Below are 288,358 nucleotides of genomic sequence, written 5' to 3'. Positions count from 1 at the left end.
CTTCTCCCGTCCATCCACTATCGAATCCAGTTCACTACTTCACCATGAAAGCCTTCCTTTTTTGGAAAATTTTATTTAATTTTTTTTAAAAGCCATAATACATTCAATTAATAAAGGATTATACATATAAAGGAATATATGTGGTGTATCCATCCCTTCCTCCCCATCACCCCCTCCCTTACCCCCCCCCCAACACCCCAAAGAAAGATAAAAAGAGATTATCAATGAATATATAAATTCTAATGAGTCACATGGAGACACGTACCACTCAGGGCGAGTCATTGAGAATTTAAATTTTCAAACCTACTTGTTGTAAATATGGGCTCCATATTTAAAAATAAAATTATATTTACCACGAAAATTATGTTACTTTCTCAAGAGGAATACGACCTAATTTCAGACAAACTGGGAGATGACCCGACACCAGGAGCCTGCGGCATACACAGCCGGCCAAGACAGGCTACGCGCTTCAAAGTCAGCTCCCGACTCAGCAGCACGCGGCTACAGTGCCCCACTCTGATGGGCTGGCCAGCGGTAGCCTATCGGGTGGAGCGAGGGAAACAGCCACACCAGGGATGAGAGGGGCTCACGGATTGGCTGCTCCCTGGGTAGCACTAAATGACCAATCCCAGGAAGCATATTGTAATGCCACCAGTCGGGGGTCAGGTTGACGTTAGAGATGGGCTTCTTTTATTTTATTTTTTGTTTCTTTTTTTTAGCTGAATACCGGTTTCTATAAAAACCAGCTTGATCGACATGGATCAAATCTAGTAAATACTTAGCTAATCTATTAGCCAGAACCTTAGCAACAATCTTATAATCTGCATTCAATAAAGAGATGGGTCTATAAGATCCTACTTTTAACGGGTCCCTATCTTTCTTAGGAATAATCGTAATCAATGCTTTAGAAAAAGAGTCTGGAAAAGAACCACTCTCGATAGCCTGTTTCAAAATCTCCATCAACAAAGGAAATAACAAGTCCTGAAATTCTTTATAAAATTCCAAAATAAAATCATCCTCGTCTTGGGATTTCCCATCAGGCATTGTCGATAGTGCCTCTTTAACCTCCATAACTGTTAAAAAAAAGCATCCAAATATTTAACCTCTGCATCCTTTAAAGATGGTAAAATTAAATCAGACAAATATGTGTCAATTTTAACATTATCTTCCAATACGTCAGAAGTATATAAGTTCTCATAAAATAAACAAATTTCATCATTAATCTCCTGAGGCTTTTTAAGTAATCAACATATCCTGTCTGATAGCATTTATTGTTCTGGAAGTCTGTTAAGTCTTCAATTGCCACACCAGCACTTTATGGGCACGTTCACCAGAGATGGGCTTCTGAGCCCTTTACAAGCAGAGCTGCCAGCACAATAGACCAGTGTTGAATTCACTGCCATAGTGTGTGCCTCTTCTGTGAGCGTAACCTCTTCGGCAGCAGCAGCCACTACAGTGGTGACCCCAGACCGGTACAACCGGCATCATAGACCTGAAGAATGAATGACCAGCTTGTGATCAATGTGGCCTCATTGAAGCTGCCCAGCTTCTGGACATCACAGCCATGGGTGTGATTCCAGCAAGCCGAGGCGCAGTTCACCATACGGAAGATGACACCCGCTTATACTATGTAGGCGCCGCCCTCGAGCAGGACACGGCATCTCACATTACAGACTTGCTCCAGAAACCTCCAGAACAAGGGAAGTATCAGGCCATCAAAGAGCTACTGACCCAAGCTTCCGAGCTTTCATGGTGTGAGTGAACTGCCCGTCTGCTACACATGGACGATTTGGGGGATAGGGTCCCACCTGCCCTCATGAGTGACATGCTGACCTTGAATGATGGCCATACCCCTTGTACTCTATTCAAAAAATTTTCCTGGAGAAGTTACCCGAGGACATCAGGCTACTCATAGCCGAAGAGGACTTCACAGACCCCAGAAAGATAGTCGTCAGAGCCGACCTGCTCTGGGCAGCAAAAAGTGACGCCTGCGTTTTGTTAGACCATGTGGCCTCTTCTTGTCAACATTGGCCTACCAGGAGGCTGCTCAACAGACCGCCCAGCGAATCTTCCTCCAAGCCTACAACAGTAAGGGGACAACAAGAGTTTGCTGGCGTAGTGAATTTTTACTGCAGAATCCTGCCAGGGGTAGTTCACACCATGAAACCTTATGAATGAAGAAGATGATTTCATGGAACCAAAAGGATTCCAATGTGTTCCAGTCAGTAAAATATGCTCTGGCTAACGCTGCCCTCCTGATACACCCTAAAGCTGATGCCCCCATCGCTCTCACAGGGGACACTTCTGACACAGCAGAAGGGGGAGTCTTGGAACAGAGGGTGAGTGGAAACTGGCAACCCCTTGCATTTTTCAGTAGATATTTGTGGGCGCCTGAACTGAAATATAGAGAACTCCTGGCATTGTACCTGGCAATCAGACATTTTAGATATTTCCTTGAGGGCAGGAAGTTCCAAATTTTTTACAGAACACAGCCCCTCACCTTCACCTTCACTAAGGTTTCTGACCCGTGGTCAGCCAGGCAGCAGTGGCACATTTCATATATTTATGAATTTTCTACTGGCATTCAGCATATTGTGGGAAAATCCAACATGGTGGTCGATGCCCTGTCACGTCCCACTTACAGGAGGTTCGCACCTCAAAGTCTCGCATTGAAAATAAAGCTCTGGCTCAAGCATAGACAGTGGACAAGGACATTGACGGATATTGCACTGCGATTACTGCCTTCCAGTTGGAGGACGTACAGCTTGGCCCTGGGGGGCAGACCATCCTGTGCGAAATGCCTACGGGTAAGCCTCATCTCATCATTCCCACTACCTAGTGGAGGGGCATTTTCAAGGCCATATAGAACCTGGCACACCCCGCCATCAAAATGACCGTCAAAATGGTTGTTAGTCGATTCGTCTGGCACTGTCTCCACAAATAGGTCAGCCAGTGGACCAGGAATTGTATACAGTGCCAGACCTCAAAAATCCATACCCATATTAAACCCACCAGCCCCCCCCCCCCCCCACCACAGTCATTTCAACTGCCAAGATGCTATTTCAGCCATGTCCTCGTAGATCTGGTGGGTCCCCCACCAATATCTAGAAGTGCATGCTACTTACTGACTATAGAAGACAAGTCGACCAGATGGCTGGAAGCCAACCCTTTGCCAGAGTACTCTACAAAAATGTGTGCCAGGGCCCTCCTGCACAACTGGATGGCTAGGTTTGGGGGTTCCAGAGCATAAAACGTCAGACAGGGCTCCAAATTTACCTCCAGCCTCTGGTCTAATCTCGCTAATGCTCTGGATACTCAGCTCCACCATACCACAGCTTACCACCTTCAGGTCAATGGTTTGGTGGAGTGTTCTGGTAAACTTGTACCTCTCACTTTGTTCATTTTAGATTGATCACAGTGTTTGAGTTACCAAAAGAAAACAGAGACACACGCCGAGAGCACTTCAGTTTAGACAAATCTTTATTACAAAATCTTCTTTCTTTCTTTGGCTTGGCTTCGCGGACGAAGATTTATGGAGGGGGTAAAAGTCCACGTCAGCTGCAGGCTCGTTTGTGGCTGACAAGTCCGATGCGGGACAGGCAGACACGGTTGCAGCGGCTGCAGGGGAAAATTGGTTGGTTGGGGTTGGGTGTTGGGTTTTTCCTCCTTTGCCTTTTGTCAGTGAGGTGGGCTCTGCAGTCTTCTTCAAAGGAGGTTGCTGCCCGCCAAACTGTGAGGCGCCAAGATGCACGGTTTGAGGCGATATCAGCCCACTGGCGGTGGTCAATGTGGCAGGCACCAAGAGATTTCTTTAGGCAGTCCTTGTACCTTTTCTTTGGTGCACCTCTGTCACGGTGGCCAGTGGAGAGCTCGCCACATAACACGATCTTGGGAAGGCGATGGTCCTCCATTCTGGAGACGTGACCCATCCAGTGCAGCTGGATCTTCAGCAGCGTGGACTCGATGCTGTCGACTTCTGCCATCTCGAGTACTTCGACGTTAGGGATGAAAGCGCTCCAATGGATGTTGGGGATGGAGCGGAGACAATGCTGGTGGAAGCGTTCTAGGAGCCGTAGGTGATGCCGATAGAGGACCCATGATTCGGAGCCGAACAGGAGTGTGGGTATGACAACGGCTCTGTATACGCTTATCTTTGTGAGGTTTTTCAGTTGGTTGTTTTTCCAGACTCTTTTGTGTAGTCTTCCAAAGGCGCTATTTGCCTTGGCGAGTCTGTTGTCTATCTCATTGTCGATCCTTGCATCTGATGAAATGGTGCAGCCGAGATAGGTAAACTGATTGACCGTTTTGAGTTTTGTGTGCCCGATGGAGATGTGGGGGGCCAACAATGAAGACGCTGTTTACATCCGGTACCGCACGGATGGCAGTCTCTTCAATCTGAGACGCCTGCAAGCTCACACCAAGACACAAGAGAAACTTGTCCGTGAACTACTCTTTGCAGACGATGCCGCTTTAGTTGCCCATTCAGAGCCAGCTCTTCAGCGCTTGACGTCCTGCTTTGCGGAAACTGCCAAAATGTTTGGCCTGGAAGTCAGCCTGAAGAAAACTGATTACAAAATCTTAAGCTGATTTCAAACTACAATATGCAAGCCCATCCCAATTATACTTATCAATGCCTGGACTGGTCCCAACTGCCGAGCGAGGCAACGACTACACACTTGTAGCTTGCTGGGGTGCCAGTAGCAGCTTCTCCACCTTCCCTGACCGGGACGATGGTTGGACTCTAGAAGTTCTTCTTCCTGCCGAGAGACATTTCCACCCCTCGGAGAGTCTGAAACTTCAGCAGCGGGACCACGGCTTATATTACTCAAAAATTACTTACTCATAGCTTATCACTTTGAATAAATTTAGCTTCAAGACAACTTTCTAGCTTATCACTTTGAATACAATGGTTTACTTAGCTTCAAGGTCTCGCCTGACAGTGTGTGATCAACAATCCCATCAATTTCAAAGATAACTGCATCTCTGGGCCCCATGGTGGAAATTAGATTATGTCTGCTGATTCATATATTATTCTCAAAGTAGGTTACTGATACTCAGCCTTGCATAAGCAAAAGCATGGTCTAAATCCTCCATTACATGGAGTGATTCAATAGACACCTTAAAGCAGCTCTCATGGCCAGACTCAATGGCCCTAACTGGGTGCATGAGCTCCCGTGGTTACTCCTGGAGATCTGGGCTGCTCCTAAAGAGGACCTAGAGGTTTCTGCAGCCAAAATGGTGTATGTCGCACCATTAGTGATTCTGGGGGAATTCCTGGCCGCCAAAGACACTGGGTAAGATTTCCCTGCGACTGCCATGTCCCACCCTTGGGACTGCCTGGGCACACTTGCCCTGACACAACCAAAGTAGCAAGGCTCATGGACGACATTTGTACCTAAAGAACTTGAGACTTGTAAATATGTATTTGTCATACATGGGTCACACAGACCCCCACTACAGAGACCTTATGAAGGCCCATACAAAGTTATATGACACAACGGGTCAACATGTCTTTTGGATGTTTGAGGGGAAAAATTAGACTTTCACCCTGGACCAGCTCAAGGTAGTATTCCTCAACTCTGACACACCCCCACACCATAGGGGCAGGCCTCTCAAGCACAAGGCCTTGCCGAGTGCTGATTCTGGGGGAGGGGTTCGTGTAACGAGCCACCGAACTAACCACGTTCAAAGCAGCAACCCAATAACAGGGGCTGGCAGACTACACAGCCTACTAAAAGTAACATTGGATCTAATGGAAGTTTAACCTTTAACACTTAATCTAAAAATAATCTAATTTGTATCCAAAAAGACTTAACCTTAATACACTGCATCGAATGAAAAAGACCCTATCTCTTTATCACATCTAAAACATAATTCTGAAGATATTAAATTAAATCTTTTTTAATTTTTGAAGTGCTTAATATAGTTGATGCAAAAAATTATATTCTACTAATCTATATCTTACATTAATAATTTTAGTTGTATTATCTTTATGTGAGAAACAGAAGTACCTTCACAGAATTTGCTCGAGACAAAAATTGAGAACAAAGAACATTTATTATACAACAATGCAAAGTTGGGTGCTTTCCCGTTACCCTGGGAATACACGCACACACTGGGGCTCACCCAACTTTTATACAGTTTATTTCATATAGAAGTACCCTCCCCCTTACATTCTTCTGCCTCCTGGATGAGTTTGGCATTAGGCAATCCTGTCTGCCTACGTGCTGTTTCTGTGAACTTGGAGGACCAGGGGGTATCCTGTCGGTGTCTCATCATGTCATTGTCCTTATTCACACCTTCCCGACTCTCAGGGCTTACTAACTTCTTATATGCTGAACTTGCTAATTCTGTCTAAGGTTAGAAGACCCTTATCTTATTCAGACTAACTTTACTTCTTACATTCTATTATCTATCCTTATCCTTATCTATCCTTTACTAGTTTCGTCATCTTTCATATTTTCATATTAGCTTTACTCATCTCTCACAATCCTCACTTCTTTTAGCTACGCTTCGTGAATTCTCAACTGGAATGTATTACTTGTAAACTTGGTCTTTTTCCCAGTGAGTCAGTAACCGAACTGCAGTCTCAGCATCATCAGACAGAATTTGGGAAACATACATCCTTTGGGTTATAGTGATCTGATGAGGGGTCTGTTGAATTAAATACTGCACACAAGTCTTTAGGCAGGGGAGCACCATAATGGCCAGAATAGCGAGTCCAGCTGCTATAAGAGCTGTGGGTATCAGACTCCAGTTACCAATAAAAAGTCTAGTCCATCCCACACTGGACCGAGGTTGCCAAGTCTGAACCTGGGCATGGGAAGATTTTCGAACTCCTGAAGAAGTGTCTTTAACCTGTTGTGAGCATTGTCATTAACCAGTCGTTCACAAACGCTGCCTTCAGCAGCCAATGAGTAATCGAGAGCCAGGCGGTTTTCTTGAACTGTGGCTCGTATCTGTCGTCTTTCTTCAGCCCATAAATTCAGGGCCATTGCTGTCTGTTCGGTGATGATCTCCAAGGCTGCCTGGAGTCTGATTAAACGATTTAAATGCCAAGCAGCTGTGGTGTTCTGGAGCACCTTATGTCGTTTACAACTGGAACTCCCCTTACAGTGGTGGTTCTTAACATTCCGAATGTCTGTGTGATCCAAAGGATGATTTACAGGAAACCAAGTTGGGGAGGGGTGTTTCTTGTCACTTAACCTGTGAGTTGCAGCCTGTCTGTGAACATTAGCATATGTATTCACTCCATCTCTGCCACATGTACAATCCTGACTAACATTCTGTCTATCATTGTCCCACCATCTTCTTTGTGCTATCTCTTTAAAACTCCTCTTTTTTAATACCTGTAGAGGCCAAAATACAAATCAAATCTACTCCCCTAGGGCCGTTTTGTTCCTCTGGTCCATGTTGGGATCCTATATTAACCCATACTAAATAAGGTACCCCACTATGACTATACTCTAGACCTGCGCCCTGTCTGCATTCTAAAGGTAAATAATTGTCACCTCTGCTGCCCCTATTCCAGGAGGACTTAATACATTGTGAGCAATTTGGTGATTTCCCAAAAACTGGGAACCAACAAGTAAACAAAACAGCAAATGGTAAAAACAACATTACAGCACTTTTTCCCAGTGTAGTGTAACTTTCAGATCAGAAGGATGAAGGACTGCACGCCAGGTGGAGGGTAGATTATCGATGTCTTTAGTCCGTGGATCACAGCTTGTTTAATTCGTTCTATGTGAGTCCACCCCTTTTCTTTCGTTCGCACTGCAGTGTCTGTAATCAAAAGTACACAACAGGGGCCGTCCCAAACAGGTTTTAGTTGGTGATCTTGCCATGCTTTTACATATACCCAATCACCAGATTTAATAAAATGAAGAGGATGCTCCAGAGGTGGGTTTTGAGCTAATAAACCCTTCCGTTTTAATTCGTATAGAGAGGCAGAAAGTCCCTTTAAATATTTGGATATGTACTGGTCGTTCACCTCAGGGGTAGGGGTATTAAAAGGTTCGAGTATACCTTCTTTTACCAACTGGTCAATTACTGGCTGCAGCCCCTTTCGGCCAGCCATCGGAATTGGATACTGCTTTTGTCTAATTACTTGCTCAGGATCTTTTAAAGTAACTTGCAAGGGAGGAATATCTAACACTCCTCTACTGCTTCTTTTTGCCCATACTCCAGGATTTATTAGTTCCCGATCCTCCTCGGTTAATACATACAATTGAACCCCGATACCTGATTCCTGTGGTCTGGTGCCGATAGCCAATTGGTCCTATAAATCTCATCCTAACAAACAAACTCCAGCTTGGGGAACAAGTAGAATGTCCTCCATTACTATCTTCTCTCCCATTTGTATTCTTACATCCCTTAATACAGGGACCGTAAAATCTCTTCCTCCTACTCCCGAAATCATCACTGTCCCCTCTATCTTAACACCCTCAGGTGGTTGTAAAATACTAGACCGGGTACCCCAGAATCTACTAAAAAGGTCATCATGTCACTGTGGGGTTCTATGCTTAAATTTACCAGTGGTTCTCTGTGCAGCCCCACGGTGTGTATTGACTGAGAATCGTGACTCCCCCTATTCATAATCTGCTTCATCTGTCGGACTCTGGCTTTACCCTACCCTTAATTTAGTCTGTGTGTCGTCTGAGTCCAGCGTGTTCGTTAAATGAAGTGATAGGAGAAGGTACTCGGTTCAACAATCAGTTTATTACACAGCACAAGAATAAAGCTTAACAGAGCTCTGGTTCAGTCGTTAGTTCATAGGTCACCTGCACAGTGAGCTATTCCCCAAGACTGACCTCTACTGTCCAGTCTCTACAGTTTATATAGCTCAGCCTTATCATACAGAACAAAAGTTGGCTTCCTTTGCTAGATTTCATTATCATACAAAACAAAAGTTGGCTTTCTTTGCTAGATTTCTTGCATAAGATTTATCACAAGTAATTTCCTGCTCTGCAGTTATCTGGGGTGTAGAGCTCCCATCTTAATCCTCAAGGTCAGAATATCCTGTTGTTTTGATCAGAAATCAATTCATACCCCAGATATTTCTAATTATTTCTTTGTTCTCATCTGGCTCTGTCAGGATTCTTTTTGTTTGTGCTAATCAACACCTCCTTTTGCCTTAACATTCCTACTAAATTGTTTCATATATATCCTCTCTTTTGTATTTTGGGAGCAGGCAATTCTAAACCTACTGTAATCAGCCAACTTTGCTACAAACTGTGGCTGCCCCTTACTTACATTACTCTTTCCCTTCACCATGAGGTAAATATTAAATTGTTACATAGTACTGGATTCATGTATACAAACTGAATAGTACATAAGCATATATTCTACATATTTTCTGTGATTAATTAACCCCTATATTCCAACACATCATTGCGTAAGATCGCGTCTCCCTGGCTCGCATTGGGCATTCTCTCTTAAAATGTCCCTCCTTTTTACAATGGTAGCAAACTAATGCTCCTGTTTCCCAATTCCTACCGGGATTACCACGAGGTCCCGGGAATGGTCGTCGTCCCCGAAATTCCCCTCTACCCTTGCCCCTGCTCTGGTCTCTACTCTCCCACTCCCGGAGCTCCTCCCAATGTCCAGGAGCTGGCACACAGCCCCTACCCTTTCCTTGCTGTCCCTCCACGACTTCCTTGACTGCCTGCATCAAAATCTTAGCCTTTCTTTTCTGTTTATTGGGCATTCTCTCTTAAAATTACGCACCTCCGTACTAGTCAGGGGCACATTTACGAAACCGAGACCCCCTCCCATGGGAACTTCCCATAAAGGTCTCATCCAGTTAATTTCTGGCTTATCCTCTCCTTTATAATGTCTAGATTCCTGCTCTCCGGGAAATGAATCAAAGGGTTCTGCCCTTCCTTCCCGAAGGGTCTCACACTGTTTTGAATCAAAGTCTCCTCCCTTTCTTGTCAATTGAGGTGGTAATCTAGTACTTTGTGAACAGGTCATCATACCACCCCTACTTTCTTCTTCTTTCTTTAGCTGTGGGGGAGGAGGCGGAGGAGGGGAAGGTGAAGAAGGGTAGCATAGGAGAGAGGGGAAAGATAGGAGCTGGCATAGGAGGAGCATAAGGTGGAGGAAGGGAATGTAACACATCCCATCCTTGTGTTTCAGGGACAAAAGATTCCTCATCCTTCTTGTCCTTACATTCCTTTTCATTCAAAACCAGTTGATCAACCGATCCACTGAGCCAGCAGGCTAGGCTGCATATTCTCTGCTCTCAATATTATCTCTTTGATTTTGATAGAGCCAGATGTTCAATGCCTGACACATCCAGTCCTCATCGGATCCGAACTTTGGCCAATATACCGAATTCCCTTTTATCGGGTTTTTAACCCATTCCAGACAGCAATACCTGACCAATGTCTGTTTGTCTTTCCCACGGGTTCTCCCCGCACCCCAATCAGATAGCATTAATCCTAACAGACTTTGCTTAGTTATCAGATTGTCCCGTCCTTCCTTAGGACTATTTCCCTTGCTACTCACACCTCCCATACTAACAGGTAAGTAAAATTCCTCTTACCGGGATCCAGTAGCTATTCCTAGCGTGCTTCCTTAACGTCCTCCCGTCGTTTGTTCTCAATGCCTCTTCTCAGATATCACTCGCTTCATCCACTGACCAGTCACCCGCCGTCCGTGAGTCTAGCTGAATCAGCCGGGGTGCACCTACCCTCTTCATCGGGCATTCTGTCAGTGGAGGGAGTGGGATCCCGGACGAGTCCCCATTTGTGAGAAACAGAAGTACCTTCACAGAATTTGCTCGAGACAAAAATTGAGAACAAAGAACATTTATTATACAACAATGCAAAGTTGAGTGCTTCCCCTTACCCTAGGAATACATACGCACACTGGGGCTCACCCAACTTTTATACAGTTTATTTCAGTATAGAAGTACCCTCCCCCTTACATTCTTCTGCCTCCTGAATGAGTTTGGCATTAGGCAATCCTGTCTGCCTACGTGCTATTTCTGTGAACTTGGAGGACCAGGGGGTATCCTGCCGGTGTCCCATCATGTCATTGTCCTTATTCACACCTTCCCGACTCTCAGGGCTTACTACTTCTTAAATGCTGAACTTGCTAATTCTGTCTAAGGCTTACTAATTACATATGCAGAACTTGCTGATTCTGGTCTAAAAGGCTAGAAGACCCTGATCTTATTCAGACTAACTTTACTTCCTACATTCTATTATCTATCCTTATCCTATTCATACTGGCTTTATTCAGTACACATATATCCATACTAGTTTCCTCATCTTTCATATTTTCATATTAATTTTACTCATCTCTCACATTTACATAACATTCTCCAATCATTTTGATCTATTGTTCTACCTAAATCAGTTTCCCACTTTAATCTTTAATTATGAATATCTGATTTGGACATGTTCATTTGAAGTAATTTATACATTTCTGAAATAAATTTATTAATACCCCCTTTAGTAAGTAAAATTTCTACTTCAAACTGTCGAGGTAATCTTTGACTTTGACCTAATTTATCAATTAAAAAGGCTTTAACTTGATAATAACAAAATGGTATTATTTGAACATTGTATTTTTCTTTCACTCGTTAAAAAGAAATAAAATAACCAGCTTCAAAACAATCTTCTATCATTCTGATCCCCATTTGACTCCATATCTTTAAAAAAATTGATTATTAATGGTAAAAGGAAAAAGTTTATTTTGATATAAAGAAATCTAACCTTTCCCACCTATCTCATAATCTATTTTATTCCATAATTCAATTAAATATTTCAATATGGCTGGATCATTGTCTGGCCCAGAGGCCCTGATCAATTGTTATAGGAACATAGGAACTAGGAACAGGAGTAGGCCAAAAATGGCCCATCGAGCCTGCTCTGCCATTCAATAAGATCATGGCTGATCTAATTTATGACCTAACTCCACCTACCTGCCTTCTCCCCATATCCCCTAATTCCTCTATCATGTAAAAATTTATCTAACCAAATTTTAAATATGTTTAATGAAGCATCCTCAACCACCTCCCTGGTTAGAGAATTCCAAACATTCACCACTCTCTGGGAAAATAGGCCCAGAGGACCCAAAAACCCAGCAGCAATAGAAATTCACTGAGACAACTTACTTAAACAAAAGTTGCTTTTAATTGTCTTTAAACATGCAAAAAAAATCAAACTTTAACTTATTACTATTAACTCAACCCCTTCTAATTCTAAGTGCACATGTATCTAATGTGTATATGTTCAGGAAGGTTCTTTGTTTCACATTCCAATCATTCACTTCTCACTTTTCCAAGTTCACTGGTATCAAGCAATTCTCATACTGTGCACAGAATTTAACATTTATAAATTTTCACCAGGCTCTGGTGCTTAAATTTAAATGGTTACCACTCAGGAAGGTTCTTGTTGGTTTTAGAAATATTTATTGCTCATTGGACACACACAAACTCATTTCTTCCAATCAGTCACTTCAGTGTTTTGCCAAAGAAACTTGCCCCATCATGGGTTTTCCAAGTGATAACTTATTTTTCCAGGTCACCACAGATTTCCTCTTGTTTCCCTTATTTCAGGAAAAATGCTCTAGCCAGCCATTTCCTTTTGTAAGGACTGCATGGCTTTTGAACAGGCTGAACTGAGAACTCACAATCCATCCTCAAAATGGGGTCTTTCAACAAGCCTGTCAGCTCACTATTTTGCAGTCTCAACTGCTGCTGTAGAGCTCACTTCTCTCTCTCTCTCTCTCTCTCTCTCTCTCTCTCTCTCCCTCTGAGAAGAATCCTGTTTATTTTTCCTCTGTTTTAAAAACCAAATGACCTCTCCCAAGGTTCCAAACCCATTCTTTGAAAGATCTTATCAGTACTTGATCCTGGACTCTGGTCCAATTTGCATCTTCTTTTGAAGTTCTTTCAAAGCAGTTCTATTGTCTCTGCAAAATCAAGCGGTGCCTCTATATCCAGTTTCAGCAAAGCTCTTGCATTTTAAATGACCATATAACCGTATAACAATTACAGTATGGAAGCAGGCCACCTTGTGAAGCGTTACTCTATTTGTAAAGTGACCTACACTAAATCCCCACCATCTCTTTTAAAGACATATTTATCCATAACCATACTAATATAACCTGTAACACAATCATTAATTTAGTATTTCAATTTTAAATAAATTCTAATGTAGATTTTTCACCTATTTTTAGTTAATTCAAAATGAGTCAATGTTAAAGATTTATCTGTCAAATATTCAATTAATGAATTTCAATTGAGCAGCTTTATAATAATTTTGAAAATTAAGAAGTTGTAAAGTTCTAATTCAAATTTCCAAATTAATTTCTCTAAAGATACCCTTAGCCTTTTACCTTTCCACAAAATTTTCCTAATTATTTTTAAATCCTTTAAAAAAAATTGAGGTTTAATACAAGGAATAGATTGAAAAATATAATGAATCCTTGGGAAAATATTCATCTTAATACAATTCAATCTGCTACCTATTAAAGTTAAAGGTAAAACATTCCATCTATTCAAATCCTCTTTAATTTTATTAAATAATGATAAATAATTCAACGTATAAATTTTAATACCCAAGTATTTAATTCCATTTTCTGGAAAAGAATAGAGGTGGATCAAAGGTTGAGATTCTTGATTGGAAAAAGCAAATTTTGAGGGGATGAGAAAAGAACAAAATCTTAAGAAGAAAATTAGAAAGGCTTAAAGGAGATATTAAGCTGCTTTGACAGGAAAAGTAAAAATAAGTCCAAAAGATTTCTATAGGTACATTAAATGTAAAAGAACAGTGAGAGATAAAATTAGAGTCCTTGAAGATGAGGCGGGTCGGCTCTGTCAGAAGCCAGAGGAGATGGGAAAATCTTTAAACTATTTTTTTTTTCATATTCCTAAGGAGAAGAATCTTGAGCTAGATGAGGTGAAGAAATATGGCCGGGAGCTCATGGATAATATAAGGATTAATAAGGAGGTAGTGTTGGCTATATTAAAAAAGATCAAGGTGGATAAATCTCCAACTCCTGATAAAATATTCCCTGGGACCCTGAGGGAGGTTAGTGAACAAATAGTGGGGGCTTTGACAGAAATATTTAAAATGTCACTGGCCATGGGTGAAGTGCCGGAGGACTGGAGGGTGGCTCCTGTTGTTCCGCTGTTCAAAAAAAGATCCAAAAGTAAACCTGGTAATTCTAGGTCTGCAAGTCTGACGTCAGTGGTGGGTAAATTAATGGAAAATATTCTTAGAGATGGTATACACAACTATTTGGAAAGACAGGGATTAATTCGGAGTAGTCAGCTGGTTTTGTATGGGGTAGATCATATCTAACAAATCTTGTAGAGTTTTTTGAAGAGGTTACTAAAAAGGTTGATGAAGGGAAGGTGGTGGATGTTGTCTATTTGAACTTTAGTAGGGTTTTGACAAGGTTCCCCATAAGAGCTTAGTAAGGGAGGTGGAAGCATTGGGTATTGATGATGAAGTCGTGAAATGGATTCAGCAATGGTTGGATGGGAGATGCCAGAGACTAGTGATGGAAAATTGTTTGTTGAATTGGAGGCCGGTGACAAGTGGAGTACCTCAGGGATCGATATTGAGCCCACTGCTGTTTGTCATATATATTAATGATCTAGATGTTAGGGTGGCAAATTGGATTAGTAAATTTGCAGATGATACAAAGATTGGCGGTGTTGTCTTCAAATCTATTGAAGATTATCAAAGCTTTCAGGGTAATATAGGACAGTTAGAAGACTGGGTTGAAAGATGGCAGATGGAGTGTAATACTGATAAATGTAAAGTGCTACATTTTGGTAGGACAAATCGACAATTGAGGAGTGCAGTAGAACAAAGGGATTTAGGAGTCATGGTATATAATTCGCTGAAAGTTGAATCACATGTGGATAGGGTGGTGAAGAAGGCATTTAGTATATTGGCCTTCATAAATCAGAGTATAGAACACAGGAGTTGGGATGTTACATTGAAATTGTATAAGGCATTGGTGAGGCCAAATATAGAATATTGTGTGCAGTTTTGGTTGCCAAATTACAGGAAGGATAATAAACAGTATAGAGAGAGTGCAGAGGAGGTTTACTAGAATGTTGCTGGTGTTTCAGGGCTTGAGTTACAGGGAAAGCTTGAGCAGGCTTGAACTTTATTCCACAGATCATAGAAGATTGAGGGGTGATTTGATAGAAGCTATTCAAAATAATGAGGGGGAAAGATAGAGTCAATCTGGATAGGTTTTTTCCATTGAGAGTGGGGGAGATTCAAACAAGAGGGCATGGATTGAGAGTCAAAGGGAAAAAGTTTAGGGGAAACGTGAGGGGGGATTTGTTCATGCAGAGGGTGGTGGAGGTATGGAATGAACTTCCGGCAGAGGTGGTAGAAACGAGATTGATGTTCATATTCAAGGAAAAGTTGAATAGATATATGGACAGGAGGGGTGTGGAGGATTATGGGCCAAATGTGGGTCAGAGGGACTAGGTGGGAGAAGATGTTCAGCATAGACTAGTAGGCCTGTTTCTGTGCTGTATATGGTTCTATGGACCATTTAAATTGAGTATAATCTCCCTCAACCAAAGGCATAATTTCATTTTTATCGCAATTAATTTTATAACCTGATATTTCACCATATTCCTTTAATCTCATACACAACAAACACAAAGAATTTTCAGGATCTGTTATATAAATCAAAACATCATCAACAAATAAATTTATCTTAAATTCATCTTTATTATCTTTAATTCGGTTGATATCTTGTCTTATTAATTGTGCTAAAGGTTCAATAGCTAAAACAAATAAAGCTGGAGACAAAGGACATCCTTGTCCAGTTGATCTAGTTAATGAAAAGACCATTTGTCCATTTGTCACCACTTGAGCGGAAGGGCTTACACGCCTAACGTCGAAGTACTCGAGATGGCAGAGGTCGACAGCATCGAGTCCACGCTGCTGAAGACCCAGCTGCACTGGATGGGTCACGTCTCCAGAATGGAGGACCATCGCCTTCCCAAGATCGTGTTATATGGCGAGCTCTCCACTGGCCACCGTGACAGAGGTGCACCAAAGAAAAGGTACAAGGACTGCCTAAAGAAATCTCTTGGTGCCTGCCACATTGACCACCGCCAGTGGGCTGATAACGCCTCAAACCGTGCATCTTGGCGCCTCACAGTTTGGCGGGCAGCAACCTCCTTTGAAGAAGACCGCAGAGCCCACCTCACTGACAAAAGGCAAAGGAGGAAAAACCCAACACCCAACCCCAACCAACAAATTTTCCCTTGCAACCGCTGCAATCGTGTCTGCCTGTCCCGCATCGGACTTGTCAGCCACAAACGAGCCTGCAGCTGACGTGGACTTTTTACCCCCTCCATAAATCTTCGTCCGCGAAGCCAAGCCAAGGAAAGAAGAATCCAATTAATAAATACTGATCCAAATCTACATTTTTCTAACACCTAAAATAAAAAATTCCACTCTAATCTATCAAACTCCTTTTTAGCATCTAAGGATAAAACCATCACTTCTCATATTTCATCTGAGAAGCATGAATTAAACTAATCAATTTAGCAATATTATCTGCCGAATGTAGATTTTTTTAACAAATTCAGATTGATCTAGATGAATCAAATTTGGTAAATATTTAGCCAATCTATTTTCTAAAATTTTACTACAATTTTATATCATTTAATAATTAAATTGGTCTATAGGATTCAATCTTTAACAAATCTGTATCTTTCTTAGGTATTACTGTTATAATTGCATTGGAAAAAGACTCTGATAAAGAATGGACTTCCTTTACCTGTCTCAATGGCTCCATTAATGGAAGCCTGAATAAATCTTTATATTTCTTATAGAATTCAGATGGAAAACCATCTTCACCTGGAGACTTACCTTTCTGCATAGAATTATGTGCATCAATAGCCTCTCTAACTGTAAATGGGGAATCCAATTCTTCACAATCTTGGCAATTTAAAGAAGGAAGATAAACTTGAGATTTAAAAAACTTAATCTTTATTTCATCCTTATTAAATTGAGATGGTTTCATCATTATTAAATTAAATTAAATTAGCATAAAAATCTCTTTTAAAAATCATTTATATCTTGAGGTTTATAAGTAATTTTTGAATTTCTTTTAATAGCATTAATAGTTCTAGAAGCCTGTTCCATTTTTAATTGCCAAGCCAACACCTTATGAGCTCTCTCCCCCAAATTCATAATATTTCTGTCTAGTTCTCTGAATTAACTTCTTTGTTCTATAAGTTTGTATCGGATTATAATACAATTTTTATTTATTAAATCTATCTTTTCAGATGAATCTTTCTGTAGCTCTTTCTCTAAATCCTCTATTTCTTTTTCAAATTTATCTACTTCCTTAAGATAATCTTTCTTAATTTTACTATAAAAACATTATTTCACATCTCAAATAAGCTTTTAAAGCATCCCATAAAATAAATTTATTATCAACAATCAGTATTAATATCTAAATATTCCTGAATGCGATTTCTCAAATAATTACAAAAATCAACATTCCTTAACAATGAAGAATTAAATCTCCATCTATAAACTGGAATACTCTCTTCAGATCCTAAATATCAAATCAATAAAGGTGAATGGTCTGATAAAATCCGAGCCTTAAAATCTGCATGAATAACTCATCCTTATAATTGAAAAGAAACTAAAAAGAAATCTATCCTAGAATAAGAATCAAACCTGAAAGAATAAAACAGAAGATTGTTAAACTGGAGTTTAATGTTACAACAATATAATTTGCAAATTAATCATATCAGTGGTACAAATAATGTGATAGCAGATTGTTTGTCAAGATGTTAAAATTGATCATGTATAGAAATATTTACTCTTAACATTGGTTACTTTATTATAGCATGTTATATATTGTGTATTGTTATCTCTTTAATGATTTTAAAAATAGTTTAGTTATAACTGAATTTTAATTCAAGAGTTAAAATTCCTTTGAAGGGGCTCACAGCCTTTGCAAGTGCTTTGGAGAGTGCCCAAGAGACTTTACTAATGTATTGTTGTTGACAAAAAGGCAACAGATGAAAGAGCTTGTCCGAGTGGAGCTTGCTGTTCTAAGAGGATCATGTGGTTTTGCAAGCAGAAAGAGTGAAACAGACTTTTCTCTCAGAGAGACAGACAGACAGAGATCAGTTCTACAGTGTTACAGCCAGCAACAGCAGCTGGGACTGGAACAGGACAAGCTGGCAAGCTTGTGGAAAGCCCCATTTGTGAGTTGTGAGTTCTTAGTTCAGCCTGGTCAAAGCCCTTGTGGTTCATGCAAGAGGAGAGGATTGGCTGCCTAATGTTTCACTTGGAATAAGAGAAACAGGAAGGAACTCTGTGGTGACCTGAAAGAAAGAGGTTATCATCTGAAGAACCCTGAGGGGGCAGGTTTCTTCGGCAAGACATTGAAGTGGCTGAATTCAAAGGCATCAGTTGTGGTGTCCATCATACCACAAATCTCTCTCTGAAAACTGACAAGAATCTTCCTGAGTAGTAACAATTTACCTTTCAAGCACCAAAGCCTGGTGAAATTCATAAATGTAAAATTCTGTACACAGTATAAGAATTGCCTGCAACCAGTGAATTTGAAGTGAGATTGGACTGGGAACCAAAGAACTTTTCTGAACTTACACACACATTAAATTGCACTTAGATTTAGAAGGGGGTTAAGTCAATAGTGTGTGGTGGCCTGCAATTGCGGTGATCAGGCCGGCACATCGCGTGGCAGTAGACGCAGACAGAGATCGCTAAAGCGACTCCCAGGACAACAAAACAAAGTGGATAAAAGCTGGAGCAGTACAAGACCAGCATCCCTCCTGGGAGATGAGCAGCCCGGCATCATGTTCGAGCAGGTGTTCCTGGAACAGATGTCTGAAAACATCCAACTGCTCCTGGCAGATGCAGATTTCACTGACCCCCAGAAAGTCGCAGCACGGGCAGACATTCTGTGGAAACAGAAACAGAAGTGCTCGGATACCATGGGGCTCGTAAAGAAGTCCCGCAATCAGATCAGAGCAGTCCCAAGCAAGGAACACCAAACGAGAGGCAGGAGTGAGTCCAGCAAACAAATCAATAACAGGCTGGGGAAGGATGGTATTCACATACAAGAATGTTCCCGCCCACTATTGATATTCATGTGGCTGATGTCAGCCAATCAAACAAACAGCAGGAATTCCAACTCTATAAAAGGAGTCTTTCCAGTCTCAATAAATCTAAAAACTTAACCTCCCACACTGCGAGTGGGTTGTGTCTCTTTGTAGCAGTCGGCTACAATTGGTGACCCCGACAGTTTAGAAGGAATCTAAACCTAGCGATGGAGAATGAAGCAAAAGGCAGCGCAGTCGGCCTGAAGCTCCCGACCCTCTGGACAGTTTGACCCAGCGTGTGGTTTGACCAGGCAAAGGCTCAGTTCTAGATCTGGGGCATCAGAGCAGAGACCACCTGGTACTACCATGTGGTCAGCTCCCTGGATCCACAGACTTCAGAGAGAGTGGTCAACTTTATCCACAGGACACCATCGGAAGGCACTTACACTGCCTTCAAAGAGCTATTAACCGAGACGTTTGGACTCTCGCGGTGAGAGCAAGGAGCATGTTTGCTCCACCTGGATGGGCTTGGAGACAGATCCCCGTCGGCACTCATCAATGAGATGCTGGCCCTCCTGGGAGATGAGCAGCCCGGCATCATGTTCAAGCAGGTGTTCCTGGAACAGATGCCTGAAGACATCCAACTGCTCCTGGTGGATGCAGATTTCACCGACCCCCAGAAAGTCGCAGCACGGGCAGACATTCTGTGGAAACAGAAATAGAAGTGTTCGGATACCATGGGGCTCGTAAAGAAGTCCCGCAATCAGATCAGAGCAGTCCCAAGCAAGGAACACCAGACGAGAGGCAGGAGCGTGTCCAACGACAGATGGTGCTTCTACCACCAGAGATGGGGACTGAGGCCCGCCGATGCCAGTCCCCCTGCAAGTTCCAGGGAAACAACAAAGCCCAGCTGCGCTGATGGCCATGATGGCTGGCCACAAAGAGAGCCTACTATATGTCTTGGGCTGCCTGTCCGGCAGATGCTTCCTGGTGGATACAGGAGCAGAGGTCAGCGTGATACCCCCGACACAGTTGGACACCAGGTGCAGACTAGCAGGACCCACGTTGAGGGCTGCCAACAATAGCAGTATATGGATCTATGGCATTTGGAGGGGTGAGCTGCAGTTCGGGGGCAGTCATTTCTCGTAGGTGTTCATGCTGGTCACAATAGAACAACCACTCCTCGGAGCGGAATTCCTGCGAGCTCACAGCCTCCTAGTGGACCTTAAGAGTAAGCAACTCATCAACACCGAGATCTACGAGACCATCTCACTGAGGGGCGCTAGGTTTCTGGCAATGCTCCTGGACTCTGCCACAGCTCAGAGGATGAGCTCTCCAAGGTGCCAGCTGGATTCCCGGGAATCCTTTCCCCTCAGTTCACAGCGGAGATGCCTTGACACGGTGTCAGACATCACATCCTGACCAGGGCCCACCTCTCCATGCAAGGGCAAAACGATATCCCCCGGAGAAGCTCCAACTGGCCAAGGAGGAGTTCTGCAAGCTTGAGGAGTTGGGTGTTGTTCGACGATCAGACAAGGCATGGGCCTCACCCCTGAACATAGCGCCTAAAGCAACTCAGGGCTGGAGACCATGTGGCACCTATCGCCGGTTCAATGAAGCCACCACCCTGGACCGTTAACCTATGCCACACATCCAAGATTTTGATAATACAATATTATCAAAAGTGGACCTCGTGCGAGGTTATCACCAGATTGTGGTGCATCCTGATGACATCCCTCAGAGGCCATCATCACTCCATTTGGGCTGTTCAAATCCCTGAGGATACCATTTGGACTCAAAAATGCGGCACAGACATTCCAGCGACTGACGGATGCAGTGGGCCGAGACCTGGACGGCACTTTGACGATATCCTCAAGCAGAACCCAACAGGAACACCTTCAGCACCTCCAAAATCTCTGTAGTCATCTGTAGGAGTTCGGCCTCACCATCAACCTGGCCAAATGCCAGTTTGGCCTAAACACCATCGACTTCCTGAGCCACAGGATTACAGGGCCACACCATTACCCAACAAGGTAGAGGCCATCTGCAGCTTCCCGAAGCCCAGTACAACCAAAGGTCTGCAGTTGTTCGTGAGGATGATAAATATTTATCACAGGGTTATCCCAGCAGCTGCCCGAGTGATGCGCCCTCTGTTCATCCTGATGTTCGGCAAGGAGAAGGACCTAACCTGGGACGACGAATCCGCACGTGTGTTTGTGGAAACCTACGAAGCCTTGGCCAAAGATGCACTCCTGACCTACCCCAGACCAGATGCACCCACAGCCCTCACAGTTGATATCTCAGGAACAGCGATTGGTGGAGATAGAAGAAAGTTGGTACCCACTAGTTTTCTTCAGCAAACATCTGCGGCCCCCTGAATAAAGTACAGTGCTTTCGATAGTGGTGCTGTACTTTGCCATCCGCCATTTCCAGCATTTTCTTGAAGGAAGGGCTTTCACGCACCACAAACCATTGACTTTTGGCCTGACTAAAATCTCTAATCCCTGGTCAGCCTGCCAACAGAGACACTTGTCTTACATCTCGGAGTACATCTCGGGCACATCTCGGGCAAAGACAACGTGGTCGCTGACGCCTTGTCAAGACACAGCATCCACTCCCTGGTCAACAGCCTGGACTTCGCAGCACTGGCAGAGGCACAGCAGCTGGATGACAAGATCCCGCAGTACAGGACCACTGTCACAGGCCTTCAGCTTCAGGACGTTCCAGTCGGCACAGGTACTATCACCCTCCTGTGTGACATGGCCACCAGGCAGGTTCACAGGCTGGCACACCCGTCCATCAGGACTACGGTCCGGCTGGTGGCCATCAAGTACGTGTGGTATGGATTGCAGAAACAAGTCCAGGGATGGGCCAATGCATGTACGGTCAAACGGTCAAAGTGCAGCAACACACCAAGGTCCCCCCACAGCCTTTCGACCCATCAGAATGCAAGTTTGGCCACATTTATGTGGACATAGTGGGACCCTTGCCAGTCTCTCAGGGTTTCCACTACCTGTTCACAATGGTCGACTGCTTCACCTGGGTGGCCAGAAGCAATCCCCCTGGCTGACACATCCACCAGGTCCTGTGCCAAAGCACTCCTCTCGTCCTGGATTGCAAGATTCAGACTGCCACAGCACATCACATCTGACTGAGGCTCATAGTTCACCTCCAGTTTGTGGACCGATATTGCCAACCAGTGGGGTGCTCAGCTACAACATACGACAGCATACCACCTGCAAGCCAAAGGCATGGTGAAGCGTTTCCGCAGGCACCTCAAGACCCCCCCTCATGACCAGACTCAAGGGCCCCAACTGGGTGGACGAGCTACTATGGGGACTACTGGACATCCAAACAGCGCCAAAAGAAGACCTACATGCATCCTCCACTAAACTCAACTATGGAGCCCCACTCATGGTTCCCGGGGATTTCATTCCACAGGCCAGAGGTCAGCAGGAGGAGACAACCACCTTCCTGGACAGGTTGTGAGTAAAGGTCAGTAACCTGGCTCCGATCCCACTCTCCAGACATGGACAAGCCAAGTCCAACATCCCAAAGAACTCAAGGACTGTGAGTAAGTGTTTGAGAGCAGAGGACCCCACCATTCACCACTACAGAAGCCACACGAAGCTCCCTTTCAAGTCACCCGGAACAACGGAGCCACCGTCAAGCTGGACATCGGTGGTAAACCAAAGGTGTTCACTACAGATAGACTCAAGCCTGTCCACACAGACCCAGCAGAACCCATGGACACACCAACACCTCGACACAGAGGCAGACCACAAAAGACTTTGGGGACTATACCTATGGACACTATAGACTGTAACACCAGTTCTGGGGTGGGGTGGGGTGGGAGTCATGTGGTGGCCTGCAATTGCAGTGATCAGGCCGGCACATCACGCGGCAGTAGACGCAGACAGAGATCGCTAAAACAACTCTCAGGACAACAAATCGACGGGGATAAAAACTGGAGCAGTACAAAACTAGCAGCCCTAAAATGGTGCTGGTCAAGCTGCCCAGCTAACAGATCAATAACAGGCTGGGGAAGAAGAGTATTCACATGCAAGAATGTTCCCGCCCGCTATTGTTATTCATGCAGCTGATGTCAGCCAATCAAACAAATGGCAGGAACTCCAACTCTATAAAAGGAGACTTTTCAGCCTCAATAAATCTGAGAACTTAACCTCCCACTCTGCAAGTGTGTGTGTTTCTTTGTAGCAAGTGATAAATTAAAGTGTGATTCTGTTTTCATGTTTTAAAGATAATTAAAAGCAACTTTTGTTTAAGTAACCATTTGTCTTGGTGAATATCTATTGCCGCTTGGTTTCGGGGTCCTCTAGGCTCATAGCATATCCAGCATCTATCAGGAAAGCACAATGTGGTCGCAGATGCTCTTTCCAGGCCGGCACTCAACACAATGATCTGGTTCAGGCACAGCAGGATGACCCCGAGACATTCAGCTTCAGAACTGCAATCATGGGGTTGCAGCTCTAAGACCTCCCACTTGATGCCGATGGAACTATGCTCCTCTGTGATGGGCCAGCCCCAATCTCTCACCCCCGCCCAATGGAGAACAGTCTTCGACATGATCCATGGTTTGTCGCACCCCTCAATCCACACAACTGGGGACCGCAAAATTTGTTCTCCGCAGCCTGCGTAAACAAAACCTGTGGACAAAAACCTTAACGGATGGCCAGACAGCCAAGGTCCAGTAGCACACCAAGCACCAACACCAGTTTGACCACCCGACCCGCAGCTTCCAACACGTCCAGACCCCTGCCAATCTCCCGGGGTCATGGTACCTACTCACGGTGGTGGACAGGTTTACTCGCTGGCCAGAGGCCATACCCATTCCAGAGAGACATGCACCATAGCACCACCTGGGTCTCCCGCTTTGGTGTCCTGGTGGATGTAACAACCGACTGGGGAGTGCAATTTACCTCCGCCCTGTGGACAGAACTCTCCCGACTCCTGGGCACCCAGTTGCATCACACCACAGCTTACCACCCTGAAGCTAATGGGCTAGTCGAGTGTTTCCACCGCCATCTCAAATCGGCATGCCTCGAGAAACCCAACTGGGTGGACGAGCTTCCCTGGGTTCTCCTGGGGATTTGCACAGTGCCCAAGGATGACCTTAGGGCCTCCTCTGTTGAAATAGTCTACGGAGAGACCATCACAGTGCTGGGCCAGTTCCTCCTCCCAGCAATCATGCAAGACGCTGACACCGCCGTCATCCTCGAAAGGCTGCATGACAAACTGGGCTCCATCGCACCATCCCCACCATCGCAGCATAGTCAACCGCCCTGTGGCTACCCCCCAGACATCCTCCTATGAGTATATGTTCATGCAAAGGGATGCACACAGGGCTCCCCTTCAGTGTCCCTATGATGTCCATACAGGGTGCCACAGAGGGACACTTCAACGTTCACCCTTGATTTTGGGGGCAAGGAAGAGTTATTCACACTGGGCCAGTTAAAACTAGCCCATCTGGACATCCCAGCCAGTACAGGTTCCCCCACCAGTGCGTAGGGGTCAGCCGCCAAATCAGCACACCTTACCCTTGATGTATCCCACCATTGGTGCCAGTTTGGTGGGGGGTGGGGGCAGGGGCAGGGTTGTGTGGCGACGCACATGTTTGCAATGTCGAACTAGCCCGGCTTGTCATGTGCGGTCGGCGAGGTAGCTGCAGCAAGGATGGCCACGTGGACCGTCTCTTCTGGTCCAGGTTGGAAGATCATGTACGTACTTGCGTCATCGGGGACGCAAGGGCCAGGATGTTAGGGTGGGACCGAGGAAGGGCTTAAATGCTGCAGCGCAGAATTCTATGTAAAGCAGTTGTGATACCGGAACTCACAGCCTGTTGTCTCAGTCTCTTAGCTGCGCTCACTCACAACCCACTACACCACCCCCTTATTATATACATCACCCTCGACACCTGTCCTGGTAGGGCCCAGCTCCACAACAGACTCCAAAATAACATCTCTTAATAGAAAAAGAAAAATAAGAAACCCCTAAAAAAGAAACAAAAACACCTCCCTCCACTAAACGGGGTGGCCTCCACCACTAAGTGGCATTCGACTTCGGAAGGAGAAGATAAAAATCTGCCCCCCCCCCCCCCAAGACCCAGACAGAATACTGAAATAACTTTATTTATTGGTCCATCAAGAAGCTCCTTCAAGATTTTTATTCTCTTGGATCATCATCAATCTCAATCTCAATTGATTCTTGACGTTCCATCATTTGAAGGTCATCTTGTGATTTATCTTGACTCGTTTTAGGTTGCTGTGAAGAATAAATTTGGCTGCCGTTTTGTTTATTATTAGGCAACAAATTAGCAAACATCAAAGCGTCATCGTCATCAGTAAAGAACTGTGACTGAAACTCTCCAGAAAAAACCAAATACAGCTGGATACTGAAAAGCAAACTTATATCCTTTCTTCTGCAAAACTGATTTTGCCAAATTAAATTCTTTCTTTCTCTTAAAAATAGTTTGACTCAAGTCTGCATAGAAAAATATTACATTGTTTCCAATCATTAGGCAGAGTTTGTTGCTTTCTAGCATTTTGGATGCCAGTCTTAATATCATTTCTTTATCTTGATAACATAAGCATCTGACTGAAATAGAGAGTGGCATCCGCCCTGGAAATGGTTACTTTCTGATCGCTCAATGAGCTTGATCCAATTCCAAACCGTCTGGAAAATTTTTCAGAACCTAAAATTTCAGGACTTCATTTTTGAAAAAAACTGTGCTGGATTAGAACCTTCAAACTCTTCAGGCAGTCCCACGATTTTAACATCAATCCTGTGACTTTGATTCTCCGACACATCAATTTTCTGCAAAAGATCTTTCCTTTGAACTTCCCCAAGTTGTAAAGGAATCTTCCATTTCATTAACTGTATCTTTACATTGTTCTACATCAAGATGACGGTCTTGAAAGTCTTCTTCAATTTTTTGAACTTTAACTTTATCCACATATCAGTTTTAATAGTAGTCATTTCATCTTTAATACATTCAAATTGTGAATTGAACTGAGTTTTAACAGATGTAAACTGTTTAATTTGATTAGTCATTGATTGAATTTGTTGAAATATCAAGATTACGGAACAATTCGAGGGATTTCAATTTTACTTTGAATAGTCTGTTGAGGTTGGGGCCTGTATCCATATTGAATCAAATCCTTTCCCTTTAATTCTTGCAAAGGCTTTTCTTCTGTTCTTATTTCTTCCTCTTCTTCCTCTGTAGATGTAGTAACTGGCTTAACTTGCCTACAGGCCTTTTGTTTTGCCTTTGCCTGACCAGCCACGCTAGTCAACAAGGGCTCTACAGGCTCTATAGTTTGATATACCACAGTCGTTTCAGTGGTAGCGCACGGAACCCAGCTCATGCACAGTTGTTCTTGCGTCGACACTTCGGGACTCTCTTCCTCACTCCAGCACCATCTTCGTCAGCTCCCCAGAGAAACAGCGCTGGAGTAACATGAACTTTAACCAACGTCTGATGAGTTGTCTGCTGCGGGACAGGAATCAAGTCAGCAGGCTCAGTCACGAAGGTAGGCCCCGTTTCTTCAGTCATACCAACCTCTTTAGTAGTCATTTTTTTCACAACTTTTCTTCATAGCCATTGTTAGTAAGGTTTAAGAGAAATTTTAATCACAGAAAATTTTTTAAATTTTTCTTTTCGGGTTTTAATTAATTCTGCCAGGAGAGGCATTTTTCCACGTATCCAATCTACCCCATCATGTCACACCCCTCGCGTCTGAACCTTCCTGACTAACCTCCCACATGGGACCTTGTCAAAGGCCTTACTAAAGTCCATGTAGACAGCATCCATATTTCCTTCATCATCTTCCTGGTAACCTCCTCGAAAAACAGTACAAGTTTGATTAAACACGACCTACTATGCACAAAACCATGTTGACCATCCCTAATCAGTTTCTGGCCATCCAAATACTTGTATATCCAATCTCTTAGAACACCTTCCAATAATTCACCTACTACTGACATCAGGCTCACCCAGCCCATAATTTCCAGGGTTAGTTTTGGAGCCTTTTTTTAACAACGGAACAACATGAGCTACCCTCCAGTCTTCTGACACCTCACCTGTGGCTTAGGACATTTTAAATATTTCTACCAGAACCCTTGCAATTTCTACACTTGTCTTCTTCAAGGTCTGAGGGAATCTCTTGTCAGGCCATTATTTATCCTCCCTTATTGTATTGTGCTCAGTTCTGGTCTCCAAATTATAGAAAGGATATAGATAAGGTGGAGAGGGTGCAGAGAAGGTTTACAAGGATGTTGCCTGGCTTATAGCATCTGGATTACAGGGAGAGGTTAAGGAGACTGGGACTTTATTCCTTGGAATGTAGATGACTGAGAGGGGACTTAATAGAGGTATTTAAAATTATGAAAGGAATAGATAGACTAGACATCAACAGACTCTTTCCCCTGAGGGCATGAGTTAAGGGTAAGGGGGAACACTTTAGGAGTAATATTAGAGGTGGCTTTTTCACTCAGTGAGTGGTGGCAGAATGGAATGAACTTCCGAATGAGATAGTTGCGTCAGGGTCCCTTCTGTCATTTAAGAGAAGGTTGGATGTGTACATGGAGGTGGGGGGGTTGAAGGGTTATTGGTGGAGAGCAGGAGGTTTGAGCTAGTGGAGTTGTTCTAGTGAACCGGTGCGGACTCAAAAGGCCGACATGGCCTGCTTCCGCTCCATAAATGGTTATATGGTTATTTGCTTTAAGGCAGCAAGCACTTCCTCCTCTCTAATTGGTACAGGTTCCATGACCTCACTGCTTGTTTTCCTTACTTCCCACAACTCTGTGTCTGTTTCCTGAGTGAATACTGATGAAAAAAATATTTAAGATCCCCCATCTCTTTTGACTCCATACAAAGCTGACCACTCTGATCTTCAAAGGGACCAATTTTGTCCTTTACTATCATTTTGCTCAATATACCTGTAGAAACTCTTAGGATTTTCCTTCACATTTTCTGCCAAAGCCACCTCGTGCCTTCTTTTTGCTTCCTGATGTATTTCTTGAGGTTTTTCTTGAAATTTTTTTATACCCCTCAAGTACCTCATTTGCCCTATGTTGTCTACACATGTTTACACCTCTCTCTTCTTCCAAACCAGATCCCCAATATCCCTTCATATCTAAGGTTCCCTGTGCCTGCAAATCAAACTCTGTCCTCTCAAAATTTCACCTTTGAAGCTTCTCCACTTACCTTGCACGTCCTTGCCAGAAGACAACTTATCCCAATCCACACATTCTAGATTGTTTCTCATTTCCTCAGAATTGGCCTTTCTCCAATTTGGAATCTCAACCCGAGGCCCAGACCTTTCCTTCTCTATCATTAACTTGAAACTAACGGCATTATGATCACTGCACCCAAAATGCTCTCCTGCACATACTTCTGTCACCCGTCCAATCTCATTCCCTAATCAGAGATCCAGTATTGCGTTCTTTCTCATGGGTACCTCTATACATTGATTTAGAAAACTTTCCTGAACACATCTGCCAAACTCCAAGCCATCCAATCCTTTTACAGTATGGGTGTCCCAGTCAATATGTGGAAAGTTAAAATCTCCAACTATCACAATTTTATGTTTCCTGCAGCTGTTAGCTGTTAGACCTACCCTCATGTAAACAAGTTTCACGAATGGCCACAATGTCATAATTCCACGTGCCAATCCATTATCTCAGTTTGTCTGCCTTTCCTACAATACTCCTTGCATTAAAATAGATGCACTTTAGACCATTTCCACCACGTGCAACCCGTTGACATGTAACGGTGCATGTAATTTTCACATCATCTATTCCCTCCTCCGCTCCCCTATCTACTCTGCCCCTCAGGTTCCCCTCCCCCTGCAAATCTAGTTTAAACCCTCTGGAGCAGCACTAGCAATCCTTCCCACAAGGATATTAGCCCCCCTCCAGTTCAGATACACACCATCCTATAGGAACAGGTCCCACCTTCCCTGGGAAAGCCCAATGACCCAGAACCCTGAAGCCCTCCCTCCTGCACCTTCTCTCCAGCCACGTTAAGCTGCATTATCCTCCTATTTCTAACCTCACTAGCATGTGGCGCGGGCAACAATCCTGAGATCACAGCCCTGGAGGTCCTGTCCTTCAACCCAGCATTCACTCCCTGAACTCTCCTTGCAGGACCTCCTCACCCTTCCTACCCACATCATTCATCCCTATATACTAATCCCTATCTGGCTGCTCACCCTCCCTCCTGAAAATACCGTGCACTCAATCATAGATGCTGACGCCAGGGAGGCAACATACCATCTGGGATCATTGATCTCCTACCTACTCTCCTCCTGCCTTCTAGGTGTGATCATGCCCCGTATTCCTGACTATCTCCCCCTCTGCCTCCCGAATGATCAGGCTCCAATTCCTTAACTTGGTTTGTCAGGGGCTGCAGCTGGATGCACTTCTCCCAGAGGAAGTTGTCAGGGATACTACTGGCTTCCCTGACGACCCACATTCTGCAAGAGGAGCATATCCCTGCCCTGGCTGCCATTCCACTGTTTATGATTAATTGAACAAAACACATATCTAAAACTTGCTCTTTCCTCAAATACTTTAGCTCTATGAGATTCCCTCTCCTACTATCCCTCACCTCTTGCCTGTTCTCACCGAAGCCTGTTGAGCCAAAGCTGTACCACTCAGACTCCGTCCACTCCTCGGTGACCACTCCCTCGATGACCTTCCACTATGCTAGACTTACTATACTCAGCTTCTTCCTCCAATCAGCTTCGAGCTGCTGCCTCATTCCTTTTTAAATTCTAACTGCTGTCACTCCTTAGGTCACCTGACCTCTCCTGTTCCAAGTAAAAACACCAAATGCTGGAGAAACTCAGCTGGTCAAACAATGTCCTTTAAGTAGCAAAGGTAAAGGTACATAAGCGACAATTCGGGCTTGAGCCCTTCATTGAAGTATGAGGCAATGCTGGCAGGCATCCGAACAAAAGAGTAAGGGGGAAGGGGGGTGGCAAAGACACTCCATATTGGCCTTCATAAATCAAAGTACTGAGTACAGGAGTTGGGATGTTGTGGTAAAGTTGTACAAGACATTTGTGAGGCCAAATTTGGAGAGTTGTGTGCAGTTTTAGTCACCGAACTACAGGAAAGATATCAATAAGATTGAAAGAGTATAGAGAAGATTTATTAGGATGTTGTCTGGTCTTCAGGAACTGAGTTACAGGGAAAGACTAAACAGGTTAGGACTTTATTCCCTGGAACGTAGAAGAATGAGGGGAGATTTGATAGAGGTATTTAAAATAATGAGGAGGACAGGCAGACTAAAGGTGGGCAGGTTTTTTCCACTGAGGGCAGGTGAGAAAACAAACCAGAGGTCAAGGAAGAAGGCAAAATGTTTTGGGAGAACTTCTTCACACAGAGAGTGGTGGGAGTGAATGTGGGCTAAATTTTTACATTTAAGAAGAATTTGGACAGGTACCTGGAGGAGAGGGGTATGGAGGGCTATGGACTGGGTACAGGTCAGTGGGACCAGGCAGAATAATGGTTCAACTCAGACTAGAAGTGTTTAAGGCCCTGTTTTCTGGGCTTTAATGTTCTATCGTTTCCTGGTTCTGAGAAAGATGAGGTGTGTTTTGCAAGATTTCTCATAATATTTTAAGAGTTGTATTATTTCCAAAGGCATGCAGCCCATTGTTTCATCGCTGAAGCTCAAAGCAGTCCTGTCAGTCGTGGTGCCTGTCACATACATGTTCAACAACTCCGCCTGATTCTCCTGTCAGTCACCTACACAGAAGGTTGTTTACTGTAACCAAGAACCCCACCAACTCACAGCTCCTTGGCATATTGAGCCAAACTGGCGTGACCAGGTAAAGCCCATGAGTTGGTGCAAAGGGTGTGTAGTTAGAATGAGTCTGGCCCCAGGTTATCGCTTTTCACTCCTATCCTTTGTCTGCAGGAGAGCCCCCTACCCCCTCCCCAAACCTCAAGTTAGAACCAGCCCACCCACCTGTTGAATCCCCCCAAATGTCCTCGGAGGCATTGGACCTCTCACTGGCATGGTGAGGTGACAGGTCCTCGGGCAGCTCTCTGCATCAATATAAACATAAAAGATAGGAGCAGGAGTAGGTCATTCGGCCCTTCGTGCCTGCTCCGCCATTCAATGAGATCATGGTTGATCTTAAAGTTCAGTACCCCATCCCCGCCTTCTCTCTGTAACCCCTAATTCCCTTATACTGAAGAAATATATCTAATTCCCTCTTCAATATATTCAATAAACCTGCCTCTACTGCCCTCTGTGGCAATGAATTCCACAGATTCACCACTTTCTGGGTAAAGAAATTCCTCCTCATCTCGATCCTAAATGGTTTGCCTATTATCCTCGAACCATGGCCCCGGGTTCTGGACTCCCCCACCATTGGAAACATCCCTTCCACATCCATTCTGTCCAGTCCTGCCAGAATTTTATATGTCTCTATGAGATTCCCTCTCAATCTTCTAAACTCCTGTGAGTACAATCCCAAATTACGCAATCTTTCCTCATAAGTTATTCCTGCCATTCCAGGTATCAGCCTAGTGAATCGCCTTTGCACTCCCTCGATTGCAAGAACATCCTTCCTCAGATAAGGCGACCAAAACTGGACACAATACTCCAGGTATGGTCTCACCAAGGCTCTGTACAGCTGCAGTAAGGAATCCTTATTCCTATACTCAAACCCTCTTGATATGAAGGCCAACATACCATTTCTCTTTTTAACCACCTGAAGTGCTCACCTTCAGTGACTGGTGCACAAGAACTCCTAGGTCTCTCTGCACTTCCCCATCTCCCAATCTATTGCCATTCAAATAGTAATCTGCCCTCCGGTTTGTATTACCAAAGTGGATAACCTCTACCATGGGAAACATCTTGCCACATTTACTCTGACCAGGTCTTTCAGCTTTCGAAATGTCTTTCTGATGTTCCCCCTCATCCTTCTGTATTTCAACGAGTGCAGTCCAAGAGCCAATAAACCTTCCTCATATACTAACCCTTTCATTTCTGGTATCATTCTAATAAATCTTTTCTGAATCCTCTCCAACACCAACACAATATTTTCTCAAATGCGGTGCCCAAAACTGTACACAGTTCTCCGAGTGAGGTCCCACCAGTGCTCTATAGAATCTCAACATCGTGTACCTGTTCTTGTACGGTATTCCTCTAGAAATGAATGCAAACATTGCATTTGCCTTCTTCACCACCGATTCAACCTTTAGGGTATCCTGCATGAGGACTCCCAAGTCCTTTTGAACCTCAGAATTTTACATTTTCTCCCCAACTAAATATTTCTTCTCCAAAAGTTCATGGCCGTACATTTTCCCACATTGTATTTCATCTGCCTCCTCTCTGCCCACTCTTCTAATCTATCCAAGTGTCTCTGCAGCCTCTCCAGATCCACAACACCATCTGCCTTCTCATCTATTTTGGTGTCATCTGCAAATTTAACCACAGGCCATTTATTCTATAATCCATATAATTTATGTACAGCATAAAAAGAAGCAGCCCCAACCCCAACCCCTGCGGAATACCACTGGTAACCAGAATGGGATCCCTTTATTCCAACACTCTATTTCCTGCCGACCAGCCAATTCTCTACCGATGCTCGTATCCTTCCTGTAATTCCATGAGGTCTTAGCTTGTTTAGCAGCCTCATGTCTGGCACCTTGTCAACAGCCTTTTAAAAGTTCAAATACACAACATCTTGACTATCCAACTTGGGATCTCCTCAAAAAAATCCAATAGGTTTGTTAGGCATGATTTTCTTTAAGAAAAACCATGCTGATTTGAGCCTATCTATTCATGCACCTCCAGGTACTCAGTAACCTCACCCTTGACAATCAACCTGTGCTGGAAAACTCCATGATTTCAATTGAACAAGTCTGGTCTTCTAGTCTCTGTCAGGAGGATTCTGCTGCCTGATCTTGCTCTGTTGTAGGCCAACGGTTAAAATTGGTTCTGCAACATGTGCCCCTCAAAGTATCCTCTTGAGATTTAGTCTTACTCTGCCAGTGTAAAGGTCAGAGGTCCCAGCCAGCATTTCCCCTTGCAATGTCGAGCTGGTGTTATTCGGGAATTCACTGTAAGCAGACCCATGTGGGAACAAGACCCCTTCTTTGACAGCTTGTTCACCTCCCTGAAGCTGGGCTGGTGTTTTGGGGCAGCCAGTTTGTAAGTATTCCAGCAAGTTTCACATTTTACAGAACTCGATAGACTCAGGATCAGTACCCATGGATTGGAGGGTAGCTAATGTTACCCCACTATTTAAAAAGGGGGGTAGAGAAAAAGCGGGGAATTATCGGTCTGTGAGCCTTACATCAGTAGTGGGCAAAATGATGGAATCCATTATTAAGGATGTAATAGCAGAGCATATGACTAGCAGAGAAGGGGTCGGACAGAGTCAACATGGATTTACGAAAGGTAAATCGTGCTTGACAAATCTATTGGAATTCTTTGAGATGGTGACAGGTAAAATAGATGGGGGAGAGCCAGTGGATGTGGTGTACCTGGACTTCCAAAAGGCCTTCGATAAGGTCCCGCATAAACGACTGGCTTCCAAAATCAAGGCTCATGGGATTGGGGGCAAAGTATTGATGTGGATTGAGAACTGGCTGGCAGGTAGAAGACAGAGAGTTGGGATAAATGGCTCATTTTCTGAGTGGCAGGCGGTAACCAGTGGGGTACCATAGGGATCTGTACTGGGACCCAAGCTGTTCACAATTTACATTAATGATCTGGATGAGGGGATTGGATGTAATATCTCCAAATTTGCAGATGACACTAAGCTAGGAGGGGTTGTGTGCACGCAAGAGGGGGTCAGGAAGCTCCAGTGTGATTTGGATAAATTGAGGGACTGGGCAGATACATGGCAAATGCATTCTTTTTTTCTTCTTTGGCTTGGCTTCGCGGACGAAGATTTATGGAGAGGGTAAAAGTCCACGTCAGCTGCAGGCTCGATTGTACCGGAGGGCAGATTACTATTTGAATGGCAATAGATTAAAAGATGGGGAAGTGCAGAGAGACCTAGGGGTACTTGTACATCAGTCTCTGAAGGCGAGCATGCAGGTACAGCAGGTGGTTAAAAAGGCAAATGGTATGTTGGCCTTCATATCAAGAGGGTTTGAGTATAGGAACAAGGATACCTTACTGCAGCTGTACAGGGTCTTTGTGAGACCACACCTGGAGTATTGTGTGCAGTTTTGGTCACCTTATCTAAGGAAGGATGTTCTTGCAATGGAGGGAGTGCAGAGGCGATTCACCAGGCTGATACCTGGAATGGCAGGAATGACTTATGAGGAAAGATTGTGCAAATTGGGATTGTACTCCCTGGAGTTTAGAAGATTGAGAGGGGATCTCATAGAGACATAAAATTCTGGCAGGACTGGACAGAATGGATGCAGATGGGATGTTTCAAATGATGGGAAAATCCAGAACCCGGGGCCATGGTTTGAGGATAATAGGCAAACCATTTAGGACTGAGATGAGGAGGAATTTCTATACCCAGAGGGTGGTGAATCTGTGGAATTCATTGCCACAAAGGGCAGTAGAGGCAGGTTCATTAAATATATTTAAGAGGGAATTAGATATATTTCTTCAGTATAAGGGTATTAAAGGTTACGGAGAGAAGGCAGGGACGGGGTACTGAACTTTAAGATTAGCCATGATCTCGTTGAATGGCGGAGCAGGCTCGAAGGGTCGAAAGATAGGGTCCTATCTTCTATATTTCTATGTTTCTATGACATCTCCCCTAAACTTCCCTCCCTTCACTTTGTACAGATGCCCTCTGGTGTTAGCTTCTCCCACAGAACCATAGAACCAAAGAACACTGCAGCACAGAAACAGGCCCTTCAGCCCTTCTAGTCTGTTCCAAATTATTTATCTACCTAATCCCACTGACCTGTACCCAGTCATTATCCTCCATACCCCTCCCATTCATGAACCTATTCAAATATTTTTAAAATGTTAAAATTGAGCTCGCATTCACCACTTCAGCTGGCAGCTCATTCCACACTCCCACCACTCTCTGAGTGAAGAGGTTGCATCTCACGTTCCCCCTAAATTTTTCCCCTTTCACTCTTAACCCATGTTCTCTGGTTTGTTTCTCACCTACCTTTGGTGGAAAAAGCTGACCTACATTTACTCTGTCTTTCCCCTTATAATTTTAAATACCTCAATCAAATCTCCTCTCACTATTCAATGCTCCAGGGAATAAAGTCCTAACCTGTTTAACATTTCCCTGTAACTCAGTTCCTGAAGTCCAGCCAACATCCTAGTAAATCTTCTCTGAACTCTTTCTATCTTAATGATATCTTTCCTGTAGTTAGGTCACCAAAACTGCACACAATACTCCAAATTTGGCCTCACCAATTTTTTATACAACCTTAACATAACATCCCAACTCCTGAACTCAAATCTTTGATTTATGAAGGCCAATATCCCAAAACCTCTCTTTGCAACCCTGTCCACCTGTTACGCCATATTCAGGGAATTATGTATCTGTGTTCCCAGATCCCTCTGATCTACCACACTGCTCAGTGTCCTACCATTTACTGTGTATGTCCTTTTTTGGTTTGTCCTTCCAAAATGCAACCCCTCCCACTTGTCTGCATTAGATTCCATCTGCCATTTTCATCCAATTTTTCTAGGTGGTCCAGATCCCTCTGCAAGCTTTTGTAAACTTTTCTTGCTGTAAACAATGCCTCCAATCTTTGTTTCACCCAACTTTCACAATGAATGCCAAGATTCTGAACCTTCCAGATTAACTTCCAATGAGGGACCTTGTCAAAGCCTTGTAGGCAACATCCACTGTGTTTTCTTCAACAGCATTTCTGGTAACCTCCTCGAAAAACTCTGCATCAGTTCCATGACCTCACTGCTTGTTTTCCTTACTTCCCGTGACTCTCTACCAGTTTCCTGAGTGAATACTGATGCAAAGAAACTCTACCATTTCTTTTGGTTCCATACAAAGCCGACCACTCTGATTTTCAAGGGGACCAATTTTGTCCCATATTATCAATTTGTTCTTAATTTATCAGTGTGGTTGTACACCACCGGCCTACTGTAGGGGGCAACCTCTGTACCTGTAGGAGTGTAAGGGGACAGGACGACACCTGCTCAGCTGTCAATCAGTCGGCCTGAATGGATCAAGCCCCACCCGGTCGTCAATCACCCTCCAGGATATAAGCCTGTGCCAGCCTCCCGAGGCCTGCTGCAGCCACAGCCAGCCTGGCTCTGTGGAAGTCTTTGTGGATTAAAGCCAATGGGGTGAAGCAAGGCTGCGTTCTCGCACCAACCCTCTTTTCAATCTTCTTCAGCATGATGCTGAACCAAGCCATGAAAGACCTCAACAATGAAGACGCTGTTTACATCCGGTACCGCACGGATGGCAGTCTCTTCAATCTGAGGCGCCTGCAAGCTCACACCAAGACACAAGAGCAACTTGTCCGTGAACTACTCTTTTCAGATGATACCACTTTAGTTGCCCATTCAGAGCCAGCTCTTCAGCGCTTCACGTCCTGTTTTGCGGAAACTGCCAAAATGTTTGGCCTGGAAGTCAGCCTGAAGAAAATTGAGGTCCTCCATTAGCCAGCTCCACACCATGACTACCAGCCCCCCAACATCTCCATTGGGCACACAAAACTCAAAACGGTCAACCAGTTTACCTATATCGGCTGCACCATTTCATCAGATGCAAGGATCGACAACGAGATAGACAACAGACTCGCCAAGGCAAATAGCGCCTTTGGAAGACTACACAAAAGAGTCTGGAAAAACAACCAACTGAAAAACCTCACAAAGATAAGTGTATACAGAGCCATTGTCATACCCACACTCCTGTTCGGCTCCGAATCATGGGACCTCTACCGGCATCACCTACGGCTCCTAGAACGCTTCCACCAGCATTGTCTCCCCTCCATCCTCAACATTCATTGGAGCGACTTCATCCCTAACATCGAAGTACTCGAGATGGCAGAGGCCGACAGCATCGAATCCACGCTGTTGAAGATCCAACTGCGCTGGGTAGGTCACGTCTCCAGAATGGAGGACCATCGCCTCCCCAAGAGGCGAGCTCTCCACTGACCATCGTGTCAGAGGTGCACCAAAGAAGAGGTACAAGGACTGCCTAAAGAAATCTCTTGGTGCCTTCCACATTGACCACCGCCAGTGGGATGATATCGCCTCAAACCGTGCATCTTGGCGCCTCACAGTTCGGCGGGCAGCAACCTCCTTTGAAGAAGACTGCAGAGCCCACCTCACTGACAAAAGGCAAAGGAGGAAAAACCCAACACCCAACCCCAACCAACCAATTTTCCCTTGCAACCGCTGCAAATGTGTCTGCCAGTCCCGCATCAGACTTGTCGGCCACAAATGAGCCTGCAGCTGACGTGGACATTTACCCCTCCATAAATCTTCATCCGCGAAGCCAAGCCAAAGAACAGTCTTTATCTTTGTGTGTGTCTGATTCTGGCTAACAGTACACCACAATCAGTAAAAAGAATGAGGGGAGATTTGATTGAGGTTTACAAGATTATGTGAGGTACAGAGAGAGTGGATGGGAATAGGCTGTTTTCACTTAGATTGGGGAAATAAGTACAAGGGGTCATAGTTTTAAGCAAAAGGGGAAAGGTTTAGGGGAACATTAGGGGGTGTTCTTCACTCAGAGAGTGGTGGGAGTGTGGATTCGATCATGTGTTTTAAGAATAAATTGGATAGGTACAATAATGGGAGAGGCCTGGAGGGTTATGGAATGGAAGCAGGTCTTGAGAGATGATGGTTGGCACAGGCTAGAAGGGCCAAATGGCCTGTTTTCTGTGATGTAGCATTCTATTGTCAGCCAAAACAGCCTCTTGTCTTCTCTTAGCCTTTCTGATTTCTTTCTTGCATTTTTTTATACACCTCAAGTAACTCATTTGCTCCATGTTGGCTATACATATTTACACCTCTCTGTTCTTCTGAACCAGATCCCCAATATACCTCAAAAACCAGGGTTCCCTATGCCTTTAATCCTCTTAAAATTTCACCTTTCAAGGTTCTCCACTTACTTCGCACATCCTTTGCCTGAAAACATCTTATCCCAATCCATGCATTCTAGATCCTCTCTCATTTCCTCAAAATTAGCCTTTCTCCAATTTAGAATCTCAACCCGAGGACCAGACCCATCCTTCTCCATAATTAACTTGAAACTAATGGTATTATGATCACTGAACCCAAAATATCCCTCTACACATACTTCTGTCACCTGTCCTGTCTCGTTCCCTAATCAGAGATCCAGTGTTGCACTCTCTCTAGTTGGTACCTCTACATATTGATTTGGAAAACTTTCCTGAACACATTTGACAAACTGCAAGCCATCCAGTTTGAGAGTCCCAGTCAATATGTGGAAAGTTAAAATCTCGTACCATCACAACCTTATGTTTCCTGCAGCTGTCTGCTCCCTCTCTACAGATTTGCTCCTCCAATTCTTGTTGACGATTGGACAGAGTGTGGTCATGCTTTTCCCATTCCTCAGTTCCACCCATATAGAAGTAGATGAGCCCTCTGGTCTGTTCTGCCTGAGCACACCTATGATACTTTCCCCGACAAACAATGCCACTCCTCCCCCTTTCATGCCCCCTCCCACCCCTGATCTAACATGTCAAAAGCAATGGAAGCCCAGAACACTGAGCTGCCAGTCCTGCCCCTCATGCAATCAAGTTTCACTAATGGCCACTGTTACAAGCAGCGCGTAACAAGTAGCAATAGACAATGAACCAGACAGTGTTTAATTTTAAAAGACTAATTTTATTTCCAACTCTTAAACTATAGTCTTAACTTTTAAACTTTGCTTACACTAAATCTATCCCCAACTATATGCAGGTGCCGTGTGTGTGTGTGTGTGTGTGTGTGTGTGTGTGTGTGTGTGTGTGTGTGTGTGTGTGTGTGTGTGTGTGTGTGTGTGTGTGTGTGTGTGTGTGTGTGTGTGTGTGTGTGTGTGTGTGTGCGTTTTGTGTGAGTGTGTGTGGTGCGCTGTCAGTCAGAAGCAAACACACAAAACCAAAAGACTGTACAAACAGGCTTTATTCAACATAAAACTCCAGCTGGGAGATTGTGCTGCTGTGAGCTCTGAGAGTGACTTCGAAGGGCCGGCTCAGGCTTATATCCCGGAGGGTGATTGACACCTGACCGGGTGGGCCTTGGTCCATTCAGGTCGGCTGATTGACGGCCGGCCAGGTGTTGTCTTGTCCTCATGCTCTTCTGCAGGTACAGAAGTTTCCCCCTGCAGTAGGCCAGTGATGTATCACCACATTCACCCCCTTCTTTAAAATTGACCAGGTGGGGGGGGAGGGGGGGTGCTAGTTGCAGTAAAGCCCCAAAACATATACAGTATTTACAGATTAAGAGAGTCGGGTGGCCGTTGGAGTCTCTGCGACTGTCGCAAGACTGGCTCCTGGTCACTGGTTGGTGAGGGTGTGGGGGGGCTGAGAGCAGGGGGTGGAGCAACTGCCATGATACAGCACAGAGGAGTGGCTGGGGGTCCGAGGTCAAGTCGTGTGTATCACATCAGATGGGCAGGGGAGCAGGTTCGTCCCCCACGATTGTAGCAAGTCCTTGGTGCCCAAGGAGGTCCTGAATGCTCCATAGCTGTTCAGGGTCAGGGGCGAGTGTGTCATGCTGGCGTGGTCCTGGGCTAGAGGATGCTGTGCTATGGTGAGTGCTCCTGCCGATGCTCGGTCGCTGGTTGAGAAGGTGTCCTCCCTGCCGCTGCCAAACCTAACTTAGGCATAATTGTGGTTCGCATGTAGGAGGAACACCTGCTTGACCAGGGGTTCAGCCTTGTGCACCCGCACGTGTTTATACAGGAGCACCGGTCCCAGGGACATGAGCCATGCCGGGAGTGACATTCCCATCGCTGATCTCCTTTGGAGATGCCCCTTGTTGTCATGTACTGGCGCAGTTCCTCACTCATGAAGCTAGACCCCCTGTCGCTGTGGATAAATGCGGGGTAGCCAAACATGGTGAAGATCTGTGTCAGTGCCCTGATGACGGTGGCCTTGGAGGTGTCTGGGCAAAGGATAGCAAAAGGGAAGCGGGAGTACTCGTCTAAGACCGTGAGGAAATAGATGTGGTGATTTGTGGAAGGCAGGGGGTCCTTTGAAGTCCATGCCAAGGCACTCGAAGGGCAGAGTGGTTTTCACGACATGAGCCTGGGGTGGGCAGAAAAAGCGAGGTTTGCATTTGCACTGATCTGGCTTGCCTCGGCCATGGTCTTGACATCCCTGACAGTGTACAGGAGGTACACAGGAAGGGGGTGTCCTCTTTCACGGCATGCATCATGGTGTCTGTGATGTCTGCCTGATGCTTATGAATGCCACCTGCGCCTTGGGTGGGAGAGGAAATGTTGTGGCCTGGGCCAATGGGCGGACCTTGTCCGAGAAGCGGGGAACCCACTGTGAGTAATAAGCCAAGGCATCTGCAGAGGGCTTTGAGTGTGGGGGGAGGGGCAGCTCCATTAATGGGCGCATCCATTCTGGATCTGGGCCGATGACACCATGTGCAGTGATGTACCCCAGGATGATGAGGCGGATGTTCTGAACAAGCACTTCTCTTTGTTGTAAAGTGAGGTTCAGCTCCTCGGCTGTCCAGAGAAATTTCTCCGGGTTGGCATCATGGTCCTGCTGGTCGTGGCCGCAGATGGTAACATTATCCAGGTACGGGAAAGTCACCTTTAGCTTGTGCCGGTCTACCATTCGATCCATCTCCTGCTGGAAGACGGAGACCCCATTCATGACCCCAAATGGAACGGAGGAACTGGTACAGGTGCCCGTCCACCTCGAAGGTGGTATAGGGCTTGTCCCGCAGTTGGATAGGGAGTTGGTGATAGGCCGACTTCAGGTTAATCATGGAGAAGACACAGTAGTGGGCTATCTCGTTAACCATGTCGGCTATCCTCGGTAAGGGGTAGGTGTCTAGCTGGGTGTTACCGGTTGATGGTCTGGCTGTAGTCCATGACCATCCTTGGCTTGCTTCCCCCTTTGACCACTAGGACTTGGGCTCCCCAAGGGCTGTTGCTGGGCTCTATGACACCTTCCGCCTGAAGCCACCACACTTCCACCCTGATGAAGTCTTTATTCACGGCACAATAGCACCTACTACTGGTGGTTATCAGCTTGCAGTCCGGCGTGAGCACAGGAGGGGTGATGCGCACTGTGGAGAGGTTGCAGGTTGGCCGGGGCTAGTTGGACGGTGTGCTGTGGAGCGTGAGTGAGGTAGTGACCCCCCCCCAAAGGCAAGGGTGATACTCTGCAGGTGGCATTGGAAGTCTAAGCCCAGGAGGATTGAAGAGCAGAGTTTGGGCATGACCAGGAGCCTGAACCCCGTGTATGTCTCTCCCCCCACAGTCAAATCAGCCAAGCAGTGCCCAAGGGTATTGAGAGTCCGGTCTTTGGTGGCCAAGGCGATAGAGAAGGTGCTGGGGTGGATTTTTAGCTTCAGTGAGTGGGCCATGCTCAGGTGAATGAAACTCTTGGTGCTGCCACTGTCGATTAGGCACTTTGTTACCAGTCCACTGATTTTTACATCCATCATGGCTGTGGGGGATGTCCCTGGTCAGTATGGTGGCTGCTAGGACCATCTCGGGGTCTGAGTCTTCGTTCCCTGATGGTGGAGGCAAGTTGTGGTCATCAGTGTCCTCTGCAGACATTGTGAGAGGTGGGTGCTCTCCGTAGTCGTGGGGTTCAGTGCGCGGCGGTTAGCGGTGTCCAGAGGCATGGGGTGCATCGGTAGGGTGGTCTGGTCATCACCCATGTTGACCACATCATCATCGCTGGAGGTCTGGGGAGACCTTGGTGTCGGCAGCATCCGCGCCTGACCGGGCCAAGATGGCGGCGCCATGTGGGAGGGTGAGGCATGGCTGGCCTTCTTCCTCAGCTGTGCTTGGTGCATCGGGGGAAGTGACGTCACACCGCTGGCTGTCGGGGAGGGCGATGTCATCACAGTCATGACATCATTCCGAAGACTGGAAGTTACATCGTTGTAGTCTTCAGCGGGAGGCGCTGGCGAAAGTGAGGGTTGGTCCGGGCGCATGGCGCTCACACGGTGATTGTTGCCGGAAAGGCCAGAACTTGGTTCGCCAGGTCTGGGGAGGCCGGAAGTGGCTGCATGTGGAGGGGGCTGTGAAGAAGGGGGGGGGATTGTAGAGGGCCACTGAGCTGTCGGCTGGCTTTGAGAAGCATACCTTGGTGACGTGGCCTTCCTTGCCGCATCTCGAGCAATACTGATTTTTGGCCGGGCAGTTTTGGCACGATTGATGATCAGACCCACACTGGGACCCACAGTACGCCGCAGCAGCAACGTTTTCTTCCCCAGCTTGATCCAGGCCCACAGCAGCTGACTGTGCTGACCATGCGGAGGCCTGAGGAAGCCTGGAGTTGAAGGCTTCAGTGTGGAGGGTGGGTGTCTCCAGGGTTTGGACTACCTCCACTGTTTTGGCCAGGGAGTAGATATTTTCTTCCACCAGCTTCTGCCTGACGATCCTCGTGCATAGCCCTCAGACGTAGGCATCCCTGATCAGCCTCTTGACCTCCCTTTCATTTATCCCGGGTTCAGCCAGACAAGGTCGGGCCAACTCACGCAGGGCTCCCAGGTAAGACTCGGTTGCCTCCCCAGGTAGTTGGGCTCGGATAATCAGGAGGTACCTTGCAAAGACCACATTCGTGAAAGGTTTATACGTGGTCTCGAGGGTGTTCATTGCTTCCAAGTACCCAGTGCAGTCTTTTAGTGCCGGAATGCTTAGGGACCCAGCTTTAATCAGAGTAGTAAGACAAGCCTCTTTCGATCGGAGTCCAGGATGTCGTCGGCGTGAGCCTCGATGATCGCTTCAACCGTGTGCTTCCAGATCTTGAACCATGTATGTGCTTCTGGGTGGTGTGGGTCAATTTCGAGGCTCCCGGCGCTCAGGAGCTTTTCCATAACAGCTTTTAAAAATTTACATTGAATAAATTGTGGTGCACTGTCGGTCAGAAGCAAACACACAAAACCAAAAGAATGTACAACAGGCTTTATTTGACATAAACTTCCACAGAGCCAGCTGTGAGTAGTACTGATGTAAACTCTGAGAGTGACTTCAAAGGGCTGACTCAAGCTTATATCCCGGAGGGTGATTGACACCCGACCGGGTGGGGCTTGGTCCATTCAGGTCGGCTGATTGGCTGCTGGTCAGGTGTTGTCTTGTCCCCATGCTCTTCTGCAGGTATAGAGGTTGCCCCATTACAGTCCTGGCCAAAATCTAGAAAGTTACTTCAAAGTTCAGTCTTTTAAATTCAGTGTTGAACTGTAGGCCTTTGAAATTTGATGCCCAGGATTAATGATGGGGAGACTGGAGTTGTTGCTGATACAGACTCACAAATTCTTCTTGCATTGTCTTTGAAAAAATGTCCATCTACACGAGCCATGGTCATAACATTCCTGGTCCTTTTGTAGGCAAGACTTGAATTGAGTGGCCTCCACAAAGCTTCTAAGACCCTGGCACCAGTCTCTCCAAGTAACTTCACTGTTAGTCACTCTTAAAATTCCTGGCACAGATCAATCCACCAAAAAGGTCCAGGCTTTGCTCTGAATTCCACAAAATGGCTGGCCACAAGAGTTGTTTCAAACAGCTGTTTCCTCTCCAGCCGTCAGCATGGTTCTTGTTAGAAATAGATGTACCTTAACAGAAATTGCTCGAGACAAAAATTGAGAACAAAGAACATTTATTACAACAACAATGCAAAGTTGGGTGCTTCCCCTTACCCTGGGAATACACACATACACTGGGGCTCACCCAACTTTTATATAGTTTATTTCAGTATCAGAATACCCTCCCCCTTACATTCTTCTGCCCCCTGGATGGGTTTGGCATAGGCAATCCTTCCTGCCTACGTGCAGTTTCAGTGGACTTGGAGGACCAGGGGTATCCTGTCGGTGTCTTTTCATGTCATTATCCCCATTGTCCTTATTCACAACCTTGCCCTTGTCCCCATTCACACCTTCCCGACTCTCAGAGCTACAGTCCCTTCATATGCAAAGTTCGCTAATCCTGAGGGTTTACTAATTAAATATGCATAACTTGAATAAATCTGTGTATGGCTTACTAATTATATATGTAGAACTTGGTACTTCTGTCTAGGGCTAGGAGACCCTTATCTCATCCAGACTATCTCAACTTCCTACATTCTATTATTCCTTACCTCTCCTTATCTTATTCATATGGTGGGCTCACTGATCCTGTCGAAAAGACTAGAAGTTTCTTATCTTACAGAGGCTGACTGCTTCCTGCATTCTAATTTCCATGCTTAGCCTGTCCATACTGGTTTAATCCATCACTCCACATGTCTGCACTAGTTTCCCCATCTTTCATATTTTTATGTCAAGTTTCCTCATCTCTCACAGTTCTCCCCCACAAAATCACAATGTCTTTGCAAATATATTAAATTCACTCAGTTCTTCCAATGTATCCAGTTATTGCTGGGCAGTGACTCATGCTGTGATGGTACTTGTGTGAAAGGTTAAATGGTAACTGTGACCATTCAGTCCCTCCTGTCTATACTATCCCTTACAGAGATACAGTGATTTACTAAAATTGATGTTTGTAATACCACAATGTCATAATTCCACATGCCAATCTATGCTTTAAGCTCATCTGTATTTCCTACAATGCTCCTCGCATTGAAATAGATGCACTTGAGAACATTTCCACCACATTCAACCCATTGACATCTAACGGTGCATGTAATTTTCACATCATCTTTTCCCTCCTCCACTCCTCTTTCTGCTCTGGCTCTCTGTTAAACCCACCAGAGCAGTACTAGCAAACCTTCCCACAAGGATATTAGTCCCCCTCCAATTCAGATTCAAACAGGAACAGGACTCACCTTCCCTGGGAGAGAGCTCAATGATCCAGAAACCTGAAGCCCTCCCTCCTGCACCATGACTTTAGCCACGTGTTAAGCTGCATTCTCCTCCTATTTCTAACCTCACCAACACATAGCACAGGTAGCAATCCTGAGATCACAGCCTTGGAGGTCCTGTCCTTCACCTTTGTGCTTAACCCCCTGAACCCTCTTTGCAGGACCTCCTCAACTTTTCTACCCACGTCATTACATGGACTCCAACATCTTGCTGCTCACCCTCCCTCCTGAGAATGCTGTGAACTAGATCAGAGATATCTCGGACCCTGGCACCAGGGATGGTAGATACTCGATCTCTTCCACAGAACCTCTTATCCGTCCCCCCTATGAAATCCCCTATCAAAACAGCTCACCGCTTCTCCTCCCTTTCCTTCTTAGTCAGAGGACCAGACTCTGTTCCTGAGACCTGGCTGCCGTGGCTTGTCCCTGGTAGGTCAAGCAGTGCAGTGTTAATCTTTTAGGTGGGCTCCAAAAACGGTGACAAGGTGGTGCCAGAGTCATCCTATGAGGTGCCTAGAGTGGCCCATGAGGTGCTGAAGCTGCTCCCTAAGGTGCAAGAGTGGCGGTCCAGTGAGATCAAACATCACTGCACCCCTGTCCCACCAGTATCCAACATGGTGTCCTTGTTATTGAGGGGGACAGCCACAGGGGTTCCCTGCACTACCTGCTGTTCCCTCTCCCTCTCTTGACTGCCTCCTGGGTGTGATAGTGTCCCTGTAATTCCTGTCCATCACCCCCTCTGCCTCCAAAATGATCCAGAGTCCATCCAACTCCAGCTCCAATTCCCTAACTCATTTTGGATGGAGCTGTAGCTGGATGGGGTGGTCCATACTTACTTCAACTCCTGCATCACCACCTCAGCTCCTATTTGTCGAATTCCCCTTACCACTGACTCAGACCACTCTGATGATGACCATTCCCTTTGTCCTGCCCTGGGAAAAAGGAGCTGGCTATCTACATCATCCATACCTCTCAGAATCTTGTAGTCTCCTCTCATCCATCTTCGCTCCAGAGAGAAAAGTCACGGCTCTGTTAACCTTGCCTCATAAGACGTGTTTCCCAATCCAGGCCTCCGCCCACCTCATGGAGTGGTGAAGAGATATCTTGCTCCATGGGAGACCAGAAGTGGCCCTACAATGTCAATATGGACATGGCTGAACCGACGTCATGCTGGCTCGAAAGTCTGGGGCAGGGGGGTGCCTTGACATGCGTCTGCACTTTGGACATCTGGCAGAGCGGGCAGGTCTTGGCCCACTGACTGTTCCAGGGGCCGTGCCAGATGAACCTACTGGCCACCATTTTGACAGAAATCCTGATGACTGGGTGCACCAGGTTGAACTCTGTGTCGAAGACCTGCTGCCCTCCATGCTGCCGGCATGTTGGAGATGTCCATAATGAACTCAAACACAAATGAGAGGGGTTGCTGCTGCCTGTCCAACCATGGGTCTGACACTCTGTGGAAAGCAAATGTCACGGTTTATGGGCCATGAAGACCCTGAATTGTCTACCTTCCAGAAAATACCAGAAGTGCTGACTGCCAGGTACAGAGCCAATAGCTGCCAGTCAAAGGCACTGTATTCAAGTTCAAGTGGCTGGAGGTTCCTGCTAAAGAAAGCCATAAACCATTGACCTTTGCCTTCTGTAAAGTCTCAGACCTGTGGTCGGCCAGACAGCAGCGACACCTCTCATACGTGTCCCAGTTCACCACGGGCATCCAACACATTGCAGGGAAAATCATTGAAGTGGACCGATGCACTGCCCCGCCCCGTGATCGAGTTGTCCAGGCCCTGTCCCGGGGAATAGACTATTCTGCCCTAGCCAGGGCACAGCAGGAGGACTCTGAGATCCCGGCATACAGAACAGCAGTGTCTGGGCTCAGGCTGGAGGATGTCACCATCGGCCCTGGTAACAAGATTCTCCTCTGTGACGTCTCCACTGCCAAACCTCACCCCATCGTGCCAGCAGCGTGGAGACAGCAGGTCTTCAGCACAGTGCACAACCTGGCACACCCAGCCATCAGGACTTCTGTTAAGGTTCATCTGGCACGATGCCTGAAAACAGATCAGTCAGTGGGCCAAGACCTGCACACTCTGCCAGAAGTCTAAAGTGCAGTTGCATGTCAAGGCACCACCCCAAACTTTCAAGCCAATGCGACGCCAGTTCAGCCATGTCCATATTGACATTGTAGGGCCGCTGCCGGCATCCCGTAGCTTGCGATATTTCTTCACCATGTTTGACCACTACATGAAGTGGCTGGAAGCAGTCCTGCTGGCCGATACAACCACCGAGAACTGTGCCAGGGCGCTGATTAACACCTGGATGTTGAGGTTCAGAGTCCCGAAACATATGACTCTAATAGAGGTCAAAGTTCACTTCGGGGCTCTGGCTGGCACTGGCCAACCTGCTCGGAAGCAGCTCCACCACACCACAACGTACCACCCTCAGTCCAACGGGTGGTGGCGCAGTTCCAAAGGCACCTAAAGGTGGCCTTGATAGCTCAGCTCAAGAGGCTGAACTGGGCAGATGAGCTACCCTGGGTCCTCCTGGGGTTCCTCACCATGCCGAAAGAGGACTTCAATGCCTCAGCAGCCGAGATAGTGTATGGGCCACCGATGGTAATACCAGGGGAGTTCTTGGCTGCCACCAAGAATGCAGAGAACCCCATGGGCTCATTGACGAAGCTGAGGGAACAATTGGGCACCCTAGCACTTCCACAGCCTCTGCCGCATGGCCAGGCCAAAACCTATGTCCCAAAAGACCGAGAGACCTGTGAGTAAATTTCCGTGTGGAGGGAGCCACATCAAACACCTCCAATGGCCATATGAGGGCCCATGTAAAGTAATTAGGCACAACAGGTTGACGTGTGTTGGATATTGGCAGTAAGGAAGGGACTTTCATGATTAACCGCCTCAAACTAGCATACCTGGGCATTTTCCAACCAATCTCCCCTCAGCCCCCACGTTACAGAGGTAGGTCACCGAAAGTGGAAAACAGCACTCTGATCACTGGTTCCGGGGAGGGACGTGGTCATGAAATGGCCCGTTAACCATGATGTAACCCAGTGTAAAAAATTGCGAATGAAGGTGGCGACCACACAAACCTGCAGAGGCCAACAACCTTCATCCCAAGTAACCACCCGCATGGCGGGAAACAGTGAGCAATGGCAGGAACGCCACCCAGTCAGAGATTGGCACTGCCATGACTTCACTCCCAACATCAGCAGCAGGGAGAGAATATAAGCAGAGCTGCCAGTGCAATTAATCGGTCCTCGACTTCGACTCCTTGTGCATGTATCTTCCTTCCACACTTCGCGGTAGTGCATACACTACAACACTCTCAGAGAGCAAAAGCTAATAGTTCCAGTCCTATATCAAAAAGCAAAGGACTTAATGGGTAACCCTACCATGTTCCTCTATTAAGACTAAGCATTTTTGATTGGTGTATGTTGGAGTGAATCAACTCCACAGGGAATGAATACAATAATTTAAACCATTTAGTAAAAATTAGACCAAAATTAAATTTTCCTAATATAGCAAATAAATATTCCCATTCCATCTGATCAAATGCTTTTTCAGCATCTATTGGGTGCGGTTAACGTAGAGATTGATAGGTTCTTGATTAGCCTGGGGATCAAAGCTTATGAAGAGAAGGTGGGGCAGTGGAGCTGAGTGGGAAAATGGATCAGCTCATTATCAAATAGTGGGACACACTCTTATTTATGCTCAGCATATTTATGCTCTTATGTTTCATGGTCTTTCTCAAAGGAAGCTACGTCCCTGTCTACATCACTTTGGCAGCTCATTTCATGTACCCATCACCGTCCTCGGAGTGAAGAACTGTCCCCTCACCTCCCTTCTAAATCCCGCCCCCTCGCCTTATAGTTCTGACCTCTCATCTTAGATACTTCAACAAACTGTCACTATGTACCCTCATGATTTTATGGATCTCAGTCAGATCCCATCTCAACTTCCAACACTCAGAGGAAAACAGGCTGAGTTTTCTAGTCTCCACAGTAACTCAACTTCCCTAATCCTGGCAGCAACTTTGTAAACCTCTTCTGTACTCTTTCCAAAGTTGTAATATATTTCTTATAATTTGGTAACCAAAACTGTACATAATATTCCAGTGTGTTCTTGCCAATGTCTTGCTTACCAGCAACACTGAAATTCATTGACCCGACATTGAAGAAACATTTGGATGGGTGCATGGATGAGAGGGCAGGTCAGTGAAATGAAGACAAATGATAGTTTAGCACAGATGGTTTGAAGGGCTGTAGTGTTCTGTGGTTCCATCTGGCCAGTGGAGCCTGCTTTGCCATTAAATAAGCTGATCTGGTCATGCACTCAGCTCCACCTTGTTCCCCACAACTATTCATTCAAGAGACAGGATTCCTTCATTGTTATATATATAATACACAAAATTATTCAGTTTTTGTTTGCCAGTAAAAGAACACAATGAGGGGCCACTGGCCTGCACCCACATCAATGAGAGAAAGAGCGAACCCTCTGTGGATTCACCTCCTGCGCTCCCACAGCCTCTAATTGACTCCACCCCATTCCAGCGGTGACCCGAGGTTCCTGGTTCCAAAGCCCTAATACGATCGGGAAGCTGCCAGTGGCCGAGGTCCTTCAGGAGCCCTGTTCACCATCGGCACCTTCACAGATAATGGTCCTGAAAGCTTCTTCCCATGAACCGGCCTCTTGCTTGCTGTGAATCCTTCTGTCCCCGAGCCCCTTGCTGGTCGTCTGCTGAGCTTTCCTTCCCTGTGGGCTCCTCTCCCACTTTCTCCTTCTCGGTAGAACGTAGTGTCCTCCCTCTCTGGTCCCCTGCCCCAGACTGCTGCTCCCCCAGAGACTGGACCCTTCACGGACTGGGCTGCCAGGCATGGGCATCTTGGGGGCTGGTCACTATGGTTTCACCAATGTTATTAAAACAACTGGCCCTGTTCTACAGGGCCATCGATATAACAACTGGGCAGCTCCGCTGTATCTCTCTCTCCTCTCCTCTCTCCTCGGACACCATCCCCCCCACTCCCCCCAATCATTCTTCCAAATGCTCTCTTTGTGTGTCTTGAACATCTTTAGAGAGGCAGTGAAACTGCTTCCTCGGGCAGACAATCCCTCTGTTGTCTGGTTCCTCTTCGCTCCAGACTCCAGCCTTTGCCTTTCTTGTGTCCACGATTGTATGAATGGGTGGGTGAAGAATTGCATGGGTGATGGGCTTAATGGTCCATCTCAACACTGAATGAGCAGGTGGCGGTGGGTCTGCGTGGGTTCCCCCCGGGGGTTCCAGTTTCCTCCCACCGTTCCAAAAGTATGTCGACATTTAAAATTCTTTGTTCAACCTGGGCAGCAGTGTTAGCCCAACACGATCCCCACGCCAGCGACCAGAGTTCGAATCCCACGCTGTCTGTAAGGAGTTTGTACGTTCTCCCCATGTCTGCGTGGCTTTTCCCCAGGGAGCCTCCAGGTTCCTCCCACCTTTCGAAACGTATCGGAGTCGTCGGTAAATTGGGCTCTTTTGACAGCACGGGTTCGTGCGCTGGAAGAGTCGGTTACTATGCTGTACGTTTCAATTTTAAAAATATTTAAAGAAAACAAATTCCCCATTCACGGATGCTTTGTTTGAAATCTGTGACATTCAGTTGGAATATTTAATATTGGATTCAGACATTGTAGACGTAAAACCTGATGATGCTCCTTGTGAACTATGACCAAATCTCTCACAGCCAAGTGCTCCGCACTGATTTATTAACCAAAAACATTCAGACTTCAAACAAAGGTGACCTGTAAAATATTTGGATGTAACATTTTTTTGCTAATTGATCTTGATTTGTGAGTGTATCCGGAGCTGTCTCCTTGCCTGAGGCAGTGAAGGCTAAATGTGAGGTCTGGAATCGCTCATCCCCTTTCAAAGGAGCAGTCCGCGTATGCTCCGCACCACAATGTCAAAAACGAGTTGGGGAGGCTGGGCTTGTGATTTCAATGACCACCATTTGTTTCTATTTAATGTAAGGAAGAGATAGTCAGGAGGATAAAAAGTACATCTCACTTTCAAGTTCGTTCGTTTATTATCAGCAGACTGTGAAGAAACTGCCTTTCTTCACACCACAGTTCACCCTCGTATGCAGGCAATAATAATCAAATCCATACATAAAAGTATAATATAAAACAAATATTTTGGAATAATCTACTCATTTCCTTTGTAAGAAACCCAGGTGGACAGGATCAATCTCACAGCCTGCAGAACGAAGTTATTTCCTAGCCTGATTGAGATGTTCCTGAACCTCCTCTTGACAGTCGGACGTCATGGATGGGCTGAATGGAAAGGGTCCTCCGTGGCCGCGCGCTTCTCGAAAGAAGGCTCACACACGGAGTGTAGTCTGAGTTTTCTTAGGGCTCAGGCCCAACTTGTATACTTGCACTGTTCCCACCGTGGCCCCCCTTTGGCTGACATCTCAAAATGCAGAACAAAAGCGGATTTCCTGGGCGCGGGTATTTCCTGCATGACATGCCCTTCTTCCCCGTGCACTGTCCCTGACTATTGGCTGAGCAGCAAGGTCAGCACCATTTTGGGGTCGCTGGCCTTTAAACTGCCCTTGCCATTCACCCGCCGGTTCGGTGTTGGGGCCAGTGCCGCTGCGCGGGCTGCTGGCCTTTGGTTGCGCTCCCCACCCCGAACGCAGCTCGATCGCCGCCACTCCTCGATAATTGTTTGAGCTCTTTAAAACATCGCTCCCAGAAAATGTCATTAGTAGAGGAAAGGGAGACCCCAGTGATCGTCTCAGCTTGTTTTGACTTTGGGTTCGACCCTTTGCAGCGACTATCGCACACAATGATGCACCCAGGCAGGACTCTCCCTATGGTGCTCCTGAGGGGCTTTGAGAGAGAGAAATCATCCTGCAGGACTGAGGGAAATCCTATGTAGGGTACCTCAGGGTCAGAGTTTACCCGCAGTCACATCTGGCTGAAGTCATTTTGGATTGAGGTCTGGGATGCTGCTGGGGTACATCCAGTGCCTCACAGTTCCAGAGACCTGGGCAACAGTTTGGATCTCCCTGGGTGCTCTGGTTTCCTCCTGCAGATTGATAGGTTAATTGCCCCAGTGTATGGTTGAGTGGAGGAATATGGTGGGGGGGGGGGGCAGAGGAGTTGATAGGATGGTTAGCAGAATAGATAATGGAGGTCAGCACGGAATTGGTGGGACGAATAGCCTGTTTCCATAATGTTGGGACAATTAGCAGTCAGTCAGGAGCCTGAATGCTCAGGACATGGGCAGCCCTGCTCCTGTCCATCCACTGCACTGTGAGGGAAGACGTGACTGAGAGCACAGAGCCACAGAGCACCAGGCAAGGCTGCAGAGAGGCTGCATGTGTGGCGCTGCGGAGCTGAGGCCAGTGAGTGCCCCTGAGAAAACAGTTCCTGGTGACCAGAGTCAACTTAAAAGAAGGATAAGGAGTTTATGGAGCGGCCAGCAGCACTCTGTCAAAAACAGGCAAAATTCACTCTGCTTCTGTAACTTACCATCCTTAAATAGTGATGGTCCCTACAGCTTTTACCTTGGTCTCTGCCATGTTCCCTGCAGAGAAGGCGATTGTTCCTGTGTTAACTGTACTGGTTCCTGTAATGACTGCAGTGGTTACCGTAGTGACTTTGTGGGTTTCTGCAGTGACTACAATATTTCCTTTAATAGGCCCTTCGACAGGTCTCACAATCAGGAAGGTCAGACACTCGGTATTCATGGTGAGGTAGTAAACTGGATTTGATAATGGCTGGACGGGAGAAGCCAGAGAGTGGTGGTGGATGATGCTTCTCAGACTGGAGGCCTGTGACTGGTGCTGGGCCTCAGGGATCGGTGCTGGGACCGTTGTTGCTTGTTGCCTCTGTCAATGATCTGGATGATAATGTGGTAAATTGGATCAGCAAGTTTGTCAATGACAGTAAGATTGGAGGCGTTGTCGACAGCGAGGAAGGGTTTCAAAGCTTGCAGAGGGATCTGAACCATCTGGGCCAAAAAATAGCAGATGGAGTTTAATTCAGACAAGTGTGAGGTGATGCATTTTGGAAGGGCAAACCAAGGTAGGACACACTCAGTAAATGGTTGGGCACTGAGGAGTGGGGTAGAACAGAGGGATTTGGAAAACAGATACATAATTCCCTGTCAGTTGGCGTCACTTAACTACAGGAAAGTTATCAATAAAATTGAAAAGATTTACAGGGATGTTGCCAGGATGAGGAACTGAGTTACAGGGGAAAGTTAAACAGGTTAGGACTGTGAGAGATGAGAAAAACTGACATTGCAATATGAACATGAAGAAATGAAGAAAATAAAATTGATACATAAGTAAATGAATGAAGCCAGTGCAAACAACATGAGACATGGATATTGGAAGGCAGGAAGCTGACACTGTCTGAGTAAGATAAGAATCTCCTACAGCAGTAAGTTCACTGAATGAAGGGGAGAAGGACAGACAATTGAGAATAGAAGTAGAGTTAGTCTGAACGAGATAAGGGTCGCCAAGCCCCAGATAGAATTAGCAAGGCTTGCATAAATAATTAGAAGACCTTAGACAGTATTAGCAAGTTATACATATATAATTAGTAAGCCATACACAGATTTTTCAAGTATGCATATTTAACTAGTAAACCCTAGACAAGATTAACGAACCCTGCAGATGAAGGGACTGTAGCCCTGAGAGTCGGGAAGGTGTGAATGGGGACAAGGGCTAGGACGTGAATAAGGACAATGGGAATAATGGCATAAGAAGACACCGACAGGATACCCCCTGGTCCTCCAAGTATACTGAAACTGCACGTAGGCAGACAGGATTGCCTAATGCCAAACTCATCCAGGAGGCAGAGAATGTAAGGGGGAGGGTATTCCTATACTGAAATCAACTGTATAAGAGTTGGGTGAGCCCCAGTGTATGTGTGTATTCCCAGGGTAAGGGGAAGCACCCAACTTTGCATTGTTGTTGTAATAAATGTTCTTTGTTCTCAATTTTTGTCTCGAGCAATTTCTTTAAAGGTAATTCTGTTTCTAACAGGACTCTAGTCCCTGGAATGTAGAAGGATGAGGGGAGATTTGATAGAGGTGTTTAAAATTATGAGAGGGATACACGAGTAAATGTCGGTCGGCTTTTTCCACTGAGGGTGGTTGAGATACAAACCAGGCCGTGGACATGGGTTAAGAGTGAAAGGGGAAAAGTTTAGGTGGAACATGAGGGGGAACTTCTTCACACAGAGAGTGGTGGGAGAGTGAAACAAGCTGCCAGCTGTGTAATGCGTGTCGAAAGAACCAAAGTCCTGTTGATCCAAACCAAGGCTTTTATTAATTAAAAAACTGGAGCATATCACAAGTAGATCGACCAGTCCAGAATGACCTGGTCTGACTAGGAGCAATTCTTTAAGACCTGCCAGTAGGTGTGGCTACAGTCTCAGCCAATCACAGTCATCCTACACTACCATCTGTACATATGTACATATACACATTGGTGATAGAATCTGTACTATCACAATCTGAATGTGGGCTCAATTTTAACTTTTAAGAAACACCTGGATGGGTACATGGTTGGGAGGGGTGTGTATGGATATGGAATGGGTACGTCAGTGGGACTAGGCAGAACAAGAGTTCAGCACAGACAAGAAGGGCTGAAGGGCCTGCGTTCTGTGCTGTAATGTTCTCTGCTTCTAGGTGGACAAGAGCAACACTGGCATTGTTTGATATTATAATTAGAGAACCTCCAACACAGACACACTGCTATCAGAGACAAGAGGACTGCACTAGTAAAGATTTGCTGTGAGATTACAGGCAGACAGGCTCACCACAGTCTGATTGTGCCATCACAGGCAGACCGGCTGACTGTGGCCTGACTGACATCCAGATCAGTACAGGTTGACTGTCCCATCCTAGTGGTAACATGAAGGACAGGCTCAACAACACCAGATGATATAACAACAAGGCTGACATCCTTCACTCAGTCCAACCACACCGTCACAGGGAAACAGACTCAGTGTTATCTGGCTGTCCCATCTCAGGCAGCGAGCCTCAGCCCAGGACCACAGTGTCATTAGAGGAGGGCAATATGAGCACAGGCGGTGCCATCACAGACCAGCAGTCTACCCAAACTGTGTCACCAGAGGCAGAATGCACCCTTAAAGGCACATCCAGGTATGTCATCACAGTCAGGCAGACTCTACTATTACAGGCTGCACCAATGAAAGTGGACAAATCGCGGGGGCTCAGGCAGACACACTTCCACAGGGTAGAAACCAGTGAGAGAGGGCTCTGGTCGGTGTTGTGGTTGGTATGCTGTCCAGCAAACCATAGAGAAACCACACGGAAGCTGTGAGCTGAACCAACCAACTGACTTTACTGGAACTCTGAGACCTGATCAGCATGACCCCCATGATCCTTTGTGCCCCACCCCACCACGGGGATCATTGTAACATCAGTCCAGTGCAAGCCTGCATCTCTGTGACCCGGTTTTCTTGAGGATCAGTGCAGCCCACTACGTGACACCCCCAACCTCCCCAGAACTGGAGTTCGGAGGTGCCAAGTCCACAGTTTGTACGTTTTGGAGGCCAACCTCTCCGTTGCGGGGCTGGAACCGATACTGGTTGATCAAGGTCAAGTAGTGCCGCTTTGAGGCAGTTGACCATGACCAGTGCCCAATGTCCAAACGTAACATCTTGTATGGGTGCTGAAAGGATGCCTCTCCTGATGAAGACATTCACAGTCTTCAAGATCCTTCAGGGCTGTAAAATGGAGCTGGACTGTGGTGTGAGGTTAGGATGGCGGCCAGAGTGCCCACCTTCTCATGATGTCGCTTTAGCAGCACTGTAGGTGTCTCAAAACGATCAACCAGTTTACCTATCTCGGCTGCACCATTTCATCTGATGCAAGGGTCGACAAAGAGATAGACAACAGACTCGCCAAGGCAAATAGCGCCTTTGGAAGACTACACAAAAGAGTCTGGCAAAACAACCACCTGAAGAAACACACAAAGATCAGCGTGTACAGAGCCATTGTCATACCCACGCTCCTGTTCAGTTCCGAATCATGGGTCCTCTACTGGCATCACCTACGGCTCCTAGAACGCTTCCACCAGCGTTGTCTCCGCTCCATCCTCAACATTCATTGGAGCGACTTCATCTCCAACATCGAAGTACTCGAGATGGCAGAGGCCGACAGCATCGAATCCATGCTGCTGAAGACCCAACTGCGCTGGGTAGGTCACATCTCCAGAATGGAGGACCACCGCCTTCCCAAGATTGTGTTCTATGGCGAGTTCTCCACTGGCCACTGAGACAGAGGTGCACCAAAGAAGAGGTACAAGGACTGCCTAAAGAAATCTCTTGGTGCCTGCCACATTGACCACCGCCAGTGGGCTGATATCGCCTCCAACCGTGCATCTTGGCACCTCACAGTTTGGTGGGCAGCAACCTCCTTTGAAGAAGACCGCAGAGCCCACCTCACTGACAAAAGACAAAGGAGGAAAAACCCAACACCCAACCCCAACCAACCAATTTTCCCTTGCAACCGCTGCAACCGTGCCTGCCTGTCCCGCATCGGACTTGTCAGTCACCAATGAGCCTGCAGCAGAAGTGGACATACCCCCTCCATAAATCTTCGTCCATGAAGCCAAGCCAAAGAAGAAAAAAAAGAAAGAAAGGAGTCTCCTGGCCACTGGCACTAACTCTCCCGGAACTGTCAGCAGAGCCTATAAACGAGCTCAGTTGAGGACGTGGCCAAATCCAACTTCAGCGCTGTTCAATGCCAAGGAGCACCCAAGGCAGGTCATCCACCCAATCTGGGCCTCGGAACCACACCATGAGGACTATCTTCAAATGCCGATGGAACCTTTCCACCAGGCCGTTAGACTGTGGGTGGTAGGTTGTGGTGTGACATAAGTGGGTCCCTAGGAGCTGTGCCAGCGCTGCCCATAGGCCAGACATGAACTGTGTCCCCCGTCCGACGTGATATTGGAAGGAAGGTCGAAACGGTCTATCCAGTTGGCTCAGGATGTCGAGAAGGTGTCCACAATCGTGAACAGGTACATGGTGCCTCTGGAAATCAGAAGTGGCCCAACGATGTCCACGTGGACATGGTCAAATCGTCTGTGTGTTGGTGGGAAGGACTGAAGATGGGCTTTCACGTGCCTCGGCACCTTGGATGTCTGACAGTCCAGTTAAGTTCTGGCCCAGTGGCCTAGCCTGCGTAAACAGGTCAGCCACATGTATCTGTCTGTGACCAGTTGAGTTGTCATCCCAATGATTGGGTAGTCAACTCATGTATTGTGTCGAAGACGCAATGCCTTCACGTGGCCTTATTCACGTGGCTGATGGTCCTTATTCAGCTGGTGAATACGTCACAGAGAAGTGTGGCTCCGGATAGCCTTAAACGCACATCTTCCAGCTGTAGCCCTAAGACTGCAGTGCAATAGACTGGTATCTTGCCATTCTGCCACAGGGTCGCTGTGAGCGCTGTGTAGTTGATTATTCCAGTGTCAGGGAGTTTCACCAACAGGACGGTAGAAACACCTCTGCTCAGAGTTTGTGTTTCCACCTGCTGTGGCTCTCACCAGCCTCCTTGGTGGAGTGGGAGAGAAATGAGTTGCTGAGCGTGACATAGCAACCAGGTCAACGGACCCCCCCCACCCCCCATATTGCTTGGCGTGCCAAAGGACAACTGCATGGGCTGCTAGCTTGTGTGGATCACTGAAGTCGTCGTCCGCAAGGAGTAGGTGGATGTCTTCCAGCATCTGCTTGAACAGTCAGCAGGGCCTATGGCCGTCCATTAACACCAGCATATTATTCATAAGGGCAGATGGCATGTGGTCGCCCAGGTCATCCATGTGGAGCATTCATGCAGCTCATTTACGGTGGGAAAGGCCGAAGGTATGGATAGGGAGCGCCTCAATTGCCTCATACCTGTTGGCAGCTGGTGGCTGATGTAAGAAGTCAATGATTCGCTCGGCAGTCACCTGGTCAAGTGAACTGACTATGTAGTAATATCTTGTGGAGTCTGTGGTGATCTGCCTGGCCTGAAACTGGGCCTCAGCCTGTTCAAACCAACGGCTGTGAGGTCCAAAAGGTCAGCAGTTTCAGCGAGACTACAATCTGTGTGCTCGTGTCGTTCATCATGTGAGAGATGGGAAAATTGATCTAAAATTATGAACATGGAAGAAACTAAAATTCATCAGTTAATGGCTGTAACCAGTACAAACAGGATAAGCTTGGGGATTAGGATGCAGGAAAGCAGAGTCAGCACGATTAACATAAGAATCTTCTGTGTGACAAGAGCCACCATAAGACTAAGAAAAGGAATGGTAAGGTACAATAGAATGTAGGAAGTTGAGGTAGTCTGGATCAGATAAAGGTCTCCTAGCCCTGGATAGAAGTACCAAGTCTTACATATCTAATTAGCTAACCATACTCAGATTTATACATATGAAATTAGCCAACCCTAGATAGAATGAGTCAACTCCGCATACCAAGAGATTGTAGCCCTGAGAATCAGGAAGGTGTGAATAAGGACAATGACATGATGGGACACCCACAGGATACCCCCTGGTCCTCCAAGTGTACTGAAACTGCACGTAGGCAGGAAGGATTACCTATGCCAAACCCATCCAGGGGGCAGAAGAATGTAAGGGGGAGGGCACTCTGATACTGAAATTGACTGTATAAAAGTTGGGTGAGCCCCAGTATGTGTGTGTATTCCCAGGGTAAGGGGAAGCACCCAACTTTGCATTGTTGTTGTAATAAATGTTCTTTGTTCTCAATTTTTGTCTCGAGCAATTTCTTTAAAGGTACATTAATTTCTAACAATCATGGGGTCCAAAATTCTGTTTTGGGCCATCGGGGGTCACTCTGCTGACCCTTGACTGTGCAGCAAACAAAAGAAAAACCACACAGAAGCTGTGAGTAAAGCTGAACTAACCATCTGACTTTACCAGAACTTTCCAAAAGCTTATCAGCACAACCCCCATGATCCTTTGCAGCCCCCCTCCCCCACCGGGACCATTGTGACATCAGGCCAGTACAAGCCTGCATCTCAATGACTTGTGGATCAGTGCGGCTCGTTACTGTACCAGTGGGACAGGGTGTGTGGACTGAGAACCCTTGGCTCCCATTGCAAGTACCTCCAAGAAGGAGAAGGCTGGGTGAAGCGGAGCCCAGCAGCGGATCAAAAAGGATTTCTGAGGCTGAAGAGCTCTCACCAGGCCATGGGCTGCTGTAAACCAGCTTCTCGGAACATGGTGTCGGGACTGGGCTCCGTGAGGGGTCCGATGGTGAGCAGGGTTCCCAAAGGGCCTCTGCAGGGCCCTGACAGCTTCCTAATTGCATCGGGGTGAGGGTGTTTGAGAACCAGAGGCCAAGTAGGGAGACTCAGACGCCTGGAGTTCGGGTTCACCACTGGACCAGACAGGCAGCCGTGTGGCTGCAGGGTTCAGCAGGCAGTGGCATCGAAAGGGGTGATGGGATCCACGGACACATGATGTTTCTGAGGAGATGCTGGACTAATGGTTCCTCTCTATTTGTTTCCCTAAGGCAGAGAGAGGGAAACACATTTTGCATGGTGTGCGATCACGGCCAAAAGGAACCATGATTTTCTTGAACATTCCTCATTCTGGAGGAAGCTCTAGGTTGGTGTGACTTTCCCTCCCTCCCTTCCACAGCTGCACATCGTCCGTCCAGTAGAACATCACAGTGATGGCAGTTGATTTAACCCACTGATGGCCGATATGGTTAGAAGTGGCTGTCACAGAGCTGGATGCAGGGAAGAGCTATCCCCTGCCAGTAAACTGCCCAGAAGCAAAGTTCATGAGAAGCTTTACCCAGAGCTGCTGATAGCTTAAATGACACAGTTATTAACCTTGCATCTCTGCTTTATGTCTGCAAAAGAGCTGGGTTAATGTTATTTTCAAACATTGGATTAATTTTGGCCCATTTATCTCTATTTATTGTCATTTACCTTTGTTTCTCTCAGTGGTAGAACTTCAGTTTCTAAACTGGGAGGAAATACTGGACTGGATAACATTCCCAGCACAGTGCACAGGGGATGTGTGGCTCAGCTAGTGGATGTTCTCACCAACATCTTTAACATCTCCCTGAGAAGCGACGTGGTCCCGACGTGCTTCAAAGCTGCCATCTTTGTCCCCATGCCGAAGAAGTAATCTGTGTCCTGCCTCAATGACTACCACCCTGTCCACCATCATGAAGAGCTTTGAGAGCCTCGTCATGGGGCACATCAAGCTCTCGTTACCCCCATCACTAGACTCCCCTGCAGTTCACCTATAAACCCAACCACTCCAGAGACGCAGCCATCGCCACTGCCCTCCATCTAGCCCTCACCCACCTGGAAAACAATGACTCATATGTTCAAATGCTGTTTATTGACTTCAGCTCAACATTCAACATAATCAGACATCAGTACCCGATGAGGAGGTTGAGCTGCTGGAACTGAACACCTCCCTCAGCAATTGGATTCTTGACTTCCAATCGGGGAGACCTCAGGCAGTCTGGATCGGTAACAGCATCTCCAAGACCATTGCACTGAACATGGGGGGCTTTGAGGCTATGTGCTGAGTCCATTGCTGTTCATTCTGCTGATCCACGACTGTACAGCTAAACACAGCTCAAACCAGGTCATCAAGTTCACTGATGACACGACCGTGGTGGGCCTGATCAGTAAGAATGAGGAGACAGCATACAGAAACACCACTTCAAGCCACTGGGATGTCCCCGCTATTGCAGTGGACAGAGTGCTAAAGGACTGGTGCAGAACCAACAACCTGTATCTGAATGTTAATAAAACAAAAGAGATGGTTGTCAACTTCAAGGACCCCAGGGGGGACCACACTCTTCTGACCACTGACAGCTCCAACTGTTGAGGTCGTCAAGAGTATCAAGTTCCTTGGAGTTCACTTGGTGGAAAATCTCACCTGGTCCCTTAACACCTCTACTTCCTGTGAAGGCTGAGGAAAGTCCATCTCCCACCCTCCATCCTTAGTACATTCTACAGAGGATGTATCGAGAGCATCTTGTGCAACTATATCACCATCTGGTTTGGAAGCTGTACCTCCTCGGACTGCAAAACCCCACAGAGGATTGTGAACTCAGCAGAAAAGATCATTGGGGGCTCTCTTCCCACCAAGAAGGACATTTACAACACTTGATGCAGGCAAAAAGCAATAAACATTGTGAAGGTCTCCACACACTCCTCACATAAACTGTTCTCCCTTCTGAAATGTGGTAGGAGGTACTGCAGCACTCGGGCCCTAAACGTCCAGAGTGGGAAATAGTTTTATGCACCAAGCCATCAGGCTCCTGAACTCCCAGAACATTTGGGGATTGGGCACCTGGTAAACATAGAAACATAGAAGATAGGAGCAGGAGTAGGTCATTCGGCCCTTCGAGCCTGCTCCGCTATTCAATGAGATCATGGCTGATCTTAAACTTCAGTACCCCATCCAGTGTACGTCTTAATAGTTGATAGATCTATTCTAATATGCTTATGTGAATGTGCTCCGTGGTCCTGGAGAAACGCTAGCTCATCTTTACCATGTGAGCATGGTATGAAGGACAAATAAAGGGGGCTTGACTTGGTCAGCTTCAAGCTGAGCCCACACCTGAGAGGCGCAGTACCGTAGATGACCGCTGGATGGCGGGCGAGGGCCTTTTCACCAAGCCAGGCTGCGGGGGAAATCCCGTAGTGATGTCACATCGAGGGCGGCTCCACTTACAGCTCATTGGATGCGAAGGCTGAAGTATGGAGAACGTGAGGTGAAATCGAGCAAGGGTCAACTGACCAGAGGAAATTCATGCCGTCAGATGACCGGGGGAAAAATCCCTGGGGTCAGCTGTTCAAAGGGAATCCCTGGGGTCAGCTGATCAAGGGGAATTCCTTGGGGTCAGTTGATCAAGGGGAATCCATTGGGGTCAGATAATAAAGGGGAATCCCTGGCATCAGGTGATCAAGGGGGTATCTCGGGTCATCTGATCAGGGGAAATCCATGAGATCAGGTAATCAAGGGGTATCTGGGGTCAGCTTATCAGGGGAATCCCTGGGCTCAGCTGATCAGGGGAATCTCTGGGGTCAGCTGATTAGGGGGAATCCCTGGGGTCACCTAATCAAGGGGAATTTGTGGGGTCAGTTGATCGGGGAATCCCTGGGGTCAGCTGATCAAGGAGATTCCCTGGGGTCACCTGATGAAGGGGAATCTCTGGGCTCAGCTGATCAGGGGAATCTCTGGGGTCAGCTGATCAGGGGAATTTGTGGGGTCAGCTGATCAGGGGAATCCCTGGGGTCATCTGATCAAGGGAAAATTGTGGGGTCAGCTAATCAGGGGGAAATCCCTGGGGTCACCTGACCAAGGGGAAATTGTGGGGTCAGTTGATCAGGGAATCTCTGGGGTCAGCTAATCAGGGGAAACCCTGGGGTCAGCTGATCAGGGGGAATCCTTGGGGTCAGCTGCTCAAGGGGAATTTATTAGGTCAGTTGATCAGGGGTCATTTGAGGGGTCAACTGATCAAGGGGAAATCCCTGGGGTCAGCTGTTCAAGGGGAATCCCTGGGGTCGGCTGATCAAGGGGTATTCCTTGGGGTCAGTTGATCAAGGGGAATCCCTAGGGTCAGATAATAAAGGGGTATTCCTGGGATCAGCTGATCAAGGAGATTCCCTAGGGTCATCTGATCAAGGGGAAATTCCTAGGGTCCCCTGATCAAGGGGAATCCTGGGATCAGGTGATCAAGGGGGATCTCTGGGGTCAGCTGATCAGGGGAATCCCTGGGGTCAGCTGATCAAGGGGAATCCTAGGCTCAGCTGATCAGGAGGATCTCTGGGATCAGCTGATTAAGGGGAATCCCTGGGGTCACCTAATCAAGGGGAATTTGTGGGGTCAGCTGATCAAGGGGAATTCCTGGGCTCAGCTGATCAGGGGAATCTCTGGGGTCAGCTGATCAGGGGGAATTTGTGGGGTCAGCTGATCAGGGGAAATCCTTGGGGTCAGCTGCTCAAGGGGAATTTATTAGGTCAGCTGATTAGGTGGCATTTGAGGGGTCAACTGATCAAGGGGAAATCCCTGGGGGTCAGTTGATTAAGAGGAATTTGTGCAGTCAGCTGATCAAGGGGAGTCCCCTATGTGAGCTGATCAAAGGGAATTTGTGAGGTCAGCTGATAAGGGGGAATTTATGGGGTCAACTGATCAAGGGGAATCTCCTGGGTCATCTAATCAGGGGGAAATTTGTGGGGTCAGCTGATCAGGGATTACTAAGATCTGAGAGGGTGAAGCATCAGGGTAGACACTGAGGGAGGTGGTCTAGATCAAAGCATGCCAATATGGTGGAGACCCTGTGTGAGTCGGGGACAATCTGAATAAGTTGGGCATCGGGGGAGACTCTGGGGTCTAGATCAGTGGTGGTGGGGGATGGGGTCAATATCAGAGAGGATAGGGGCATGAGGGGATAGTGTGTGGGGTACAGGTCTAGAGCAGAGGGTGGAATATCCAGGGAGACTGTGAGCGACGGAACTAGATCAGACTGGGTAGGATAGAGAGGAGATGTTGTTAGATTAGAGTAGATTAGATGGGTCTAGATTAGAGGGTTGCGGACATTAGGGGGAAACTGGAATGCTGTTAGATTAGAGTAGATTAGATGGATCTAGATTAGAGGGTTGCGGACATTAGGGGGAAACTGGAATGGGGTCAGAGGGTGGGGTCTTCAGAAGTGACACTGTGTGGGACTGGTTCTGGATCAGAGGCGGTGGGACATCGGGGAGACGTTCTGAAGGATAAGAGGGGAGGGGCATCAGGGGACAGACTGGGACGGGGTCTAGATCTGGGGGGTGGGGATTGGGGAGACACTGGGGGTACAGGGTCTAGTTCTGGGGGGTGGAGATTTGGGGAAAACACTGGGGGGGATAAGATCTAGATCTGAGGGGGCTGAGGGCATCGGGGAAGACACTGGGGGATAAGGTCTGGATCGGAGAGGGTAGGACATCGGCTGAGGAAATTATTCAGAATCAGAATTTGTTATCATGAACAAGTCATGAAATTCGATGTTTGTGGCAGCGTGATAGAGCAAACGTTCAGATTATAGCCATTTTACAATAAATATATAAAAATAATAGTACACAAAAAGTTCATTGATTATCCAGGAATCTGATGGGAGCAGGGAAGAAGCTGTCCTTGTGCTGCTGAGGACTCGTCTTCAGGCTCCTGTACCTTTTCCCCGATGGTAGCAGAGTGAAGAGGGCAGGGCCTGGGTGGTGGGGTCTTTGAGGATAGAGGCTGCTTTTTTAAGACACTGCCTCATGTAGATATCCTCGATGGAGTGGAATCTGGTGCCTGTAATGTTGCAGGCCGAGTTAACAACCCTCTGGAGTTTATTCTGTCCTGAGATTTAGCGCCTCCAGACCAGGCAGTGATGTAACCAGCCAGAATACTCCCTACTGTACACCTATAGAAGTTTACGATAGTCTTTGGTGACATACTGAATCTCCTCAGACACCTCAGAAAGTATAGTCACTGGCAAGCCTTCTTTGTGATAGCATCAACATGGAGACTCCAGGACAAATCCTCAGAGATATTGACACATAGGAATTTAAAATTCTCGATGAGGGCTAGATTGTATTCCCATGACTTCCTCCTGAAGTCCACAATTATCTTCTTGGTTTTGCTGATGTTGAGCGCAAGGTTGTTGTCCTTCCACCATTCAATGAGCTGATCTATCTCCTTCCTGTACCCTTCGTCATTGCCATTTGTGATTCTGCCAACAACTGTGGTGTCATCAGCAAACTTGTAGATAGCATTGGAATTGTGCCTGGCCACATAGACGTGGGTGGGACAGGGTCCAGATTGGAGGGGGTGGGTCATTGGGGGAGTGTGTGTCAGGTCTAGATCAGGTGGGTGACATCCTTGAAATCACTGTGTGGGCCATGCGGAGAAGTGGGATAGGGCACATGGAGATATTGTGAGGGACGGGATCAGGATCAGAGTGGCAGGGCATTAAGGATGACACTGTGAGCGACAAGATCAGAGAAGTGTGGGGACATCAGGGGAGACACTGTGTGGGATGGGGTCCAGATCTGTGTTGATTGGGTCTCAATCACGGGGTGGGGGCTTCAGGGGGGATAGTTAAGGATGGGGTGAAGATCAGAGAGTGTGGGGTCATCGGGGGGATACTATGGGGTATCCTGAGTCAAGATCAGCTGGAGTGAAGCATGGTGGGAGACAGCATGGGTCTGGGTCTCTACCAGAATGGGTGGGGTCATTGGTGCAGTCATTGCGAGGGACAGGGTGTGGAACAAAGGGTGGGACATCACGGGAGACACTATGAGTTGGGGTCTTGTTCAGAAGGGGTAGGGCAGACTGTTAGGAACAGGGTCTAAATTAGGGGGAGTGGGGCATCGGGGAGATGGTGAAAGGTGGGGTTTAGATCAGAGTGCAGGATATCGGGGGATCACCGAGGGGAAGGTTCAAGATCAGAGGGCGTGAACGTCGAGCATGTGTGATGGATGGGGTCTATATCACAGGGTATGGAGATCAGGGGTACACTGGCTATGTGCCTGGGGCAGCAAAATGCAGAAGGGTGAGGTAGCTCCCAGGCAGAGTGCCCAGGATGAGTGGCACCACCTACCTCATAAAGGGTTGTGCCAGGCTGAGTTGGACAGGGTGTGTTGGCAGGACCTGGCACCTCTTGGACAAATCTCCTCGAGCTTAGACTGACAACCCAGCCACTTCCAATGGAGGGGCGTAAAGAGCTGGGGGTCAGGGTGTGCCTCTCTGCCCTCTCGTGGTGCTGGATAAGGAAGCCATCGTGAAAGGTGGGTGACCACTGGGAGGTCCCCGCTATTGCAGTGGACAGAGTGGTAGTGCTCAACAAAACGATCGGCGTCCAGTCTCCCCGATGTAGAGAAGACCACAGGAGCACCAGAGGAGGAGACAGTGGGGAGGGTTCGTCTAGGCTTCTGAGTTAAGTTCTTCCCCCTCTGATCCCCCCCTCACATGAAAAGCGCCCCTCAGCTTGCCTCCAGTCACCTTCTCAGGAATCCTCAAAGCAGCCCACCTCGGAAAAACAGCACAATCCGTCACTGCCAGAAACTCCCAGGATCAAGAGTGAGGCCTAGGATCAGAGAGGGATTGTGTCCAGGTGACGAGGTCCCAATGAGGAGAACTTTGAAAGAAGCCAGAGCCCAGCATTGTCACTTTATTACGTGTTGAACTTCTCACTTCAAAATCCAGCTAGCAAAGTGGAACAGTACAATAAATATAACAAATTCTCATTGTCCTTACAGTCCTGAAGCTATTTACAGTAGGATCAGTACAGAATACCCTGTAGCATAAATGATCGAAGTTGGACCATACCCTTGATTAATGTGCAAGCTCTCACATCACCCCAAATCATCCTTCCTCACTTCTACTCAAAGACCATACTCAAACCCCTTTGGATTTTCCTCAAAGAGACCCCCGCCCACCCCCCCCTCCCCCAATTCCGTAGCACAGTGTAGCAGACAAATATCGTTTGAGCCTGGCCCAAGATTATTAGACCTTACGACATCGGAGTAGAATCAGGCCGCTCAGTTTATTGAGTTCACCCCGTCGTTCCATCATGGCTTATTGACTATCCTTTTCAACCCCATTCTTCCCATAATCATTGTTTTCTTTCCTGATCAAGAACATATCTATCTCTGACTTAAATATACCCAATCCCCTAGCCTCTGCAGCCACTCAGGAAAGAAAATCTCCCAATCTCTGATCTAAAGGGATGTTTTTGGAGTCTATGTTGTCCCCTCTGGCCCGTTTCCTCCCACCACAGAAATCATCCTCCTCATGTCCAGTATTCGAGAAGTTTCAATGCGATCCCCCTCATCCTTCTAAACTCCAGCAAGTACGGTCCCTGAGCCATCACATGCTCCTCATTCCAGGGTTCATGGTCATGATCCTCCTCTGGGCCCTCTTCAATGCCTTAGATAAGGCATTGATAAGGAGCCCAAAACTCCTCGCAATAGTCCGTGCGGTCTGACCAATGCCTTTTAAAGCCTCTTTTGATGGTGCCCATTTCAAATTGCAAACACAATTATGCTCTTGTTCCTGGGATCCTGGAAGAACCACATGATATGGAAGTTTTCCATTCAAACCAATTGCTCAGTATGCCTCGAGACTGGACATGGCCAAGACAGGAACACCATTCAAGCTAAGGAAATTAACTTTGGGACGAACAGCATTGTCAAAATTTAGCATCAGTTGTTCTCATGTTAGTAGTCCATTTCTGTCGTGGTCATTATTAACACACACAGGCCATGCCTGCAGCCTGGGACTATGGGAAAACATTGATTAGATCAGCGCTGGTTGGGAGGCAAAGGATTGCTGTTTTCTAGGCATTATGATGCATGAAAGTGGCTTCACAGGTAGTTAGGGTTGTAAAGAGATCTTTGGCCATAGTGGTCTTCATAAATCAAAGTATTGAGTATAGGAGTTGGGATAAAGTTGTACAAGACATTGGTGAGGCTGAATTTGGAGAATTGTGTGCAGTTTTGATCACGTAACTACAGGAAAGATATCAATAAGATAGAAAGAGTACAGAGAAGATTTACTAGGATGTTTCCTGGACTTCAGGAACTGAGTTACAGGGAAAGATTAAACACGTTAGGACTTCATTACTTGGCGCATAGAAGAATGAGGGGAGATTTGATAGAGGTATTTAAAATTGAGGGGGATAGACAGAGTAAATGTAGATAGGCTTTTTCCAGGAAGGGTTAGAGTTAGGAAGGGCTATGGTCTGGGTGCAGGTCAGTGTGATCAGGCAGAATAATGGACCAGATGGGCCAAATGACTTGTTTCTATGGTGCAATATATCGGGGCTGTATTTTTAATGAAAGCAGTGAAAGAGTGAACAAAATTAGAGGAGCTTTGATTGCCTATGGAGTTCAGGTGTGGCCAGGACTCGGACCCTATTGCACATGAACTGATGCTGTTGAGGATGAACCTCTCACTGGCCTGCTACAGGGGTGAATACACGCCTTCATTCTCTAACCTCAGGACACGACACTGGACTCCTGCATCAATCCGCCACTCAAGGCGGAATGCTGAAACTAGCGCTTCAAAATAAGATGCACAAAGATTGGTCAAGAATGTCATTAGAGTGCCTTGAAAGGATTGAAGGAGCATCAACATTTACGCTGTGCCTCCAGCATAAGTATACTGTATACTGTAAGTATATGGCAGACAGATCATTTTACAAATTCATCACCATCTGAAATCCGTTCACCAAAACTGTGGCTCTTCTGCACCGAATTAAACCTGGTTAAGTGGGGGAGAGGTCGGGCAAACCTGTGTGGTTTTCCCTGGAACATCAGAGGCTGAGGAGAGACCTGATGGAAGATGACAAAATGCTGGGAGGCAGGATCCTGGGTAGACAGTCAGAATGATTTCCCCAGAGTAAAAGCATCGCACAAGAGGGGATGCGTGTTTCAGGTGGGTATGGGGGAGGAAATTTAAGGGAGATATGCGGGGCAAGTATTTTACACAGAGTGGTGGGAGCTTGAACTGGGCTGCAAGGAGTAGTGGTGGAAGCAGATACAATAGTTGTATTTAAGGGGCTTCCAGACAGACCTATGAATGAGGGATATCTATCAGGTGCAAGCAGTTTGATTTGGACACCATGATTGGCACAGACACATGGGCCAAAGGGCCTTTTCCCGAGCTGCACTGTTTGATGCTGTATGTTCTATGTCTGTGTTCTAAGCTTTACATTCTAGGTTCTATGGTCAATGTTCTATACTCTTATGTCAGGCCAGAGGCAGGGAGAATCCTTCTACCTTCTCTTTAGACAGTGAAGCATTCATTCTCAGGGAGGAGAGGAAGAGCGGAGGGAAATGTTTGGTGAGATGGAAAATGAGCGCAGATCTTCCTCATGTTGCTGTTCCTTGGCCTTGATCAAAGTGGCACACGCAAACGGAGATCACTGGAAAAACTTGACAGGTTCGATGCTAGAGTATTGAAGTGAGGCATGAAATCTGTTTCCCTTCCACGGAGCTCAGTCAGTGAAGGAAGGAAACACTTTCCTCAGAAGCAGGCTTCAGGAAAATGGCTCCCGGGATGAAGAGGATTCCGTAGGTTGGGTCTGTGCCCATTGGAATGTAAAGGAATGAGTAGTGATAGCATTGAAAATTATTCTGAAGGGGTCTGGTGAGGTGGGCACTGAGCTCGTGTTTCCCCCAGAGAGGGGTTCTGGAACTTGGAGCCGCAGGCTCAGAACAGGGGCAGAGAGTTGTCAATATTTGGGATTAGTTACCCGTGAGAGCTATGGGGGCAGGACTTTAAACATGTTTGCAGTCTCTGGTCAGTTAGAGAAGCAGGGATCTGGGTCCCAGCTCCTTGCACCTTGGTGAATTGTGGAGCAGCTCTTGCTTCTGGCCCCAGGATTGAGTGCATTTCTCCCTCCTGACACTTCTATGAAATGGACAGTTGGGAACTAGTAATGCAGGACAAAGAAGCTATTGCCAGTCTGTCGGCGCTGTCTGGGATATGGTCCCTTTCTGCGGGCGACCCAGTGCTAACGACGTTAGAGGGCTGGCTCCCATCCCACACTACACTAAGACCTTCCCATTCTCTGAATCGCTCAGTTTAAAACAACCACTTCTAATTGTTTGGTTTATAAAGAACATGGATTGAATCATGTACCAATGTCAAGGACACTCCAAGAAACAAAATGGAAATTGAAATGGTGCCCGGTCCTTATGACATGTCTCGATGTTTTAGGAATACAGAGTGAAAAATCTTATCATTGTTCCTGTCCCCATGCAAAGCAAACCCTAGCCTCCCACAGTCACCAAATGCGGTACTATAATCAAATAGCTATAGATGAAAAAGAATCAGCAGGCTCTAAGGACAATATCTGGTCAACGCATCATCATTTCTAAAATTTCAAAGAACATTTTTAAACAACCCCTTTAAATGCAGATTGTTTTCATGCCTGCAACAACCACCCAGGCATGACGGTATTACACTTTAAGTCGTGGGGCAGCAACTTCTCTAGTCTGGACACATGCCCAGTTTCCTGGGCAACCTTAGGCAAGGAGCTGCCTCTCAGACCCAAGACTCAGTGGTAAACAGACCAATGGACCTTTTCACATTGGTGAGTGTGTGCACCAGAAATGAGGAAGGAGCATTCAGCAAACGGTGCTTGGCTGGTTTAGGACACGCGAGCTGTGATTTAACACCGGACACCAAAATCAGTGTCTTGTGCCCACTTGTGAATTGCCAAAACCTGTGTCGTTTGTCTATGAGGTGTGCATATTGAGTGGTGGAAACTGTCCTGAAACATTGTGTGGAAATATTGGTGAGAGGGACCACTAAATATACATCCAACCACTCATATCTCCTGATCTCTCGTGATTAGTTTTTCCAAGCTCTTCCTAGCATTGGAGCTCAACCAATACGTAGCAATGAAAGGGCGTGCATCTTAGAGGGAGATGTGTCCTGTCCCATGTAGATGCAAACAGGTAATGAGCAAGCACAGTCTCAGGCCTCTTTGGAAAATGAGAAGGTTTCCCATTGTTTCTGAGCTTGGTTGCTACCATGGGGCAGACAGCAAATGACATGAGTGTATGGACTTACTAGGACTCACAGGGACGTGACATTGACTGCTTCCTACCCCAGTCTGCGGGATCTGAGCACATCCTCATTCTGCCTGATGTGATCTTTCTGACCTCCCAGCATTCTACATATGGTCAGTTTCTCTCTCCACAGAAAATGCTTTAATTCAGATTTCTAGCATCTGCAGTGCGTACTTCTTTTGTGGGATTTTTAACTCTTAGTAGGACTGTCTTACTTGTCAAGAGACGGAGCACAATGTTTTGAATTTTCTGTGGCTGGGATCCAACTAGAGGTGATGCAAAGCCAATTCCAGGTCATTACAGAGAAGATAACGAGTTAACTTCAAAAGACAACAAGCCCAAACTAATGCTGAGTGGCCTTTTGTATTTTAGCTACAAAGTGCAGCATGTGTTCTTTGCAGAAGTAAAAGGGGAGACTCGGAAGTTATGTTAGCAATTACAGTGAGGAAAGAAGCAGGAGCTTATTAAACAAATCATCACAGCATTCTCCAAATGCTAAAGATCCATTATCAAATTCATTCCCATTGACAATTTACTGTCACACACACTCACATTACAGACGTAAACCAGGGGTCCAGTTATTGCACACTTGAATGGGGGAAATTGGACAACTGTTACACAACTGGAAAAGGCAAGAAGTCTCGCCACACACTCCTAACAGAGAACAGACATGCATGGGAGCATGTGAACGTCATACATGTGACTCTGCTCGAGCGGGATTCCTGGCCAGCTCCTAGAACTTTAGATGCCTTTTCTTTCGGTATTTCATCTCGTCTTCGTCTGAGGAAGCAAAGAGAAATTGGAGCATGAGAAAAATCTCACTGTAATCTCATTCAAGACCCTTGTGTTGTCCTGAAACCACACCGGAAGGCTTTTGTTTGCAAAATATACATGATAGTGACCTGATATGACCCGTAATAATCCCTATATCCTGTCACCCAAGGAATTCAACCAGGATCTTCCCAGAGTGACTCCATCCTGCGCATCTGAAGTAATTTCCAATCTCATCCAAACATGGCAGAGGGAGTGTCCCCATCTCATGTAAATGCACATCCTCTTTTGTGACACCTGATGAAGGGCCCAGGCCCAAAACATTGAATACCCTTTCATTCCTACAGATGTTGCCTGTTCTGCTGAAATTCTTCAGCACGTTTGTGTGTATTGTCCTGTCCACCATGAAAATGCCTCCTATAAACTTCTATCAGGTCTCCTCTCAGCTTCTGAGGCTCCAGAGAATACAACCCACGTTTGACCAACCTCTCCCCATAACTCAAGCCCTCTAAAGCAGGCAACATCTGCTATACCTCTTCTGTCTTCTTGTAAAGGTTAAAACTTTGTGTTTTTGATTCTTACTTAATTTTGTGCCTGTCTCTTTAAGAGAACTATTATGTGTAGTATTACCATAGTGACTATTGTGACAGAGTATATAGAGGTGTTTTGGAGATAAATTGGGAAAGGTTTGTTAGAGCAGGTCACACAGAAACACTTTAAAACACAGAATTTTTGCATGAATGCTCAAAGACTTATGATGGACTATTATTTGAAAAAGGCAACAAATGTAACAACAGGCAGCAGCAGCTTTGTCTGGAAAAGAGCATTTACTGTCTGGAAGCTCATGTGATCTTTGCAGGGAGAGAGCAGAAAAAGAGAGGCTTTGCTCTGAGACTTGGAGAGAGAGAGGGAGAGGGAGAGAGAGGGAGAGAGGGAGAGGGAGAGAGAGGGAGAGAGAGAGAGAGAGAGAGAGAGAGAGAGAGAGAGAGAGAGAGAGCGAGAGACAGGAGGGACACAGACATTGGTTCCAGAGGGACAAGCTGGCAAGCTTTGGAAGACGGCCTGGTCAAAGGAGAGGACTGGCTGTCCGTCCGGTATTTCCTTTGGAATAGATGAAACCGAAAGGAACTCTGTGGTGACCTGAAAGAAAGAGGTTATCTGGGGAACGCTGAAGGGGGCAAGTTTAGTCAGTGGCTGATTAAAAAGGAATCAGTTGTGGATGGCCTGGAACAAGAAAAACTCTCTCTCTGGAAAAACCAACAAGAACCCTTCTGAGTAGTAACCATTTACCTGTTAAGTACCAAAGCCTGGTGAACTTTATTAATGTTAACTTCTGTGCACAGTATAAGCATCGTCTGCAACCAGTGAGATTGGACTGTGAACCAAAGAACTTTGCTGAACTTACACACACATTACATACACGTGCGCTTAGAATTAGAAGGTTAAGTGGGTCAATAGAAATAAGTTAAAGTTTGATTCTATTTTCATGTTCAAAGATAATTAAAAGCAACTTTTGTTTAAGTGACCCTTTGCTGTTGGGTTTTGGGGTCCTCTGGACTCGTAACACTATGATGTAATATGTCATAATATCCACCCAGGCTAATGACTTGCTCTCATTCTACATGATGTGAAGGAATTGTCAGCACAAGAATTTTTTCTTTAAATATTTTGTATCTCTCTATATACTTTTGTATCTCTATATATATTTGTACCTTTTTACGGTAAATGCTTTGTTATTCATCGTCTTGTGGTGAAGTGATGCAAAATGTTTATCTGTTCCATCAATTAATAAGTCACAGAGTTTGATTTGTTGGATTAAAGTGATCTAAATTTGGGATATCGCAGCTCACGATTTGGAATATGATTCTTTGAAATTAGGCTTTATTGGAATAAGGAAAGTGTCGTCTATATTTCTTTCCCAAGCTTCCAAAGAGGGAGATTTGCAAGTTCTGCTCCGGGGGAGGGGGATTTAAACTAGATTTGCAGGGGGATGGGAACAAGAGTGTCAGAGCAGATAGATACAGGAGAGGAGGAGGAAAAAGATTACATTAACACTGCAGAGAGATACAGAAATGTTCCAGGGTTCTGTTGTTTCGGACGTGATGGGGCTGGGGAATGAAAGGGGGAAAAGTGGAAAATATCACAAGGTGCTCAGGCAGGATGGACCTTGGAGCTTCTGGCTTCATTGTTCATTGTGAGGAGGGTGTTAACAGGACTTGGAGGGCTTGAGTTCAAAGAGGGAACAGGATAAACAGGGACTGCCCTTGGTTCCATGTGGGTTGAAGGGCCTGTTTCCATGCTGCCCTAACACTGATCATTCACCACCTTTGTAACTTTCTATCTCAGTGTAGTGTTAGTCCAAAAATTTCTTCACAGAAGACGGAGTTAAAGACAAGCTGGGAAAGTGCAAAGGAGCTGGGAAATTGGACTGGAGTGGGATATTTCTTTGGAGATATTACCAAGAAGATAAGGATGTTCATGATTATTTCTCCTATGTTTGGGTGAAGCAAGCTCCACACTGCTATTTGTTGCCGTTTGCCATAGTGCAGATACAAGTGATGAGGCTCACAATTCATGCACAGTAACCAATGGCAACTTCACCTATTGCTGGACAATCTAGAAAGTTCTGTTTGCCGCCCACAGAGAGTAGAATGAGTGACTGGGTTTGGTCAATTCCTGGGCAAAATGTTGGTGAGCAGGAGGGAGGTGAGGTTAAGGCATGGGTCCAAGTGATCACAAGGCTTGGGCTGGTGCCCAGCAGTATGAACTGACAGGGAGGTGGGGGGGGGGAGGGGTGGAGTCCAGCTGAACATCCAAAGGACAGCTGGGTGTCCATCTAAGGGTCCAGATGGGCACCCATCTGAGGGTCCAGATGGGCATCTGTCCAAGGGTCTGGCTGGCTGTTTATCCGAGGGTTTGGCTGGGCCTCCATCTGAAGGGTTGGCTGGGTGTTCGTCCGAGGGTCTGGCTGTGTGTCAGTCCGAGGGTCACCCTGGGCATCCATCTGAGGGTTGGGGGGGACATTCACCTGAAGGGTCTGGGTGGGCGTTCATCCGAAGGTCTGACAGGGCGTCCATCTGAGGGGCAAGGTGGGTGTCTGAGGGTCAGGCAGGGCGTCCATCCAAGGGTCAGATGCATCTCCTACTCTCAGCCGCACAGCTCTCAAATGGACCTGGATCCCAGTCAATGTTCCCACTCCCACCCCTCCAAGATCAGTGGCACCAGAAACCCTCCCACGACCTCTCTCCTTGGGATATAGCCCACATGGGGGTCACACCATAATTCCTTTCAGAGACGGGGGAATGGCAAGGAGTGAGTGGAAGCTCAAATGGCGTCCTCTACTGCATCCATGGCAACAAACACCACAGATTCCAAACCATCTCTGTTCTAAAGGGATATATTTGTATTCCGATGTTGCGCCCTCTGGTCACAGATTCTCCCACCATAATGAAACAATTACTCCACGTCCACTTTATTCAGTCCTTTCAGCAATTGATAGGTTTCAATGAACTTCCCCCATTATCCTTCTAAACTCCACTGAGTGCAGGCCCAGAGTCATCAAACACTCCTCTTATGACAACCTTCTCATGCCAGGGATCATTCTTATCAATCTCCTGTGGGACCTCCCTGATGCTCACAATGCTCAGTGTGTGGTCTGTCTGACCCATCCCTTTCAAGTGTTCAAATTGCATCCCTACTTCTATATTCCATGCCTCTCAGAATGAATGCCAACATTGCATCTGTGTTCCCTACCACTGACTCTACATGCAAGTTAACCTTCAGGGAATCTTACAATCATGGAATGCTGCAGCACAGAAAACAGGCTATTCGTCCCATCTAGTCTGTGCCCACCATCATCTCCATAATTCCACTGACCTGCTCCCATTCCATAACCCTCCAAACCTCTCCCATCCATGTATCTATCCAATTTATTCTTAAACCACACAATCGAGCCTGTATTCACCGCAGCAGATTGCAGCTTATTCCACTATCTGAGTGAAGGACTTTCCTCTAATGCTCCCCCTGTACCTTTCCCCCTTCACCTTAAAACTATGACCCCTCATATTTATCAAAGGAAAAAGCCTATTCACATCCACTGTCTATACCTCTCATCATTTTGTAAACCTTGATCAAATCTCCCCTCTTTCTTCTTCGCTCCAAGGAATAAAATCCTAACCTGTTTAATCTTTCCCTGTAACTCAACTCCTGAAAACCCAGCAATGTCCTAGTAAATCTTCTCTACACTCTTTCAAACTTATTGATACCCTTCCTGAAGTTGGGTGCCCAGAACAGCACACAATACTCCAAATTTGGCCTCACCAATGTCTTAAATAACTTCCCCATAACATCCCAATTCCTGTACTCAATACTTTGATTTATAAAGGCTAAGATTCCAAAAGCTTTCTTTACAACCCTGTCCACATGTGACACCACCTTCAGCGAATAATATATTTGTATTCCCAGATCTCTCTGCTCCTCCACACTCCTCAGTGCCCTACCATTTACTGTATCTGCCCTACCTTGGTTTGCCTTTCCAAAATGCATCACCTCACATTTGTCTGCATTAAACACCATCTACCATTTTTTGGCCCATTCTCCCAGTTGGTGCAGATCCCTCTGCAAGCTTTGAAAATCTTCCTCACTGTCCACAACGCCTCCTATCTTTGTGTCATCAGCAAACTTGCTGATCCAATTTACTACATTATCATCCAGATTATTGATATAGACAAAAAACAACAATGATCTCAACACAGATCCGTGAGGCACACCATTAGATAAAGGCCTCCAAGGCTCTGATAGCTCAGTGGTTAGAGCACTGGTCTTGTAAACCAGGGGTCACAAGTTCTTTCCTTGCTGTATCCTTATATCTGTGAGGGGCTCTGGACAAAGTGGTAACTCTATCTTCCTTACAGCAGACAGAGATAAAGAATTTCCTGTATGTTACATTTTAAATGTAGTATTACATGACAATACCTTTTTACCGGTCTGAGGAGCAACCATCCACCACCACTCTCTGTCTTCTCCCACACAAACAATTACAAATCCAGTTTACAAGCTCTCCATGGATACCTTGTGTCTGAACTTTCTGAACTAACCTCCCATGTGGGACCTTGTCAAAGGCTTTACTAAAGTCCATGTAGACAACATCCACAGCCTTTCCTTCATCTACTTTCCTAGTAACCTCCTTGAAAAACTCTACAAGATTTGTTAAACATGACCTACCACACACAAAACCATACTGACTGTCCTTAATCAGCCCATGACTGTCCAAATGCCTATATATCCTCTCTCAGAATTCCTTCCAATAATTTACCTGCTACTGACGTCAGGGTCACTGGCCTTTAATTACCTGGTTTACTTTTGGAGCCTTTTTTAAACAACAGGACAACATGAGCTACTTTCCAATCCTCCAGCACCTCACCTGTGGCTAAGGACATTTTGAAGTTTATCAGCCAGGGCCCCTGCAATTTATACACTCATCTTCCTCAAGGTCAGAGGGAATATCATATCTGACCCGGGTGATTTATCTACCTTTATACATTGTAAGGTAGCAAGCACCTCTTCTTCCTTAATCTCCATATGTTCCATGATCCTTCAGTTTGTTTCCCTTCCTTCCTTATAAACGATGCCAGTTTCCTGAGTAAATGCTGATATAACGATATAACAATTACAGCATAGAAGCAGGCCATCTCGGCCCCTCTAGTCCATACTGAACCAAGTACTCTCCTCTAGTCCCACCTTCCTACACCTTGCTCATTCCCCTCCATTCCATATACCTATCCAATTTTTCGTTAAATGACAAAATGGACCCTGCCGCCACTACTTCCCCCAGAAGCTAATTCCACACAGCAACCACTCCCTGAGTGAAGAAGTTCCCCCTCATGTTACTTCTAAACTTTTGCCTCTTAACTCTTAACACATGACCTCTTGTTTCAATCTCTCCTACCCTCAAGGGAAAAAGTCTATCCACATCAACTCTATCTATTCCCCTCATAATCTTAAATACCTCTATCAAATCCCCCTCAACCTTTTAGCTCCAAGGAATAAATCTGCCTAATCTTTCTTTGTAATCTAGGTTCTGAAACCCAGGTAGATTTTGGTAAATCTTCTCTGCACTCTCTCTCTCCCTTGTTGATATCCTTCCTTCAGTGACCAGAACTGCACACAGATTTCTAAATTTGGTCTCACCGATGCCTTGAACAGTCTCAACATCACTTCCCAACTCCTGTATTCTATCCTTTGATTTATAAAGGCCAGCTAATTTACTAAAAGCCTTCTTCACCACCTGAGATTCTACCTTCAGGGAACGATGCACCATTATTCCTAGATCTTTCTGCTCCACTGTATTCCTCAATCCCCTCCCATTTACTACATATGTCCTGTTCTGATTATTCCTTCCAAAATGAAGCACTTTACACATCAATATTAAACTCCAGCTCCCACCTTTCAGCCCACTCTTCCAAGCCGTCCAAATCCTTGAAAACCTTCTCCATTATCCACAACTCCACCTATTTTAATATCCTCCACATATTTACTAATCCAATTTACCATCCCATCATCCAGATCATTAATGTAAAAAAAACTGTTTAAGATCTCCCCCATCTCATGAGGCTCCACGCATACTCTGATCCTCTCAGGGACCAATTGTGTCCATTACTATCCTTTTACTCTTAATATACATATAGAAACCCTTCGGGTTTACCTTCACATTATCTGCCTGAGACACCTCATATCTTCTTTTTGCCTTCCTGATTTCCTTCTTGAGTATTTTCTTGCATTTTATGTACCATTCTTGTACCTCATTAGCTCCTTGTTGCCTGTACCTGCTAATACACCTCCCTCTTCTTCTTATCCAGATCACCAATATCCCTTGATCACCAATATCCACGGTTCCCTATGCCTGGTAACTTTGCCATTAATCCTGACAGGAACATGGAGACTCTGCACTCTCAACATTTCACCTTTGAAGGCAAAGCTGAAAACACCTTTGCCAGAAAACAACTTATCCCAATCCACTCTTCCTAGATCCTTTCTCATTTCCACAAAATTTGCCTTCCTGCAATTTAGAAACCCAACTCAAGGACCAGACTTGAAGCTAATGACATTATGGTCACTGGACCCAAAATGTTCACCTACCCGTCTGACCTGTTTGGTTCCCTAGTAGATCAAGTATTGCATCCTCTCTTGTTCGTACCTCGATATTGATTTACAAAACTTTCCTGAACACATTTGACGAACTCCAAGCCATCCAGCCCTTTTACAGTATGGGAGTCTCAGTCAATATGCGGAAAGTTAAAATCTCCTACTATCACAACGTTCTGCTTACATCGGTCTGCTATCTCTCTCTCTACAGATTTGCTCCTCCAGTTCTCTCTGACTATTGGGGTGTCTTTAATACAACCCTATCAGTTCCTCAACTCCACCCATTATGGCCTCTGTAAACAAACCTTCCTGGGCTGTCCTGACTTCACACAGCTGAGATATTTTCCCTGACTAGCAATGTTACTCCTCCCCCTTTATCTCATCTGAAGCAAGAGAGCCCCAGAACATTAAGCTGCCAGTCCTGCCCCTCCTGCAACCGTCTCACTAATAGCAACAAAATATCATGTGTGTATCCATGCCCTAAGCTTGTCAGCCTTTCTAACAATACTCCTTGCATTAAAATAAATGCACCTGAGAGCATTTCTACCATGTCTGTCTAATCATACAGTCCTCACATGACCTTTATCCTCCTCCTTCTCACTATCTACTCTAACATTCTGGTTCCTCTCCCCTTGAAAATCTAGTTTAAACTCATCAGGGCAAGACTAATGAACCTACCCTCAAGGATATTAATCCCCTTCCAGTTCAGATGCCATCCATCCCATCAGTACAGGTCCCATCTTCCCTGGAACAGAGCCCAGTGATCTAGAAACCTGAAGCCCTCCCTCCTACACCATTGTCCCCAGCCACATGTTCAGCTGCCTTATCTTCCTATTTCAAACCTCTCCAGCACGTGGCATGGGAAGCAATCCTGAGATCACTAGCCTGGGGATCCTCTTCTTCAACCTAGCGCCTAACTCCCTGAACTCTCCTTGCAGGATCTCCTCACCCTTCCTACCCACATCATTGGTCCCTACATGGACCACAACATCTGGCTGATTACCCACCCACCTAAGAATGTTGTGAACTCAATCTGAGATATCCCAGACCCAGGCACCAGGGGGGGCAACACACTATCTGGGATTCTCAATCTCCACAGAACCTCTCATCTGTCTTCCTAACTATGGAATCCATTATCATGACAGATCATCTCATTTACTCCCTTCCCTTCCTAACCATAGAACCAGACTCTGTGCCAGAGACCTGATTGCCATGGCTTGTGTCTGGTAGGACATCCCCCTCAACAGTATCCAAAATGGTACACTTGTTTTTCAGGGGGATGTCCACTCGTTCTCCCTTTCCTAACTGCAACCCATCTTCCTGCCCTCTGTAACTCCTAGCCACACACCCTCTGCCTCCTGAATGCTCTGGAGTTTTTCCACACCAGTTTCAAAGCCTTAACACATCTTGTCAGGAGCATCAGCTGGACACACTCCTCACATTTGTAGTAATCAGGGAAACTACTGACTTCCCTAACAATCTACATCCTACAAGAGGAGCATTACACTGCCCTGGGCTCTATACCCACATTCTCTCACTCTAACCCACTCTCTCTACCCCATCTCTCTCCATCCACTCTCACTCTCTCTGTCCCACTCTCTCTATCCACTCTCACTTTCTCTATCCCACTCTCTCCATCCACTCTCTCTCTCCATCCACTCTCACTCTCTATCCCACTCTCTCCATCCACTCTCTCTCTATCCCACTCTCACTCTCTCCATCCACTCTCACTCACTCTATCACCACTATACCACCACTTTCTGCCTATTTATGCTGGTCGTGTGTGTGGTGGTACACCTCTGGCCTTGCAGGGGGCAACCTCTGTACCTGCAGGAGTGTAAGGGGATAGGACAACACTTGGCTGGCTGCCTATCAGTCAGCCTGAATGGATCAACCCCCACCCGGTCGGGTGTCAACCACCCTCCGGGATATAAGCCTACACCGGCCTCCCGAGGCCTCACTCAGAGTCGCTGCAGCCATGGCCTGCCTGGCTCTGAGGAAGTCTTTGTGGATTAAAGCCTGTTGTACAGTCTTTATCTTTGTGTGTGTCTGATTCTGGCTAACAGTGCACCACAATTTAATCCACAAAATTTTCCCACGGCTACCAACGAGACCCCTCACGAACGCCTGTTCTTATTCCCCAGGAAGTTGGTGACTGGAATGTCACTCCCAGCATGGCTCACGTCCCCGGGACTGGTGCTTCTGTGTAAGCAGAAGGCCAAAGCCCTGGTAGAGCAGGTTTTCCTCCTTCATGCAAACCATAACTACACTTACATTAGGTTCAGCAGTGGCAGGGAGGACACCATCTCAACCAGGGACTTGGCACCAGCAGGAGCACCCAGCAGACCACGCCATCCTCCAACCCAGGTCGACGCTTTAGCCTTAGGAGACGAACCCTCCCCCCCACCCATCCAATACGACCTGCATACATCGACCCCAGCACCCCTGGCCACCCCTCTGCGCGGCACCACACCAGCCACACACACCCCTGCCGCCAGCCCCCCCCACTTCCCCTCTGACCAATGACCAGGAGCCAGTCCTACGACGGACACAGAGAACCCGGCAGCCGCCGAGTCGTCTCAACCTGTAAATATTGTATGTACATAATGGGTGCGATTCCTTGTTACTGTCCCCCACACCCCCCCCGCCCCGGGACAATTTTAAAGAAGGGGGTGAATGTGGTGGTACATCACCGGCCTACTGCAGGGCCACCTCTGTACCTGCAGGAGTGTAAGGGGTCAGGACAACACCTGGCCGGCTGCCAATCAGTCAGCCTGAATGGATCAAGCCCCACCCAGTCGGGGTCAAATAACCCTCCGGGATATAAGCCTGCGCTGGCCTCCCGAGGCCTCACTCAGTGTTGCTGCAGCCACAGCCAGCCTGGCTCTGTGGAAGTCTTTGTGGATTAAAGCCTGTTGTACAGTCTTTATCTTTGTGTGTGTCTGATTCTGGCTAACAGTGTGGCTCCTGGGGGAGGCGAAAAAACAAACAGAAAAAAACTGGGGCCAATTTCAGGAAAAGTCTCTTGAATCTTGCTTGAGGACTCCACACCTTTGATTTCTGAGAATGTCCATTTAGAAAGTAGTCTACACCTTTATTCTTTCCACCAAAGTGCCTAATCAGACCCTTCTCCTCACTGCCATTCCCTCACCCACTCTTACCCAACCCGTCTCAGGGCTTCGCCAACATTACCTGCCTCTCTTCCTACCTTTGAATCATCTGAAAACCTGCCATAAACCATTTCCTTCATCCAAATCAATAACAAATCCAAAACAATATTCATCAACATCAATATTGACCTGCAATTTCCTTTCACCCCCTTCCCCAGTCTCTCTCTTTCTCTGTTCCCTGTTTCCTTTTCACCAACTTTCAAATCCTTTTCTTCTCTATCAGAGTGGCCCCCTCCCTCTCTCACTTCTCAGCTTTCTTTCATTCTCCCCTCCCACTCCTATGACTTCTGACCTGTAATCCTGTGCTAAGATCATGGCCCTGGTGTTAGACACAGCAGCCTGGAGAAACCTGATCCCTGCAACAACCCTTCCAAGAGTTTTGTTGGATTCAGAGACATGGCCCCTTTTTCTAAGCTCCAAAGACCATAGATCCAGTGTCTCTCCATGCACAATAAGCCTGGAATCTAAAGAATCAACGATTGACTTCCTTTGCACCCTCTCCCTTGACAGGGTGCCCAGACCTGTACCACCATGAGACCAGGAGCAGAATTAGGTCATTTGGCCCATGCAAAACATTCTAGATGGCTTCTCACCAAGGCCCTGGGAGCAAAGCCATCGCTAAGCTTTGAATCATACTTTTTTAAACTGCAAACTTTTAAAATCTTCACCACAGTCGCTCTTAAAGACTTACTGAAAACTCACTTTTAACACCAAGTCCCTGAAATGGATAGGATGGCAGAGAAAGTAGAATATTACAGCATAGTAAAGACCCTTCTGCCCACAATGCTCTGCTGACCTATGTAAATCTACTCTTCAACCATCTTCCCTTTCCTGACCTCACACTCATGACCCTCTATTTTTCTTGCATCCATGTGCCAAGAGTCTTTTAAGTGTCCCTCCACCACCACCACACCCAGCCAATGTCTGTGTATGAAAATGTTCCTCCATCATCTCCCCTAACTCCACTCATCTCATATTTCCTCAGGTATTTGCTACTGCCAAACTGGGAAAAGGGTGTTGGCTGTCCATCTTATCTATCTGCGTCTCTCATAACCTCGCATACCTCTTCTCATCACTTCACAGAGAAAACCCCCAGCTTGGTCAGTTGCTTCAGAAGGTGGACGATGCCTCATCAAGGCTCTGAGATTAGAGAAAGCAAATCTGATTGCAGCTCTATAAAACCTACTTCAGGCTGAACAAGGTCTTGCCTGGCTTACAGAGGATGAGTTATGGGGAGAGGTTGGGAAATCTTGGGTTGTTTTTATCTGGAGTGTTGGGGGAGTCCTCATCGAGGCGAGGAACATTGTTAGAATCTTTTTACCTGTCAGATCCTAAAGGTCATGCATTTATAGTGGTGGGAGGGCGGAGGGGGTTAGGGCAAGTTTTTCCACACTGACAGTGGTGGGTGTCAGGAACTGGCTGCCAGGAATAGCAGTGCAAGAAACTTCTAGACAGCCACGTGAATGTGCAGGGAAAAGAGGGGTGGGGATCGTGACAGAAAAGATATGCAGTCGTTTAATTTGGCATCGTGTGGGTGAGTGGTCTGTTCTGCTTCCATGTTCCAAAATTTCCCCCCTCTGGTCCCCGTCACTCCCTCAGGTATTATTGAGGGGAACATTCCCTTCTCAAGTTCACCTTGCAATTTGCCCTTAGCTCTTCACCTCAACATTGGGTCAGTTAGTGTCTTAAATAACCAACATCAACCCACTGTGAAGTAGGCAGCATATCTGTCGGAGTTGAGTCAAAATGTACCACACAACAGCTCCTCCCGCACACTCACTCTGTCAATCACTCTCATCATGGGATGCAAATGGATCTGATGGGCACATGGAGAAGGTAACAGGTCTTTCACCCACCATGCCCGCTCCCAACATGTGCCCAAATTAAACTAAAACTCTGCTGTTTTCACCCCTTTTAAACACCACTTTTGTATTTGCTTCCACCTGTACAAAGTGAAGGGAGGGAAGTTTAGGGGAGACATCAGGGGTAAGTTGCGGGTGAGTTGGAATGCCTTGTCAGCAATGGTGATGAGGCTAGAACATTAGGGACATTTAAGAGACTCTCAGACAGGCACATAAAAGAAAAAAATAGGATTTTTTTGGTTATACAGAATATAGGTCAGCACAACATCGTGAGCCAAAGGGCCTGTACTGTGCTGTAATGTTCTATATTAGTCTTAACCGAAAGCCAATCTTGTGGACTAGCTTAACCACATCAAAAATTAGGCAGAGGTGATTTTGATGCACTCTTCCCTCAACACTTGGATCAGGCGAGGCAGAGGCTCTGCCCACAATCTGCTGTGGCCAACATGGACATGGACGTTAGGATGGCAGTGGCCCTTGTCAGCTTTCTTCAGAGAGCTTCCTGTGTCTAGCTTATATGCCCTTTGCTCTGTGTTGCACATAATGACTTGTTCATGGTGGGTAACATATGACCCAGGATAGGGAGAACTAGATCTGCAATCAAAAAGCTCAATGCAAATCTTTCAGCGTTGTGTCCTCCTAGACCTGTAGCTCTGAGCTAGTGGAGGACCTGCAGACAGAATGATTAATGAAAGCACATTCCACACTATTCAATGGCAAGCAGTGCCACTGTTTCCCGGGTCCAGTGGCCCCAGCTCAACCCCAACCTCATAACTGTCTGCATGCAGTGTCAACTTTTACAGCACAACTATTTGCTGCCCAAATACGCCCACATGATGTTCTATCCTTCTAACCCCACATATGGTGGAGGGTGGGATGAAACTGTGCATTATTCCTCCCACCCCAAACGAGTGTACTAGCCAGTAAGACCTGCCCCAGCACGAAAGTGAGTGGGAGGGGAATAGGGAGGCATTGAGGGGCATGTGAGATAAATAAAGGGGGAATAGGTGAGGGAATGAGATAGATTTGATTGCCATGAGAGCCAGCATAGTCTCAATGGACTGATCAATCTCCTACATTGTATAAAAAATTAGAAAAATTCAAAGGGTTCCTCAGCTACGATCAACCAATTTAAAGCATACAGCATGACAAGAGGCCCTTTTAGCCCAAGAGCCCACGCTGCCCAAATCCACCCATGTGTCTGATGAACCTTCTAACCCCGCACACCTCTGGGACATGGGAGGAAACCCACAAACTGCCAAATTTGAACTCAGTATCTGGTGCTGCGGTAGCATTGAGTTAACCGTGACCATTTGTCCATTGAGTGGCTGTGGATGAACTGCAGGCTGTGGCTACAGGAAGGATGCCTGAGGCATGCCAGAGGGACTCAAAGCTGAGCAGAATGGTGTTGGGGGAGACACTCACAAAGATATGAACATCTGATTTTTTTTCATCAAACCCCAAGTCACAAGGTCCGCAAACTGTGAAAGAGTAGGACAACGGGAATAAGGGCAGGAAGTAAAACACAAATGTCTGCATTTGTCCGTGATTGAAGTAAAAGCACGATGCTGGAGAAGTTCAGCTGGTCAATAGAGCAGCTACATAATCAAAGTTTCGGGCTTGAGCCTTTCATCAAGGTATGAGCAAAATGTAGCAGGAGAGGGGCAGGAGGAGGAGCACGGTCCCACGGGAAGGAGGTATCAGTTGGAGAAGAGAGAGAGGGTACAGCAGCAAACAGGGGCAGGGGAGAACAGAGAAGGAAGGGGTGGAGAGCTGGGGGAAAAAAGCAGAGGGAAAGGGAGGGTGAGTGAAGAGCAGGTTAGCAGAAACAGAAGTCACTGTTAATGCCGTCTAGATGGAGAGCGTCCAGAGAGAAAATCAAGTGTTGTTCCTCCAATTTATGGCCTTGGTTTGGCCATGCACAAGGTCATGGACAGACAAGTCAGTGTGGCAGGGGTGGGGGGGGGGAATGCAGAATTTAAGGTGTTGGCCACTGGGAGATCCCCATCATTGATCCAGACAAAATGAAGGTGATCTCCCAGTCTTCGTCCATTGTAGAGGAGGCCATAACAGTAGCATGACTCCTGCAGGTTCACAAGTGGAGTGTTGCTTCACTTAGAGGGACTGTTTGTGGCCCCAAATGGAGGTGAGGGAAGAGGGAATGGCGGTGCGGTCACAGGGGAAGGTGCCAAGAGGCCGATTAGTGAGAAAGGATGAGTGGATGAGGGAGTCACGGAGGGAGCGGTCTCTATGGAAGACGGAGAGAAGAGGAGAGGGGAAGATCTGTCTGGTGGGGGGATTGTGTTGTAGGTGACAGAAATTACAGAGGCTAATGTGTTGGATGTGGAATTTGGTGGGGTTGTAGGAGAGCATTGTGTCTAGGGGCAGAGGGGGCCGGGGCAGATGTATGGGAAATGGAGAAGATCTGGATAAGGGCTGAGTTGATGGTAGTAGAAGGAAAACCAGGCTTATGGAAGAAAGCAAACATATCGGATGAGCGTGACTTGAAGATTTCTTTGGAACAGATGCGATGGAGATAGAGTAATTGAGAGAAAGGAAGAGAATCCTTGAAGGGGACTGGGCATGAAGAAGCATACCCAAAGTAGTCATGGGAGTTGGTAGGTTCGTAAAAAATATCTGTAGAAAATTTGTCTCACAAGGTGGAGACAGAGAGATCAAGAAAAGAGATGGACCAAGTGAATTTGAGATCAGGGTGAAACTTAGCAGCAAAGTAAAGTTGACGAGTTCATTGCGGGTGCATGAGGCAGCCCCAATATAGTCATCGATATACCGGAGGAAGAGTTGGGGGTGGGTGGGGGGGTTGCCTGTGTAGGCTTGTAGCAAAGATTGCTACACATAACCAACAAAAAGGCAGACACAGCTGGGACCCATGCGGGTATCCATGGATACTCCTCTGACTTGGAAAAAGTGGGATGAGCCCAGTTGGGAGGCCACAGCAAGGGACATGTGGTGGGTGATGTGGAACTATCTCCCTCAGACTGTGAGTGAAGCTCTGAATTAATTTCTAATGTCGGTTGAGTCCAGAACAAGGGGTCACAGTTTAATCAGAAGGGGGAAGCCAAGCAGGATGCAGATGAGGAGAAACCTCTTCACTCAGGGAGCTGTGAACCTGTGGCATTACCGGCCACAGAAAATTGTTGGGACCAGTTCGTTAGATAGTTGGCTGTAGTCCTAGAGGGATCAAAGGGGATGGAGAGAATGCAGGGAATTGAGTCACATGATCAGCCATAATAGTATAGAATGGTGGAGTAGGCAAGAAGGGCTGAATGGCCTTCACTTGCTGTCACTGTGCTTCTAAAGGTGTTGCAACAGGCAGAGTGGTTTCAAAAGGACTGGCTGAACATTTCCAGCTTCATCCCAATGTCCAAGGCTTTAATAATGCTGCCTTTTTTTTGCCTAATCCCACTGACCTGCTCCAGTCCATAGCCCTCGATACCTCTCCCATCAATGTACCTGTCCAAATTTTTCTTAATATTAAAATTAAGCCGGGCGGGCATGGCTCGGATAGCGGTTAACTCAACATCATTACTGCGCCAGCAATTGGGACTGGGGTTCGAATCTCAAATGTCAGGAGTTTGTACGTTCTCATGTCTCTGTGCATTTTCCTCGGGGGCTCCTGTTTCCTCCCATCATTCAAAACGTGATGGGGTTGTAGGTTAAATGGGTGTAAATTGGCTGGCACAGGCTCATGGGCTGAAATGGCCAGTTTCTGTGCTATATATCTAAATTTAAAAAGTGATAAAATTTAATTAACCACTTTAGCTGGCAGCTCGTTCCACACTCCCTCCACACTCTCTCTCTGTGCAGAAGTTTCCCCTCATGTTCCACTGAACTTTTCCCCTTTCACTCTTAACCCATGTCCTCTGGTTTGTATTTCACCTACCCTCAGTGGAAAAAGCCTATCTAAATTTACTCAGTCTAACCCCCTCATAAATTTAAATACCTCTCTGGCTTCACCTGTCCAGCCATTGTTGAATCCAGTTCACTACTTCACCATGAATACCTAATGTCTGAACCTTCCGAATTAACACCCAACATGGGGCCTTGTCAAAGGTCTTACTAAAGTCCATATAAACAATATCCACACCCTTTCCTGGTAAATTTCTCTAAAAACTCTATAAGATTTGTTAAACATGACCTCCCACGCACAAAATCATGCTGACTGTCTTTAATCAGCCCATGACTGTCCAAATGCCTATATATTCTATCTCTCAGAACACATTCCAATAATTTACTGATGTCAGATCATCAGCCTATAATTACCTGGTTTATTTTTGAAGCCTTTTTTAAACAACAGAACAGCGTGAACTACCCTCCAATCCTTAGGCACCTCACCCGTGGTTAAGGACATTTTAAATATTTCTGCCAGAGCCCTGCAATTTCTATACTAGCCTCCCTCAAGGCCCAAGGGAATATCTTGTCAGACCCTGGGATTTATCCACCCTTATTTGCTTCAAGACAGCAAGCACTTCCTCCTCTTTAATCTGTACAGGTTCCATGACCTCACTGCTTGTTTTCCTTACTTCCCATGACTCTGTGCCCATTTCCTGAGTGAATACTGATGAAAAAAAAAATTATTTTGGCTCCACACAAAGCCGACCATTCTGATTTTCAATGGGACCAACTTTGTCCTTTATCCTTTTGCTCAATATACCTGTAGAAACCCTTAGGATTTTCCTTCACATTTTCTGCCAAAGCCACCTCGTGTCTTCTTTTTACCTCCAGATTTATTTCTTGAGGTTTTTCTTTCATTTTTTATACTTCTCAGGTACCTCATTTTCCCCATGTTGCCTATACCTGTCATACACCTCTCTCTTCTTCTGAACCAGATCCCCAATATCTCTTAAAACCAAATTTTGCTCTGCCTGCTAATTTTGCCTTTAATCCTGACAGGAACATACAACTCTGTACTTCTAAAATTTCACCTTTGAAGGTTCTCTACTTAACTCGCATGTCGTTGTCTGAAAACAGCTTATCCCAATCCATGCATCTAGATCCTTTCTCACCTCCTCAAAATTAGCCTTTCTCCAATCTCAACCTGAGGCCCAGACCCATCCTTCTCCATACTTAACTTGAAACTGATGGCATCATGATCACTGGACCAAAAATGTCCCTCTACAAATACTTCTGTCACTTGTCCTGTCTCATTCCCTAATAGGAGATCCAGTATTGCATTCTCTCTAGTTGGTACCTCTACATATTGAATTAGAAAACTTTCCTGAACACATTTGACAAACTCCAAGCCATCCAATCTCTTTACAGTATGGGAGTCCCAGTCAATATGTGGAAAGTTAAAATCTCCTACTATCACAACCTGTTTCCTGTAGCTGTCTGCTATCTCTCTACAGATTTGCTCCTCCAATTATTTTTGTCTATAATACAACCCCATGCGTGTGGTCATACCTTTCCCATTCCTCAGCTCCATCAATATGGAAGTAGATGGTTTGTTCTGCCTGAGCACAGCTGTGATATTTTCCCTGACAAGCAATGCCACTCTTCCCCCTTTCATCCATCACCCACCCCCCCAATCCCATTGTATCATGTCTAAAGCAACAGAACCCTGGAATATTGAGCTGCCAGTCCTGCAACTGTTTCACTAATGGCCAGTTTCATTATTCCACGTGCCAATCCACGCTCTCAGCTTGTCTGCCTCTCCTCCAATACTCCTTGCTTTGAAATTGATGCACCTAAGAACATTCCCACCACATACAATCCGTTGACTTCTAACGGTGCATGTAATTTCACATAATCTTTTCCCTCCTCCACTTCTCTATCTACTCTAGCACTCTGGATCCCAAACCCCTGCAAATCTAGTTTAAACCCACTGGAGCAGCACTTACAAGCCTTTCCGCAAGGATATTAGTCCCACCACCCCATCAGAGCAGGTCCCACCTTCCCTGGGAGAGAGTCCAATGATCCATAAACTTCGTGTTAAGCTGGATAATCCCCCTATTTCTAAACTCACAAGCACATGACATGGGTAGTAATCCTGAGATCACTGCCCTGGAGGTCCTGTCCTTCAACCTAGTGCCTAACTCCCTGAACTCTCCTTGCAGGATCTCCTCACCCTTCCTACCCATGTCATTGGTCCCAACATGGACCATGACATCTAGCTGCTCACCCTCCCTCCTGAGAATGTTGTAAACTCGATCTGAAATATCTTGGACTCTGGCACCAGGGAGTCAACATACCATCCGGGATATTCATCTCCACAGAACCTCTTATCTGTCTGCTGACTATGGAATCCCCCATCACTACAGCTTGCCTCTTCTCCTCCCTTCCCTTCTTACTCACAGGACCAGACTCTATGCCAGAGACCTGGTCGCCATGGCTTGTCTTCATTAAGTCACCACCCCCCCCAAACAGTATCCAAAATTATATACTTGTTATTGAGGGGAAGGGCCACAGGGGTTCCCTGCTCTGCCTGCGTGTTCCCTTTCCCTCTCCTGTCATCCATTTACCCTCCTCCTGCCTTCAAGGTGTGATCATGTCCCCGTACTCCTGTCCATCACCCCCTCTGCCTCCTGAATGATCCAGAGTCCATCCAACTCCAGCTCCAATTCCTTAACTTGGTCTGTCAGGAGTTGCATCTGGATGCACTTCTCCCAGATGAAGTTGTCAGGGATACTATTGGCTTCCCTGATGACCCACATTCTGCAAGAGGAGCATATCCCTGCCCTGGCTGCCATTCCCACTGTTTATGACAAGAGGAAAAAAATATATGGCATCTAAAACCTGCCCTTACCTGTGCCTACCTGCTGAATCCTTTCTGTTCCTCGAATAGGGAGGACCTTTCTTACTTCAACTCCTACTATCCCTCACCTCTTAAATGTTCTCACCAAAGCCTGTTGAGCCAAAGCCTTTCCACTCTGACTCAGCCCACTGTCTATGATTTCCCCCTCAATACTCAATTTCTTCCTCTCCCGTTCTTTTTCCTTTCCATACCACTCCAGACCCCACCCCCCCCCAACCCCTTCCCTTCCTTCTTACAGAGAGATACCCTCTGGCCTCCCCATCACTTTTCAGCTTCTTTCTTTTCTACCCTCCCACCCTTGCCCACCTACAATTTTAGACAAACAGCACAGTAACAGATGATCTCGGCCCATGAGTCCGCGCCGACCAATTGTCCTACAACTTCCACTACGTTTTTGAATGGTGGGAGGGAACCTGAGCCCCTGGGGGAAAACCCACACAGGCACAGGGAGAACCTACAAACTCCTTACAGACAAAGCGGGATTCAAACCCCAGTCCCGATTGCTGGCACTATAAAGGCATTGTGCTAACTGCTAGGCCAACTGGCCTATGACCTCTTACCTTCTAGCCTGAGCTCCTCCCCCACCCATCACCTTAATATTCAGGCATCTGCCTGTTTTTGCTTATAGCTTGATGTAGTTCCAGATCCAAATCATTGGTTACTTTTCCCCCCATGGATGCTGCGTGACCTAAGTTTCTCCAGCACATCTGTGTACTGCACTTAACCCCAGTGAATGGAAACACTCTTGTTAACTGGGTATGTGAGAGGCCCTTCCTATGCCTCCAAGCCTTTCACGATGCTACCCAGTTCAATTCAGTTGCCACTCCCCTCCAAAGAAATATTGCTCATATTTCCCAACATCCATGTGAATCTTTGTGGGTTATCTGATGTGACCACCAAGTGGGCACCAGCCCTGAGCTGGTAAATGCCTTGTGTGGATTCACCGTCACCTGTCACGCTGATGTTTTATGGTACAACTTAGATAGGAAACCCTCCCAAATGCCTTCTGATGTATCATGTGGTCTTGGAGGATTGGGGACATAAATTCCATTCTCCCTCCACCTCCTATAATGATTCACTCAACATTTCTTCGATGTGTCACTTCCCTGCTCACTGAAATCTCCCCACCATCGACAGTCTTGTCTGACTGACCACTACGTACGGCTCTGGTCACTGAACCCCCAGAAGGCCGCGAAGCTTAACAGAAGGTTGGAGAGTTTTAATTATGAGGAGCGACTGACAAGAATGTTGGAATGAAGGAGACTGAAGTGAGTGTTAATTGAGGTGTAAAGGATCCTGAAAGGTTTGGGCAGGATGTGAGAATCCTTCAGCTCTTTGAAGACACCAGCAGAACCACTTGAGGGTGCAACAGAGTGATGCAGAGAGTAGAACCACAGGCATCGCAGGCTGAGGTTCGCTCGATTCCGGGTGCTTGTCTGTGGGATGCTTGCAGGCACTCACAAAATGGAGACATGGGTAGAGGAAGAGACTTCTAAGGGAGTTGAGGGGGGTGGGGGAAGAAAAGTTTGAGAGAGGAAGGAAAGTACAGAAGAGATAGAAACAGGCAAATTGGATGGGAGTGCGTTGCCTTCAGTTCCATTTCCTGGACGGCAGTTAGTATAGCAGTTAGTGCAACACTTTCACAGCAGGTTTCCACCTGCCTGTAAGGTCATAGGTGGATACAGGTGGGTGGGAGGGTTCACCCATGTCTGTGTGGGTTTTTTTCTGGGCACTCCAGTTTTCCAACTCTCCAAATACGTATGAGGTCAGTAGTTTAATTGGGTATAATTCTGCAGCATAGGCTTCATGTGGTGGAAGGTCTGCAGATGTTGGGGTCGAATGCAGTGCAGACATGCTGGTGAAACTCAGCAGGTCACACAGCATCCACATCAAGCTGTAAGAAAAAACAGGTAGATGCCTGAATAATGAGGGTGGGGTGGGGGGGGGGGGGTAAGTGGGGGATGAGCACAGGCTAGAAGGTAAGAGGTCATAGGTGGACACAGGTGTGATGGTGGGTTCTCCCGTGTCTACGAGGGGTTTCTCCCACCCTCCAAAATAAACAGGGCCAATAGGGTAATTGGGTGTAATTCAGAAGCATGGGTTTCTTGGTCCAGAAGGGCCTTCTACTGCATTGTAAATATATCTTTAAATGTATTGATCTACTTCTGTAGTTTTCTTCCCCCATTGTAAATATATTTTTAAATGTATTGATCTACTTCTGTAGTTTTCTTCCCCCATCTCTCTAAAGCAGGAGAATAGGGTTGCAGAGTTATTCATGAATGCAGAATCAGCCGTGATGGAATGGTGGGACGGACTCGATGGGTTGAATATCTTGTGGTCTTTTTTTTTGCTGTTCCCATCTGTGTGTCCACCTTCTGCCCCATACTCTATCACCTTCCCAGTTTTTTCTCCCTCTTGACCTTACACGCTGAAAAGTCCCAATTGATACTTCGACAGCCCCTTTCTACCCACCAGTTTCTCCAGCAAATCTGTTAACCATTTCCACCGTTTGTGTTTATATCTTGAAACCTAACTGCTCTCCAAACCTCAACTGACTGAGATCAACAATTTCAGGATTGCATCCTCAAGGTAGGCTTAGTAAACAACGCTGTTCAGATACCATATATACTCCTGTCATCGTCAAATATTTTGGATACTTTTACATGGGTCATACTTTTGACCGCAGTAAGTACCTGCATCATTCAAGGTGGTCAGGATGCCAGAGCTCAGATAAGCTGGCAGGCAGGATGTCAGAATTTCAGATGGGTGGGTGTCAGGAGTTTGGATCCATGGTCAGGAGCTGGGATATGCAGGTGGCCGTCAGGAGCTGGGATGGCATGTCGGGAGCTGGGATGGGTGGGCTCCAGGGAATCGGGAGCTGGGATGGGTGGGCGGCCAAGGTGTTGGGAGCTGGGATGGGCGGGCAGCCGGGGTGTCAGGAGCTGGGGTGGGCAGGCAGCCGATGCATCAGGAGCTCCAGTGAGGGGCCGGCAAGGGCAAAGGTCCACTATTGGGGCATAGGGAGCTCGGATGGGCGGGCAATCATGGCCAAAAATGGGGGGTGGGGGGAGTCCAACTTTTTCATGGGTCATACAAAAATACCCAATTCCTGGGCCAAAAAAAGCAGGGATTACACAGGTATATATGGTAATTATTTGTATCAGATCAAGTTTAAAACCATCCATGATCAGAAAAGAGCTGAGAAGAAAACACAAAGACCACGGATGCTGGAATCTCAAGCAAGCTATGAGGAGCGGGAGGGACTCAGTGGGCTGGGGTGGAAACTGTCAGTCCGCATTTCATGTCGGGACCTTTTATCGAGACTCAATAAAGTCTTGCTGAGTTCCTCCAGTAGATCATTGCTTGAGAACTGAGAGGAGCCATGTCATAGTGATCTCTGTACTTTGCAATACTCAAACCTGCTGGAGAAACTCATCAGTTCACATAGCATCCACAGGAAAATAAAGGACAACCAATGTTTCGGGCTTGAGCCCTTTGTTAGGTATGACCAGCATCTGCAGATTTTCTTGTTTAATCTCAGCACTTTTCCTGAGTAGAGTGACATGTTGAAATGGGAACTTTCAAGAGGGATTTGAATAAACATTTTGTAAAGAGCAGGGAGTGAAACTGACTGGATGACTCTTGGAAGGGAGAGTCTGTGGAAATATGAGAGGAATCCAACAATTAGCTTCAGCAAGTGGAAAATTAAAGAAGATGTGAAGTAGTGACAGTGGAGTATTTAGGAACCACATGAAGTTAGGTGTCATGACATCATTCATCAGTGGGAAGATGGTAAATGATACAACAAATGCAGCAAATCCCAAGTGCCACCAGTGAAAGAAAATGCACAGAATTAGGCAGATTTACAATGATCAAAGTATCTCTCTTCATTATTTCCTTGTGGAAAATAATGGCTGAATCTGCTCCTGGAGATAGTCAATTTTATTCAAAAATGGAATCTGCATTTCCTATGACCCCACAATTGTAAGAAATTTGGACTTTTCAAAATTAATAGTTGGAAACAAAGCTCTTGGATCACGCATATTCAAGAGACCGATCCCACAAGCGTTGAAATGTTCCAAGTTAGATATCAGTATTTTCAACTGCTGGTGGGCAGGTTTAATCCTGTTTTAGTGTAAATGGGTGATTGATGGCCACATAAATCCAGACCATGATGTCTGACTCGACTAAATGGGCCACTGCATTGGCCAAGTTCCAATTTTTGATCAGATATAATTTCAAACCTTGAGAGAACATTTATTGAAAGGAGCTGAGATTTCTGCATTCAATTTTTTTTAAAATTTCCCAGGGAATGTTTAGAACGTGTGTTTGGAAATGGGACAGTTCTTTGATCTAACAATAATCTGCAACTCAGAGGTAAGATCTGGAGGGCCAGATCTCAGGAGGGTAAGGAGTAAAGAATCAACTGGATTCTAATTTTGAAGATGAGGAGAGTCATCTGTGATCTTGTTGGAGATCGACAGGTAACTCTCTCCCAACCTCTGTGACCAACAGTGGGGAACCGAAGTTTTATTGCACCCAGTAATATGGTGCCTGCATTTTGGCCCAGAGTCCAAATGAGAACTGCCTTTGATAAAAGAGATACAGTGACCTTGTATCAGAAGAACTTGTAGAATCCACTTTAAACAGTATCAGAAACAAGCTTTAAGTAAATACAGATGGGGAAAAAAAATCTTTTTATTTTTGATAAGCAATGCATGCAAAGTGATTACAAAGGTTACAGCATTGAGGCTTCAATAAATATCTTTCTTATTTAAAAAAAAACTTTTTTGTTTAGTTTAATTTTTGTTAGAAAAATAGCACTGTTATGAGAAGACATTGTTGGCAACTATTTGTAAAGTTCACATGCAAGTTAGCAGCACAGTCCAAAAACACAGGCACGGGCTGGGGGGTCAGAGGGGGAGAGGGGTGGAGAAAGGGGGGGGGGGGGGGTGGGAAGAGAGAGAGAACAAAAAGGAGTGGAATGGTGGAGAGAAAAGGAAATGACAAGGAAAGACAACTTCAGATTTCCACGGAAGCCGAATTAAATCGAAATTTGCAACCATTATCAGAAACCAGTGCTGGGCTTCTTGGCTCAGCTTAGGGTAAACTGTGTTAGACATTCACAGGGAAGAAGATGAACACCCTCACTGTACTAAAACCATGGCATATCTTACATGCTCCAAAAATAACACACACTTCTCTGAATTAAGTAAGAGAGGGTCTTGCCTTTAGGTGGTCCCAAGAATCTAAGACAAGCTGACTTGTCGACCAATGCAGCAATACGTTACAGATCCTCTCACCTGGGGCATCTGTCCCCTTCTCCCACAGGACTATATAATCCCTCGGATCTCCGGGCCCTGAGAAGGATGCTCGCTTCCCACTCCCGGGATGGTGGGGGAGGGGTTTGTTTCTGCCATGAATGGGATTGGGAATATTGGAATACCCTCGGGCTTTCCCGCTCTCTTCCATGCTTTTGGCAGAAGGTGGAGGGAACCTGTTTGGAGTCTGTCCATGGTGCCCAGGATGGAGTAACACTGATGCAGGAGATTTCAAAAAACAATTGCCACAACACTGTTCAGCAGCACAGGGTGGGGACCAACAACCATGCTGGGAATTGCCAGGACATCACAGCACCTTTCCTAATGGTGGTTAAGTGAGCTGTCTGCCCTCATGCCATGGCTCAGAGTGGATGGGTCTGTTGGGTTCCTCTTTCCCTGGTAGATGTTGGTCGGATAAGTGGAAATGTCAGAATACAGGATGGAGATGGAGAACCTGGTTGGGTGGTGCCAGAACAACAGGCTTGCTCTCAACGTCACCAAGACCAAGGAAGTGATTGTTGAATTTAGAAAGGGTAGACCAAGGGTCCACCCACCTGTCTGCATTGATGTAACAGAGGTGGCGAGTTCCTGGGAGCACATATTTCAGAGGCCCTCTTCTGGAGCCAGCAAATCAAAGGAACTGTGAAGGCACACCTTTCTACTTTCTAAGGAATCTGAGGAGATTTAGCATATCATAGGATACTCTATCAAACTTGTAGAAGTGCTCTGTGGAAATTACACTGACAGGTTGCATCACCATCTGGTTGGGGAATTCGACTGCCCATGAGCACAGAAGGCTCCAGAAGATAACAAACACAGCCAAGGCTATCACAGGTCCCACCCCCCATCCAGTGCAGACGTTGATGCAAGGCGCTGCCTCAAGAAGGCAACCAACATCATAAAGGACCCTATCACCTTGGTCACAACCTCTGCTCACTGCTCCCTTTAGACACTAGGTACGGAGAAGCCCGAAGACCAGTACCTTGAGTTCAAGAACAGTTTCTTTCCAACAGCTATCAGACTCTTAAAACTCTTTGGCATACTAATTAGTATAACAATTAGTTTACTATTGCAAATTATCTTCATAAGTACCTGTTTGGCTGCATCAAGAATCTTGGCATCTATTTGTATGACAATAAACTCATATCAGGTGTCCCAGTTGCTGTAGTAATAACCTAGTCCATGCCTCTGCGATGATCTGCAGGGGGACAGTTTGGACCTCATGTAGCATGGCCCTTGGGTGGTAGGGTCATGGGGAAGAGCAAGGGGCAAGGGGCAAGGAGTCCAGTTCTCCATCATTGCAAAAGGCCCGAAAATGACTGCTGTAGGAATCTCGACTGCACTGCACAGAGGAAGAGGAAAAGGAAATGTCCACAAAATGCCAGATGCACATTAGCCCTGGCCACAGCCACCCTCCACGTCCCTGCTGGGCTTCTGCGGGTTGACCTGTGCCGCATTCACCTTGCTGATATTTCTGAAGCACCTTCTTGCAGACTGCGGCTTCCTCTATCCCTGAAACATTGGTTATCCTTTTCTTCCTGTGACCTGCTGGGTTTCTCCACCTCTATCCCTCCTCACTACAAGGCTCACCACCCCCAATCTCCCCTGATTCTATGCTACAACCAACCAACAAAACTCTTTCCATCTCTCCTTGCTCCAACACCCTGTGGCAAGCGCAGAAACAGGCTGCTGTTTAGCTCCATATCCTTCTGAATTTTCCTATCCACCTTCCTGCCTTTTAAATATGACAAATGTCCCCGCCTCTGCAACTTCCCCCGGCAGCTCATTCCACACATCCACCACCCTCTGTGTCAAGGTGCCCCTCAGGTCCCTTTCAATCTTTCCCCACTCACTGTAAATCTATGCCCTCTTGTTTTAGATTCCCCATGTCTCGGGAAAGACTGTGACTCTTTACCCTTCATGTCGTGCTTCAGGGAGAAAATGGAGAACAGAGATCAGTAAGTACAGGAACATCCCCTTTGGCCCATGTGTCTGTGTCGAACATGATGCTCAATTTAAACTAAAACTCTGCTGTCTATATGTGATCCCTATCCCTGCATATTATATGTCTATCTAGACACCCCTTAAAGACTGTCACTGTATCTGCTTCCACCACTACTCCGAGCAGCCCAGTCAAGGCACTCTCCACTCTCTGTGTAAAAAACCTTGCCTGCATCTCTCCTTTAAACTCCCCATTACATCTCCCCCCCCCCCCCCCTTTAAATGTACATCCTCTGGTATATAATAGTTCCAGCCTATCCAGCCTCCCTTAATAAATCAAGCCAAACAACCCCCCCCCCTAAATGCATGTCCTCTGGTATGTAATAGTCCCAGCCTGTCTTTATAAGTCAAGCCAGGCAACATTCTTTTAAAATTTAAATAAACTTTTCATTTTAAATTAATTTTAAAATAACAGGCCCTTCCAGCCCAAGAGCCCCTAATTAACCTTCTAACCCCATGCACCCAGGAAAACGTACAAATCAGATGGCGTCAGATTTGAACCAAGGACCTGGCGTCATCCTAATGCCCCGAGGTGAAGCCCTTCATGCAGAAGAATTGGCCAGAGGCCCTATACTCGTAAGAGAGAGATACTCTGCCCTGTTACAACCAGCAGTAACTGCCCAGTGAAACATGAAGTGGAAGGAGGGAGGGAGGGAACTGATAGTCTTCTACCCTCCCACCTGCACCTACTTTATCTCTTACCTCTTGGCCTGTGCTCTTCTCCCTCTCCCTTCCTCACCTTTCCTCTCCCTTGCCCTACCTTGTTAACTCAGGTGTGTGCCTGTTTTTCCACATTCCAGATGAAGGGTTCAGGCCCGAAAGATCGACTGCCTTTTACACCCAATGGATGATGCATAACATGCGGAGTTTCTCCAGTACTCTTGTGTGCTGCAGTCTGCTGCTGAACTTGCCTATTCTCCAGTCAACATAAACTAGCAAGGAGAGTTGGTATACCCTTCACACTCCCCCTCCTTAGAGGGGCTGCTCATTTTCACTGGGCAACCCAGGTGATCTCGGACCCTGGCACTGGCCTTGGGCCAACAACTCTGCCATCTCCAGTGATGAGCGCACAAGCCAATTCAGGGGGGCAGGCTACTCACCACCTCAGCCAGAGCATCAAGTGAACAGTGACCCCACAGCTTCCCAGGAGCTCCAGAAGGTGTGACCTGTAGGCTCTCCAATGCCTGACATGGATCCAGTGAGCTCAGTGGCACAGGGGTGGTGCGGAGGGTCTGGAGTTTCTTCAGAGAGCAACACGTCTGGTCACTCCTTCCCTGGGACTTTGTCCTCCTCCACGGTACTCTGCAGTGCCTGGCCCTGAACAATCAGGGCACCAGTGAATCTTTCACCAGAAGCACGCCACCATTCTCAGAGGGTGTGCTGACCCGGGACAGAGAGATGAGTGTGAGGTTTATTGCTGGTGTCAATTCAGAATGAGTTTTCAGAGCTGAGAAAGGAGTTTCTGTTGTCATCCAAAACAAAGTCCTTTGGAGGCCAGCTAACTTTGCCATGGTCACATTGAAGAGTTGTATTGACACCTCCCTGTCCCTTGGAACCCATTCTGGGCATTTTGGGCTGTTGGGCTGAATCTTAAAACACCAGTATGTACAGTGTTCAATTGTACGGTCCAGCATCTTAATCCAAGCTTCTTGGAGCTTCAGGTCTTCTGCTTTAGACACTGACAGAATTAATCCTTCCATTCAGCTAGTTACTGGATGCCTTGTGTATGATGGAAGAAAGGGGAGGAATTGCACTGACCAATTGCAATGAGCTATTGTGTAACTCTGGGTAAATGAACGCACTCAACACACCAGCAATAAACACAACTGTGGAATAGCGTTAGACTAAGCCCCACAGCTAAATCCTGGGCCTGAAACTCACCACGAATGTCCTGCCCTCCACACAAGCAGAAACACCAAGGCATTCCCTCAGGACAGACACGGAGTGTAACCAAGTCCCACGAGAAATAAAAGCAAGCTGGTATCGAGAAAGCAGTTCCTTCTGTCAGCGTTGCAGCAGTCCCTGGTTAAAGCACACAGTAAAGCCAGCAGAGGAGAGGAGCCGAGAGCAAGACGAAGAGCCAGGAAATGTCCCCAAAGTACGCTGGAAGCCCACTATTGCTTGGACACACCGCGGCGGGCTCTTTACCCTCTATGTAGTTGCGGGACACGAATTTGAGTGATTCGTCCAGCAGGATGACAGGCAGAGAGATCTTCAGGACCACCACCCACTGGGGCCAGCTCAGAGCTGTCACTTGGAAGATCAGCTGCAGAGAAAGAAAGAGGTAGACATGATTTCACTTCACATGATGTCACTAAGTCACATCACAGAGTCACTAAGGGTGTTTAAAGAGTGGGCAGGCCAGTGATCCATTACACCTCCTCATTGGTCAGGAAGGCACAACAGTGCCTAAGGAGTTGTGGGGGGCAAGGCTTCCAGCTCCCATCACAACAATTTTTTTCTGGAGCACATTCGAGACTGATCTGCCTTGCTGCGCTATTGTGTGGTATGGTCGCATATATTAGTGGCAGGGACAACAAGCAAGAAACATTAACAATCACAGGGAGAACTAAACTCTAGATAAGATCTCATTTCTAGGTCTTTCATGTACAGGAGGGAAACAGACCAGTGCCCTTGCACCATTGTGAGGCGATCATGGCTTCTGTTCTGCAGTCCATACAGTCCAACAGCAGAGAAGATCACTGGGGGCTCACTTTTCTCCATGGACAATATTTACTGGGATCTTTGCTTAAATAGGGCTCATGGAATTATTGAAGATCCTTTTCACCCAGCGTACAGTACATTTGACCACTACCATCAGGAAGGAAGCACAGGAGCATCAATTTTAGGGCTGGGAAGTAGTTTCTTTGAGCAGTTTCTGAGATTGATGAATGATATGCTGTAACTAAGACAGGGTGAGGGCAGAAGTAGAGAAATGCAGGGGTTAATCCATGACTGTGAGGGGGATCCATGTTTATTAAAGATAGGGCATTTTGGATATCTTGGAGTGAAAGGCCTCATCCTGGGAACAGATTGGGCAGAAGAAGGGGATGGTGTTCTTAAGAGACAGGGTGGGAAGGGGTGTAATCCACACAGATGGGAGAGCCAGTTGTAATAGAAGCCTGTAGATAGCTTGTCTCCTGAGAGGCAGCAGAGAGGTGGAGAAGGGAGAGAGGGTTGTTACCAGGTAAATTTGGAGACTGGGTGGATGTTGGAAGTGAAAATAACAAGATGGTAGCATATTGTACAGCTACAGGAGGGAGCACCAATGATGTAGTGGAGGAAGAGTTAGGAGGCTATATTGGGGTCTATTTGGGACAGGGACCGATCCACAACCTGACCCACTGATATTTATGGCTTTGACACAGGACTGAATTATGGAGGTAGACTTGGAACATTAATTCCAACCATACACGGGAGCCTTGCTTTACAAGAGTAAAGTGATTTAAGGATCACTGTTAGTGGATGTCTGCTGTGGACTGGGAACAATGTAGACTTGGATTTTGAGCAGAGTGTTGACAAAGACTTTGGGGACAGTTTTACAGAGGCCCTGGAAACAGCATTAATGGGGACGTTGGGATTGGGGACGTTGGGGTTAGTGTTGACGAGGTCGTTGAGGACGGTGTTGTCGGGGGCATTGGGGTCAGTGTTGATGGGGATGTTGGGGACATGGATGGTGCTGATGGCGACGTTGGGAATAATGTTGACGTGAACGTTGGGGTCAGTGTTAATGGGGAAGTTCTGGACAGGGTTGACGGGGACATTTGGGTCAGAAATGATGGAGACTTTGGGGTGGGTCTTGACGGGAACATTGGGCTCAGTGTTGACGGGGACGTTAGGGTCAGTGTGGACGGGGACGTTGGGGACTGAGTTGGCGGGGATGTTGGGATCGGTATTGATGGCGACGTTGGGGATGGTGTTGATGGAACATTGAGCTCAGTGTTGGCAGGGATGTTGGAGTCAGTTCCTAAATAGTGTGACTGCTTGTCCATTCTTCTTTTAGCCACGTGTCCTTCCTTGTCTACATGAATACTCACAGGCAATGGTTCCACATAGAGGATCAGGAAGTGCAGGGACATGGAGATGCAGATCGTCCCGATCAGCCAGATGTTGACCCATGGGGGCATCCTCAACAGGGACTGGTTCTCAGACAGGCTGAATAGACAGAAGAGCTAATGAGATAAAAGGGCCAAAGGCAACACCACAAAGTTTCACAAGTTTTGTAATTCCACTCTGTGGTCACAGTGGAAGTAGAGGCACTGTCTCCCCATGGGTAGGAGTATCGGCCTCTCCTGGTGGAACACAGGCAGTAGTAATTTAACCCTGGGCCACACGGTCTCGGTTTGAGTAAAGGTTTCAGTGGCGAGGAGAGGGTGAGCAATGGCCTCTCCTGGTGGAACACAGGCAGTGGTAAATGGCCCCTCACCTTGGGCTCCACAACCCTGGGGCACTCCCTGACCATGCTGCAGCACCATTTCAGAACGGGCAGGCATCCTTCACGGATTTGCCCTGATCGCACAAAACACTGTAAGGAGTCAAAATAAATATTTAAGAAAAATGACCATGTATAATTATGTTGTTTTAAAAAGATTCTGGACAAACTGTCTACTTGGTGAGTAAATCAGAGCTTCGGTCTCTACAGAGTCCCTTGGGTCATGTGTTCTGGTATAAAGGGGTGAGCAGTGAAAGAGATGCCCCAGACCGGGTGTGGCTTCTATTAACATTTCACTTCTCTCCTGCAAACTGAGCAAATGGGAAGTGATGTGTCAGTGGGATAAGGCCATTTTGCTCATCGAGCCTCCTTTGCCATTCAAATCATGGCTGACGCATTTTTCCTCTCAACCCCATCCTCTTGCCCTCTCCCCATAGCCTTTGCACCCGTACTCATCAAGAACCCACAAAACTCTGCTTGTAATCTACCCAATGACCTGGCCTCCATAGGCTAAGAATTCCAGATTAAACACATCTCTGTTCTAAAGGGATATCCTTTTATTTTGAGGCTGTGGCCTCTGGTCCGAGACACTTCCACCTCTGTAAAATGTCCTCTACACCCGTCCTGTCTGTGCATCTTTTTTCTTAAAACATTGCAATGGTAGCTGCCCCAACCACCACCTCCAGCAGCCCATTCCATACACCCACCACCCTCTGTTTAAAAATAGTTACCCCTCAGGTTCCTGTTCTCCAGCCTCACTTGAAGATACTATGACTTCTAGTTACCAGTTCTCTACTCTGGGAGAAACTCTGTTTTCACCTGATCTAGTCCTCTCATGATTTATTCACCTTAATTAGATCATCCCTCCTCCTCCCACATTCTCCCTGTAGGTCAGGCCCTCTAGACCTGGTCACATCCTCATCAATCCCTTTTGCACCCTCTCCAGGCTGGACAAACCTGTTCTGTGACCCAGGACCTCCCAGTCTCCAGGCTGGACTCACCTGTTCAAGGCATTGCACATCTCGATGGTCACAAGGACAGACAGGGCCATGGTGGTTGGGAAGCGAGACTCAAAAATGTGGCACTCCAAGTCCTGGTAGAGTGGGTGGTCAGGTGTGCATTGCATGAAGTGTCTCTGGGGAGGGAGAGCCAGGCATGAGACACAGGGTGAATTGCTTCACACATCACTCCGTTCCTAAATAGTGTGACTGCCTGTCCATTCCTGCTGCACAGGCCTCCTCGACCACAGGATGGTGTCTGTCCACATCCACAGCGCGGTTTCTGACTGTGTCTACAGTGTGGTCTCTGCCCGTCTCTACAGCACGGTCCCTGTCTGTCTACATACAGCACGGTGCCTGTCCATGTCTACAGTATGGTGCCTGTCTGTCTACAGCACGGTCCCGGTCCACATCTTCAGCACAGTCAGGCTCCAAAGGTTGTGGCTCTTGCACCAGTACTGTCTCTCAGAGTCACGCTGCAGGGTTACAGGCCCTTCAACCTATCGATTCCATGCTGATGATCAATGCCATATTGCACCAATCCCATTTTATTTATCTCACATTCCCATCACCTCTCGCCTCTTCGCTTCCCTTTGAGATTCTGTCTCTCCTCTGCACCCTCAGGACAATTCACCTGCTTGGCTGCATATCATTGGATGCCTGCGAGCACGGGGAGGATGTGCCCACTCCACACTGACAGCACCTGTGGTCTGAGATGAATCCGGACTGTGAGACAGTGGCTGCTCTCGCTGCATCATCGTGCTGCTCCTTAACTTCAGACAACACTGCAGCCCCACAGGGACAGTCGGAAGGGTTAGCGTTCCATCAGGAGTTGAACCAAGGGTTCCATGGATCACAGGGCATGTCAAAGTGAGAAAGCTCCAAGTGAGGCTCAATGGACACTTGGAACAGCCCTCATATTGAGCCTCTTCCAGGGTAACAATGGCCAAACTATGCACAGCAAGCTTCCACCAACCCTTGCTGTGGGATCTTCTCCTCGAGTGGAGAAGCCAGTGAGTGTTTGATACACCGTCAGCTTTCCCACTCTCACAGGCTCCTCCCCAAAGTGAGCACCAGGATCCAGTGGGAGTGGTTCCCCCTCCCCTTCCTTCCCCTCACTGCACTTCACAAAGTCCTGTCGTCCCTCCTCAACCCCTCATCCCCAAAGCTGAGGTCTACCTCACCCGTGCTTCCAGTGTTGTGCTGGAGCCATGTGGGGTGATGGCCCTGGGGCTGCAGACTGGACAGCAGTCAACAGATAGCTCAGAGGTGTCTGTGGAGAGCTCGCTCTGAAGAGCGATGGCAGAGGGAGCTCCAGGAACCTACTACCTCACAGAAATCAAACATAGTGGGTGATGCTGCTGCTCCAGCGGTCAGGGTTCAGTACTCGGCTGCTATCTGTGTGGAGTTTGCATGCTCTTCTCATAATCCATGGGTGCTTCTGTTTCCTCCAACATTTCAAAGGGGAGGGATTGAAAAGGTACCGGGGAGTGGGGGGGGGGGGGGGGGAACCTTCTTCACACCAAGGGAACAAGCTGCCAGAAGAAGTGGTTGAGGGAGGAAAGTGAATGTAATGTTTAAACCACATTTAGTACATTTGATAGGAAAGGTTTGGAGGGATACAGGCCGAATGGAGGCCAATGGGACTAGCTTGGTCAATATGGATAAGTTTGGCCAAAGTGTCTGTTTCCGTGCTGTAGAACAACAACTCTTCTTGACCTCTTGGTGAATGATATTTTCTTTAACTTTTCTCCACCCACATACAACTTTCTGGTGGTCTCTTTCTCCACCCCTCACACCTTCTGTCCCTTCATCTCTGGGCCTCTTCCCCAGCCCATTTCCCCCAGTATGTATGTATGTTTTCCTCAGTAAAGGGACCACTTCCAGCTCCAGAAACTGTGCGACTGGCTGAGTTCCTCCAGCATCATTAATTTGATGATACAACATGGTAGAAAGCCGTGTGAGGCCCAAATAACAGCCGATTAACCTCCCGACCTGTACGTTCTGGAGGGAAGGAGGAAATGCGAGCATCCAGAGGAAACCCACGTGGTCATGTGGAGAATTGACAAAATCCTGACAGATAGCAGATTCAACCCCAGGTCACTGGCGTTGCAATAGAGTTGGGCGAACTGCTATACTAATCACCGTCCACCGCAGCTTCTGCCTTTCGCTGGTTGGGTTGATGAGCTGTCCAGATGGGAGGCTGGAAGGGGAAGTTGGAGATGGCAGGCACATGGGGGAGAATGGACAATCAACAACTGCAAATACACAGAGTAGGTGTGAAGGATGCCTCTCTGACCTCCGGCAGGTCTTCAGCTTATCTAATGGACAGGTGTGGTGTGATAGCATGAGGTCACACATGGTGCAGGTGGTATGGGTCTATGCAGGAGGGGTATGTGTGTGTGCTTCACCCATATGACAGAACTCAGTAAGATCATGGCCATGAGCTTGTTTGTCTGGTGAATAGTGGGGTCAGGTTGGTGTGCACTGAGGGCCTGAGTTTGGGCAAAATTGATGCATGGAGGAGCCTGTGATTAGGTGAGGTTGGTTCAAGGAGAGGCCTGTGATTGGGTGAGATTAGTGCGTTGTGGGGCCTGTAATTTGATAGGGTTGGTGTGCGAAATGACCTGTGATTGGTTGAGGTTGGTGCATGGACTGGCCTGTGATTGGGTGAGGTTGGTCCATGGAGAAACCTGTGGTGCATGGAGAGGCTTGTGATTGGTTGAGGTTTGTGCATGGACTGGCCTGTGATTGGGAGAGGTTTCTTGCACAGAAGAACCTGTGATTGAGTGGAAATGGTCCACATAGGGGCCTGCGATTGGGTGAGGTTGGTGCACGTAGAAGCCTGTGATTGGGTGGAGCTGGTCCACATAGGGGTCCAGTGATTGGGTAAGGTTGGTCCACATAAACGCCTGTGATTGGGTGAGCTTGGTGCACAGGGGAGCCTGTGATTGGGAGAGGTCGGTGCACGGAGGGGTCCGTGATTTGTTGAGGCTTATATGCAGAGTGCCTGGAGATTAGAGAGCTGTCTGCACTTGCCCTCTGATTGAACTGCTCTCTTGTCGATGCCTGGTTGGGTTTCTCTGCCACATTCAGGAAATGTGGCTGAATGAAAACTACGGTAATTCTCTAAGCCTCCCATCACTAAGAGAAACACTAAACCCAGGCAGTCAGAAACTTCCTTAATACAGCACCCATTATTGACAACAATTAGGCTGAGAGCTGGATTACCCATGAGAGAGAACCTTTAACAATCTGTCTGGTTTGGAGTCAATTAGGCCGAGATGATGGAGCAAAGCAGTGAGCCATCAATGCTTTGGACCCCTGAACAGATTGCCAATGGGAAGAAATGACTGGGATGTCAACGTGGATGTCAACAGTCTTGACAGGTTTGCTGTACATGGGCTGTCACTGGTAGGACATCTCAGGTCCAAATCGTTGGTTATGCTTTATGCATGGATGCTGCGTGACCTGCTGAGTTTCTGCAGCATTGTTGACCCCTCCCCCTCCCCAGATAGAAGGTTGAGGCTCCATTACCAGCTGGTTGAAGGTGACCTGCGGACCACTTTCATCGTACATGAACCACCAGGTGGCTGCTCCCACCGTCGCCAGGCCGACGTAAACTGAAAGAGACCAACAGGCAGGGTAAGGTCCACAGTGTTACCTCTGGTCGGACAAGAGGATTGTGGCACTCCTAATCCCTGCCACCCACGAATGGACCAGTCCAGAAACATGGGAGCAGAGTGTGGTCATTCAGTCATTCCAAGGTAGTGTACCTCCCCCTCTGGAAGGTTTCCAGAACCCACTCTCCTCAAATCATTCTGATGGATCAGATTCAGTTTGTAACTGCATGATGTGCAAAAAAAAAAAATAATTTCTCCTCTGGTTCTTTTGGTAGTTTAAATCTATCCAAATCTTATTCATATTTAATTTAATTTATACGGAACAGTAAATCCCATTCTGGCACCAATTTACATCCAATTAACATACAAACCCTGTACGTTTATCAAATTAAAAATTCTCCTGAACTGCTTTTAACAGAGAATAACCCCAGGTTCGCTGGATTTCCTGCAAACAAGTCCTGCATAGCAGTTTCTACATGCCCTCTGTTCCCTCTCCCAGACCCCAGAGACGAACTGAGAGATTTCTGTGTCCACACTGACACTAGGTTCCCACCAGTCCTTCAGGAGATGTGAAGCCTGATTGGGAGATTATTTTCCTTCCAAGTCGTAAACAACTTCAGTTTGAGACTGAATCATTGAAAGAGGTTATAATACAAGCTAGAAAGTCCACATGAGGTACTGCCTCAAGAAAGCAGCCAATATCATTAAGGACCCCATCACCCTGGTCACACCACTCTTTGCTGCTACCTTTGGGCGGAAGGTACTGAAGACCAGCAATTGCAGGTTTAAGAAGGGTATTTTTTTCAGTTATCAGGCTCTTGACCTTAACCCTCCACCATGCATTACTCCGGGATCACCAAAAAAATCTGTCTGCACTCTTGAAAAGAAGCTTCCCTTTCCTTGTACTAACTGTAACAGAATATTTTATCTCCCAAGCCTTTTATATTTATGATCTATTTTTCTGCATATTGTAGTCATTTAACCTATGATATTGCAGTGGGTGTACCTGAGGGTGGCTGCAGTGAGGAAGAATTTTGGTGCATGTGCACATAGTAAACATAGACAGTAAACTCCTGTCTCATCCCAAATGACCTAGGTTCCCTCATTCCTTTGGCCTCCAATTCAGTAATTCGGTAAATTTCAGAACGCGTGTCTGTTCCCTCCCACCCCTACATCAATATCGTTGCTGTGATCAGTGAGAAGGTCAAATGCAAACAGTATGCTCCACCTGCATTTACCCTTCCAAATCCTGACTGGGAAATAGCATCGCTGGACCTTTGTCATCGCTGGGTCTAAATCCTGGAGTTCTCTCCCCAGCTGCACCAGAAGTTGGTTAAAGGGCAGTTGGGGACGCAACAAATGGTGCCCTTGGTGGCAGTTCAGGAACTGAATAGGTAACATCAGGAGTCCCCAGTTAGATGTCAGGGAGGGAACGCTGCCACATGGCACATTCCAGGCTGCAGGAACACATGCTGAGGGGTGCACCAAGGCTGGGTGCAGCCAAAGTGAGGGCAGTGTGGGGAAGGGTCATGGAACATTACAGCAAAGCACTGGTCCTTTGGCCCATGACGGTGTGATGACCTATGTAAACTCCCTTCACAACAACCTAACCCTTCCCCACCTCACATCCATAACCCTAAGGTTTGGTTGGCACATTAGTGGAATAGGGGCTCAAAATGGGTGATGCTACAGGATACAATGGAATGTAGAAATGAGCATGACACAATGACTTTGCGCCGTTTTCCTCTGTGAATATACAGGTATACCCCACTTTACGGAACTAGAGCGTTCCTATGGAACCTTTCGTAAGCCCAAATGGCATAAAGCAAAGAAGCAATTACCATTCCTTCCTGTGCGAAATTTTTTTTTAGCGTTCCCAGTCCCAATAAAATAACAGGATGATATGATAAATGCACAGCCAACAAAGTAGAAATGTACTTTGTGAACCTCCAATCAGAGACCCCCCCCCCCCCACTCAGCTCCCAAACATGCAAGGAACACACACCACAATGAAATGCTGGAGGAACTCAGCCAGTCTATTCAGCATCTGTAGGACACAAAAATATATCGCCAACGTTTCAGGCCTGACCCCTTCTTAAAAAAAAATCAGAAAAGGCAGGACCGGGATGTATCAGAAAGTCTCAGAATTCAAAGGGAGAGGAATCCAGACCAACAAAAGGTGCTAATTGGATGTGATAAGGGACTAGGTGGAATTAATCATATTCTGGGCGAAAGGAGACAGGGAATGGAGAGACGACAGTGGAGGGTGGGGGGGAGAGAATTTTTAACAAAAGCCAGAGATGTCAATTTTAATGCCATCTGGTTGGAGGGTGCCCATGGACAGATATGTCAGCAAGGGAGTGGGTTGGAGAATTGGAATGGATGGCCACTGGGAGATCCACGCTATTACAGCGGACAGTCCTTCCAAGTGAAACAAAATTTCACGTGAATCTGCAGGGTCGTCTACTGCATCCAGTGCTCCCTCTACATTGGAGAGACTGGACACAGACAGGGAGATCGCTTAGGGTGAATCTCCCAGTGGCCACTCATTTCAATTCCCCATCCCATTCCCTCGATAACATGTCTGTCCATGGTCTCATGCACTGCCAGACTGAGACCACCCGTAAATTGGAGGAACAACAGCTCATCTTCCAACTGGGCTCCCTCCAACCAGATGGCATTAATATAGACTTCTCTGACTTTTGTTAACACACCCCCCCACCCCACCCCCTTCTTCCCTCTTCGTCTCTCCATTCCCTGTCTCCTTTTGGCCAGAACGTGATAAATTCTCACCTAGTCCCTTATCACATCCAATGAACACCTTTTGTTGGAATGGATTCCTCCCCCATTGTTTGAATACTGAGACTTTCTGATACATCCCATTTCTGCCTTTTCTGATTTTTCCTTGAAGGAGGGCCCAGGCCCAAAACGTCGGGAATATATCTTTGTCACAAAGATCCCAGGTTCTGAATAGACCAGCTGAGATCCTCCAGCATTTCAGTGCTTTTACTACAATCACACAGTCTGCAGCTGATTGTGTTTCTCTCTGTTTATTCTATGTATGGTACACTCGTAAACTTGGGGGGGCAGGGGGTTATATCATGAGTTACCACAATGGGTGGCACCAACCCTAGTGACATCACAGGGTGGGAGGTGCAGGGGATCGGGATGTAGGAGAAAATGGAAGAGAGTCATCTATGCATTGACATTGTTGGAATCGAGGGGTTAAAACATTATGAAATAAATGATTAATTAATAAGTGTATATTTACTGCATGGTTCAGGGGAAAAGAGGAATGTGATTAAGTGGCAATCACAGCATGGAGCAAAGTTGGCTGAGCAAAATTGTCTGCTCCCAAATACAGGGAGAGGAAATGCATAAAACGATTTAGGAATGCTCAAACTGAAGGAGGTGGTGAGTAGCACAGGAGACACAGGCCAGACCAGAACAAAGAATGGCCTGCAAGAAACAAAGGGAATGGAAAACCAGTCTAGGAGGAAGATTAAGGCAGGAGGAGGTGTTAAAGAGAACAGCAGAAATTGGCCAGACAGGAACAGAATGGTGATTAGAAATATCTGGGGATGAATTAATTTCTGATCAACACAACAGGATAGTCTGGCCTGGAGGATTAAGATGGGAGTGCTACACCCCAGATATCTGCAAAACAGGAGATGACTTGTGATAACCCTTATGCAAAAAGATCTAGCAAAGGAAGCCAACTTTTGTTCTGTATGATAAGGTTGATCTATATAAACTGAGCCAACTGGACAATAGGGGTCAGTCTTGGGGAGTAGCTCACTGTGCAGGTGACCTATGAACTAATGAGTGACCCAGAGCTCTGTTAAGTTTTATTCTTGTGCTGTGTAATAAATTGACTGTTGAACCGAATACCTTCTCCTATCACTTCATTCAAAGAACACGCTGGACTCAGACTACACATAGACTAATTTAAGAGTAAGGTAAAGCCAGAGTCCGACAACATCTCATAGTAGTTCCTGGGGAAGGAGCTGCGCGGGCTGCACACTCAGCTCGCTGCTTTCGTAAAAGCAAAATTCCTTCTGGAAAAGCAAACACTGGTTTCTTCATAAAAGCAAATTTGCGTAAAGCAAATATTTGTAAAGCAGGGTGTACTTGTGTAACGCGGCTCTACAAATGGGAAAAGATGCATGTTTTAATTCTAAAGAAAAGTGCATCTTGAATTCCAGATAAGAATACTACAACAGGGTGCGCCCAGCTCGCTTACCTCCAATGGCAATATATCGAAAGAAGAGCCAGCCACTAATGAGCGACTCCTTGTGATTTCGAGGAGGCTTGCTCATGATGTCGAGGTCGGGAGGATTGAAGCCCAGAGCTGTGGCAGGAAGACCATCCGTCACCAAGTTGACCCAGAGCAGCTGCACAGGGATCAGGGCCTCTGGCAAGCCCAGAATGGCAGTGAGGAAAATGCTGATGGAAGACAAGGAAGAGTCATGAGAAAGTGTATTACGGCAAAGTGGGGGGGGGGGAAAGAGTGTGCATGTTTACATGAGTAAGATCGAGCCAGAGTGTGCATGTGTGCGTATGCAGAACCCTAGTCTACACACAGCGCTGTGCGTATGTGTAGGCACAGTGCTGTTTGTGTGTGTGTGTGTGTGTGTGTGTGTGTGTTGGCCCACTGCTATGTGTATGCAGCAAGAACCCTGCCCACAAATAACTAACTAGAGAGTAAAGGCCAGTGGAGAGAGGTAGGTCCTAGCTAACATGTTCAAGGCAGAGATGCCAAACCGACACATACAGCAGGTCAGCTGGAAAATGGGTCTCACAAAGCATGCCATGGAATTGATCTATGGGCTGGTCTGAGATTGATGGGGACAGATTGGGTAAACTGAGATAGAGGTGGATGGACCGGGACAGGGTGGGCCACATGGGACAGATGAGGAGGGACAGGGATAGACTGGGATACAGGGCCTGCACTAGAACAGACTGGACTGAGACAGAGTGGATTGGATTGGGACAGACTGAACTGGGATTGACGGGGCTGGATTGGGATGGACCAGATGGGATGGACAGAGAAACACAGAACACTATAGCACAGTACAGGCCCTTCGGTCCACTATGTTGTGCTGACCTCTATATTAAAAAAAACCTAAACCCTCCCTATCCCTTAACCCCCTATTTTTCTTCCATCCATGTGCCTGTCTAAGAGTCTCTTAAATGCCCTCAATGTTCTAGCCTCCACCACCACCCCTGGCAATGCACTCTAGGCACCCACAACTCTGTGTAAAAAAAAACCCACCCCAATGTCTTTCCTAAACTTTCCTTCCTTCACTTTGTACAGACATCCTCTAGTGTTTGCTGATCCTGTCCTGTGAAACAGGTGCTGGCTGTCCACCCTATCTATGCCTCTCAGAATCTCGTAGAGCTCTATCAAGTCTCCTCTCATCCTTCTATGCTCCAAAGAGAAATGTCCCAACTCTTCCAACCTTGCCTAAGAAGATGTATTTTCCAATCCAGGTAACATCCTGGGAAATCTCCTCTTCACCCTCTCCATAGCTTCCACATCCTTCCAATAATGAGGTGACCAGAAGTGAATACATTACCAGAGATTTGTAGAGATGCAGAATGACCTGACTCAATCCCCCTATTAATGAATCCCAGCTTCCCACAGGCCTTCTTAACTATCCTATCAAACTGTGCAGCGACCTTGATGGATGTATGGATTTGAACCCCCCAAGGTCCATCTGTTCATCCACACTCTTAAGTAACTAACCATTAACCCTGTACTTAACCTTCTAGTTTGACCTTGCAAAATGCATCACCTCACACTTATCTGAACTGAACTCCATCTGCCACTTTTTTGCCCAATACATCCTGTCTATATCCTGTTGTATCCTATGGCAACCTTCAACATTATTCACAACACCTCTAACCTTCATATCATCTGCAAACTTACTGACCATCCCTTTATTTCTTCATCCAGGTCATTTATAAAATTCACAAAGAGCAGGGGTCCCAGAACAGATCCCTGTAGAACTGCACTAGTCACCAGGCAGAATACTTTCCTTCCACGACTACTCTCTGCTTTCTACAGGCAAATGAATTCAGTTTGCACACAGTTAGGTTTCAGGATGAGTCCCTCATAGAGGAGTCTGTATGTTCTCCCCTTGTCTGTGTGGGTTTTCTCTGGGAGCTCTGATTTCCTCCCACCCTTCGAAACGTACCACAGGTTGTAGGTTAATGGGGTGTAATTGGGTGGCACGGGCTCATGGGCCGGAAGGGCCTGTTACCATGCTGTATGTCTACATTTAAAAATAAAAAATATCTACTCCATTACTTTCATCGATTTCTTTTGTTACTTCCTCAATAAACTCAATTAGGCTTGTGAGGCATGACGTTCCCTTCACAAAGCCACGTTGACCATCCGTGAGAAGACTGTACTTCTCCAAATGCTCGTGAATCCTGAAAAGACCTGGCAACCACAGTGGGGCCCAAATATACTAATAAAAAAGAAAAAGGATTATAAATGCAATTGTTATATATATTTAAACATGGTTTCCCCAGTTGTATTCTATACATTTGAAAGATACGTAAGCTCTGACTGTGCGTGGATCCATGTGTATAGAAGTGGGGAGGGGAAGGAGGGACTGTTTTGTTTTTGTTTGTTGTTGTTTGTAAGAAAAAGTTTAATATACTGTGATATTGAAAATTTTATTACGTATAGTTTTGAAAAAAATAGAATACAAAATATATTTTTTTAAATCCTCTCCATAAGTTTTTCCACCAACAATTCCCAGGATTCTCCCTATTACCTTTTTTAAACAAGGGGACCACATTTGCCATTCTCCAATTCTCCGGCACCTCCCCTGTGGCCAAGGATGATGCAAAGGCCATTGTCAATGCCTCAGGTATCTCTTCCCTCTCTTCCGACAACAACCTATGGTATATCCCATTTGGCCCCAGGAACAGCAACCTTGATGGTTTTAAGAAGATCCAGCACTTCCTCTTCCTTAATCTCCACATTGTCCAGCATCCAGGCCTGTTCTACTCCAACCTCACCCTGATCAAAGTCCCTTTCTCTTGTGAATACTAAAGCAAAGTACTCATTTAGGATCTCCCTAACCTCCTCCGCCTCCAGGCACATGCTGCCTCCTTTATCCTTTAACGGCCCCACCTTCATTCTCATCATCCTTCTGTTCTTCACATATGCATTGATCACCTTGGTGTTTTCATTAATCTTACATGCCAAGGCCTTCTCATGCTCCCTTCCCTAAGTCCTTTCTTAAGCTCCTTCCTGGCTACCATATGAGCCCTTCCTGCCCTAATGTATGTTTCCTTCTTCCTCTTGACTTGTTGCCTCACCTGTTTCATCAGCCACGGTACCCTTTTCCTACCATATTTTCCTTCCTGAACCCTGCACACATGGTCCCTAAACTTCCTCCACATCTGTGCTTTCTCCTGTGAACATCTGTTCCCAATTTACTCTCCCTAGTTCCTCCCTCATCCCATCATAATTAGCTTTTCCCCAGTTAAACACTTCCCCATTTTATCTGCTATATCAAAGTTCAGGAGCTGTGGTCACTATCACTGAAGTGCTCCCCCATGGATCTCTGGGACATAGTGGAATGGACTGGGACAGAGTAGGCTAGACTGGGATGAAGTGGGCCAGACTGGATGGCATAGGCAGAATTGATTTGAGCGGGCTGGACTAGACTGAGATGGACTGGGTTGAACTGGAATGGACTGGATCAGACTGGGATGGACTAGGTTGGAATGGGAGGAACTGGGTTGGACTGGGACAGACAAAGTTGGACTAGGACAGGTTGCGTGGGTCTGCAACAGTCTGGGGTGGACTGAGATAGATGGGATGGACTGGACTGGACTGCGACAGTGCAGTTGCTGAGGTTCACTCTGCTGCATCAGATAGACGATGGGTTTGACCTGGAGCTGTTCCCTCAGCCCCTGTAGTGGTGAATTCCCAGGCAGGAAAGTCTATAACACAACGGTGGGAGCAAGCAGCCAAGCACTGGTTCTGCTCACGTCTCAGACAGGAGATCACTGATCTTGTTAGAAACAAGGCTCACCAGACCACCTCACCCACGTTGGAAGAGATGAGGTAGCGGATAAACTGCTTCATGTTGTTGTAGATGGCCCGTCCCTCCTCGACTGCCGACACAATGGTGGAGAAGTTGTCATCCGACAGAACCATCTCCGATGCAGTCTTCGCCACAGCGGTCCCCGAACCCATAGCGATCCCAATCTCAGCCTTCTTCAGGGCTGGCGCATCGTTAACGCCATCTCCAGTCTGCAGAGAAGAAAGGTGTCAGTGCTCTCTCCTGGGCTGGTTCTCCCAGACGTCACACAATCCCTTCCAAGTCAGAGGTGCGAGAGCATTGAAACCCCAACATAGCCTGATTGAATATTTCCCCAAATTAAATTCTTTCTGTGTCTCTGCATCCGTAGGTTTGTGAAGATAGCACTCAGGGTCCTGAACGTATAATCCTGGCTGACCAAGAGGCAGTCAGATGCAACGTCTCTCAAACAGATTTCCATATTTACTTAATCAAAGGAGGAGGCCACACTTTGTTCACGTTCTCAGTGCTATAAGTTGTAGAACACCTCCAAAGACCCAGTTCAATCCCAACCTCGGGCACTGTCTGTGGGGAGTTCTTCAGGTGCTCCAGTTTCCTCTCGCGTCCTAAAGGGGTTAATTGGTGTTGTAATTTGCCTGTAGTGTGTGTGTGTGTGAGAGGGTGTAGAATGGAGGGGGAAATTGATGGGGGAATAAAGTGGAACGATAGTCTCCCCTTTTTAGTGCTGAGGCAATCTTTTAATTTAATTTATTGTTATTTTACATAGCTGTGTGCAGCATTTGAACAATTTACTAATGCGTATGAAAATAAACTCTCATCATTAGAGTGGGCAGGTTGATATCCAGTGTGGACTGGAACAGAGCCAGCAGGTAGGCCTCTGTCCAGTGCGACTCAAGGACGTGTGAGGAAATATGAGGTCCGAATTTCCTGCCAGCAATAATGTCCTGAGGTCCAGTGTGACTCACGTGGACCAGAGCAACCTCCTCATTATGAGGGCACAGAAAACCCCACCCACAGAAATGCTCTGATTAAGTTGCACGCTAAGGCAGGAGGAACTCTCCAGTGGCGTAAATGTTTCAAGAAGAACTGTGCCAAAACTGTTGAGAATCAGTTGCTTCATGGATTAAGAGCTGGGTGTGTGGAGGGTGTGTCCAGGAATATCCCAGCCTGACAGCCTCACTGCAATCTGCAGTGCACAAATGTGCTGGAGAAACTCAGGTCACACAACGTCCAGAGGAAGTAAGGACTAACCTACATCTCAGGTTTGAGCCCTTGGCCAGGTATAAGCAAAAATATGCATGTGCCTGAATAAAAAGGTGGGGAGAAGCGGGAGGGTGCAGGCTAACAGGTGAGAGATGGGGGAGAGCGCAGGCTAATAGGTGAGGAGAGGGGGGAGGGCGCAGGCTAACAGGTGAGGGGAAGGGTGCAGGCTAACAGGTGAGGAGAGGAGGGAGGAAGCAGGTTAAAGGGTGAGGAGAGGGGGAGGAAGCAGGCTAACAGATGAGGAGAGGGCGCAAGCTAACAGGTGAGGAGAGGGGGGAGGGCGCAGGCTAACAGGTGAGGAGCGGGGGGGGAGGAAGCAGGCTAAAAGGTGAGGTGCTTTCACACTGCTTTTTACCGGTTCACCTGCCTGTATAAACAGGACCAACACGGTATTTGTGAAGGGGAGGGTGGTCATTTTCATCCCGGTACTTACCCGGCAGGGTAGGCAGTATCAGAGCTGATGCGCTTCAGTGTCCCACCTTCCCGGGATGCCAATGCTGTAACGCCGCGGATCCCAACTCCTTTTGCACACTGGGATGCCGGGTCCCTATGTAAAAAGTCGCACTTTTCTCGATTCAGTGTGAATGCTCCGATCCGACTTTAAACACGGGTTGTTGACATGCTAATTTACTGAGATCTCAGTGTGAAAGCACCGATGAGAGGGTAAAAGAGAAAGAAGATGAAAAGTGATGGAGGAGCGGGCTGAAAGAAATGTCGACTGCCATGTGACCTTCTGTGTACTGCACCAGACTCTAGCATGTGCAGACTTGTTTATCTCGACCTTCAGCTGAGAAGCCAGGTTTGGCCCAAGTAGACAGGTTGAAAAAGAGGTAGAGACATGGAGCTCCCTTAACTCACCATGGCCGTGATCTCATCGAATGACTGCAGGTACTCAATGATCTTGGACTTGTGTGAGGGTTCGACTCGGGCAAAGCACCGTGTGGAGCGACAAGCCTCCCGCTGCTGCTCCAGAGAGAGGTCATCAAACTCACGGCCTGTGTACGCCTTCTCCGACACGTCCTCGTTCTCACTGAAGATTCCAATTCGCCGGCAGATGGCGATGGCAGTGCCTTTGTTGTCACCAGTGATCATGATCACCCGGATACCGGCCTTCTCGCACATCTGGATGGAATGGACAACCTCCTTCCTCGGTGGGTCCAACATGCCCACGCAGCCCACAAATGTCAGGTCAGTCTATGGAGAAGAAGGACACTGCTTCAGCGTCATCCACGTTCAATGTGGTTACATCCTCTTCTCACCGCTCCCTTCAGGTAGGGGACAGACTATTCCATGAAGGACCCCATCACCACTGCCCCATCTCACCGCTCCCTTCAGATAAGAGGTTTCCAACCTCACAACAGACCCCACCAAACTGGTCACAACCTCTGCTCTCCGCTTCCGTCAGGCAGGAGGTAGCCTGTGAACCAGACCCAATCTCATCTGATCCCTGTCGACAGGTTCCTGTGAACCAGATCCAATCTGATCTGATCCCCGTTGACAGGTCCCTGTGAACCAGACACAGTCTGACCCGATCCCTGTTGACAGGTTCCTGTGAACCAGACCAAATCCGATCAGATCTCTGACAACACGTCCCTGTGAACCAGACACAGTCTGACCCGATCCCTGTTGACAGGTTCCTGTGAACCAGACCAAATCCGATCAGATCTCTGACAACACGTCCCTGTGAACCAGACCCTGTCTGATCCCTGACGACAGCTCCCTGTGAACCCGACCCAGTCTGATCTGATCCCTGTCGACAGGTCCCTGTGAACCAGACCCTGTCTGATCCCTGACGACAGCTCCCTGTGAAACAGACCCAGTCTGATCTGATCCCTGTCGACAGGTTCCTGTGAACCAGACCCAATCTGATCAGATCCCTGACAACAGGTCCCTGTGAACCAGACCCTGTCTGATCCCTGATGATAGCTCTCTGTGAACCAGACCCTGCCTGATCTGATCTCTGTCGACAGGTCCCTGGGAACCAGACCCAGTCTGATCTCCTGATCTTTAATTGTAGATTTCTCTTTGAAACAGACAAAATGACTTCCAATTCCTAGCTCTTGTCAGGTCAAATGGTTGATCCAAAACACAGCAGGTCCAAAATAGATCCAAAGTCCTCATGAAACTAATACCACACAGACAGATATTGCTGGTGCCCTGAATAGGAACACCCTCAAAAGCATGGAAGGTGCTGTTGTTTTCGTAATTAGCAAAGAACAGAATAGAGAACATTCCTCCAACGGTCTCTTCCCCTCTTATACAAAGACAACACCACACACACACACACACACAAACATACACACCACACACACATACACACAAACATAGACACACACAAAACCACACAGACACACTCAACCAGACACATACAACCACACACAAACCACATGCACACCCACACACACAAAACCACACACACTCATACAAACATACACACTCTCAAAAACACACACACAAACATACACACACTCAACCACACAGACACACACATATACTCATACAAACATCTTCTTCTTTGGCTTGGCTTCGCGGACGAAGATTTATGGAGGGGGTAAAAAGTCCACGTCAGCTGCAGGCTCGTTTGTGGCTGACAAGTCCGATGCGGGACAGGCAGACACGATTGCAGCGGTTGCAGGGGAAAATTGGTTGGTTGGGGTTGGGTGTTGGGTTTTTCCTCCTTTGCCTTTTGTCAGTGAGGTAGGCTCTGCGGTACCACACAGACACACTCAACCACACACACAAAACCAGATACACCACACACCCACACAAGCACACACTCATACAAACATAGACACACTCAAAACCACACACCACACAAACATACAAATACACACAAAACCACCCACACTCAACCACACAGACACACATACACAACCACACACCCATACTCACCCACCCACACAACCACACAAGCACACACCCACACAAGCACACACTCATACAAACATAGACACACTCAAAACCACACAAACATACAGATACACACAAAACCACCCACACTCAACCACACAGACACACATACACAACCACACACCCACACTCACCCACTCACACAAGCACACAGGCACACACCCATTCACCCACACAAAACCACACACCACACACCCACACGAAACCACACACCCATATACACATACAAAGCCACACACACAACCAAACAAGCACACACCCACACACACAAAAAAACACACATAGCCACACACACCCACACAAGCACACATCCACACTCACCAAATCACATACCCACACACACAACCACACAAGCACACACCCACACACACAAAAAAACATAGCCACACACACCCACACAAGCACACATCCACACTCACCAAACCACATTCCAACACACAAAACCACACACCCACACAAGCACACACCCACAAGCACACACCCACACTCACCCACAAAACCATACACACCCACACAAAACCACACACCCACACATCCACCCACTCAACCACCCACACACAAAACCCCACACCCACAGAAGCACACACCCACTCACACACAAACCCACACAAGCACACCCACACACCCTCACAAAACCACACAAGCACACACCCACCCACTCAACTACCCACACACAAAACCACACCCACACAAGCACTCACCCACACACACACCCACCCACACAAAACCACACACACAACCACATAAGCATACACCTACAAAACCATACACACCCACACACATAAAACACTCACCCACCCACACACACAAGCACACATCCATTCACCCATACACACCCACACACAAAACCACACACCCACACAAGCACATACCCACCCACATACCCACACAAGCACACACTCACCCACTCAACCCCCCACACACAAAACCACACACAACCACACACCCCCACAAGCACTCACCCACACACACCCACACAAAACCAAACAAGCACACAACCACACTCACCCCCCACACACAAAACCACACACACCCACTCACCCACCCACACAAGCACACACACAAAACCAAACACACACTCACCCACCCACACACACAAAACCACACACTCAAAACCACACCCACACACAAGCTCACACCCACACACTCACACTCACCCACCCACCCACACAAGCACACACCCACTCACCCACCCTCACACAAAACCACACACACAGCCACACAAGCACAAAACCACACACACAACCACACCTACACAAGCACAAACCCATTCACCCACAAAACCACACATACCCACACACACTACAGAAGCAAGATAACTCACCTCATACTTGACAAAGTTTGTGGCATCCTCCAGGTCCATGTCCTCCATCCTGGGTGGGTCATCTCGTGTTGCCAGTGCCAGACAGCGTAGGGTGTCCCGTCCCGTTCCCCATTCCTTGATCACACTCAGGATCTTCTCCTTCAATTGAGGTGTCAGCGACACCCTGGAAGTGCCGAAGCGGACATAATTGCAACGTTCAATGACTCCTTCAGGGGCCCCCTAAAGAAATAACGTTCTCATCAGACAGTTCTGAAGTCACTGGTGCCGAACTACTTCTCCACAATGCTGCACTGTGTGGTAACTATGAGGCATCAACCTAAAGAGACCAACTCCTCTCCTGCCCACTTTCCAATTCTCCACCCCAAGTGCTGCGCTTCAGTTGTTGAGTGTAACACCGGAGACAAGTTGTTCCACACTCCACAGGCATTTCCTGACCCACCGCGCATCTCAAGCAAGTTAGATCTGAGGCATTTGCCTTTGCTCTGATGCTACCAGAACTGCTGGGAGCTGCCTTTATTTCAGATTAACTCTACACTGATCACCTGCTGTCTGAGGGAACTCTACACTGATCACCTGGTGTCTGAGGAGACTCTACTCTGATCACCTGCTGTCTGAGGGAACTCCACTGATCACCTGCTGTCTGAGGGGACTCTACTCTGATCACCTGGTGTCTGAGGGAACTCTACACTGATCACCTGGTGTCTGAGGAGACTCTACTCTGATCACCTGGTGTCTGAGGGAACTCTACACTGATCACCTGCTGTCTGATGGAACTCCACTGATCACCTAGTGTCTGAGGAGACTCTACACTGATCACCTGCTGTCTGAGGGAACTCTACACTGATCACCTGGTGTCTGAGGAGACACTACACTGATCACCTGCTGTCTGAGGGGACTCTACACTGATCACCTGGTGTCTGAGGAGACTCTACTCTGATCACCTGGTGTCTGAGGAGACTCTACTCTGATCACCTGCTGTCTGAGGGAACTCCACTGATCACCAAGTGTCTGAGGAGACTCTACACTGATCACCTGCTGTCTGAGGGAACTCTATACTGATCACCTGGTGTCTGAGGAGACTCTACTCTGATCACCTGCTGTCTGAGGGAACTCTACACTGATCACCTGGTGTCTGAGGAGACTCTACTCTGATCACCTGGTGTCTGAGGAGACTCTACTCTGATCACCTGCTGTCTGAGGGAACTCCACTGATCACCTAGTGTCTGAGGAGACTCTACACTGATCACCTGCTGTCTGAGGGAACTCTACACTGATCACCTGGTGTCTGAGGAGACTCTACACTGATCACCTGCTGTCTGAGGGAACTCTACACTGATCACCTGGTGTCTGAGGAGACTCTACTCTGATCACCTGCTGTCTGAGGGAACTCTACACTGATCACCTGGTGTCTGAGGAGACTCTACTCTGATCACCTGGTATCTGAGGAGACTCTACTCTGATCACCTGCTGTCTGAGGGAACTCTACACTGATCACCTAGTGTCTGAGGAGACTCTACACTGATCACCTGCTGTCTGAGGGAACTCTACACTGATCACCTGGTGTCTGAGGGGACTCTACTCTGATCACCTGGTGTCTGAGGGAACTCTACACTGATCACCTGGTGTCTGAGGAGACTCTACTCTGATCACCTGGTGTCTGAGGGAACTCTACACTGATCACCTGCTGTCTGATGGAACTCCACTGATCACCTAGTGTCTGAGGAGACTCTACACTGATCACCTGCTGTCTGAGGGAACTCTACACTGATCACCTGGTGTCTGAGGAGACTCTACTCTGATCACCTGGTGTCTGAGGGAACTCTACACTGATCACCTGGTGTCTGAGGAGACTCTACTCTGATCACCTGGTGTCTGAGGGGACTCTACACTGATCACCTGCTGTCTGAGGGAACTCTACACTGATCACCTGGTGTCTGAGGAGACTCTACTCTGATCACCTGGTGTCTGAGGAGACTCTACTCTGATCACCTGCTGTCTGAGGGAACTCTACACTGATCACCTGGTGTCTGAGGGGACTCTACTCTGATCACCTGGTGTCTGAGGGACCTCTACACTGATCACCTGGTGTCTGAGGAGACTCTACTCTGATCACCTGGTGTCTGAGGGAACTCTACACTGATCACCTGCTGTCTGATGGAACTCCACTGATCACCTAGTGTCTGAGGAGACTCTACACTGATCACCTGCTGTCTGAGGGAACTCTACACCGATCACCTGGTGTCTGAGGAGACTCTACTCTGATCACCTGGTGTCTGAGGGAACTCTACACTGATCACCTGGTGTCTGAGGAGACTCTACTCTGATCACCTGGTGTCTGAGGGAACTCTACACTGATCACCTGCTGTCTGATGGAACTCCACTGATCACCTAGTGTCTGAGGAGACTCTACACTGATCACCTGCTGTCTGAGGGAACTCTACACTGATCACCTGGTGTCTGAGGAGACTCTACTCTGATCACCTGGTGTCTGAGGGAACTCTACACTGATCACCTGGTGTCTGAGGAGACTCTACTCTGATCACCTGGTGTCTGAGGGGACTCTACACTGATCACCTGCTAAAGTCTTACAATCCTGGGTTACAGAGGTTGACATTTGCTCACCTTCACAAACATCTTGCTCCCTAATTTGCTGGACTGTTTGTCCGTGGAACAGTAGACGGACATGGACTTGCGATCACGGGAGAATTCGAGTGTCACTTCCTTCCTCATTAGCTGCTTGATGGTCTGTAAGAGAAGGGCCACAGAGTGTAAGCCACAGGAACCTTTAAGGCTTGCTGTAGCAAGTAGATGATGATTTTTAAAAAAAACCTTTGGTTAAATCAAGTTAACATCAGAATTTGGGAAACCACAACCGAATACTCACATTGTTGCAGTAGGTAGCTTTTTCGACTTTAGTGATGTGATTGACATCAGTGTTGAAAACGTTCATCTTTTCCACAAGGCACACGAGAGCCGTTTCTGTGGCTTCTCCAACCTTCTCATAAACTCCCTTTGTCTGGACGAAGATGGAATTAGGAAAGAATGTTTAAAAATAGTAGATTTCAAACAGGTTATTAGTTAAATGAACAAACACTACAGCATGCTATTGGGCAGAGAGACTTGGGAGTGCTTGTGGGTGTATCGCAAAAGGTTGGTTTGCAGGTACAACAGACCATCAGAATGTTACTTAGAAGATCTCCAGATTTTTTGGTTTGTTGCTTTTTGTGATTTTATTTAATACCTGTTTTAGATCTTCCCAAAACTTTTCCACTTTCTCACATGCCCAAATTGCATGTACTGTTGTTCCCGTTTCCTTCTTACAGCGAAAACATCTATCTGATACTGATGGGTCCCATTTATTTAACTTTTGGGGCCTGTGTAACCAATTATATTGTATCATGCGTAATCTTGTGTTTATTGTATTTCTCATAGTTCCGGAGCATAGCTTTTTCCATATTTCAATTTTATCTTTATGTTTAGATCTTGTTCCCACTTTTGTTTGGGTTTATAACTTATTTCATCATTCTCTTTCTCTTGCAGTTTGATGTACATGTTTGTTATAAATCTTTTAATTATCATTGTGTCTGTAATCACATATTCAAAATTGCTTCCTTCTGGTAACCTTAGTCTGCTTCCCAATTTGTCCTTCAAGTAGGTTTTCAGTTGGTGACATGCAAACATCGTACCGTGAGTTATTCCATATTTGTACTTCATTTGTTCAAAAGATAATAAATTATTTCCCAATAAACAATTTTCTATTCTTTTGATCCCTTTTCTTTCCCATTCTCTAAAGGAAAGGTTATCTGTTGTGAAAGGGATTAGTTGATTTTGCATCAATAATAATTTTGGTAGTTGGTCATTTGTTTTTTTCCTTTCTACATGAATCTTCCAAATGTTGAGCAGATGGTGCACTACTGGTGAACTTCTATGTTGCACTAGCTTTTCATCCACTTATAAAGTATATGTTCTGGTACCTTGTCCCCTATTTTATCTAGCTCTATCCTGGTCCAATCTGGTTTTTCCCTTGTTTGATAAAAATCTGATAGATATCTTAGTTGTGATGCTCTATAATAATTCTTAAAAGTTTGGTAGCTGTAAGCCCCCTTGTTTGTACCATTCTGTTAATTTATCTAGCACTATCCTCGGTTTCTCCCCTTTCCATAAGAACTTCCTTATTATTTTCTTTAGCTCATTGAAGAATTTCTCTGTTAAGGAAATTGGTAAGGATTGAAATAGGTATTGTATCCTTGGGAAGATATTCATCTTAATGCATCTTTCTTCTAAGTAATATAAGAAGTAAAGAACTAAAAGAACTAGGCCTCAATTTGGATGAAGCACAAAAAAGATTTATTATGATACCCTTAGCTGTAGCAAAAAAATGTATAATGTTAACCTGGAAATCAGAAGAGAGCCTGAGAGTACAGCAATGGTACATAGAAATGAATAAATGTATTCCATTGGAAAAAATAACATATAATTTAAAAAATAACGTCACAGTATTCGAACAAATTTGGGAACCATACATGGAACATAACAGAGAGGCCCTACCGCAAACCTCCACCCCTAAAATGATAGAATGAGAAGGCGAAATGAACTGACCCAGTGTGTAAAAGTAGATGACACAATTTTCTTGTTTATTTTCATTGTGTGATGACATTGTTTAATGGGTTTATTGTATTGTATATGTTAAACGTTTAGTGGGTAGGGAAGGAGGGAGGGAAGAGAGGGGGAAAAGGGGAGAAAATGACACTGTGTATATTCAAGAGGGAAATGTTTGTGTGTATTTTGGTTAACATGGTTCATAGTGTGAAATTTTTTTTTTAAATTAAAAAAAGAAGACAAATGTAATGTTGGCTTTCATTGCTAGAGCAATTGAATATAAGAGCTGGGAGGTTCTGCCGCATCTGGAGAAATGTGTGCAGCTCTGGTCTCCTTACTTGAGGAGGGATGTACTGGCTTTAGAGGGGGTGCAGAGGAGGTTCACCAGGTTGATTCCAGAGATGGGGGGTGGGAGGGGGCGGGCAGTTGGCCTATGAGGAGAGATTGAGTTGTCTGGAATTTCGAAGAATGACAAGGGATCTGATAGAAACATAAAATTATGAGAGAAATCGGTAAGATAGAAGCAGGAAGGTTACTTCCACTGGTCAGGGAGAACTAGGGAACACACCCTCAAGATTCAGAGGAATAAATTTAGGATGGAGATGAGGAGGAACTGGTTCTCCCAGAGAGCAGTGAATCTAAGGAATTCTCCACCTAAGGAAACAGTGGAGGCTTCCTCACTGAATGTAAAGTGAAACCCCTGGTATCCAAAATTCTAGCAACCAGCAACCTCGAGCAACCAGCAAAAAAAATCAAGGAAAACAAATAAAAAGATAACATAAATAAGAATAAAATAATAGGTAAAAAATGCATAAGTTTAAAATTCTAAAAGTAAACGTTCTTTGAAGTAATATATAAAACTTTGGTGAAGATGGGAGCAAACATTCAGCCAGTGGAGAGCCTTGGTCGGGCTTTGCTCGTAGCAGCTGTTTGAATAAAGTTGCGTGGAACAGCAATGGCATCGCCCAGGATCAAGAGCCGTTCACTGTTGGGGTGACTCTCTTAAAGTGTCTTCTTATCGTTGCTTAGAAAGAATCACCCTGGTCAGAGGCCTTAACCATAAACTTGGGGAGGAGGGGTGGTTAATTATCTATAATGTTATTGTTCATCTTTCTGGCGGATCCGTGGAAGGGGAGGAATCTACAAGTGCAGCGACGGTTAAATGTCTTCAAAGAATGTGACTGAAAATAAAATAAAATGCTTTATATCCTCATGCAAGTTTGTCCAGGGTAAGGATAGTGTAGTATTTTTGGTTTTAGTCTTTTAAATACAATGCCGGTGTTTTCGTTAGGCACTGTTAAGAGTAAGTCTCAAACAACCCGAAAACACTTATCTGGCGTCTTCTAATCCTTGTAGGTGTCAGATACCAGGGGTTTTACTGCATTTAAATTACAGACAGTTTTTTTGCATATTAGGGAATTAAGAGTTACGGGGAACGGGTGGTAAGTTGAGCTGAGTCCACGGCCAGATCAGCCATTATGAAACAGATGAAGCGGGCTCAATGGGCCAATTGGTCAACTCCTGCTCATTTTTTATGTTTTTGTGTTCCTATGAGTAGCATCTACCAGTAGGCCAGGAAATCTCTTTTAGATTACACTGCAATGACAGATTCAAGCTTTTTAGACACACAAGTCCTGAAAGTCGATCAAAACTTGTCTAGTGCATTTAAAAGGAAATGACACAAGGTGATATCCCATACGAGAAAAAATCCTGTGCAGTTCCCAGATGTGTCCACATTAGCGGGATGGAGGTAGGTGTAAATGTTTGAATGAGTCACTGGAGGGTCACAGGAGAGAGGATGACTAGTTTTCATGGAAAGCCGTTGGAATCATCACAGGGGTTAATAGGATAGAGATCCAAATTTTCACGGCAGTATATGATGGCAGGAAGCAATTTGTCCATTTACTCCTAGCACATTTTCAGCAAAATAAAGTTTGCCATTTAAAATTGCATTGAAACAATATTGAGTTAATACTGAAATCAGGATACTGCAGATACTGGAATCTGGATCAACAAAACAGTGGTGACCTTGCAGCAGACTTCATCTCCAGACACTCCACGAGCTGCTGGGACCCTCCAGCAGATGATTTGTTGCTGGAGTAAATACTGGCACGTTCTGAGATGGAGGACTGCGGACATCAGTCAGGCATGAGAAATATGAAAAGCTGCCTTTATGGGCATAAGCCTTCTACAGGTACACAATCCTTTTATCCAGACATCTAAAATCCGGCATTTTTTTCCTGGTGCTGGTACAGCGGAGGGAGAGAGGGAGAGAGAGAGAGAGAGAGAGAGAGAGAGAAACGCATACATTGGGCGGGGGGGGGGAGAGGCAGCAGCACGACTCAGGTGGGCGAACGGGGAGAGAGATGGCAGCATGATTCGAGCGTGCGGTGGGGGAGGGGGAGACGGCAGTGCGACTTGGGTGGGCGAGGGGGGAGAGAGATGACAATGTGACTCGGGCAGGTGCGGGGGGAGAGAGACGGCAGCACATCCCGGGTGGACGGGGGAAGAGAGACAGCAGCGCGACTCAGGTGGGCGGTGGGGAGATGGCAGCGTGACTCGGATAGGCGGGGGGGGGGGGGGAGGAGAGAGACAGCAGCACGACTCGGATGGGCAGGGGAGAGACGGCTGCACAACTCGGGTGGGCGAGGGGGAGAGAGACGCCAGTGCGACTGGAAGGGGGTGGATACGGCAGCACAATTCAGGTGGGCTTAAATCTGGGGCCGTTGGCTTTTGTTCTGAAATCTGGAAAAATGCAAAATTCGGAACACACCGTCCCCTAAGGGTTCTGGATGAAGGATTGTGTACCTGTACTAAACATGGTGCCCTTCTTGAATAGGATCCACACAATCAGCGAGGAGCTTGGCAGGCAACAGCAGGCAAAAGTCATAGTGCCGAGAAGGTTGACTACATTCACAAGGGTTAATTGCCTGAAAATTCAGATCAGAGATCCTCATTAGGACTTCATCTTCTTCTCCCCCCCCCCCCCACCCCACCCTCCACCGATGCTGTTCGACCCACTGAAGTTGTCCACCAGATTGTTTTCTTCATGCCCCAGATTCCAGCAGCTGCAGTCTCCCGTGTCTCGAATAAAAAAGTCATATGTTTTCCATAAGAGCGCACCAAGCCAGGATACAATGTGGAGAATCTTCAGTTGGTGCAGATTTAAGGATCAGCAATATAATCAATAAGCTTCTACTCACTTCATTGTAGTCCAGGGAGGAATCATTGCACAAGGCACAAATAGTAGCTAGCTCCACAAGACCAGCGTACTGACTCGTTTCAATGGGCTTATCGCCCATAAGTCTATCAAGAAAGAAATTAATTGAGATCAGTGGCATGGAAAGTGCTGAATGCAACACACTAATGTTCTGGAGAAATTCAGCAGGTCACACAGCGTCCATAGGAAATAAAAGGTTACAACGTTTCGGGCCTGGGCCCTTTGACAGGTGGACCATAGTGCAAGAGGTGAACTGTAGAGACAGCTTAAATGCCCAGACCTAGCCTATCTGTTGCCTCCCAGCAGTGAAGGAGAAAGCCTATCCCACACATTTAGTACAGGGTCAGAGTGAGTGCTCGTCAGGCTATGATAGAGTTTTCTCTTATTACAATAACTGGGCCACTGGGATGAGACAAAAACGAGACAGGTAGCACTCAGATGATAGGGACCGAAGGGGTCATCCCATGGCTGGATTCTGTGTTCAGGTGCTCTCGAAGTTGCTCTGATGCTTACATTGTTCTGGCACATGGGATGTCCATGGAGGAAGGTGAGAGGGTCATCTGAAACAGCACCGTGATTAAGGGATCTGCAGTGAATCAGGATCTGAACCACAAACACTTCTGCTATAGGGTTATGGTGTCATGCAGAGGAGGAGGCAGGAACCAGAACATGGAGGGGAAGAAAGGCAGGCAGGTACATGGGGCTGGAGACAAAGGGAAATGAGGGTTGAGTAGAGGGGAGCAGAAAAAGGGTGGCAGGGGAGTAAGGGGCATGGGGGTGGGATTAGAGAGTGATAGGGGAGAGGTTGAGTTGAGAAAGTGGTGAAGGGGAGAGAGAGAGGAAAGAGGAGGAGAAAGTGGTGCAGGGGAGAGTGGAATTGGATGAGGGTCTAGAGAGTGGAGAAAGTGGTGACAGGGGAGTGGGGATAGGATTGAAATGGGGAGGGGATAGAAAGAGGTGACAGGAACGGGGAAAGGAGATGGGAGTGACAGGGATGTTAAGGGGAATGGGGGTGAGGCTAGAGAGTGGAGGGGAGAGAGGAAAGAGGAGGAAAAAGTGGTGCAGGGGAGAGTGGAATTGGATGGGTGTCTAGAGAGTGGAGAGGGATAGGGGAGAAGGAACAGGACTGGGGAGAAGGAGAAGGGAGAGGAGAAAGGGGTGACAAGATGAAGAGAATGGGAGAGGTTTAGAGCGCAGTGGGGGAGAAGGGGAGAGCAGTGGAGGAGAAAGGGATGACAGGTGAAGGAGAAAGAGACTGAAGAGAGGAAGGGATTTGTTCACCCCCTCCACCTCATTGTCCAGCCTCCACTTCCCCATGTTCAATCCCAGCCCCATCTTTCCATAGCCTCACGGACAAACCCTTCACCCATGGCCCTTCAGCCTCAGCCATTATCCCTCCCCAATCGGCCTCAACCCTCCACACACCAATCCCTTCCCCTCGGTGGCACTGCCACCCTTCAGCAGGATGGCCAGCAAACCATGGCTTGAATGAGTCAGAGCCCAGCCATTCAGTGGGCACATGCAGATCTCCACGATTGACAAAGGCACCTATCGGTTGATGCCATGAGTGGAAGCGGTAAGGGTTTTAGTTGGTTGGGAAGGATGAGGAAGAGTTACTCACATTTCCCCCTCCGGGGCATAGGTAGATCCCGTGATGTTGAACTCGTGCAGATTACAGTTATCACCCACCACTTTGTCGACCACAAACATCTGATGCACAGGGAGATTAGACTCAGGTTAAAGTGTTCTCAGGCAAACCTTGCTCCTACCCTTCCTGATCAGCGGCTTGAAGCTCACCCTTCCTATCTTCCCTACAGCCTCATCCTGAAAACTCCCTCCGCTGTGCATAAGGCCATTTAGCCCACAGACTGCCCTTCATTCTTGACTTGATGGTGGAGCACCTTTAACTATTTCAGGGCAATTTCCTCATTTTGGTCCCCGTGAATCAGTTCTAGTTGATACATTATTTACTACATTTTCCAGATACTTCCTATTTTCCACCCCCCAGCTCACATCAGATTTGTCTTTGCATGTGACAAAGAGAAATTCACCCCATTCAATCTGTGCTAGCCCATCACATTTGATCCATTTGCCAGGGGCGAGACCAAACGTAAACCTGAGGAACAGCATATTATATCCCTCCTACCCCTGAGTGGTTGAAGCCCCTATAGCACGAGTCTTTGAGGCCCCTCCCATTCTGATCTTGGGTCGTTGTCCCCTTCTCTCCTTCACCTGCTCCTGTACTCACTTTTCTCTCCAAACCTCCCCACCTCCCCTCAGTGATATCTCCATCATCCTTTCCCATCCTTCATTTGCCCATCCCCTTGATATTCTTCTCACTTTAGACCCACCCCAAAACATTGACTGACCTTCCCACTCCATGGATGCTGCTTGACCCACTCAGCCCCTCCACCTTCCCTTTGCTCAATCCTGTCCCACAGTGCTGCCCTGTAACCTATGCTCCCCACATTCTCATCAACCCCCTCAGTTTCTTCCACTCACTCGCACACTGGGGGGGGGGGGGGAGGTGGGGGGTAATTAAACTCCAAACATGCAGCCAATCGTGTGGGAGGAAAATGGAGCTCCCAGGGTGACCCAAAAAGTGGCAGTGAGAGCATCCACACCTCACAGCCAGTGTCAGATGTCAAGACAGAACCCAGAACACGTGCGTAGTGTGAGGCAGCTACCCTATCGCAGCACCACTGTGTCCTCGTAGTGCTACAGCTGCACGTTAGAAAACAGGGGCCCTACCTTCCTCCAGATTAACAAAGCCCGTGGTGACCAGACCAGAAACACCAACTCAACACGAGGTTCCAGAGGCAACTGGAAACAGTCTGTTGATGGTGTGGATTGGGAAGTGACTGCAAGGTCTTTTAATATTTTTAAAAATTTTAAATGTAGACATCCAGCAGACCTTATCAGGCACCCTCCACTCTCTGGGTAAAGTAAAATCTTGCCTCACAAATCTTCCAACTTCCCCCTCCCACCTGCAAAAGGCCCTCAAATGATTGACATTTCAACCCTGGGAAGAAGACACTGACCATTTTCCTTATCTGTGCCCTCCTATTTTTATGGACCTATCAGGTCTTCCCTGAGCCTCTGTCACTCCAGAGAAAAGAATCAAGGTTGGGGGAAAAAAAAACATAAATTGAGCACGTTCATTGACATAATAAAATGCAGCATTGTGTCCACTTTTGGGCACCTAGTTTTAGGAAAGGTGAAACACCTCCAGAAAGGTTGGATAAGAGATTGACTGAAATAATTGCCGAGTTGAAGGGCTTGAGTTCAGGCCTCCCCTTTCTACCCTGGCCATAATAGACTCCAGTCTGCCTGTGTTATTGAAACAATGCTGTTTTCCTGCTTTAATTGGAATTGTGAATTTTAATATGTCCCTTTTACACTTTCCTTTCTTTCCAGACCAGCGTAATCTAATGAATAGTATTGTAGGTGATTTATCACAGAAGTACCTTGTCAGCTGCAGCAAGTAAGAATTTTGGTGCATCTGTACATTGCACTTATACATATCGAATCATAGAACACTACAGCGCAGAAAGCAGGCCATTCGGCCCTTCTCGTCCATGCCAAAACCTTATACTGCTAGTTCCACTGACCTCTCCCATCCATGTATCTATCCAATTCATTCTTAAAACTTAAGAGTGAGCCCACATTCACGTCAGATGGCAGCTCTTTCCACGCTCCCACCACTCTTAATGAAGAAGTTCCCCTTAATGTTCCCCCTAAACCTTTCACCTAAAACTCTGCACACTGAAAATTTCACCTTACTGAACACACACTTGCCAGAAAACAACTTATCCCCACCCACTTCTCCTAGATCCTTTCTCATTTCCACAAAATGTCAATAAAGTCATCTTTCACACCTGGTGCTATCTCAAAGCATTTACAACTAGTTCAGAAATGTGGTCAAAATGGCAATGCAGCAAACTCAGAGGCCCTTTGGCCCAACCAGTCGATGCTGACCAAGTCGGCATTTGCTCCATGTCCTTCAAAATTATTCCTATCCATATTAAGTCTGGAAAGCCATAAAGGCACCATATATTTGTACAGGGGACTGGTGAATCAGCACTGCATGTTGCAGTGAACTTACTTGAGAGAAGATGTACTAGCTTTGGAGGTGATTCAGAGGAGGTTCACCAGGTTGATTCCGGAAATGAGGGGGTTACCTGAAGGATGAAATGAATTTGAAAGGAATGGATGGACCTCAGATGTTGTGTCCACTGGTAGGTGAGACTAGACCAAAGTGACATTTTCTGTGGAATCCTCTGGCTTTCCCAAAGATCTTGGTCCCAGTGCCTCAACACTGCTATCTTCCTGGTTGCCTGTGCAGGAGAAGCCTTGGTGGACTTCACCGTGAATCAGGTGCATGCAAACAGTGTTAGAGTGGAGAGTGAAGACCCCATAAAGAGATGCTCAAACCCTTAACCCCAACGTAAGCACCAGGCGGGCATCCAGATTATGCCTGAAGAAAGGACAAACTAACCAAGGCCAACTTCAGGCTTGCTTTCTGAATCACGCCACTTCTGAATCCTTCCGCCAATCATGCATGCTGTCGGAACAATGGTTTATAGGGTACAAAGATAACTTTCTCTACACAGAACATTCCACATGAAGGGCTCATCAAAGTGCTGCAACTATTGTAAAGATGCTCATCTGTTTGCATAAATGCACAAACTGTGTTGGAGAAACTCAACAGATCAAGGAGCATCCACAGGAGGTAAAGGATAACCAAAGTTTCAGGCCTGGGACCTTCATCAGACCCAAAACATCAAATGCTGCATGGTCTGCTGAGTTTCTCCAGTATATTTGCCCATTGCACTCAAGCCCAGCATCTGCAGACTCTCTTGCCTGCAACCAGCTCCCCCCAATCAGCAGAGAAATAGAGAGCTGGATTTTAGTGACACTGGTTAAGGGAGAATCTTAGCCAGAAAGTAGCCGAGGGTGTATATGGATTTCAGTATGGCATTTGATAAGGCTCCCCATGCAAAGCTCATTCAAAAAATAAGGAGGCATGGAATCCCATGAGGCCTTGCTTTGTGGAGACCAAATTGCCTTGCCCAGAGAAGGCAGAGGATGGTTGTCGATGGTTCGTGTTCTGCATGGAGGTTAGTGACCAGTGGTATTCTGCAGGCATCTCTTCTGGGACCCCTCCTCTATGATTTTTACAAACAACCTGGACAAGGAAGTGGAAGGGTGGGTCTATAAGTTTACAGATGACACAAAAGTTGGTGGTGTTGTCAGTAGACTGGAGGATTTCCAGAGGATTCAACAGGACATTGGCAGGATTTATAGCTGGGCTGAGAAGGGGCAGATGGAGTTTAACCAAGAAAGGAAGTACAGTAAAGCCCCTATTATCCAGAATTCAAGCAACTGATAACCTCAAGCAACCAGCAAAAAAAATCATGGAAAATAACAGGCAAAATATCCGTTCATTTACATTAGTTAACCAATCACACAACAGGCAAACATAAAATTAATTTACCTGGAATTTACCAATCCCATATGTAGCATTTACGAGGAGCTTTACTGTGGTTTATTTTGGTAAGTCAAATTTGAAGGAGCATTGTGGACGAACTGAGAGAATTTGGGGTCCATGTCCATAGCTGCTGCGCATTAACCATGAGATCGAGAGTCATAATGTTGCAGCTATACAGGACTTTGGTTATACCCCACTCGGAATATTGGGTTCAGTTCTGGTCACCACACTATGGGAAGGATGTGGATTCTATCAAGAGGGTGCAGAGGAGCTTTACAAGGGTCGTGTCAAACACAAAAGTGTGCAGATACTGTGATTGTAGTAAAAACACACATAGAAATGCCGGAGGAACTCAGCCGGTCTCGCAGCATCCACAGGAGGTAAAGATGTATTACTGATGTTTCACGCCTGAAACCTTCTGACAAGGATCTTGCCTGAATTGGACAGCATGTCTTCTGAGGATAAGTTGAGTGAACTTGGTCTTGTTGTCTTGGACTGACAGAGGATGAGGGGTGATCAAAAAGAGGTGTACAAGATGATGAGAATCATTGATCATGTGGATGGCCAGGGCTGAAATGGCTAACACGTGTGGGCATAGTTTCAAGGTGCTTGGGAGTAAGTAGAGGGGGATGTAAGAGGTACATTTTTCACAGGGAGTGGTGGGTGCATGGCATGTGCTGCAGGGAATGGTGGAGGTGGCAGGGACAAGAGATAGGTACTTGGAATTCAGAAAACTGGAGGGTTATACAGTAGGGAGATTCCAGGAAGTTCATACCTTGAAGAAGGGCTTAGGCCCGAAACATCGGTTATATATCTTTACCTCCTATAGAAGCTGCGAGATCAGCTGAGTTCTTCAGGCATCTCTGTGCGTTTTTACTACCAACACAGCATCTGCAGACTTCTGTGTTTCCATTATTTGGTCAGCACAACATTGTGGGCTGAAGAGCCTGTGCTGTGCCATAGATCTCTATGAAGAATAAACACACCCACTCCAAGCAGGAAGGTTAGGCTCCAAGACAAGCCCAAAGCTCAAATGGAGAGAAGGAATGGAATTCCAACCACCCTGCTTCAAAGCAGACAGCCTAACCCTGACTGCCCGAGGGTGCGTCATAAACAGTGCACAGTGATAGTGTACAGGAGGGAGGTAGATCAGCTCATTAAATCATGTCACATCAACAACCTTGCACTTATCAGCAAAACCAAGGAAGATTGTGGAGTCAGGGGAACATGACCCAGTCTTCATCGAGGGCTCAGTAATGGACAGGGTCAAGAATTTCAAATTCCTCAGCGTCAACATCTCTGAGGATCTGTCCTGGAGCCTCCACGTTGATGAAATCACAAAGAAGGCTCGCCAGTGACTATACTTTGTGAAGTGTCTGAGGAGATTTGAGACATCACAGAAGGCTCTTGTAAACATCTACAGGTGCATCATGGGGAGTATTCTAGCTGGTTGCATCACTGCCTGGTATGGAGGTGCCAACTCTCAGGACAAGAATTAACTTGAAGCACTGGAAGCAAAAAAATTCATTTGCACCCTCCCAGCTTTAGTCAGCCGAAGAGCCCAATCATCAGGGGAGATCAGAAAGCAATAAAGGGTATTAAAGCAAAGCCCTGTACACCCTTGCATCGCAGCTAAGTCCATTCTCAATCTCGGCAGCAATCAACAGTTTCAAACCACCTCCAATATGATGTTGAAGCCACAGCTCCCTGTGTAACAAGCTCAGCAAGATTAATCCTTTTATCCACTGGCAAGATCTTTTGAGAAGCTAAACACCTTTCAGTCCAAATTAGAGCTGGTAATGAGCTAAGCAGCAACGGCAAGATCACCTGTAAGATTTCAGCAGGTCACGCTTGCTACTTAGGAGCCTGTCACGTTGGGAGAGCTCAAGACTGGAGCCACTTTGTGGACTGGGATAAAAGGCTGGCTCTCCCTTTCCGAGGTGTTATTTGAAGGATAACTGCTGGGTAGGTGTGGCAAGGGGGCTCTGCCTTCTCCAACATAGAGACGAAAATGCAGGTGGGACACAGTGAGCCTACCGACTACAGTGTAAACACACACAACCCAAACAATAGGATGGGTGGTGTGGTCGCTTTATGTCCCTTCCTGAAGTCTGAAATTAGACTAAAAATCCTGCCTTCAATACCCCTCCACACTGTTTTGTGGTTCTGTCCATCTTCTCTTTGATCAAAATGTGAGAATATGTGATTTTCAGGTTGTCCATGATTTACCAAAACAGCTGTTTGACCCGTTGAGATCCTCCAGCATTTCTTTCTTCACTAAAAATCCTGTCACTTCATCTTTCAAAACGACTCAGGCACAACCTAACACCAATCTTTGGTTGTGACACGTTTCTGTGTGTTCTCACCGTGAATAAATGTTCCCTTTGTTGGAGTTCAGCCATGTGTTAACAAACTTGGGCATTGGGGTTGGCGTAGGGTGCGGTTGGCGCAACATCGTCACAGTGGCAGTGATCGGGACCAGGGTTCAAATCCTGCGCTGTCTGTAAGGAGTTTGTACGTTCTCTCCGTGTCTATGTGGGTTTTCCCCGGGGGCTCCAGTTTTCTCCCACCATTTGAAATGTACTAGAGGTATAGGTTGATTGGGCAATACAGACTCATTGGCCAAAATGGCCTGTTACTGTGCTGTATGTCTACATTTAAAATTCTAAAGTGTAGTTAGCAAACCAGTGCCATGCATTCATTTTGCTATCTATTCAAGTGGCCACCAATGTCACCTGTTTCCTGTTCCGATAGAGTTCTACAAAGTTATGTTTACATAGCTGGGTTATGACTACATCCACAAATACACATTAAAGGAGCACACAGCATTTACAGCTGTTGACTTCAATGTCCACGCTAATTAAAGAGCTAAGCAAGCTAATCACACCATCCTGCACTGCGTCCATGCCCCAACAGACCATACCACTTCAAGATCAAGTCCAAGGACTGTTCAGATATGGGGAGGGTTTCTGCTTCTATTGCTCCATCTCAACTGCATCTGCTCCCACGATGAGGTCTTCCATTCCAAAACATCCAAGATGTCCTCCTTCTTCAAAAAATGTGGCTTCCCTTCTAATGGCGTTAACTCAGACCCTAACTGTGTCTCCTTTATTTAATAGGCATCTTCCATGGCCCCTTCCCTCCCAAGACTTCCCAGTCACTTTCCAACATCATTCCCACTCTGACATCTGTTCATGGCTTCATGAACTGCCTCACCGAGCATACCTACAAATTGAACGAACCACATTTTGTATTCCATCTGGGGTCTCTCCAACCAGATGGCATTAGGGGAGTTCAGGGGAGACATCTGGAGTAAGTTTTTTTTTTACGCAGGATGGTGGTGGAGGATGAAACATTAGGGGCATTTAAGAGATCCTTAGACACATGGATGAAAGGAAAATAAGAGTTATGGGGTAGGGATGGTTTAAAACTATTTTTTTAAGAAGGAAAATATGGGTTGGCACAACATCGAGGGTTGAGGGGCCTGTACTGTGCTGTATTGTTCCATGTTCTACATTAACATCAACATTAAAACTCCTCCCTTGAGTCTCCCTCTTTCCCTATCCTCCCTCCTCAGCCTCCTTTACTCGTGGGAAAACACATCCTGTGATATCCAGTTCCTCTACATGGTGGAAACTTATCATCCCAGGCAACATTCTGGTGAATCTCCTCCGTACCTCTGGTTATCCTCTTATTACAATGGGGTGACCAGAACTGCAGGAGGTAGTCCAGGACTGGCCAAAGAATCTTGTACCATCACCTCCACTCTCCTGTATTCCCTCCCCTGGCTGGTGAAGGTAAGTATCCCGTCACATTATCTCTGTCATTGTATTTACCTGCGTTGCCAACTTGGCCGGACTTTAAGGTCTATTTGTTCCTCAGTGCTCCCTTGGACCTTATCATTCATGTTGTGTGTCCTGCCCTTAACCAACTCCCCTCAGACCCATGAAGAGTAAATTCCATCTGTCACTTCCCAACTTACCAACCCCAATCAATGTCATTCCATAGCTGAAGAGTTTCTGATGTACCATCCCAATGTGAACTGGTGTGGCATTGGACTCCTGGTTAGGAATAAATACCTAGCACCCAGCGGTGAGATGACAACATTTGCTGGGCCTAGTGAGGCTAATCACTGACCTTGCAGACGGACATCTGATTGGTGGTGAGTGTGCCTGTCTTGTCAGAGCAGATGATTGAGGTGCAGCCCAGCGTTTCCACAGAGGGAAGGCTCCTGACAATGGCATTCTTCTTAGCCATGCGTCTGGTGCCTAGTGCCAGACAGGTGGTGATGACAGCAGGCAGCCCCTCGGGGATGGCAGCCACTGCCAATGCCACTGCAATCTTGAAGTAGTAGATGGCACCCCTGACCCAGGAGCCTCCATGGACAGGGTCGTTGAAGTGCCCTATGTTGATGACCCACACGGCCACGCAGATGAGGGATATGACCTTGGACAGCTGCTGGCCAAACTCATCGAGCTTCTGCTGGAGGGGCGTCTTCTCACAGCCTGTGGACGCCATTTGGTTGCGAATCTTTCCAATCTCTGTGCTGACAGCAGTGGCCACAACCACACCCAATGCCTTCCCAGCCGCGATATTGGTTCCCTGAGATAAACAGCAAGTACAAGGCAAGGTCAGTGTTCAGTCAAGGCAGAAATGTGGTCTGGAATCTATCACTATTTATAGAGCACAATATTTTATTTGAACTTTAGATTGTGACCCTTTGCTTTAAGCAGGGCAGATACCCCCTTTTGGAGTTAACACTGTGTCGGGGAACAACAAAAAACCTCACCAACACCTCAGTCATTTTAACAGAAAACTGCAAGAAACCAAGATGTCTGCTTCCTATCACAAGCTGATCCCTGCTACTGTTTTTACCCTTTGAATCAACCTTAATTACAAAAATCCTGAATCGATTCCGCTCAGAAAAGCAATTTCAATTTGCCCAGATAATAACTCGAGTGAAACACAGAAGTCTGCAGATGCTGTGATTGTAGTAAAAACACACAGTAAATGTGGAGGAGCTCGGCCGGTCTTGCAGTGTCCATAGGAGGTAAAGATATATTACTGGCGTTTTGGACCTGAGCCTTTGTACAAAAAAGCAGACAGGTATCTGAATAAAGACTGGGAGAGAAAGGGGGAAGACTGGGACGGGGAGAAGTCCAGACCAACAGGCAAAAGGCGTTAAATGGATATGATAAGAAGCAAGGTGAATTGATTTTGACTCTGCAAAAGGAGATGGAGGGAAAAAGGGGAAGAGCGAGAAAGAGAGAGAACAAAAACTAGAGGACAGGAGATAGTGATGAAGATTGGGGGGCAGGCTGGGGTGGGGGTGGGTTAACACAAACCGGAGAAGTTGATTTTAATGTCACCCAGTTGGAGGGATCCCAGACGGAAGATGAGGTGTTGTCACTCTAATTTGATGGAGGTCTCAGTGGGCAGGCATGTCAGCAAGGGAATGGATTGGAGAGTTGAAATAGGTGGCCCCTGGGAGATCCACGTTATTGCAGTGGACAGAGATGAGGAGCTCGATGAAGTGATCTCCCAGTTTGCGCCCTGTCTTTCGAACGTAGAGACGGCCACAACACCGAATGCAGTAGACGACCCCTGCAGATTCACAAGTGAAATGTTACTTCACTTGGAAGGACTGTTTGAGCCCCCAAATGGTGCTGAGGGAGGAGGTGTGGGCACAGGTGGAGCATCTCCTGTGTTCACAGGGATAGGTCCCAAGGCAACGATTGGTGGGGAGGAAGGAGTGGAGAAGGGAGTCATGAAGGGAGAGGTCCCTGCCAAAGGCAAAGAGGGGAGGGGAATATATGTCTGGTGATGGGATAATGTAGTAGGTGGTGGAAATGGCGGAGGAGCTTGTGTTGGATGTGGAGGCTGGTGGGGTGGTAGGTGAAGACGAGGCCAATCCTGTCCTTGTTGAATGTGGGGGGGGGTGGGGGGATAGATGTGTGGGGAATGGAGGATATGTGGGTGAGTGCCAGTTGATGGTGGTAGAGGGAAAGCCACGCTGTTTGAAGAAGGAGATGATCTCACCCTGGGAACAGATGCGACAGAGATGGAGGAATTGAGAGAAAGGAATGGAATCCTTACAGGGGACAGGGTGGGAAGGGGTTTAGTCGAGGTAGCTGTAGGAGTTGGTGGGTTTGTAGATGTCTGTCGAGAAATTGAGGAAAGGGAAAGTGTTGCTAGAGATGGACCAAGTGAATTTGAGGTTAGGGTGGAAGTTGGCAGCAAAGTGGATGAAGTCGATGAGCTCATCATAGGGACATGAGGCAGCACCAAAGGAGGCAGCGAAGTGGTAGAGGAAGAGTTGAGGGGCTTTGTCTATGTAGGTCAGTAGCATGGATTGATCTACATGGCCAACTTAAAAAAGGAAGGCAGGCAGGCCCTTGTGGATACCAGTGTTGGTATCATTGAGCGTGCATTTGTGCGGATGTGTGCGCGTACACTGTCCATTTTCTGCAAGTGTGCATGCGAACACAGATCGTTTGTACACGTGTGCGCGCACAGAGCTTATAGGGATCACTGACGCGCACCCATGGCCACCCCTTTGACTTGCAGAAAGTGGGATGAATCAAAGGAGAAATTATTGAGGGCCGAAAACAACGGGCTTTGAGCCCTTCAGTGTGGGAGATGGAGGTGCCTAACACATCCTCTTCTGGTATTTCTGCCACCTCTGACATGATCCCACCACCAGACACATCTTCTCCTCTCCTTCTCTCTCCACCTTCCACAGGGACCGCTCCCTCCGTGACTCCCCACCCTTGTACAGTCCTCCCTCCCCATGAATCTTTGGATCTACCCTTGTGACCACAGGAGATGCTCCACTTGTACCCACACCTCCTCCCTCAGCACCATTCAGGCTCCAAACAATCCTTACGTGAAGCAACATTTCAGTTGTGAATCTGCAGGGGTCGTCTACTGCACCCAGTGCTCCCGTTGTGGGAGAGACTGGTTAGTGAGATCGTTTCGTTGAGCACCTCACCTCTGTCCGCCGCAATAGCGTGAATCCCCCAGTGGCTGCCCATTTCAATTCCCCATCCCATTCACTTGCTGACTTGTCTGCCCATGGTCCCATGCATTCCCAGACTACCTGCAAATTGGAGGAACAACACCTCACCTTTCATCTGGGCTCCCTCCAACCCGATGGCATTAATATCGACCATTTTCTGTTAACATCCCCGCCCCCATATCTTCGACCCCTTATATCCATTCCTCTAGTTCTCTTTCCTTCCACAGAGCCAAAATCAATTCTCACCTTTCCTCTTACCATACCCAATTAACACTAATTGGCTGTTGGACTGGACTCCTCCCTATTTCTCTCCCAGTCTTTATTTAGATGCCTTGCTGTGATCCTTGAAACAGGGCTCAATCACTGATATCTCCTTAACTTCTATGAACGCTGCGTCTCTCCACTATTTCTGTGTTTTTACCTTTAGGTAATTTGTACATGTAGAGTGTAAGAGAACTCTCATCCTTCTGAACTGAACCTTCCATGCACATCACAATGTCTGGACTAGCTCATAATCTCACATCATCAACAGTCTACCTCAGATCATCTGTGTGTTCCTGCCATTGCAATGTGTACTTTAAACCTTCAGTGATGGATTATTCCTCTCAATTTATTGATAAAAAAGACCTATGTCTGCCAACTTTCCCATTATACATTTCCACATCTACATTTAAGATGGCAGTTACCCAAATCAAACAGATTCTGGTTACATTTATTAAACTCCTCCACATTTCAGGCGCCTGCTATTTTTGCTTATACCTTGATGAAGGGTTCAGGCCCGAAACGCTGGTGATGCTATAGGTAGGCTGCTCCTTCCATTCCTTTCATTGCCTTGCCAGCTTTGTTCTTTGTTGGCTCCCGCTCCCTACATTTGAAGCATTTCCTTTCACGTTGGCTACGTCTTCTTTAACCCTCGGGAGGTGTTTTGTTAGCATCCTTGATTTAAGGTTCTTTGTCTTTATCCTGTGGATATGTGTCATAACTTGCTGCTGGACAGGGTAATATTGTTTACAGCAGAAATATTTAAACCTTCTTTTGCTCTTCTCAACTCTGCAGCCTTCCCCTTAATCTTGCTTTACACCTTTCATGTTGCCAGGAGATCAGGCCACTTGCTCAGAATAATTAATCTCCAAGCCATTTTATATTTTCTCATTCATTTACTGAAGTCAGCAGTGGGATCACATTTTTACTCATGGATCTAACACAAACCCATTTCAATGATTTGTAGTTCAAGACCCCGTCTCTTCTGGTCCTGATGCATTTGAAATTTTCGTTGATGTTGGCTACAAAATGCTCTTGGGGACACGGCCTCAAGATTCAGGGGAGTAAGTGTGGAACAGGGTGAGGAGGAATTTCTTCTCCAAGAGAGCAGTGACCTGGGGAGTTCTCTGCCCATGGCAAACAGTAGAGGCTGCCTCATTAAATGAATTTAAAGCACAGATGAGTATATCTTTGCACAGTTGGGGAATTAATTAAGGGTTATGGGGTAAGTTGAGCAGTCTCCATGGCCAGATCAGCCGCGACCTTATTGAATGGCGGAGCAGGTTCGATGTGGCTGATGGCCAATTCTTTTCTCCCCTTTTTATTTGAGTTTATATTGGACATCCGGTGTTGCCACAGAACCCTTGAAATTTTTTGCTTCAATCTCCTCTACCTAGTTCTGTCCTTACCTATTTACAAACTTGTCTCCTTCTTTGTAATCATCTTCTGGATTTTTGCATATAGATAAAGATAACCTCATAACAAAATGAAAATATCATCCCTCACCTCTGTAACAGCACTGCTACCGTGTTATGAATTTGCTTCTGCCAAAATCTTGTCTAGTCTCTTCCAAGTGATTTGGCCTTTCTATCCATTCCACAATCTCCTGCATTATTTAGTTTTTCACCTCTGCTCACTGTCCTATCCCTTTGTTGGTCATAAAGAAGCAAAGCTCCCGCTATCGCTAGCCCTTGCAAATAATGGGACAACCTCCCCCATTGGATGATGTGATAGTCAACGAGGTAGATGGTCCAAGTTTCCTCTCATGGCAGGTTGAAAGGTTTCACTTTCTCTCAGGTGTCAATGTAGCTTGTTGGTTGGTGATGCGAGAAGGTTCAAGCTTCCCCAAGGTGTGGTCACGTCTGGTATTACCTTCTTAGTGCTCTCCGAACAACTTGTCAGGAGAAGCCTGGATGATCTCTGTGGCTTCATACACAAAGTCCATGCTTTCTGTGCCCATTGTCCTCAGTCTTGACTGCACCTTTCCAATCTCCAGAGCGCTCCTCCACATCCTTTAACCAGTCTCTCTCTCCCTCCCTACTATCCATTTTTTAGCAGGACTCCCCAGTGCTGGGAGACTGAGCCTTGTGATTTGTGTGTGTTTCTTTAAGGCAGGCTCCCGAGGAGTGATGAAGATTCCAAAAATGAGAACCCAACAGCTCTAGTCCAGGTCAAGCTCATTTTCAATTTTTATCTGTGAGAAGGAACCTTCAGAGTTTTACTTGCCAAGAATCTGGATTTTCAGTAATACAGGATTATAGCCCAACGACATTATGAAATATACAAAATTATGTTCAAAATTCACAAGTCGATTTTTGGGAAAAGATTGGTAAAGGTCCAAAAAATTGAAAATAAAGTTGTGTTCAACATGAGCCTCTCACTGGTTTGTAGCTAATCCACACATTAATAATAATTCAACATTTATCAAGCAGCAGAAAGCTACCGAAAGAAATATTGTTTGGCTTTACTCGTGAATGTATAGCCCCTATATTTGGGCATCTATACGTACCGAAAACAGCATGTTCTTCTTGTCCTGGTTTACTGCTCGTGGGTCAGGGACAGGATCATTGTGCTTGATGACAGAAACAGATTCACCTGGACATAGAGCAAAGAGTTTACAGTGAGGAAACATGAAGATGGGAAACAACAGGAATTCCCTTCGTACTGGGTGCAAGCAAACCACAGAGCAACATACTGAAATTACTAGGTTGAAGAACAGAGTCAGCTTCAGACTGACACGAGCTGGGGGCTTCTGTGGTTTGCGAAGCCAAACGCTTTAGGATATCAGAATCACTTAAGAATCTCAGGAGAAATTTCTTTGCTGAGCATTTTCCATTCTGAAACAGACACCTTTTCCCAATCAGAAATACAGCATCTGTCCCATCAACGTTCACTACCTTTGACTTGAGGCCTTGAGATCTGGAGGAAGGGATTCAAAGTTGACCAATGCTAGCTTCTCCTGAATTACCATCCAAGCTGCAGCATCACCTCTCTCACCTCCTGAAGAGAATATTACTAGGACCAGTTAGACCAACATCACTGTACCTTCTCATCTGGAGCACATCGGCCTCATAGTCGGGAACACCACAGTTTATGTTGCACCAACACAATGGCTGAACTCTTTCCTTCATTCCCTATGGTTAGTTAATTAGAACATAACAGCACAGAAATAGGTCTTTCAGCCAATCTAGACTGAACTATTTATCCCACCTTGTCTCATCAACCTGAACCCAGCCACGTACCTATCCAATCTTCTCTTAAATGTTGAAATCTAACCAGTATCCACCACTTCTGCTTGCAACTCATTCCACACTTGCAACTCATTCCTGTTTCTGTCATCCTCTGAGTTCCTCTGAAACATTTAATCCTTAACCCACAACCTTGAGGTCTTGCCTCACCCAACCGCAGTGGAAAAAAGCCTGTCTACGCCCCTCATAATTTTGTACACCTCTTTCAAATCCCCACACATTCTCTGAATGTTTATTCCAGGGAATAAAGTCCAAACTTATTCAACCTTTCCCTATAACTCAGCTCCTCAAGTCCTGACATCCTTGTAAATGATGTCCTGCACTTTCAATATGATTGATAACATTCCTAAGGTAGGTAACAAAAACTGCACACAATTGCCATCTCTTTTTTTTTTTTTTATTTTAATTTTTTAAATTTTCACACCATAAATCACAATAGCCATGATATACACTTTCTTTTTCACACATTTAGTGACTTTTTCTCCCCCCCGCCTCCCTCCTCCCAAGCCACCCCCCACCCCCCCCCTCATCCATTTTAGGTATACAATCTAGGTTGCATTAATTCAGTCAGACAATGTTGTCATTCAACAGAAATTCTACAGAGTCCATTCTTTTCTTTCCTTCTCCTTCCATCAACTTAGGTAATGTTTGTCCCCGGTAGGTTTTCGCTATTGTATTTAATGTAAGGCTCCCATACTTGTTCGAATATTTCAATATTATTTCTTAAACTATATGTTATTTTTTCTAATGGAATACATTTATTCATTTCTATACACCATTGTTGTATTTTCAAATTATCTTCCAATTTCCAGGTTGACATAATACATTTTTTTGCTACGGCTAGGGCTATCTTAACAAATCTTTTTTGTGCATCCTCCAAATCAATTCCAAATTCTTTGTTTTTTATGTTACTTAGGAGAAAGATCTCTGGATTCTTTGGTATATTGTTTTCTGTTATTTTATTTAATATCTGATTGAGATCATCCCAAAATTTTTCTACTCTCTCACATGTCCAGATTGCATGAATTGTTGTTCCCATTTCTTTTTTACATCGAAAACATCTATCAGATACTGTTGGGTCCCATTTATTTAACTTTTGCGGTGTAATGTATAGTCTGTGTAACCAATTATATTGTATCATACGTAGCCTCGTATTTATTGTATTTCTCATCGTTCCAGAACATAATTTCTCCCATGTTTCCTTTTTTATCTTTATATTTAAATCTTGTTCCCATTTTTGTTTAGTTTTACCATTTGTTTCCTCATTCTCCTTTTCTTGCAGTTTAATATACATATTTGTTATAAATCTTTTGATTAACATTGTATCTGTAATCACATATTCAAGGTTACTTCCCTCTGGTAAACTCAGATTGCTTCCTAATTTATCCTTCAAGTAGGATCTCAGTTGGTAATATGCCAGCGCTGTATCTCCAGTTATATTGTACTTATCTCTCATTTGTTCAAAGGATAAGAATCTACTTCCTGAAAAACAATTTTCTATTCTTTTAATCCCTTTTTTTCCCATTCTCTAAAGGAAAGGTTGTCTATTGTAAAAGGGAGTAGCTTATTTTGCATCAATATTAGTTTTGGTAATTGATAATTTGTTTTATTTCTTTCTACATGGATCTTCTTCCAAATATTGAGGAGATGATGTAATACTGGAGAAGTTCTATGTTGTATCAATTTTTCGTCCCATTTATATATGTGTTCAGGTATCTTTTCCCCTATTTTATCTAATTCTAATCTCGTCCAGTCTGGTTTTCCCTTGTTTGATAAAAATCTGATAGGTATCTTAATTGTGCGGCTCTATAATAATTTTTAAAGTTTGGCAATTGTAAGCCTCCTTGTTTATACCATTCTGTCAATTTATCTAGTGCTATCCTCGGTTTCCCCCCTCTCCATAAAAATTTCCTTATTATTTTCTTTAACTCTTTGAAGAATTTTTCTGTCAGTTGTATTGGCAGTGCCTGAAATAAGTATAATATCCTTGGAAAAATGTTCATTTTAATACAGTTTATCCTTCCTATCAGTGTTAGTGGTAGCTCTTTCCAATGCTCTAAATCGTCCTGTAATTTTTTCATTAGTGGATTATAATTGAGTTTATATAATTGGCCTAGATTTTTGTTTATTTGTACACCTAGGTATCTTATTGCCTGCATTTGCCATCTGAATGGAGATTCCTTCTTAAATTTTGAGAAATCTGCATTATTCATAGGCATTGCTTCACTTTTGTTTACATTTATCTTGTAACCCGACACTTCTCCATATTCCTTCAATTTCTTAAATAATTCTTTTATTGATAGAGCTGGTTCTGTTAAGTACACTATAACATCATCCGCAAATAGACTGATTTTATATTCCCTGTCTTTTATTTTTATTCCTTTTATATTATTATCTATTCTTATCAATTCTGCTAGTGGTTCTATAGCTAGCGCAAACAATAAAGGTGATAGTGGGCATCCCTGACGCGTTGACCTGCTTAAGTTAAATTGCTTTGATACATGTCCATTTACTGTCACTTTCGCTAACGGTCCCTTATATAATGCTTTAATCCAATTAATATACTTCTCCGGTAAACTGAATTTTTGCAATACTTTGAACAAATAATTCCATTCTACTCTGTCGAAGGCCTTCTCTGCGTCTAAAGCAACTGCTACTGCAGGTGCCTTATTTCCTTCTACTGCATGAATTAAGTTAATAAATTTACAAATATTGTCTGTTGTGCGTCTTTTTTTGATAAATCCAGTTTGGTCTAAATTTACCATTTTCGGTACCTGTTCTGCTAATCTGTTTGCTAATAGTTTAGCTATTATCTTATAATCTGTGTTTAGCAAAGATATTGGTCTATATGATGCTGGTAAGAGTGGATCTTTCCCTTGTTTTAGTATTACTGTAATTATTGATGTTTTACATGAATCTGGTAAGCTTTGTGTTTCATCAATCTGGTTGATTACATCCAGGAGGGGCGGTATTAATAAGTCTTTAAATGTTTTGTAGAATTCTATTGGAAATCCATCCTCTCCTGGTGTCTTATTATTTGGTAATTTTTTTATTATCTCTTGTATTTCTACTATTCCAAATGGTTCTGTTAATTTATTTTGTTGCTCTATTTGTAGTTTTGGTAGTTCAATTTTAGTCAAAAATTCCTCTATTTTCCCTTCTTTCCCTTCGTTTTCAGTTCGGTATAATTGTTCATAGAATTCTCTAAAGTTTTCCTTAATTTCTTTTGGATTATATGTAATTTGTTTGTCTTTTTTCCTTGATGCCAATACCATTTTCTTAGCTTGTTCTGTCTTAAGCTGCCATGCTAGGATTTTGTGTGTTTTTTCCCCTAGTTCATAATATTTCTGTTTTGTCTTCATTATATTCTTCTCTACCTTATATGTTTGTAATGTTTCATATTTTATTTTTTTATCCGCCAATTCTCTTCTTTTAGTTGTGTCTTCCTTCATTGCTAATTCTTTTTCTATATTTACTATTTCCCTTTCCAACTGCTCTGTTTCCTGATTGTAGTCCTTCTTCATCTTGGTTACATAGCTTATTATTTGCCCTCTAATGAATGCTTTCATTGCGTCCCATAGTATAAACTTATCTTCCACTGATTCCGTATTTACTTCAAAATACATTTTTAATTGTTTTTCAATAAATTCTCTAAAATCCTGTCTTTTAAGTAGGATGGGGTTTAATCTCCATCTATACATTCTTGGAGGGATGTCCTCTAGCTTTACTGTCAATATTAAGGGTGAATGGTCCGATAGTATTCTCGCTTTATATTCTGTTTTTCTTACTCTATCCTGCATACTAGCTGATAACAAAAATAGGTCTATTCTTGAGTATGTTTTATGTCTAGCCGAGTAGTATGAGTATTCCTTTTCTTTTGGGTTTTGTTTCCTCCATATATCCAAAAGTTTCATTTCTTGCATTGATTTAATTATAAATTTGGTTACTTTGTTCTTTCTGTTAATTTTTTTCCCCATTTTATCCATATTTGGATCCAAATTCAGGTTGAAATCCCCTCCTATTAGTATGTTCCCTTGCGTATTAGCTACCTTCAAAAAGATATCTTGCATAAACTTTTGATCTTCCTCGTTAGGTGAATATACATTAAGTAGATTCCAAAACTCCGAATATATCTTACATTTTATCATAACATATCTCCCTGCTGGATCTATTATTTCCTCTTCTATTTTAAATGGCACATTTTTACTAATTAATATAGCCACTCCTCTTGCTTTTGAATTATATGATGCTGCTGTTACATGTCCTACCCAATCTCTCTTTAATTTCTTGTGCTCCAATTCAGTTAAGTGTGTTTCTTGGACAAATGCTATATCAATTTTTTCCTTTTTCAGTAAATTTAGTAGTTTCTTCCTTTTAATTTGGTTATGTATTCCATTAATATTTATAGTCATATAGTTCAGCGTAGCCATTTTATACTTTGTTTATCTTCTCCTTCCGTTTTTCCATCATTACCTTTCCTCCTTTTCCATTTCTGTTTTCTTATTTTCAACTCTTTATAAGACAACATTCCTACAACATCCAACATTTTCCTTATTCTCCTATTTATATCTTCTTTATCCCCAATCTCCCCTTCCCCTCCTGAGTTGTCCTTTATCCCTTGTCGGACAACCACATCTCCCCTCTCCATTTGGGTTTGAGAATTCACTCGCAAGCGTCAACTGATTTTGCAGTGACCGCTATTTCTCCCCACCCAGCCCTCCCCAGAAAAGATTTCACTTTTCATATGTAACAAAGGTCACTCTTTTAATTCCCTCCTTATTCTCTCTATTCCATTACCTTCCCTTATTCATTCTTGTCTATACTATCTATATTTTCCTCTAAGTACAGATACCTTCACGTATGCACATTTTATCTATTCACTCTTTTCCCTCTTTACCCACATACATATCAATCGTGATCATTTTTACACTCATTACCCGTCTTCATCCCTCAGTCTATTTTTGTAATTGTTCTGCGAATTTTCGTGCTTCTTCTGGGTCCGAGAATAGTCTGTTTTGTTGTCCTGGAATAAATATTTTCAATACCGCTGGATGCTTTAGTATAAATTTATACCCTTTCTTCCATAAAATCGCCTTTGCTGTATTGAACTCCTTTCTCTTCTTTAGGAGTTCAAAACTTATATCTGGATAAATGAAGATTTTTTGCCCTTTCTACTCCAGTGGTTTGTTGCCCTCTCTTACTTTTTCCATTGTCTTCTCCAGTACCTTTTCTCTTGTAGTATATCTTAGGAATTTTACTACAATAGATCTTGGTTTTTGTTGTGGTTGTGGTTTAGAAGCCAATGCTCTATGTGCCCTTTCTATTTCCATTTCTTGCTGTAGTTCTGGACATCCTAGGGTCTTAGGGATCCAATCTTTTATAAACTCCCTCATATTCTTGCCTTCTTCATCTTCCTTAAGGCCCACTATCTTTATGTTATTTCTTCTGTTATAATTTTCCATTATATCTATTTTTTGAGCTAACAGTTCTTGTGTCTCTATCGCTTTTTTATTAGATTCCTCCAATTTCTTTTTTAAGTCTTCTACCTCCATTTCTGCTGCTACTGCCCGCTCTTCCATCTTGTCCATTTTCTTTCCCATTTCTGTTAAGGTCATATCTGTTTTATTCATTTTCTCTTCTGTGTTGTTTATTCTTTTTCTTAAATCATTAAATTCCTGTGTTTGCCATTCTTTAAATGACTCCATGTATCCTTTAATAAGAGAAAGTACCTCCTTTATCTTGCCTTTCTTTTCTTCTTCTATTTCACTGTACTCTCCCTCTTCCTCCTCTGGGTTGGCCATCTGTTGTTTCTTTGTTGCCCTTTTCTTCTCTTCTTTCTTGTTTCCATTGTCTTCTGTGGTCTCTTCTTGCTGCAGGTGTTCTGCAGCTGTCGTTGCCGGCTGTGGAGATCGACTCCCCAGCTGGTCCCCCCTCCCGTCGGTGTGTTTTTTTTCATGCGCATGCGCGGTTGCGCACTTTTACTCGGCTCAGCGAGCCATTTTTGTAGTCCATTATCTACCGACCTGAGGGAGCGGGTTTCTCTCTCCACAGCGGGCCTCTTCGGACAGGTAAGGCCTTCACCTTCTTCCTCCGTTGTCTTCTCTTCCTCTCTTCTTACCGTTGCTTACGATTTTTCTTTTTTTGTCGCCATTTTCTTTCCACCTTTATACTCACTTTTCTTTAACTTTTATTTCTGTGCCTTTGTGTTTTCCTTTGTTTTTCCTGACTTTTCTGGAGAGGGCTGGAGTTCACTGTCCAGCCACTACTCCATCACGTGACTCCTCCTCCACAATTGCCATCTCAAAGACAACAGCTTGCATGAGGTTTACATGATAGGTTTGTACGAGACTTCCAAGATTACCTTATGGAGGAACATTCCCGTCAGCATTCTCCTGAAAAGCATTTTAGTAGGTGTTTTCCACGTGAAGACCAAAGGTGTCTCAGTGAAACTATATAGGGTGTGGCTGATACTACGGTTAGAACATTGTGTCGAGGTCTGGTTTGCCCACATATGCAGGATTATATCCAGATTACATCCACTTCTCTGATTGCTGGCACGTGGGGCCCAGAGTAGTTGGAGGGAAGGTGGACTGGAGGTAGACTTTACCTCATCTCCCACAGTTTGACAGGGAGGTGCAGGGACAATAATTCCCCTGATTGGAATGTCCAGGACCTTGGGGTTACCGTCACAGGATAAGTGCCTGTCCATTCAGGACTAAGACCATAAGAGTGGAATTAAGCCATTCAGCCCAACAAGTCTGCCCTTCCATCATGATTGATTATTTCCAACCCAATTGCCATGCTTTCTCCCATAACCCTTGATTGCCTTCCTATCAAGAATCTCTCTACCTCTGTCTTAAACGTCCCCAATGGATGGCCTTAACAGCCATCCATGGAAAAGAATTCCAGATTCACCACCATCAGGGTAAAGAAATTCCTCCTCGTTTCTGTTCTAAAAGATTTTTGCCTTCTGAGGCTGTGCCCTCTGGACCTAGACACCCCCATCATAGGAAACATCCTCACCACATCCACTCTATCCAGGCCTTTCAGTATTTGATGTTTCAGTGAGATCCCCCTTGAAACCTCAGTGCAGTGCCGGAGCCACCAAATGTTCCTCATGATAACCCTTTCATTCTAATGAACCTCTTCTGAGACAGGGGAAATTTCTTCACCCAGAACATGCTGAGTAGCCCCTCCCTGCAGTTAGGGCTGCACTGGTTCAGTCCCTGAATACAATCAAGACAGAGAGCAATAGTTTTGTGGACATAAGCGAATTAAGGGACAGAGGTCAGTGCAGGAGAGTGGTACTAAGGTGAAAGATCAGTTGAGATCTTGTTGAAGAAGAGGACCTCTGCCCTAGATGATCTAGCAGCAGCAGCAGTTCATGAGCTCAGCACATCCTTCAATGAAATTTCAGAGAAGAGGGTTCACATTCATAATCAACACTGACTCAGCACGTTAAGAGGTAACTCCCAGGAGAAATCAGCCAAAAGGGGTTGTGGAAAAATACGGCAGCCACAAGCAGACCCAATGGGCTGACTGTTCCAATTCTACTCTCCAGTTTTGTGGTCTTATGGGAGACGGTCCAAACTCTCCAGGGTCCTGCTGTGAACCTTTGTCAGGGGGAAGCAGGGCGAACTGGGGCCATGTTGGGGGAGGACCATTGTCTTGTTTAAGCTGAGTGTCAGGTCCATCCGTCAGCAAGTTTTCCAGCTTCTGAATGTGCACTGTTACAAGTGACATCTTCTCACGACAGTTCAGTGATCAATGCATAAATGTGCTACTCACTGACGACTGCTCCCTTCGCTTATGCGGCCATTGTAAAAACTACTCAACTGCGTTCCAACCCAGGTTAAGAACAGGCTTCTGAGACATGAGTGATGTTTCCTGACTCCACACAGCACACAATTCTTCCCCATCACCTCATAACATTAAAAACTGAAGTCACGGCCTGAATCTAGCCAGCTGTAAAATCACCACCTTCCAGGGTTAGCATCTCTTTTCTTTAAATGATGTAACACATTAGGAGGCTCTTCTGGCTCATGAAACCAGTGCCAGCCAATTAATCAACCAAACCCATATGTTTTGGAACGTGCGAGGAAACCGGAGCATCCGGAGGAAATCCACACAGAGATGGGAAGAACGTACAAACTCCTTACAGAAAGCAGGGGATCCAAACTCAAGCCTCTGGCTCTGTAAAACTGAAGGTGTGAAAAGGGAATCATGTCGATGGACATGCATGGAGGTGATGGGCCGAAAGGTCTTTTTCGTTGCTGTCTGATCATGCACACAAGGTAAGGCATTCTCTACAGTCAAGGACTCTCTGGTCTTTCTGACCTTTGTCACGTGGTCTACCAATCCTGATTTGTAAACAGATTCCATCATCTTCATGGCATGCTTCCAAAACGTAAAACCAAAAGTCTGCAGTGACTTGAAGAAATTTCAGGCGATTCTGCTCTCCCAGATGCACTTGGAATCATCGGGCCTAACATCAACATTTTTTCCTGTTTACAATTAGGGAAAGACCTGTCAAGCCCAGTCCCCGTACCTGCAAACCCATGAGCTCATGCAGTAGGTGGCATGGCTTGGAAACTTTTCCCATCGGAAAAAAAAACAGTTCTGCGAGTCCTGGGGAACTTGCCATCCAAAAACCATTGAGAAAGTGGAAAGGGTGGGAGGCAAAGGGCAGGAAGAACTGCACAAGCCTTTTTAAAAAAAAATATAAGACAAAATCAACAATTTGCAGTTGTGCCTGCCGCCAGATCTTTTCTCTGCCGTTCAAAAGTTTTCCCAGTGCTTACTGGTTTCTAACTCCATTTACATGTTTCAAGTTCTCCTGAAGGAGGGAAGAGGGGAACCTGCCTACGAAACTTCGAGCAGCACAGTTAGCATTGGTGACCCAGGTTCAAATCCCCTGCTGTCTGTAAGGAGTCAGATACAGTCCCCCCGTATCTGCGTGGGTTTCCATTGGGCGCTCCGGTTTCCTCCCACCTTTTGTTAACACAGGGTCATATAATTTTGGTGTCAGTGCTGGGCAACTGGTCAGCAAGATAAGATGGAAGGCACTCCTTCCATCCAATAGCCTACAGGTCACCCTTGGGCAAGGTGTGATCCCTGTTTAGTCTCCCCATCAGGGTCATGTGAGGCCATGGATGGCAGATTCTATAAACTGGAATTTATGGTTGAAAACTCAAAAACACTGGGCAGATGAATCTGTGGATCAATGGCCAGAGTGACCTGTCCAGCACAGACACTGCAACTGAAGAAGGCAACGGGAAACCACTTCAGTATTTCCCCTTGTATTATCATGAACTTAACATCGACTACGGTCTTGGCTCAAAGACCGAAGGAGAACAGGGGAGGCAACAACTACATTTTGGAGGGTCAGAGAACATGACGGATGGAGAGACGTGATTGCCTGTGTCCAACGGCAATGCTCCTGAATGAAAGAATAGAATAAATTACTAAATGGTGCCCCACAGTAAATACATGAAAATACCTATTTTAGCTACACATTCTGGTTTTTTAATATATCTGACTCATTAACCAGCAGGATCAGTCAGCAGCACTCTCACTCATGCACAGCTGTTGGACAACATTCTCCAGATACCACTGTCAGTGTAAGCTGATAGCAGTTCATTGTTTGCCTGAAAACATTGCATTCTGTGATTGAACCCTACCTGCACTGATGTGGCATATTTCTGATTGAAAACATCTGGTTGATGTCTGGGGGAAGATAGGGTGTGGCTGGGTAAGAGAGGGAGAAGGTGAAAGGGGGAACGAGGTGGGGAAAGGGAGGGGCCTGGTATGGGGACACCAAGACCCCTGAGCATAAAGCCCTCCAAAAGGTAGTGGATACAGCCCAGGACATTGCAGGCAAAACCCTCCCCACTATTGAGAGCATCTACTAAGGAACGCTGCCGTCAGAGAGCAGCAGCGATCATCAAGGATCCACACCACCCAGCACATGCTCTGTTCTCACTGCTGCCATCAGGAAAGAGGTCTAGGTGCCACAAGTCTCACACCCCCAGGTTCAGGAACAGCTGCTACCCCCTCCACCATCAGACTCCTCAATGACAAACTCAATCAGGGACTCATTTAAGGACCCTTAGTTTTACACTTTAATGATTTTTTAAAAAATTCTCTTGGTATTGCACAATCAGTTTGTTTACATTTGTTATCGGTTTGCAGTTATTTATTTGTTTACATGTATATGTTGTGTACAGTTTTTTTGCACTACCAATAAGTGGTAATTCTGCCACTTATTATCAACGTTGTATGCGACGTCATGTATATACTCTCACTATAAATCTGAAATCTGATTCTGAGTGGTGGAATGGGGCAGGTGTAGGGGTGTGGGGACAGAGGGTGGAGAATGGTAAAGGGGTTTGAGGCCAAAAGGTGCGGAGTGTAAGACTGATAAGGCCTCCTCTGTCTCACCTGGAACTCCTGTGAAGTGGAGACCTTGCAGATGGTGCAGTGGGAAACAGATGGAATATCTACCACACTAGTGATGTGGGATCAAATTCGACCTCCAAAGGTGTGGAGTTTGCAGGGATTTTCCTCAGGTGATCCAGTTTCCTCCTACATTCCAAAGTTGGCAAGTAAACTCGCCCCTTGTGGGTAGGTGGTGGGTGGCAGGGAGGGGTAATTGATGGGTGTACGAAAAAGTCCAAGTTTATTGTCATCTGATTGTACAAGTACAACCCGATGAAACACCGTTCTCCGGTTCTCGGTGCAAAATATGCAGACACACAACCAGACATAACACACGTACAGACAAACAATACATGTACAAGATTGATAAAAACAAGTAAATAAATATTGTTTGGTACAAATCAGAGTCTCAGATGGTTAGTGCGAGCAGTTCCTTTGGTCGTTCTGCATTCTTACTGCCTGTGGGAAGAAGCTGTTCCTCAGCCTGTGCTGGCTCAGATACTTCTGTATCTCTTCCCCAACAGGAGCAGTTGAAAGAGACTGTGAGCCGGGTGGAAGGGGTCCTCAATGATTTTGCGCACCCTCTTCATTCAGCAAGCTCAGTAGATCATGCCGATGGCAGGGCGGGGGGGGGGGGGGGGGGGAGACTCCGGTGACCTTCTCTACGGATTTACAGGTGACCTATTTCTCTGCAGCAACCATACTGCATTGTTGATGCAGGCAGCCAGGATACTCTTGATAGAGCTCCTGTAGAAGGTTGACATGATGGTGGCAGTAACCTTACCCGCTTCTCAGGAAGTGCAGTCATTGTTGTGCCTTCCTGACTAGTGAGGAGACGTTGAGTGTTGAGTGTCTATGATAGATCACTAGTTAAGTGAATTCCAAGGAACTTGATGCTTGGAAAAAATATGAGACACTCAGGTGGGTAACTTGGTCAGCATGGACATGTTTGGCTGAAGGGCCTGTAGAACTGCACAAATCTAAGTGGACAGTAACTGGGTGTGGCCAACTTTTTCAAGTCTGTGAAAAGTTTGAGCAATCCCATCAGTTCCATTTCCCACCTGAGCCCGTCTCATTTGCCCATGTTCAGCCCTTGTCCTTCTAAACCTTTCCAGTCCATGGTCCTGTCCAGATGTCTTTGCACACTGCGATTTGGGAGGCAGATTTTCGCCTCGGGGAGAAGGATGAGGGTAAGCACAGGGAGAGCATCCTTGTAGCTATAACAATTGGTTGTGCCTCCTCCTGAAGGCCATCAGCACCAAGGCCAAAGGCACCTCAAAGCCAACTGTGCATTTCAGTCAGGAATAGCAGTGGTGAAGACATGATTGAAGAACCTGGTTCTATGAATGAGGTCCTGGTAAATGGCAGCCAGTATGGCCTCCAGCAGGCCCTCAGCCCAAGGTCACACAGGCCCTGGACTGGAATTCTGTGTGTTAAATTGGTCTGGTCCAGGCAGGAACTGGAGCACAATGAGAATGGTCATTGTAACCATGGGAACAGGAGACAGGTGTGAGAGGTTAATGTAACCCTGGCAACACAACCCCAGTGTGAACAGTCATTGTAACCATGGGAACAGGAGCCTGATTTGAGAGGTCCCTTTATCTGTGGGAACAGGAGACCAGTGATAAGAGATTGATTTATCCATGGGAACAAGAGCCTGATGGGCTTGGTCTGTGTAACCATGGGAATGGGAGCCCAATGGGATAGGATGGTGTAACTGTGGAAACAGGAAGCTGATTTGAGAGGTCCATGTCACCATGGGAATGAGAGCCTGATGGGAGAGGACAGTGTAACCGTGGGAATGGGAACTGATGGGAGAGGATGGTGTAACTGTGGGAACGGGAGTCTGATGGGAGAGGACGGTGTAACCGTGGAAATAGGAGCCTAATGGGAGAGAACTGTGTAACTGTGAAAATAGGAGCCTGATGGGAGAGGACGGTGTAACCTTGGGAAAGGGAGTCTGATGGGAGAGGACGGTGTAACCGTGGGAATGGGAACTGATGGGAGAAGATGGTGTAACCATGGGAACGGGAGCCTGAAGGGAGAAGACGGTGTAACCTTGGGAACAGGAGCCTGATGGGAGAGGACGGTGTAACCATGGGAATGGGAACTGATGGGAGAGGACGGTGTAATCATAGGAACGGGAACTGATGTGGGAGGTTGGTATAACAGTCCATCGCTGTAATTGCTGCTTTCTATCCCAAGTCCAGCACGGCCCCTAGTCGCCTGTGGGTCCTGAGAAAAGGTGCACACCATAGAAGCAGCATGGTTAGTGAAGCGGTTAGCGCAACGCTGTTACAGTTTCAGCGATCAGGACCATGGTTCGAATCCCATGCTGTCTCTAAGAAGTTTGTATGTTCTCCCCATGTCTGAATGGGTTTTCCTGGGGTCTCCGGTTTCCTCCCACCCTTCAAAACATATTAGGGAATGTAGGTCAATTGGATGTAATTGGGCTCATGGGCTGAAAGGGCCTGTTACCATGCTGCATGTCCAAATTAAATTTAAAAACTAAATAGCAACCGTGTGTGGAGAGATCGTCCACCCTCCTTCCTGACCTTTGACATAAAGTTCACTCAGCAACTGCTCCAACCCATTACAGAGGCAGGGAAAGCTTACATAAGGTACAACTAAAACTGTATTTAATTAATAAATAAAGCAAGGCATCAGCTGGATTGGAGTTGGCGAAGCTTGCAGCATTGATTCTGGAAGTGAGCACTGTGAAGAGAATGAACCCCACCTCTGGGAGAGTTGGAACCCTCACCTGTGAGAATGGATTGATCCACTCGCAGAGTCGTTGACTTGATGCTGATAATCCGGATGTCAGCAGGAACTTTATCACCAACTGAGGAAGAAGAACAGAAAAGCAATCAAAGCAAGCCAGCAGTAACTTTCCTGTGACTGTAGTGTGAGCTGGTCCACCCACAGGTATAGAACACTACAGCACAGTATAGGCCCTTTGGCCCTCAATGTTGTACTGACCTACGTTCCTTTAAAAATTAATAAACCCTTCCTAACCCATAAGCCATTATTTGTGTTCCATCCACATTCCTGTCTAAGAGTCTCTAAAATGCCCCTAATGTTCCAGCCCCACCACTACACCTGGCAAGGTATTCCAGGCACCCACAACACTCTGTGTAAAAAAACATCCCTGATATCTTTCCTAAACTTCACTTTATACAGACGTCCTCTGGTGTTTACGTATTCCTGCCCTAGGAAACAGGTACTGACTGTTCACTCTATCTATGCCTCTCAGAATCTTGTAGACCTCCATTAAGTCTCCTCTCATCCTTCTATGCTTCATAGAGAAAAGTCCCAGCTCTGCTAACCTTGCCTCATAAAACTTAATTCCCAATTTAGGCAACATCCTGGTAAATCTCCTCTGCACCCTCTCCATAAGCTTCCACATCCTTCCTATAATGAGGTGACCAGAACTGACCACTATACTCTGTAGTCCTACCAGAGATTTGTAGTTGTTACATGACCTCCCTACTCCTGAACTCAACCTCTCTATTAATGAAGCCCACCATTCCTTAGGTCTTCTTAACTCTCCTATCAATCTGTGCGGTGACCATGAGGGATGTATGGATTTGCACCTCAAGGACTCTTTATTCATCCACACTCTTAAGTAACCGATCTTAACTCTGGAATCAGCCTTCTGGTTTGTCCTTCCAAAATGCATCACCTCACACTTTTCCAGATTACGGATTCTGAGGAACAGCCTCATGCCCACAATAGCTGTGGGAGCGCTACAGAGGCAGGGAGGGAAGGTTCGCCACTTGCCTGCTTGGATGCAGCACCAACCATGGTGACAAAGTTAGCGGTGAGGTTAGCTATTCAAATCCGTCGCTGACTGCGAGGATTTCCTCCCACGTTCCAAAGATGTACAGGATTGGCAGGTTAATTGGGTGTAATTGAACAGTACAAGTTTCATGGGCTAGAAGAGCCTGTAACTGCTGCATGGTGAAACTTAAAATAAAAAAAAACATAGCCGAGTCATCAAGTCCCACAGCATGGAAACAGGCCCAGCCTGTCCATACGGAACAACGTGCCCTCCTGCTGTATTGCCACCTGGCTCGCCAGTCCCTCCCATTCACAGTTATTCAAGGGCTTCTTAAATGAAGCTAACATAACTGCCTCCACCACTTTGTCTGACAGCTCGTTACATGAGCTGAAGGCTGTTGGCTCTGCACTGGCATAGCGGGCTCTGAAATGACTCAGCCCCTAAACCAGCGACCTCCAGCAGCAGTTTGGACAAGGTCAGCGGGTGCAGAGGAACACCATTAGCCATAGGTTCCTCTCCGAGTCATGATGTGAACGCAGCTCATACTTTTGCACAGACACCGTCTCCTCCATTTAACCTTCCCACTGCCTTGGAACAGCATTCGGTGCACTAAAGGACACATCACACCATGGCCACACCCATTTCTCCCACTAGGAAAGTTTACAAGTGTGAGATCACGCACCTCCAGGTTCAGGGATCGTTTCTTTTCTGCTGTTATCGAACTCCTGTATGAACCTCACATCAGTATAACTACGTTTCTTTTGCTCTGTATCATCTCTGTAATTCTGCACTTCCTGACTCATTGGACTCTGCATAAGATGTCTATCAGGACTGCTCAAAACAAATCTTGGTGCATTTAACAAGAACCCTGAACTTGACGTGAACTACTCTGACTGGGAAATATACTGCCAGTCTGTCTTCATCACTGGGACCTAGATTCTGGCAACCCTTCCCCATCAGCACAGTGCAGGCACCTTCACCAGGGGTTGAAGACAGTAGCTCTTCACCATCTCCTCAAGGCCAATAAATACTGGTCTGTCAAGATCCTGAACGCACGAACACCCAGGCAGAATCTCCTTCAAGGACACCCATGTCTCTGTGGGAAGTGTAAGGTGTTTGGGGTGTAGAAAGCCCACAAGGTCATAGGGAGAATGTGCAAACTGCACACGGAGAGTGCCTGGGGTCAGGACTTGACCTGGCCTGGAATTGTGAGGTCGTTGGAGTACCTAGTGCTCCACTGTCCCCACACACACCTCCTCCCAAATCTAAACCACAATTATACAGAGAGTACAATTAGCAACTGCTCATGATCACAAGCACAACTCATGGCTCTAAGTCCCCAGCTCCTACTCTGAATGGGGTAATTCGACCTGGAAATGACATAATGGTGCACCAATTGGGAACTCAAGCATCAAGTAGAAAGTGACCACAGTTCTGCATTTCCAGATGGCTGTGCTTGTAAGGGAGGCCTTAGTACTGGTCAAGTGGAGCTGGAGCATAGATTCTCAAGGTTACACCCCATCGGGGAGGGGGGGGGGGGTTATGGGAATATTTTGGTGGGGCATGGGGCTTAAGAATATTTTAGTGGGGCATAGGAATATTTTGGGAAATAATTAAAAAGTTGGTTCGAAAAAATACACTTGTTATGTTGGTGTGAAAGATGTGACTTGGCAACACTATCAGTACAACACAACTGTGGTAACTTCCAAGTAAAATCACTTTGTTCTTTTTATTTTCTGCTCTTCCGATGTTTCTCTGTTGTTTTTTTTATTTTAACCGTAATTATCCTTCGTTAACATTATAATTATATTTTTTCTGACCAGTCTTATTATCATCGATTCCAAATTTTCTCATTGGCAATGAGGATTCCAAATTATCTCAACAATTGTGTCTCCATCCATACCCCTTTACTTTTTCAGTTCAGTAGTGAGACAGACCTGTATCTGCATGTATCTTTGTGCGCTAGGGTATCGATTGGGGATCTGCCCCAGGTGCTGGCTTGAGAGAAACAACAAAATCAGAAAAAAAATAAGGACCCCAAAAAGTAAAACTCGAGGCAAGCGCAGTTTTGATGCACTCTCTGCGAGAAAAAATGTCAGAAACCACCCTAGCTCATTTGAGGGTAAAACATCCTAACCATGTCAATTCAAAATTGGAATATTTTAAATCACTGAAAGAGAAGTTTGAAAATAGATTAAAAATCACTTCATTATTCACTGCGCAAACTACAGCCCTGAATCGTGCCCTTGAAATATGAAATTTCTCTGCTGATAGCAAAACATGGGAAGAATCATACAATTGGGGAGGAACTGATTAAACCCGTAATATCATTGTTTCTCAATACAGTTCTGCGAAGGGATGACAAAGATGTCCGACCAATGCCATTGAGTAATAGCACTGTCTGCAACAGAATAGATGACATGGGTTAAGGTGTTGAAAAACAGCTTATTGAGAAGTTGAAGTCTTGAAAGTTCTCAATACAATTGGATGGATCTACCGAACAGGACAATGATGGTCTGTTAATGGCATATGTGAGATATATTGATCAGGAAGAGTTTTAAGAAGAGATGTTCTTTTGTGAATCATTAGAAACAACCACTACTGCAGTTGACATCTACAGCAAGTTTAAAAATTATTTGGCTGAAAATGAAATACCAAAAGGAAACACTGAATCTTGTGCTGCAGATGGTTCACCTGCTATAATGGGTAAAAATCAGGATGTTTAAAATTAATGAAGGATGAAAATCCAAACCTGTTGGTTGTGCATTGGGTTGTTCATTGAGAAAACTTAGTTGCCAAGAAAGTTTCCCCTGTTCGACACGAGATACTACATTCTGTGATCACATGTATCAATACTGCCAAATGTGAACGTCTGTTTAAGCAGTTATGTGTCAATAGAAATAAAGAACATGTGGGATTATTGCTTCACGCTGAAGAAAGGTGGTTGTCAAAAGGTTTATGGAACTGTTTGATCCCCTCAGCGAGATTTGAAAGGCAAAAATAAGCTCTTGCAAAGCTTTTGTGAGTTAGTTAAGGACATTTTTGAGAAACGAAGTACATTGAGCAAGGAACTCCAAGTAGCAAATATAATAGTCGTTGATGCAAAAACAAAGATATTTGGATTCATAACACTTCAGAATTCTGCCAAAGGAATATTTCTGCAAGAAATTTCAGCCAATTCTATTGATTGAATAAGTGTAAGGTAACGAATGCTGCTACAAACATCATTGCTGAATATTTGAAAATGTTGGTTACCGACTTCAACGCTAGAGTTTGTGATTTAAAGGCAATGGATTTTCCCTCTTGGTTAACTCAGTCATTGCTGGTGGATGTATCTGAAGTCCCAGTGCAATACCAAGAGGAGTTATCTGAGTTGCAACATGATGAATCTGTGAAAACTCTGTTCAAAGTGAAAGGAACCATGATCTAACGAGATTGACAAGAGATACCCAATCTCCACTACTTTAGCAAGCGAACTATTGATACATTTTCCATCGTCTTATTTAGTAGAAGGTGATTCAGTGCTGTTAGTGATTTGCTAAAAGCTAAGGGAAATGAACTGGAAATTACAAAATGTGGAGATTAAAGAAACTAACAATTCGTCCATTGAATCAAAAAAATCTGCAGCCAGAATCAGGGGCGAGGCTCCCACTAAACTTTTCCCCCTTCAATCTCAATCCATGTCCTCTTGTTTGAATCTTCCCCAATCTCAATCTGTCCTTCCTGTAATTCGGCGACCAAAACTGCACACAATATTCCAAATGTGGCCTCACCAATGCCTTAAACAATTTCAACATAACATCCCAACTTCTGTATTCAATACTCTGAATTATGAAAGCTAAATGCCTTCTTCACCCCCCTACCCACATGTGCCTCCACTTTCAGGGAATTATGTACCAGAGAACCCCCGAGTACCAACATCACTTCAGGCAGATAACAAAACTTCCATGAGGAAACGTTGCAGTTCTATAAAACTCTGGTGAGACCAACCCTGGAGTATTGCAATTAATTCTGGTCGCCTTATTACAGGAAGGATGTGGAAGCCATGGAGAGAGAGCAGAAGAGGAGAGCATATCACATGAAGCAAGGTTGACAGAGCCAGGGCTTTTCTCTTGGGAGCGACGAAGGATGAGAGGTGACTATTTAGATGAGATTACGGGGACTTAGATAGGGTGGACAGGTAACAGTTTTGTTCTAGAGCGACTACAGCAAATTCCAGAAGACCTGTGTTTAAGGTGAGTGAAAGTTTAGGGGAGATGTCAAAGGTAAAAACTCAGAGAGTGGTGGGTGCCGGGAATGGAATGGTGGTAGAGGTTGGGACAATAGCGGCATTCAAAAGACTTTTATAGGCGTGTGGATCTCAGGAATCTCAGGGTTGCACGTGCACTCTGACAATACATCTGAAATGTGGGTGTAAGAAAAATCGAGTGTTATGGGCTGGGAGGTAAACAATGATTAGATGTTCTGGTTTACTTCAGGGGCTGAAGGACAAATACTGGGCTGTAATGTTATATGACAAAATAAAGACCACAGTTTGGAGCTGCTGGCAACTAAAAGAATTTCCATGACAATACTTCCACTAATCAGCAGCTGCTGCTCACACCTTAACAGGCTAAGCTCTCTGCTAACTCCCTCCTTACCTGGTACAGTCAGTAGGTGCTTTCAAACTGTCTTGTAAAATGGAGTAACCGCGCAATTTGCTCAGTTAGTGCCCCACTCACAAGGCAGCTTGAAAGAGTCCAAAGTCAATCGGGTCCCTACCCTGCCTCAGAGATAGTCAGCGAAACCAGTTAAACTTACCCAGCACACGTCGACCGGCAACTTGAACAGCAAAATGGCTGACCCAGTTACTCTTGTGACATCAGAGCTTACAAGCTGGTGTCACAGGGAAACCCTTGGGTAAAGTGTCTACAGTGATCGGGGGGAGAGAGGGGTCACTGCTCGGGGTGGAGGAGTGAGAGGTCATAACCATGGGGGGAAGAGGTCAACGACGTAGGGGGTGGGGGGTCCACAATTAGTAAAAGAGAGGTCATTGCCATGGGGGAGAGAGGAGAGGGGTTAGCTGTCACGGAGGAGAGAGGAGAGGGATCGCTGCCGTGGGGGGGGGCGGGGAGAGGAGAGGGGTTCGCTGCTGGGGGGGAGAGAGGAGAGGGGTCGGCTGCCGTGGGGGGGGATAGGGGAGGGGTCATTGCCACTGGGGGGCAGAGGAGAGGGGTTGGCTGCCGCAGGGGAAAGAGGAGAGGGGTCATTGATGCGGGGGAGGAGAGAAGAGGGGTCAGCTGCTGCAGGGGCAGAGGGGTCGGGGGTGGGAAGCGATTGATGGTGGGAGGGAGACTGACAGCTGATGTGGGAGTTGGGGAAACTAGTTTGTGTGGCGCATCACTTACCTCATCATCATTGAGGACAGGATCCCCATTAAATCGCTGGGTTGGCAATTTATTGGGTCGATCCCCCCTCAGCTTAAAAGGTACTGGAGGCCTCTTTGCCCCACTAATCAGATCTGGGTCCCAGGAGGACCACCTGGGTGCTGCATCTTAAAAGTGCCTAGTTACTTGAGTCACAGAGGATTCTGTGTGTCTGACAGAAATGGTGTGTGCAGATGTGAGGTGTTTTTATGTTGGTCCTCTGCCTCGAGGCTGGTTCCATCGACGGAGAAAATTTTGAATATACCTTTTTGTGGAGCTGCCCTAAAAGGCTGCTCCTGCACGACGCTTATAAAGAGAGGTGCCTTGTAGTGTCCTCCAGAGGAGGGCCGTAGCACCGCCCGCCGCCATGAGATCTAACATGCACTCCGAGCAATGGCCATCTACGTTACCCGTAATCCCCTATGCAGCTGGAACTGCTCTGGGAAACGCAGAGCTGTTCCATCTGTGTAGTGGATTATGGGTAATGAAGACAGCCATTGATCATTCTTCCAGCTCTTCTGACTGGCACTGCTCCTATGGCTCTTCGCTTCCCTCTTGTATCTGTCGGACTCCCTGGCTCTATTACTCCATTTCCACTCCTTCCTCCTGGGCCATGGAGCTCAGCACCAAGGTCGCTTCACCCTCTGGCCCCAGCGGCCCGGCAGGCTCCAACTCTCCTTGCCCCCGATGGGCCTCTGGCTCCTCACTGCCCTCCTGCTCCTTGGTCTCAATGACCTTGGTGAAGGAGCAAGGGAGTGGAGGGGGAACAAGAAGAGGACATTTCCAGCACCGATCACCATGGGAGCCCCAGTGGTGGCTTCTGGGTCGTGGGCCTAGCCAGCCGCTTGCAGCATTTATGATGCGTGGAGGAGAGCTCCGCTCCACTCTTGACACTAGATTGAAGAGGGAACTGCTCATGGAGCATTTATGATGGCAAATTCTACAACATGAAGGGTGGAAAATCTCCACCTTAAAATCTCCACCTTTTTTCATTCTATAAAAGGTCCTGCAGACACACGACTGATTTATGCAAATTACACACCATCACCATAGCAATTTTCTGTCGATGTTGGAGAATTAAATAAACACAGCTTTCTGCGCAATAGATGGGACCCAGGTTAATCAGAATGGCTGCTCCTGGGACTTTGCCAAAGGTAGTTGACACAAGAAAGGCTCTCTCGGGTGACTACAGTATAGCCCAGTCACTGGTCAGCTGTTTTACTGACCTGTCTGCTTGCTGCGACATCATCCGACGTATTAAACTGGGTGAAGGGCTCTCTGGTCGACCAGCAGTGAGATGTTGGGAGAGGGAATACTGCTGACCGGGACATCCCAAGCCGCAGGGGCACAGGCAGAAGGGAGCATAATGCCTGGTGCGATGGATCTGTGGGGAAGGACTACAGTCAAAAGTCTTTCCTGCTACCAGGGAAGCCCCTCAAACCACAGAGGTACTGCAGGAGGGCACATCAGTGGTAAAACCTCAGAAGCACTGCTGGAATGGATATACAAATATGGCACAAAGACTGTTTTTCTTTGTGCATATTTATGATTGTGAATTAAGTTACTTTTGGACAGAGAACAACTTCTCTCCTTTTCCCCTGAGGGAGATCAGTCCCTGCTGGTTAATAAACTGTGGTCCTGCCATCTCCAACGACCAATTCCACAGCATTCGGGCAAGAGAGGGAAGGTTTCCATCCCCACTGACCGCAGAGCAGCGAACGAACGAGCCTGTCAGCCTGCTCTCACAACCAGTTCACTTGCCAAATGCATGAACACACATTTTCCCTCTTTGGAAACTTGTCCTAACACAACAAGCAATGTTTATGCAGGCGAAGTTTCCTCTCGTGAGAAGATCAATGGAGGGAATTCACCCTCAACAAACTTAAATCATTCATTGTTATCCTGAAGGAGGCCAGTAAAACCCCTCATTACTCACTAACAATTGGATGGCTCTTTCATCACTTTCGATTGCTTTTCACAGACACAGTGAACATGTACTGTTTTGTGGAGCAGAGTAGACTCCAGCCCTGTCGGAGCTGATGCAAGTGGCTTTAATGGTTCAATCACCTACGAGCAAACTGGTGGAACCCCCAGGTACGACGGTCAGGAAGTAATTCATGCTGCACAGAATATACTTCAAGTTGCCTTGGCAGCAGGCAGGAAAGCCATTTGAAGTGCACGTAACCTCAGACTTATCCAAACCCAAAGGATAGTGAGCAACTTGGGAGGTCGAACTCAGCCAGGCTGTTATTCCTCCCCCCACTCCTCCCCTCCAACTCCCCACAGACAGTAGGCTGCTCAGAAGCTGTTCTGCTGGGTTGGTTGAAAATACAAAACTCTTGGCCCCACCCTCTGCATCCAAATGTTGGAACTCTGCTCATTTACATTGGGAGGAGGATCCCACCCAAACGCACAAACAATTCCCCATCTCTTGCGGTGACCAGACCACATTCCAGGCTAATTTCTGGCGATGGATGTTTTCCTGGCGATGGAAAAGGGTTGTGTCAAGCTACAAAGAGCAAACCAGATCAAAGAACAGGAGACGCTGGACCCAAGTGAGCTGGAGGGTACCATCCGCCGTGGGAGAGAAATTTCAGGGGCAAGTCAGTGGCTGTGCTACCAATAATAGGGTAGAAAAGCAACAATAATGGGAGTGGGGGGGGAGGGGGAAATAGAATTTTCATTGGTCTCAGACACCATCATTACATTAAGGGGACAGGTTGATGAGGGGAAACGGAAAAGAGAGAGGAAGAGAGAGATGGACTGGGCAGGATGTTAGTTGGACAGCGTGGGCAGCCAGGACATGAAGGGAAGACTTCAGAAGACCCTTTCTTGTCCGCCCAATGAGTCTTCAGAAATTATCCTACATTCCAAGAGCTGTCAGATGCTTCTCAGATTAGTTCACTTTCATTCCTGGGATCATCTTTGTAAACCCCCTCTGAACCCTTTCCAACGTCAGCACATCCTTTCTTAAAATATGAGCCCAAAACTGCTCTCAATACTCCAAGTGAGGCCTCACCAGTGCTTTATAAAACCTCAACAAAACATCCCTGCTCTTACATTCTAAACCAGTGCCATCATAGACCACATCAGCTAGCTCTATGAGCAACCTCTGGTGAGATCAAGGCCAGCGGAGAGGCAAGTGAATACCCTGGGACAATTATGCTATTACCATCAACGGGGGCCCGAGTCCCGTCGATGCTGCATACCCTGTGAGTTTTCAGGGAATGCCCTGGCCAATCGTTGTTGATGGCTGTGGTGGTTGGGTCACGAGATAGCCTCCTCCTCGTCTGGGACTCGCTGTCAGACAGACGTTTCCTGGTCGACACGGGCACTGATTTAAGCATCCTTGCTCTTACAGGCCTTGACACCAGCAACAGCAAGCAGGGACCAGCCCTGCCAACAGCTCCTACATTTGAACTTTGGGGACCAATACCATCCCCCTTCATTTTGGCCACAGCCGCTTTACAAGGACCTTCACCCTCGCAGCAGTGGCTCAACCGCTCCTGGGGGCCGATTTCCTTCAGGCCAACTGCTTGCTGGTTAACCTCAAGAACAACACTTGGTGCATGCCATAACCTTTCAAACTCTGCCTCTGGGGGAAAGCCATGCTACCTGCTCCCCACTTGGACTCTATAATGCTCTCAGATGATGAATTCACCCACATCCTGGCAGAGTTTCCCTCAATAGTGGCATCATAGTTCTCCGTGGCTGAGCCAAAGCACGAGGTAAGGCACCACATTCTGACCGACGGTTCCCACTCCTTGCCAGGGAATGCCGACTTCCTCCCAAAAACCTCAGCCTGGTGAAGGAGGAGTTTTTTAAAAATTGGAGGAGCCGGGGATTGTGCGGTGCTCCAACAGCCCCTGGGCCTCCCCCCTCCACATGGTGCCCAAATCAGCAAGGAGTTGGAGACCATGCGGGGACTACCACCGCCTCAATGAGGCCACCGCGCCCGACAGATATCCTGTGCCCCTCATCCAAGACTTTGCCACCAACCTGCATGGGGTACGGGTGTTTTTCAAGGTGGACCTTATTCGGGGGTACAACCAAATCCTAGTTCACCCCCCAGGTCATCCCCAAGACCCACTTTAAATCCCCCTTTGGTTTGTTTTAATTTCTCCGCATGCCCTTTGGTCTAAAGAACGTGGCACAAACTTTCCAGCAGCTGATGGACACAGTGGGCCGGGACCTCCCATTTGTGTTCATCTATTTAGACAATGTCCTCATCACCAGCCAGAAAGACCACGGCCCCCACCTGAGACAACTGTGCACCTGGCTGAGTGAATTCAGCTGACCGTCAACCCCGTTAAGTACCTGTTTGGCCTGGACACTATTGACTACCTGGGGCACAGGATTAACAGACGAAGGGCTACATCTCTCCCTGAGAAGGTCGAGGCAGTCTGGCATTTCGCTAAGCCACGCATGGTAAAAGGGCTACAGGAATTTCTCAGTATAATAAACTTTTACCACAGTATCTGTTCCCCCCCAGAACTCAAATACAGCACTTTCGACTGGGAGCTGTTAGCACTGAACATGGCGGTGAGACATTTCCGTTACTTTTTGGAAGGCCAGCAATTCAGGGTGTTCACTGACCACAAGCCACTGACTTTCACCTTCCGTAAAATATCTGATTTGTGGTCGGCCCGATCACAGAGACACTTGACCTATGTGCCCGAGTTTAGCATGGACATACAGCTCATCACGGGGAAAAGCAACACTCTGTCCTGCCCCATGATCGAGTTGATACATGCCCTGTCGCAGGAGCCAAATACGTGGCCCTCTTACTTGGGAAGCAGCTTCACCATACCCTGGCATATCATTGGCCAACAGGTTGGTGGAGTACTTCCACAGACACCTCAAAGCAGCCTTGATGGCCCGGCTCAAGGTCTATAGTGCATCTTTGATCATCCCTGGGGAGTTCCTGGCCTCCAATAAGCACCTGGAAGACTGCGGTGACCCTCAAGAATCTGCAATGAAAACTGGGGTCCTTGTTTCTATGGCAACCTCCACCGCACGGCCAGCCCAAACATAACATCCTGAAGGACCTAAGGAATTGGCAGTACATGTTCGTGAGGAGGGCTGCTCGCAGATCATCTTTACAATGACTCTACGATGGGCTCTACAAGGTCATTAGGGACAATGGTTCCACCTCCATCCTCGACATCGGCGTTAGGATGAAACCTTTACCATCGACCGCCTGAAAGCGGCATATCTCCACTCCGCCCCCGCGACACAGGGACAGGCCACCGAAGGCTACGGTCGGCGGTTCAGGATGTGGGGAGGGAGGCCGTGTAGCGGCCCTCACGCAGAATCATGCACAGGCCCGCAAAATGGCCGGTGAACGCGGCAACCGCACGGACCTGGGGATGACACTGACCATTGTCCCAGGTGATCTCCCCACGGCAGGAAATGAGGAACTGTGGCGAGAACGCTGGCCAACCTGAGGTCGGTGCTCTGATGACGCGAGGCCCTGACGTCAGCGCCAGGGGCCCATATAAGCAGAGCTGCCAGTGAAATAAATCAGTCTTGGACTTGATTCCTCGTGTGTGAATGTCTTCCTTCCACACTCGTCATAGCGCAAACACTACAAAACAATATTTATTTATTTTTATATGTGTGTGATATATATGTGTGAGATGTCTATACATGCTTGTGAATGTTTTTACACTGAGGACTGATAATGTTGTTTCATCCAGTTGTGCTTTACAATAATATGATATGAGAACTTTTAAACCATCTACTCTTCTACCTCCTCTTGTACCTCCTATGGTACCTCCACCTCCTCCTACACTCAGATTTAAGCATCACCCAATCAATGCCTGTGGTAGATCACAAGATATAGGAGCAGTAGACCCATTGGCTCATTGACAGCTCCACCATTGTAATCATGAGCTGATCCACTCAGCCCCACTCCCCAGCATTTTCCCCGTAACCCTTGATGCCCTAACTAATCAAATACCCGTCAATCTCTACCTTAAATATACCCAATTACCTCATTTCCACTGCCACCTGTGTCAACAAGTTCAATAGACTCACAATCCTCTGACTAAAGAAATTTTTCCACATCTCTGTTTTAAATTGTTGTCCTTTTATCCTGAAGTTGTGCCCTCCTGTTCTCCACCGCCTCCCCCATCCTTCTGTACTCCAACGAGTGCAGTCCAACAGCCAACAATCGTTCCTCATATACTAAACCTTTCATTCCTGGTATCATTCCAGTAAATCTTCTCTGCACCCTTTCCAACACCAGCACGTCCTTTCTCAAATGCGGTTCTCAAAACTGTGCACAGTATCCAGGTGAGTTCTCACCAGCACCCTATACATCCCTGTTCTTAAATGTATTTGCATACATTCCCAAATAACCATGCATTTGCCTTCTTCACTATCAACTCAACCTGGAGATCAACCTTTAGGGTATCCTTCACGAGGCACTTTGCACCTAGGAATTTTGAATTTTCTCCCCATCTACGTATTAGTCTGCCTGTCTATTTCTTCTAGCAAAGTGCATGACTGGGCATTTTCCAACATTGTATTTTATCTGCCCCCTCTTTGCCCATTCTCCCTCATCCACCCCACTAATACTCACCCTCCTCCCCCTTCCACCTACAAAGAAAGAAGAAAGATCATCACTTTAAAACAACAATAATCAACTTTTTAGCTGTGGAGACCGAGACACCAACCGGAGTGACTGAGAGATTAAATCTTCATACCAAGAGCTTTTAAATATGGGCTCCATACTTTTACAAAAACAATGATATTTCTCCCTCAAATTATACGTTATCTTTTCTAGAGGAATACAGGATTTCATTTCAGCATGCCATCTTTGCATTCCTAAAACTAAATCAGATTTCTATGTAATAGCCATAGTTTAAAATTACCCAGACAATCTGCTTTGGAATTATTGCTCACTAAGGAAGATGTACAAGTTATTACAAAGTAAAATGCCTAAGTTGAATGTTTATAAATCAAGAATGAAATGGGAACTTAATTTAAATAGAAAGATTGACAAAATTGTTTGGAGAAATTTATATAAGGATAATATGACTAAGGTAAGAAATGTAAGATAGAGATTAGTACAATATAATTTTTTACATCAATTGTATTCAACCCCTCAGAAATTAAAGAAATTTGATTTCTTCAGATTTGAGTTTTAGATGTGGACATGAGACAGGTACTTTTTTTCATTGGACTTGGACTTGTTCTCAGGTTAAGAAATTTTTGGATACAAATTAAATTGTTTTTGGAGCAAGTGTTAAAAGTGAGTCTACCGTTTGATCCAATGTTGCTTTTACTAGCGGACGTTAAATCAATTGTTTTAGGTCTGAGATTGACTATGTACCAAATCGAATTTTTATGTTTAGCTTTGGCCGTTTCTAAAAAGTAGTCCGGGAGACTTATCTACCCTTGGATCATTTAACGTCCCAAACACCTTCTCTCCTGAGAGAGCCACGAGAGTCCAGTCTGCTACTAATGTCGTCCAGAGTGAAGACTGATCCAAAATATTCATTTGATTCCCCTGCCATCTCCTTGAATCCAATTACAATTTCTCCAGCGTTATTTTCTATCGGCTCTGTCTACTTTGCTCTCTCTTTTACTCTCATATATTTAAAAAAGCATTTAGTATCCTCTTTGATATAACTTGCTGACCTCCTTTCATACTTCATCTTTTCCTTTTCATTCACCTTCTTAGTCCTCAGAGGCAACTGTTTCAGTGGCGGCTGCCATTTTATCCTTATCCATCAAGCCGACCACCATTCTCAGGCTCCAGGATTGCACAACAATAACTCCAAAATCAAAAACAGTCTTTTAAGGACAAGTGGCAGTAACTCCAAACTTGCAATAAAAACACAGAAGGAATCCCTCTGTAAGGTTTACTGCTTCCAATGGCCTTGATGCTGCTGTTGACAATCATATTTCCATGAGTTCCCAATCGATCCAATCCAAATTGCAAATCCAATTCCGACTTCTATTGACTTAAATGTAGCAACTACTTTCCATTACAGTCACTTGGATGATAAAAGAATCTTGTCATCTATGACTCATTTGAACAAATTTGTACTTCTACGCTTTTGTTTTAGTGAAATGAGATTATCACTGTAAGGGATAGTATAGACAGGAGGGACTGAATGGTCACAGTTCACATTTATCATTTCACCCAAACCCCATCATGACAAGAGTCACTGCCTAGCATCGATTCGATATTTTGGAAGAACTGAGGGAAGGCTTGTCACAGTCTGTTCAAGAGTTCAATACATTTGCAAAGACACTGTGATTTTGCGGGGGAGAACCATTCTGGCGGCTGGAGAGAAAACAGCTTTTTGAAGCAGCTCTTGTGGCCAGCCATTTTTGTGGAATTCAGAGCAAAGCCAGCTCTGTGAATGTCTGGGCCTTTTGACCTGTGCCAGGAGAGTCTTTTGGAAAGCAAAGTGTTTCATTTTGATTGTGACTAACAGCAAAGTTACTTGGAGGCTTCATGGAGGTCATCCAGTTTGAGTCTTGCCTACAAAAGGACCAGGAGTGTTATGACCACGGCTCGTGTGGATGGACATTTCTTCAAGAGATTTCGTGAGTTTGTAGCAGCCACAACTCCAGTCTCCCCATCAGTTCAACATTAATTCTGGCATCAAATTTCAAAGGCCTACACTTGAACACTGAATTTAAAAGACTGAACTTTGAAATAACTTTCTAGATAACACACACACACACACACAAAGACACCTGTGGATAGTTGGGGATAGATTTAGTGTTAAGGATAGTTTAAAAGTTGCGCCTATAGTTTAAAAATTGGAAATAAAATTAGTTTTTTTTAATTAAACACTGTCTGGTTCATTTTCTATTGCTGCTTGTTATTTGTTCATCACAGTATTAAAGTTGAGTTTTCCAAAGTTTATTAAATGATACTAAACATTGTTAACAATATTATAAGTTGTTAAAAGTTGCTAAAACCTTGTTAGACAGTCAGTATAAAATGTCGGAAGACTCTCTGTATCCTCCATTCTGCAGAACAAAAGAAACTAAAAATCTTCTCTCCAAAGCAAGTTATGAACCTGAAGCAAAGATGTTGCTAGGAGACAACATAAAAATATGCTAAACAAAACCACAAACAGACAAGTGGCAAGCATGAAACACGTTTTTAACCCCTACATCGGAGAATCTCTTCAGCGTACACATCCTTCAGAGACTCTGCAGTGGAGCAGCCAAACAAGACAAACAAGCACTGCCGCTGGTGTGGGCCCAGCAAAGTGGAGGGTGGAGACGGCACTGCTCTGAAGGGTTCACCCGGCCAGTCCTAACGCGGCCGGCGCTCCACAGGCATTAAACAGCCTATTACAGGAGCTGAAAATCCTGCAACCACGAGTTTGTGTCCAAGATGGTGGCGCCTGTTCTCTGTTTAATCACAATATTGAGATTACAGTGACATTGTAATAATTCTAAACCATTATCTATTATTTTATAAACGTTCAGTAAAATTTCCAATTAACTATAATACCCACTTTGTGAATCAACACTTGAGCACTTTCTGTAATTAGTGCTCTGTAGCAAAATAATTACGGGATTGATTGTATCAAATGTGCCATAATAAAGTGAGCAGTTCCCAGACATGGAGATTTGTCTTTATTGTCTTATTATCTTGATTCAGGAGCAAGACTGATTGCTCAGGAACAAAAGAAAATTCTCCTTTCAGTAGAACCCAGATGAGTGGGATGATTTACCATTTTACAAGCTCAAATGGCTCAAGCGTGAGATTTTGGGCGTGTAGAGAGAATCAAAGGAAAAATACTGCATGTGTTGGAAATCCAAACCAAAAAAAACCCAAAAAACTGGAAAAACTCAGTTCAGAACACATCTGTGAGAAGAACCACATCTGGCTTTTCAGGTCAAAGACTCTTTGGCAGAACCTTCTGAGTTCTTCCGACATTTTCTGGACATGTTGTGCTTGCATTTTTCGATGATCTTTGACCCCCATGAGATACTGGACCTGATCTCCGTTCACCTGGATGCCCATGTAATTGAGCCATGGTGTTTGACTGAAGATTGAATGAGAAGATTTAGAAGGAATGGAGGGCCTTGAGCTGGGAAAGGTGAAACAGGTTAGAGTTATATTCCCTAGGGTGTCAGAGAAGGAGGGGAAATTTGATAGAGGTATTGAGGATTATAAAGGATAAGGGTAGAGTAAATGCAGGTCACACAGCATCCATTAAAAGTAAAAAGTAATCAATGTTTTGGGCCTGAGCTCTTGGTCAGGTATAAGAAAAAATGGTAGATTCCAGAATAAAAAGGATGGGTGGAGGGGAAAGGAAGGAAGGGGGCTCACAGGAAAGAGATAATTGGGTACAGACTAACAGGTGGATACAGGTGAGAGGGTAGAAGAGGTGAGAAATGATGGGGGAGAGGGAAGAGGGCAGCTCTCTGAAGGGATGGGGAAGCATGGAAATTGGAGGTTAACATTAATGCTGTCTGGTTGGAGAGGGCTGAGTCGGGAAGCAAGGTGTTGTTCCTCCAATTTGTGGGTGGCCTTGATTTGGCAGTACATGTGGTTGTGGAAATGGTGTGTGGAATTAAAATGGTTAATTAAAAGTTAACCATTTTTAATTAAACAATTTAGTTTCACATTGAAATTAAAAACCTGTTTTACATATTCAATGATACATTGTTCCAGGACCCAGCTGAAGTTTGGCCCTGGACAATGCATGCATTTTCATACAGGCAAACCAGGTTCTCTGGTGACCATCCAATTGCTGTTTGCTCTGAGGACGGGATTTTAACTCACCAACCAACCATGCATGTTGGCAAACTGAATGGTGCCACAACAACTTTATACTCAATTTTAGCATAACCAAGGAGATGATGGTGGACTTCAGGAGGAAGAGAGGAGAACACGAACCAGCCCTCAGTAGTGGAGAGGGTCAAGAACTTCCAATTCCTGGGTGTCAACATCTCCGAGGATCTGTCCTGGAGCCTCCATGTTGATGCCATCACAAAGAAGGCTCACCAGCGGCTATACTTTGTGAGGTGTCTGAGGAGATTCAGTATGTAATGGAAGACTCACAAAGACTTCTACAGGTGCACCGTGGAGAGGATTCTAGCTGGTTGCATCACTGCCTGGTACGGAGGTGCCAACTCTCAGGATAGAATAAACTCCAGAGGGTTGTTAATGGCCTGCGACATCACAGTTACCAGACTCCACTCCATCGAGGACATCTACATGAGGCGGTGTCCTAAGAAAGCAGCCTATATCCTCAAAGATCCCACCACTCAGGCCACACCCTGCTACCATCGGGGAAAAGGTACAGGAGCCTGAAGATAAGCACTCAGCGGCACAAGGACTGCTGCCATCAGATTTCTGAATGAACAATGACTTTGGCTTGCACTTTTTAAAATGAATTTTGTAAAGTGATTTATATAAGTGTTTGCACAGCGATGCTGTCGCAAAACCACAAATTTTGTGACTTGTCCATGACAATAAATTCTGATTCTGACCATGATGGAAATAACAGGCCACCCATCCCATACACAAACCCTTATCTTCTCAGGATCCCAATAGTTCAAACCCCAACAGGCTATCCATCCCTTAGATCAACCCCCACCCCCTCAGGATCCCAGTGGTTCAACCCCAACACAGTAACCATCTATGAGAGGACAAGGCCCCCATCACAAGCTTTTATACTGGTACTCCAGCAGATCCTTCAGGTCCTCACGGTTGCCCTCCAAACATTTGTGTTGGACTGCAGCTGACTCGGGAGCACGGGATATTGGCTCGAAGAGATGGACGTGGATCACCGGCAGTAAGATGACACATTCGCACTCACCTGCGATTTCCACAATGTCTCCAGGGACAATGTCTCGAGCTTTGATTCTCTGCACTGCCTTTCTATCCATGCGATACACCTTGCCCATCTCAGGTTCATACTCCTTGAGGGCCTCGATGGCATTCTCCGCATTCCTTTCCTGCAAAAGTGGACAGCGTGGTCACTGGCTAGAGATACCAGTTTGATGAATCCTATCAGCACCACATTCGCTGTAACTTGCTGCCAAGCTGCAATCCCAGTGGCCCAATCATTAGTTAATTAACACCACACAAAAACCAGTTCCTTAACTCTTTCCCCAAGGGGTATTACAGAAGTACCAATAAGGTGAGCAAATTCCACCTGAACCTTCCCTAAACTTGACAAAGGATCAAGACCCAATATATCAGTCACCATTTACTTTCTATGTATGGTGTGTGACCTGTAACATACTTTTGCCCTGTAATTATTAGTGTTTATTAACCTCTCCATGTCCAATCTGCCCTTTCATTTCACTATTTGAAAAACAGTCTAAATGTTTCTAGAAGTGAAAGTCCCTCCAGCATCCTCGTATCCCATTCCCACACCCACATGTCTGTCCATGACCTCATGCACTGCCAAACAGAGGGCAACTGCAAATTGGAGCAACATCTTTTATTTCATCTTTGCAGTCTCCAACCAGACAGCATCGATATTGACTTCTCCAATTTCTGTTAATCCCCTCTCTTTCCCTATCCCTCCATCTCCTCTCATTTAATGAATACTCTTGGAGTAAATGTCAGATTTTTTTGTGCATTGCTCTTATGTATATGATAATAAACTCCATTACCTTACTCTTGTGTTTGCTATTTACTATTTTGCTCAAGTATACATCTGCTGTCTCTCACTCCTGTCAATGCCATCAAATTCATGGCCAATTTCTGTGTCATCTGCAAATTTCTTGATCACTCCCTACATCTCTCTAAATTATAACGGATGAATGTACTACAAGTGATTTAACACTGAGCCCAGTGGAATCCTCCTGATAACAGCTGTCTTACCACAAAAGCACTCATTAACCAGCTCCATGGGCATTCACTGGCCCAGTTTTAGATCCATTCACCCTTGGATCCATCGGTTTGTGTACGCTTGGCCAGTCCACTGCATGGGACCTTGTCAAGTTTTATGAAGACTCACAACCCTCTTCATTCCTCCTCAAAGAATTTAATCATCAGTCTGACACAGCATTCCCTGAATAATTCCAAGCTGATAGTTCAAGATTATCAATCAGCACCTTCCTAAATGAAGGGTTGGAATTGATGGAATCACTTTTCCTTCAGTGAAGTTACACCAACCACCTGTAATTACTCAGTTCTCCAAATCCTGCCTGTGATGCTCTGTGGTTTGCTTCCTTTAACTGCTTGAGCCTAGAGATTTATCTGCTAATTCCCTAACAGCGTCCCCTTTCCCTTTGTTCATTACCCTTGTAATGCACCCATCCTCCTGAGCTACAACTTTAACATTATTCCCCTCTTCTGTGTAAACAGTGCAGCGTGCATTCACAACTCTATCCTTTGCCCATACACACGTCAACTCTTCATTTTCCAATAAGCCCCCTTCGCTTGTTGACTGCCAACTCTCCTTACCCTCCAGCTGACCTATTGAGTTTGTTTTTTGCCCCACATTCCAGCACCTGAACCCTTGGATGACTCACCTGCCCCAAAACCCTCTCCCACATTAGCTTCCCGCTGATGCACTACAAGGCTTTCAGCCCAGGCAGGCCCAGAGAGAGAATGCTGTACAAACTATTAGTCTGCAGTATGCCACCCTTGGTAAACAAATGGAAAATATTCCAATCAGATAAAAGGTCTAGGAGCATCAAATTCAGAGACCATTAGGCTGAGAAATAGCTTCTTCCCGCAGGCTGTGAGATTGATTAAATGTATTCTGTAACCTTGGGACTCTTATTAATGAAATTCCAGTTTTTATAAATGCACTGTATATTTGTGCGTGTGTCTGTGTGTGATTATCATGTGCCATGTGAGAAACGTAAGTGGTCCGGAGAAATGCAGAATCGTCTGGTTGTATATATACAGTCAGATAATGATGACCTTGATCTTTATCACTTTGAAGAAATGGCCCCTTAACTGTGTGCAAGCCCATGCGACAGCTTTCTATTGAAAGGGTGGCCAATCACATTTCCCCGTTCTCAAAGCCATAGTTAGATGATGGTTGCCATAGAAACATACTATGAAGAGGGGCTCAGCAAACAGGAGTGGTGAAGGGATGTAAAGGTGTCTGGGCAAGGAGTGAGTACCCAAGATCTTCCATGGCCATTGACCTCATCAAATTAAAGGGCCAACCTGTCAAGGGCAGAGCAGAATATTTCGACATTTCAATATTCAATATTCTAACAGTTGAAGAGGACAATTGTTTTTGTCTTTGAAACATCAGCTTCTTCCAATGATTGTGCTGATGGGAGAGGGTTGATGAGGGGTGTGTTGGTTTGAGGAGTTATTTGAGGTTGCACTGCATCAGTGTGAAGGGATCTAGAGGAAGGAATGAATGGTGCAGTTTAGTGACCACTGGTGTGAGGACATTTGTTGCAAAGAGCCTTCATCCATGCTGTACCATGATATAAGATCACAACTATTGTGCTACAGTGCTTCAGGAGAGAAGGAAAATAAGATTGAAAGAGCGCAGGGAAGATTCACAAGGATGTTACTGGGACTTGAGGAACTGAGTTATACGGAAAGGTTATTAAACAGATTAGGATGTTATTCCCATTACACATACTCTGAGGATCTGGATGCAGTTTAGAAAACATTTTGGTTTATTGAGATTTTCTCTTTCTAGCTCTATGTTTTCTAATTATTTCTAACCTCCACGAATGACGTTGCTTTTAAAGAATGGTATAGATTTGGCATTAAAAGTTTTAAAGATTTATTTATTGAAGGAAGTCTTGCTTCTTTTGAACAGCTGCCAGTTTAATATGGATTACCAAATACTCATTTTTTCATTATTTACAGATTAGAGATTTTTTGCAATCTCATTCCCAATGTGCACTAATAAGAATTTAATAGATCTAATTTTTAATTTACAACCTTTTTATAATGGTTCAATATCTAACATTTATGGCATGTTGTTGGGAATTAGAAAGGCTCCTTTCGATAAAGCCTGGGAACAGGACCTTCAGCTTTTAATCTCTGAAGAAATTTAGAATGTAATTTTCAAATTGGTTAATATGTGCCCACCACTCCCTCATACAAATTAAAGTAGTCCATAGAGCTCATATGTCCAAAGTCAAATGATGTGGATGTATCTCCTTGTTGTGAGAAATGCAACAATGGAGATGCTTCATTAATTCATGTTTTGAACATGCCAGAGTCTTGAGAAATACTGGAATGAAAATTTTCAAACTTTTTCTGTACTTTTTAAAGTTAATTTTAAGCCTTGTTTCGTATTGTTGGAGAGAGTGGCGTAACTCTTTAACAGCATCTGATTTACATGCATTAGCCTTTATTTCTCCTATGCCTGAGTGGGCAGTGTGGCTCAGATGGATGGAGGGAGCATTACTCATGCTCAATGGTTACATGACGTCGTGTCATGTTTACATTTAGAGAAGATTAGATGTTCAAATTCCAATTTGAATTTAAATTTTCAAACACTGTGAAGACCCTTTTATGAATTACTTTCAGAATATCTGATTTGATTTAAATGCAGAGGAGTTGGCTAATAAGGTCATTCATCACTTTGATCAAGATTTATTTTTTCATACTCTTTGCCAAACAGATTTGTTTTTTTTCTAGTGGGTTTACATTTTCTTTTTATATTATTGTAATATAATTTGATTGAGAATGCGGGGACCTTGGATGAACCGGTATGATCTCAGTGTCATGTATATCTTTTGACTTTTAATATGTATTCTTATGTACTCTGTATTTTTTAGATGTGGAACTTTAATTTCAATAAAAATATTGAACGGATGTTATTCCCTGGATCGTTGGAGAATGATGAATACAAGTTTGATTTCTACATTTGAGAAAAATTTGGATAGGTACATAATGGGAGGGGTGTAGCAGGCGTCCAGGTGTAGGTCAAAGGGACAGACTAGATGGGCCAAAGAGCCTGTTTCTGCCCTGTAGTGTTATATGGTAGGGGATGAGTTCCCCTTTATGTTCATTGGACAGTCCACAAATGAGAGACGATACACTGAAGGCCCTAGCACTAACATTTGTACCTGGTCAAGGGCAGCACACCTGGAGCACCCCAGCCAGTCAACCACTTGGTGGGGCATGGGGCTCCAGGGCTTGGTGGGAAATTCACGTCATCACCCCGAGTTCTTACCTGCCACACGCCAACCAGAGCATTCACAATCAGGATTAGAAGGATCACAAAAGGTTCCACAAAAGCAGTGATGGTTTTCTCATCTTCGAACCAAGCCAAGACCTGGAATACAAAAGCAGCCATGAGATCTGCAGGTTTTTCCCCAAGGCATTTCTCCAACAGGATCACTGAGGGCTCAGGCCACTGTGGCAAATCTGTGCAAATGGGAAGTTATTGCCATGGCTTTAACTGACCAGGGGCCAAAGAGAATTTCTGAAAGCTGGCAGTCTACACAGTCCTGGGAACCGTGTCTCTCTTTCCTCAGACGCTGACTGTGCAACTGAGCTATTCCGTTTTCTGTTTCTATTACAGGGCACAGGGCTCCAAATTCCTGCATGCCGCTCCAATGAACAGTAAACCCTCATGTTCTGGGATCTGCACAGGAGGCATAGTGTGATACAGTACAGAACGGGCCCCACTTATCCATGCTGACGTACCAGACTCATCCCATTTGCCTACATTGGGTTCATATCCTTCGAAACCCTTCCACATACATCTGATGACAATATCACACACCTGGAGGGTCCTCAGTGTCCACCAGCCTGGGGTGATAGTCTCAAACCCAGTCCAGTAAAAACGGCCAAACGATTGTGAACAAAACAAGTTCCATGTTCCAGAGTGGATCCCAGGTGTGGAGGAATATGAAATCACTCCCTGCTCTACCACAACATCCAATCACAGAAACAAGCCATAAAACAGAGCTGGGAATTGAGCCAGCGAGAGAGAGAATTAAAGATCTCCCAGAGGTGCCCCAACATAACAGACAGTCCAAAGGAGAATCCATGCGCTACCTCATCAGACACTGCCTGATTTTGTTTGCTATTGATTCACTGTATGGGAGCATTGCTGGCAAGGCAAGCATTTATTGCACATTTCCTAATTGCTCTTGAGAAGATGGTGACAAGCCACAGCCTTAATGATTTACAGAATGACTCACTGAAAGTTAACAGCCAAAAATGTCAGGCCATTCGATCCACAGGTCTGTGTAAACTCGCTGAAGAACAATGCAGCTGCGCCCTCTGCCTTTTTCCCCATAGCCGTGCAATGTTTTCTCCTGCAACCGTTGATCCAATTCACTTCTCAAAGACACCTTGGTGTATTCCAGATGACCACTCACCCCATACACCAGCTTCTGCTTGTTCCAGTTATATTGCAAATCTGAACCCTCCGGTTCCCAACCTTTCTGCCCATGAGAACTGCCTTCCTATCTACCCTCCTGACCTCAAACACTTTGGTCATATAGTGTGGCAGCTTCCTGGTTGAAGCCCCCATTGCCCCCCCCAACCCCGCTCCAAATCTGACATCTGAACATCTGTCTCTGTCCTTGCAACTACTCAGGAATCACCTCCTTCATATTACACTGCTCCATCTCAAATTTCCCACTGTGGCGCCACAGAGTCATAGAAACAAGGCCCTCAGGGCAACTTGCCCCCCTCAAACAAAAGGTCCCATCTACACCAGTCCTACCTGCCTGTGTTCAGCCATATCCTGAAGCCCCCCCAGTACTCTGTTCTGCATCCTCTGCAGGACACCTGCACCATTCCTAATGCATAGAGACACCATCACATAGAGTTCTCCAGTTGTAACTGGTTTATAAAGCTTTGGCATCACTGCTTGTTGCAATAACTTATCCCCAGGATCTTTACTGCCATTTATAACCACTTTCTCAAATGGTCCTGCGGCATTTAATGACCTACAGTCATATCCTTTGGTGTCCTGCACCTAACACACTGATCGCATCATGAAGAAAGCCCGTCAGCGCCTCTACTTCCTCGGGAGTTTGCAGAGGTTTGGTATGACATCAGAAACACTGGCAAATTTCTACAAAGGTGTGGGGGAAAGTGTGCTGACCAGCTTCACAGCCTGGTATAGGAACACCAATAGCCCTAAGTGTAAAGCCCTCCAAAAGGTAGCAGGCACACCCCAGGTCATCACAGACAAAACCCTCCCCACTACTGAGTACATCTACAGGGAATAGTGCCATCAGAGAGCAGCAGCAATCATCAAGGACCCACACCACCCAGCACTCACTCCGTTCCCACTGCTGACATCAGGAAAGAGGCATCAGTGCCACAAGACTCGCACCCCCAGGTTCAGGAACAGCTGCTACCCCTCCACCATCACGACTCTCAATGACAAACTCAATCAGCGACTCATTTCAGGACTCTTACTTGTGCACTTTATTGATATTCTTTTTGTTCTCCCTGTATTGCACAGTTTGCAATTCATTATCTGTTTACAATTCCTTTATTTGTTTACATGTGTACATTGGGTACAGTTTATTTTTTGCACAACCGATAAGTGGTAATTCTGCCGCGCCCACAGGAAAAGGGAATCTCAAGTTTGTATGTGATGTCATGTATTGACAATAAATCTGACATCTGAATATCTGTCCCTACCTCTGTAGTTACTCAGGAATCATCTCCTTCATATTATACTGCTCCATCTCAAATTTCCCACTGTGGTACAACAGAGTCATAGATTTACATAGCATAGAAACAGGACCTTCAGCTCAACCTGCGCACATCAAACAAAAGGTCCCACCCACACCAGTCCCACCTGCCTGTGTTAAACTCATGTCCCTCTAAACCCATCCTACCATGTATCCATCCAATATTTTATTAAATATTGCAACAGCACCCGCCTCAACCACCTCCTCTGACAGCCCCTTTTGTATACGGACCGTCCCTGTAAAAAAAAATTAATCCCTCAGCTTACTGTTATATCTCTCCCCCCCCTCACCTTAAACCTAGGTCCCCTGGTTACCAATTCTCATACTCTGGGTCAAGAGTGCTCTGCTTCCTCCTGCACTCTAAGGAATAAAGCCCCAGCCTGTACCACCTCTCCCTGGATCTCAGGCCCCCAGATTCTGGCAACATCCTTGTAAATATTCTCTGCACCCTCTTTATCTTGACAACATCTTTCCTGCATCACGGTGACCGAAACAGAACACAATCTTCAAAATGAGGCCTCCCCAAAGTCTGCAACATGATCCTCCCTACTTCTGCACTCAATACTCTGACTGATGAAGGCCAATGTGCCAAAAGTCTTTTTGAGCACCCCATCTACCTGTGATGCTACTCTGAAGGTATTATGTACTGGTCCTCTCTGATCCTTCAGTTCTACCACATTCCCCAGATCCCTGCCATTCACTGTGTGCTTCCTACCCATGTTAAGACCCACACATTTCCCTGTATTAAATTCCTCCACCCACCACCCAGCCCATCAAGAACCTGCGCAATTATTGACATCTGTCTTCACTATCTACACCACCCACTTTTGTGTCATCCCCAAACTTGAACGTATGTCATGTACGTTTTCATCTAAATCATTGATATAGATGACAAACAGCAATGGGCCCAGCACCAAACCATGTGGCCCACCCCTGGTCACAGTCCTCCAGTCCAAGAAACAACCATCATTCTCTGCTTTCTTCCATGAAGACACTTCATAAATTTCTGAATTAATCTTTGCCTGACACTTCAGTCCATGTCATCAGGTTATGGTCACCAGAAAGCTTGATTTTCTCTTTCCTCATTAACTGGATTCTCAACCCTTCTGGCTGTTGATTTTGCTTCACACTCCCAAAATTTGTGTCCCCCAATGTCATTCACTCAGCCAGCACACTATAAATAAATAAAGTTTCTCTGGAGACAAGGGAACAAAGACCATCAGCAATGAGCAGACATTCTTGCTCCCTCTGTATTTCCCTCCTGTGAGCTCTGGCATGGGCCGACAGGACCCTGTGTTCTGCAGGCTGTGCCCAGGTCCAGCACAGATAGATGGACATCTCGCTGCCTTCCAGTGCACTGTGACATCCATAAGGGGTCACTGCCGACTGGCACGTTCCAGGATGCAGGAGTACATTGCTGTGGGACACACTGCAGCTCAGTGCAGCCAACACAAAGGCCGCGAGGGGAAGGGGGTATAGTCAAGGGTCCTGGCAGCACTCGACATCGAATTGCTGGCTTATATACTAACTGCTTCTTGGATACGTTATTTGATGAGGAACCATGAGTGGCAATGACAACATAATGATGCAGAAAAAGACACGTGTATACAATTGTCAGGGGAATAGGGAGAGGAAATGCAGGCAGGCTTTTCCCACTGAGCTTGAGTGAGTCAAGAACTAGAGGACGTGGGAGAAGGGTGAAAGGGGAAATATTTAGTGGGAACATTAGGGAGAACTTTTTTCACTCAGAGACTATTTTCAACTCTTTATAAGACAACATTCCTACAACATCCAACATTTTCCTTATTCTCCTATTTCTATCTTATTTATCCCCAATCTCCCCTTCCCCTCCTGAGTTGTCCTTTATCCCTTGTCGGACAACCACATCTCCCCTCTCCATTTGGATTTGCGAATCCACTCGCAAGCGTCAACTGATTTTGCAGTGACCGCTATTTCCCCCCACCCCGCCCCCCCCAGAAAAGATTTCACTTTTCATATGTCACAAAGGTCACTCTTTTAATTCCCTCCTTATTCTCTCTATTCCATTACCTTCCCTTATTAATTCTTGTCTATACTATCTATATTTTCCTCTAAGTACAGATACATTCACGTATGCACATTGTCTCTATTCACTCTTATACCTCTTTACCCGCATACATATCAATCGTGATCATTTTTACTCTCATTACCCGTCTTCATCCCTCAGTCTATTTTTGTCTTTACCCACATACATATCAATCGTGATCATTTTTACTCTCATTACCCGTCTTCCTCCCTCAATCTATTTTTGTAATTGTTCTGCAAATTTTCGTGCTTCTTCTGGATCCGAGAATAGTCTGTTTTGTTGTCCTGGAATAAATATTTTCAATACCGCTGGATGCTTTAGTATAAATTTATACCCTTTCTTCCATAAAATCGCCTTTGCTGTATTGAACTCTTTTCTCTTCTTTAGGAGTTCAAAACTTATATCTGGATAAATGAAGATTTTTTGCCCTTTATACTCCAGTGGTTTGTTGCCCTCTCTTACTTTTTCCATTGTCTTCTCCAGTACCTTTTCTCTTGTAGTATATCTTAGGAATTTTACTACAATAGATCTTGGTTTTTGTTGTGGTTGTGGTTTAGAGGCCAATACTCTATGTGCCCTTTCTATTTCCATTTCTTGCTGTAGTTCTGGACATCCTAGGGTCTTAGGGATCCAATCTTTTATAAACTCCCTCATATTCTTGCCTTCTTCATCTTCCTTAAGGCCCACTATCTTTATGTTATTTCTTCTGTTATAATTTTCCATTGTATCTATTTTTTGAGCTAGTAGTTCTTGTGTCTCTAGTTTTTTTATTAGATTCCTCCAATTTCTTTTTTAAGTCTTCTACCTCCATTTCTGCGGCTACTGCCCGCTCTTCCATCTTGTCCATTTTCTTTCCCATTTCTGTTAAGGTCATCTCTATTTTATTCATTTTCTCTTCTGTGTTGTTTATTCTTTTTCTTAAATCATTAAATTCCTGTGTTTGCCATTCTTTAAATGACTCCATGTATCCTTTAATAAGAGAAAGTACCTTCTTTATCTTGCCTTTCTTTTCTTCTTCTATTTCACTGTACTCTTCCTCTTCTTCTTCCTCTGGGTTGGCCATCTGTTGTTTCTTTGTTGCCCTTTCCTTCTCTTCTTTCTTGTTTCTATTGTCTTTTGTGGTCTCTTCTTGCTGCAGGTGTTCTGCAGCTGTCGTTGCCGGCTGTGGAGACCGACTCCCCAGCTGGTCCCCCCTCCCGTCGGTGTGTTTTTTTTCATGCGCATGCGCGGTTGCGCACTTTTACTCGGCTCAGCGAGCCATTTTTGTAGTCCATTATTTACCGACCTGAGGGAGCGGGTTTCTCTCTCCGCAGCGGGCCTCTTCGGTCAGGTAAGGCCTTCACCTTTTTCCTCCTTTGTCTTCTCTTCCTCTCTTTTTACCGTTGCTTTCGATTTTTCTTTTTTTGTCGCCATCTTCTTTCCACCTTTATACTCACTTTTCTGTAACTTTTATTTCTGTGCCTTTGTGTTTTCCTTTGTTTTTCCCGACTTTTCTGGAGAGGGCTGGAGTTCACCGTCCGGCCACTACTCCATCACGTGACTCCCTCACTGAGCACATTTTCAATGCGTTTCAATCAGCTCTTGAAAGCTGCAGGCCATGTAGGTAGGTAATCGGTTGATAGATAGAAAGAAAATGCAGGCAGGCTGAGGTTAGCCGAGACAGAAATGCTTCGGGGGAACATTAGAAAGAATTTCATGACAAGAGTATGGTACCAGCTGCCTGCTGAAGTGGTGAAGGCAGGCTCAATTTTAACATTTGAGAAACATTTGGATGGGCACCTGGATGGGAGGGGTATGGTCCAGGTGCAGGTCGATCGGACCAGGCTGAGTAACAGTTTGGCATGTTTTAGGTGGACCAAAAGGCCCTTTTCTATGCTACAGTGTTCCATGAGATCAGTGCAGATGATTTATCACTGCTCAACATGAACATGGTGGGCCAAATGGCCTCTTTCAATGCTTAATCACTGCATACTGGAGATTGAGAAAATGAGAGGCAACTCATTTGAAACTAATTGAAGGGTTTGATCAGATGGGTGCAGGAAAGGCGTTAACCCTGGTGAGGGAGTTAAGAGTCAGGGTGGCAGGCATTTAGGGCAGAGGTGAGAGGCAGCTCTTCACTCGGGGGGTTGAGGGGGTGGGGGGAGAGGAATCCTCAGAAGGCTCTACCCTGGAAGGGCTTGGAGGCTTTGACATTGTGTGTGGTGAACACCGAGCAAGCAGATTTCTGGACACTGAAGGAATGGAGGGAGAGGCGAAGGACAGAGGCAAGAAGTTAGGTGTGGGATGAATGCTCCCATTTCCTGCGGATAGAGAATTAGACACAGTGTCTAATGCATGTGTATCCACCTGTAACCTCTTGCCTATTAGCTGATGCTCCTCCCTCTGCCCCTTCCTCTCTCCTACCTTTTTATTCAGACACCTGCCTGTTTTTGCTTCCACCAGACATAGGGCCCAGGCCTGAAACGGTAGGTAGGTTTCAGGTTTATTGTCCGGGTACATACATGACATGACATACTGTGCAGTGGTTCTCAACCTTCCCTTCGCACTCACAGACCACATTAAGCAATCCCTTACTAATCACAGAGTACTGATGGCATAGGAATTACTTAAGGTGGAATGTGTGTGGAAAAAGGTTGAGAACCACTGCTGTAGATGTACTCAGTAGTGGGAAGGGTTTTGCCTGTGATGTCTTGGGCTGTGTCCACTACCTTTTGGAGGGCTTTACGTTCATATTGGTATTCCCAACCAGACCATGATGCAGCTGGTCAGCACATTTCCACCACACACCTATAGAAATTTGCCAAGGTTTCTGGTGTCATTCCAAACCTCCGCAAACTCCTGAGGAAGTAAAGGTGCTAATGTGCTTTATTCACGATGCCATTAATGTGTTCGGTCCAGGAAAGTTCCTCTGAGATAGTGATTCCCAAGAGCCTAACTTGCTCACTCACTCCACCTCTGATCCCCCAATGATCACTGGATTGTAAACCTCTGGCTTTCCTTTCCTGAAGTCAACAATCAGCTCCTTAGTTTTGGTGACACTGAATGCAAGGTTGTTGTTGTTGGTGCACCATCCCTCCTGTAGGCTGACTCATCCTTTATACAACCCACTAATGTGGTATCGTCGACAAATTTGTAGATGCTGCTGTTGTAGTTCCGAGCCACACAGTTGTAAAGTGCGTGGAGCAGGGGGCACTGTGGTGATGGCGATTGTGGAATACCCCTGGAAGCTGCGTGACCTGCTGAGTCTCTCCAACGTGTGTGTCATGAGGGAGGGGGCGTGTCTCGGTTCTGTTCTGGAGACTGCGCTGAAGGAGGAATGCTCCCAGCCCACAGCTCAGGACAAGTCAGGGACTCGGAGCATACACATGATCAGGGAAGCATTGCCACAGCTCTGGATAAGCAGGATTTCCTCAATGTGGTTCTGAATAAAGTGAACACTCAGCAGCTGCCAGTTTTGCTCCATGAAGTTCACTGCCCTGTCTCATGGCTGTGGTGATATGACCATCAGATGACTGTTGGGGGCGATATCTGTACCTGGAGGCAGACCGCCTGAGGGCTGACTCCACCTGACTTACCCGAATATAGACCTGAGCTGGCCTGTCCAGAGCCAGTCACACAGGGAGCCACTGAAGCATGAACTGGTGTTCAGACTTTTATCTGAATAAAGCCTGTTGTACAGTCTTTTAAGTTTTGTGTTTGCTCGTGTTGGAATCTAGGGGTTAAAACAGTATGAAATAAATGATTAATTAATAAGTGTATATTTACTGCATGGTTCAGGGAAAAAGGAATGCGATTAAGTGGCAATCACAGTATGGAGCAAAGTTGGCTGAGCAAAATTGTCTGCTCCAAAATACAGGGAGAGGAAATGCATAAAACGATTTAGGAGGAATGCTCAAACTGAAGGAGGTGGTGAGTAGCACAGGAGACACAGGCCAGACCAGAACAAAGAATGGCCTGCAAGAAACAAAGGGAATGGAAAACCAGTCTAGGAGGAAGATTAAGGCATGAGTAGGTGTTAAAGAGAACAGCAGAAATTGGCCAGACAAGAACAGAATGGTGATTAGAAATATCTGGGGATGAATTAATTTCTGATCAACACAACAGGATAGTCTGGCCTGGAGGATTAAGATGGGAGTGCTACACCCCAGATATCTGCAAAACAGGAGATGACTTGTGATAACCCTTATGCAAAAAGATCTAGCAAAGGAAGACAACTTTTGTTCTGTATGATAATGAAATCTAGCAAAGGAAGCCAACTTTTGTTCTGTATGATAAGGTTGACCTATATAAACTGAACCAACTGGACAATAGGGGTCAGTCTTGGGGAGTAGCTCACTGTGCAGGTGACCTATGAACTAATGAGTGACCCAGAGCTCTGTTAAGTTTTATTCTTGTGCTGTGTAATAAATTGACTGTTGAACCGAATACCTTCTCCTATCACTTCATTCAAAGAACACGCTGGACTCAGACTACACATAGACTAAATTAAGAGTAAGTTAAAGCCAGAGTCCGACAATTTGGTGACCCCGACGTGATGAAGATGGAGAAGTGACGGAAGAAAAAGATACGAAACACCGGTCGATTGTGGTGTGGTGATAACAACAAGTGACCATCCTACAAAGGGAGGTAAGCAGACGCCTGTTTTAACGAAGTTCTGCTATTGGCAAAGATAAATTGTGTGTTGTCACTACTCTGCAAAAGCCCTCATTAAAGCCAAAGAATAAAACAAAAGGGGGTTGGAGTCCCCCTAGTAGAACGGGGTTGGAGTCCCCTGTAGTAGAAGGGGGTTGGAGTCCTCCTAGTAGAACGGGGTTGGAGTCCCCTGTAGTAGAAGGGGGTTGGAGTCCTCCTAGTAGAACAGGGTTGGAGTCCCCTGTAGTAAAAGGGGGTTGGAGTCCTCCTAGCAGAACGGGGTTGGAGTCCCCTCGTAGCGATCTCGAGAGATCGCTTTAGACACTTGGCCAATTAGAATAAGGTGTATGGTGATGGTTATTTGCTTCTATAGTGTGTAATAAGTATTTGATTAAGGATCGTGTACCATAGTAGTGTATAAGTATCTGTATAAGGTGTATTGTTTTATAGTTATTTGCTTCTATAGTGGATAAGTATCTGTTTAGGAATCGTCTAGTGTATCATAATAGTTTATAATAAGTATTTGTTTAAGGATTGTGTACAGTGTGCTGCTGGTGTTTATAATAACGTGGGAAGGGACGAAGTAGATTGCAGGGTGTCAAAATCCTACCAGGGGAGAGACCCAGTGAAGTACGAAGTCTAAAGGGTTAAAGATCAGAACGGAGATGGAAGGAGTAAATAGGGATGTAGGGCAAGAGCTCGGTGGAGACAGAGGGGTTCCCCCATCTGTAAACCGACAGTGGGAGAAAACAAGGAATCAATTACTGGGAGGATTACCGAAGGGAGAGGAGGTACAGGCTATGGCACGGTACGAACAGATATGGAGAGAGCTGCAGAATCAGGGGAAGGTACCACGAGGGTTTGAAAAAATCCGGCTGGTACTGTACTTAGGAGAAGCAGAGAGGGAAGCAGCCAAGGAGGTACAGGAACATGAGGCAAAAGGACAAGGATCTATATGGAATAGAAGAAGGTTTAAACAACAGAGAGAAGTGAAGGAACAGAGAAGGGCAGATTTACACAATATGACATTGGCTTGCATGGCTGTGGAAGTGAACCTTCAACATGATATTAAAAAGGGATCCCATATCACTAAGGAGAATACGGGGGAGGTTAAGCCGTCAGCCCCGCTATCCAAAGTTACCAGAGACATTGCCACCACCTTATCCTATTCCCCAGATGTCAGTGATGCAGATAAATGAGGGAATAGTGAATGTCACTGAATTAGCAGGTCACGAACTCCAGGAGGCGAAGGAGAGACTTAAGAGAATTATGCAGGAAAGGGTGGAGGAAATGAAGGAGTTAACAAAGGAAATACAGAATGGTGTATGTAAAGTGAGGGAAACTAGTATGCGACTGGAAAAAACAAATGAGAGAGAGCAAGAACAGACACTTGAGAATGCCTTCTCGGTAGGAATGTCAGAGGATCACACCACCCCCACTCCTCACAATAGACAAAAGGAGTCAGAGGATGAGGAGATCTCGACCTTTTTGAGTCAGTGTAAGGAGAGTTGGACAGACAAAGCAGGAGTACACCCAGCCACAGATCCCTTGCAGACTACACTCTTTAGGGCTGCAGTAACGAGCGGACTGCCAGCTGTAGTTAGGGAGGCGTTAGAGAATAACCCTGATATTCCTGGCTGCTCGAGTGAGCAATGGGAAAAACATTTGACCCATCACATGAAACGTTACAGGGCTAAGCAAAAGGAGGACAAACAAATTATGGAGTCTGCACAAGTGCAACTCCTTAAGCTTCAATTGGAAGAGGCTAGGAAAAAGGCAAACGAGGCAAAAAAGATTTCCTCAAAGGGTGCGAACCAGATGATTCAGCAGCCACCGCAGCCACCACAAGGGAATAATATGAGTTGGCACCCGGCCCCAAATTGGGCACCGGGTCCCACCTATGTGGCCAGAATGGGAGGTCCAATGGGGGGATTCCGAGTAAGAGGGAGAGGTCGGGGTGCTCCACGAATGCAACCAGCCGTACGTTTTGTATGCGGTCAGCCAGGACACTGGAAGAGAGACTGCCCCCTAGCTTGGGATCCTCGGGACACTGGGGGAAGGGGATATGGACCACCACAAAATGAGCATTGGATCCAGCCCCAGAGATCGTCAGTGCCACCCCCAGTACATCAGGCACCCTATGCGGCTCTAGCTCCGAAGAGACGATTCCCTTTGCTGACAGAGGAGGAGCAATATTGCCCACAGTGACGGAGCCCGAGCACCCACGAGCAGGATAGGTTGGCAGACCCTTTCCTGCAGATTAAAGTAATGGACATGGAAGTATCCTTTTTAGTGGATACGGGAGCCAGATTTTCAAAACTCACTGGCACTGAATTTCAAGATAAAACATCATCCTCTAACGTCCAGCTGATAGGGTTCTCGGGTACACCAGAAAATCTGCCGTTTTCTACACCACTAGTCACTTCTGTGGCGGGACAGACTTTTACTCATCAATACATTTTGTCAGTCCGGTGCCCTACCAATCTCTTGGGCAGAGACCTGTTGGTCAAGTGCGGAGCATCAATCCTTTGTGGACCCAGCGGAATAGAGGTCTCCTTTCCAAATGGATATTCTATGAACTGTTCATTAACTACACTGCATTCCGGTTCTCAGATGTTGTTGGCGGCAGCTGGAGGATCCGCGTCTAAGGGACAATGGGCTGACATTTACTGGGGGCTGTTGGAACCAGAGGACCCACAGAAGGGAGGGCTGATAAAGCTTTATAATCAATGGAAGCCGTGGATCCAGACGTTACACCCGTATACCCCTCCCTCGGACCCTCCCCATATGACCCTCTTTTACGATAGGGAAGGGGATGAAATGTATCAGCATGCCTTTTATGAAGAGGTAGAGGGCATGCTATGGGAAATTAATTCGGACTACATAGTGGTAGGAAAGGAGGGAGTGGCCGCTGCGGTGGCACTGACATCTGAACAGCTGGAATGGTATGAGATGGCAGGTGAGGCCATTCCTCATGTCACCCTTGCAATTGGCACTACTCATCAGGCAAAAGATTTGGGACCGATGTGTCGGAACTTGAGGTCCCTTAGTGACTGGTCTGACACCCAAATACCGACAGTGCAGTTCTCCTCATCTGGTCAGGCATACAGAATTTTGTCTCCGACATATGATCAAGTCCTCCTTGAGCATAGACAGATTGAACGCTTTCATGGTAGAGAGAAGATGGATCACCCCGAATCGGCCCCTATGCTAGATTCTCTCCCTGGGAACCTGTGGTCAGTGGGATCAGCAGATGTGGGTTTTTGTCAGCAGGTTGATCCCATAACCTTCGAACTGTCAGATTACACCCCTATTTGGCAGATGCAGTATCCCCACAAACCTGAAGCTGAGGAAGGTTTGGCAGAGACCATTGATGGCCTTATGTATTCAGGGGTGTTGGAACATTCGCGTTCTAGTTGGAATACACCCATTTTACCTGTTCCTAAACAAGACACGGGCAAATATCGGATGGCCCATGACTTAAGGCGCATCAATGGTATTGTGAGAACACCCACAGTTCCAGTACCAAACCCATATACTGCCATGACTGCTTTAACCCCCAACCACAAGTGGTTCTCTTGCATAGATTTAGCGAATGCTTTCTTTTGCTTGCCGCTGGCAGAACCATTAAGAGATGTGTTTTCGTTCACGTATAGAGGTAGAAATTTGCGGTATACTAGGCTTCCGCAGGGCTTTATTTTATCTCCAGGGATTTTCAATCAGGTGTTGAAAGAACAGCTGGGGGGGCTAGCACTGCCAGGTGGGGTAGTTCTGATCCAGTATGTAGATGACATCCTATTAGCAGCACCTGATCATACTTCTTGTTTGGAGGCCACCTGTCTCCTGCTAGTGCAGCTGTTCAAGGCAGGCTTTAAAGTCTCTCGTTCAAAGCTGCAATGCTGCAGACAGGTGGTCACCTTTTTAGGTAGAATGGTCTCAGCGAAAGGCACAAGGATTTCTCCTGCACATCAAACAGCGATACTACATCATCCAAAACCAAAGACAGTAAAGGAGATGCTTTTGTTTTTGGGTTTGTCAGGTTATAGTAGGCAGTTTATCCCATCGTATGGTGAGTTGACACATCCACTGCGAACTTTGGTGAATGAGCAGGGGATGAGGAATCTGGGAGCTACACTTGATTGGACTGCACAGGCTGAGATGAGTTTTATTCTATTGAAGCAAGCTCTTACAACAGCTACAGATTTGGCGATTCCAAATTATAAACTGCCTTTCTTTTTGGATGTTTCTGAAAAAGCACACACAATTGATGGTGTTCTTTTTCAGAAAAAAAAGGGTGGAAGATGTGTGCTCATGTATGTGAGTATCACACTAGACCCAACGGAAGACAGACACCCACCATGTACGAGACATGCAGCGGGAGTAGCAAAGATTTTACAAAAGGTGGCACACATAGTAATGGGACATGGCCTGACGGTATTAACAACACATAGCATTGTAGCATTTGTGAGCTCGACAGCATTTACAATGACTTCACTAAGGCAGACGAGACTAGAAAAGATCCTGAATGCTCCAAATGTTACATTTACCCATGAAGGCATTAACATGGCAGACAATATGGGAGAGGGAGAACCACACTGTTGTGAGAAGAGGGTAGTGAAGGATATTAAAATAAGACCTGACTTACAGGCTACACCCTTAAGAGAACCAGATGAAACCTTGTTTACAGATGGGTGCTGTTACAGACACCCCACAGATGGATTGAAAGCTGCCTATGTGGTGGTACAAAAAAACTACAGGAGGATTTGAAGAAATCATTACAGGGACAGTGAGAGGAAAGGAGTCAGCACAACTCACAGAACTACAGGGAATGATAGCAGCATTAGAATGGGCAGAAGGGAAGGAGGTCAATATATATACAGACTCGGCATATGTGGTAGGGACAATACAGGTTGAACTTAGTCAATGGATTAGAAGTGGGTTTTTAACAGCAGCAATGACCCCAATTAAACACGAGAAGGATGTTAAGAAACTGGCTGAGGCCCTCCTGAAACCAAGGGCATTAGCAGTTCTTAAATGTAAAGGACATGATAGAACAGATACGATGGTGGCTCGGGGAAATCAGGAAGCGGACATGGCCGCTAAAAGGGCAGCAGGATACGGCCCTCAGTTTATTATGATACAGACAGACAGAACAGCACATGACTTATTACCACCGTGTAGGGTAGAAGTAATAGTACAGGAACAAGCAAAGGCATCACCTCAGGAAAGGATGGTATGGGAGGAAAGGGGGGCAACCAAGGATCAAGGACTATGGAGATCGATAGACGGGAGGCCAGTTTTACCATCTGGACTCATGAAACCCCTCCTCGAGGAGGCGCATGGGCTAACACACTATGGAAAGAAGCAGATGATAAGGTACTTGATACATTGGTGGCACCCCTTCCTGCCGGCGATGGTGGAGAACCATATTAGAGAGTGTGAGGTATGTATAGCTTTCAATGTAAAGGCGACAGTAAAGCCACATGAAGGTCAGTTCCCGCTACCTAAGTTACCAGGGCAGGAAATTGTACTTGATTATACGGACATGATTGAGAGGGTAAGTGGCTATCGATACCTCTTAGTAGCAGTAGATGTGTTCACAGGGTGGCCGGAGGCAATCCCTGCCAAAAGAGAAGATGCAAGGACGGTATGTAAATTCCTGATCAACCAGTATATTCCGAGACACGGATTTCCTAGAAAAATTAGGTCTGATAATGGAAGTCATTTTAAGAATAATGATCTACAGGAGGTAGAAGCAATATTGGGATTGAAACATGCCTTTGGAACGGTGTACCATCCGCAATCCCAAGGGAAAGTGGAGAGGATGAACCAAACAATAAAAGGTAAGATCGGGAAAGTACAGGCACGGACCAAACTAAATTGGGTGGATGCGTTGCCCCTGGCATTAATGTCAATAAGGAGTTCGGTAAGTTCTGTGACAGGATTTACTCCATATGAACTACAAACAGGACACCAGTTTCCAGGACCGGGAGCCGGAATTCAGACTACGAAGAATGAGGTAAGCTCAATGGGATGCAAGCTTTATTATGAAAAACTAACGGCTCTGGTGTCAGATTTTTCACAACAGGTCACAAGTCCCAACAGAGAAGGGGAAACACCGATACCTTCAGTCGCGGAGTGGGTTCTGCTAAAGGTCATCAAAAGAAAGTGGTCGGAGCCCAGGTGGACAGGACCCTACAGAGTGGTGGAGAGGACGTCCTACGCGGTTCGACTACAAGGAAAAGGCGAGACGTGGTATCATTGGATCAGTGTGCAGCAACGGACCCACCGACACGGACACTGGAACAGATTCGAACGGAGGTGACTGAGAACCTGTGAAGCAACCACGGACTAAGAACACTTAACGTCCCTTTTTAAAGAGACTATTGGACTACGGTGACTGTGTATCAGTGGTTGACGGCATAATCGATTTATTGGCATCAAAACAATGAAGGGAGCTGTGATGGACACTATGTGGGGACTATGGGTGATGTTGTTCTTAGCCCTTGAAGCATCTGGAGAAGGAAACAACTGTACAAAGTGTTTGTGGTCAGCCTGGGAGGCCCATAACGAACTGAAACAGTACTTTGCGGATTGGACTGACGTTCCTGAACACTGTGTTGGGGCCCCCACTGAACTGAAGTGTGTTCATAATGGCCAAGTTTGTGAGGTTAAGTTTAACAAGGGGTCGGAGATGCCGGTCCTTGCAAAAACTCCTGAGGTCTTGGTCCCATAAGTTAACTGGTGGTTGGTCTCATTTTCATGAGACCAAAAGGGGGACTGTTGGAATCTAGGGGTTAAAACAGTATGAAATAAATGATTAATTAATAAGTGTATATTTACTGCATGGTTCAGGGAAAAAGGAATGTGATTAAGTGGCAATCACAGTATGGAGCAAAGTTGGCTGAGCAAAATTGTCTGCTCCAAAATACAGGGAGAGGAAATGCATAAAACGATTTAGGAGGAATGCTCAAACTGAAGGAGGTGGTGAGTAGCACAGGAGACACAGGCCAGACCAGAACAAAGAATGGCCTGCAAGAAACAAAGGGAATGGAAAACCAGTCTAGGAGGAAGATTAAGGCATGAGTAGGTGTTAAAGAGAACAGCAGAAATTGGCCAGACAAGAACAGAATGGTGATTAGAAATATCTGGGGATGAATTAATTTCTGATCAACACAACAGGATAGTCTGGCCTGGAGGATTAAGATGGGAGTGCTACACCCCAGATATCTGCAAAACAGGAGATGACTTGTGATAACCCTTATGCAAAAAGATCTAGCAAAGGAAGACAACTTTTGTTCTGTATGATAATGAAATCTAGCAAAGGAAGCCAACTTTTGTTCTGTATGATAAGGTTGACCTATATAAACTGAACCAACTGGACAATAGGGGTCAGTCTTGGGGAGTAGCTCACTGTGCAGGTGACCTATGAACTAATGAGTGACCCAGAGCTCTGTTAAGTTTTATTCTTGTGCTGTGTAATAAATTGACTGTTGAACCGAATACCTTCTCCTATCACTTCATTCAAAGAACACGCTGGACTCAGACTACACATAGACTAAATTAAGAGTAAGTTAAAGCCAGAGTCCGACACTCGCTGCTACCTCAGTGCACCACAACAGTCAAGGATTGTTTGACTGCAGCTCAGCCCACGAGAGGTTAACTCTAGTCTGCCATCTCCGCCTGTTTCCATAGATGCCACAAATGCTGCTTGGCTCCTATTTGCATTTTGCTTCATTTCAGCCTTAATTTGCATAAAGGCAAAGTCACACAACTGAAAATCTATCCACATCGCCACAGCAACCGAGAACTGCTGCAAACTTCCTCTAGCAGAGAAGGGCTGCAGGCAACATCCCCTTTTCACTGCCCTTCACACCCACCCCACCTATCTCCTGTCAGCAAACAAATGTTGTCACTCAGAAGAAATCCAGAGGCTTCTGATCAAAGTCAAATGTCCCATCTGGCTCTTCATCAACCTGCTGGGTTTGTTTAACAAATCCTATCCTAAAATGATCCACCAGAAGATCTGCTTGTATTATTAAAACATCACTTTTTGTGCATTTCGACTGTGAACATTTATCCTATTATATTTATTATCTCTTCCTGTGTTTTGCCATGTGTTGCAATCTGACCTGCACTGCTGCAGTTGGCATTGCAATCTAAAGTAAGCCAAGTCAAGTCCCCTTTATTTATTGTTCATACCCTGCTCGTTTTTCCAGGACCACGGAGCAGGTTTACATAAATCAAAGTTAGAGTAGAAGTTAAACACATTGAAATATTAAAATATTAAGACATACAATGGAACCCGTTCTAACTCAATAGTTCGTCCAAAAAAAATCATGAAAAAAGCAGGGTCGGGCTAAATCGGGGTTTCAATAAATCGTTGTAGTTACAGTTGAAATCAAAGCACAAATTAATATTTAGTAAAACACCTGTTCCCGATCCCCAGCAGAACTCGAGGTCCCCTTTCCACAGGTAGCCCGAAGTTCCCAATTCCCCATGGTAGCCCAAGGATTCCTTTTCCTCATGGTAGTCCATGAACCCCGGTCCCCACGGGAGCCTGACACCCGAGTCCAATAACTCATCGTGTTATATCCGGAATTGTGTTAAATCGGGGTTCCACTGTATACAGTAACACTCCCTGGCACCCTATGTTCTGGGAGTTCAGGAGCCTGATGGCTTGGTGGATAAAACTGTTGCCCAACCTGTATATCAGGGCCCAAGTGCTGCAGTACCTCCTACCAGATGGCAGAAGGGAGAACAGTTTACGTGAGGGCTTTATTGCCTTTCGCCTGCATCGAGTATTGAAAACGTCCTTCATGGTAGGAAGAAAGCCCCCAATGATATTTTCCGCTGACCTCACGATTCTCTGCAGGGTCTTGCGGTCCGAAGAGATACAGCTTCCAAACCAGGCGGTGATGCAAATGCAGAGGATGCTCTCGATACATCCTCTGTAGAATGTAGTGAGGATGGAGGGTGGGAGATGGGTTTTCCTCAGCCTTCACAGGAAATAGAGGTGCTGCTGGGTTTTCTTGGCTGTGGAAATGATGTTGAGGGACCAGGTGAGATTCTCCGCCAACTGAACTCCAAGAAACTTGACGACCTCAACAGTGGAGCCGTTAGTGGTCTGTGGAGCGTGGTTCCTCCAGGCCCTCTTGAAGTCGACAACCATCAACAAAATGCAGGTTGCATTATTGTTACATAATACTACATTTAGAATGTAACGTAAGGAAGACAGAAAGTCATCACTTTGTCCAGTGCCCCTCACAGAAATGAGGCCCCAGTGAGAAACAAACTTGCGACCCCTGGTTTACAAGCCCAATGCTCTAACCACTGAGCTATTGGAGCCTCTGTACCTGTGTGGCTGCAGCGCATCTGAACGTTCTACTCACGTACATGACAATAAATTCTCGCATTACTCTTATTCCAGGTCAGCTTAATTTATTTCAACACCTTGAGTCAACCCAGTAAAGGTCTCCTCCAGCTGAAAACGTCAGCCTTTTTGCGTGAGCAGAGTTCTTCCCACAGGATCAGGCTGCAGGAGTTACCCAGCTGAACCGGCCTCAGACTCAATGGGCATTAAAGTGCACCATCCAGCTGGTGGCAGACCAAACAATGGGAGTGGGGGAGTTCCAATCCTACATGGGAGCAGGGTTACAAATCATGCCAATTGCAACAAAAATTTGCGTTTGGCCCTGATAGTTGTAAAGGTGATTTTCACAAGGATGACTGCAAATTCACACAGAAGCTACCAACTAAGCCAAAACAGCCATGCCTGCCCTCCCATTAGTAATGCAACAAGGTATCCTACACTTTTGCCTCATCTCAAACTAAACCTGCATTTTTTGTTCCTGCAATACCAGCTGGACTATGTATAAATTGACCTGCCTGGATCACACGCCAAACAAAGCTTGGCACTGCTTCCGGTACACGTGAGAACAAACAATAAACCAACAGGCTGCTTTGTGATGGGTGAAGCAGAAGAGAGTGGCAACCCCTTCCTTCCCCACCCCTCTGTTTCCCAGCCATTGCCAGGCCTGAACAATCCCAGTCCCAGCTCATCCAGTGCCATGTTTTGACTTGACCTTCCAACCAATAATTTGCAGCTTTTTTCCCCCATCGCAATGTCGGGGCAAAGCCTGCAGACCTCCTAAAGCCCCACTTACTCCCGACCCTTGCTCTAAAGAGTGGGGGAGGAGAGGGGCAAGACAGGGGGGAGGGAGGGAGGGTGTGGCAGAGAATGGGGTGGGACAGGGGTTGAGATGGTACAAATCTTGGATCAGCAACAAACAGGTCAAGTGTCAGGGGAGTCGCAAGGACTCTAAAGGCAATCAACACCATGAGATTGGAGCTGAATTAGTCCATTCAGCCCATCAAGTGATATCTACCATTCAAATCACGGCTCATTTATTTATATTTTTTTCAACCCCAATCTCCTGCCTTCTCCCCATAACCTTTGACACCCGCAACTAATCAAGGACCTACCAACCTCTGCTCTAAATATAGCAAATGACCTGGCCTCCACAGCCACCTGTGACAACAAATTCCACAGATTCACTCATTTTTGTTCTAAAGGGACATCCTTTTATTCGGAAGCTGTGCCCTCTGGTCTTAGCTCTCCTGCTGATAGAAAGATTTTTTCCATGTCTATTCTATCCCGATAGCTCAGTGGTTAGAGCACTGCTCTTGCAAACTGGGGGTCGTGAATTTGTTCCTCGTTGGGGCCTCATTTCTGTGAAGGGCGCTGGACAAAGTGGCGACTCTCTGTCTTCCTTACGGTAGACAAAGTTAAAGTATTTTATGTATGTTACATTCTAAATGTATTACGTGGCAATAATGGACCCTTTACCTCTTTCAATATTCAGTAGCTTTCAACCAGATCCCCATTCTTCTTCTAAACTCTAGTGAGTACAGGCTCAGAGCCTCAAATGCTCCTCATATAGTAACCCTCTCATTCCCAGGATCATTTTGGCCCTCTCCAGCACCAGCAGCCCCTTCCTGAGATCTGGGGCCCAAAACTGCTCAGAATTCCCCAGCTGTTGTCACCACCGGCTCACCCCTTTGCATCCAACAACCTGGCACCTGCAACGAAGTATTTGCAGTGGAGAAATGGGATTGTCACCTCAAATATAAAAACATAGAAGCCAAAACCACCTCTGCTTCACGAACACATTCCCCTCTGGTTTCACATCACTTTGACTTGGACCTGTAACTCTGGACCCTACCTGTGGAAAATCTGCAAGGCCACTCACGCCACTCAGTGTGGGGTGAAACAAATAACCAATTTTTGAAAATATTCAGAGGTACAGCGCGGTATCAATCCTTTCCAAATAATCCCATCCGACCAATCAACCTACTAACCCCATACACCTTGGGAACATGGGAAGAAATCATGAAGAACATGAAAACTCCTTACAGACAACGGTGGATTCAAAGCCAGGTTGCTGAGACTGGGATAGCCTTGTGCTGTCACAAAGGTCCACATACCCAGGGAACAACGAGGGACTTCTTCACTCAGAGAAAATAAAATAAACAGCAGCATTTACCAAGGTGGAACTGACAAGGTCGCAGTTTCCTGAGGTCAAAAATGCCTTGCAAAGCATTGTACACTGAGTGAACTCTGAGGGACTGAATTTGGGTAATGAAAACATCTACTGAACAAATGAGTGATAAACATCAGATGGAAACTGGAAGGATTAGCGAATTCCTCCTGTGACGTTCACACTGTAACAAAGACCCCCAAGTTATCTTAAACTGCAAAATCCAATCCACCTCACAGGGTTCGGTGGGGGAGTTTCTGAAGATCAGAAAGTCCAGATGCCCCATTAAGCTGTAGATGTAAAAATCATCAAAAGCATTGAGTAAACCTTAGCACCACAAGCCTCATCCATCATCTATTGACATCACAACGGATCCGACTGTTACCTCAACTCCACACACCCACCTACAGTCAGAATCTACCTCTGCTTGACCAATATTCAATAGCCTGCTTCCACAAAGGGTGGCGGCAGCAAAGACTCACTGCCACTTGAGATAAGACTTAGCTTCATTAAGTGGATGGCCCCTTAAGTCACAGATTCCCCCAAACATCCTCTTCACATCTCCACCATTCAATGCCACAATCAAGTTCCTTCTCCCTCTTCTGGTGGCACGGTTTGTGGCTAACATGACGCTCTTACAATGCCAGCAACCTGGGTTCGAATCCACCACTGACTGTAAGGAGTGTGCACATACTCCCCATGTCCTGCATGAGTTTTCTCCAAATTCCTCCCACCCTTCCAAAAAAGATTTGGGGTTGTAATTGGGAAGCATGGGTTTAAATGGCCAGAATCGGATTTTACCATGTTTAATTGGAAAAATGGAAAGCCTGGCCTATCCAACATTTCCTCATTCCAGGCTTTAGGTTCGTATCTGCTTCCTGTACACCCTTGAATGAGGAGACCAAGACTGTACCTGGTGTTCCAGATGTGGTCTCACCACTGCCCTCGCTAGTCTCAATTTCTCCAGCAATCAACAAATTCTGTTAATTTCCCAAATCCCTCGCTGTGACTGCAAATGAGATTTGTGAATCTTCCACCAGGATACCCAGATACTCTGCATCTCAAATCTCTGCAATCTTATTCAAAGATTCGGTACGTCACCAAAGACTATCGAGACTTCTCCAGGTGTGCCGTGACCATGGAGACCACTCTGACTAGTATGGAGGTGCCAACGCTTAGGACAGGATAAAATGTCCAGAGGGTTGTTAACTCAGCCTGCAACATCACAGGCACCAGACTTCACTCCATCAAGGGCATCTATATGAGGTGGTGTCTTAAGAAAGTGGCCTCTATCCTCAAGAACCCCAAGGTCAGCATCAAAACAACTCTAATCAATGGGGGGTGCTATTAAGGTAACCACAATGGGGGGGGGGGGGGGGGGAGGCACAATCTGATGTTTGAGAACTCACTCAGAGGAGGGGGTGGGGGAAGAACTGGTGATGCTAACCTGCCATGAACCTCCTCCATGTGCCACTGTCACACTTGTCCCTCCCTCCAATGTAACAGACAAACACGCTGCTTATATCGCATGGAGACGAGACACTAGCGCTGTGGTAGGGGCACAATAACTCATTTGGAGGGGGCAATGCTGTGAAGGACCCCCACCACCCTCTTAACTTGGCTACCATTAGGAAAAAGGTGCAGGAGCCTGAAGACGAGCATCCAGCGGCATAAGGACAGCTTCTTCCCCACTGCCATCAGATTCCTGGATGACCCGCAGACACAGCCTCACTTTGACTTTTTATTGCTCTATTTATTTTGGTGAGGTGGTTTATATAAATATTTGAACTGTGACACTGCCACAAAGCAACGAATTTTGTGACATGCTTATGACATTAAATTCTGGTCCTAAATCTCTCATTATTTCCAGGATGTTTTTTCCTACATTACTCTGTTAATATGGACAATTTCACACTTTCCCCACACTCTCCCTTTTACCAGATTCTTGCACTCATCCCATCTCTCCATACTCTTTAGCAAGTCCTTTTCCCTTCCCAGCAACCTTCATGTGGGTGACAGATTTAGCACCGAAACAGGGCCTTTGGCCCATCTAGTATGTGCTGAACTATTACTCTGCCTAGTCCCATCAACCTACATCTCTATCAAATCTCCCCACTCACTGATGCTCATGGCAATTAAGTCCTCAAGTCTTGGTAACATCCTTGTAATCTCCTCTGCATTCCTTAATTTTATTGACATCTTTCCTGTACTTGGGCGACCAGAAGTGCATACAATCTTCCCCTCTACTGTTTTCACATTACCGATCTTCCAAAGGTCACCTCACACATATTAAGCTTTAAACTATTTCCTGTTGGCTTCGATGCAGCAACAAACCAAATTCGTTCTGCAAATCTTAGTATATTCCAGCACATGCTCCGTTCTCGCTGCTTCCATCAGGAAAGAGGTATAGGTGCCACAAGACTTGAGGAAAGCCACAGGTTTACAATCTAGTGATAACTGGGGGATCAGAGGTGGAGAAGGTGAGGCACTATTGCACAGGATCTTTCCTGGGCCCAACACACTTATGGCATCATGAAGAAAGCCCATCAGCACCTCTATTTCCCCAGGGGCTTGTGGAGGTTTGGAACGAAACCAGAAACCCTGGCAAATTTCTACAGAGGTGTGGTGGAAAGTGTGCTGACCAGCTGCATCACGGTCTGCTATGGAGACACCAATACCCTTGTCATGCATAAAGCCCCCCAAAAGGTAGTGGACAGAGCCCAAGACATCAGGCAAAACCCTTCCCACTACTGAGAACATCTGCAGGGAATGTTGCAGTTGGAGAGCAGCAACAATCAAGGATCCTCATTGAAGGGCTCTGACTTGTGCACTTTATTTTTTTTCTTCTGTGTATTGCACAGTTGTTTGCAGTTGTTTACATGTGTACATTCTGAACAGTTTTTATTTTTGCACTACCAGTAAGTGGTAATTCTGCCTGGCCCGCAGATAAAAGGAATCTCTGAGTTGTATGTGATGTCATGTATGTACCCGGACAATTAATCTGAAATCTGAATCCCCACTTCTTCCACTGCATGTTGCTTTTTCAAAGAGCTCCAACAGGATGATCCAATAGGATTTCCCTAGCTCAAAATCAGGACTTCTATCACAGGCAGAGCTTCCCAACATTTACCTAGGACTGATATTGAGCTAACTTATGCGGGAAACACTTGTTAAAAGTTTTAAGGAAAACTAGCAGCACTGCTCAAACTGCTAGAATGGCTGGTGTGGATCTGAGGAGAGCAGAGACACAGAGCTGCTCCAAAGTATTCAACCACCCAGTCCTCAAGTGGCAGCCTGTTAACGGAGAGATGGCATTTTGTTTGAAAACCTCTACCCAAGATCTTGAATCTTAAATAAAGGCATAAAGGAACTTTAGAAAGTGTAAGTAGGCCCGATTCATTCACTATGAATGAATATGAGCATCCCAATGAAAGGGTGCAGTACACACACTTGCTGGAGAAACTCAGCAGGTCACACAGCATCCACAGTAGAGAACATTTTGGGCCTGGGCCCTTCGTCAGGTAGAAAATAAAGATGCCTGAATAAGGGGAGGGGGAAGGAGAAAGGGAGGAAGGGGCTAATAAGAGGTCATTGGTAGATGCAAGTGGAAGGGTAGAAGAAACAAAGGTGAGAAGTAATTGAGAAAGGTAGCTCTCTGATAAGAGAAGGGAAGGGGTGGGGGGGGGGGGGGGGGGAGCTGGAGGAAGGAGACCAAAGGAGAGGGAAAGAGACAATGAGGAGGTAACTAACAGAAGTTGGAGAAGTTGGTGCTAATGCCTTCTGGTTAGAGAGCATCCAGACAGAATACAAGGTGCTGTTCCTCCGAGTTGCAGGAAGCCTCAAGGTGATGCATTTTGGGAAGACAAACAGAACCCATAGAAAGTAAAAAACAGTTGGCGATTTGGGCCTGGGCCCCTCATCACGAATGTGGGAAAACAGGTAGATGCTTGAATACAAGGTTGGGGGGAGGGAAGGTGGAGGAGTAAAGGAGAGGAGGGAGGGAGGGGGAGCTCATGCTAACAGGCAAAAGGTAGAAGATGGACAGAGGTGGGAGGGTAGGAAAGAAAGAAGCTGTACACAGAGGGGGAGCGCAGCGGAGGGACAGTGGGAGAGGACTAACCAGAAACCATGGTTGGATGCAGAGGTCTGTGTACTTCTCAGTGCTTGTGATATTGCCTCAGGCAAGAGACAAGAAAACACTAATATCAGCCAGGGATGAACTCTCCTGGGCAATCTGGAAGCCAAAGCGGGGTTGCCCACAGAAGATCCAGAGACAGCTATGCGACGACAGCAACACAAGGCACATGTGGCAGGGGATCAAGACCATAAAAGATAACAAGGTAACCTTGAAAGTTAAAGACAATGGCGCCTCGCTTCTGGACAGACTGGTTCAATGAGAAGAACAGGCCGAGGCCGAAGAAAGCTCTATGTCCCCCCGATAAATGGGACCCCTGCAGAGATGCGGTCGAGGTGAGGACCACGCTATCCAAGGTAAAGCCACACAAGGCAGTGGGCACAGACAACGTATCTGGCTGGGTACTGAAGGACTGTGCAGACCAACTGACAGAGGTCCTTACAGACATCTTCAACACGTCACTGCAACAGTCCATTGTTCCAGAGGCTTTCAAGGCAACCACCAGCATCCTGGTACAGAAGAGGGAAACAGTAACAGGCCTCTATTACTGCTGCCCGAGAGCACTGACCTCCACCATTAGGAAATGCTTTGAGTGCCTGGAAATGGAATCCATTTCAATTTGCCTACAGACAAAACCGTTCCACTGATGATGCCTTTCCCCTCCACTCTGTTCTGGCCCACCTGGAGAACATACACCAGGCTGCTGTTCATCTTCAACTCGGCATTTAACAAGATGGTTCCCCAGAGGGTGGTAGAGAAGCTGTCCTTGCTAGGACTCCACACCCCTCTCTGTAACTGGATTCTGGACTTCGTATCTGAAAGACCAGTCTATCCGGGTTGATAGCAGAACCATCACTCTGAGCACTGGAGCACCACAGGGCTGTGAGCACAGCCTGCTCCTGGCCACGCTACTGACCCACGACTGCAGCGCCAGATCCAGCTCCAAAAGTGTCAAGTTTGCAGATGACAACCTCTAAATAAGGGCTTGATAAATCAAGACAAAGGAGGGAATCAGAATGGGGTACAGAAATTGATCCATTTTGCCGGTCCGACTTATGTTGGGACAGCACAATTAGCGTGATTAATGCAAGGGATTGGCTGGTACAATATAATTTCTCGCATCAACTTGACAAAAGTTACATCAATTCAAATTAGAAATATCAGACCAATGCTTAATCTGGTCATGCCCTAAAGTGAGGCATTTGGGTAATCTCCAGGAAAAAAAATTATTGGAATTAGATACCCTCAGGTACCTGAATTATTTTTATTGGGAAATTTAAGACATAAAACCTAAAATGAGGCTGTTGAATTATCAATTAAAATTCATCAAGCTCACTTTAGCAGTGGGCAGGAAAGGCATTGAGGCAGACTTGTAAATCTGATTCCCAACTAGGTTTAACCCGCTGGGAGACAGAAATACATCATAATGTTCTCCTGGAGAAGATCACCTAGTACGTCAGAAAAAAGGCATGATGTATTTTCAAGAATATGGAATTCATGCCCGGTACATCTTCAACAATTCCCTCCTCCTGTCTCTTCCCCCCGGTGCCCGCAGCGCCGAGGACCCTAGATAAGACAGGTTATTTGTCCCTCGATGGGAGTGGGGTTTATCTGAGGTGAAGCCAATCTTTTCTTCTTTCTCCTCGTTTCTTGGGAGAGGAGTGGGTTCCTCTTATTTAAGCTATTATCTTTTTCTCACTTTAGATTTTTTCAGAAATTTTTCTTTCTTTATAATAATTGAATCACATATTGACTTTCTTTTTTCTCACTTTCTTTAAAATCAACATGTGGATCGATGTTTGTATTATTTTATTAATATTGTAGCGGTTCGTGCACGGAGACGCAGGCTTGCCAACAAACACGGTGACCACATGGACCTTGGGGGAAACACTGGCCGTCGTTCTAGGTGACCTCCCGCACGGCAGGAAGATGGGGAACTATGGCAGGAATACCAGCTAATCCCAGGCCAGCGCTCCAATGATGCAGGGCCCATATAAAAGCAACGGCCAGAGTGATAAACCAGTCTTGACTTCAAGGCTTTGGTGTGCATGATCTTCTCTATGCCTGCCTAGCACATACACAACAATATTATAGATATTAATGTTTTTCTTTTTGATTATTCTTAGTTTTGGCTGCATGTTGATTGAAAATTCTCAAACTAAAATATTCAACAATGATGAGTCGCACTACAGAGGTGTAAAATCTCGTGATATAGAACGAGTAACAATGAGTCTCAACAAGGACAAGATAAAGGAAATGATTGTGGGCTTCAGGAGGACCAGGAATTATCACCCTCCACTACACATCAACAACTCTGGAGTTGTTCCTCCAGTCCACTTAACTATCGTGGACACTCAACATCTCCCAATTTGTCAGGAAGGCGCAACAGTGACTGCACATCCTGAGAAGACTGAGGCGGACAAGGCTACCGACGTCCATTCTGTCAACTTTATACAGGTGCTCATCACAGTGTAGTAGTTGACGTAGACAATTGAATTAGAGGTTAATCAACAGGACCACAGGAGTGGCAGAGAGGATCACTAGGGTCTCCATTTCCTTCCCCCACCCCATCAACATGATCTACTGGGATTGTTGTTTGAGGAGGGGATGCAAAATCATTGAGGGGCCCCTTCCACCCAGAGCACAGCCTCTTTCAGCGGTTCCCATCAAGGAAGAGATACGGGAGGATCAGAGCCAGCAATACCAGGCTGTGGAACAGGTTCTTCCCACGGGCAGTGAGAATGCTGAATGACCAAAGGAACTGCTCCCACTGACCCTCTGAGACTTTTATTTATAAATAGATCTATCTCTAGTGTGGGTAGGTGGGGGGGGTGCGTGTGTGGGGGGGTGCGTGTGCGGGGCATGTTTTGTCTGTATGCGTGCTGTCTGTACAGGGCCCTCCATGATGTTGGAATTAGATACCCTCAGGCACCTGAATTATTTTTATTGGGAAATTTAAGACATAAAACCTAAAATGAGGCTGTTGAATTATCAATTAAAATTCATCAAGCTCACTTTAGCAGTGGGCAGGAAAGGCATTGAGGCAGACTTGTAAATCTGATTCCCAACTAGGTTTAACCCGCTGGGAGACAGAAATACATCATAATGTTCTCCTGGAGAAGATCACCTAGTACGTCAGAAAAAAGGCATGATGTATTTTCAAGAATATGGAATTCATGCCCAATGAATGGGGGAACATCATGATGTTTAGGACAATCCTTTATTTACCCTCTTTGTAATCAAACAATTCACGTGTTCTTAAAGTGAACGTTCCAGATTTTATTCAAGGTCTATTTTAGTTTCACCATGTAAAAATTACAGTACATTTTATACATAGTCCCCTTAGCCACCATGGTTGGCATAGTGGTTAGCACAATGCCTTCACAGCACCAACGATCAGGACCAGGGTTCGAATCCTGCGTGTCTATAAGAAGTTTGCACATTCTCCCCGTGTGTGTGTGGGTTTTCCCGGGAGTTCAGGTTTCTCCCACCATTTGAAATGTACCATGGTGTAGGTTAATTTGGTGTAAATTGGAGGGCACAGGCACATGGGGCAAAACGGCCTGTTATTCAAATTAATTTAAAAATTTTAGGGGCCCACATTGTTTGGGATATTTGGCTTCACAGGTGTTTGTGAGGACTCAACTATGTTTAATTGCTTCATTGGAGCAAGTATAAGAGTTAAGCTTGTCTTGAAGTTTTGGATCACATTTGGAGGCTGTAGCTGCCATTTTTCAACACGAGGACCAGATTTGTGCCAATGAAAGCCAAAAAAGCCATTTTGAGGCTGAAAAACAAGAATAAACCTTAGGATTTATTATTACCAAAAGAGCATGGTAATGAGCTCAGTGATCATTAAGGGACTGGTATTCCAAAACTTCATGTACAGAAATACAGAGGCTACACTGCAAGATGCAAACTGTGGCAAAGATTGTATGCTTTCTATCTTGGGCCATTCCTTTACGCCTCCGCACTTTGCTCTTGCATCACTTCGATACAGGTTCATCTTGGTCTCATCTGGCCACATGACCTTTTTCCAAAATTCTGCAGGCTCTTGGCAAATGTAATCTGGCCATCCTGTTTCTGTGGCTAACTAGTGGTTTGCATCTTGCAGTGTAACCTCTGTATTTTTGTTCGTGAAGTCTTCTGCACACAGTAGTCATTGACACATCCACTCCTTCCTCCTGAAGAGTGTTTCTGATTTGTCGGACAGGCATTTGTGGATTTTTCTTCATTATGATGAGAATTCTTCTGTCATCAGCACAGGAGGTCTTCCTTGGCCTACCAGTCCCTTTGCGATTACTGAGCTCACTGTGATCGTACAGATTCTATCACCAATGTGTATATGTACAGATTGTAATGTAGGATGACTGTGATTGGCTAAGAGCATAGTCACGCCTACTGGCAGGTCTTAAAGGATTGCTCCTAGCCAGAACAGGTCATTCTGGACTGGTCGACCTACATATGATATGCTCCAGTCTTTTAGTTAATAAAAGCCTTTGGTTCTTTCGACGCGCTCTACACTCACAAGGACGCTCTTTCTTATTTTGATAATCTGAAGGTTTGGGCGAATTCTCTTTCTGTTTTATTCTGTTTTTCAGCCTCATAATGACTTCTTTGACTTTCATTGGCACAACCCTGGTCCTCGTGTTGAAAAATGCCAGCTACAGACTCCAAAGGTGAATAGAAGCTCTGAAGCAAGCCCAGCTCTCTTACACCTGCACCAGTGAAGCAATTAAAGATACCCGAGTCCTCACAAACACCTGTGAAGCCAAATGACCCGAACATTACGGTGCCCTTAAATGGGGGGGATTATGTATATAAAGTGCTGTAATTTCTATATGGTCAAAGCAAAATGTATACATATAACCGTGAATAAAATCTGGATTGTGCACTCTAATTACATGTGAATTGTTTAATTACAAATTTAAAACTGGAGCACAGGGGCAAATAAAGGAAAAGAGCATCTTGTCCCGAACAGTATGGAGGGCCCTGTATGCATGTGCACATTTTGCACCAAAGAACACTTTTTTGTCAGACTGATCTTGAACGCTCACAGAGCATCCATTGTAGACAGGAGGAGAGCATCGACTTAATCGGCATCCCTGGAGACGACGTTGTAGTGGAGCCGCTGCTTGCTTCACTCCATTCATGGTACTGCATGGTGCAGCCTGCAGGCAACTAGGGAACAAAACAGTAATCACGAGACACCACCACAAAATGGAGGGGAAAGTGTGAATGGGGCATGGCTGCTTGTTCACATGCAGACAATATCTGTCTTCAATCAGCAGCCAGCACTTGACTGAAGCCTTACATGCACCGAGTGCCTTGCCCAATGTTTTGCTATCACATCTCCCCATCAAGACACCACGACTGCTTCAAGTAATTCACAGAAGTGAAAGACAACAGCACTTACTGTGCTAAAAAGGACCTCCAATGTTGAATTTTACAAGGAACTAAACAAGAAAGTCTGCAGATGGTGGGGTCGAGTGCAATACACAGACATGCTGGAGAAACTCAGCAGGTCACACAGCGTCCACAGGGAGTAAAAGGTAGCCAACCTTTCGAGCCTGGGCCCTTCTTCCTGATTAAGGCAGTTATCCATTACTTCCTATGGATCCTGCATGGCCTTCTTGCATTTTATCATGCAAGATTCTTCAAACTCTCCTTTTTTGGGGGCCATGTTGAAAACGATCAGCGTCACTGCCGAGGGGAAGCCACCTTTCATCTCGCAATCTGCAGGAAACTGATGGCGTGTCATGCCATGGGAGTCACGAAGAGGCCTGCTGAATGGACGAGTGACCACATCGTTCTGCCCAGCAGTACTCCCAAGTCTCTGGTGCCACTGGAAACCAGTGTTTCCCAATGACCCCTGCCAACTTACCAATCCTGGTGGCTATTTCACATTGCACCTCACAACCTGCGGTTTCTCAGCCAATGGAGTGTCGTTGGCGCAGGTTTGGCAAGACCCCTCACACAGCAGATAATGGATGGATACCCTATTACAGCAGAAGTGGATGAGCCACAAGTGCTGGCCCCCATGTTGCAGCAGGTGGAGCCACTGCCTCACAGACCCCTAGGTCCTGGTTCAGACCAAAACCTCAGCTGCTGCTTGCTTGGAGTTTTCCCGCTCTCTGAAACCAGGTGGGGTTCTCCCCACCCCACCCGGATGCTCTGCTTTCTTCCAAAGGACGTCCAGGTCAGTGAGTTAATTGGCCACTGTGGGTTTGCCAATGAGAGGTAGAATCTGGGAGGGGTTGTTGAGGATGCATTGGATTGGAGTGAAATGGTGGTTGTTGGTGTGTGAGGATTTAATGAACTGAAGAGCACATGTTAACGTTATCCTGCTCTTTGAAACGAGTCAGTGGACAGAACACTGGACACAGCTTTCACTTGAGATCATTAAGATAATGCAGCTAACAGTGCAGCCCTGACTCTACAGCACGAGTGTTTCCTACTCTGGAAGGAAACCTGCAGCCACTCTGTCTCAGAGAGGAACAGAGCACTGAGCTGACGAAACATTCCTTCCATTCACTGCATACATCAATGTGAGATTCTGATTCAAGAAGAAAAAGGACCCCCATTACCCTGGTCACATTTCTCACGATTCCTTCAGACAAAGAGCACCACCTCCCAGTTCAGGAATGATTCCAACTGATTGAACCTCCTTGTATCAGCCTGACCCCAACTTGAACAACTCTGGCAGCAGCAAAAGATCCATCTCCGCCACTGAAATGTCACCTTATTCTTTCACTGTAAATACTTATCTAATTATACTTTTACATTTATTGTTCTTATTCTGTCTTGGCTCATTGTGGAAATTATGCAGATGACCCACAGTTGGAGGCATTATGAACAAGGAATGCTTTAAATGCTTACAGAGAGATCTGGTCAAGCTGAAACAATGGGGTGAAAAATGGCAGGTTGAAAATGCTGAAAAATTCACTTTGCATGTTGGAAGGACAAACAAGATAGGACATAGACAGTAAATGGTTGGGCACTAGGAGTGCAGTAGAACAGAGGGATCTGGGAATACAGATTCTGCCACAGGCAGACAGGGTCATAAAGAGTTTTTTGGCATATTGGCCTTCATAAATTAAAATATTGAGCACAGGAGTTGGGATGTTGTAGTGACGTTGTACAAGACTTTGATGAAGCCAAATTTGCAGTATTGTGTGCAGTTCTGGTCACCTAACTACAGAAAAGATATCAATAAGATGGAAGGAGAGCAGAGAAGATCAACTAGAAGGTTGCTGGGACATGAGGAACTGAGTTACTGGGACAGGTTAAACAGGTAAATCTCTTAGCCCCCTGCTCCACTCAATTTACACCTACGACTGTGTATCTCAGTTCAACAATAGCACCATCTACAAATTTGCCAACAATACTGCAGTAGTGGGTTGTATAAAGGAAAGGGATGAGTCAACATATAGGAGGGAGATTGAAAACTTGGCTGAATGATGCAACAACAACCTCACACTCAATGTCACCAAAAGTAAGGAGCTGATGGTTGACTTCAGAAAAAGAAAGCAGAGGTTTACAATCCAGGGATCATTTTTGGGGTGGGGGGGGGGTGGGAGGAGAAAGAATCAGAGGTGCAAGGGTGAGCACATTCAAGTTCTTAGGACTCACTCTCTCACAGAATCTTTCCTGGACCCAACACACTAAAGGCATCGTGGAGAAACCACATCAGCACCTCTACTTCCTCAGGAGTTTGTGGAGGTTTGGTACGACACCAGAAACCCCGGCAACTTTCTACTGATGCATGGTGGAAAGTGTGCTGACCGGTATGAAGGACATCAATGTCCCTGAGTGTAAAGCCCAGCAAAAGGTAGTGGACACAGCCCAGAACGTAACAGGCAAAACCCTCCCCACTATTGAGTACATCTGCAGGGAACACTGCCGTCAGAGAGAGCAGCAATCATCAAGGATCCACACCACCCAGCACATCTCGCTGCTGCCATCAGGAAAAAGGTCTAGGTGCCACAAGACTTGCCCCACCATGTTCAGGAACAGCTGCACCCCCTCCACCATCAGAGTCCACAACAACAAATACAATCAGGGACTCATTTAAGACTTGTGCATTTTATTGATTTTCTTTCAGTTCTCCCTTTATTGCACAGCTTGTTTACAATTCTTTATTTGTTTAACCCTATGTACAGTTTATTTTTTTGCACTATCAAAAAGAGATATTCTACTACGCCCACAGGAAAAAGGAATCTCAGAGGTGTATGTAATGTCATGTATGGACTCTGGCAATAAATTCCTCTTGGTCAGGAATCTGGATATGAACCTCCTCCCATACTCAATGCCTGAACAATGAAGGCAATCATACCAAATACCTACTTCACCAGCCTATCAACACTTTCGTGGGCCGAGGCACTTGTTCTGCTATTATTCACCATACAAGTTCTGCCCTGGCTTAACCAACATTAAATTCCACCTGCTATTCCCTGGTTCATTTTCCCAGTCATTGGCCTCCAAGGGGTGGGACAATTGGCATAGCAGTTAGCACAATGCTTTTATAGCGCCAGAAATAGTATCCCATGCTGTCTGTAAGGAGTTTGTGCATTCTCCCTAGGGCCTCCGGTTCCCTCCCACCATTCAAAACGTACCAGGGTTGTAGGTTAATTGGGCACCTTGGGCTTCTGGGCTGAAATGGCCTGTTACTGTGCTGTATGCCTAAACTTAAATTTCAAATTTAAATCAAACAGAGTGACAATCCCCCACTCCACCTACTCCTACCATCAAGCCCATTCTGCATTCCCCTGGCCAGCTCACGCTGGATCCCATGTGATCTAACCTTCTGGACCATGCAGGATCTTATCAAAGACAATCAATCGCCACCCTGGTACCTACGCCCGTAACCACAAGAAGTGCTGCACTTGCACCTCCTCCCTCACCACCATTTTGGGCCACAAACAGCCCCAAGTGAAGCAATGTGTCACTTGCGCATGTATCAGGGCCATTGGCAGCATCCAGTGCTCCAGATCTAGCCTCCTCTACATCAGAGAGACTGGATGCAAATAGGGCGATTATTTCAGTGAGAACCTTCATTTGGTCCACCGTAACAGCGAGGACCTCCCAGTGGCCAACCACTTCAATTCCACACCCCACTGCCAAATCAAGGTCATCTGCAAATTGCAGGAACACTTTCTATTTTGTCTTGGCAGTCTCCAACCAGGTGACATCAATATCGACCTCCACTTACCCACAACAGGCATTAAGCTAACCAACCTCTCCTCTCGCTCCCTTACTGGTCCTTGCAGCCTTTTTGTAAATTAAAGCACAACGTTCTCCACCCTTCAGTCCCCTATACAGCACCCATGCCTAATGATGATGCAAATATCTCTGAATTCTTCCATACCTTCCCCCAGTCTCCTTGCAGGCATTTTATCAGTTCCTAAGGATTTACTACCTTTATGCATTTTAAGACCACTCTATTTATATAACGGAGACATCACTACTTACTTGCCTGAGTTCCTGAGCTTCCATGGTAAATGCACAATGACTGGTTTAGGATCTCGCTCATCGCCTGCACCTCCACAAACATGGACAGCTTTGTTAATCTTTCAGCAGCTCTATTCTAACCCTGGTTACTCTTTCGCTTTTAATGCACTTGTAAAATCTCTTCAGTTTCTCCCCAAGCTCATCTGCCAGAGCTCTCTTCTAGCCCTCCATACTTCCCTCTGGAAGTATGGGGGATTCACAGTCCGGCCCACCTACGCCTGCCACATTGCCCCCTTTCTTGACTGCTTGTTTCTGGTCAACCAGGGTTCTCTCATCTTGCCAGCCACTCCCTTCACTGGCAGAAACACACTATTCCTGAACTCTCCCAGTCTCCCTTTTAAACACCCACCCCGCCCCCCCCCCCACACCGACTAGCCAGTCATCCTTTCACCTGCCAACAGCCTCTTCCAATTAACCTTGCAAGTTCCTGTCAAAGATGATTATGTAATTTTATTGTGACAAATTATTAAATTATAAAGTTCAGAATTAAAGGGCCGTGGCACTTTACCCAGAGGTTAGTGTAACGTGGAGGGCAGCAAGGTTAGCGTAGTGGTTAGTACAACACTATTACCACACCGGCAACCCGATTTCAAATTCGCTCCTCTCCGTAAGGAGTTTGCATGTTTACCCCAGATGCTCCAGTTTCTTCTCACATTCTAAAGATGTACGGGGCTAGGAGGGTGATTCCTACCATGGGTGTCATTAGGTGGCGTGGGTTGTGGACTGGAGGCGACTTAGTAGAGGTGTAAAATATGAAGGGCTTAGATAGAGTGGGCAGCCAGAACCTTTTCCCTGGGACGACAACAGCAAGTGCCTGACGACAGCTTTTTAAGGTGAGTGGGGAAAAGTTTAAAGGAGATGTCAGAGGCAAATGTTTTCTTTTTGCACAGAGAGTGGTGGATGCCTGGAATACATTGCAGGCGACATTAGAGGCTGGGTAATAGGGACATACAAAAGTCTCTTATATAGGCACACAAATTCAAAACGTAGAGGGCTATGGGTGTGAGGTCGGAAAGGATGAGAATGCTGTGGAGTAGTTTTACATCGGTCAGGTGAAGGGCCTATAACTATTTTAAAGTGACCAAGCCTGGTATTCCAGTGAAGTTGCTAGAGTTTTGTTATCCAAGGCAATCATGGGTTCCATAGCTGAGAAAAGTAAATGTAATCGAATAAGCCCCCGGAGAAGTTATCGAATGCATCTCCTTCAGGTGCACCATGGAGAGCATTTTGGCTGGTTGCATCGCTGCCTGGTCTGGAGGGGCAAACTCTCAGGACAGAATAAACTCCAGAGGGTTGTTAATGGCCTGTGACATCACAGTCACCAGACTTCATTCCACTGAGGATATCTACATGAGGCAGTGTCTTAAAAGAGCAGCCTCTTTCCTTAAAGACCCCACCACCTCTTCACTCTGCTACCATCGGGAAAAAGGCTCAGGAGTCTAAAGACAAGCTCTCAGCGGCACAAGGACAGCTTCTTCCCCCCTGTCATCAGATTCCTGAATGATCAATGAACCACAGACAGTACCTCACTTATCGGGCACTGCCATTGTTATTATTTTGATATAGTTAAGTTGTACGATGGTTCTAATCTGAATGTTTGCACTATGATGCTGCCACAAAACCCCACATTTCATGACGTGTCCATGACCACGAATTCTAATTCGGAAATATGAATCCGTGTTATTGAAGAGATCATTTTGAACAGTCTCTTAGGGTTAACGACCTTGCATACATGAACTGAACCTTGAATGGATTGGCTGAAGTGCAAGGGCTGTAGGAATGCTGAGAAGTTTCCGCTGGCTACTTGTGGGGTCCAGTTCCAACAGGCAACCTCCTCAGTCCTTCGTGAAGATGAAGTTAAGGGAATGGAGTTTTCAGGTTCAGCGCTGTGAACAGGCCACCATTTGCTGCAACTTCGGTTCCACCACCGAGGTCACTGTGCTTGGGGAGGATGTATGGACACAAGGCCAACTGACCAGGGCAAACATTCCCAAAGCTCGCTTGAGCAAGATGGAGCCATCTGTGTGGCGTGCTCAATCCCCCAATTTAACAGACCAATCCCCTCTCTTGAGGGAACAGTTCACAAACACAAGTTCCAGCTTCAACCACATCCTTTAAATAACTTGCAAGAGGATATCAGGGAAAGGAGCTCATGTCCAGCTCTGTGCGTCACACAAGGGTTTCTCCTTTCTCATGAACCACTGAAGAATTTCCCATAACCCCAGAATCCCCTCTAGGTTTATGTAATGTGTTTTTAATACTCGTTACTCAGTTAACCCTTTCACGTACAGAAGACAGCACAGTTAGCGCAGCAGTTCAGCACATTGTCAGTGACCTGGGGTGGAATCCGTGGAAGTCTGTAAGGAGTTTGTACATTCCCTTTGTGACCTGAGTGGGCTTCCTCCCATATTCCAAAATCGAACAGAGCTGGTGGTTAATTGGGTGACACAGGTTTCATGGGTTGGAAGGGCCTTCTACCGTACTGTATCATTAACATTAAAAAAAGGCCCATCACAATTTAACCATACAAGGGCGAAAATCAGCTGCCAATCAGGGTCAGAGGAGAGGGGTCCTGCAGAATCTGCTCTCTCAAGCTCACAAGTGGTGACATAACGCAGCGAAGGTCACAGTGGGGCTACATTCTGACAGTATCTCAACAGCACGGTCAGTTACGGCAAGCACTTACAAAGGAGACACAAGCAGCCAGGAGGAGGATCCGCACCAGGAGTTCTTCAAACTGCTCCAGCACCAGTTCCCAGAGCGACTTCCCTGGAAAACAGACAAGCACTGTCACTCAATCTGACACAAGCAAGGAAACTGACTCACTGCTGGAGTCTTTTCAGATCCAACTCAGAAAGGGGGCAGTGTACATCGGGTAGAAGGTCCAAGAACTTGCAGACAGAAAAGGTCAGTGGGAAAGGGGGCATATTGGTCCATGCCTTGTGTTGGAGCAACTCTGCAGGACACACAGCACTCAGAGGAAGTAAAGGGTAACCAATGTTACTGGACAGAAGACCCAGACCAAAAACAGTGGCTACCCTTTACTTCCTATTGACGCTACATGACCTTGAGTTTCTCCAGCACATTTTGGTCTCACCCTCAACCCCAGCATCTGCAGACTTTCTTGTTTCCCTCACAGCATCCCTTCACAAATACTGCAGGAACATTGCTGAAAAGAAGGGAGTGATTGGAGTCCATACCAGTTCACTGCTGGAGAGGTTTCAGCCACACTACCCTCTACCCACTCTCCTAAAGGGCTTGTCCAGCTACACTCAATGGTACAACAAAATCTCCCATCATCCCTCAGGCAGGGAGAATGCCAAAACAACTCTCCGTGACTACTATTAAGGATATTTATTTTAATATATATGTACACGCAGTGTATCCCAATAGTTGGTCTGTGCGTGGATCAGGTACTGTTCTGCACCGTGGAGTCGAGAACGCTGTTTCATCAGGTTCTATTGATACTTGAAAGGGTCAGAGGATAAATTTGAACTTGATTAACCCCTCATTGTCCTCAACCCTAATCACTCACACTTCTTTCTCTGACCCACTTCATTCTATGAGTCCTTCGTGCCATCACCAACAGAGTTATTCTCCATCAACTCTCTTTAGATCAGATCCCCCTCTATACTTTCTCAGACCCAAAAAGAACAAGCCAGCTCAGCCTGTCTGGCCACACCACTACCGACCCTCTGATCTCTTCAGGACCCCCTTCCAGAGTGAGGACACAATTGGAACATAGAATACAGGAACACAATCCTTTAACCAGAACCCTTCGGTGGAGAGTGTGTCCCAAATTTCAGATTTTTCTAGATTTCGGAAAGCCAGATTTAAACCCACCCGAATTGTACTGCCTTATACACCTCCACCCCCTCCCCCTTCCAGTCGTGCTGCCGTCCCCACCTCGCGCTGCCAGTCTCTCCCCCTCGCCCGTCCAACTCGCGCTGGCATCTCTCTCACACTTGCTGGATTTAGTGTTTTCTGGAGCTTTCTGGATTTTAGATGTCCGGATAAAGGATTGTGTACCTGTATTACAGCCCAGTACAGGCCCCAGTACAGTACAGACCTGTGTAAACCTGCTCCACAACAATCCCTCACACCCATAACCCTCCATCTTTCTTTCCCAATTCTCCACTCAATGACTGTTTATAATGCACAGAATCCTGTCTGATTTTACATCCTCCCTGCCACTGTGAATAAACATTCACATAATCCTCTCCCAATTGGAACTGTGCCTGTGTTCTCTTCTCATGTTTTCCACCATGAAAAATAACACTAAATTTCATCTGTCCGTCCCATCTTTCCCAGAACATTGCCTTGAATCTGTTACTGAGCTTCTCGCTGTTCACTTCTCCTGCAGAGGTTGGTCTTGTCTGCACATTCAGAAACTGTTCCACGCAGTCAAATCCAAACCACAAGTGCATCTTTAGAAAAGCCACAATCCACGCAGACAGGCTTGGGGGCCACTCCACACTCGAGCTCAAAGATCAACCTATGGCTCCAAGCTTGATTCCCAGTAGCAGCCATTGTAACTCCCCTCTTCACCCCCCTCCCCCCACCACCCCCACCCTCGCCATGTAGCCTCATCCATTTTCAGGGTGAGCACCAGCACAAAATGACCCTCTGTCCTCTTCCCCATCACCTCAGCTTCTTTCTCTTTTACCCTCCCACTTGCATCCCCCTGGTCTCCTACCTGTTAGCCTGTGCTCCTCACCCTTCCCCCACCTTTATGTCCAGGTGCCTGCTTGTTTTTTCTTATACAAGAAGGCCCAGGCCCGAAGCTTTGCTGACTCTCTGCACGCTGCTTGCCTTGATGCGTTTCTCCAGAACCTTTGCGTCATCCTGGTTAGTCTCCATCCCAATGTCACAAACATCGCTGTTCCCTGTTTTAGGTAACCGCCTCCTCCATCTGCTTCCACTTTTCATGCTCTTACCCTCCTCTTCAACCTCCCTCTTGATGATACCACCCCTCCCTGCCTTGGTCTCATTAAAGGGTCCCAAGCAAAAGATTGACTGACCACCTCACTCCATGGACTCTGCCTGACCCACTGGCTCCTTCCTGCTCCTCTTTCTTTGATCAAGATTCTGATGCCTACAGACCAAGTGTTTCTATCAACTCTTGCTCCGACCAGCACTGCTCTGCCTGTTCCCCAGATCACAATTCCCCATCTGTGCAAAAATCTAGCTGTGCTTTCAAGACATTTTCAGACTTTGTAGCACCTTCATAACACCACAGATCTTCCTTGTCCACCCACCCACCCATTTGAAAGGATCATGATGCAAGTTAGGCACGACTTTGCCTCTGAATCTACATCATTTCATCATCCTGCCCCGCTTCAACTGACTGTCGATTCTGTGCCTCAGTTATAGTTCTGCCATTGGAGGGTAAACGGCAAGATTGTGGGGAATGGGGTGGGGTGGATTTGCATTCCTCCACTCCCATGCTGCCAAACCCTTGGAAGGTGAAGGCCGAGGGCAGCTGCAATTTCCACCTCATCCCCTGAACAACAATCCCCATGGACCAGGGGATTCACCCACTGTCTGGCTTACAACACTCTTGAAGGGCTCAGCCCCGCCCAAAACACCAACTGCCTTTTACTTCCCCTGGATGATGAGTGACCTGCCGGGTTTCTCCTGCACTAGACCCCCAGTATCTACAGATTTTCCTGTTCAACTTCATGTTGACATCTGTACCAGACACACTTGGAAGTATTATGCACAGTTCTGGTCACCCAGTTACAGGATTGGTTCCAGAGATGGGACCTTCTATTCCTTGACCCCATCCAGGGCAGCACGGGTGGCGAAATCCCTTTACAGCGCCAGCGATCGGGACAGGGGTTCAAACACGTGCTGTCTGTAAGGAGTTTGTATGCTCTCCCCGTGGGCCACAATGGCCTATTACTGCGCTGTATGTGTAAAAAAAATCTCTCATTGAAAGGAAATAGTGAAGCTGGCAATGTCAACAATTCTTTACATCCAGAAAATAATTGCTGATTATTTAAGCAGTGACTGATGGAATCTGGAGGGGGGGGGGGGGGGCAGCGGAAGAAATACACTGGAAATCTCTCTCTCTCTGCAATGCAGTTCCATGGACAATTTTACCTCAGACAGAAGGCGAAAGAGAGACTGCCTCTTTCAAAGTTTAAGTCATTCATGCTGACACATTGAATGGAGTTCCCTTTATTCACCAAGACCACTTCAACAAGGGTTATGCCTTCTGTCCTCTGCCAAGTCTCCCATCACCATCAACAACCCCTCCCTTCTCCTCCTAGCTAATTCCAAGTACAGGGAGCATGGCAGTCAGCTAAAGTCAGGGGCCAGGAGCATCTCATTCCAACCAGCGTTGTCCTGGAAACCAGTAGCAGGGACTGAAAACACAAAATCAGCTCACAGTTGGCATCTGTCCAGAAGGCAGCCCCGATGAGGAATTCAGAGTCCAGTCACTTCTTCCTGAGTTCTTACACTTCCCTGCTGGACCGGCGCCACCACACGCACTGCAGTGGTGAGCAAGCCACCATTCAGGGCGGGCCCAGCCAGGGCAGCGCACCCAACCCCAAGCAGAATAGCGCTGCGATCAGCTCTCGTAGCTTCTGCTGGATCCCATCACACTTCTAATTGTTCACAAGGCATTTGGTTAATGTAATATCTACCACATGTGGGAAAATAAAATGAATGCAGTGGCTCCTTTCCTCGTGCTCATTGAGATTTCTGGGCTGTACATGCCTTAATGTTAGCAGGGTGCCTAACCCCACACATGCCATTAAAACTAGGGGCAGAAACAGGCCATTTGGCCCATCTAGTCCATGCTGAACCATTTACTACATGGAGTCCCATTGTCCAGCACTCAAACCATAGTCCTCCATACTCCTTCCACCCTGTCCAATCTTCTTTTAAATGTTGAAATCTAAGCCATGTCCACCACTGCCAGCTCATTCCAATCTCTCGCCATCCTCTGAGTGAAGAAGATCCCCTAATGTTCACCTTAAAACATTTCACCCATAACCCGTATCCTCTCGGCCTCAATGGAAAAATCCCAGCTGCATTTACTCTATTTATAGAATGCGAGGGTGCAGTACAGACCTTTCAGCCCTCGACGCTGTGCCAACTTTATTCACACCAGAAAAAACAAATCCCTCCCTACCCCATAACCCTCTATTTTTCTTTCTAAGAGTCTCTTAAATGCCCCTAATTTTCCAGCCTCCACCACTATCCCTGGCAATGCACTCCAGGCCCCCACAACTCTCTGTATAAAAAAAAAATTTACCCCTGATTTATTGGGTCTCCATGTAATAAATCTCCCCTAAACTTCCCTCCCTTCACTTTGTACAGGTGTCTTCTAGTGTTTGCTGATCCTGCCCTGGGAAACAGGTGCTGGCCATCCACCCGATCTATGCCTCTCAGAATCTTGTAGACCTCTATCGTCTCCTCTTATCTTCCCACACTCCAGAGAATAATGTTATATTGGTTATCTCTTATCATGAGCATCTCCAAATCGAATTAATGCCGAATGCAAATCTGCACAAAACAATTCATTGCAAGTAACTCAAAATATAAATGGAAAAGTCAATATTTACCTTCTTCCGCTGGCAGTTCTGGTTCAGGAACACCCCATGGAAAAGAAAGAAAAATATAATTATTCAATCAATCGGCAGCTGGGACTGAAGGCTTAGTAACTGTGATCTCAGCATCAGGTTCATTCAAACCAACCCTCACCCAACATGCCCTCGAGAGCCAAGTACCCTCTATCAGTAATAGGCAAGCATCTTCCATGCTGGATACGTTGAGTTTGTAAAGAGTACATACCCTCATGTCGGCCCTGCACCTCCCATTCCAACTTTGCATCAAATTACATGAGCATTTTAAACACTGGTCATTGCTCCAATACTAGGAATCTAGACCAGCACAGAGATCTCTTGGTTCTCTATGTCCATCTCGCTCCACACACAGGAGAGAGTTGAGCAAGAAGTAGGGCACAATTTTCTCTGGCCCCCCCGGCAGCCCATAACCAAGGAAGAACAGCTTGGAGCAGGGTTACAGCAGGAAGTCCATCAGATAATTTGCAGTCAGGAAGATCCCAACAGCAGCAATGTATTAACAAGCAGATGACCCACCAATCTCCCCCCCCCCCCCCCCATTCAAGCAGGCAAATAGGCTTCAGTTCGTCATCTCATTCATAGCAGAGAACTTGCAACAATAAAGCACTTAAAATAATGTTCTAGGACTGTCAAAAGATCACGCATCACCTTCTGCACGGAGACTTCAACCCACAACTCAGGACCAGAGCAGAAGTCCCTCAAACCATGTGAAAATGTACAGCAGTGGAATGCCTGTCTGACACCAAGGCTGCAAAAAGATGGTTTCATTGTGAATAAAGTTAGTCTTTCCAAAGAAACTGGATTGGTTGGTGTTTGGGAGCTCCGAGGTTTCCAATGGGATGAGTGGGAGAGGCACCTGTGTGAGGGAATTGGCCTTCGCTGGGGTCTCCAATTGCAGACTCACAGTCACTGGCTCACTGACTACATATGATTGCTCCACTGCAGCAAGCCTGCCCAGAGATGGCACAGGATTCCATCTGCCCAAGTGCTGAACGAGGAACAGGTCCAAAGTGGGGAAGAAACAGCCACCGATGATGAGAACCAGTTTCTAATATTCATTCATTAGAATGCTTCCCATTTTATTAAACATTGAAAAACCATGTAAATATGCCCAAAACTGATTGAAGTGATTGTATAAACACATGAAGGCATAGATCAAACAATAGGTGGGCCCATCTCCCAGAGTTGCTCCAGAAGACTTATAATGGAAGGCAAAGATTGTTTAATGACTGTCAAATAACTTGTGAATCACAGCACACCTAATGAACAGTTCATCTAGTGCAGACAAAATCTAAACCTTGGGAACACACACCAAGTAGACTTTGGCTTTATCACATGTCCATTTAAGTTCATGTTCACCTGTATCCTTGGTAACCCCTCTCCCGTGGACATTTTCTGTGCGCTGCCCCCCATCCCCCCCATCCCCCCTCCCCATCCCCCCCTCTCCTCTCCCCATCCCCCCTCTTCTCCTCTCCCCATCCCCCCTCTTCTCCTCTCCCCATCCCCCCTCTTCTCCTCTCCCCATCCCCCCTCTTCTCCTCTCCCCATCCCCCCTCTTCTCCTCTCCCCATCCCCCCTCTTCTCCTCTCCCCATCCCCCCTCTTCTCCTCTCCCCATCCCCCCTCTTCTCCTCTCCCCATCCCCCCTCTTCTCCTCTCCCCATCCCCCCTCTTCTCCTCTCCCCATCCCCCCTCTTCTCCTCTCCCCATCCCCCCTCTTCTCCTCTCCCCATCCCCCCTCTTCTCCTCTCCCCATCCCCCCTCTTCTCCTCTCCCCATCCCCCCTCTTCTCCTCTCCCCATCCCCCCTCTTCTCCTCTCCCCATCCCCCCTCTTCTCCTCTCCCCATCCCCCCTCTTCTCCTCTCCCCATCCCCCCTCTTCTCCTCTCCCCATCCCCCCTCTTCTCCTCTCCCCATCCCCCCTCTTCTCCTCTCCCCATCCCCCCTCTTCTCCTCTCCCCATCCCCCCTCTTCTCCTCTCCCCATCCCCCCTCTTCTCCTCTCCCCATCCCCCCTCTTCTCCTCTCCCCATCCCCCCTCTTCTCCTCTCCCCATCCCCCCTCTTCTCCTCTCCCCATCCCCCCTCTTCTCCTCTCCCCATCCCCCCTCTTCTCCTCTCCCCATCCCCCCTCTTCTCCTCTCCCCATCCCCCCTCTTCTCCTCTCCCCATCCCCCCTCTTCTCCTCTCCCCATCCCCCCTCTTCTCCTCTCCCCATCCCCCCTCTTCTCCTCTCCCCATCCCCCCTCTTCTCCTCTCCCCATCCCCCCTCTTCTCTCCCCATCCCCCCTCTTCTCTCTCCCATCCCCCCTCTTCTCCTCTCCCCATCCCCCCTCTTCTCCTCTCCCCATCCCCCCTCTTCTCCTCTCCCCATCCCCCCTCTTCTCCTCTCCCCATCCCCCCTCTTCTCCTCTCCCCATCCCCCCTCTTCTCCTCTCCCCATCCCCCCTCTTCTCCTCTCCCCATCCCCCCTCTTCTCCTCTCCCCATCCCCCCTCTTCTCCTCTCCCCATCCCCCCTCTTCTTCCCCACCCCAGAGGTGCACAATCACACTGCCAGGCTGTGAGCCTCTCCTTAGAGACCCTGACTGACCCTGCACTCCTTGCAGATATTATTGTTGCCCGCCTCACAGATGCACGTTGAAGCTATTCATCTCCCACCCCAAGATCAGCCCCACACCCTGGCGGGAGCGCTCCTGACCCGTTGGCACCTTTGCCAGAGTGGGGCCTACCAGTCAGTTGGTTGTACAACTAGGCACCCCGAGCCTGCGCTGTGGACGCAGGCAAGACGTGGATCATACGTCCTACATCTCTCCCCAGGGGAGAGAGCCTGGGCCGTGTGCACAACTAGGCACCCACCCACCCCTGTGCACACCAATATACCCCTATTTCTGCTGAGCTGGCATTTCTGAAGAACTCACATCCCAACCACTTCTCAAAACCACTGCATCATTGTGCATGGGAGCTGCAATACCCTGATTGCTGACAATATTATGCAGGTGACAGAGTCCAACACTAGTCCCACCCCCCACCACCAACCCCAGCATCAACACCACCCTCAATCTCAACCCCAACCCAGCCCTGAGCACCAGGGTGCAGGAAGCTGCTTCGCCCAGCAAGTGACAAGGTGTCAATAAACCAGCCTCTTCAAAAGGAATCGTGAACCAGGAGGAACAGAGAACAAGGGTGCAATCGTGAAAAAGGACTGAGGGAAGATCACCGAGCTCGGTGCCGTCACATCCTACAACGTGTGACGATGCAGCCTGCTATAACCTCTTAACGACAGGTATGAAACAGTGTAAGAGACAAATTTACGCTGCGTGAGGAAGCAGTGATGTGTGGACGAGCACAGGGATCCCGTTGAAGAGTTCAGCGAGGAAGATCAACCAAACCACTGTCAATGAGGAACCTGCAAATTCACAGCCAATCAGCAGCAAAGGACTGATCAACACAAAGCTTGACCCAGAGGAGCAAACACTCCACCAGTACTGCCCAGTCCTCAGGATAGAACAGAGAGAGTACAGCACAGGAACAGGCCCTTCTGTGCCCAACTCAATGTCCAAATTGTAGCCGCCTGCTGACCGGGGCGCAACCCGGTACACAAAACTACCAACACGGCGACTACGCAGACCCCATGGGGTTCAACGACCTTCGTCCCAGGTGACCACCTGCACAGTGGGAAACAGCGAGCGATGGTGGGAACGTCACTCAGTCAGAGATCAGCGGTGCCGTTGTGTCACTCCTGACGTGAGCAGTGAGGAGAGAATATAAGCAGAGCTGCCAATCTTAGACTCCTTGCGCATGTCGTTCTTTCCACACTTCACGGTAGTGCGCACGCTACATTGGTGATCTTTAGCTCCATCAACCATTTGGACCCGAAGATGATGGACTGGGAGGCTCTTCACGCAGTTTCATTGCAGCTGCCAATGTTCTGGGTGTCACAGCCACACGTGTGGTTCAAACAGGCGTGGCCCAGTTCCACCTCTGACAGATCAACACTGATGACATACATTACTACAATGTGGTGAGCTTGCTCGACCAGGAGATGGAAGTGAGGGTCATCGACTTTCTGCTGCAGCCTCTGGTGCAAGGCCAATACGATGTCCTCAAGGAGCTATTAACCCGCACCTTCGGCCTCACACAACACAAGCACACCAGCCGATTGCTGCATAAGGACGATTTGGGGAATAGGGTCCCATCCGCCCTCATGAGTGAGATGCTCACCCTTGTTGAGGGACACAGGCCTTGCCTGCTCTTCAAGCAGATTTCCTTGGAGGTGCTGCCTGAGGATATCTGACTCATGCTTGCCAACAAGGACTTCAGCGACCCCAGGAAAGTCGCAGCCCAGGCAGACGTGCTCTGGAGAGTGAAGAGAATGGCCATGCACATAGGCAGCTACAAGGCCACAACAAACAGAGAGGCAAGTTGACCCTCCACCACTGACCCAACAGTTCTGTTATTATCACCAATGATGGGGTGCGGGGGCCTGTCGATATTGCCCACCATGCTGGTTTCAGGGAAACACCATGGCCAACCATCGTTGATGGCCGCGGCAGTTGGTCAACGTGACAGCCTCCTCCACGTGTGGGACTCTCTGTCAGGAAGGTGCTTCCTCGTAGACACCAGCACTGAAATAAGTGTTCTCCTCTCTCTCCCCCCCACCCCCCCACCCCACTTCAGCCTATGATACCCTGAATGGCAAATGAGGGCAGCGAACAGCACCACCATACGAATGTTCGGCACCCGCACTGTCCCCCTCCACTTTGGCAGCAACCGGTTCACGTGGACATTCATGACTGTGGCTGTGGTGCAGCTGCTCCTGGGAGCAGACCCTGCGAGCTCACGATGCAAGCCCACTGCCTGCTGGTGGACCTTAAAGGGCAGCAATTGGTGTAGGCCAAGACTTTTCAAACCAGACCCCTGGGGGAAGCCAAGTTACTTGCCCCCCCCCCCCCCCCCATTTTGACTCCATTACTTTGTCCAACAACACATTCACATGGATCCTAGCAGAGTTCCCTTTGATCGTGGTGCCAGTTTTCCTCCACCGAGTCGAAGCACGGGGTAAGGCACCATATCCCACATCAGCAATGAGGAGTGAATATATGCAGAGCTGCCAGTGCAATAAATCAGTCTTCAACTCCTCATGCGTGCGTCTTCCTCCCATGCTTCGCGGTAGCCCATACGCCACAAAAATCAAACATGCACCCAACAGATATTCTTCTCTCCCCCTTTCATATTCACATGCATCTAGAAGCCCCTTAAACACTACTGTTGTCTCTGCATCCACCACAACTCTTGGCAGCCCGTTCCAGGCACCTACCTCTCTGTGTAAAATACTTGCCACCCCTCATCTCCCATACATGTCCTCTAGAGTGGGGCACCTTGACCCTATAGAAAAGATGCTGCCTCATTCTACGGAGTAACACAAAGCTACAGACCAGGCACCACCCTGTTGAGCCTGAGTCAACAGTGCCGAGAACACACTCCCACTTTGAGAGGTGCCACCACCAGTTTTGAAGATCAACTTAGTTTGGATTCCATGACATAGGGAGTTAGGAGCAAAGTTGAAGGAGAGGACCTCCAGGGTTGTGATCTCAGGATTGTTACAGGTGCCACGTACTAGTGAGGCAAGAAACACAAAGATAATCCATTTTAACACATGGCTAAAGCACTTCAGGTTTCTGGATTATTGGGCTCCCTTTCAAGGAAGGTGGGACCTGTTCTGGCAGGATGGTTTGCACTCAAACTGGAAGGGGACTCACATCCTTGCAGGTATTTTGCTAGTGTTGCTTTGGTGGGTGTTTAAACTAGATTTTTGGGGGAGGGGAACCAGAGTGTTAGAGCAGGTGGAGGACGATGAGTCATGTGAGGACTGCATGTAAAGACAGGGTTGTTCAGGAAAGGAATGGACTCATGAATTTACTTCACTGGGAGGAGTATTGGCAGTAAGGCGGATAAGCTTAGAGCAAGGATTGCCATGTGGGATTATCATTATTGTTATTAGTGAGACTTGGTTGCAGGAGGGGCAGCTCAATATTCCAGGGTTCCATTGTTTCATATGGGAGGAGAGGAGGAGGTGTGGCATTGCTAGTCAGGGAAAATATCACAGCTGTGCATAGACAGGACAGCCCTGAGGACCTGTCAGTTAGTAGAGCTGAGGAATGGGACGGGCATGAGCATGATAATGGGGCTGTATTACAGACCACTCAATTATCTGAGAGAATGGGAGCAGCAAATCTGTTGGAAGATAGCACACCAATGTAAGAAACAGCAAGTTGTGGTGGTAGGATATTTTAATGGTAAAATGACTGGATGGGTGGTAAATTGTCAAATGTGTACAGGAAAGTTTTCTACATCAATATGTAGAGGGATCAACAAGATGTAATACTTGGATCTTCTTTGAGGGAGCCAGGAAGGTCAGGCAGCAGAAGTCTGTGTGGGTGAGTATTTTGGGTCCAATGACCAAATCATTAGTTTCAAGTTGATATGGAGAAGGATAGGTCTGGTCCTCAAGTTGAGGTTCTAAATTGGAGAAAGGCCAATTTTGAGGAAATGAGGAAGGATCTCAAGAGTCAATTGGAATAAGCTATTTTCTGGCAAGAATGCATCCAGAAGGGGGAAGGCCTACAAGGATGAAATTCTGAGAGTGCAGAGATTGCATGTTCCTACCAGGAATAAGGGCAAAGTTAACAGACATGAGGAGCCTTGGTTTTCGAGGGATATTGGAGAGCTGGTTAAGAAAAAGAGGGGGCTATATATGCAATATAGACAACGAAGCTACTTGCAGAGTATGGAAAATGTAAGAGAATGCTTAAGGAGGATATCAGGAAGGGTAAAAGAGGTCATGAAGGTGCTTTGGCAGATAATGCGAAGGAAAATTCAAAAGGTTTCTACAAGTATATTAAGAGCAAAAGGAAAGGAAGGCACAAAATTGGACCCCTAGAAAATCAAAGTGGTCAACTATGTGTGGAGCCTTGTGAAATGGGGGAGATTTAAAACTTTTTTTTTTGCATCGTTATTTACACAGGAAACTGACATAGTGAATAAGGATGGAAGGGAAACAAATCAAAGTGTCATGGAACATACGGTTTAAGGAGAAGGAGGTGCTTGCTGCCTTGCAACAAATGAAGGTAGATAAATCCCTTGGACCAGATATGATAATCCCAGCACCTTGAGGGAGACAAGTGCTGAAACTGCAGGGCCCCTGGCGGATACATTCAAAATATCCTTAGTCACAGGGGAGTTGAAAGGCTTGGAGAGTGGCTCATGTTGGCCCACTGTTTAAGAAGGGCTCCAAGAATAAACCAAGCAATTATAGGCCAGTGAGCCTGACGCCAGTAGTATTTAAATTATTTAAAGAATTTCTGAGAGATAGTATATATAGATATTTGGACCATCATTAGCAAATTAAGGATAATCAGCTTGGTAGGTAATGTTTAACAAATCTTGTAGAGTCTTTGAGGAAATTACCAAGAAGGTTGATGAGGGAAAGGCTGTGGATGTTGTTTATATGGTCTTTAGTAAGGGCTTTGACGAGGTTCCACATGAGAGGTTGGTTCAGAAGGTTAGTACACTAGGTATACATAGAAAGGTTGCAAACTGGATTCGAAATTGGCTTGGAGAAAGAAAACAGTGGTGGTGGATAGTTGCGAGGTCTGTGTCGAGTGGTGTACCTCAGGGATCTGTGTTGGGACCATTACTGTTTGTTATCTATATAAATGACCTAGATGATAACATTGTAAATTGGATTAGCAAGTTTGCTGATGACACATAGATAGGAAGCGTCATGGACTGTGAGGAAGATTTTCAAAGCTTGCAGAAGAATCTAGGCCATCTTTAAAATTGGGCCAGTAAATGGCTGATGGAATATAATGCAGAAAAGCGTGAGGTTTTGCACTTTGGAAGAGCAAATCAGGGTAGCTCGTACACAGTAAATGGTAAGCATTGAGGAGTGCAGAAAGAGATTTGAGAATACATATACATTGTTCCCTGAAGGTGGCATTGCATGTTGACAGGGTTGTATAGAAAGCTTTTGGCATCTTAGCCTTTATAAATCAAAGTATTGAATATAGAGATTGGAATATTATATTGAAGTTATTCAAGTCATTGTTGAGGCCACACTTAGAATATTGTGTCCAGCAGAAGGAAAGATATCAATAAAACTAAAGGAATGCAAAGAAGATTTATGAAGATGTTGCTGGGTCTTCAGGAGTTGAGTTATTGGGAAAGATTAAACAGGTTAGGACTATACTCCTTGGAACAAAGAATGAGGGGAGACTTGATAGAGGTTTATAAGATTACGAGAGGTATAGACAGAGTAGATGTGAGTAGGAGTTTCCACTTAGATTGGGGGAGATAAATAAGCAAGGTCATAGCTTTAGGCTGAAAGGGGAGAGGTAGAGGGGAACATTAGAGGAAAGTTTTTCACTCAGAGAGTGGTAAGAGTGTGGAATGAGCTGCCATCTGATGTAGTAAATACAGATTCAATCTAGAATTTTAAAAATAAATTGGATAAATACATGGATAGGAGTGGTCTGGAGGGCTATGGAATGAGAGTAGTTCAATGGAACTAGCTAGTTTTATTGGTTGGCACAGACCGGAAGGATGGAATGGCCTGTATTCTGAGCTGTATCATTCTATTGTTCTATTTTATGAAATGACACCTGGAAATACTTTTATATCCCTTCAGACCAGCCCTCCCAGCTGTACCCTGTCCAGAATATCTTCACAAATTCTCCTACCTCTCCTGCTTTAAACCCCACCACCCCTTCCTACTGAATTCTTCCCCCTCCATCACCATCCTGTCTCCCATGATACCACCTGCCTCCCATGATACCACCTGCTCTTACCAGATTCTAGCACAGGCCCAACCTGTCACCCACCCCACCCTGTGCAACATCTTCCTCCCTCTCCCCCCAGCTTCTTTTGTCTCTCTCCCTCCCACCCAACCACCCTTCCTCTGCCTGGCATCTGCCAATCAACTACCTTGGTTTGCCTCCATGATCCACCAAACCTCCTTAACACCACCTCCGTCCACCACCACCCCCCCCCATTCCATCCTCCCATGCTGTCCTCATTCCACTTTTCTGTACATTTAGTATGGATGAAGAAATCCGGCCCAAAATATTGTCCACTTTCCTTCCCCCATTGATGCTGCCTGACCCACTAAGTTCCTCCAACAGACTATGTTTTGTACATGACTTATAAATGTTGCAACTGTTCCACCTCTATTATCTCCTCAGGCAATCTGTCCCATTCAGCAATTACCCTGTGAGAAAGAGGTGGAGGTGCCCCTCAGTTCCCCTTTAAATCTTTCCCTTCTTAAATCTGTGCACTGTTGTTCTATCCCTTCCTATTCTGGGGAGAAGACTTCAACTATTTAACTTCACCATGCCCCTCATGGTTTTATAAACCTCTATAAGTTCACCCCTTCAGCCTTTGATGCGCCAGGGTGACAAATCTTTGCCTATCCAGTCTCTCCTGATGAATCGATTCCTCCAGTCCCAGGAACATTCCTCATTGATCTTTCCGAAAGCTGAAGAATGAGGACCATGCACAATACTCCAAGTTCCAACCAAAGGTGGCAAGCTTGTCAAATGACTACTTCACACCCTGCCTACCTGCGTCGCCACTTTCAACACTTCAGGGAGACTGGGTGCAGATGAGAGATCATTTAGCTGAGTACCTTTGCTGCAAGAGCAAGGACCTCCAAGTGGCCAAAACATTTTCATTCCATCCACCACTCAGGCATTGACCCGTCCATCTATGGCCTCATGCCCTGCCAAACCAATACCTTACTTGTACGGTTAGCGCAGCACTGTTTCAGCACCTGCAACCCAGATTCCAATCTCGCACTGACTGTAAGGAGTTTGTACATTCTCCCACGTTCAACCCCAGGATCTGCAGACATCCTCTATAATGTGTACTGCCAGTAGGAGTGACAGATAGTTCATCAAAGAGGAGTAAAACATCAAGTGTTCTTTACTGGCCAGTAACCGGTCTGTGGAGGGTGAAGGGACGTGGCCAGCTGAGCAGATGACACCAGCTGATTGACATTCGCTCTCAGAATGGATCTGAGCAAGCCCACAGCACGGTCATTGGATAGAGCAGGGGAAGACTGCCGATAGAGACCAAGCTGAGTGTTCATCTGCCTGGGTTCTACTGAGAATGGTTGATCAATCGGGTCGTTGGCTCACATCAGGAGAGATGTCCGACAGGTCTAAAGTACCCACGACAGCCACAGCAGAGCCTTCAACAACTGACCAACACAGGCCAACAAGCAAACTGGTACGACCTAAAGCTTGAGGACATAGGCACGTCTGAGTCAACCTTCCAGGGAAGGTCTTTCCACCAATGCCCCCCACTGCAGTGTGCCAGGGAACATCATGGATTGTAGAAGGGGCATCAGGGCAGTCTGGAGTTTGGGCAGGTGATGCTGATGACGTCAAGAGAGGTTAGCTGAGGATTGATATTGGCGTGGAGTGGTTAGTTCCATCAGGTTTGAAGGAGACAAGAAAGCTCCCAATGCAGGCGGGAGTCCTTTCAGGTGCCAGAGGCACACTCTGCAGGTCCTGAGAAGGCCAAGCCTTGCAGGACGGCACTGCAAGGGGTCTGGGGATTCAAGGGGAATGACAATCCCAGGAGTGACTTCCACTGGTGTCCAGGTCTGGGAGGCAGCCTGTTGTTCCCCATGGATCCAGAAGACCTCCCGAGGAAACCACAGTGAACCTGAGACCTCACCAATCATCCCACAAGCAGTCATCTCATCTTCTTCCTCCATAAAACTGAACCCAATGACACGATCACCAGGCAACCGAACAAATATGTGGATTTCCATTCATTCACAAGGATAAATAGATGAGTCATTCAAATGTCAAAGCAAAGATCATATTACCTGACACATTTCCCATTCTTCTGCCAAAGGTTCTCCCGCACTCTCTCCCAATGGTCGACCCACCACATAATTTTGCTCTCCAGCCCTTTAGTCACATGACACAGCCACTGCATCGTGTTCACTCCGGACACATTGAATGCAGAAATCTAAACTCCACTCAGTCAAGGGCTCTCAAATAGTCTTTCATCGTATGGAAAACTGCGCAATGCCCAAGAACCAGCACTTTTGATTTTACCCAGACTTACAGAGCAGTAGGAAAGGTTTAAGTGAACTCAGTGGGTGGCATGTTCAACACGATCACAGTGTTGGTGACCTTGGTTCAAATCCACCACGGTCTATAAAGAGTTTATCCATTCCTCCAGTGACCTTGCATGGATTTCCTCCAGGTGCTCCAGTTAAGACTTACAGGGTTAGTGAGTTAAGTGGTCAGAAGGGTGTATTTGGGGAGCATGGTATCACAGGCTGGGAGGGACTATCACCATGTTGCATTTCAGAAACTCCAGTGATATGATACCCTCCTCCTCCCTCTCTAAAGGCCCAACTGACAAGTTCTGGAACAGGCACAGCATCCACGCAGACACCTTCCCCTGTGCAATTTGCAAAGTATCAGGAAGAAAAAAATGCATTCCTGCCTCCAAAGTGTACTCAGAATTTACAGCTGCTACTGATAACCTTCGAGCCAAATGGCAGCAATAGGATTCAGACTGGGGGCTAGGAAGTGGGATCTTTTGCACCTCAAAGCAATGAAGACAGCAGCAAAGCTAGCACTATTACACAACAATAATCTGTTATGACTTTCAATATAAAACACAGATGATTTGTGGCAATAATACTCACTTATCAACGTGCCCTTCTTGTTAACATTATTGCTCTGCTAATGGAGAAATCAAGGTACACTTGAAGGCTGGAAATCTGTGCTAGACAAGGAACAAATACCAATTTGGCATCTTTTTCTAAATGGACAAAGATCAATTGTAAGCAAAATGGATGGCAGTCCCAGGTGCTTCGCTGTACAAACACTGGGGGAAGAGGCTGCCCCATCTGGAGGAGCCGCTGCATTTTAAACAAGAAATTACTGGAACCAACCCAGCGCACCAGGCAGCATCAGCAGAAAAGCTGGTGGAAGGAAAGCTTCACTGCAAAGTGGTCACCAAATCAAAAATGGTCTCTCCAGTGCTCTCAAAGACCGCTGTGCACCAGACTGGGAGCTTGAATGAAACTGTGTCGACATGTGGCAGAATCGGTTCCAGGGAAAACAATTAGTGGGGGAATGGGATGGCTTTGCACATAGAGTTGATGGCTCAAACCAGCTTGCTCTGGTCGCATACAGAAATATAAAAGCTCCCCATCATTTCAAGAACTTACAAGTCAATTAATTTGGTGGAAAAAAAGTCTGCAGAAGCTGAAGTCAAGTGCAGTATGCAAACATGCTGGAGAATCACAGCAGGTCACCATCGACAGGAAGTAAAGGGTACCCAATGGCCGGTGGGGGGAGAGAAAAAGAGGGTGAGGGAAAGAAATTAAATGTTGAATGTGGAGTCACACAAGAGGCTGCAGACACTGGAATCTGGAGCAAAGAGCAACCTGTTGCAGGAATTCAGCAGGTCAAGCAAAACATTCACCGTTTTGGGTCTCAAGGAACAGTTGCAGCCTCTCATGTCAGCATTCTGATCCTCCCACTGATGCTGCTCGATCTGTTGAGATCCTCCCACATAGTGAGAGTGACTAAACGTGGAACCAGAGATAACTCCTGTTACAGGGTCTGTTGAAATGATACCAGGTCTAAATAATGATGGCTCCCAAATAGCTGGCAACACTCCCTCCTTACAAATGGGTGGAATGGTTAGCCTAACACTGTTACAGCACCAGTGACCCAGGCTCAAATCCCACACTGTCTATAAGGAGTTGATACATTCTCCCCGTATCTATGTGAGTTTTCCCCAAGTGCTCCAGTTTCCTCCCACTGTTCAAAACGTACAGGAAGGTGTCGGTTAATTGGGTTAATGTCTAAATTTAAAATTTGCCTCATGACCTCTGCTTACCAGATTTCTACAAGTAATCTGCACATCAGAAAATCCCTGGAGAATTTCCTGATGGAATCCTGATTTGAAGCGAAGGAGGATGAGAGGTGACGTTCAGTGTAGTGGACAGAGAAACATTATTACAACGCTAGCGACCTGGGTTCGTGCCTGGCTCTGCCTGTAAGGCAACTGTATGTTCCCCACATATCTGCGTGGATTTTCTCCCACCCTACAAAACGTGCAGGGTTGTAGGTTAATTGGGCGGCACGGGTTTCAACGGCCGGAATCAAAAAAGGTCTACAAAATCGAGGGACTTAGATATGGTGGACAGCCAGCACCTTTTTCCTGGGTTGACAGAGGGAAACACCAGAGGAGCGGAGGAAAGTTTAGGGGAGACGAAGAGGCCCTGGAATGCATTGGTGGTAGTGGAGGCTGGTACAATAGGGACATTTAAAAGACTCAAACAAGCACGTAGATGGAAAAAAAAGGCTATAGGTGTGAAGTATGGAAGCTACAAATTGTTGGGTTGGTTTATATAGGTCAGCACAATATTGTGGGCTGAAGGGCCTGTACTGTGCTGTAATGTTCTCTAAGGGCCCTTTCATGTCACCTCCTCTCTTGCCCAAATATTCAATCTTCAGGAAGGTCTGCTTCCAGGGAAGATGTTGCTCAGTCCACACATTAACAGGAGCCATGCAATGAGTTTGTATGTTATTGGGATAGGGCTTTTGCAAGAACCTTGCCCATCTCCTGTATCTCCAGAATTGACCGCATTGATTCTAGAGGAGTCCAATTTTTTCTATGGTTACCCTTTTCCCACCTTATAAAATCTCATGATCGATCGTCCCTAATGTTATCTGCTGGAGCCATCTTGTCCTCCTTTTTGCCCTCCTGATTTCCTCGCTCCTCAGTTCCTGAAGTTCCTCCAGGATCCCAGCTGCTTACACCTACCCCAAGCTTTGTCCTTGACCAGAGCTAGAATTCCCATGATCATCGCAGCTTCCCTCCACTTGAACGTCAGGGCATTTCACTAATGTGAATATGCACAGCCCCATCACCACATCAGTGAGCTGCAAGAAGCATGTTGCCGTTGTTACCATGTCATACGTTACAAATGTACAATTCATCCTAGTTACAGTTAGATTGTCTGCAGAGAGCCACTCATAGTGGTGGTTCAAGAATAGTATTCAACAACAGAGGGAAAACTCACTGAAAACTGTAACTTATTTCCCAAGCCAAATATGCACATTTCACATGAGATAATCTCTGGAAATGACCAAAACTGAAAGAGAAAACTAAGATGAAAGCCCTACTCTCTATTGTAATGACCCCCACCTCCTCTTCCATGCCACCAAACACAAGGGGGTGGGGGGGGGGGGGAGAAAGACCTCTAATCTGCTGCCCCAGTGCTGCAAGCCAGAGAGCAATTTTCTGAATGGGCTGGAAGATTATTGAAACGCAAGCTCTTTCTCTCTCCAAAGTTTCTGAATAAATTGAGCATCAGTTGCTTTTATGGACAAATTACTGAGCACAAGGGATAGGAAGGTGGAGACAAAAAAATCTGAATATGACCACTTCAGTGGGGACCACATTACATCCTCGTGCTGAGGTCTGGTTACCTCCACATTCCCCTCACAACTTCCCAACTCCTGTTAGAGATCGGGTCTCTCCATCCCTGCATTTCCTGCAAATCTTACCCTGGCAACACTGCTGATCAACACCCAGTTTTTGGCCAAAACGCTTTAATCTAACGTGCACATTTGTGATACAAACTGAATTAAATCAACACACTAAGAATCAAGCTTTAATCCAGAGCTGCCTTGTGCATTAATTAATAGGACACCTTTACCATAGGAAATTACACCAAGAGACAATGACAGGTGCTTGGGAGGCAGCTGGAAGTTTTGGAAGGCACAGGAAGAGTTCAGAAAGTAGACCAAACAGGGGATGACAGGGGAGCAGCACGGCTGTGGAGAAGAGCGGTGTTAAAAATTAAAGCAAAATTTGCAGGTGGTGGAAATCTGAAAGAAAAGCAAGAGTCCTGAGAATACTCAGCAGGGCAAGCAGAATCTACAGGGAAAAAGGAGAGTTCACATTAGAGGCCAATGGGCTTTTATCGCAGAGTTGACAACATTTACTCACAAGAACCCCAAAGTTTGAATGGAGGCTTCATCTAGGGGTTGAAATGCAGTTTCACATATGGCATTGGTAGGATACAAACTCCCAGTTGCCGGTTCATTATCAGAGACGCTGTACTGCCACAGCCATCAAGGTTAAGAAGAAGCAAACGACCCACTTCAGAAGCAGAGGGATCCGTGAGAGGTCAGCTTGGGAACAAAAGATTGCTGGAAGGGCAAGTACAAATCCCTCCCACCTCACCCCAAGGACTGACAGCACACGAGTCCAATACCACAGACTAGAACCTCTTACAGTCAGAGCCCACACATACGAGCAAAGCCCACATATACTCAGCTGACATCCAGGTGACAAACATTCCGAGCAAGAGCCTGCATTGAAGGATGACCACAAGTAATTACTGGTGGGTGTGCACCACCCTGATCGGCCTGCCATCCCTTCCCCAGACTCCTCCACATCTCAATGAATGGGGCCAGGTATTGATGCCACTGATAACACTAGATGCCTACAAAGAATCCCCTACAACTTACAACTAGTGGGATAAAAGCTCACACGTGATCAAGCATTGGCAAGAATAACTGAAAAATACTTCACTGAACACTGCGAGCAACATTGAAGAGTTACTTACAACCTCAATGCCTATCCAGAGCAAGAGGCAGGGTGGGAAAGTCCAGACAGTGGGAATGGTATAAATGTCATTCCAGAATCGAGGTATACTCCAGTTTCAAATAGAGCAATAGAACCACTGAACATTACAGCACAGAAACAGGCCCTTTGATCCCCTCCAGTCTGTACCAAACTACTATTCTGCCCAGTCCCACTGTCTTGCCCTCAGACCATATCCTTCCATACCCCTACATCCATGTATCAACCAAATTTCTCTTACATCAAGCTGCATTCTCCAATCCACTAGCAGCTCGCTCCATTCAAAAAAAGCTCTTCCCAATATTCCCTTTAAACATATTACCTTTCATCCTTCACCCATGTCCTCTAGTTCTTGTCTGATCGAACTTCAGTGGAAAAGGCCTGCTTACATTTACTCTGGTGGACCAAAAGCCCTTGTGTAAGGACGAAACCTATACCCCCTTGCAACTAAATATTTACCTACCTGAATGCACCGAGAGCACCTCCGGAGCGCCAATGCCAAACCCTCCTCAGGAACGGATCATCATCAGAGCGCTGGGCTCCGCCGACTTATCTGAGTGTACAACCTTGCTAAGTGGCTGTTTAGGGGCAGGCTAATGACTCCATCAGCCCACGACCCAACTCCCCACTGCCAGACAGCCCACCGCCCCATCAGGGAGGGGAGGTCTGCGGGGGACATCAAGGCAAGGGACATCGGGGGCAGCCGGTGCGGGCTGAGACAGCCCGGCTGGCCGCTCTGGCACCTCACTGGGCAAGGCACTTCTGGATACGAATGGGACACTGGAGCAGCCTTTTAGGGCTGCTGCCTGGAAGGTGAGCTCGTAGTTTTCCATCCGCTCCGGTCGTTGGCCTCAAGGCGGAGGATTCACCTGAAATGGCCTTGTATCAGGACATTTCATTATTTTGTAAATCTGTTAAATATCCCTTCATTCTTCTACGGTCCAAGGAATAATGTCCTAACCTGTTTAACCTGTCCCTGTAATTCATTTCCTCAGGTTCCAGCAACATCCTTGGGAATCTTCTTTGCTCTTTCAATTTTATTGATACCTTTCCTGTTGGTAGGAAAGGTAAAACTGCACATAATACTCCAAATTTGTCCAATACACCTTGATCATAGCATCCCAACTCCTGTACTCAACACTTTGATGAAGGCCAAGATGCAAAAACTCTCTTTGCAACCCTATACTACCTGTGATGCCACTTTCAGGGAATTATGTAGCTATATTCCCAGATCCCCCTGTTCTACCACACTCCTCCATGCCCTCCAGTTTACCGCAGTATTAGACACTAGTTCAAGCACCACTCTCTGCAAGTAACCATTCAAAACCCATATAATTTGATACAAGCAATGCCTTAGGCATTGCAATTTGGTGTCAGAAAATTCCCCATGTACAAAGAAATTAGTATGTTTGCAGCTGTGGAACATCACTTGTGTTGATATTCCAGCCAGTCAATTTGTTAATGAAGCAGGATAACATACGTCCTAAATGATTAATTGTACGACATCTACTTCCAGAGACTATTGAGAATTCACATCAAAAACATGAATGGACAGACACACCATTTTTTCAAGGACTACTTTATGTAACAAGCTTACACATCATGCTGCCAGCAATCCACTGGTTTAGAATGTGATCACATGACGTCTGGTTCCAGAATGTTCTCAAGGATTTTCCCAGACTGTCAAAGGACTAATACAACAATAGTTTCAATAATGGGGATGGCAGGCAAGGTGGGTATCCTTCAACAGAGAAGGTCAGTAAGCTGGCCTTGAGAACCAGGTTATCCTAACAGGAGGTTAAGAGGAGTTTTTGTGGCAGGAGACAGTGCGAGATGCACACGTGTGAGTGTGCAGACCAAGCAGCAGACCCCAGTATGGTAGCAGAACAGGAGTGAAAGCAAGTCATCCATGAATTCCCAATGGTCTCCCTCAAAAGCAGCACTGAGACCACTTGACCTTCCTCTGCCTGAAGAATAAGGGCCCTGATTTGAGAGCCTTCTACAACCGTATTGGAGAAATTCAGCGGGAAGTCAACATTTCAGGCCTGGGCTCTCCATCAGGTACAAACAGAAATAAGCAGGTGCCCAAATTAAAAGGTGGGGACGGGTTGAGAGGAGCACAGTCAAGAGGTCATAGGTGGATGCAGGTCAGAGAAAGAAGCTGAGGAGAGGAGGTAGCTCAGTGAATGGAGAAGGAAGGGAAGAGGTGGGAGCTGGAGGAAAGAGAGGGACTCGAGAGCAGAGTTAACACAACTTTGCAAAGTCGCTGTTAATGCCATCTGGCTGGGGAGTGTGGAGATAGATGGAGAGTGCGGCAAGGTTTTGTTCCTCCATTTTGCAGGTGAACTCTGGCAGTACAGGTGTCTGACCTTTTATCCAGGGTCGTTGGGACTGGACACCTGCCGTTGTTCGGAATCATTTTAAAATGGTGGTGCCTTTAAACAAATGCCTCACTCCTAGCCCCTGCCATCAGTTTCCCCCACCACCACCACCTACCCCCTCAAATGCCCAGCCTCGGAAATCACTGTAACTCCACTTTATTTAATGTAAATGCCTGGCCTGCGTGAGCAACCATTCCTGAGGCAAGTATGCCAACATGTTATGGGAAATTAACATTACTTGTGTGTAAAAACCATATTTGACGAGTAGATGTTATCTTCCAAAAAAGTGCTGGGTTTTGGAGGTTGCCGGTGTCTAGAATCCCATTAAAAGGTCAGGCATCTGTCCGAGGTCATGAGCAGGCGCGTCAATGAGGGAATGGGGTGCAGAATGGCCACAGGAGGGGGCAGGGTGTGGAGAAGGCACAAAGGGGGTCAGGCATCTGTCCGAGGTCATGAGCAGGCGCGTCAATGAGGGAATGGGGTGCAGAATGGCCACAGGAGGGGGCAGGGTGTGGAGAAGGCACAAAGGGGTTTGCAAACTGCAGTCACTAAATTGTGACACAGCAGGAAAGTAAAAGCGGTCGCCTGAGCGGAGGTTGCTCCAGCTGCAAGAGTGACAGGGCTGAGAGCCCAGAGTTTCACCTCTTTGTTCATGCTTGCAGTGAGGGCACAGAGTGCCCAGCACTCAGGGATGGCTAAGCAACAAGCTCAGGGCTTTCCTCTCACTGCTCAGCTGCCTTTAGTATCAGAGTTCAATCATCAGAGTGAAAATCAGCTCTAGGCCCTGCTTAGACTTGCTGCTCTCAGTAGACCGAACACCATCAGCAGAGTTTGCAAACAAGCCCAGGCCTGGGGAATCCCATTTCCTCTCCGTCACTAACTTGTTTTTTCCTGTTACAGCCCTCGAAGGCTTGACGATCAGTGCTCAGAAATTTTACCTGCAATTCTCTCCTGACTTGCTCAGGGATTTAGGTTTCTTGTGCAACGCACAGCTGCTGTTTGTTCCCCTTCTCTTCAGGGCTGGGATTCAATCCAGCCTTTTCATTTTAAACAGAGTGGAACAGTGCTGGAAAAGAGCCATCAGCCCTCATGCCTGCACCAAGCACGACGTGCCCTGCATCTAAAGGCCTATTAAATGCAACTCCTCTCCCCCTCATGCTTTCCCTGTCTTGCACCTTCCCTGCACTTTCCTTGGCCTTTGTCCTTCTAGCTTCCCCAATCCCCCACCCATCTTCTCCCTGCCACCTGCCAGCCCAAGCTCCTTCCCCTCTCCCACCCTTCCATGCTGCTCTCCGCCCTTTTTCTTCCCAGTCCCGATCAAGAGTTTCAGCCTGACACATCAGCTGTCTTTTGCCTTCCATGTATGCAGCCTGACCTACTGAGTTCCTCCAGCCTTCTTCCTGCTCTGCGCAGAATTTCTTCCTCCAGTTCACTGTATCCCCGAGACTGCACGGAAACCCCAGTTGAACAATTTATTTTTGTAAAGGCACAAACATGCTGGAGTAACTCAGGAGATCATGCAGTATCCATGGGAAGCAACCATGTATAACTTAACATTTCAGCCAAAGCCTCAACAAGGTTTTCTTTTTGTTTATGTTTGGCCAGGCCATTTTGGAATTAACTGGTGTGGTGTCACATCAAGACCAGATTGGCATCAGGAAGCTTTTCTGAAAAATAAGCTGTTTTTAATGACTTGTTAGTTTTCTCAGAATAACATGGAAGGATTCCAACTTGCATTGTTTTAATTCTGTGCCTAATCTCCTGACTTCCCAGATTTGCTGGTGAGTTAAACAAGGGGGGGGGGGGGTACGCGGGGAGGCGGCCGGGGGGGGTACGCGGGGAGGCGGCCGGGGGGGGTACGCGGGGAGGCGGCCGGGGGGGGTACGCGGGGAGGCGGCCGGGGGGGGTACGCGGGGAGGCGGCCGGGGGGGGTACGCGGGGAGGCGGCCGGGGGGGGTACGCGGGGAGGCGGCCGGGGGGGGTACGCGGGGAGGCGGCCGGGGGGGGTACGCGGGGAGGCGGCCGGGGGGGGTACGCGGGGAGGCGGCCGGGGGGGGTACGCGGGGAGGCGGCCGGGGGGGGTACGCGGGGAGGCGGCCGGGGGGGGTACGCGGGGAGGCGGCCGGGGGGGGTACGCGGGGAGGCGGCCGGGGGGGGTACGCGGGGAGGCGGCCGGGGGGGGTACGCGGGGAGGCGGCCGGGGGGGGTACGCGGGGAGGCGGCCGGGGGGGGTACGCGGGGAGGCGGCCGGGGGGGGTACGCGGGGAGGCGGCCGGGGGGGGTACGCGGGGAGGCGGCCGGGGGGGGTACGCGGGGAGGCGGCCGGGGGGGGTACGCGGGGAGGCGGCCGGGGGGGGTACGCGGGGAGGCGGCCGGGGGGGGTACGCGGGGAGGCGGCCGGGGGGGGTACGCGGGGAGGCGGCCGGGGGGGGTACGCGGGGAGGCGGCCGGGGGGGGTACGCGGGGAGGCGGCCGGGGGGGGTACGCGGGGAGGCGGCCGGGGGGGGTACGCGGGGAGGCGGCCGGGGGGGGTACGCGGGGAGGCGGCCGGGGGGGGTACGCGGGGAGGCGGCCGGGGGGGGTACGCGGGGAGGCGGCCGGGGGGGGTACGCGGGGAGGCGGCCGGGGGGGGTACGCGGGGAGGCGGCCGGGGGGGGTACGCGGGGAGGCGGCCGGGGGGGGTACGCGGGGAGGCGGCCGGGGGGGGTACGCGGGGAGGCGGCCGGGGGGGTACGCGGGGAGGCGGCGGGGGGGGTACGCGGGGAGGCGGCCGGGGGGGGTACGCGGGGAGGCGGCCGGGGGGGGTACGCGGGGAGGCGGCCGGGGGGGGTACGCGGGGAGGCGGCCGGGGGGGGTACGCGGGGAGGCGGCCGGGGGGGGAACGCGGGGAGGCGGCCGGGGGGGGTACGCGGGGAGGCGGCCGGGGGGGGTACGCGGGGAGGCGGCCGGGGGGGGTACGCGGGGAGGCGGCCGGGGGGGGTACGCGGGGAGGCGGCCGGGGGGGGTACGCGGGGAGGCGGCCGGGGGGGGTACGCGGGGAGGCGGCCGGGGGGGTACGCGGGGAGGCGGCCGGGGGGGTACGCGGGGAGGCGGCCGGGGGGGGTACGCGGGGAGGCGGCCGGGGGGGGTACGCGGGGAGGCGGCCGGGGGGGGTACGCGGGGAGGCGGCCGGGGGGGGTACGCGGGGAGGCGGCCGGGGGGGGTACGCGGGGAGGCGGCCGGGGGGGGTACGCGGGGAGGCGGCCGGGGGGGGTACGCGGGGAGGCGGCCGGGGGGGGTACGCGGGGAGGCGGCCGGGGGGGGTACGCGGGGAGGCGGCCGGGGGGGGTACGCGGGGAGGCGGCCGGGGGGGGTACGCGGGGAGGCGGCCGGGGGGGGTACGCGGGGAGGCGGCCGGGGGGGGTACGCGGGGAGGCGGCCGGGGGGGGTACGCGGGGAGGCGGCCGGGGGGGGTACGCGGGGAGGCGGCCGGGGGGGGTACGCGGGGAGGCGGCCGGGGGGGGTACGCGGGGAGGCGGCCGGGGGGGGTACGCGGGGAGGCGGCCGGGGGGGGTACGCGGGGAGGCGGCCGGGGGGGGTACGCGGGGAGGCGGCCGGGGGGGGTACGCGGGGAGGCGGCGGGGGGGGTACGCGGGGAGGCGGCCGGGGGGGGGTACGCGGGGAGGCGGCCGGGGGGGGTACGCGGGGAGGCGGCCGGGGGGGGTACGCGGGGAGGCGGCCGGGGGGGGTACGCGGGGAGGCGGCCGGGGGGGTACGCGGGGAGGCGGCCGGGGGGGGTACGCGGGGAGGCGGCCGGGGGGGGTACGCGGGGAGGCGGCCGGGGGGGGTACGCGGGGAGGCGGCCGGGGGGGGGTACGCGGGGAGGCGGCCGGGGGGGGGTACGCGGGGAGGCGGCCGGGGGGGGTACGCGGGGAGGCGGCCGGGGGGGGTACGCGGGGAGGCGGCCGGGGGGGGTACGCGGGGAGGCGGGGGGGGGGTACGCGGGGAGGCGGCCGGGGGGGTACGCGGGGAGGCGGCCGGGGGGGGTACGCGGGGAGGCGGCCGGGGGGGGTACGCGGGGAGGCGGCCGGGGGGGTACGCGGGGAGGCGGCCGGGGGGGTACGCGGGGAGGCGGCCGGGGGGGTACGCGGGGAGGCGGCCGGGGGGGTACGCGGGGAGGCGGCCGGGGGGGTACGCGGGGAGGCGGCCGGGGGGGTACGCGGGGAGGCGGCCGGGGGGGTACGCGGGGAGGCGGCCGGGGGGGTACGCGGGGAGGCGGCCGGGGGGGTACGCGGGGAGGCGGCCGGGGGGGTACGCGGGGAGGCGGCCGGGGGGGTACGCGGGGAGGCGGCCGGGGGGGTACGCGGGGAGGCGGCGGCGGCCGGGGGGGTACGCGGGGAGGCGGCCGGGGGGGTACGCGGGGAGGCGGCCGGGGGGGTACGCGGGGAGGCGGCCGGGGGGGTACGCGGGGAGGCGGCCGGGGGGGTACGCGGGGAGGCGGCCGGGGGGGTACGCGGGGAGGCGGCCGGGGGGGGTACGCGGGGAGGCGGCCGGGGGGGTACGCGGGGAGGCGGCCGGGGGGGTACGCGGGGAGGCGGCCGGGGGGGTACGCGGGGAGGCGGCCGGGGGGGTACGCGGGGAGGCGGCCGGGGGGGTACGCGGGGAGGCGGCCGGGGGGGTACGCGGGGAGGCGGCCGGGGGGGTACGCGGGGAGGCGGCCGGGGGGGTACGCGGGGAGGCGGCCGGGGGGGTACGCGGGGAGGCGGCCGGGGGGGTACGCGGGGAGGCGGCCGGGGGGGTACGCGGGGAGGCGGCCGGGGGGGTACGCGGGGAGGCGGCCGGGGTGGTACGCGGGGAGGCGGCCGGGGTGGTACGCGGGGAGGCGGTGTGGATAATGACATCAGTGCCTCCCTCACCTTGACCAGGATACACTGTCAGATGGTAGCTCCACCTCAAAAACCCACAGTATGCACCAGTGAAGTCAGCAATATTGTCAAACCCTACCACACTGTAAATCAGCTGAAAGCAAATTGCAGTGAGAGATGGGGAGAGAAATTGTCCTATTGCCATTCCCATTGATAAGATTCATTTAGCCTGTTACAAATGACAAGGAGACTGAATTTAGGACTGGTGTGTGAAAGAGACCATAAGACACGAGCAGAAATAGGCCATTCAGCTCATCGAGTCTACCCTATCATTTAATCATGAGCTGATCCATTTTCCCACCACTCACCCCCACTGCCCGGCCTTCTCCTCAACCTTGACACCCTGGCTAAATCAAGAACCTATCAATCTCTGCCTTAAATACATCCAATGACGTGGCCTCCACAGCCACTTGTAGCAACAGATTCCACAAATTTACGACCCTCTGGCTGAAGAAATTCCTCCATATTTCTGTTTTAAGCAGATGCCCTTGTCCTAGACTCTCCCACCATGGGAAACCTTTCTACATCTACTCTGTCCATGCCTTTCAACATTAGGGCAGTACAGCTCATTTACAGCACCAGCGATCGAATTCTGCACTGTCTACAAGGAGTTTGTACGTTCTCCATGTTCTACGTGGGTTTTCCCCAGCGGATCAGGTTTCGAAACGTACCGGGGGTTGTAGGTCAATTAGGTGGCACTGGACTCGTGAGCATGTCTAAACTTTAATTTAAAGGGGCTCAGAGAGTGATCTTGTTCTTCTGGCTGCAGTCACAGGGGCCCTGCTGGAGGAGCTGGAGAAGGGGCCCAGTCCAAGGAGGAGGCGGGTGGGGGGGCCTACCAGAGAGCCCAGAGGAGAGGAAGGCCCTGCTGGAAGTGGAAGTGATGAAGACACTATTTTGTACACATCCACATAACCCAGGCAAATGATGCTACACCCATTGTCACTGCTGCTGAAGTTAGGATAGCCTTCCAGCAGATGAACCCACAGTGGTGAAGGCAACAAGCCAATGCCGGGATTTGAGATGGTATTGATGAGTGATCAACTGCCTGCATGGGTTGAAGGGCCTGGGTTGGAGCTGGTGGATTTTTCACCCTCAAAGAAGCGGCTCTGATACAAACTTTTGTCCTTTCTCCCAGATTCTGTTCACATCCAGACATGGCCATGTGCAGCCACACTGGGAAGAGCTATCCTGATCCAGCACCTCTGGGCAATTACTTGCCCTTCCATTCAATGTAGGGGAAGAACTAGTCCATACTCAGTTCTGCTGCCTTCTCCCCATAATCTTTGACATCCTTACTAATCAAGAACCTATCAACCTCCACTTTAAATCTACCCAGTGACTTGGCTTCCACAGCCATTCCAAGGGCTCGCTGCCCTGCCGCCATGTGGCCACAATGTTGCTGTGGCTGGTCCAGCAGGGCTTCTGGTCAGTGACAGCCTGCCAGATGTTGAGAACCTCAGCCATTGCAATGCCACTGGACATCAAGGGTTGGTGATTGGGAATGATGCTCCATTTCCAGAGGGAACCACTGCATACCTGGACCACCCCCTGGCCTCTGTACCCTGTGGGAAAGTGAGAGCTGAGCAGGCTGGGGCGGGCAGCTTGTTAACAGGAGCCGACACCGGGGGGGGGGGGCATGGCAAGATGGCATAGAAGAAAGACGTGTATACCACCTTTCCCCAGCTGGAGCACTAAATACCCACTTTTTTTAAAAGCATAAAAGTGGTTAAAAATATTATTTACAGTTGTTTAAATAACTGTGATTTGTGATGGTGATGGCATTCCAATGTGAAAAAATTTAAACCTCAACTTCAGAAAAAATTACCGTACAAAAGTGGGGAAGAATTGAGGCCTACCTGCATAGCTAAATCCACAGAATCGTTATTGGGAGTCTCCAAGTCTCAGAGGACTCCGGCCCGTTCAAGTTTGACCATGGCGCCAATCTTGCCTCTGCACTGGGCGGCCCGGAGGCGCGCAGTGTAGCGTCGGAAGACGCTCCTGCACGTCTGGCGGCTTTGCCTGGCTTGCGTACGGAATCCCAGGTCTGAGAATTGCTGGACAAAGTATAGCCTGTGGGGGAGCCCGAACGCCGGCATCCCAAAGATGTCAGGGTACCAGCGTTGGATGTCCAGACCCGCAGCCGATCAACTAAAGGATCGACAATGACTGAGGAAGAAGAGGAATTTACCTTATTGGAATTTGTCTAAGAGGAGGAGCCTGTAGATCTCAAAAAGTGAAGGTGGAATCTGGAATGGATTTAGTGTTTACTGTTTTGGAAGGGATTGCTTGTCAAATGCACAATATGTCAAAACAAATATCAACTCAGGTGAATCAAGGATTTATGGAGATGAAAATAAAAATGAATACCCTGTGTGATGAAATGTCAACAGTGAAACAGGAAATGACAGTAGTTACGAGTGATATTAATAGATGTATAAAATCAGTTGATACTGTGCAAGATAATTTTAAGAAAATTGAAACAGCCTTTTCTGAGTGTCAAAATCAGGTGGAACGTAATAGAGAAAAAATGGAAAAAGTAGAAGGTTCTTTTGTAGATTGGGGGATTAAAAAAAGAGATTTAATGAAGATTGATTCGTTGGAAAATCAAAGCCAAAGGAATAATGTGAAAATAGTTGGTCTTCCAGAGGACGTTGAAGGTGCCGATCCTATAAAAATTTTTTAAGCATTGGATCCCAGAGGTGCTGGGTAAAGAGCTTTTTCCTGAAGGTTTGGAATTTGATCGGGCTCAGAGCTCTGAGAAGAAAATCACTTCCAGGACAAACACCGAGAGGAGTCTTGGTTCGTTGTTTAAAATACCAAGATAGAGAAATAATTCTACGTATGGTAGTACAGAAAGCACGGCAGAATCAGTCTCCATTAATGGTTCAAAATAAGTATTCTTTTATGCTGATTTGAGACAAGAGGTTATTAGAAGACAATGATAATTTAATACAGCCAAAGACGTTTTGTGACAGAAAGGCTACAAGTTTGCTTTTCATTAACCTGCAATTTTGAAGGTCTTTTATGGAAACTTTCAATCTCAATTCTTTGAGAATGATCATGATGCTTTGGTTTTTGCTAATTCTTTGCCGGAACTGTGAAGAAATGGGCGTTCTCCTCCGTTGTCTCCTAAGAGGAGGGTAAATGGAAATGGACGTGGGTATGGAAAGTATAGAAAGAATGGAAAGAAAGAGTTGACACAAAGTAATCTTGATGTTGAAGATCCGGAGCAGTCGTTGGGCTTGGAATCATTGGGCTGAATATATGGACTATATTTTATTGTGTTTAATTAAATAATAGATATGTATCTAGCTGGGGGGGGGGTGGGGTGGATGACAATGAAAACTTTGGTAGTCATCTGCCACTAGTGGGTTTACCACACCCAGATTTTTTAGGGTATTACTACCTTTGAGTGTTTTTTTTTGTATTTTTCATTTTTTTTTAATTTTTTTTGATAAGATTTATAGAGGGGAGCATATTTTATAGTGTGTAAATATATTAATAGTCAAAAAAGATGTCCAAATTGAAATTTGCAACTTTTAATGTACAGGGATTAAATAATCCAATTAAGAGAAATTGAATATTGGCTTATATAAAAAAAATGAAAATCGATATTGCTTTTTTTGAATTTGACTGCAAAAGAACATTTGAAATTGAAAAGAGATTGGGTTGGTCATGTTTTTTCTTCTTTTAATTCCAAAGCAAGAGGAGCAGTGATTTTGATTCATAAAAATTTACCATTTGAATTGGAATCTTCAGAGAGGTATGCTGGTAGAGTATCAAGACTGAAGTGTAAAATTTTTGCTGAATCTTTATACCCCTAGATGATGAGCGGTTTATTTCAGAATCTTTTTTACTGTTAACTCAAGCTAATGAAAATGTCTTAGTTGGTGATGATTTTAATTGTTTTTTTTTAAACCAAATCTTTAACAAATGGACAGAAATCCAAAAAGTAAAAGGAAATCAAAGATGGCAACAAAAATTAATGCATTAATGAAATATTTAAATTTAGTGGATATTTGGAGAAAAGTTAATCCTACAGAGAAAGATTTTTCTTTTTATTCTTCACAACACGATTCATTTTCTAGAATTGATTTATTTTTGGTATGAGTATTAAAAGCTGAATATAAAAGTAGAGTTATATCAGATCATTCACTATTACTTTTTACTTGTGAAAGTTCAGAGGTAGTACATCCGTTGTTTAGATGGAGGTTTAATGCAATATTATTGAAAACCAGAGTTTGTTACTTTGTTAAAGAGCATATCTCTTAATTTTTGACCGAGAATATTAATTCTGTGGATAGTCATTTTGTAATATGGGATACTTTAAAAGCTTATTTGAGGGGGAAGATTATTAGATATTCTACAAAAGAAACAATATATGGCAGAAAGTTTAGAGTTATAAAATTAGATTGCTGTTAGAGAAAGATTTTCAGAAAGGTGTAACAGAAGACTTAAAAAAGTCGCATTAGAGAGGTTGAAATTACGTTATAATACTTTACAAACTTATCAGTTTGAGCACTTAATTAATCGATCTAAACAACGCTATTATGAGTTGGGGAAAGAGCTCATAAGGTACTTGCTTGGCAATTGAAAGCTGAACAGATGTCTTGGACTATTAATGCTGTTAAGAAGAATTCAAAAGTTACTTATAAACCTCAGGAAATTAATAACCAGTTTTATTCATTTTATCTAAAATTATATACTTCTGAGGGGAAACAGGATAATATTGACACTTACTTAAGTTATCAGTATTAGATGGAAATGATGCTTAGGAATTGGAATCTCCATTTACAGATTTTGAAATTAAGGAAGCTATTCAGGAAATGCCTAATGAAAGTCCCCAGGGGATGATGGATTTCCTGTGGAATTTTATGAACGTTTTAATGATGATTTCTCTAATGTATTTGGAGAAATGTTGAATCAAGTTACTGAAGATCAGAAGTTACCAGAATCATGTTCAAGTGCTTTAATAACTGTCATTCCAAAAAGAGATCCATTAAAAGTGTCTTCATATAGACTTATTTCTTTATTAAATGTGGATTATAAAATTATAGCAAAAGTTTTAGCTAATAGACTTGCTAAATATTTAACCAAATTGGTACATTTTGATCAAACAGGTTTTATTAAGAATAGAAATGCATCAGACAATATATTTTTATTAATTACTTTGGTCAATGCAGATCGAAAGCAACCTAACCATCCTATGGTAGTTGCATTAGATGAAGAAAAAGCTTTTGATAGGGTTGAGTGCGATTTTTTTTAAATTTAAAGTGTTAGAGAAATTTGAATTCGGCCTTTTTTTATTGGTTGGGTTAAGGCTTTATATATGAACCCAATTGCTAGGGTGGTGACAAATGAACAATTTCTTTACCATTTAAATTGACTCGTTCAACTCGACAGGGCTGCCAGTTGTCATCAGCCTTATTTGTGTTGATTATTGAACAGTAAGCTCAGGCTATTAGACAAAATGAAGAAATTAGAGGGATGAGGATTAAGAATGAAGAATATAAAATTAACATTTGCAGATGATGTGTTGGCATACTTGATGGAACCGGAACGGTCGTTGAAACAATTGCAAAAGTGTCTGTTGAAATTTGGAGAATTATCGGAATATAAAGTTAATTGGAATAAAAGTCACATTTTACCAGTTGGAGTGGGAGATTATTCTGAATTTAAAACTATTACAAAATTAAGGTGGACAAGTAAAATTAAATATTGATTAAGTGGAAAGATCTTCCATTAACTTTGATTGATCGGGTTAATTGTATTAAAATGAATATTTTTCCTCTGATTCAATATTTATTTCAGTCAATACCTTGTTTACTTTCTAAGGGCTTTTTCAAGATTTGCAGTGCAAGAGTTTTTATGGGAAGGTAAATTAGCTTGAGTGGCGTTGCATAGATTTACATGGAAGTATACATGGAAGACTACAATTACCACATTTTCAAAACTATTATGAAGTAGCCCAGTTGAAGTTTATTAGTAGATTGATGGATTTAGATCAGCCTCCTAGCTGGGCTAAAGTGGAGATGGTGTGCATTTCTAGGGTTGAGATACATGAATTTATACTTCGTTGGAATTTGATTTTGTTACAGCAATATGATATGCCAATATTGAAACATTTGTTAAAGATTTGGTTTAAAAAAAACAGGGTGCAAGGGTCAAAAGATAAATTATCAATTTTAACTCCATTGTATAATAATCAGCTTATTCCTTTTTCAATGTTTATTAATCATTTAAAGATTTGGGATTCTAAAAGTATAAAGACAATACAAGATTGTTTTGTAGAGGGGCAATTTCTTTCTTTTAATCAATTGAGAGAAAGATTTGATATACCTGTAAATTTTTTGTTTGCGTATTATCAACTTAGAGCTTTGATAAAAGATAATTATGGTAGAGAGATGATTTTACTTACTTTGTCGAGATTTGAATCTTTGATTTCCTCTATACTGTAAAAGGGTTATATTTCAGTTATGTATAATTTGTTACAAGATAGTATGGATAAGTCAGATTGGGAGAAATCTAAACTTAAATGGGAGAGTGATTTAGTATTTATTTTTCCCGAAGATAATAGGGCGAATATGTGTCAGGACAATGTAATTAAATTGACTAGTGTAAGATATGGAATGGTTAATTATAATTTTTTTTTACATCAATTATATTTGACTACTGAAAAGCTAAAAAAAATATATGGGTTTAATAATTCGGATTCTTGTTTTAGATGTGGCTCATGTATTGGAACTTTTCTACATGCTGTTTGGACTTGTGTTAAAGTTCAATCATTTTGGCAAGGAATTAAAGTAGTTTTGGAAAAATTATATAATTTTTTTGTTGGGAAATTTGTATTTGTTAAGGGGGATGGGATTGGATAAAATTCAAATTGCTTTGGTATGTTTGGTGTTATCAGTAGCACGTAAATGTGGTGCTCGTTCTTGGAAAGATGATACTGAGATTAATATATCACATGCACAATGAATTGAACGTATGCACTGTCATGGAAAAAATTACCTATAATTTACATAATTATTCTCTTTTGTTAGTAAGTGGTCTCCGTATTTGAAATATATGCATTTTAGATATACTTTGAAATGTTATTAATATTTAGAATTTTTACACACAGATACACACAGATACACACAGATACACACAGATACACACAGATACACACAGATACACACAGATACACACAGATACACACAGATACACACAGATACACACAGATACACACAGATACACACAGATACACACAGATACAATTGTGACACAGATGATATACATCTAGATGGATTTAAAGACAAGAATATCCATGTTCCCAGGAGTGCACTGCAAAGCTACTAGACTTGCAAGGGATAGAGAATTTGAGATATGTAGGCAAATTTCCAGCAAGTGCGACAGCAGATATTTGTGAGGATCTAAATCGCTCTTGAACAAACTGAGATATGGGCAGAGCAAGGGGAGAAACGCAGCCAGGACCTTGAAGATCCTCCAAGGAGGTGCATCTCTGGAGTTGGATCCAGGCTTCACCAGGCAGTGGCCACAATAAGAGTGGGAGGGCAATCACATTCAAGTAATAATCATTGTGTTCAGCGTCATAGTCACGTACAAGGGCAGAGATAAAACGAGCTGAAGTTTGAAGCAAGGCCAATTTCACCATGGTGAGAATTGATTTGGCAAAAGTGCATCAGTCTCAGAGAAAAGGCAGGCATTTCAAAGGTGCTCCCACAAAGAAAAGGAGACAGCAAAATTCAGGAGGCCCTTGGTCCATGGAGGACAAGACACAGATTAATCCAAGAGAATGTATAAGAAAAAAATGGGAAAAACTTAAAATCCAAAGAATTTTTTCTACGGTCCATCAAGAAAAAGAGGATAACCCAGAGGCAGGATCATAGGCAAGTTCCAGAATGAAAATCTGGCTGCTGCCCTCTCAAAACAGGGTGACGGCAGTGCAGTAATTAAAGGGGCCATATACAACACACTGAAGACGTGCTTGGCACCAGGGAGTGCAGCGCTTTGGAAAATGGTTCCAAAGCAGCAAGGGGCAGGGAGGCATTTCAGAAGTTCATTCTAGTCATTCAAACTTCTCTTGCTGCAGGAGAAGCAGCAGAGGGTTGGAACATGACTGCAGACCTTTCTAAAAGGGAAGGAGCAAACCAAGTATTGACTGGCCAGATAATCTAATGTGGGAGAATACCTGGAAATGTTCAAAGGGGTGCACACTTCATTTCAAAACTCATAGGTTAATAGTTCAGCACAGCCTGGAAGAATACCTGGAAATGTTCAAAGGGGTGCACACTTCATTTCAAAACTCATAGGTTAATAGTTCAGCACAGCCTGGATGGGCCAAAAGGCTTGTTTCTGTGCTGTCATCTTCAGGGAAAAACATCAGCAGGACTATGTTAAGTGAACATCTTGTCTGATAAACAATTAGTTGAGAAGGAACATCCATTAGGGCAATACTCAACAACAAGGATTTCAGCAAGTCTTCTAGCAATAATGCACATGGCAGGCTTGTGAAAAAGGCAGGAGCCCATGGAAGTGGATCCAAAATTGAGGCAGCAAGGAATTGATCAATGGGCGTTTCTGTGATGGAGCCCACGAGCAGGGGAGTTCCACAGGATACCATGCTCTGTCGCTCCTTTTTGGGAATCTATATTTAGGTCCAAATCATGAGTAAAGGAGATATAGTTGGCAATGAAGAAGGGGGATGCTCGAGACTGCAGGAGATGGATGGTCCAGCAGCAACATCGGCAGGGCTGCCAAACCATGGCCAAGAGGAAAGACTGAGGAGCTCGAACTGTTTCTTCAGAAGAGAGGAAGATGATGTCATTAACATGCCTCATGTTAATTGGGCCTCAGTGAGAACAACTAGAAAGGATCTGTGGGTGAGGAGAGGGTGTGTCAAAGATTTAAACATAGTTGCTTTGAATCAAAACTAAGCTTTTCCCATCAATCTTGACACACAGGACACTGAAGGTTCGGGGTCAGATGTGGAAAGTTTCTTCCATCCAGCAAGGTGATGGTCTGCAGCTCACTCACTGAGTGGGGACAGAGGCAGAAATCCTCTGGATGGCCACTTATTTCCCTTCAACATTTAATGATCTGTAAATCTTCACTTAATCTTAGCCAAAAGGCCGAGAAGTGGTGATCTGTAAATCTTGATGCAATTTCTATTGATCACTCAATTTATTAAAATAAATCACACTTAACTAAATGCTTCTGAACATTGGAGACAATGAAAACAATTTTTTTTTTTTAAAAACTGCCAGCTTTAACAAGAGGGCAAATTCTACCCAGATTTGCTTTCCACCACATTTATATGATCCTTCAATTTTGTCACCTGTCTCCTCACAGATTTATTTCATCTCATCAGAAATATCAGACCTTCCTGAAATTCTTCCACCACCACCCCCCCCCCCCCCCCCCCCACATACCTCAGCTAGGCATCAATTGATGTTCCTGAAGGCTAATGTGAACTGCCTCAACATTTTAACAGCTCCTTGCAAGGTAATGCTGAATGAGCAAAGCAGAAAAGACAACCGAGGATTAACTACAGAACTTGGACATGTCAGATCATCAGAGATGTCCTCCTCCTTCAAACGTGCCACAAAGACAGAATTCCTCTTGTCCTCACCTACCATCCCACCAGCCTCCACATCCACCACCTACAACATGATCCCACCACTAGACACATATTTCTCCCCCCCCCCCTGCCTTCCACAGGGACCGACCGCTCCCTCCATGACTCCCTTGTCCACTTCGCCCTCCCCATCAATCATCCCCTTGGGACCTACCCCTGTGACTGCAGGAGATGTTCCACCTGCGCCCACACCTCCTCCCTCAGCACCATTCAGGGCCCCAAACAATCCTTCCAAGTGAAGTAACATTTCACTTGTGATCCTGCAGGGGTTATCTACTGCATTCGGTACTCCCACTGTGGTCTCTCCATCGGAGAGACTGGACACAGACTGTGAGATCACTTTGTCGAGCACCTTGGCTCTGTCCGCAAAAATAGCGTGGATCTCCCAGTGGCCATCCATTTCAATTCTCCATCCCATTCGCTTGACGACATGCCTGTCAGACTGAGACCACCTGTAAATTGGAGGAACAACAGCTCATCCTTTGACTGGGCACCCTCCAACCAGATGGCATTAATGTAGACTTCTCTGGCTTTTGTTACCCACCAACCCCCGTCCCCGTGCTTCTCCCATCATCTCTCCATTCCTTGTCTCCTTTTGCAGACATGATAAATTCTACATAGTCCCTTATTACATCCAATTAACACCTTTTTTTGGCCTGGATTCATCCTTCATTCCCACCCCCCCCCCCACTAGTTGTTTGAATTCTGAGACTTACTGATATTCTTCTTCTTTGGCTTGGCTTCGCGGACGAAGATTTATGGAGGGGGTAAAAAGTCCACGTCAGCTGCAGGCTCGTTTGTGGCTGACAAGTCCGATGCGGGACAGGCAGACACGATTGCAGCGGTTGCAAGGGAAAATTGGTTGGTTGGGGTTGGGTGTTGGGTTTTTCCTCCTTTGCCTTTTGTCAGTGAGGTGGGCTCTGCGGTCTTCTTCAAAGGAGGTTGCTGCCCGCCAAACTGTGAGGCGCCAAGATGCATGGTTTGAGGCGTTATCAGCCCACTGGCGGTGGTCAGTGTGGCAGGCACCAAGAGATTTCTTTAGGCAGTCCTTGTACCTTTTCTTTGGTGCACCTCTGTCACGGTGGCCAGTGGACAGCTCGCCATATAACACGATCTTGGGAAGGCGATGGTCCTCCATTCTGGAGACGTGACCCATCCAGCGCAGATGGATCTTCAGCAGCGTGGACTCGATGCTGTCGACCTCTGCCATCTCGAGTACTTCGACGTTAGGGGTGTAAGCGCTCCAATGGATGTTGAGGATGGAGCGGAGACAACGCTGGTGGAAGCGTTCTAGGAGCCGTAGGTGGTGCCGGTAGAGGACCCATGATTCGGAGCCGAACAGGAGTGTGGGTATGACAACGGCTCTGTATACGCTTATCTTTGTGAGGTTTTTCAGTTGGTTGTTTTTCCAGACTCTTTTGTGTAGTCTTCCAAAGGCGCTATTTGCCTTGGCGAGTCTGTTGTCTATCTCATTGTCGATCCTTGCATCTGATGAAATGGTGCAGCCGAAATAGGTAAACTGGTTGACCGTTTTGAGTTTTGTGTGCCCGATGGAGATGTGGGGGGGCTGGTAGTCATGGTGGGGAGCTGGCTGATGGAGGACCTCAGTTTTCTTCAGGCTGACTTCCAGGCCAAACATTTTGGCAGTTTCCGCAAAGCAGGACGTCAAGCGCTGAAGAGCTGGCTCTGTATGGACAACTAAAGCGGCATCATCTGCAAAGAGTAGTGATATATCCTGCTTCTGCCTTTTCTGATTTTTTTCCTTGAATAAGGGCCCAGGCCTGAAACGTTGGGAATATATCTTTTACTACCCTTTTGACACTAAAAAGCTACATTTTTGCTGCCTACACGACCGGTTTCTGGAAGCTGGCTTGCTTGCTCACTCAGAACAGAACCCAGGCATCCCACAGATCCTGAATAGACCAGCTGAGTTTCTCCAGCATTTCGGTGTTTTTGGACAGTGATATAGACAAATTCAGAAGAGGCCCTTTAACAATGCAAATTATACAATGCAGATAAAATTCATTAGTACACTATCACAGCTGTTGCCAAGCAGCAACTCATGAGTAATTTAGTTCTATTCTTAGTGTTCCTTCTTGTGCTGTGCAAGATGCCTCAACACACAAACCTGCCACGCTCTGGAATTCACACCATCATTCAAGGGGCTAGATTTAAGCAGCGGAGATGGGCAATAATTTGGTGATCTCAATTAATCAATTCAATTCAGGATAGACAAGAGGATCAAAGGAGTTTTTCTGCTCTCTGCCCCTGCCCCCACCCCCATCCCAAACTAGCACTGGCTCCGTAATGTTTTCCAGCTTCTCATCAATCCTTTGGTGAAATTGCTCCCTCTTTTTTAAAAAAATTAATAAACCTATTTATGTCAGCACTGCATAATTCCAAACATTTCTTTCTTCCCCAGCGCAAAACCAAACAAATCCTTCCCGGGCTGATCCCCAAGCATCCACCAGAGTTTCTCAGTCCACTGCCTCACAAGGTCAATTCCCTTTCAACAATCCTCCTTTTGGAAGGGAGCCTGGACCTATCGTGCTGAAACACTTGTCATTCTGTCCTCCTGGACAAAGTGCCCTCCCCACAGTTCCTACTCTGAACCCTTGCCCAATTGTTCCCAACCACTCTCATCTTCCCACCCTTCCAGACTCAATGATCCCATTCACAAGTTGGCTGTTCTGATGCCAAACCTTCCCCAAGAATCTCTTCTATCAAGAAAACAAATATGTTGGTCTTTACTGAAGTTGTATCAGACCCTGTTGAGGCCACATCTCGAGCACCAAGCAGAGTTTTGGTCTAATCATCCGAGGCTTAGTCTGTGTCTCGTGCTGTGCCTCAGGGATCGGTGCTGGGATCATTGTTGTTTGAGGTCTACATGATAACGTGGTAAATTGGATCTGCAGGTTTGTTGGTGAAACAAAGAGAGGAGGTGTTGTGGACAGCGAGGAAGATTTTCAAAGCTTGCAGAGGGATCTGGACCAACTGGGAGAATGGGCCAAAAAATAATGTTTATTGCAGACAAGTGTAGGTGATGCATTTTGGAAGGGCAAACCAAGGTAGGACACAATGGTAAGGCACTGAGGAGCGGAGAGATCTGGGGATACAGAAGGTAGCGTCGCAGGTGGACTGGGCTGTAAAGAAAGCTTTTATTACCTTAGCCTTTATAAATCAAGGTGTTGAATGGAGGAGTTGGGATGTTATGGTGAAGTTGCATTTCGAATATTGTGTGCAGTTCTGGGCACCCCAATTACAGGAAGGATATCAATAAGACTGAAGGAGTGCAGAGATTTACAGGATGTTGCCAGACCTTCAGGAGTTGAGTTACAAGATTAAACAGTTTAGGACTTTACTTGAAATGAAGAATGACGGGAGACTCGATCGAGGTTTACACGATTATGAGAGCTAGAGACAGAGTGGATGCGAATAGACTTTTTCCACAGATTGGGGAAGATAAATATGAGCGGGGTCATAGTTTTAATCTGAAGGGCAAGAGGTTTAGAGGGAACATGGGGGGGGGGGGAAAGAGGGAGTTCTTCACTCAGAAAGTGGTGGAAAAGAGTGTGGATTGAGCTGCCTTCTGATGTGGTGAATACAGGTTTGATCTTGTGGTAGATTGGATAGATACATGGATGGGAGAGGCCTGGATGGGGTTAAAGAAATTGGAGCAAGTCAGTGGGACAAGGGTGATGATGATCAGCAGACTAGAGGGGCTGAATGGCCTGTTTCCTGTGCTGTGGCATTCTATGAAAATGCATTCTTGCCATTGAGGGAGTGCAGTGAAGGTTCACCAAACTGATCTCCAAGATGGCAGGACTGATGCGAGAAGACCAACCTGACAGGCAATGGAATTTGGAAACAGACAGGCTCTCAATGAGTTGTTCAAAATTTCTGACAGAACTAGATGGGTTAGGATGCAGGAAGATTATTTCCGATGTTGGGGGGGGGGGGGGGGGAGAAAGAGTCCAGAGTCCAGATCAAGACGTCACAGTCCAAGGAGAAGTGGAAGCCATTTCAAAATGAGTTATAAACTTGTGGAAGACCCTGCCACAGACATCTTGAGGGCAGTTCAGTCAATCTATTCAAGAGAGCTGGATGTGGTGCTATAGGCTGAAGGGATCAAGGGGCCCATGGAGGAAAAGCAGGTACTGAGATTGCTTGATATTGGATGGTGGTGCAGGCTAAGAGAGCTGATGGCCTTCTAGTTTGATGTTTCTATGGTCATTCTTCAACTCCAGTTGCCCATTCCTGCCTCCATTTCCATCCAGCCCCTTCATCAATGTCTGCCCATCACCAGTAGGGTAGATTTTTTAAAAAAAAATACAGAGTGGTGGGTGCCTGGAATGCATTGCCGGGGCGGTGGGGGAAGGCTGGCACAACAGGGACATTCAAAGATTCTTAGAGAGTTTGGGTTGCAAGGTAGATAAGGGTTAGACAGTTGTGGAGTGGGTGCATGAGACAACATCGTGGGCTGAAAGGCCTGTACTGTGCTGAAATGTTCAGCGTTCAAGAGCTGAAGGCAGGAAATGAAGGGGAAGCACCATTATAAGACAGCTTCAGTTTCTTCACCGCCTTCCCCCAATATGAAAGATTAAACATTTTGAAAAAATTAATTCATATTTAGTTACAGCTACTTCCAAAAATAATGACCAATAAAGTTGAGGAAATGGTTTAAAAATACCAAACGCAACAGCTGGACTTGTAAACAGTTGACAATATTCTGAGTTAGAGTACAGTACTCATGAAATCATATAGACTTTTCTTATCAATTGCAGCTTATGTCAACCATTTCCATGTCTTGGCAGTGTACCCTTTATACCCAAGCCCGATAACCAAATACCCATGCCCAGGTCAAAACACGGGAACATCTGCTGCCTGAACTAAAGCTATTTCTCAGGGTCATTGTTGGAGCCAGAACCCTCGTTTTTTGTTCCTCAACTCTGCCATACCAGCAGATTCCTCTCCATCAACTGGTCAACTCCTGGCATCCTCTCCCTGAACACACCATAGCCGCTTCTAGAAAAAGGCATGGCAGAGGGCCATACACAAAAATGCAGATCGCACAGCATTCAAAGAAAATAAAGGACAGCCAAAGTTTCAGGCCGGAGCCCTGTAATGGAGGATTTAGACCATGCTTTTGCAAGGCTGGGTATCAGTAACCTACTTTGAGAATAATTTAAGAATCAGCAGACATAAGCTAAATTCCACCATGGGGCCCAAAGATGCAGTAAAAAGACATCTGGTACCAAGAACGTTTAATCTTCCTGCTTGTTAGCCAGTTGGTGTTTGAGATTGATGGGATTGTTGGTCACAGACTGTCAGGCGAGACCTTGAAGCCAAGTAAATCATGGTATTCAAAGTGATAAGCTAGAAAGTTGTGGTATTTGATAGAAGCCTAGGCATGCTCGATTATCATTTTTTTTGCGAGGGGGGGTCGGAGCGGGGGGGAACTGCAGGTGTGGAGAGGAGGGAGGGGGAACTGCAGGTGTGGAGAGGAGGGAGGGGGAACTGCAGGTGTGGAGAGGAGGGAGGGGGAACTGCAGGTGTGGAGAGGAGGGAGGGGGAACTGCAGGTGTGGAGAGGAGGGAGGGGGAACTGCAGGTGTGGAGAGGAGGGAGGGGGAACTGCAGGTGTGGAGAGGAGGGAGGGGGAACTGCAGGTGTGGAGAGGAGGGAGGGGAACTGCAGGTGTGGAGAGGAGGGAGGGGGAACTGCAGGTGTGGAGAGGAGGGAGGGGGAACTGCAGGTGTGGAGAGGAGGGAGGGGGAACTGCAGGTGTGGAGAGGAGGGAGGGGGAACTGCAGGTGTGGAGAGGAGGGAGGGGGAACTGCAGGTGTGGAGAGGAGGGAGGGGGAACTGCAGGTGTGGAGAGGAGGGAGGGGGAACTGCAGGTGTGGAGAGGAGGGAGGGGGAACTGCAGGTGTGGAGAGGAGGGAGGGGGAACTGCAGGTGTGGAGAGGAGGGAGGGGGAACTGCAGGTGTGGAGAGGAGGGAGGGGGAACTGCAGGTGTGGAGAGGAGGGAGGGGGAACTGCAGGTGTGGAGAGGAGGGAGGGGGAACTGCAGGTGTGGAGAGGAGGGAGGGGGAACTGCAGGTGTGGAGAGGAGGGAGGGGGAACTGCAGATGTGGAGAGGAGGGAGGGGGAACTGCAGATGTGGAGAGGAGGGAGGGGGAACTGCAGATGTGGAGAGGAGGGAGGGGGAACTGCAGATGTGGAGAGGAGGGAGGGGGAACTGCAGATGTGGAGAGGAGGGAGGGGGAACTGCAGATGTGGAGAGGAGGGAGGGGGAACTGCAGATGTGGAGAGGAGGGAGGGGGAACTGCAGATGTGGAGAGGAGGGAGGGGGAACTGCAGATGTGGAGAGGAGGGAGGGGGAACTGCAGATGTGGAGAGGAGGGAGGGGGAACTGCAGATGTGGAGAGGAGGGAGGGGGAACTGCAGATGTGGAGAGGAGGGAGGGGGAACTGCAGATGTGGAGAGGAGGGAGGGGGAACCAGATGTGGAGAGGAGGGAGGGGGAACTGCAGATGTGGAGAGGAGGGAGGGGAACTGCAGATGTGGAGAGGAGGGAGGGGGAACTGCAGATGTGGAGAGGAGGGAGGGGGAACTGCAGATGTGGAGAGGAGGGAGGGGGAACTGCAGATGTGGAGAGGAGGGAGGGGGAACTGCAGATGTGGAGAGGAGGGAGGGGGAACTGCAGATGTGGAGAGGAGGGAGGGGGAACTGCAGGTGGGCGATGGTGGAGTGGAGGAAGGGGAAACTACAGGTGGGGGAGAGGAGAGAGGAGGGAGGAAGGCAAACTACAGGTGGGGGAGGGGTGGAGAGGAGGGAGGAAGGGGAAACTACAGGTGGGGGAGGGGTGGAGAGGAGGGAGGAAGGGGAAACTACAGGTGGGGGAGGGTGTCAAGCCAATGCTAGCTTGTTATTTGGCCCTGTACCTCTCACCACCTCAGATCCAGTGAAGTACTTGTAATGTTCATGGTTGCAAGAGGCAATTAGACGGACAAAACACCGACACTCCTCCGGCAGTGTTACCGTCGACGTTTGTTAGACAACATGTTCCACATTGCCACATGCTCCCCACTGAACTTGCTTCAAGAAACACCAAGTTGTTACTCCATTATAAATGCCTACTTCCTGCTTTTCAGACATGTTAGTAAGTACTTCATCTGAGAGCTGAAAATTAGAGAGCATTGTTTATCTCTGGGTTGATGAATCATTTTATGCTGCAAGACAATGGAGTCTCTTTATCTGAGCATCCTCCGCTCAATCACTGCATTCCTACCCCCCCCCCCCCCCCCAAGCCTCATTTGACTGTGTTGGGATATGTAAGAGGGAATGAGTCTACTGCTGTCTCCGATTAATTTTTAATTTAGAGAGAGGGCAGCAACAGGCATTTCCAGCCCACAACGCCCAAATACACCCACATAGACGATGAACCTACAACCCCATACGTTTTTGGAACACTGGAGAGAACCAGAGCACCCGGAGAAACCCCCCACAGACACAGGGGAACGTCCCAACTCCTTACAGTGAACCCGGGTCACTGGCAGTGTAAGAGTGTGGCACTAATTGTTACACTAACCATGCTGTTATAATAGTTAAAGCCGTACATTCCTTTCCGCCCCATTGCCAACATACACCTACCTGTCCGTTACAGTGCACAAACAGATCCTGCTAACCATTAGGGACCCATCCATGTTAACCCCATTGACGAACATTTAGCCCATATCCTTTTAGGTCTTGCCGATTCAAGTGCTTGACTGGATATTAAATACAGCTTGCTCCACATCCAAACCTCCCTCCCAGTGAAAACACTTTTCAGACACCCGATAGCTTTGGATATAGCATATTTCAGGGAAAGGTTGCCCACTATCCATCCTATCTGGACACTCTACAATTTGTTGTGCCTCCAAGGAGGACCCTGCCAGCCTTCTCCCTTCCAAAAAAGCAAACCAGCATCCCCACCCTCATTGCTTTCACGAAATACTTCAATACAGACAACAGCCCATTGAATGTCCTTGGCAGCTACACTGGTGTAATCAAATCCTTCCTTTGGTGTTGTGGCCAGAACTGTTCGCAACTCTCTAGCTGTGGCTCAATCATGTTGCCCATCCTGATCAAGATCTGGGCATCTTTCTATACCACCCCCACCAATCTACCAGCTGCATCTGAGGAATCCTTACACTGGTGTGGTCAGCACAATGCTGTCACAGTGCCAGCGACCCAGATTCAAATCCCCTGTTGTCTGCAAGGAGTGTCTCCCTGTGACCACGCAAGTTTCCTCTGGGTGATCCGGTTTCCCCTCGTTCCAAAGACGTATGGAATTAGTAGGTTAATTATCCACGAATGTATTTGGGCAGCATGGGCTGGAAGAGCCTGTTACCATGGTGCATCCTCAAATAAAAAATAAAATCAAACCTATTCCAAGATCCCTCTGCTACTCAGCTGTAGAAAAGCAGACAGGAGACACCAGCAGCAAAGCCCTGGTGGGCTGACGACTTCGCTGCACCTGTACACACCAGCTCGTTGCCTAGGGCAGGCACATCTAGGGAGCACACACCGTGTTCAACGAAGGCATCAGCTCTACATCGGGCCATACACTGCAGAATCCAGTCACAATGGAGCCACAGCACAAGATGGAGGGAACTGCTTGGATGGTGGGGGCTGTAGCACATCAAATGCAGAGGAGGCACGTTCATGTAATAACGGTTGGACAGACATTTCAGAGAATCCACATTCAGATCAGACAAAGCTGTGTAAAGTTCCTCAATGTATTCAAGGCCAAAGTTTGTCACAAATTTACAATTAAAAGTACTGTAAACAATAAGAAATGGTCAATTTCCCTTCAGCTTTAATGGAAGATAGTCACTTTGGTCAGAAGTTGTTCAATAAAAACTGAAGGAGACCCACTCCAGGGAACCCTGTCAGCCAATCTCCCCCAGCCAGGTTTCCACCCTCCCCCAGCATTTTGTCCACATATTGATTCAGGGTTCAAGCCTGAAACGTTGGTTATGTACCTTTACCTTTGCTACATAACAAACACTGTTTGTTCTGCTGAATTTCTCCAGCGTTGCTTTTACTTCAACCATGGTGTCTGCAGACTTTAGCCTTCAGGAAACTTTTTTTAAAACCCTGATCAAATTTTCACATTAAATGAAGCCTACTTGTGTTGTGGAAGATTTTGCTGGCTCCAACAATAACACAGCTTCAGTAATGGCTGAAATTTTAGCAGTACGTGATCATCTAGAAATTAGTTATTCCCTTTTCCTCACACAGACTGCTGTAAACCCTCCTCGCCTGATGTACGGTATCGGAACCAGAGCTCAGAGATCAGGATACCAATGGTATGCAAACAAATCGTTGGCTGTTGTCCTGCCAGTGGATGTTCACTAGTAATTCCACTCTGATGACGGACAAGACCTCCCTGACTGTCAGTCTTCGGGCAACATTCAGCCTACGTTAGGTTGGACTCTCACATTCGCCAGAACCAAGTTAACCATCTCTCTCAAATGTTTCCATCCACATTCCTTCCCAGTGTAATACTTCTCCCACTCTGGCGCCTTCTCATTCCCTCAAACCTCCACCTCACAAAGCCATGGGTCGCCACAGCCAGCCGCAGTTCGCAGTGAAGGCAATGTGCATCGCCCGCACTGGACCGGACAGGCCCTACCCAGTATACAGTCCCCCTACTCACCCACCTACACTTATCCAGTGCAGGCACCACACCCACACAGCCCCTTCCACCACCACTCTGATGGCCTCCCCTTCCTTCCTCCATCACCACACACCCCAAAAATAAATCTGGCAGCCTCCCCCAGCCAGCTCCCTCCTCCCAGTCCCCTCTCTCCTCAACAGCCCTCTCCCTCCCTCCAGACAGCCACAACCCCCCCGCGCCCCGTTGGGTCCCCCCCGCGCCCCGTTGGGTCGTCCCCCCCCCCGCGCCCCGTTGGGTCGTCCCCCCCCCCCGCGCCCCGTTGGGTCGTCCCCCCCCCCCCCGCGCCCCGTTGGGTCGTCCCCCCCCCCCGCGCCCCGTTGGGTCGTCCCCCCCCCCCCGCGCCCCGTTGGGTCGTCCCCCCCCCCCGCGCCCCGTTGGGTCGTCCCCCCCCCCCCGCGCCCCGTTGGGTCGTCCCCCCCCCCCCGCGCCCCGTTGGGTCGTCCCCCCCCCCCCGCTGGGTCGTCCCCCCCCCCCGGCGCCCCGTTGGGTCGTCCCCCCCCCCCCGCGCCCCGTTGGGTCGTCCCCCCCCCCCGCGCCCCGTTGGGTCGTCCCCCCCCCGCGCCCCGTTGGGTCGTGTCCCCCCCCCCCGCGCCCCGTTGGGTCGTGTCCCCCCCCCCGCGCCCCGTTGGGTCGTGTCCCCCCCCCCGCGCCCCGTTGGGTCGTGTCCCCCCCCCCCGCGCCCCGTTGGGTCCCCACCCCCGCGCCGTTGGGTCCCCACCCCCGCGCCGTTGGGTCCCCACCCCCGCGCCGTTGGGTCCCCACCCCCGCGCCGTTGGGTCCCCACCCCCGCGCCGTTGGGTCCCCACCCCCGCGCCGTTGGGTCCCCACCCCCGCGCCGTTGGGTCCCCACCCCCTCGCCGTTGGGTCCCCACCCCCTCGCCGTTGGGTCCCCACCCCCTCGCCGTTGGGTCCCCACCCCCTCACCGTTGGGTCCCCAGTGCTCCAAGTTCTGCTTCACTTGCTCGGGGCTCAGCCCCGTGTTCTCATTCACCCCGAAGTGGGCGAGAACTTCCTCTACCGTCTTGCTGTGCGCCTTCTCCATGTCGCCGCGGCTGTTGTTGTTGTTGCTGCTGCTGCTGCTGTTCGGCCGGTGCGGCCGCTTCTACTGGTGCCACCGCCGCTCGCACCCCGCAGAAGGTACGGGAACAGACACGAGAACAGCCTCCGCTCCAGCTCCCGCACGGACACTACAGCCACCGCATCCGCAGGTGAGCTGGGCTTGTCTACCCAAACCCTGCCCCGCTCTTCAGGCTCCACCCCATCCCCGCCGACCTGGGGGCCGCCGATTGGCTGCCGCCTTGCCAGAGAGGGTGTGTATTTGAAGCCCCGCCCCCTGTGAGCGCCGCGCCGCGCGATTGGTCCATAAGCCTCTCTCTCCGCTTCCGTGTTGAGCGGGTCCGACCGCCACAACAGCTTCTGAATGCTGGGTTGGTTCGGGAAACGGCTCCCGGCATCTTCCCCGCCTCGTCTTCCTCTTCACTGAAGGGACTCCACGGTCCTTCAAGTCACTGATGACATTCACCCCTCTCCCTCACATCTGCGTGAAGGCAGCGCTTCAAGGAGGCAGCCAACATCATCAAGGACCCCCATCACCCAGGGCACAGCCTCTCCTCACCGCTCCCTTCGCGCAGAAGGTACCGCAGATGGACAGGGTTGTAGAGAAAGCTTTTAGAATCTTGGCCTTTATAAATCAAAGTATTGAGTATAGGAATTGAGATGTTATGGGGAAGTTGTTTAAAACACTGGTGAGGCCAAATCTGGAATATTGTGTGCAGTTCAGGTCACCTAATTACAGGAAGGGTATCAGTAAGATTGAAAGAGTGCAGAGAAGATTTAATAGGATGTTGCTGGGTCTTCAGGAGTTGAGTACTGAGGAAAGATTAAACAGGTTAGGACTTTATTCCTTGGATTGAAGAAGAATAAAGAGATTTGATTGAGGTTTACAAGATTATGAGAGGTATAGACAGAGTGGATGTGAATATTCTTTTCCACTAAGATTGAGGACACTACTCTCTGAGTGAAGAAGCTCCCTCTCATGTTACTTCTGAACTTTTTCCCCCTAACCCTTAACTTATGACCCCTCATTCCAATCTCACCTACCCTCAAGGGGAAGAGCCTATTCACATCTACTCTATCTATTTTTGGAGAAAGTATTAAGGGTTAAACTTCCATTAGATCCAATGTTATTTTTGTTGGGAAATATTTTAAAATTAAGTTTAACTATGTGTCAAATTGAATTTTTAGGACTGGCTTTAGCTGTTTCGAGGAAATGTGTAACTATTACATGGAAGTCCAATATAGATTTAGGCATGCAGAGATGACATATTGAAATGAGATCTTGTATTTCTCTTGAGAAAATAAGTTATATTTTACATGATAAATATCATTCTTTTTTGGAAAATATGGAGCCCACATCTACAAGTAGGTTTGAAGATTTAAACTCTCAATAACTCATCCTGATAATGGTTCTCAGTTTCACGGCAGCTAATTAGAATTTATAGATTCACTGATAATCTCTTCTCTCTTTTGGGGTGTGGGGGTAAGGGAGGGGGTGGTGAGGAGGGAGGGATGGATATATCACATGTTTGTTTTATATGTATAATTATTTACTAATTGAAGGTATTGTGGGTATTTTTAAAATTTTAAATAAAATATTCAAAGAAGCAGTATCACCGACTGCAGGAAGGAGCTGTTTCCCAGCCTGGTAGACCTGGTTCTTGTGAAGATAGTGTCTCAAAGACACTGCAGGCTGGATGGTAAGGGTCCTTGGTCATTCTCTGGGCCCTCTTTAAGCACTGTAGATGTTGTCGATAGAGGGAAGGGAGACCCCAGTGATCTTCTCTGTGATTTTAATCACCTTCTGTACTGACTGCCACTCTGATGCTACCATCCCACCCTATGATGCTCCTGTTGCTCGGATTGTGGCTAGTAGCCTTGCCCTCCTCAACCTCCTTAGGAAGTGTAGGCAGTTCTGTGCCTTCCTGACTATAACGAGGTGATGAGGTCCAGGAAAGGTCATTCTTTAAATGAACACCAAGGAACTTTGTGGTCCCATTCACTCAATGGCAGAGCCATTGATAGGTAGTGGGGTGGGGTGGGGGTGGTCCTTCATCTTCCTGAAGTCCCACATTCATCTCCTTTGTCTTGTCCACATTGAGCCTCTGGTTAAGTTTGCACCACGGCCTATCAACTTTCTCTCTGTAAACCAACTCATCATTGTTGCCAATGAGGCCAAACGATGATTCTGTTGGAGGTGAACCTAGCAGTACAGTCACGAGTTAGCAGCTTGAACAGTAACGGGCTGAGCCCACAGCCCTGAGGTGTGCCAGTGCTGAGCTTGATGGGGGTTGAGGTTTTGCTGCCAGACTGTGATCTTTTGATCATGCAGTCCAAGATCCAGGGGTACTGAGTCCCAATGAGGGGTAATGACTCCCAGTCAGGGGTACTAAGACCCAGTCGGGGGTACTGAGTCCCAGTCGGGGGTACTGAGTCCCAGTCGGGGGTACTGAGTCCCAGTCGGGGGTACTGAGTCCCAGTCGGGGGTACTGAGTCCCAGTCAGGGGTACTGAGTCCCAGTCAGGGGTACTGAGTCCCAGTCAGGACAGCTTATCCACCAGCATCTGAGGTATGACTGTGATGAACAATGTACAACAGCATGGAGAAGGAGGCATCATTCTCTGGGTGGATCGGGATGGAGTGGAGAGTCAAAGCTATTGCATTGTCTGTGCATCAGTTTGGCCAAGAAGCAAACTGGAATGGGTGTGCTTTGATACACTCCATTACCAAATGTTTAAAGAGCTTCATAATCGTGGATGTCAGTGCCACTGGATGGAAGTCACTTAGTCCAGCTCCCATCGCTCTATTTGGACACTGGGATACACTGCCTTGAATCCTGCAGGGCCAATGGATTACTGGAGTGAGATAGAGAAGATGTCTGTTAGTATCTCAGTCAGCTGATCTGTACAGTCCCTCAGCACCTGGCCAGGTATGTTTTGTGGTCTTGCTGTACTATGTGGGCTCACCCTGGATAGGATCCTCCTCATCCCAGCTGCTGCTCTGCAGGGTGCCTGTTGCTTGTGGGGGGGGGGGGGGGGAGGGGGGTGGGGGCGCGACAGGGCTTTCTTTGGTGACGTGTTGCTTTCCACATCAAACCTCGTGTAGAAGGTGCTTGGCCTGTCAGGAAGGGAGGTGTCATTTTTACTGACCCAAATTGGGTTCGATATGGTTTTGATACCTTGTCACATTTGCCTCGTGCTGCCCATGTCGCATAGTTGTCTGTGTACCCCCACTTTGCCTTCCTGATTGTGTGGGAGATTTTGGCCTTTGCTTTTCTGAGTGATATCTGATCACCTGTCCTGAAGTAGCGTCCTGAGCTCTGAGTGGTGTAAGGACCGTCTAGCCATGGATTCTGGATCACAGAATTGCTGGAGGAACTCAGCAGGTCTATAGGAGTTGTAATATAGTCCCAACGTTTCGGGCCTGAGCCCTTCATCAAGGAGTCAGCAAGGCAGGGGGGGGGGGGGGTGTCTCTATTAAAAGGGAAGAATGAGAGAGGGAGTAGAGACCAACAGACAGAAGGTGTCAATTGGATATAAAATTCTTAAGGGTTTAGACAGACTAGACGCAGGTAGGTTGTTTCCAATGTTGGGAAAAACCAGAACCAGTTGTCACAGTTTAAGGATAAGGGGAAAGTTTTTTAGGACTGAGATGAGGAAAAATTTCTTCTCTCAGAGAATGGTGGATCTGTGGAATTTTTTGCCACAGGAAGTAGTTGAGGCCGGTTCCTTGTCAATATTCAAGAGTAAGTTAGATTTGACCCTGTGGCTAAGGAGATCAATGGGTATGGGGAGAAGGGAGGAACTGGGTATTGATCAGCCATGATCACATTGAATGGCGGTGTAGGCTTGAATGGCTTACTCCTCCACCTATTTTCTATGTTCCTATGTTTCTATGATAAGACAACAGGAGAAAAGAAAGGTGACAATTGATTGGTGGAGGGGGTTTGGCTCTGTGAAGGAGACAAAGGAGAGAGAGAGAGAGAGAGAGAGAGAGAGAGCACGCTAGAGGAAAAGAGACCAGGAAAGATGGGGGAGGGGTATATAACGGAAACTGTAGGTCGATGTTAATGTTTGGGCCCCTGAATGGTGGTGAGGGAGCAAGTGGAGGTCATAGGGGTAGATGCCAAGGAGTCAAAGGATGAGGAGGGAGGAATGGACAAGGGAGTCATGGAGGGAGCAGTCACTGCAGAGGGCAGAGGAGGAGAAGGGAAGATGTGCCTAGATCTGATGGTATCACAGAGTAGGTGGTGGAAATGGACCCAAACAGGCCTTTCAAGTGAAGCAAGAGTTCACTTGTGAATCTGCAGGGGTCATCTACTGGATTTGCTGTGGTCTCCTCCACTTTGGAGAGACTGCGCGCAGACTGGGAGATCACTTCATTGAGTACCTCGGGCTCTGCCTGCCACAATAGCATGGACCTCCCAGTGGCCACCCATTTCAATTCTTCATCCCATTCCCTTGCTGATATGTCTGTCCATGGTTTCATGCACTGCCAGACTGAGACCACCTGCAAATTGAAGGAACAACACCTCATCTTCCAACTGGACTCCCTCCAACCAGATACCGAATAGCATTAAAGCTCCCCCTCACATTCTTCCCTTTTCATCAGCCTTTTAATATAAGACCCTTCCCTACATTTATCTCATACCTTGGATTTCAATCTGGATAAGTGTAAAGTGATGCATTTTGGAAGGGCAAACCAGAAGGCCGGGTACAGGGTTAATGGTCGGTTACTTAGGAGTGTGGATGAACAGAGGGACCTTGGGCTCCAAATCCTTACATCCCTCAAGGTCGCCTCACAGGTTGATAGGATGGTTCAGAAGGCCTGTGGGATGCTGGGCTTCATCAATAGGGGGATTGAGTTCAGGAGTCAAGAGGTCATGTCGCAACTCTACAAATCTCTGGTTCAATTCTGGTCACCTCATTAGAGGAAGGATGTGGAAGCTATAGAGAAGGTGAAGAGGAGATTTACCAGGATGTTGCCCAATTGGGAGACAAGTCTTATGAGGCAAGGTCAGCAAAGCAGGGACTTTTCTCTTCAGGGTGTAGAAGGATGAGAGGAGACTTGATAGAGGTCTATAAGATTCTGAGAGGCATAGATTTGGTGGACAGCCAGCACCTGTTTCCCAGGGCAGGATCAGCAAACACTAGAGGACATGTGTACAAAGTGGAAGGAAAGGAAGTTTAGGGGAGACATCAGGGGTAAGTTGTTTTACATAGAGTTGTGGGTGCCTGGAATTCCTTTTGCCAGGGATGTTGGTGGAAACTGAAACACTGGGGGCATTTAGGAAACCCTTAGGCAGACACATGGATGAAAGAAAAATAGAGGGTTATGGGGTGGGGAAGGGGTTTAGTACTTTTTTTCAGGAAGGGATATCTGGGCCGGCCTGTACTGTGCTCTATTGTAATATGTTCTCAGGGCTGAACCCTAAAACATCATCAATATATCTTTATCTCCTATGGATGCTATGAGACCAGCTGAGTTACTCCAGCATTTCTCTGCTTTTCCTACAATTGCAGAGTCTGCAGACTTTTTTGTTTACTATGTTTTCTGATTCACCCTGGCTGTGTAGTAATTGGTCATTGAGACATCCTCTATACACTTACTTTCGTAGCTAGTCACTGCACTTGCACATTCATTGATGTTGATGTGGTCGTGTTAGGTGGCCACCTACCTGAATCTCCTCTAGTCTGCGGTTCCAAAGCAATCCTACAGCTCTGCTGTGGCTTCCCCTGGCCATTTCAGATCTCCCTGCAAACTGGTTTGACTCATTTCACCAGTGATCTGTATGCTGGGGTTAGCAGAATGGCAATGTGGTCTGATTTTCAGAGATGGGATGGGGGGGGGAGGGTAGTCTTGTATGTTCCAGCCATGCTTGTGTACACCCTATCTAAGATGTTATTACAATATAACAATAACCATATAGCAATTACAGCAGGGAAACAGGCCATTCTAGTCTGTGCCAAAACTCTTACACTCTTCTAGTCCCACTGACTTGCGCTCTGTCCATAACCCTCCATACCCTTTCCATCCATATACCTATCCAATTTTTTCTTAAAAGATATTGTATCTGCCTCCACTACTTCCACTGGAAGCTCGTTCCACACAGATACCCTCTTGGATTACACCTAAACTTTTGCCCCCTAATTCTCACTCTTGTCTTCTAGTTTGAATCTCACGTCTCCTCAATGGAAAAGTCTATCCACATCTACTCTATCTATCCCCCTCCATCAAATCCCCCCTCAGCCTTCTACACTCCCAGGAATAATGACCTAACTTGTTTAACCTTTCTCTATAACTTAGGTGCTGAAACCCAGGTCTCGTTCTGGTGAATCTTCTCTCTATTTTGTTCACATCTTTCCTATAATTTGGTGTCCAGAATGGAACATAATATTCCAAATTTGGCCTCACCAATGCCTTGTCCAATTTTAACATTACCTCCCAACTCTTATACTCTGATTTATAAAGGCCAGCATTCCAAAGGCCTTCTTCACTACCCTATCCACCTGAGATTCCACCTTCAGGGAAATGTGGACCATTATTCCTAGATCTCTCTGTTCAATTGCATTCTTTAACGCCCCATCATTCACCATGTATGTCCTATTTTGATTAGTCCTACCAAAATGTAGCACCTCACAGTTGTCAGCATTAAACTCCATTTGCCAATTTTCAACCCACTCTTCTAACTTCCCCAAATCTCTCTGCAAGCTTTGAAAACCTTCCCCACTATCCACAATGTCAGCATCTTAGTATCATCTGCACACTTACTAATCCAATTTACCACCCCATCACCCAGATCATTAATGTATATTACAAACAACAATGGACCCAATACAGATCCTTGAGGCACACCACTAGCCACTAGCCTCCAGCCTGACAAACAGTTCTCCACCACCACTCTCTCTCCTCAGGTTTGATCGTTAGCATGCTGTTGGAACTTTGGCAGGACTTCTTTCAGGTTAGCAGGGTTGATGTCACCAGCGATGATCATACAACTATCTGGGTGTGATGCTTGGGTTTCACAGGTGGCCCCATAAAGCTCTTTCATTACCACCCCCCCCCCTCCCACCCCATTTGCAGAAGGAGGAACTTCCATACTATAATGCAGCTGCCATATTTAATGAACTTTAAATGAACTTATCTGTATCACCCTAAAACATCCCAGTGTCTCCCTCAAGGTCTAATGGTATCATCACTGGTTGTGGCTCTATAACAACCAGATTCTCTATTCTCGGAAGTGGCATTCTCTTGTTATTTCATTCATTTGTTTTATTCTCTTTTCAATCTATGAATAAATATCTACTCCATATCAGTCCATCTCACCTCATGGTTCTGTATTTTTCTTTCCTTAACTTCTTGTCTGGCATCTTTTTGAAGGGTTTTTGTGGTCCAAGTGCATCTCCTCCACTGGTTTCCTCTTATTACAATGGCTTTAAAGCCCTAAAAAAAAAAGGTCAAGCAAGACTCTTTATTTTCTAAGTGCTTTGCCACCTCTTCCTGAGTAATAGATTTCAACATTTTCCATGTGGCTACGTTTGGAGTTGATACAAAGACAGGAAATAGAGAGGCTGCAGAAAGACAGGTCGTTTAGCAGATAAGCAGAAAAGTGGCAAATAAAATGGAACGTTGAAATGTGAACAGTCGGACACTTTTGGAGAAGGACTATTATTTGGATGGGGGAGAAAATCCTAAATTGGAATGTGCAAGGGGTGAGTCGAGGGTGAAGAAGGCAAATGGGGAAAAAAAACCCAAATTTTGTAGCTTTATTAGAACACCAATAGAAATGTTCTGCGAGACAAACTGGCTCTCTACTGATAAGTTTTTAATTTGGGATACGTTGAAGGCTTATTTAAGGGGCCAGGTAATTGGATATTCTACAGGGTTAAAAAAAAGTATATGAAAGAAATTCATAATTTGGAACAGGACAGAGCTCAGTTAGAAAAAGAATATCAAAACTCAGGCTCTGATGGAAAATACCGGAATTTAGTTAGTAAAAAGCTCGAATACAAAAGCTCTTCTGTATCAGGAGAAAAGGACCCGCAAAGCCATCTTTGTCGCAGCTGCCCTGCTGTCTACGCATGACAAGCGGGGCCGGTTCGCCGCTGCATTTATGTGCACCACCACACAATTCCCCCCCCCCCAGATCCAGCGCAGTTGGTCTCACTGCGTGTCATGGCTGCCAGCACTGACAAGTCCAAGTGGGCTGGTTTGAGGTGGTCTGGCATGAAAATTTCCACTCTGCCCCTGATGTCAAGAGTGAAAATAGATGCATTTCTCCGAAGCACCTTGTAGGGTCCCTCATAGGGCCGCTGGAGGGGTGGTCTGTGTCCACCCCTGTGCACAAACATATAGTCGTAGGTGTCTAAACCTGTGGGGTAAGCAGGGTGGGGGGGTGGCTGTGTTGTGATGGCGGTGGTGGTGCGAGTGATCCCAATTTGTCTCTCATTCTTTCCAGTACAATGGCGGTGCTGGGATCTTGGCCTGCTGGTGAAGGAAGGAATTGGCCCGGGACTGCGAGGGGTTCACTGTAGACCATTTGTGATGAGAAGGTCCTCCAGCGCTGTATAGATACTGAGGAGGACCCGTGGCAGTTCATCCACCCAGTTTGGCCTCTCCAGCCATGCCATCAGTGCCGACTAAGGTGGTAATGAAAACGCTTGATTAGTCCGTTGGACTGGGGATGATAGGCAGTGGTTTGGTGGAGCTGGGTGCCCAGGAGTTTGGAGACCTTGTTCCAAAGGAGGGAAGTGAATTGGGCCACCCGGTCATTAGTTATATGTGCTGGGACTCCAAAGCGGAAGACCCAGGTGGAGAGGAAAGCTGGCGCGTGTCAATGGTGGCATCAGGGCTGGGGATGGCCTCTGGCCACCTGGTAAATCTGTCCACCATTGTGAGCAGGTAGTGCAACCCTTGGGAGACTGGCAAGGGGCCCACTATGGACATGCTGGAACCTGCAAGACCGTGTGTCAAACTGTTGGAGGCGGGGCTTGGTGTGCTACTGGACCTTTGCAGTTTGGCAGTGTGTGTAGGTTTTCGCCCTGCTTGCGCAGCCCGTGCCAGACAAACCGGGAAGATATCATCTGCACCGTCCTTCAGATGAAGGAATGGTCGTGCAGCATGTCAAAAACCATTTGTTGCCATTGGGTGGGGACGATTAGTCGGGGTTGGCCAGTGGAGACATCATGAAGTTGTGCCATTGGTGCCCAGTGGGAGGTCTTGGAGCTGCAGACTCATGTTCGCCGTCATAAAACTGTGGGTCTCAGGATCATTCTGCTGGGGTGGAGCCAGATCGTGGTAGTTGATGCCATGCAACAGGTCATGAATAGGTGGACTGGAGAGTGCATCAGCGACAAGGTTCTCTTTGCCAGAGAGGTGGCTGTTGACACATCCACTGTGGTGGATGTGTCAACAGTGAGGCTGTGGGCATGACCATGTGTTGGTGGACAAGCATTGTTGTGGCAGTTAGGGCCTCCTTGGTTTTCTGGAAAGTAGTCTCTGCCTCGTCAGTCCACTCGAGGTGTCTTTTGGAGTTCGACATTAATGAGAAGAGTGGGCGCATGATTCTGGCAGCTGCGGGGATGTCCCTTCAGGGTCGTCAGTCTGCTGAACTGTCGTTTAGCCATCACCTTTTTGGGTAATGGAATGGCACCGTCCTTGGTAATTCTGTGGCCCAAGAAGTCGATTTCATCAAGGCCAAACTGGCACTTTGCTGGGTTGATGGTGAGGCCGAACTCAGCCAGTTGTTGAAAGCTGGCTAAGGTGTGACATGTGCTCCTCAAGGATCTTGCTCACTACCAGGTAGATGAAGAGGAAAGGCAAGTCTCTGCCGACCGCGTCCATGAGGCGCTGGAAGGTCTGGGCTATGTTCTTTATGCCGAATGGCATGCAAAGAAACTCAAAAAGGCTGAAAGGGGTGACAATAGCTGTCTTTTGGACGTCGTCCGGGTGAACAGAGATTTGGTGGTATCCCCAGATCAGGTCGACCTTGGAGAAGAAGTGTGCGCCGTGGAGGTTTGCTGTGAAGTCCTGAATGTGGGGCATCAGGTAGCGGTCGGGCATCATCACATTTTTGAGGCATCTGTATTCTCCGCAGGGTCTCCAGCTGTTGATGGACTTGGGCACCAAGTGGAGGGGAGAGGCCCGTGGGCTGTCAGACTGGCAGATGATACAGAGTTCCTCCATGCGCTCAAACTCTTCTTCGGTGATGTTGAGTTGTCAGGGGCCAGATGTCAGGCTCGAGAATGTACTGGCGGGCCTGTGGTTACTATGTGGTGCTGCACACTGTGCTTCGGCATGGTGAACTGGAGGCACAGGATGGAGGGATAGCTGGCAAGGAGGCAGCTGTATTAGCCGTGTTCTAGAAAAGTTTGTCCTCGGATGCCAGTATGAATGACCAATTGAAAGTGGTCTTATCGAAACGTTCACAGATGCACCTCTTGCCAAGTTTTAATAGCAGTATTTTTGGGTGTGCACAGGGTGGGGCCCTGAGATCTCGTGCGTGTCTCGAGCGACATTAAGGGGAATGACGCTTATCTCTGCACCCATGCCCATGAGGAATCTGCGGACCAAGATCCTGTCCCAGATGTTGTGCAGGTTGTTCAGCTGGCCAGCTGCTTTGGCCATTAATAGCGGCTGGCCTTATCGTTTCCCTGAAACTGGTACGGCTGGCGGAACCTACATGCTCCTGTGCCCCATCGTTGGTGGTAGAAGCACAATTTTGGGTCAAGGCATTTCAATTTGTGAGTAGGGAGGTTCTTGCTCATGTGTTGGGCTGGCTTTGGGCGTTGGCTTGGGCGGCAGCCTTGTGTGGTTGACTGTCCCTATGGGCTTGTGTTTAGAGTGGCAAAGGATGTCTGCCCATGCCGCGACCTTACATGGGTCGCTGAAGTCCACATCGGCCAGTAGCAGCTTAATGTCTTCGGACATTTTCTCGAGGAATACCTGCTTGAACATGAGGCAGGGCCTGTGTCCCTCTGCCAGGGTGAGCATCTTCTCCATGAGAGCAGACAGCATCCTGTCCCTTAAACCATCCAGGTGGAGGTACCTGGCGGCCCTTTCACATCATGATAGCCCGTAAGGTTCCTTAAAACTATGTATTTACCTTCCTCTGACAGCGCTTGGATGAGGTCATTGACTTGTGCAGTAGCCTCCTGGTCCAGTGAGCTGAGGAGTGGAAGTATTTTGTCGAATCCGAGGTCATCTGTTTGATTTGGAACTGGGCCTCTGCTTGGCTGAACCATGTGCAGGACCTGTTCAAGAATGTGGGCAGCTTTAACGCAATGGCACCTACAGCTGTGGGGTCCATTGTGTTGAGTCTTCAGAATGTGGAGACTTGTAGGGGTCACCAGTGCAGTGGGATGTGTGCAAGTGCAGCGAGAGGAACTGAGGCAGCAGACTGAGAGCTCGTTAAGCACAACTGATTTACTTTGCAGGCTTTAAGGCCTTCTGGAGCCCACCCATCTCATACTGGAAGTCACGTCACACTGACTTAAGCGCATTCGTGTACTTCTGTTCTGTACTGGAAGAGAAGGACCCACGACGCCATCTTTGCTGTGGCTGCTCCACTGACCACAAGGGACAAACGAGACTAGTTCGCCACTCCAGTTATGTGCACAGCCACAACATGTTCACTGAAGTGTGGCAGCTGTACCTGAGGTATAAAGGTACACAGATATGATCTATACCCCCCTTATGGAAAAATAAAGATATCAACCGTCCTGACAGATAAATAAGGAGGAGACTGAATTGTGGTACAGATGATGTGTGTTTTAATTCTTCCTCTTAAATTAATTTTTAAAAAATCCCTTTGCCTTTTATGGTTTATTTTCTTCTTTGGCTTGGCTTCGCGGACGAAGATTTATGGAGGGGGTAAAAGTCCACGTCAGCTGCAGGCTCGTTTGTGGCTGACAAGTCCGATGCGGGACAGGCAGACACGGTTGCAGCGGCTGCAGGGGAAAATTGGTTGGTTGGGGTTGGGTGTTGGGTTTTTCCTCCTTTGCCTTTTGTCAGTGAGGTGGGCTCTGCGGTCTTCTTCAAAGGAGGTTGCTGCCCGCCAAACTGTGAGGCGCCAAGATGCACGGTTTGAGGCGATATCAGCCCACTGGCGGTGGTCAATGTGGCAGGCACCAAGAGATTTCTTTAGGCAGTCCTTGTACCTTTTCTTTGGTGCACCTCTGTCACGGTGGCCAGTGGAGAGCTCGCCATATAACACGATCTTGGGAAGGCGATGGTCCTCCATTCTGGAGACGTGACCCACCCAGCGCAGCTGGATCTTCAGCAGTGTGGACTCGATGCTGTCGACCTCTGCCATCTCGAGTACTTCGACGTTAGGGATGAAAGCGCTCCAATGGATGTTGAGGATGGAGCGGAGACAGCATTCTAGGAGCCGTAGGTGACCCATGATTCGGAGCCGAATAGGAGTGTGGGTATGACAACGGCTCTGTATACGCTTATCTTTGTGAGGTTTTTCAGTTGGTTGTTTTTCCAGACTCTTTTGTGTAGTCTTCCAAAGGCGCTATTTGCCTTGGCGAGTCTGTTGTCTATCTCATTGTTATTTAATATCTGACTAAGGGGTGAAAAAAACTAAAAAGGAGGCATCATTTCTGGAGGGATAGGATACATGTGCAGGGATGTGATGTGGTGGTTTTATAAGGCACTGGTGAGGCCTCACCTGGAGAATGGGGTACAGTCTGGGCTCCTTCTTTAGGAAAGGATGTGCTGGCATTGAAGAGGGTTCAGAGAAGGTTCACAAGAATGATTCCTGGAGTGAAGGGATTAGCATATGAGGAATGTTTGACAGCTCTTGTACTGGACCCCTTGGAGCTCAGAAGAATGAGGGGGACCTCATAGAAGCATTTGGAATGTTGAAAGGCCTGGACAGAATAGATGTGGCAAAGTTGATTCCCTTGGTCGGGGAGTCTAGGACAAGGGGACACAACTTCAGAATTGGAGGGCACCATTTAAAACAGAGATACGGAGGAATTTATTTAGCCAGAGTGGTGAACTTCTGGAATTTGCTGCCAAGAGTGGCTGTGATGGGCAAATCATTGTGTGTATTTAAGGCAGTGATTGATCAATGTTCAGGGATATGATATGAGGAGAAGGCAGGGGAGTGGGGCTGAGTGGGAGAATAGATCAGCTCATGATGGAATGGCAGAACAGGCTTGACAGGCCAAATGGCCTATTTCTGCTCCTGTACCTTATGGTCTTACATCAAGCAAACAGGATCATAATTCTCTATTTTCGCCCTCTCGTTCTTTCAAATGGATTATATCAGCTACCTTCCAGTCTGTGGGAACTGTTCTTGGAGCTATGCAATATGATGTGATATAATGTGATATGATATGAAAGTTTATTGTCATATTCATGTATAATGTACCGATGCCCCAAAACTCTTCATTGTAAAAGACTACAACCAGGAAATCTCCTATCTCCACAGACATTTGACTGAAAACCTTAGGGTGCAGGTCAGCAGGTGCTGAAGAATTATTGCCTTTTACTTCCATTAATTTCTTCACATGCAATGTTTGTGAATAATAATTCCTTTTAACTCTTCATTAATTGCAGGAGGTTCTGTTCTTCATTGAAGACAAACTCAAAACATCTGTCTAATTCTTCTACCAATTCCTTATTCTCCAACATAATTTTGCTCAGTCTGTTAAGGGCCCACATTAACAAATCTATAGCAAAAGAAGAGTTCACGTTCAGTTTTATGTTTCCCTCGAGCTTACTCCCAGATTCTGGGCCCATCACTCTTTTTGGTCTTTCGCTGAACTCTGAAATGTTCCTGACCTCAGACTTCCTGCTGCTTCTGGCAACATAATAAGCCTGTTCCTTTCATCTTATAACATTAAGTCCCCTTGTTAGTTACAGCTGGATCACTTTCCCCGTTGTGCTTTTGTGCCTGAGAGAATATGTATATTTATTCCAAATTGAGTATTATTCTTCATTTTTTAAATAACTTTATTTATTCATTCATCAAAGTTATTACATACAATAAGAAAAATACATATTATGAATGATAAAATTTTTTTCCTTTTTAAATAAAAAAAAGAAAAGAAAACCCCCCTCTCCCCCCTCTTTTTAGAGAGCCAAAGAAAGAAAAAAGAAAACCAAAATATTACTAAAATCTAATCAAGCTAAATCTAAATGTAAATATCCTGAATATAAAGACCAGTTATTAAGAAAAAAAGAATAATTATCATGTAAAACATATATGATTTTTTCCATTACCAAACAAGTTTTCATCTCATTATGCCATCGATTAATATCAATCATATTTTTCCATGTACTTGCTATACATTTTTTCGCTACATATAAAACTAAATATACAAAAGCAATCTGAAATCTATTCAATCCCAAATATTTCAAAGGCTTCAACTTACCAAACAAAAATATTGTCGGATCTAAAAGTTTTTTAATCTTATACAAATGTTCCAAAAACAATTGAATTGCTTTCCAAAAAGATTGTATATGTACACATAACCAAACAGCATGAAAAAAGTTCCAACCGAATTACCACACCTAAAACAAAAATCTGATTCACTAAAACCATATTTTTTTAAACTTTTCAGGTGTTAACATAACATAACATAACAATTACAGCACGGAAACAGGCCATTAGGCCCTTCTAGTCCGCACCGAACCAAACACCCCTTTCTAGTCCCACCTCCCTGCACAATGCCCATAACCCTCCATCTTCTTCTCATCCATATACCTGTCCAACCTTTTCTTAAATAATACAATTGACTCCGCCGCCACTATTTCTCCCGGAAGATCATTCCACACGGCTACCACTCTCTAAGTAAAGAAGTTCCCCCTCATGTTACCTCTAAACCTCTGCCCCTTAATTCTTAACTCATGTCCTCTTGTTTTAATCTTTCCTCCTCTTAACGGAAATAGTCTATCCACATCCACTCTGTCTATCCCTTTCATAATCTTAAATACTTCTATCAAATCCCCTCTCAACCTTCTACGCTCCAAAGAATAAAGACCTAATCTGTCCAATCTCTCCCTAAACTCTAGATGCTTAAACCCAGGTAACATTCTGGTAAACCTCCTCTGCACTCTCTCCACTCTGTTTATATCCTTCCTATAATTAGGCGACCAGAACTGCACACAGAACTCCAAATTAGGCCGCACCAACGTCTTATACAATCTCAACATCACCTCCCAACTCCTATATTCCATGCAATGATTGATAAAAGCCAGCATACTAAAAGCCTTCTTCACCACCCTATACAATTGATGTAAAAAATTATAATTAACCATTGCATAATGACCAATTATCAATCTAGTAACACGATCATCACAGATATCTAACCAGTCATCCTCAGAAAAAGTAAAGTTAATATCCTTTTCCCATTTAATCTTAGATCTATTCCATCCCTTTTTTTCCATACTTCCCTGTAATATTTGGTACATCAATGAAATGTATCCCTTCTTTGGTACAGTCACAAAAAAAGATTCAAATTTAGTCAAATCAGGTAAAATCATGTTTCTACCAAATATTTGTTTTACTAGAGATCGAAGTTGAAAATAAACAAATAAAGAATTCTCATTAATACCAAAATCTTCCCTCATTTGATTAAAAGATGAAAATTTACCTTCTTTAAAACAATTCCCCAAGTTTTTTATACCTTTAAATTTCCAATGTAATAAGCATTGATTATACATTGAAAAAGGAATAAGTTGGTTATTATATAACGGTGTTAAAGACAGCTGCACTTGCCGACGCCATGCTTGCCCAGGAATCCTGGGCAAGCATGGCGTCAGCAAGTGCAACGACAATGGGCGCCTCCTGTTGGAGCTCTGTGCAGAACAGCGGCTTGTCATTACAAACACCCTTTTTCAGCAGAGGGACAGCCTGAAGACTACCTGGATGCATCCCCGATCCAAACACTGGCACCTCCTGGACTACGTCCTGGTGCGAGAAAGAGACAAACAAGATGTGCTCCACACCAGGGTCATGCCTAGCGCGGAATGCCACACTGACCACCGGCTGGTTCGCTGCAAGCTCAACCTTCACTTCAAGCCAAAGCACAGGAACAGTAAAGCCCCCAGAAAGAGGTTCAATGTTGGAAACCTGCAGTCAGACGAAGTGAGAGGAAACTTCCAGGCAAACTTCAAAGCAAAGCTCGACGATGCAACCCGCCTCACGGACCCGTCCCCTGAAACCCTCTGGGATCAGTTGAAGACTACCATACTGCAATCCACTGAAGAGGTACTGGGCTTCTCCTCCAGGAAAAACAAGGACTGGTTTGACGAAAACAGCCAGGAAATCCAGGATCTGCTGGCAAAGAAGCGAGCTGCCCACCAGGCTCACCTTACAAAGCCATCCTGTCCAGAGAAGAAACAAGCCTTCCGTCGCGCATGCAGCCATCTTCAGCGCAAACTCCGGGAGATCCAAAATGAGTGGTGGACTAGCCTCGCCAAACGAACCCAGCTCAGCGCGGACATTGGCGACTTCAGGGGTTTCTACGAGGCTCTAAAGGCTGTGTACGGCCCCTCACCCCAAGTCCAAAGCCCGCTGCGCAGCTCAGACGGCAAAGTCCTCCTCAGCGACAAGATCTCCATCCTCAACTGATGGTCAGAACACTTCCAATCTCTTTTCAGTGCCAACCGCTCAGTCCAAGATTCCGCCCTGCTCCAGCTCCCTCAACAGCCCCTAAGGCTAGAGCTGGATGAGGTCCTCACCCTGGATGAGACATATAAGGCAATCGAACAACTGAAAAGTGGCAAAGCAGCAGGTATGGATGGAATCCCCCCAGAGGTCTGGAAGGCTGGCGGCAAAACTCTGCATGCCAAACTGCATGAGTTTTTCAACCTTTGTTGGGACCAAGGAAAACTGCCTCAGGATCTTCGTGATGCCACCATCATCACCCTGTACAAAAACAAAGGCGAGAAATCAGACTGCTCAAACTACAGGGGAATCACGCTGCTCTCCATTGCAGGCAAAATCTTCGCTAGGATTCTACTAAATAGAATAATACCTAGTGTCGCCGAGAATATTCTCCCAGAATCACAGTGCGGCTTTCGCGCAAACAGAGGAACTACTGACATGGTCTTTGCCCTCAGACAGCTCCAAGAAAAGTGCAGAGAACAAAACAAAGGAATCTACATCACCTTTGTTGACCTCACCAAAGACTTCGACACCGTGAGCAGGAAAGGGCTTTGGCAAATACTAGAGCGCATCGGATGTCCCCCAAAGTTCCTCAACATGATTATCCAACTGCACGAAAACCAACAAGGTCGGGTCAGATACAGCAATGAGCTCTCTGAACCCTTCTCCATTAACAATGGCGTGAAGCAAGGCTGTGTTCTCGCACCAACCCTCTTTTCAATCTTCTTCAGCATGATGCTGAACCAAGCCATGAAAGACCCCAACAATGAAGACGCTGTTTACATCCGGTACCGCACGGATGGCAGTCTCTTCAATCTGAGGCGTCTGCACGCTCACACCAAGACACAAGAGCAACTTGTCCGTGAACTACTCTTTGCAGACGATGCTGCTTTAGTTGCCCATTCAGAGCCAGCTCTTCAGCGCTTGACGTCCTGCTTTGCGGAAACTGCCAAAATGTTTGGCCTGGAAGTCAGCCTGAAGAAAACTGAGGTTCTCCATCAGCCAGCTCCCCACCATGTCTACCAGCCCCCCCACATCTCCATCGGGCACACAAAACTCAAAACGGTCAACCAGTTTACCTTTCTCGGCTGCACCATTTCATCAGATGCAAGGATCGACAATGAGATAGACAACAGACTCGCCAAGGCAAATAGCGCCTTTGGAAGACTACACAAAAGAGTCTGGAAAAACAACCAACTGAAAAACCTCACAAAGATAAGCGTATACAGAGCCATTGTCATACCCACACTCCTGTTCGGCTCCGAATCATGGGTCCTCTACCGGCATCACCTACGGCTCCTAGAACGCTTCCACCAGCATTGTCTCCGCTCCATCCTCAACATCCATTGGAGCGCTTTCATCCCTAACGTCGAAGTACTCGAGATGGCAGAGGTCGACAGCATCGAGTCCACGCTGCTGAAGATCCAGCTGCACTGGGTGGGTCACGTCTCCAGAATGGAGGACCATCGCCTTCCCAAGATCGTGTTATATGGCGAGCTCTCCACTGGCCACCGTGACAGAGGTGCACCAAAGAAGAGGTACAAGGACTGCCTAAAGAAATCTCTTGATGCCTGCCACATTGACCACCGCCAGTGGGCTGATATCGCCTCAAACCGTGCATCTTGGCGCCTCACAGTTTGGCGGGCAGCAACCTCCTTTGAAGAAGACCGCAGAGCCCACCTCACTGACAAAAGACAAAGGAGGAAAAACCCAACACCCAACCCCAACCAACAAATTTTCCCCTGCAGCCGCTGCAACCGTGTCTGCCTGTCCCGCATCTGACTTGTCAGCCACAAACGAGCCTGCAGCTGACGTGGACTTTTACCCCCTCCATAAATCTTCGTCCGCGAAGCCAAGCCAAAGAAAGTCAGTAATTTACACTTAGAATCTATCATTCTATTTTTCCTCATCCATAACTTCATTAAATGTTTTAGTATAGGCACATTATATTGTAATAAATTTAAATTATACTGAAACAAAAATTGTTGTGTTTCAAATACAGAAATATTTGCCATCTCAATTTTAGCCCAACTAGGGGGCCATTCCAAGTCCATTAATAAACTAATAAATTTAAATTGAGCTGCCTCTTAATAATTTTGAAAATGTGGTAAGCATAATTAATCCCCCTAATGCATATTTCCAGGTTAGGTTATTCAAAGCTACTCTCGGAAATTTACCCTTCCATAAAAATTCCATAACCTTTTTATTTAAATCTGAAAAAAATTCTTATTAAGTAAACACGGAATTGATTGAAACAAATATTGTACACATGGAAAAATATTCATTTTAATTGTATTTACTCTTCCAATTAAATTTATAGGAAGATCCTTCCACTTGATCAAATCAGCTTTAATCTTTTTCATTAATGGTACATAATTTAATTGATATAAAAATTGATAATAAACATCCACATTTATACCCAAATATTTAATTTGATTAGTCCACTTCAAATTAATAATATTCTTATAAATTGAATAAACTCCTTCACCTATCGGTAAAATTTCACTTTTATCACAATTAACTTTATATCCAGACAAAGATCCATATTGTATTAAACATTCCTTCAAATGTAAAAGTGACTGAGCTGGATTTGTTAGATACATCAGTACATCATCAGCAAATAGATTAATTTTATACTCCTCATCTAAAACTCTCATACCTTGTAGCTGTGTATTTTGTCGTATCAACTGTGCTGACGGTTTAATTACTAATGCAAACAGAGCTGGAGACAAAGGGCAACCTTGTCGAGTTGAACAAGTTAATCTAAAAGGTTCTGAGATCTGACCATTTGTCAATATCCTGGCTATTGGTTGAGTATTATTCTTCATGTGTTAATAGTTGCTTGTTCACTTTTAATTTGTTTTCACAATCTACTAAAACCAACTTACCTCTCATGCCTTTATCATCTGTTTGTTTAGATTTAAGATCCTGGGTTCAGATCAAATCAATTCACTCTCAATGTTGTGATCATTTTCCCCTAAAAGCTTCTTCACTACTATATTATTAATTAACTCTTTCTAATTGCAGAATAAACTATAATAATCTCTGCAAGTTAAATGACTGGTGTTATACATAAATGACTAGGATGGAAAATGTGAGTGAGTGGTTGGTACATTTGTAGAGGATGCAAAGATTGATGGAAGTAAATCACGAAAATCTGTAGACACCGTGGTTAAAGTAAAAACACAAAATGCTGGAGGAGCTCAGCAGGTCAAACAGTGTCTTTTATGTAACAATAGTGAGCGTATACAGAGCTGTTGTCATACCCACACTCCTGTTCGGCTCCGAATCTTGGGTCCTCTACCGGCACCACCTACGGCTCCTAGAACGCTTCCACCAGCGTTGTCTCCGCTCCATCCTCAACATCCATTGGAGCGCTTACACCCCTAACGTCGAAGTACTCGAGATGGCAGAGGTCGACAGCATCGAGTCCACGCTGCTGAAGATCCAGCTGCGCTGGATGGGTCACGTCTCCAGAATGGAGGACCATCGCCTTCCCAAGATCGTGTTATATGGCGAGCTCTCCACTGGCCACCGTGACAGAGGTGCACCAAAGAAAAGGTACAAGGACTGCCTAAAGAAATCTCTTGGTGCCTGCCACATTGACCACCGCCAGTGGGCTGATAACGCCTCAAACCGTGCATCTTGGCACCTCACAGTTTGGCGGGCAGCAACCTCCTTTGAAGAAGACCGCAGAGCCCACCTCACTGACAAAAGGCAAAGGAGGAAAAACCCAACACCCAACCCCAACCAACCAATTTTCCCTTGCAACCGCTGCAATCGTGTCTGCCTGTCCCGCATCGGACTTGTCAGCCACAAACGAGCCTGCAGCTGACGTGGACTTTTTACCCCCTCCATAAATCTTCGTCCGCGAAGCCGAGCCAAAGAAGTGAAAATACATAATTGACGTTTCGGGCTTGAGCCTTCATCAAGGTATGGGAGAATGGAAACAGGCTTCCGATCAAAAGGGTAGGGGGAGTGGGGAAGGTGGCAAAGCCAAGAGATGATAGATGGAGAAAGAAGGGAGGAGACAGCAGCAATGAGGGGGAGGAGAGATGGCTGGGTGGGTAAGGGGAAAGGGAGCGGAGAACTGGAAAGACAGAAAAAGGGGAGGTAAAAGAAAAGGCGAGCAAAGAGGTCAATGTTCATGCCATCTGGCAGGTGAGGGCCCAGGTGGATAAGGGTGTTGTTCCTCCAACCTGCAGGTGGTCAGGGTGGGATATAGGGCCTTGGACAGACATGTGAGTGTGGGAGTGTGACCCAGAATCAAAATGGTTGGCCACTGGGAGGTTGTTGTTGTTGCGGACGGAGAGGAGGTGCTCAATGAAGAAATTCCACAGTCTGCGACCGGTCACTCTGATGTAGAGAAGACTACAAAGGGAGTATGTATATCCCTTGGATACACAGTTGAAGTGTTGCTTCACCTGAAAGGCCTGTTTGGGGCTCCGGACCGTGGTGAGGGAGGAAATGGAGGTGCAGGTGTTGTACCTCCTGTAGGCATAGGAGAAGGTGCTGGAATTGCAGTGGCAGTGGTCCCTGCAGAAGGCAAAGAGAGGAGAAGAAGGAAAAATGTGTCTGGTGGTGGGATCCTGTAGCGACTGCTGGAGATTCCAGCGGATAAAGTGTTGGATGCGGAGGTTGGTGGGGTGGTAGGTGAGGATGAGGGGGATTCTATATTTGTTGTATCTAGGGGCAAGAGGGGGCCAGGGCAGATGAGCGAGAAATGGAGGAAATGAGGGTGAGAGCTGAGTTCATTTGTGGCAGATATTTCAGAAGCTCTAGACTGGAAGACTTTATCTTGGGAACAGATGCGGCGGAGACGGAGAAATTGTGAGAAGGGGATGGAATCCTTGCAGGGGGCAGGGTGTGAGGAAGTGTAGTCCAGGTAGTTGTGGGAGTTGGAGGGTTTGTTGTATATGTCGGTGGAAAGCTGGTCTCCTAAGATGGAGACAGAGATGTGGGAAGGGGAGAGTGTAATCAGAGATGGACCAGGTTAGTTTGAGGTTGGGGTGGAAAGTGGTCATAAAGTGAATAAAGTTGACGAGCTCATCGCTAGTGCAGCAACCCCGATGTGTATAAAGGGGGTTGGGAAGATTGATGGAGTTGTGGAAAATGTAGAGCAATAAGGAATGCAACATGATGTGGATCAGTTATAAATGTGGGCAGGGAAATAGAGGAATCTGGGATCAGGTCAATAACTTGTTGAAAGTTGCCATGCAAGTAGATAGGGTGGTAAAGAAGATGCTGGTGTTGAGTACAATACACAAGGGTGCTGGAGAACTCAGCAGGTCGTGCGGAATCTGTGGGAAGTAACAGGTAACTAAGGAGACAGAAGGATGCGGGCGAGAGAGAATGGGAAGGGGTTCATGGAAATTTGAGAAGCTGATATCAACGCTATGTCTAGTTGGTGTCTCTTTTCCTCTAGCAATCCACCCTTCCCTTCCTTCTCTTATTAGAGAGCGGCCTTAGCCCTCATCACTTCTCAACTTCTACCCTTCCATCTCTATCCCCCTATTATCCCATGCTCCTCCCCTTCCCCATTCCTCCCCACTCTTGTTCCTTCCTCTCTCCCCACCCCCCCACCGCCCCCCACCTCATTATTCAGGCATCTACCTGTTTTTCCAAATTTTAGTGACCTTTTACTCCATGTGGACACTACGCGACCTGCTGAGTTTCTCCAGCAAGTCTGAGAACTGCACTGGACCCCAGCGTCTGTAGACTTCCTTGTTTAATTTGTATAGTACACCCGACTTCATTGTTTATAAATGCAAGGAAGTCATGTTGCAGCTGTAAAGAAGCTTTGTTTAGCCCAAGCCTGCATATGCAATTTTGGTTAGGATGTGGAGGCTTTGTAAAGGATACTGAAGAGGTTTACCTGGTTCAGAAGGGAGAGACTGGGAGAGACTGGACAAACTTAGGTTTTCTCTGGAGTATCAGAGGCTGCCAGGGGTGTTTGAAATCATGAGAGAAAGAGATAGAGTGGATATTCTAATCTTTTCCTCATGAGAGGACATGCCATGGGAGGATGTGTAAGGGACATGTGAGGGGCAAGTATTTTACACAGAGAGAGGTGGGTACCTGGAATGGACTAGCCAGGATTTAAATTTAAATGTAGCCATACAGCGCAGTTACAGGCCATTTCTGCCCAAAAGCCCATGCCACCCAATTTACACCCAATTAACCTATACCTTTGGTTCATTTTTGAAGGGTGAGGGAAACTGGAGCCCCTGGGGAAAACCCACACAAATATGGGGAGAACGTACAAACTCCTTACAGACAGCGCAGGATTCAAATCCTGGTCCTGATCGCTAGTGCTGTAAAAGCATTGCATTAACGGCTACGCCCACCATGCCACATAGAACCTAGAGTATTCATAGAAAATAGAACATTACAGCACAGACCAGGGCCTTCAGCCCACGATGATAGGTTGATCTATGTAAACCTATTCCACAAGAATCTAAACCTTCCCCA

General features: G+C 46.6%; 1 protein-coding gene across 1 annotated transcript; it reads right to left on the bottom strand.

The window, feature by feature from the left end:
- Positions 1-66,226: 66,226 nt before the first annotated feature.
- atp2a3 (ATPase sarcoplasmic/endoplasmic reticulum Ca2+ transporting 3) lies at positions 66,227-265,461 on the bottom strand. Its single transcript, XM_069885002.1, has 21 exons — positions 265,132-265,461; positions 221,842-221,859; positions 216,951-217,033; positions 179,892-179,993; positions 175,590-175,728; positions 157,355-157,435; positions 143,418-143,503; positions 137,767-138,231; positions 129,760-129,848; positions 128,122-128,224; positions 123,204-123,335; positions 122,942-123,064; positions 120,320-120,538; positions 116,944-117,279; positions 114,814-115,034; positions 110,997-111,199; positions 106,668-106,753; positions 103,134-103,267; positions 101,738-101,855; positions 99,849-99,966; positions 66,227-71,437 (listed from the first exon to the last, which is right to left on the bottom strand). The coding sequence occupies exons 1-21, from the start codon at positions 265,247-265,249 to the stop codon at positions 71,391-71,393; spliced, it is 3,021 nt and encodes a 1,006-aa protein (XP_069741103.1). The 5' UTR covers positions 265,250-265,461; the 3' UTR covers positions 66,227-71,390.
- Between the last annotated feature and the right edge of the window lie 22,897 nt (positions 265,462-288,358).

This window comes from Narcine bancroftii, chromosome 6, assembly GCF_036971445.1.
Source record: "Narcine bancroftii isolate sNarBan1 chromosome 6, sNarBan1.hap1, whole genome shotgun sequence".
Classification (NCBI taxonomy): Eukaryota; Metazoa; Chordata; class Chondrichthyes; order Torpediniformes; family Narcinidae; genus Narcine; species Narcine bancroftii.
This window is presented reverse-complemented; position numbering and strand designations above follow the sequence as displayed.

Bases quoted from the DNA above. Each gene is read 5' to 3' on its own strand.
- atp2a3 (XM_069885002.1), bottom strand. From the start codon at position 265,249: ATGGAGAAGGCGCACAGCAAGACGGTAGAGGAAGTTCTCGCCCACTTC. The intron at 128,225-129,759 runs GTGAGTAACTCT...CTTTCTTGATAG, and splicing joins TATGCCCCGGAGGGGGAAAT to ACTTATGGGCGATAAGCCCA. The intron at 123,336-128,121 runs GTGAGTAGAAGC...ATCTTCGTCCAG, and splicing joins CCTCCCTGGACTACAATGAA to ACAAAGGGAGTTTATGAGAA.